General features: G+C 47.5%; 6 protein-coding genes and 1 pseudogene across 14 annotated transcripts in view; 2 read left to right on the plus strand and 5 right to left on the minus strand.

The window, feature by feature from the left end:
- Nucleotides 1-10,106: 10,106 nt before the first annotated feature.
- On the minus strand, nt 10,107-170,500 carry TEKT3 (tektin 3). Of its 3 annotated transcripts, none has more exons than XM_059996981.1 (8): nt 170,404-170,500; nt 36,471-37,078; nt 33,599-33,682; nt 28,811-28,881; nt 25,308-25,451; nt 22,692-22,914; nt 19,197-19,351; nt 10,107-10,926 (listed from the first exon to the last, which is right to left on the minus strand). In XM_059996981.1, the coding sequence occupies exons 2-8, from the start codon at nt 37,047-37,049 to the stop codon at nt 10,710-10,712; spliced, it is 1,473 nt and encodes a 490-aa protein (XP_059852964.1). In that variant the 5' UTR covers nt 37,050-37,078; nt 170,404-170,500; the 3' UTR covers nt 10,107-10,709. The 3 variants fall into 3 exon arrangements, with proteins under 3 accessions (XP_059852964.1, XP_059852965.1, XP_059852966.1); XM_059996982.1 differs by having other exon boundaries at nt 36,471-37,081; nt 170,404-170,470; XM_059996983.1 differs by lacking the exon at nt 170,404-170,500 and adding an exon at nt 110,775-110,871.
- On the minus strand, nt 98,480-170,496 carry CDRT4 (CMT1A duplicated region transcript 4). The gene is made up of 3 exons (XM_059996990.1): nt 170,404-170,496; nt 110,775-110,870; nt 98,480-98,948 (listed from the first exon to the last, which is right to left on the minus strand). Exons 2-3 carry the CDS (start codon nt 110,842-110,844, stop codon nt 98,491-98,493), a joined length of 528 nt encoding a protein of 175 aa, XP_059852973.1. The 5' UTR covers nt 110,845-110,870; nt 170,404-170,496; the 3' UTR covers nt 98,480-98,490.
- On the plus strand, nt 124,537-125,174 carry LOC132414270 (DDB1- and CUL4-associated factor 16-like; annotated as a pseudogene).
- Nucleotides 170,501-185,568: 15,068 nt separating the features above from the next.
- On the minus strand, nt 185,569-201,773 carry TVP23C (trans-golgi network vesicle protein 23 homolog C). 5 transcript variants are annotated; one of them, XM_059996984.1, is made up of 7 exons: nt 201,637-201,773; nt 198,526-198,608; nt 197,198-197,342; nt 193,175-193,264; nt 191,622-191,753; nt 187,074-187,202; nt 185,569-185,697 (listed from the first exon to the last, which is right to left on the minus strand). In XM_059996984.1, exons 1-7 carry the CDS (start codon nt 201,646-201,648, stop codon nt 185,671-185,673), a joined length of 618 nt encoding a protein of 205 aa, XP_059852967.1. In that variant the 5' UTR covers nt 201,649-201,773; the 3' UTR covers nt 185,569-185,670. The 5 variants fall into 5 exon arrangements, with proteins under 5 accessions (XP_059852967.1, XP_059852969.1, XP_059852970.1 ...); XM_059996986.1 differs by lacking the exon at nt 201,637-201,773 and adding an exon at nt 201,525-201,543; XM_059996987.1 differs by lacking the exon at nt 201,637-201,773 and adding an exon at nt 201,251-201,269.
- Nucleotides 201,774-203,493: 1,720 nt separating this feature from the next.
- FBXW10B (F-box and WD repeat domain containing 10B) lies at nt 203,494-238,419 on the minus strand. The gene is made up of 14 exons (XM_059996655.1): nt 237,915-238,419; nt 235,830-236,006; nt 234,593-234,796; nt 234,364-234,491; nt 233,549-233,671; nt 230,384-230,493; nt 228,560-228,760; nt 221,927-222,048; nt 218,107-218,255; nt 216,976-217,118; nt 209,446-209,604; nt 207,538-207,803; nt 206,657-206,806; nt 203,494-204,355 (listed from the first exon to the last, which is right to left on the minus strand). The coding sequence occupies exons 1-14, from the start codon at nt 238,417-238,419 to the stop codon at nt 203,535-203,537; spliced, it is 3,258 nt and encodes a 1,085-aa protein (XP_059852638.1). The 3' UTR covers nt 203,494-203,534.
- A 5,709-nt stretch (nt 238,420-244,128) lies between these two features.
- Nucleotides 244,129-262,929, minus strand: TRIM16 (tripartite motif containing 16). 2 transcript variants are annotated; one of them, XM_059998530.1, is made up of 6 exons: nt 262,415-262,929; nt 256,658-256,753; nt 252,890-253,123; nt 250,501-250,666; nt 249,971-250,066; nt 244,129-246,141 (listed from the first exon to the last, which is right to left on the minus strand). In XM_059998530.1, exons 1-6 carry the CDS (start codon nt 262,919-262,921, stop codon nt 245,558-245,560), a joined length of 1,683 nt encoding a protein of 560 aa, XP_059854513.1. In that variant the 5' UTR covers nt 262,922-262,929; the 3' UTR covers nt 244,129-245,557. The 2 variants fall into 2 exon arrangements, with proteins under 2 accessions (XP_059854513.1, XP_059854514.1); XM_059998531.1 differs by lacking the exon at nt 262,415-262,929 and adding an exon at nt 257,265-257,420.
- A 24,281-nt stretch (nt 262,930-287,210) lies between these two features.
- The window catches only part of ZNF286A (zinc finger protein 286A), a 12,530-nt gene continuing 11,382 nt past the window's right edge, over nt 287,211-288,358 (plus strand). For both annotated transcript variants that reach the window (XM_059998666.1, XM_059998667.1), the window contains exons 1-2: nt 287,211-287,257; nt 287,549-287,756. In XM_059998666.1, the coding sequence (XP_059854649.1) occupies nt 287,720-287,756 (37 nt within the window). In that variant the 5' untranslated portion in view covers nt 287,211-287,257; nt 287,549-287,719. The remainder of the gene's footprint in view (nt 287,258-287,548; nt 287,757-288,358) is intronic.

The raw sequence follows: 288,358 nt of genomic DNA on the forward strand, positions 1-288,358 counted from the left end.
GAGTTGAATGAAAAGTCTGACAAATGGATTTTTAAACTGGATATCACGGTACTTAGGAATTTCTTTCTTTCTACTCCAAACTGACTTGTCCTGTTCGGAAGCTTTGTTAAATAGGAGTATGAAGATTTTGCATCATTTTCCAACAGTGACCTTTTCTAAATAAACCCACTGAGAATTTTTTTTCTAAAAACAACCTCATAATATTGCTTTCCAGTCTTCAATGGAATATTTTCCTCTAAGGAGTCTAAAACTTCAAAGCCAACATTCAAAGACTTCTCCAAAGCATAAACAGGTTTGAGTCAAAATATCTTCCCGAAGTTTTGCAAAACCAGTTTCATAGCTCTTGACACATTTATGCTCAGAGAAGAAGTCGAATGAGCATGTGGAAATCATTAGGACCATTCCCTACCTATTTCCAGTTCTCTGCCTTCCGTGTGCCTGACAGCACTGCATCTCTTTGAAATCAGGCAGGGCCATGTGACCTGCGTCAGTCTGAGAAATGATGGTGGATAAACAACTTTCAGAGCTCTCTCTCTCCCGCTGCCATGACAACTTGTCCATGTTCCAACAGTGGCTTTTCCACAAGTCTGGATCCCAGAGTGAGGATGATGTGCAGCAGAGCCTTCAACTGTCCTGTGCTGGACATGAACTTTGCTGGGCTAGATCTGGGGGCCATTTGTTACTGAAGCATAACTTAGCCCAACCTGACTGATACATAGTGATGGAATTTATGACGCAGAGTACTAACAGCATATAATGTGGAAGAACAACGTCATGAGGGGTGGTGGTAAGGCTTGTGTTTGTTTTCGGTTTGCGGTTGGGTCAAACCACTGATGTACCAACTTTGAACTCACTTGGAATATGAGTGACATATAATCAAAGAAGAAGAGGCTGGCCACTTTTTTCTGTTGGAAACTTAGAGTACAGAAGAAGAGGTATTTATTTTAGTGAGCAATTATTGTGTGAGTCATGGTGAGGATTGGAAAATGTGCGTAGGGAACACTAGCTAAGTAGGCACTGGGGGAGGAGCTGCCGTGAAAATAAACATCGGTCTTCTCAGGATCACCACTGCGCGTGTTAATTGTGATGCAATAAAGCAGGAAAGATGCTCAAACTGTAAATTACAACCGAGTGGTGTCCATTTGGCATATGTTTTTTCAACACATGGTGTGAAAGTACCTGCAGGAAGCGTAAGATTTTATTCTCTACACAGACTGTATTGGGTAAAAGGCACTCAAATGAGCATTTGAATTTAAGAATGAATGAGTTTGGGTTTTTTTTAAAGCATTACTTGGCGGCACTGATAATATCACTTAAAGCCATTTCAGTGACGTTCAGTGCTTTGTGTGTGTGGAATACCTTAATTATATATTGGGCAATTTATGAAGATTCTTCAAGAGATGGACACTTGGTACAAATGACTTAATAGCAAAGTATTTGACTCTTTCCTGACACTTTATGATTTTTTTTCCATTATCAGAAGAAGAGATAGATGACATTAAGGGGTAGACAGTGTTTTAAAACTAGCCAAATGATGCCACAGAATTTGAAAAATTCAAAAGCTCAATGCAATCAAAAAGTGAGTGAGGAAATGTTCACTGCTCCTTCCCAGCTTTTAACTTTCACATACTTCAACTGTTCTTCCTGATGTTTGACTAGACACAGAGAGTATGTACTTTCATGATTTTTAAAAATCTGTAATCTGTAGAGATTACAGATAATTTTAAAATACTGCTTCTGGAACAATAAGTAAGAATGGCTGAAAGATTTTTAAGGATATTGAGAGAAGTTTTACCTTACAGTAACATTAAAATTGTTATCAAGTAATTCATCTCTTTGGAAGATAATACATGCAGTCTCATTCTTCCAATTCATTTAATTTCTCACTCTTTTCACTGGCTTCTTTCCCTATACTTGCAAACATGAACAAGTTTTTGCGATCTCAAAGAAACTTGTATGGACTGCCTTGTGTTTTTCTGGGTGTTGCATTTCTGCCCTTCCTCTCACTGCTGGCCAATTCCTGTTCCCCATGGAACACAGCCCTGTTTCCCTTAAATTCCTGTGTTATCTGGTTACACTGTCCTCCCCAAAGAGAACTATTAAAAGTTATCAGTGATCTCCTTCATGCCCTTCAAGTCTTCTGATCTTCGACCTTCTGTGACCCTTTACACGATGCCACACTGGTCCCCACGCTGCCTGGACCCATCTCTGCTCTCTCTCCACTGCCCTATTCTGGACGTCCTCTGACTCTGCTGGAGGCAACTTCTCTGCCTGCACCCCCTACCCCCCATCTCCTTAACTCCCAGAACAGTCCCTCTCCTTGACGTTCCAATGCCACCATTGTTCCCAGCGCCTCTGGACATCTGGGTGTGGGAGAAATGAGCCCCTAAGGGAAGAAACCTCGACACGTGGTTTTCCTTGAAGCCCTTCCATCTTCCTGCTCTGGCCACCACGAGTCTATCCTTCCTACTTCCTTGGTAGCTTCCACTGAGAAGTTCATTAAAAGCTTCTCTGGCTTCTTGCTGCCAATAGGTCAAATCTAAGTCCCTCAGCCTGGCACTCAGGACCACCAGTGTCAGTGCACAAACTTAGTTTGCAGCATCCACACCCACTGCTACCCTAATTAACACTCGGGCCGAAAGAATCTGGATTTCAACCTGGACTCGAACTCTTAGTGGCTGTGTGGGCTTGGGCAGGTTACGTAGCCTCAGTCTCTGCAAACCCAAAGACCAGGGAGTGGCATAGGCAGTGGGGTTTACCACACGCAGCCTGTGTGTGTCAGGCACTAAAGAACCTGCAGGGTTCAGGACCCTTTGCCTCGAGCACAGACGCGGAACACGGCCCATTTGTATAACAGATGGCAACACCTCTGGACCTCTGGAGGTGAACACTTGGGCCCTCCCTTTCTCTTATTTGTCCTTAGAGGTCAACCAAGTGATTCTCTTTTCTCATTGCTCACCCTTTTTTGACCCAATGGAACTATTTTATTTCTTGGCATGCCCCGCAATACTCATGACATTTAATAGATGCTCTATAAAGCTTTGCAAGTAAATGGTTGTTTGAGACCGCCGGGTCATAGCATAGAAAAAGGATCCCTGAGAGTCAGAAGATCTGAGCTTCTGTCTGGATTTGCCCTATTCTGATTCTGTGACACTGAACGACCAAATAGCTTTCCTGAGCTTTAGGGCCCTAAGTTTTCATGGGGAACCCTGCTAATTTTCAGTGTTTAATAGACACATGTGGCAGGTCGCTACCATTCTGGACAGAGAGGATGTAGAACACTTCCATCATTGCAGAAAGTTCTATTGGACAGCGCCGAGAGCTAAAACAGCACAAGAGGATGATGACGTGGCTGGCAATAATGTCATAAAATAGTCTTTATGGGAAATGCCTAGAACAGAAGCTTCACTGACAGCAGAAACACAGCCGCCTTAAGTGGAAGAGACAGCGAGTGTCTGTGGGATGTACTCCAGGGCATCGAAGGAATTAGATTAGCAGAGATTCAGACAGGCAACTGAAAAGCCTCATCGTAATCATCTGGGTGTTATTTGAGCTCTCTGCATCATAGGAAGGAAGCGGGGGAAGCAGCCCTACTTTATGTGAGTCTCCAGCATTGAGCTAAAGCTACGAGGCAATTCCCAAAAATACTGCGAAGCTTCAAACGGGAAACAGTGCTTTTCAGATCTTTAAGCTTCTTAATCGATTAAAGAAATTGAGCTTGAGTTGAAGAAGCAAAACGATGGTATTTAGCTCAGAGAAGAGAAGGCTGGGAGGACCCATGGAAGAGGTGATACCTTTCCCAACCCGGAAATTTCACCTGATAACTCTCTGCTCAGTTCTCAGGATCTTCTTCAATATATTCCTATAATGTGTAACTTCCTATAATGTGTAACCTTTAAGAACACCCCTTGGCCAGGTTTTGCTGTACCTGCTGTACTATAAGGTCCTAAAGGGCGGTGGCCATATCGCTCCTTCCACGCTTCACATCACAACCAGAGCATCTTTTAGGAATTGAGAGGATGTCTCTCCTTGCATCAAGCCCTCCAATGGCTACATAGCACAAGTAGGACCAAGATCAAACTTCCACAGCCAGGACCACCTACATACTCTGAGGGACTCAGTGCAAAATGAAAACGCAGGCCTCCTTGTTCAAAAGTTATTAAGAATTTCAAGGGGGTAACAGCAGAGCATTGAACCAAGCACGAGCTCCCCTGAGCCCAAGGCTCTGAGTGACTGCACAGGTCTCATGTCCGCGAAGCCAGTCCTGCCTGTATGTAACTCCTGTTTGTAGCTCCTCACATGTTCAGGGTCTTTGAAAATGTGATTCTCTCCACCTAGAACACCTTTGCAGGCTCTCCCACCCCCAGCACGTTGCACATTGATTTTCTTACCATTCAGACAGTTGCTTAAGCGTCACAACTTCAAGAGAGCCCTCCAAGATGCAATCCCGCTCATAAATGCTCATAATTAGCTTAGTTCTTTGTGTGATTATTTGTCAGTAGAATCCACTGGACTGCAAGCTCCGTGAGGGCAGAGACCGTGTCGATCTCGTCTGTTGTATTATCTCCAGAGTCCAATACAGCACAAACACATGGAAGGGACTCAGTAAAAATCTACTGATTGAGTCAGTGAATAAAGAATGAATTGCAATTTTCCACATACTATATCTTCAAAGAATTGGCTGGTGGGGACAGGTGGAGGGTGACGCTGGAGGACAAGATATCAGTCCAGACCCCAGTTCCTAGCACGGTTTCGCTCCGTACACCTTGCTCTGCTCTCCTCCAGGGATTCAACCAACCAGCGAACAGGCAGACAGAACGAAGCTGAGGTTTGGATTACTTACTACTGAACCATCCTGCCATTCCTACTGGGCCACAATATATCCTCTTGCTTGCCACTGGATTTGATCTTCTATCGTGAAACTGACCAAGAGTGATGGTCATTATTTCACCACTGGGGATAAGGTCTTTCTGCGTTATCCCCGAACATTTGCGCTTTCCCCTCCCTAAGAGATAAACATCATCATCGTCTTCTTGAAGCTTGAACAATAAACACATCTCAGAACTTCTCTACGAAGGTAATTATCCAGCAAACCAGAACTCAAATGACTCTTGAAATTCTCCCTAGATAGCTCTACGTGTGTAGATTTGGGGTTTTCATTGACTCTTCATCTCTAAATTTCATAATTAGACTCCTTTCAACATTTCCTAACACTGTTACTCCACAATGCCTAGTACTCATTTTACTAATACAGTCCTGTGTGTCCTGAGTTCCGCGCGAGCAAAGAAATGTGACCCAAGCTAAGGGTCTTAAAACCCACAAGATAAGATGAACAGAATCCAAACCAAGGTAAGAAAAGGAGGCACCTAGTTCTAAATTCCTTTTTCTCTCTAGAGGAAGTTAGCTATTTCTGTAGCTATAACTCCAGCTCAGACGCAACCCAGAATGCGCACAAACGGGAAAGAACCTATTTTGGTTAACTCGCACCAAAATGCCGGTAAGTGACACAAAACGCAATGGCTCCCCATTTGGGACTGAATGCTCTTTAGGAGAAATACGGTTCCAAAGACCCAGGCACATGGAGAGCAGTCCTACAGTCCATCAGTACCAACGGTTATTGCCAAGAGGATGCCAGAAGAGGTTGATTTCTAGAATTGCGTACATTCTGTCAAATCGGAGATTTTTTTCTTCTATCTGACGATACAGAGTATACACGCAGATATTATCCTTAAATGCTATTTAAAGATAGAATCAAAGACGTTGAGATCTAGGACTTGGCAATACTTTGGTAAAATTAATTCATTGTGTTGATGAGATTGATTGTTCGAAATATTATACCCTCATGGACGTCTCTTGGGAAAAATAACACTTTCGTTTTCAAATAATTTTCTTTAAAAAAACCACAAACTTTGATAGCGTCTAATTTATTCTTTTTTTTTTTTTTTTTTTTTTGCCATGCCGCAGGGCATGTGGGATCTTAGTTCCCTGACCGGTGATCGAACCCACGCCCCCTGCACTGGGAGCGCAGAGTCTTAACCGTTGGACTGCCAGGGACATCCCATGATAACGTCTAATTTATTCTGTACAGTTAGATCTCTACCATGATGCCACCAGAGTTGCTTTTTGGTCATGGTGAGCTCTTTAGAAGCTCCTTGCTAAAAGGAAAAAGTTGGCAGCAGAAAGGGTCTCCCAGTAGCTCCCAGCAGGGTCCCCAGGGAATGACCCATTAATCACAAAACAGAACGCTTCTGATGTTGGAAGGGAAAGATCTGGGCTGAGGGAGAATATAGAACTGTTTAGAGCAGAGATCGCAATATTTGTGCTGCTTCTTCTCCATCCTGGACCCCTGCAGGTTAGATTAGCCTTCCGACGTCTAGATTCTTACCTGTGTGAACTCACACATGTCCTCAGACTCCTTCTCAACATTCCAAATAAGCACTGCTATGGTCTAGAACTGGTCCTCAAGGTAAAATAGATTTTCCATCCTTGGAGAAGACATTAAGTATTGCCTCTGTTCTCCATGAATGCCTGACTATAACAGGGTTCAGAAAATATCATCATGGCATCCCGCCTAGAAGGCTGGTCTTGGCAATCCCACCAATGGTGGGTCCAGCACTGCCGGGAACAGTTGAAGGGCCAGGGCTAGAAGAGTGGAGACTGACAGGGAAAACTGGGGATACATCCATGAGAACCAATTCCCCGTTCTCCTGAACTGGGTCAGCCCTGCACACAAAAGGAAGGACTCCATTCCCGTTTTCAGTGCAAAAATTATAACCAAGAACCGGACCCCACCTCAGCTATTTCCAGCATGAACTCAGGACTCAAAAGTGCCCTGCGAGGTGTTTATGACAACACTCTCCAGGGATGTAAATGGAAATTGCTAAAATTATAGGTGACTTGGTTATTTAAGGGCAGTTACACACATTTCTAAATCTGAATGATGCTTGGGTGGGTGGAAGCCTTTGACATTCCAGCAGCCCTTCTTAAAGCCACGTAATATTAAAGATAGCTTGAGCCTGAATAGATAAAGCCAGATCACGTGTTGATATTTGCGGACCTGTGATTCTGACGCAAGATCACACTCTGAGTCTTGGCTGCTCGTGGATCCCAGCGTTTGAATATCTGCCCTCGGAAGTAGCTGTGACATTTTAGACCAGAAACCGAATGTTTATTTGTGGAATTTCGTTTTGCCCACAGTTTACCAAAATAACAAGAAAAGTAGCCTTTTCCTCTGTCTGAACTATGTCTTCTTCCCATCACATTCTTGTAATGCTGGGAACATATGTTTAAGTAAAAGGACTCCACACTCACATATTCCTCAAAAAAACTTATAATTCGTGGAAAAAGTCAGCAAGATTTTCCCTGAAACATGTAACAAATAAGAGACGTGGAATTTATGTTTATTCTAACTATTGTCTAAAACTGATGACCACCAACACTTGATTACTCTAACTGCCAAGTGTCTTAGTGGCACTTAAATATCTTTGTTTCCATTAGAAGCAAAGGGAGAATGACAAAACCTACAATTTGATGTCTAAAATGATACACTGAGACCACAAAAATAACCCTAGTACAAGCTTATCATGTTTATGTCAACCCTACTAGCATTTTGAGATGTTTTGTGAAGTTGACTGACCAAGATGTGCTGAAAAATAACTTTTAAGAAACAGAAAGAGAGAGAGAGATGGATTTGGCATTAATAGACAGTGGTTAGGACAGAGCAAAGAGAACACAGGCAGAAAAAAGATGGTTCTAAGAGAAAGAGGAGAGAAATAGGAGAGAAAAGAGAGAAACCCTTCCCTCTGGTAACTCATCTTCCCATTTCAGTATTTCCAGATCAAAGGATTCAAAGCTAGCATGCTCTCTACATCATATCAAATTGAATTCCAGATGGTTAAGGGTAATTTAAGAAGTCATGAATGGAATCAGAGGAAATTATAGGTAAATAATCTTGGAATGAAGAAGAGCTTTTCTGGTGTAACTCCAAAGAAATAAATCATCACGGAAGTATTTACACATTTCAGCCTCTGAACATTGAAAACCATGAGCAAAATGTAAAGGCAGGTGGCATACAAAGAATATATGCTCGGTACATAGGCTGAAAGTGTCACATGACTGATACACAGAGAACTCTAAAAAACAAATGAAAAAAAGAGAGATACTCAGGGGAAACAGGCAAATAACAAGGAGTAGCAACTGACAGAAGAAATTCAAGGGTCCGGTGAACAAGGTTCTACACCACTATTCACTAAAGATGAGCTGGTGAAGAAAGATAACACAGCATTATCAAGATGCAGAAAGACAGGCCCTCTTACAGGCTGGTGGTGGAGTGCTGAGTGACATAAAGTTTCAGGAGGTCAATTTGATAATACACTGCAAAAGCCTTTTTCAATGTGTGCCTGACTTTGATGTAACGACTCCAGATCTAGGAACCTTCCTTAAGCAAAATATTAAAGTTGTTCGCACACATTTCACTAACAAGATTAAATCATGGCTACATTGTGATAAAGAAGAGTCGGGCACAACGAAAATATCTGATAATGGGTAACTGGTCATAGAACATTCTAGAACCTCAGGACAATGGACTATTAAAAAGCCATTAAAATGAAGTTATGGAAAGGGATTAAATGACATGGAAAGAGTATACATTTTCAAGTGCAAAAAGCGTAAATGAGTTGAGGTGAGCAAAGCACTGGGAATGGTTTCAGCCCAAAGTAAGTGCTTTGTAAGGGCTACTTTACTCGGGATTCCATTTCTGAAAGGAAAATGTGCATAAAAATACAGAAATAGAATATAGGTATATCAAAGCATCTAGTTAGTTTAGAAGTATGGAAGAGTTTTATTTTCTTCTTTTGCTCATCTGTACTTTCTCTTTTTTTAATCGAAGTGTAGTTGACTTACAATATTATATTAGTTTCAGGTATACAACATAGTGATTCAATATTTTTATAGAATAAAATAATAACTCCATTTAAAGTTATTACAACATAATGGCTGTATTTCCCTGTGCTTATTTATTTTATACATAGTAGTTTGTACCTCTTAATCCCCTACCCCTCTCTTGCCCCTCCTGCTTCCCTTTCCCCTCTGTAACCACTAGTTTGTTCTCTGTATCTGTGAGTCTGTTTCTGTTTTGCTATATTCATTCGTTTGTCTTATTTTTTAGATTCCACGTATACGTGATAACATAGCGAAATAAGTCAGGCAGAGAAAGACAAATACTCTGTTATCCCTCGCCTGTATTTTCTGAAATCTCCAAGAGTGGTTATTTATTGTTTTTAGAGACACCAAGGCAAGGTTTTAAAAAATGATGTTGTGGGGCTTCCCTGGTGGCGCAGTGGTTGAGAGTCCGCCTGCCGATGCAGGGGACACGGGTTCATGCCCCGGTCCGGGAAGATCCCACATGCCGCAGAGCGGCTGGGCCCGTGAGCCATGGCCGCTGAGCCTGCGCGTCCGGAGCCTGTGCTCCACAACAGGAGAGGCCACAACAGTGAGAGGCCCGCGTACCGCAAAAAAAAAAAAAAAAAAAAAAAAAAGATGTTGTGCATTAACAGCTAATGACATGGAAACCCATTTATAGTATAATATATGAATAAGGAAAAGGAGATTACAAATCAGAAGTGTGGTCCCAAGTGTTATTAATTATGTATTTAAATATAAGCATTACATATGATACATATGTGTAAATAAACACTACATATGTAAATAAATTTTATAGACACATATACTGTCACAGAAAAAGGACTGAAAGCATATACCATAAAATGCTGACCAACTTCAGTGATTATTTCTGGGCGCTGTGATAGCAAGTAATTTACAAGGAGTTCTGGGTGTGTCTTTTCCCTATTTTCCAAAACAGATATCAGCAAATGTTTTTCATTTGTAATAAAGTTATTTTAAAAAAATAAGCAACCCCTGAGATAAGACAGGACCTCCTAGAATGTAAGCAATGTCCCATTTTTCGGCCCACCCAAAGTCAGCAACTTTTTGTCACCCTGGGCCCTCAGGGCTCACTCGCCTGTGAGGCTAGCGAGTCCTGCTGATTTGTTGTAACATGCTTTGTGCTTCTCCCCTCTTGGTTTCCACGGCCATCTCTCTAATTCAAACTTTCCTTACCCGGTCATTGCTTTCACAAGGCCATGTCCCTGCACAGAGCTGTCCATCACTCCCCCTACCCTTGAACCCACCCCCCGCAACTTTCCAGGGGTCTCAGCCATCCTGTTTCTTCATACACACCCTACGTTATGAATCACAGCCAAACTGGTCTACTTACTAGTGTCCAAATGCACTCTATTTTTCCACCTTCGATTTTGCTCAAACTATCCCCGACTACTACCTTCCAGAGACCTCTCCGGTTCTCTCAGAACCCACCTGCTGGGATACCTGCCTCCACGGCCTCAGAAAAGAATACATTGCTCCTTTCCAGCCCATTCATGTTACACAGAGAATACAAGAGTAATACAAATAAGGGTTCTTACCTTGTCTATTACATCGATTGTTTTTCTCTGGCCCAGAGGCCTAGTAAATCGTCGGCAACTAAGGTTTGGAGGCAAACGAAAGGTTTTACGAGACAGGACCGCGGCACATGTCTATAAATACGATCCTTTAATAAGTGAGTATAGATTGGCCCTCGTGTAAGTGCGTGCGCGCGCGGCGCCCTGGTTCCGCCTTACCTGGGGAGCATCACACCTAGTCCAGGGGAGGGGGCCCTAGCAGAAGCCCACCAGCCGCCGGGTGCTGGGGAAGCTCCTGCGCATGCTCATGCACTTCTCCTGGTCGATGTACAGGGAGTTGGCTTTGACCGCCAGGTCGTGCTCCAGGGTGGCCTTGGTGTGGACCAGCGACTGCAGGGTGTCCTGCGCGTCCCTCAGGCGCTGCTGCAGGGTCTGGATGGTGTCGTCCACCTCGTACACCTCGTTAACCAGGCTGCGTGGGGAAGAGGCACCTGTTAGGTTAGCAGAAGTCACGCTGGTTATCAGCTCCGCCGGCGCCGAGTGTGGTTACTGAATTCCCACCGGTCACATCAACCTCAGAACTACTTCACGCTGCAAAGCCGCAAAGCAAACAGGACGATCCAAAAGGCACACCAAGGATATTCGGGGGACACCAGCAAGTTTTCATACATGCATTGCGCATACACGCGAATATTAAACCTTATAATATTTTAAAAGGTAAACTTTTAAACATTTGATTTTTTTTAATAGTAAAGATGGGGAAAATGGAAACAGCTCAATTTTCATGCATTTACTTTATCATTGAAAGCTGTTTATATAGTGAGGAAGAGGGGAACACCCAGCTTTTTTTTTTTTTTTTTTTTTTTTTTAACATCTTTATTGGGGTATAATTGCTTTACAATGGTGTGTTAGTTTCTGCTTTATAACAAAGTGAATCAGTCATACATAAACATATGTTCCCATATGTCTTCCCTGTTGCGTCTCCCTCCCTCCCACCCTCCCCATCCCACCCCTCCAGGCTGTCACAAAGCACCGAGCCAATATCCCTGTGCCATGCGGCTGCTTCCCACTAGCTATCTACCTTACTGCGTTTGTTACTATGTATATGCCCATGACTCTCTCTCGCCCTGTCACAGCTCACCCTTCCCCCTCCCCATAACCTCAAGTCCGTTCTCTAAGAGGTCTGCGTCTTTATTCCTGCTTTACCCCTAGGTTCTTCATGACATTTTTTTCTTAAATTCCGGGAACACCCAGCTTTATTCAGCGTTTAGAATTCAGCCCAACCTGTTAACTACGGTGGGGGAGGGGTTAGTTAATGGGCACTCCTCCAGTGATAATGCCCCTCCCCCCAGCAATGCCCCAAGGTTCCAGAGTAAATATCGAAACGTCAAAAACCTAATGGGACATGAAAATGATAATTCATGAAATCAGCTACGTAAACCATGAAACAAGCTGCCGTTCTGATTGTGCTGATGATGAAAAACATGACACATTTTTCAAGAGAGAAAGGAAAAAAGGCATCATTTCATGTAAAAAATCTAGCATTTCCTCCTCAAATTATTTTAACTGATATCATTTTCATTTCTTTGATTATTAGTGAAACTTTCCTAAATGTCTATTGGGCATTTTGCAATTTTTCCGTGAATTGCCTCTTCCTGTCTTTTGCTCATTTTTCTACTGGGGTATTACTAATTATCTTAAACTTTGGCAAAAAGTTCTTTAAGTTTTAGGCATATTACATTTTTTTTTTTTTTTTGGTCTGTTAAGCTTGTGGCAAATGTTTTCTCTAATTTGTTTTTTACCTTTTAATTTAGCTTATATTTCGTTACACATAAGATTTCAATTTTTAGTTAGCTAAATCTTTCTTTTTCTTTGTGATTTCTTCTGTTGTGTTTATATTTAGAAACTTTCTCCTCCCAGAGAGCAATTAAGCAAGGACTCCTTTACCCTCTGATTTGGCCAATAATATCCAAGGGGTGGGACCATGTGGTCAATCAAGAGAAAGAATACTTAACAGGTTATAAAAGACAATAGTAAGGATAATCACTTATCTCAGTTGAAACCACCAACTCCAAATTCATCAAATTTTGCCCAGTGATTCAGAGCTAAAGTTTTCTTTGTTGGGGATGTTCATTTATCAGCAGACTGGTTGGGTGGGGGGAGGGTGGGTGTGTGCATGAAATTAACTAAAATGTACCATAATATAAAGAGAATAGTGACAGTGAACAAATAGGGGTGTGGACGTCGCTGCAGGCGGAAAAGGATTTCACGATCCTAGAAAAATACCCAGACCGTGTGGAAATCATTATACCAAGACCATTTTATAGCTTCACAGACTTTGCCACTGGAAGATAAATGGCAGAGGTCAACAAGCCCAGCTTCCTTGCTCTACAGACAAGGAAATTGAGCCCCAGGGACGGATGAACTGCCCTCCCCACAGGCAGACGGCCTACATGTGTTTATACACCACTCACAGTTATCCAGGAAGCTAAGAAGGAAATCAGGAGTCTCGGTGGCCATAATAAGGAACTGGGTCCCATTTCCTGCCCCGCCCACTCAGCTCCCAGAAGCAGAGACCTGGGAAGTTGGCCTCGGCCCTGGACCCTCTGGGTGAGACCATCTCATTTCTATTTGTCATCCCCACAGCGCGGGCCTCCCAGATAATACACAGGGGGCCCAGTTAAATTTGAATTTCAGATAAACACATATGTTTTTAGTCCAGGTATTTTTTTCACTGCAGTAAGATAGAAACAACATAAAATTTACCATCGGAGCCATTTTTAAGTGTGCAGTTTGGTGGCATCATGGGCAGTTGCACGGCCATCACCACCCTCCACCCACAGAACTCTTTTCATCTTGCATAATGGCAGCTCTGTCCCCTTTCGACACTAACCCCTATTCCGCCCCGCGACCCCCATCCCCCGGCAACCACCGTTCTTCTTTCTGTCTCTATGAATCTGACCACACTAGGTACTTCATACAAGTGGCATCGTCCAGTATTTGTCCTCCTGTGACTGGTTTGTTTCACTCAGCATAATGTCCTCAAGGTTCATCCATGTGGTAGCACGTGTCAGAATTTCCTTTCTTTTTAAGGCTGAATAGTATTCACTACAAGTATTTTTACTTACCATAAGTGTTTTCTGTGTAAAGATGCCTTGCGGTATTGGGGATATACTAATACTAAAAAATTATTCGTCGTTTATCTGAGATTCATATTTACTTGGTCGCTAATTTGCAAAATCTGGCAACCCTACCACAAGAACCAAAATAGTGTCAGGCCCAAAATTAGCTCTCACAGAATATTCATTTAAGACGGCACCAAAGCCACAACGTCTCTACTCAAAACCCTCCGCCCCCTGCTTTTCGTAAAGGACAAATTGTAAATGTATTATGCACCAAATCAGCAGCTGCTGGTTGAGGTTGTGGCGGGGGGGGGGGGGGGGGGGGGGGGGGGGTGGGAAGAAAAGAGGCTCTTGTTTTTTACTCCATATGGATCTGTACTGTTTGAATTTGTTTTAAAATCAGAGCGTGTCTCTCTCTTACTTGTGAATTTAAACAAAGTGAAAAGTTTGACAGAAAACGATAAAGGAACAATGCCTTCATTGTGTTATCCTGTACTGAGTATTATTATGAGAGAACAAGAGGAAACAAGATCCTGATGATAACGGACATCGTAGTCAGACGATGGAATACTATGCAGGCAATACTTTTTAAACAAGAATTTGTTTTTGCCTTGGGGAAGGAGACTCAGAATACAATGTTGGTTGAAAAAGTCAGGATAGAGAACTCTACATGCAGCGTGATCACAATTTTGTTAACGTGCCTGGTGGCAACCACGGTTATCCCTCAACGGCAAGGAGAATTGACGGTGATTTTTATTTTTTATTTCATTTTCTGATTTTCTATCACGAACAGATACAGCTCTTAAAGCCAGAAAGAAAACAATAAATAGTTTCCAAAAAGGAAACACAGTTTTGAGGGACTTGAACTCTCTTTGGCCTTGAACTCAGAGAGGTTACCTGAAGTGCCTCGGCTGGACCGACACCGCGACGGGGCAAACACCACATCTCCATCCGAGGCCACAGCGGACAAATGAAGGGGGTCTGGAGACTCCCCAGGACCGCCCTGCAGGCCCACGTTCTGGACACACCCTCCCTGGTGGGTATGCCCGCAAGGGGCCCACCCACGCCAAGGTGGGGTACAGAGCAGATGAATCACCAGCACCCCAGGCCACCTGCCTGCCCCATCTCAGGCCATGCTGACGTCATCCTTGCGGATGCTGGAACCGAAGGTCTTCTGATCATCCCTGACCCCACCCTCTTCCTCACACCCCTACGTAAAAATGTAAAAATCTGCGGTACCTGTCTCCCCGTGCCCCTGCGCCCTTCCTCTCCATTATGCAGGCAAGTCCTTGAATGTCCCTGCTCCGTGTCTGACCTCAGGGTCTCCCCCTTGCCGTCCCCTCAGCCCATGATGCTCTTATTCCACTCTTCATCCCGCTAATTTACGCCATCCTCAAAGCCCGGCTGGACAGACCCTTCTTAGGGAAGTCCCTCCCTCAGCCCTGGGACTAGTTCGCTGCCCGATGTCGATGTCGTGTGTTCCAAGAGCGCTAGCCCTTCTGTGGCCCTCGGGGTGCTTGTCGTGGCCTGTGTGCTACGTCTCCCTGCCGGCCATCAGGTCCGGGAAAGTGACATCCACAGCCCCTCCTGCAGTTGACAGGGGCACAGAAAATGCTTGATGGATGGGGACCAACTTCTGTCTCCTAGGAGATGCAGCCCATGATGGGAGGTAGGAAGCTGCCCGGAAGTCCAAGTCAAGCGTCTCCCAGGAACGAGGAGCAGACCCCAGGTGATGAAGAGGGAGCACAGGCCAGAGGGAGCCACCTGCAGCCAGCCCGAGGTGGGGAGCACCGCAGAGCACCCCCAAAAGGCTCATGGATGCAACGACAAGCCGTGAAAACACACCCACACCGTGCATCTCCTTTCATCTTAGAGCCTGAACTGTCTTCTTACTTCTAGTGGGGGAGGGAAGGAATTAAACTTAAGTGTGGAAGTTTCCTCTGGCCTGAGATCTGTAAACACAGCATCTGAGAACTGAGCTAAAGGCATATTTTGTTGTTGTTTAGGTCAGGCTGGATTTTAAAAGTACGTTTCTTTTTTGAAGATCCCAGGGTACACAATACCACTAGCAAAGAAACAGATCTTCAGAGAGGCTGTCGGACACGGCTGGTGACGGGATTTATGAGGGTGAGTGGTTTATAATCACACTGGCCTGCTTCTCGTCTCCCAGCCTTCCCTGAGCTGTTTTCACCGCTTCAAAAGGAACTCTGAACCCAAAGGTAGGGACGGAGCAGGGTGACGTGCGAGTCTTCACTCCTGACAGCCAAACGTTAGTCTAGTGGAAAATTTATCTGTCAGGGCTCTTCTGAAAAAGGACACATTAAAATACCAATTTTTTAAAAAAGCAATTCCAGATACTTAGAATGCAGGCAGCTAACATCCTGGTTTTCCCATCGCTGTGTGAAGGCAGCTCAGAGATACTACACCTCCCTCAACTTTCGCCGTTAGAAATACGTTTCTCCTCCCCTTTCAAGGCCACGTTCCACTCTCAGCTTCCTTATTCTTGGCAGATGGCAGACAGCCGTTCTGCTGAAACCACTCATTTTGGGGGAAATTACAGAACCGAAAAAACAGTTTGCATTCAAATACAAATAAAACTACCGTCGTCTGAAAAAAATATATCAAGATTAAGTAAAGCAGAGCCTGGTCTGGCCTGCCCTCAAGGATGCCAAGAATGTTTAGAATTGTTCTTGAAAGCACCCATTTAGAAAAAGTTCAAATGCAAATCAAAGTCTTGAAATGGAAACAGCACTTTTTCTCTGTCCTCACTCCCCTGAGTTTATGGTCCTTGTGTTTTCTTCATCTAGACAGCCAAAGGGCTGCTTTCAGAATGATGAGTTGAGTAAGAAAAATAATCCCCTCCTCCCTCAATAACGATCCTAAATTCCACTGCTGTTCCTCTAGGACCATATTTTTGGCAACGATATTTTAACCAGAAATCTTTACGGAAACAAAAGTAGGTTTTGTCCTGAAGTCAGTAAAGGAGCAGAGGAAATAGACACACTGCAGGGTCGACAGGAAGTAAAGGAAAAGCAAATTCTGTTTAGCCGTGAAGGGGGAGAAAAGAGGAAAAATCATTCAGCTTCTCAGAAGCAGCTGTGAATGCCTCATTGTCTGATAACTGCAAAGTCAAATTCGACCACGACTCAAAACCCTTCTGAAAAGCAACCCTGTGTTGGTCTGATGGCAGCCCGGACAATTTCTCTCTTCCCGGCTCTACTTTTTTTTTTTTTCTTTTGATAAATTTATTTATTTTTGGCTGCGTTGGGTCTTCGTTGCTGCTCGCGGGCTTTCTCTAGTTGCAGCGAGTGGGGGCTACTCTCTGTTGTGGTGCGCAGGCTTCTCATTGCGGTGGCTTCTCTTGTTGCGGAGCATGGGCTCTGGGCACGCGGGCTTCAGTAGTTGTGGCTCACAGGCTCAGTAGCTGTGGCTCGTGGGCTCTAGAACGCAGGCTCAGTAGTTGTGGCGCACAGGCTTAGTTGCTCCGCGGCATGTGGGATCTTCCCGGGCCAGGGCTCGAACCCGTGTCCCCTGCATTGGCAGGCGTATTCTTAACCACTGTGCCACCAGGGAAGTCCCCCGTCACTACTTTTGATGACTCCGCAGAAATTGTCGGAGCATGAAACTTCAGCTCAGCTTCTCCCAATAATATTTGCATAAAACCACAATTCATGATCTAATCTAACTGGCCAAATGGGTGTGATCCCACTACCAGGTTCCTGTAATAAATAGATACTTCAGCCTGGTTGCCTCCAGAGTGGCGGGCCGCTTCACCTCAGTGATGGGCTGTGTGTGAGTAGGGGTCCTGTGGAACCCACTTGGAGAAACATGTGGCCTGGGTGACCTCCTCCATGGTGAGGGCCCAGACGACAGCTCCACTAGGAGAAACACAGCTACTGTGGGAGACGAAGGCCATTTGAATCTATTCTAGAGCACACCTCTTAGCATCCAACACAGACAACACGCGTGCTGCCCATGGAGGGTGTTTTGCAGTAACGTCTCCTCTGTGACCCTCTGTTTTATCCTCTGTGAGAGTGAGATGAGGATACAGCACCTGCTTTGCTGACCCATCCCATGTGGGCATTGAGAAGGCCGGATGAGCTTAGGTACAGGACGGCGGGGTGGCAAAGGCCCCAGACGATGAAACATGGGGAAGCAGAGGCAAATTGCTGCTTTGTTTGAACGGAGCTCAGCAGGGAGATGGGCAAGGATTCTAACTACGTCTCTCCTTCCTCCCAGCAGTTGCCAGCTGGGTCACCGTCACTCAGCCCGCTTCTGCCTCCATTTACTTACTTGTAAATTGAAGAGGATGCATACGGTAAAGTGTGCAGGACAGTGCCCGGCACAGAATAAGATCAATAAATGGCAACAGCTATTGTGATTGTCACCGTCACCACCTTTATCAGCATCTTTCTCATTCTTGGCCTCACAAAGACCACCCGAAATTTCCTTCACAGCCTCACCCCACCGCTTGTTCCCTGGGTAAGAGCTCCAAGTCGCTTTGTCCCTAGGATATAAGGGAATTCAGTCGTGCACCAGGCAGACTACAAGGCTAGTGGTCTCTACCACTGCTCCAGTTCAAGCGCTGCCGCTTCGTCCCTCCAGTTGCTATACATTTCATTTGCTTCTGCACAAAGTGTTTCAAGACCTAAGCACAGCAGTGATGCAATCCAGAAAGAGGCAGATAGGCAGGTACTGAGAAACTGGAAACGAAGCCAGAATGGGGGTGGGAGGGCGGCCAATTCCATTCAAGCCCATCCTGAAAGGAATCTTCCAAGTTAAAAAGAAGAAGGAGAAAATACACCTAGTGTCCAGAAGATGAAGTGTAGTGTCAGATCCCTCCCACCGTGTACACGTGGGGGATGCTTGATGCTGACCAGCTGCTTTCAATTTCTGTCAAGAACAGAACAAACTGAAATGAGCTGAAATGAGCCATCGGGATTAGGGGGTCCTGAGGATGCTCTTAACGATGAGAGCAGGAATGAAGCACCCAAAGAAGCGGATGAGAGCGACGGTGAGAGCAAGCAGACGGGGTGGGGGGAGGTGGTACCCAAAGTCCCTTTTCCGATGAGTCAGGGGCACTCGGACACACACAGCGGCCAACCTCCATACTGTTTCCGAGACAGGGGATCTGGAAACTCGGGACACTCCAGGGAGGTGCAAAGGAGCCCAACGCCACCTCCACCCCCTGGATGAGGCTAAGTGTTACCACTACTCTTGTGTGTAGTGTTGACGTCATTTCCTTTTTGTTTTAGTCGCGGTAAAATAGACATAACACAAAATTTACCATCTCAGCTCTTAAGTCCCTGGCATTAAGTACATTCACAAACTTGGCAACCATCACCACCTTCCATCTCGAGAACTCTTCATCATCCCAAACCGAAACTCCGGGCTGTTAAACACGAACCCCGTTACTGACACTTTAAAGGAGGCTCTGGCACCGTGACCATCACTAGGCCGCTCTACATCCCCGTGTGCTGGTGGACGAGCCGCAGGAGCTCAGAGCTGCCGGCAGCCTGGGGGTTTCCCCAGAGGAGCCCGAGCTGGCCCTGAGGGCGCCCCCCTCCCCATCACCGTGACCCCCTCCTGGTTCTTCCCCCGTCGCCTCTTCCTCGCTTACCGCAGCTGAGCCGTGTCTCTGCAGAGCTCTATGTTGGGCCTCCGCGTACGCTCATCCAGCCTGGTCTGAGCCACCTTCAGGAAGGCGCACTTGTCCTCGATGGCTTTCTTGATGGATTCGATGGTCATCTCCGTCTGGAAAATCTCCTGCAGGGTCTGTACCAGGAGAAGCAAACGCCCGGGGCTTTGGTGCCGGGCCCTCAACAACCTGCTCTCCGACCCGTGCATCGGTGGCCGGGCCCCCCTCACGGGAAGGAGGATTGTCTGAGGGCCTCCTCCCACCAGCCCCATCCGGGACCCGCGGTGGGAGGTGCGGCACCTGCTCCCACCCTTTGGAGAGCATCTCCTCCCGACTCAGCGTGCGAGGACTTAGGCCACAGAAATGGGCGAATGCCGCAAATCCGAGCTCGCTTTCTCCTTTTCCCTCAGATCACCGGCTGTTAGATATTTACTGATACATATTTGCACGTGACTCCGAGAAAAGGGAGGCCAGCAGCTTCGAGGGTCCCCGCTTCCCTCCCACGTCGCTGCATCCTTGCTTCTTTATCGTCCCGCTGCCTCTCCTCACTAATCTCAGAGAGGTTTTCCTGCTAGGAGAGGATTTGCCTTGAGGCAAATCGAGGTCAAGCTTTGGGGTGTCTCACTTGCAAGGGAGGAGCTCATAATCTGGTAACCCCAATTTTATATTCTTCTCTCCTTAAAGAAGTCCCCCGGTTACCTAAACCTGAATCCCTCTCTGGTTCGTCTTCCTCTTCTGACAAGCAAGCCCCCTTCTTGTGCTCTGAAAACCCTGCCTTCTCCTTCGCCTACGACCTTGACCTCTGCCCCCCCCGGGTCTCCACCCCCCCCCATTAGTCCCCTCTTCTTCAGCCGCTTTCCTGTGGCTTGGAGATGCCCCCCAACCATCACCCAAATTCCTTTGAACCCTCATGCCTTCCCCACCACGCTCTCATCCAATCCCCCTGGGTCCTCTCTGGCTGGTACCTTCCCAGCCTCTCCTCAAGTTCACAGCCACATGGACTCAGCAGTGGCCTCGCCTACTCCCTCCACGTGCCACCCACCTAACCTCACAGCGGCCCCCGTATCCAGTCTCTGGCCCTGGTTGCTCTGGTGAGACCACGCACTCAAAGTCAATGATGAGGCCTCTCCGGAGTGTCCCTCCCCTTGAAACCCTCGCCTTGCTTACTTCTCTGGTCAACTGCTATCCTAATCCCTGATTTTGTCTCTAACCCCTTCTCCTCACTCCAGTGCAAGGTGCTGCCCTTGACCCCTTCTCTGCTACCTCCTTTCTCCCTGCAGAGACCTCCTGTAACCACACAGCTTCAGCACTTGTGAAAGCCAGGAACTCTTTCACCTGTCAGTTAAGCTTTGCCCTCTCTTCCAAGCTTTCAACCACCTGCTGAAAATCATTACACTGTTCTATCACCAAGGTCACCCTCAAGGGCTCCCCGCTCCACGAAGCCACCCCCATCTCTCACCACTGGAAATAACTGCTCTTTCTGCTAAACAAACTGAACCTTTTATCTGTAGCTCCAAAGGGTTCTTTCTGCACTTTTCTGATGGAACTTATCATTTTCTACGTACGTGTCTTGTCCACACAAGACACAAGATGGCAGGGTCAGTGAGTCGTCATCTGTGTACACCCCAAAGCCCCTGGCACAGCACCTTGAATGTAGCTGTTATGAGTTGAATTCTATCCTCCTCAACCCCCCCAAATCCATATGTTGAAGTCCTAACCCCCAGATCCCGGAATGTGATTGTATTTGAAGGTAGAACCTCTAAACAGCTAATGAAGTTCTTTAATGAGGTCATTAGTGTTGGTCCTAATCCAGTCTGACTGGTGTCCTTATAAAGAGAGATTAGGAGACAGACAGGCATGGAGGGAAGAGAGCACATGATGGTGTGGGAGAAGGCGCCCGTCTACAAGCCTAGGAGAGAGGCCTCCGGAGAAAGCAACCCCACGGATAACCTGATCTCAGACTTCAGCCTCCAGGACTGGGAGAAAATAAATTTCCGTTGTTTAAGCCACCCAGTCTGTAGGGCTTTGTTACGGCAGCCAGAGCAAACCAATACACTAGTAAACAAAACTTTGTTGAGCAAAGGGACTCCATCGTGTCAGCCTTCTATCGATAAAAGGCCTTTAGGTGGCCCCTCACTGCCCAGGGGACGCCTGCCCATCAATGACTTCCACGGCCTGGCTCCACCTGCCTTTCCAAGCTTGTCTCTCTAGGGACACACACCGTCTGCGCCAGCCAGAGGGTCTCTTTACGGACCTGACTCAACCTCTGATTGGCTATACCTCCCGAGGCTTTGTTCACGATGCTGCCGCACCTGAATGCTCGCTTCTTCCTCCAAACTCCCAGAACGATTTCTGTGTTGGCTATTTGGCAACGGTGATCTGTCATGTTCTATTGTTTTTCATCGTGCATGCGCTTTTCACGTTACGCGCACCTTCTCCACAAATATAAGCTTCCTGGGGCAAAAACTACGTTTTATCCTTCTCTCTTCCCTTCACTGGATGTAGAAGCTGTCTGACCCAACAAATGTGTATCGCCCAAAGAAGACACCATGAGAAGGAAAGGTAAATTACTGCAGCCTGGGAAAACACAGTGCCCTCGATAGGATAATATCTCCTGAGAGCAACAGAGCCAACATGGTAAGGTTCTTAAAAAGAGAAATGAAACTACTCAATATTCTGCAATAACCTGTATTGGAAAAGAATCTGAAAAAGAATGTATATAAGTAATAATAATATATATATTTATATATATATAAAATATATAATAATAAATGTATATAAAGAATGTATATACGGATAACTGAACCACTACACCTGAAACTAACACAACATTATAAATCAACTATACCCCAGTATAAAATAAAAATTAAATTAAGAAACAAAACCAGAAAACTATATGCAGCATAACCCACAGAAATAACAAGGACTCCAAGACCGATAGTAAAAAAAGCAAGAGCACCTTGTTTATCTTGAAACCCATGAATTCTGCCTAAATCTTTCATCTTATTGTCCTCATAAAACACTTATACTTAAAACACTTTAAAAAGTTCAATATCAGAAACATTTTGAACCACTTAATAGTCGCCTGTATTTGGTTTTGTATTCCAGAAAAAAAGGCCCGAAATAATTTAACAGAAAACATCCCTCCCATATGTTCTAATAATAAATTCACTTCCTAGTTACATACGGTGATTCATTGAACGTTAATAGTAATATTTTTGTTTCTATTAAATACTAGGAACCTTTCATGACATAGTGCATTCTTTGTGTTCCCATTTCCAATTCACGTTGGATTCCAATTTCATGTTGACACCTAGCTACCTGGCTAAAATAAATGGTGCACTCTGTACCAGTTTTCATTTTTCTTAGTCTGTATGGCCAGGAAGTCATGTGCCTTACGGTGGAGATCTGTGGTCCCAGGGCCCCCTGCTCTACCTATCCAGGTCAGCTGCGGGGGCCTCCCAGTGCTTGGCTTACCTTTGCGAGGTGAATCTGAATCTTATTTTTAGCATCTGCAGTCTCAGCAATGCGGCTGGTGAAAGCCAGGTTCACTTTGTTGAACTGATTCCACATCTCGTTGGCTGTCACCACCAGAAGGTTCTGGATGTCGTCTCTTAGTTTCGCAGAGGCAGCTCGCTCGCTCTGGGAGCGAAGAATATTGTCGTGGGTAAATTTGGCCCAGGACTCGGGCACTGAGACCCTGAAGAAAAAAGAAATAGACCCAGACAATGGAAACGATGATGAATCAGCCTAGATTTTCTGTAGACAACCGCTCGTCCGGAGAAAGAAAAAAACCCCAAATCACTTGATCCTGGTTTTACTGCATGAAATGTAAACATCAGAGCAAAGCTTCTTTTAAAATTTTCTTAATTGTTCCTTGTTTGAGTGCTTTCTCTCTGTAAATCCGCAGCATAGATTAAGTCCTCTGCCAATGTGCAGGGGCGGGGGAGGGGATCGGCGAAGGGTATGAGTACGTCCATTCATTAGAAATGTGTGTCTCACCGGCCCCATAAGCGTTACGAAAATATATTCAACCTCAGGACTAATCAAAGTGGTACTAATGAAAACAACAACATATTAACAACGCTTTGTCAGAATAACAAAGAATGAAGAGAATGATAATTTTCTGGTGAGCATGTTTAGAAAAAGATTCTCTCATCCTGCAGGTAGGAAAGTTGAATGGGTACGGCCATGCCGGAGAGCAAATGTGCATACCTCAGAAATTCCACTTTAGAAAGTGTTTTTATTGAAATCGAATTGAAATCTAATTTATTGAAATCTACTATAACATTATATCAGTCTCAGGTGTGCAACATAATGATTTGATTTATGGGTACCTTGCAAAATGGTCACCACAGGAAGCCTAGCTGACAACATCCACCATCACACACAGTTACAAACCTTTTTTCTTGAATGAGAATTTTTAAGATCTACTGTCTTAGCAACTTTCAACTATGCAATAGAGTATTGTTAACCAGTCACCATGCTGTGCTTTACATCCCCGGACTGAAAATACAGAATGCTTCCTGAACTGGCACACCATCACTGCGCAAGCGTCATGCTAATCTCTGTATCGATCCACTTCAGAAACTGATCCTAAGGAAATAACCCAAAGATGTACAGGTAAGGAGATTCATTTTTAGCAGTGTTTATGCCAATCCCTGAAACACTGGAAACACGCTAAAATGTCCCAAAGTAAAGAAAAATTTGAGTAAATGATGGTACCTTTTAAAAAGTAATCCATACAGCATGCGAACTCACGCTGTAGAAGAATATTTTCACAAACAACGTATTTGACATATCCTGAAGTGAAAAATCAGACAGGCTATACAAACAGCACATGCGTGATACCAATCTTTAAAAATATAAATCGATATCTACACGAGTGGAAGAATACTGGAAGGACTGACGGTAAATTGTCAATATTGGGCCTCTCTGTGTGGTTTCTTTGCTTGATGGTGTAATAGGATGTCAAATGAGACTCTTACTGTCGATTAGGGTTTTAGCTCAGGCCATGATGACCAAAAATAACATCCTATCTGTTCCATACCCTGACACCCTACAAGAGACGGCTAAGAGTTCATGCTGGAAATAGATGAGGCCCTTTATGGAGGACCAAGTGGTCAGAGTGTGTGTGGTTTGATCCCAGCCCACCCGGCCCTCCACGTCCACCCCAGAAGGAGAAAAGGAAGATGCTTCCTGCTCTCCTCAAATTAAGTAAGAGGCACTTCATGGGGACCACTTAGGACCGAGGGTCTGAATCTGATTCACACCTGAAGAATCTGAATGACAAAGTTGGTACCCGTTGCTGCTCCTATTACAGAAGAGCTAAGAGGGGGTCTGCTTTGGGGTGACCAGCCCTAAAGGGAGCTTTAAAGGGAGTCTCTTTAAAAGGGGGAGGGGCCATGAGTGTGGATATGGTTACAGTTACATAGGCATAGAAATTTGTTAAAACTCATCAAAATGTACACTAACGCCAAATGCATTTTAGCATAGGTGAATTTCACCTCAATCAAGTTGATTTTTTTTTAATGTTCTATGCCACTATTTTCCAAAGAGATGTGAAAGCGACAGGACCATTTTTATAAGATGGTAAAGAAAGATAGCAGGGTTATCAAGATGCGGAAAGACAGGCCCTCTCATAGAGAAAAGAGCATGAACCCAAGATCGTATCCAGGGGCCTGGCAAAGAAACCACGGACGGGGCAGGTGTAAGAAAGAGTGGAAATAAATTATTCAACATTCAGCTGTTTTTCAGCTTGTACTTCCCACCCCGGGCCCACGTCCAGGGCATCCAATACATTGGTAACATTTTATTTTCTTTGTGCTAAACTGTGTTTTCTAGGTTCTTGCGCCTCAAGCAGGTGCTATTTTCACAGTTAGAAATATAAACAATGAATATTCTTCTACAAAAGATTACAGCAGGATGCAAGTGTCTGCAGAACACCGTGCTTACTGACGACCTGTCCATCGCAGGTGCCTCTTACCTTTCCGCATCCTCCCAGGCATTTACCTGTGCGCTGCATCCTTTTGAAAGGAGAGAGAATGAATTAAGTGACATGGAAATCACAAAGGCGGCACGCGCCCTACTCACATGGCATTCATCCGCTCCACTCCGCAGAAGTAGCTGACGCCGTCCGACGTGTTTCGCAGGTGGTGGCATTTATCGTCGATGCGGCAAGCCGCCTGCTTGTCACTCAGGTCCTTCTCCAGCTCGTGCTGGGAAGCTCTGTTGGCTCTAAAACACAGAGGGGAGACAGAGCTTCAGGCTAAGGGAACAACGTCACAGGAGGAAGCATGACGGCCCTTCGGGGTGGGGACCCACCTCCACCCCCCACACGCACCCATGACTGCTCTCTGGGTCTCTCCTCCTTCCCACGATGTCCAACTTCTCCATTAAAAGCAGCTTCCCCTGGAGCTGTCCCTACATGTGGACGATGAGAGCCCTGCCCACACTGTCCCTTCCATGGGCATGAGACGTGCAGACACACAGAAATTGGTATCTGGAGCTCCCCCAGGCTGGGGCCCATCTTCCTAGTACCCAAACTGCTGCAGACAGGACACTGGTTTGGAGCAATCTGTCCACATCTGTGCCTCCCTTTCCTTCTTCCTTTTCCTCAGCTACGTCCTAACCCCTCTCTCCTCCATTCCTAGAGTGCAATTCCCTGAGAAGTTAGGAGGTATTCACAGCCAGCCTCCCTCCAGCTGTAAATGACCTCACTTTGCAGTTGTGCCAGGCCTGGAGGTAGAAACCGAGGGTCAAAATGGACCTCCCCTGCAGGAGTCAGCGTGTGGAAAGAGGCCAGGAATTGGCAGCCCCTGGCCTCCCGCTCCCGCCAGAACCCTCCTGGGAAGGAAGAGGACTTGGTGAGCTCTGAGATGCCTGGCATTCCTGCCCTGCCATGCAGAGAGAGGACCCGGCAGGCAGCTCAGTCCCAAAGAGACAGGCCGGTGGGGCAGGCGTGGGTGACAGGTGAGCCACGCCCTGACTTGTGGCATAGTTCATTCCACATATCATTACAGCGTGCCTACTCTGTGCCAGGATGCATCACGGACAAAGCAAACGTCACCTCCCTAGAGGAGCTCACATCCTACAGGGGGGTGACAGGCAGTCCCCATAAGGAATAAGCAAATCCTGTGGTTTGTAAGCAGAACAACGCAGAAAACAAAGCAGGAAAAAGGGGGCCAGGAGTGTGAGCGATGATTCTAAATAGGATGGCCAGGGTAGGACTCTCCTCAAGCAGGTGATACCAAGACTTGCAGAGGGAGAACCAGACCTTGCTGCCCATTGGAATATGTCAGGTTTTCCTCTGAGTGGAGTGAGAGACCACCGACTTACAATCTTAAAGGATCATTCTGGTGTGGGGTTAAGAACGGACTGCAGGGGACAGAGAGACCCCATGAGCAGACCGGCGAGGCTACCCAGGTGAGAGATGGTGGTGGCCTGGACCAACAGGGTGGCAGTGAAGGAGGTGAGAAATGCTCAGATTCTGCAGATGCTTTAGAGATGGAACCAGGACTTATATACACGACCAAATGTAAAATGGATGGCTAGTGGGAAGCAGCCGCATAGCACGGGGAGATCAGCTCGGTGCTTTCTGACCGCCTGGAGGGGTGGGATAGGGAGGGTGGGAGGGAGGGAGACGCAAGAGGGAGGAGGTATGGGGATATATGTATATGTATAGCTGATTCACTTGTTATACAGCAGAAACTAACACACCACTGTAAAGCAATTACACTCCAATAAAGATGTTAAAAAATAAATAAATAAAGAGCACAGGCTCTGGAGCAAAAAAAAAAAGCCAAAGTTGAGCCATTGGGATAGCAGGATTCCATCAGCAGAGGTGAGCAAATCTATGGGTGGGATGGAGGGCTGGGGGAGAAGACAGCAGGCTTTGCTTTACGTTTGAGTGTCCATTTAACATCCAAGCGGAGGTACCAAGTGGGTTGTTGGAATTGGGGAGAAAGGTCTGGGCTAGAAATAAAAATTGGGCAATCGCATACAGAGAGCATGTGAAAAAGCCAGAGAACTGGATGATCCTAGACATTTCTCTACTCCCGGGGCCCGAAAAAGGCCCTGGCATAGAGGGACCACCCAGGAAAGCCTGTGTGCAACTGAAGGGCTGATCCTCCTTAAATTGGCCTGTGCCTTCAGGTAAGTCACTTGACCTGTCAAAGCTCTTTGTTTTGTTGTTTGTAAAGTGGAAATGAGGGTAGCAGTACACAGGTCATCTGCGTTTTGTGAATTCTAAATCAGCGTGTGTGTGCAGAGGAGGAAAGGAGAGGAAGCTGCATCCCTGCTGCTTCCGAGTTCAGGTTACTGGGTTGAAACTCTGGGATTCTTAGGCCTTTCTCATCTGTGGTCTGGGACCATGATGCTCCCCAGGCTTCCTCTCTTGGGCTGACACCCTTGGCCTCCTCTGACCTGACCTCAGAGCCTCCTTAGGAAGGCCTTCTATCCATCCACCATTTAGAGCCCAAGATGGGAGAGATCTAGGCCTCCATGTTGGTTTCTAATGAGATTCCATTCTCAGCTGAGATCCAAGCCCATCTCATGTTCCTTCCTGAATTGTTCCTTCAAGACAAGTGGAGCTGAAAACCTTCCTCCCATCACCTTTGCTGGACGGAGCCCAGTAACCATGTTAGAGCATCCTTAGCCAATCCTCAGCTATCCTCACCAATTTCTGAATTAAGGAGACCTTCCAATGACAGCTTGAGAGAGAACTCAGCCATCTGAATCTCACCGACCTTCATAGCATCGATCTTGATGGTCAGCAGACTGAGCGAAAAGAACCACCACCTTTAGAACCACTATTCCTTTGGCTACATCACACGCTACCCCTGACAACATCAGTACAGGCAGAATCATCATTTCCTCTGTGTGACATATTCAACACTACTTCTTTCCATGGCCGTCACCAAATGAACGTTGACCTTTCTAGTCCTATAAGGCGACAGGCTCGGCCAATATTTTTTCTATGCTGACAGCTGTTATCATTGCTTCAAACCCTCCTTTGATTATTCTTCTTTGCCGCCAACCCCCACTATAAATATTAAGCGCCTACTGTCTACTATTGCCAAGAGAAGAATTTGTATTCTGCTAGAGAGTAGGATGGGTGAACAATTACAGTGCAATGGATGCAGTGAATGCAGTGGTGTAATCACAGCACCAAGGACCACGTACCAGGGTTGCCGAGAAACCGGAGGAGAAGGCTGAGTTTTTAAGGAGAAGTGGAAAGTAAATATATAAGTGTGCCACAGTTCATCGCTTTTCCAGCTGTCGGGCTGCACGTGTACAAGTCTATCTCTTATCAAAGAATAAAAGTGTTTTGAGTTAAAAGTAACCTTAGCCACACTTCAAGGTTGGATAAAAATCCTTTCTGAAGCATTGCAAAAATTATATCTTTAAATAAAAGTTTAAAGTAAGTACCCCAAGTACTCATTTTACCTTCTAAATAAAAACGTGTATGTGCATGCGGATGTGTGTCCATGTATAAGAAATCCTTACATAAGAAGCTAAGAGAAATCTGACTGGGAAGCGTGGAAGTACAGTTTCGTGATAGAGTTTCAACTATATAGAGAGATAAAAGCTCTTACGCCAGTTGGGCAATGGCCTTGTCCAAATGCAGCTTCATCCTTTCTTGACAACACAGAATAATATCAACCTCCTACTCAAGTGAAAAAAAAAAGCCACATTAATGTTTTGATATTGAACATAACGTTCAGAGTCGACAACGTAACAAAACATTGATGATAGAAAACTTTATTTCTGGGAAAATCGTGAAGTAAAACAAGAAAAGAATTCTATACCCACTTATTTACCTACACGCCCCCATGATATTGCTGTCTTAACATAAGACTGAGATTCACCCTTCACAGGGCTTTAGGGAAATATATTATGGAACAAGTTGGGACACGGGTAAAATTTTAGGAGTTTTATTTTTTATCTCTGGTCTTTGATTGAATCAGTCAATCAATCAATCAAATTCTGGTGATACCCAAGGTTGAATTTAATGCATGGCTTCTTCTGTACTAAGTATTCTTCCAAGAAAAGTGAATCTGGAAGGGAAAAGGACAGCCTAAAAGGCAGTTCTCTCAGGCAGTGCATGTGACCTCCAAAAGACCCAGTTTTTTGTTCCAAACGGAGGCCAACCTCCACCCTAGGAGGCCAGGTCTCCCCTTGTCCTGCCTCTGCCCTGCAGCCCAGCTGCTATACTCGTATAAAATCTGCACCACCCATGCCACTCTGCTTGACCACGCACGTGGCATTTTGATGCTGCTAGGATGTATATATTGTTACACGTATAGCAGAGATTTTGTGTGGTAGCAGAGATTTTTCAAATAAATAGTTACTTCCCTCTGAAGTTCATATTCACATTACAAAATTTAGGAACCCAAAATAGCACCTAGAAGACATTTAAAAAGTGCACATAACGATCGCTACCACTTTTTCAAGTGAAAAGTGATCATACCATCATACTGAACATGAAACTTGAACACTTTCCCATGACATAAAACTATACTGCGATGAACAAGCTCAAAAATATTTAGACACCACCAAGGGGGATGCCTTTTTTCAAGGTTTTGACAAGTACAGCCAAATTGCCCTTCAGAAGAGTTGCACCCATTTACAACAATAAATGAGTGTGAGCTTCCTCACCTCACACACCCAGTAGACACTATGGTTCCTCTCAATCTTTGCCAACATGAAAGACCACCCCCCAGGAAAAGCACACTTGTTCAGATTTGCAGGTTACTATTATGACTGGGTATTTGTTCATGATTTGACTTTCTTCTCTTGTGAACCACCTGTTCATGTGCTTGTCTACCTTTTCTGTTATGTTTTTCTTATTTATAAATATTCTTGTATTTAAAATTCAACCCTTTCCCATTATATGACACATATATATATATATATATATATTTTTTTTTTTTTTTACCAGTTTAGCTCTTGCCTTTATATTTTGTGTGTGGTGTCTCTGATCTACAGACATTTCTGGTTTCTATGACATCAAACGATCAAATGTTCCCTTTGGGTTTCCGCCTTTGTTCATGTGATTTTAGAGGCCTCTTCACTCCAATGTTAATTATTACTCAACTATATAGCCTTCTTATTCTTTTATTGTTTAATTGGTTGTCGTAAAAATATTATGCCTAGAGTTTATTTCAGTGATAACCCTCCTGCCTGATTCTTTGATACTCTGAATGACTGGAGTAAATGAAAAACGCAATTCCCATGACATGTTAGCAAGTCCCCCTGCCTTTACAGGCAGCAAGGATTTCTCACACATTCTCATTGTAGGTGGTGCCTGTCTTTGATATTTTTGGTTGTCTGGTCTTCATCTTTCTCTATGGCTTGGGGTGTGTGTGTGTGTGTGTGTGTGTGTGTGTGTGTGTGTGTGTGTGTGTGTGTGTGTGTGTGTGTGCGTGTGTGTGTGTGTGTGTGTGTGTGTGTAGCCATTTCATGGAGGTGTTGGCAAAGGATACATGGAATACTGCTTAGAAAATATCACTTAAAACCCAAAATCCCAGTGAGCTTTTATGCTATGTGTACACTATTCACACAGAGGGAATTCCTGGAACTTTCAGTGGAAAAAATTACGTTTAATGAGACTCTTGCTATAAAAAAATCCCTTCAACACTACTTTTTATACTTGAATTTAAATAATGTCATATGGTGAACATCGTGGTTGGAAGCAGAAGGCTTCCTTGGAACAGGGAATGCCTGAAACCAAAGACTTTTGTAACTGTCCCCAACGCTAACTTACCTACTAGTCTGCACTCACACATGGGGCTGGTCTGGAAACGCCTCCATGAAGTGACTGCAGGGCAAGGGCCTTATTCCCTCAACCGCCCGTGAGAAGAAAGTTTGCCGGAAGGTGGTGGGTACAGACAGAGGGCAGAAGTGTGAGAAGAGCCCAGATGTCATCAGACCGACAGCTGCCACCTGACACCCAGGGAAGTGAAGGTCATGGCAGAAAACCCAAGAACCACACACTAGGAGCCTGGCAAGTGATGCCACCCCTTCTGGATCCTGAACTTGGGGAGGAAAAATAGACCCCAAGAATAAAAGGGTGGCAGTGACTCCTCTGAGTTTCTCAGAGTCTCAGTGGCCAAAATGAATACACTGTGGCTTGAGATGGAAAGAGAACAAGGAATCACATCCAAGCATTTGAAGAACCTTGAATTAATCCTACTATCTGAGCAGGCGAAACCTTTGCAAAGCATCCCTTACGGTTCTCTTCTTGGGAGCTGTGGTCTTGGGATGGGGTGGCGGAGCGCGGAGGTAGAATAGAGGCTTCACAGCCTTTGGCGTACCCTCACCTCGAGCAAACCCCCCCCCCCGTTGCCTCACCCCCCTGCGTCTTGGGTGGAATAGTGGTTAAAGACGTGCTCTGGCATCAGATAGCCCAGGTCCAATGCTGCCTTTGCAAATGCTGGGAGCAAAGGCGAGTTATAAACAAAGGGTAATAACACCTGCCTTTCTAGGTTGTGGGGTAGATAATTATGTGCCTTGCAGATGGAAGCTCTCACTAAAGGGTAGGACTTATAATGCGACATGGATCATAAAGTATGATCTAGAACTTAATCCTCATGTGCGACGTGGCCTCCACCCTCTTCTTGGCTGAGAAATACTGGCCAGGTCACAAGAACTCCAAGTTCTGACCACACACATGGATGTGTGCTAACTCTCGGCTATACCCTGAACTGTGGATATACGATCATTTCTGGGACCTCACTGTTAAACCCAGACCCTGCTTCCTGTGGTTCTATGTATCCACAGATACATACAAACTTAAAGGCTTAACTGAGCCTTTTTAAGTTTGGGGTAAGTGGGTAAACTATCACACTCTTAACAGGTAGAATAGGCTACTGAAATCACACTTTAAAAATCAAACTATAAGTCCAAATGGAATCTGGATAATGGCAAATGTCATCTATAGGAGCAAGCACCCCATTTCTATAGACAGTGTGTTTTGATGACGACATTCTCAAATTCTCACTCATCCCTGAGTTTGGGAAGCAGCGGTGTTTCCTTAAAGATGTGCACTCTCAGTGTTTGCTCCTGAATCACTTGAAGTTGACCCATCACCCGGCTGGTTGTGAGGGGGCTGGGGTCCTACAAGCCATTTAGAGGCGGAAATCCCAGACGGGGAAGGCGTTTCTTGCTACTGGTGGTGAGAATCCACCCAGACATTCTTTGCATGCTGGTATCAGGTTCTATTCAATACTGTCTCAGAGCAGAACCCTCTTGGGATGGAGTCATAGAACCAGTAACAGTACCATCAATAGGAAGGGGAAGGCAGAAGGCATCAGGGTCAAAGAAAAGTTCACTTTTAAGCTTCATGAATGTGAACCAAAAAATGAGTTACCAACGTACATATGTCTGGCACTTGGGGAAGCAGAACGAACGCTTAATAGAGTATCCAGGCTAAAAAAAAAAGAGAGACTGGGAAGGGTCCCAGGTACCTAAGGGCTGAAATCTTAAGAAATGGCAGAGATCTTGTGGGAGAGAGCCTAGGAGGTAAGCTCCCGGATGGCTGATCAAAAGCTGTCCAAATGCATATACCCTTTGATGCGTGGATTACAGTTTTGGAAATGTATCCTGAGGAAATAATCAGAAATGCATACAGTTATCAATACGATGCATGTGTGGAGGCAGGGGCCACATGGGAAGAAACCTCTGGACCTTCCCCTCAATTTGGCTGTGAACCTAAAAGTGCTCTAAAACATTGTCTTCTAAAAAAACACAACACTGCCTTTCCACGTCTACATTTAAGAATAAACATCATTGGGCATTTATCCAACAAAAAAAGCACTATTCAAACGCATAGATACACTATAATTCTAACCTGGAAGATATGTCTGTGTGTCTTTAAGTTGGGTGGTATCTACCTAAGTATGATTATTAAAAAGACTGAAATACTCTAACATTAATAGTCATTTCTGTCTAATTGAACTTAGGTGATTTTTATCTTTACTGCATTTTTCAAATCCTCTCAATAAATATCTATTACTTTCATAACCCCCCAAAAATATATCTTTTCTAAAAAATAACATAAACAACAAAGTCCTACTGTATAGCACAGGAAACTATATTCAGTATCTTGTAATAAACCATAATGGAAAAGAATATGCAAAAGAATATACATATATATATGTATAACTGAATCACTTTGCTGTACACCAGAAACTAACACAACATTGTAAATCAACTATACTTCAATAAAAAATAAAATAAAATGTATCTTTTCTAAATACCATAAATATCTGATACTATAACTCCTTACTGTGTCTTTACATAACATCATTTTTTGTTTCTATACATTAAACGCACATTTGCAATGAGGTTTCTTGTTATTGAAGGGTTTGCCCCATATTTACCGTCAGCAACTCTTTTTCCACTTCATCATGAACTAGATCGATTCCCATTCTCTTCTCTCGATGAAACAGACATTCCCGGGCTACCTACAGATACACAAATAATGAAAAACACTAATACAACCTGACTAAAATCAGTGACTAGCACTTCTAATAACCTGTTTCTAAAACAAGGCAATAGATGCTCCCAATACCAACTTTTCAAGGCATTTTCCTGGAAATCAAACAAGAAACTCAGTGTGACAACGAAGTGAATCCCTGCTGCTAGTGAAAAGGTAAAGAGTTTGAAAAAAATTCCTAATTTGGAAAGTTGACAAACTGAAGCAGATGGCATCTACTTAATCCCCACAAATCAGCATCTGAGAAAACTATGTGACATCAACTCCTTCTAGAGAAATAGTTCAATAACCCAGATCATAGTCTTCAAGATCTTATTTCCAAATGTTTTCTACTGAGAAGAGTGAAGAAGAAACAAATGATTATTTAAAGACCTCAAAATATTTGTGTGGCCAAAAATCCAGGTGATTATTGTTAAAGTACCATTTATTGTTTTCCTAATTATAAAAGTAATATGCGGGGCTCCCCTGGTGGTGCAGTGGTTGAGCGTCCGCCTGCCGATGCAGGGGACACGGGTTCGTGCTCCGGTCCGGGAGGATCCCACATGCCGCGGAGCGGCTGGGCCCGTGAGCCATGGCCGCTGAGCCTGCGTGTCCAGAGCCTGTGCTCCGCAACGGGAGAGATCACGACAGTGAGAGGCCCGCGTACCACAAATAATAATAATAATAATAATATGCTTTATCCATTAAAGAGAAAAAGTAGAGAGAAGTCAAAAATGAGTTATCCATACTCCTATCAGTTTTGTTTGTTTTAAACAGAAGTTACAGTGCCCTCATAATTTTATTCTTTTTAGGATTGATGTTAAATAGTAGACTTGAAATAGTCTATGAGACAAAGTACATTAATGACTCCAATGGAAAGCAGCTTAGATAGCCAACAACTAAATTATGCATGAAATAACATCATGTAAATGTTAAAATACTTTTTTCAAAGAGTAAGTATTTCATGACATGGGATGACTATAATGTTAAATGTTTAAAAAGCATAAAATATAATAGTATGTACACTGTAATCTGGATATGATGTCATTGAACAAAATCTTGGAGTGAATCTCTAATTTTTTAATAGTCTAATGTACACTGACTAGAAGATGAACTAAGGGGTTGAAGGGAACTCTGATTATTTTCATGTGTATTACGAAATTGCTTTCCAGGAAGTCTCGACTCATCCATAGTCTACTAGCAATATCTGAAGTGTCCGTCTTCTGCACTTCTGCCAACCCTACACATTATCGGTTTTCATTTTTGCAAATTTGGTAAGCCAAAGACGGTTACTTCATTGACTTAGTTTGCATTTTTGTTATTGAGTTTTAATATTTTTGTCTTATATACAGTTGATCATCAGTATTTCCTCTTTTGAGCTGTATCTGTTCATGGGACTAGTTCTCATTTTAATTGGGATCTTCTGATACCGTGTTGATTGTAAATGTTTAAACACACAAGATATCTGGACAAAAACTGCAGAAAAGTATTTAAATTATGCCCATCTCATTGAGAGCAGTCATCACTGAAAGGAGTGTCAAGGGAAGAAACTGAATCTCCTCTGGAAATTAAGTAAAAGGTAAGTGGCTGTCATTTTAAGTGTTCATTAAAGTAAGTGGTGGGTGGGGTGGGATGGGATGTATTGTAGAATAGACCAGGAATCCTCAAAATGATCCAGAGCTCAGAGAAAGTATGGAAGGGCTTCTGATCCCATGGTGAGTTCTTTTAAAAGAATATCATTAGTGTCCTGTCGACCTTTCTCAGGATTTCTGTGGTCGTGTGTATTTGTGTGCACTCGTGTTTAGTGGGGAGGAGGGGTGCAGTAAGAAGCTACGGTGTGCAGGGGTCTCCAGCAAACCCCCCAAACAACTAGACTTCTAGCTCTTCGATTCTCTAATCTCACACAAACATGGAGAAAAAGAGTGTTCGCTTTGCCCATTCACATATACACAACTTCTAAAATAATCTGCATCATTTGGACATCTTCACATACAGAATGTCTTCTTCCAACGGTGGTGGATAGAATGGGGTCAGGGGGCCCATCGCACACTCAGAGGATTAAAGGTAATTTGATCTCCATTCAGAAGCCTGGTCAGAGGCCAGCAACCAACTGAAAGGCTGCCTCTAGGACCAAAACTGGCTTAACTTCTATCCCATTTCTCTATTTAACCAAACTCATTCCATTCCCAAGAAGCTCTAATTTGATCGTTTCACCGTGCCTGAAGTGGAATCATAACATACGTGCAGAAGGCATTTCATGACACAGACTAAAAGAACAGTTTTTTCCCTCTCAAACAACGTTGATGTTAATCCAGGGACAGCAATAACCAAGCAGCCTATTTAAGAGATGGGAAGATGGCATTTTCACCATAAAATACTGTGCATCTTAAGAGCGTCGCTTTAATTAGCCTCCTTTGCTTTGCATGCAGAATTCTCTCTACTTTTTTTTCTTTCTGGGCTGCACCACTGGGCTTGCGGGATCTTAGTTCCCCAACCAGGGATTGAACCTGCGTCCTCAGCAGTGAAAGCACTGAGTCCTAACCGCTGGACCGCCAGGGAATTCCAGAATTCTTTCTACTTAAATGGTTGTTCGGTATAATGTGAGAAAAATGGCAATGGTTTTATCGTCACTGAAACCCGGTACAGATTTATTGACAAGGGCTTGGCTTCTACAGGGGAAGCGAAATATAATTCAATAGATAAATAACCTCAAAATTTCAACGACAGGGTTATAATCATAAAAATGCACTGTCCTTTTAATAAGGTCTTATAGTTACCTGAAGAGGGGCTTCTGTCTCCATCAAAGCCCTCTCCAGTTTTTTCTTAACATCGGTGAGTTCATTTGTCTCTCCAATCATTGCATCCAACTCATGAATGATTTCAGATTTCCAAAATCCTATGTCGTTGACTCGTTCTCCCAGATTGTGGGTGGAGTCTGCCTGGGTTTTTCTCGTTTGTTGATATTTGTCTTGAATCAAGCGAGATGTATCTACCCTTAGTCTCTCTGAATTGTGTCGGGAGGTGTTGGATTCTTGAAAGTTGGCTAAGTTGGACCTGTACCAATCATCTGGGGTATATCTGGTGAAGAGTGTGGTTCTGTTGGAAACACAGGGAAGCGTGGTGCTCTCGGACACCCTCTGAGATCTGGTGCAGCACGGGTCCAAGGCTGGCGAGTTGGAGGCTGCTTTGTAGTACGTGCTTGGTCTCCAAGGCAGGCTCAGACTGTGGGTCAGATTGCAGTGCGGGAAGCAGTTCCTATAGCTTGAGGCCATGGCACTGATGGCTGGTAGGAAGTTGGCTGGTGTTGGTCTAGGGTGGGCATAAGGTGCCGCCAAAGTAGAACCTAGAAGCTCCATGATGCTCAAGCACTATTTGTAAATCTCTCCTGCTTAAAAGGGGGGGGAAGGGGGGGAAGCAAAAATAGACAGTCACATAAATAACCTTCGGTGAAAACTCACAGATAAAAGGGTCCATCTGACTTACTATAAGCAGCAGTGTTGTCTAATACATTAGATATTTGTTTTAATTTGATAACCACCTTTACTTGTGATAACATATTCTGCATTTATTTTTCATCTCTGTCTCTGGATTGTATTCAAATTACATTTTTGTAGATTGGCACTTTGAAGTTTTGAAATATTTTTTAAATCATGAGAAGTAACACCGTCTCGTAACAGATTCAAATGAAGAGCCTGAACTATGCTTTCTAACAGATTGGGATTCAGATCTTGGCTCTGCTATTTACTAGCTGTGAGACTTGGTGCAAATGACTTAAGCTCTCTGCCCTCATCTCTAAGTTGGGAATAATAATAGTAATTGCTACTTTGGTTTGTTATAAGCAGTATTAGCCGCAAGGGGTTGCTGAGCGGCGCCCACCCCCCACCCCCCAGTCTTCCTAAATAAACACACGATCAGAGTAACACCGGTGTGGCAGGTAAGCCAACGTAACTCAAGGAAGTACCTAGATCCCCTTTTCCTGGCAACTTCCCACCTCTAAGCAACTCCGGTATAGACAGACATGCTATGGCAGCCCCTGAGCATTAAGTAAGATGATGCTAAGTATTTGGAATACTTAGCACAGTTCTGGGCACATAGTTAGTGCTCAATAAATGTTAGCTTTTAAAATTACTAGCTCAGAGGTGTATACAAAGTAAAAGATAAATATCCACTCTCCCCCCTTCAAAATAAACTCCTCAGAAGTAGACACTGTGAATAATTCATTACTAGTTGTATCTTTCCAGATTTTTCCTTTTCATATACCAACATATATATTATTTTTAAATCTATATACATCTCCCTATATACATATGCACAGAGTTTTTTAATACAAAAATTGGATTATCTTAATCATTATATGTATCATTCCAGAACATGCATTTTTGCAAATATATGTATTTTGGACCTCTCCCCCTGTTAAAACATAGAGAGCCACTTTATCCTTTTTTACCAGCTGAAAATATTCTATTGTCCAGAATTTGGGGTCATTGTTAGTCCAGAAAGCCAAGGATGCCATAGACTATGACATACTTTTCAGCATCTGAACGTCATTCTGTTTGGGGGTTAATGTCTATAGATGCATTTACTGAAAAGGAAAAATAATATCAGATCCAATTCTGTAGGCTCCTACTCAGAAAAAACAAACAAACAAAAACACATTCAGAGTCCGCCTGCCGATACAGGGGACACGGGTTCGTGCCCCGTTCCAGGAAGATCCCACATGCCGTGGAGCGGCTGGGCCCGTGAGCCATGGCCACTGAGCCTGCGCGTCCGGAGCCTGTGCTCCGCAACGGGGGAGGCCACAGCAGTGAGAGGCCCACATACCGAAAAACAAAACAAAACAAAAAAAAAACACATTCAGTGATTCTTTAAATAGCTGTTTTGATGCCATTGGTACCCAAACCACAAAATAATCTATTTGTAGAATTGTGGCCAAATCAAAATCCACTCGGACTACATGTGATGAAACAGCTACCCACTGCCACTGGTGGTATCCCACCTGACCCTGGCTCCCTGATGTTTTCCTTATTCTTCCCTCCCTCAGCCCCCAAACACTTTATATGGGCCAAGCTTAGAGTACGATGGTAAAAACGAAAGCCTTAATAACCACTTGCCATTCCACACCTAAGTCTGAAACTTAAAACATTGGTTTTTGAAAAGGCAAATTCCAAGTAACTTGAGCCACGAGGGTCCTCCTGGCTACTTTTAGTTTCAACCCCTTCCCCAAGTCACATCTAGAAATAATCCCATCAGTTTTCTTTGAGCAAGAAGCTTCGAGTGGGATTGGACCACTCTTGCTTGGCTTTTCTTAGTTCCTGACAACAATGAATCTAAAAGCTAATGTCACACTTGGTCCTTCAATCACGGAATTCCAGGTGTAGAATTCCCACATGTATTTACTCGACACCTATGATGCTGAAATCTTGAGGCAGCTCAATCCATGTCTGTCAAATATCAAACCACGAGTGTTCAGGTTTAACACATGTGTGAAATGCAGGGGTCCACAAGCCAGAGGAGACATATGACTTGAGAAAATCAATATGGTTTGTAAAAGCATCCAGTGATAATTTTTAATTAGAGATGGGATATAATTTAGAATCTGGAATCTGAAGCATAAAGTCAGTTGTTTAAAAAGTTCCCAGATGTAGAGCTCCTCATATATGGCAGTAAGTTTCACATGAGAGACAATATTCCATTGCCATTCCATATTCCAATATTCCATGTTCCAGCTCCAGTAGGCCCCCTTCTAAGTCATTTAGGAAGACCCAATAAAAGACAACAGCCTGGCAATGTCTTTTTTTCTCTTTTTTTCTTTTGGTCATTATTGGCCAAGAAAATTGAGAATCTCATGGCCTAAGAAATATTTAACTCAAAATAGATTTCTGCCTTCAACCAGGATAGAGTAATAAAAACTAGACTTAGCCTCTCACACCTAAAAATCTAGATAAAATATATGAAACAACTGTTTTCAGGCTGCACAGGACTCTGATCTGTGAGAGAAGAGAAACAAATAAGGTGAGCCCTCTGATCACCTGGAGGCAATTTCCAGACTATGGGGAAAATGGATGGAAACCAAACAGAGCCTGGCAGCATCTGTGAGCTGAGGAGGAGGCCAGAATTTGGGGAGGCTGAGACACCTGGAAGTTGGGACGCGGGATTCTGGAGTAAAATGAGTTATGCAGAAAAAGCGCTCCATAAATCTATGTAGGGGTCCACTTGGGTCTTTGCTGAGTAATAGGTTGTACATACATCAAGGAATGTTCCACAAACCTTGGCAAATAATGATGGCAGTGTTGTTAGCTGCACAATTCCTAGAGCTCACAGAGGGCCCAGAGACATTTTGAACCCAGACCAGTCAGAGTGGGGAGTTGTTAGTGGTCACCTGGAGCGTTTGATGGAAAGCCCAGAGAGGTCACGCATTAGAATGGGGCCGACCTATCTTTAGAACGAAGGTACTAAAGACTCTGGAAAAGCTTGAATTCGGGCCTCAAAAAGCTCCAACTAATCCACAAGTAAAGTGCCTGCCAACGTCAGGAGCTCAGATATAGAGCACCACAGTGTCCAGCATCCAATCAAAAACTTCCAGACATGCCAAGAAGTAGACACGTGTGGCCCGTAATTAGGAGAAAAATCAGTCAATAGAAACAGGTATACAAATGGCGGAAATGTGACGGCACTAGAAAACCACGCGCAAGTATTTAAAGGAAAACAAGAACATAATGAAGAGAGACGTGGAAGACTTAAAAAAGAACAAAATGAATCTTTAGGGATAAAACATACAATATATCCTTGCACAATTTCACTAGATTGGAGTAACTGCAGATTAGACACCAGAGAAGCAAAGATTAGTGAGCTCGAATCTAACCAAACCAAAGCACAGACTTTTTAATTCACTGGAAACAAAAAATGAAAAGAGCCTCAGTAACTTACGGTATAATATCAAGTGGTCTAACATCAAGCACTTGGGGTGTCACGTTAAGACGAGAGGGAGACAAAATATCTGAAGAAACAATGGCTGCAAATTTCCCACATTTGATGAAAAGTACAAACCCCTATGTCTAAGAAGCTCCACACACTCCAGGAGGATAAGCACACATCCATGTGTGTGTGCACACACCACTACCTCAAGGCTCATCATAATAAAATGGATGAAAGTTCACAATAAAGAGAAAAAATTAAAATCAGAGGAAAAAAGACACAATAGATAGAAAGGAACAAAGATAAGAATCAGTGAAGAATTCTTGTCAGAAACTATGCAAGCCAGAAGACAATCAAACAACATCTTTAAAGGGCTGGAAGAAAGTGTAATCCTAGAATTCTATTTCCAGTGAAAATATCCTTCAAAGATGAAGGTGAAATAAAAGGTTTTTTTAATATATATATATATATATACACATATATATATATATAAAAGCAAAAGCCAAGAGAATTCAGCTGCAGCAGAACTGCACTAAAAGGGCTGTGAAAGGAAATTCTTCAGGCAAAAGGACATTATACCAGATGGAAACTTGGAGCTACACAAAGAAATGAAGTCTCAGAAATGGTAAGTATGTGTGCTAATAGCAAAAAAAAAAAACTTTTCTAACTTTTAAATTTCTTTAAAAGATGGCTGCTTAAAGTAAAAATAATAAAAATTCATTGGGAGGTTTATAATAAAAACAAAAGTAAGTTATATGGTAATAACAGCACCAATGATGGGAGAGCAGAAATGGAAAAGTACTATTGTAAAGGCCTTATGACTAAAATGGAATAATATTATTTAAGCATATACTACAGTAAGTCAAAAATGCATACTGTAAACCGTAGAGCAGCAGTTCTCAAAATGTGACCCAAAACCATGGGCTTGCCTAAGACCTCCTCTGGAGTGACAAGGTCAAGGTTATTTTTATAGTAAACACCCAGATGTGATTGGCCTTTTTCACTCTCGTTCTCTCAGAAATGTACAATAGAGGTTTCCAGAGGTGACATGATATGCGATATCACAACAGACTGAATGCAGAAGTAGATATGAGAACCCACCGACTAACAAAAATTTTAAAACTTTACCAAAAATGTGAAACAGTGCCACTCTTCTAACTAAATTTGTTTCAGAAAACGTAGTTTTTTAATGAAAAGTATTGTTTATGTTACTATATAATAGGTTGTTATGGTTACTTTTAAGAGTTAATATTTTTAATTTCTCTATTTTAATTTCTGATATAATAAATATCAGTAGCTGTAATCTACATAAACTAAAGCTCTACAGAGTATCCTCTCTGACCATATCAGAGTTAAATTAGAAATCAATAATAGAAAGGTGTTCGGAAAATCCTCAAATACTAGGAAGCTAAACAACACACTTCTAAACATCCTATGGGTCAATGAAGAAATAACACGGGAAATTAGAAAATATCTTGAACTGAATGAGAATAAAAAACAGAACGTATCAAAATTGTGAAATTCAGCTAAGAGTGTTTAGAATGAGGTTTATAGCTTTAAACGCTTATATAAGAAAATAAGAATGAGCTAAAATCAATGATCTATACTTTCATCTTAATGGCTAGGAAAAAAAAAAAAAAAGCAAAGTAAACCCAAAGTAGAAAGAAGGAAATAATAAAAAGTCAATGAAGTAGAAAATGAACAAATTTTTGAAAAGCAATGAAATCTTAACAATAAAATTGATAAACCTCTTGCAAGACTGATCAAGATTTAAAAAAGAGAAGACAAATGACTACTATCAGAAGTGAAAGAGGGAATACTACTAAAGCCCCTGCAAATGTTAGAAAGTTAATAACGTATGATTACTAACAACCTATGCCAAGGAATTTGACAACAGAGAGGAAATGGACAAAATTCTTTAAAGATACAAACAAAACTGCCTAAGAAGAAAAAGGTAACCTGAACAGCTGTATAGGAATTAAAGAAATTGAATCTATAGTTTAAAATCTTTCTTCAAAGAAAACATCAGGTCCAGATGGGTTCACTGATAAATTCTACCAAAGTTTTAAGGAAGAAATAGTATAGCTTTTAAAAGCCTATCGCTTACTTGCGTGAGGTGCCTTTCACAATGTTTAAATTATTCTCTAAATTCTAACTCAGCCTCTTCCTAAAGAGGCAATGAGCACACACTATGATCCTTAACTGATGCTATAAATATCTCACATTTGCAAGTAAACTAAACAAATTCGTTGGGAAGATGACTGAAAATAGCTGTGGAAAAATTCATCCCCTAAATCATGCAATTGTTTTTTTATTATGCTTTTAGTCATGACCAAAAAAGCATTTTAAGAAATCAGACCTGCTACAAAGTCAAATACAGTATTTGACTGTATTCATTGAAGTTGGGGTCAATAGTTATTTACATACTGGAAAAATGCTACAATAGTCTTCTATAAATATTAACATGCTAAAAACATAATTAATCACACAGAGATTGTAAGTACTGGAAAGCTCCATTTCAAACCCAAAAGGTGGCCTCAAGCTGGAGAAATATATTTTATTAGCACATTTACGCAAGACTTTAAGATCATAAATATTTCAAGGTATAAAAACCTATAGCTCATAGTCTGCAGAAGGCATGACAAGGACAGAAAGTTTCCATGACTTTTTTCACACATTGCCTCAGATCAGTGGCCAGCACAGGCTTGAAAGAATCACACAAAACCCCTGTTCCTTTGATCATATGTATTTAATTCCTCACAGTTTCAAATTGAAGCAGAAATAAAACACTGCCCCTGACACATTAATAAGTACCAGACTTAGGAGAAAGTATATCAGATTTCAGCGTTTAAGTAATTTCTCTCTATGCATATATTAAATAAGAATGCAGGAAAAGTTGAATAATCTGTTTCTTTTAAAAAACAGTTTGATAAGGAACTCTCTTCATTGATGGTGAAAGTATAAATTACTACACGTTGGAGAGCTATGGGGCAGTATCTACTAAAGTTGAAAAAGCACATTCCCTATGACTCAGAAATGATACAATTAGAATGTACAAGAATATGTTTCTGGTGATTTTTAAAAGGGAAAAGCGTAAAAGTCCATCGACAGGAGTATGCATGCGTAACTTATGCAAGAATTATCACACAACAGTTAAAAGCAATGACCTAGAGCATGTAGAGAATGATAGCATTATATAAACGTTTAAAATGAGACTATATATTGGTTTCTGGATAAATACCTAAGTAGCAAAAGTATAAAAATATGCAGAGTATAAGTAAACACTAAATTCTGGTAGGTGGGGAAGGAGAAAAAGGCATGCGATTCCCAAGGGGTACATAGGAGGCCTCTTCTGTGTCTGTAAGTTTTTTTGTTTTGTTTTGTTTTTAAACAAGGGGTGGGTACCTGCATGCTTGAACACTTTGTGAAATATTTTAAAACGAAAACAGTTGAATATTTTATCATACACCTCAATACACTTGGCCTATGAGTCTGTTTGCTTTTTTCACAATAATCAAACGAGTAATTCTACTCATTTCTAAAATGTTTATTCAGCTACGCCACCATAAGCATCTAGGGAGAAAACATACCGTTACTTTGTGCAAACTGTCAAAATACAAGTGAGTGCTTCACAGCCAGAGCTGAACAGAAAAGGCCACGGACAGTAAGGGAACAACTGCTGTGACCTGAATTTCAGCAACTCTTTGAACGGCCAGGTGACTGGTTGTCCAGCCCTCCCCTTGGCTGCATTTGGAAGACCGGGCTAAGTAAGCCGGGAGAACAAGGCAGAGGGTTGAGGCACACAAGAACCACAGGGACAAACACAGCACTGCCAACAGGTGTAAGGTATTATACGACCTAGGGTCTGGGGTTCTGACACACCTTTCCTGGTTCTGCATTTATAAGTAACTTCTCAATCCGCGAAAAGCACCAGAAACGTACATTAAGAAGGCTTGAGAGACTGGGTAAGTGTACCTGTGGGTTTTACGGTTTTCATTTGCAGGGGTGAGGGTAGCGAAGTGAAGATGGAGGCGGGGCCAGGGTTTCCACGACCTCACCCCGAATTCTGAGGCCAGACGTTGGAGTCCTAATAGGGGCGGGGACTCTGTCGGGGTCGTCCCAGCAGCAGGCAGGTAGGTGCCCGAGGGACCACTCACCTGTCGGCGGTGCCGGGCGACGGGCGGGGAAGCGGGCGTGGGCGGGAAGGGGTCGCCTCCCCACAAACTACAACCCGCAGGAGCGCGGACTAGCGGCCCCGCCCGACCCCGCCCCGCCCAGCCTCGCCCTTCTGTGACGTCAGCGCCCGAGGACCACTCAACGACCGCCGCTGCTGGCTCCCCGGCAGCCGATTGGCCGGTGGAGGGAGAGGCGGGCGGCGGGAGCCGGAGAGAGGAGGGAAACCCTGCGGGCAGGCGACCGTTGCCATGGACGCTCTCGCGCGTAGTAACCACAGCTCCGGGGGAGACAGAGAGGTGGAGGGGGTGAAGGGGTGAAGGGTCCCCCGCCTCCCCTGCGGCGCCTAAATCGGAGCTCTCTCAGCTGCGCAGACCTTGGTGGCCCATTCTAAGGCTCGGGAGGCTGACAAGCCCCCGCGTTTCAGCCTGGCTGGGAAGACAGGCTGACCTTACCCCACACCCTAACCTGGCCATACCCATTTGTGCTTCTCCCTGTGACATAGTGGATGCCATTCTTTTATTGAAGACACAGATAAATCAGTTGTGTCCACGTGGCTTTGGAGAATGGCAGCAGTTAACTAGAGATGGACAAGCCATTTTTTCTCCAAAGCCATGCGTACATAACTGACTTATCTGTGTCTTCAATAAACGATTCTAACTCAGTTGTGATTTGATGACAGTTGCCCTTGTATGTATCCTGTCTAGGCATTGGGGGGTGAGGGTGGAGAGGGTGTGTTAAAGGGCGGCTGGTGGGAAAATAAAGGAAGAGGAGAAAAAAAGTAAGAGAGGTGAGAGCAATATATGGGGTATGAGTGTGTTGGGCTGAGAAGGAATGTTTAGGAAAATGAAATGGAAAATATTGCCTTTACAGCCAACTGTCTCTAATCTCTCTGTGCCTTCTAAATTTTTTTAATCCCATAATTCCATTTTTATGGCTATTTATACAGGGAAATTGGAAATATTTCACGTTGTCAAAGTTGGGAGAGGTGATTACAAACATTTTCGGTCTAAATTTTAGAACAATGTAAGTTCTTGCAATGTATTCCTTATCATTGTTCTTGGAAATTACTCAGAAACAGATTTGGGACATTTTATTCCAATTTGTACCATCAATATCAATGGTATTCTTTTCCTTGAGTGCTGTGTTGAGAATCAGTAGTTTTGGAAACTATAACCTGTAACTGGGTATGGGATCCAAATGGCCTTCATGCACAGAATATAACACTAATATTTACAGAAAAGTGCTTTGTGGAGTGTTTATTGGCAACTTAATTGAGTGTGTGATGTGTTCATTGAGAATTTTATCATTTACAACCACAAGAAGGTAGTATCCGTTGTCACTGTTATGTTTTGCTTATGTTACTAGGTTATTTATAGGGGTGTGAATCACCATCGGCTTTTTTCATTGAATGACTTTTTCATGACATGAAATTGCAGCGCACACCTCGTTGAGAGTATTCCCAGAGAGCCAAGGTACACAGACTCTATCAAGTTCAGATATCATATTCTAGCTCACTTATTTAGCAAGTGAGGAGCTGTGTCCTAGAGGCTAAATGACATGACATCTCTCCCAAGGTGAGGCTATCAACCTAGGGAGGAGAGCGGTAGCAGAAAGAAAGAGCAGGAAGGCTATAAACCAGGAAGCTCTACAAACCAGGAATGTTGCGCCCTTTGGCCCTTGGCTCTCTGAGTCTTTGGCTGCCTTTTGCTCAAGAAAACACGTTAGTTCTAGGGATCAATGGAAACTGAGACGTGTTGTCTGGGCTTGCTCCAGGTTCGCCCAATAACTGGATTTAAAAGGAACTTCTGGGCTTCCCTGGTGGCGCAGTGGTTGGGAGTCCGCCTGCCGATGCAAGGGACACGGGTTCGTGCCCCGGTCTCGGAAGATCCCACGTGCCGCGGAGCAGCTGGGCCCGTGAGCCGTGGCCGCTGGGCCTGCGCGTCCGGGAGAGGCCACAACAGTGAGAGACCTGCGTACCGCAAAAAAAAAAAAAAAAAAAAAAAAGGAACTTCTGACCTAGCTCTGCTCACCAGGGCCCCAGAAGAGACAGGGGCTCAGGGCAGACATCTCTGTTCAGAAATGTAGGTTGAACAGTCCTTGGAGTAACAGGTCAAGTAGGGTGTGGAGAAGAGAGATACCAAACTACAACCCTCCGTATCGAAGATGGAAGGCCAGCACTTTACAGGCTCCGGCAAACAAAGAGAAGCTGTGCTTGCCTGGAATCAACAGCAGCTCCTTCAGCCCACACCCCACACTTCTCTGGAATGCTCGTAAAAATACTAAGTGCTCCAATAATTAGCTCGCTGGAGTCACAGCGCAGGGACATGGTTGCTCTGCGAGGACATTCCCAAGTGAAGGGGACACATCAGAATTTCCCAGAGATCTTTTCAAATGCAGATTTCAGGATCTCAGCCCAAGAGGATCTGATTCTGTAAGTCTAGGGCGGGGCCTGGAGATCCAGGCAAACTTTACTTGGATTTGAGCAATGATACCCGATCTTACATTTTTGTTCAGATGGCCCTTACTTTAATCTTTATTTAAAAAGTTGGGGAATTTTAAAGGCGAAGAAGGCCCCTGTATCCCGTTTGAGATGAATATTTGTCTACTTACCTAACTTGCATTGGAAATAAGTTGCCCATTTTTTGCTTGTGGGTGAGATGTTTTTAATAGTTATATTTCTCATTTAAATTAAGTTTAAAAACTGTTTTTAAGTATTCAAGAGGAATCTTTACATCTCTCCTGTTTCTCCCTTACCTGTCCCATTAAGCACACAGTGTCTTTGGAAAGAGGTTTCAGGTAACTGAATCGAAGTTGATGGAATCACAGAAAGTGAAATCTAGAAGGATCTTAATACCTCCCCAGTTCAGCCCCTTTATTAGATGAGGAAACTGAGACCAACGCGTTCAACGTGCCCCATGTCACCCAAGTGGCCACGGAGACCTGCCCCCAACATCCTTTGATGCTGCCCTGCACCCAGAGGCCTGGCGTGAGTATTATCATCTCACTGGAGCTTTTCTCCTAGTCTTGTTCTGCAAACAGCACCTCTGGCCCAGCTGAGCAGGGGTAGGCTTGCTGTCTCTGAGCTCAGCTCATCATGGGGCTCTCCGTCTCCCCTCTGCTTGATCAGACCCTGGCCACGGGGATCCATCCATCACCGCTTGAGGCTTCCCTAAGGAAGAGCCTTCAAGGTGAACATTTTTTAATTAGAAAAGAAAAGCAGACTTCATCATGCCTCAAGATACTTTCATGTCTTCTCAGTTACCTAAATCCCTGCAGCCTGCTTTCATATATCTTCTGAGAATACATACACCTATACGTTCTCTCTCTCTCTCTCTAAATATGTATATAATATCTATATATACACACACATACTCTCTCTCTATATATATACATATATACATACATGGATACACACATATACATACACCTATACATTCTCTCTCTCTCTATATATGTATATCACATACATATATACTCTCGCTATATATACATACACATATATATGGATACACTACATATAGGCACATCTATATATTCTCTACTTCCTCAGAAATTATTTATTTGAGTCCAAAGTGAGAGTCACCAACCCCACGCTGTATTAGTTCTTCTTATCTCATTTTGGACTGTCGTCAATGGAGAGAGAAGGAGAGAACGCCGTGGGCAACGCCATGACCAGTAGGCAATCTCCTGCCACCTCCTGCTCCCAGGGACAAGGGCTGTCACTCATAACCACCTGCAGTGTCCCTCCACATTCCTCCACCATCCAAAGTCACCACTGCTCCAAGGACACTAAGTGCGTCATCACCGTGAATTCGAAAAGGGACCATCCATTGCTTATCCCATGAAGGGACACAGCTCTGCAGAGGCCCCGCTGCGACAGAGGCTGTTCCTTTAAGACCAGGTCTGCTTGGCACCTACATGGTGGGTCAGCGCCCCAGCACCCAGGCCAGCACAGTTACCAGGGTGCCTCCTTCAGCAGCCAGGTTAAGGTCAGGCCCCTGGCCTCCAGCCTTGGCCACCTTCCGCTGTGTAACCCAAGCTGTCAAATACACGTTTTCCTTTTCTCTATGAGCCACGACGTGGAAAGGGTGAGGCAGCACTGCTCCGGACTCACAGCTGCCAGGCATCCCTGAAGACCGCAGCATCACCTGCAGCCACTTCCCACGCCCCCGCCCGGGCACCTGCCCCAGCCAAGGAGCTGCGTGTTCCAGCCCGGGAAGAGCCGTGGAGAAGTCTTTCTGCCTGAGGTGGGCCCTCCGCGTGTTGGAAAGCACATGGGGTCAGCGATGAGACGGACCCAGACTGCAGCCTTGCTTCTGCCCCTGCTGGCCCGAGACCATGAGGAAGCCATTTAAACCTCATTGAGACTCAGTTTCCTCATCTGCAATGCTGGGATAATCATACCACCTTCCCAGCTTCTTACGCAAGTTCAACGAGAACACAGGTGAAATAGTACCTCCCCTCCCCTCCCCAGAATCCTGTTGCTCCTGTGAGACGAGAGAGGGGTACCCGAGGGGAGGTTTGGGAACCTACACGGCCCCAGGGAGCTATTTTCTCCTGGCGGGAAGGGAAGCACCACATCATCTTACAGCAGAACCACAGCAGGATGGGCCTTAATTATATGTGGCTGCAAGTCAGCCACAACCTGGGACACTGCATCAGCTCTTCCAGAAAATGACCAAGGGCTTCTTGAAAGGTGACAACTATTTTTAAATAACTAAACTGGAAAAAAAAAAAAGAGTTTTCTTCTTTCTCCTCTCAGCATAAGGCATATGGGCCCAAGGACTAACCTAGATCAGGGTTTATGATGAATCTTGGGGCTAATTTTTTTTCCCTAGAGTTCCTAAGTGTTCCAAGCACACAGCCTAGAAATAATCATGGAAACAGATTACCTGATTCCTGACGCACACGTCCAGGAAGTTTAATTTATCTGGTAGTGCAGTCTTTCCCTGGAGTCTCTAATGGAGCCCAGAAGAGACGGCAAAGGATGGGGACGCAGTGAGGCTACCATGGCTCGCAGGGCTGCTCTCAGGAGGCACAAAGTAGAGGAAGGGGCAGGAAAGTGTCTCACTGGGTCTGGGGCATTGTCCTAGATGCAGCCCAGCTCCCCTCTCCAGCCCAGAAGAGACCAGCGGACTATTGGACTAGCCCACTAGAGGTACCGAAACACTTTCCAAGGGCCAGGCGGGCCCTCCAGTGGTTTCAGGGCAACCATTTCCATTCTGTACATATTCATTTCTACAACTGATCTGACCGGAGGGGAGCAGGGTCCTGGAATCCTCCTGGCTCCCCGCCCCTTTCACAGACACCCTTCTGACTTTCAGGAGTGTGTTGCCCTTGGGTGAAAAACATCTCAGGGTGTCCAACCAAGGGACAGTTCAGACTTGGTAATGGGTTCAGAAAGTGTATCACTCTGATAATTAGGTAGTGAATTTTGTTGCCAATCCCGTGGTTTCCAGTTGGCTTCCTGCAACAAAGAAGGAAGAGCTAAACGCTTGTCCATTCATCAAACAATTTTTGGTGACAGATGATCTTGTCATTTTTGACACATAACTCAGAAGGTGTTCTGTTTCCAATTGAGTAGCATTGATATAAGAATACTCCTTCCATCAGTCAGAAAGAGAGAGACAAATATCATATGATATCACTTATATGGGGAATCTAAAATAGGACATAAATTAACTCATCTACGAAACAGGAACAGACTCACAGACATAGAGAACAGACTTGTGGCTGCTGAGGGGTAGGGGGATGGGATGGGGGGGAGGTTGGGATTAGCAGATACAAACTATTATGTATAGAATGGATAGACAACAAGGTCTTACTGTATAGTACAGGGAACTATATTCAATATCCTGGGATAAACCATAGTGGAAAATTATATATATTTATAAACATATAATATATATTATACTATATAGTATATATAGTATATAAATATATATTATATAATATATAATTTCTGTACACCAAAAAGTAACACATTGTAAATCAACTATACTTCAATAAAATAAGTTTTTAAAAAAAGAATACTCCTTCCAGTCCTATCTAATTTGTGTGAACGAGGTTTCTCAACACCAATAGCTTGAAAAATGAGGCACTGGCACAGAACTGACACTGAAACTAAGCTCAGTTTAGCAATGATATGTGCATTGATTAAATAAGTAAATAATCTCCCATCCATCTCATCAAGAAGAGCATTTCCAATCAAGTTTTGCTTTGGGGGTTTAACAATAAATTTATGTAGTTTCGATTCACAGTTTGTTTGACTAAAAATAACCACAAGATTTAAGAACATGTTTTGGGTTTAAATATTAGCCAGTAGTGAAAGAAGGGGCTCAGGCCAGTGCAAGAAAGCCACTTCAAGACCTCAAGAAAGAGGGCAACTGGTGCATTTTTACTTGGTAGTTCTGTTCCACAATCATCACACTTATATAGACCACCCCAAATTCCTTTGGGTTACTCACCCAAAGGAAGGAAGAACAGACTTTTAGAGCTAGAAACATGTCAAGTGGCTTTATTTTTATTTCTGTCTTATTCCGGTATCAATGTTTTGTTCCACAGGAAGCGAAAAGTATATATGCTTGCACTTTTTTTCCGGAAAAAGTTCATCCCTAACCTCTTCCTCTTGTCCTGCAAAGCAAAGACTACTGGGAATCTAAGGAAACTCAAAAAGTGTACTGTTCAATCTCATCTCTTTACAAACAAGGAAAGCGAAGGGGAGCCCAGGGAGTTGCGACAGTCACAGTGTTGGAAGGTTCTGGCCCAGAACACAGATGCTCTGACCCCAGCCAGGGAGGAGCATTCCCCACCCCCAAGTCATTATGGCTTTCACGGAGCACATGTGAGCTCCACTCTGCACAGCTGACATCCTGAGACTTTCATTTACCTTTTTTTTTCTCTATTAAATATTGTTTCCTGGCTCCATTGCTTTTTTCCATTTCTGGTTTTCTCTCTCACTTTAGTGGAATAAATCTTTACAGCTTCTTATGCGAAGGTTCACGGTCAGTAAAATGTGTAATTCCCTTTTCCTCTGAAAATGTCATTATTCTTCCCTCACACTTGAGTCCCAGTTGGTCTCAGTAGTAAATTCTAGGTTGAAAATAATTTCCCCTCCAAATTTTGTCATCTACCGTTCAGGGCTGTGTGATACCATTTTGACTCCTAATCCTTTTTGTATGTGACCTGGTTTCCCTCTTGTAACTCTGTGTCGTTAATCACTATTGTTCTGAAATTTCATAAAAGTAGATTTCTTATGCGTTTGATTTCTTGTTGATTGTTTGTTTGTTTTATTTGTCATGATCCCAGACACTTGGTTGGTTACTATGTGGACTGTCATGTCCGTCTGTTCCAGAAAACCTTCTTGTACTATTTGTTTGATAATTTTCTCTCTTCCATTTCCTCCGGAACTGACATTAGATGATTTTTTGTTTCTTTTAAATTGATCCTCTTAATGTTCCCATCAGTTCTCTCCTGTTTTCCATTACTTGGTCATTTAACTTTTACATTGTGGAGTATTTCCTCAATTATATCCCCCATTTGTTTTACTCCCATACTTTTAGTTTCCAAGAGCCTTTTAGCGAGACCTGATTTCTGTTTTATTCTGAGAGCAACGCTCTTGCACGACTGCAATGCCATCTTGTACCTGTTTGGAGATATTAAATTACACAGTATTTTAAGTTTTCTTCTCTGCCCTGCATAGTTTTTTTCCTCTTCTCCTGTTCATTTTGGACTCTTGCCTCAAATGCCTGGTAATCCTTGACACCCTTTTATTATATGTGTCAGAGCAAGGCTCTAAGAAAGACACTGGAAGCTCTAAATATGTGAATAAGGCTTCTCGCCTGGTGGCCTCCACATTGGGCACTTCCAGATTTCACTGTGTGGAGCTATTTTCTCTGGGAAGGAATTCCCAAATCCCCACCCCTGCATATAGCTGCAGGGACTCTGTGAGCAGAGCAGGGAAAAGGGGCAGGGAGGGGGTTAGGGGATCAGACTTTCATTTCATACCTGTTTTTATCCCTACACCACACCCCTTCCCCCCCCAAATTGTACCTGAAACGTCCAGGACCAGAGCTCCTTCTATTTAATTTGTCCAGAACATAAACCTGCAGTCTTCTGAGTGGAGTGGGGCAGAGCTAGAAAACCAGGAGCCCTGGATGGAAACAGTGGTCCTGTTTCCCATTTCCAGCCTCCAGCTTGCCTCCAACTTTCTGTGATGCTACCAGGTCCAGAGCCTTCAAGGGGTTTTATGGAATTAAATGGCTTGTTTTCCTTCAGTATTCCCTGCCTACACACATTAGAATGTAGTTTCTTCCTCCTTACTTAGTTCCTCTCTCCCATCTGTTTTCCATCTTGTAGAAATCTGTTTAAATCTCTTGTCCACTGGGGGCTCCTGTCTGCCCTTCTTAGCCCTCAGAAGCCCTACACTTTTGTCCTCCTGTAACGTTATTTTAGGGGGGTACGGGCAGAGAGGTGGGGAGAGAGAAAAGATACATACATGGATGTAATCTGTTCTCTTTTATTGGGTCTTTTATTTTCTTCTATTGTTGTCTAGTTTCAAAGTTAAGCTCATAGTACGAATTGGGAACGTTTACATCTTCTTCTAGGCTCTGGGAAAGTTCCTATATTTCTTGGTAGAATTTGTCCAAAACAGGATCTGGGCCTTATATCCTTTCAAGGGTTGGATTTTAGACTGCCTTTTCCATTTTTCTATGGTAATCGGTTTATTTAGGTTTTCTACTGCTTCTCAAACTTTTTCGAAATGTGGTGTTTGGAGCTTCTGGGTCTCCAGTCCAGATCTTTTACCTTTTGTTTCATTCTTTCTTTTTTTTATATAAATTTATTTATTTATTTTTGGCTGCATTGGGTCTCCGTTGCTGCACACGGGCTTTCTCTAGTTGCGGCGAGCAGGGGCTACTCTTCGTTGCGGCGCACAGGTTTCTCACTGCGGTGGCACCTCTTGTCGCGGAGTACAGGCTCTAGGCGCACAGGCTTCAGTAGTTGTGGCTCGCAGGCTCTAGGGCGTAGGCTTGGTAGTTGTGGCGCACGGGTTTAGTTGCTCCACGGCATGTGGGATCTTCCCAGACCAGGGCTCGAACCCGTGTCCCCTGCATTGGCAGGCGTATTCTTAACCACTGTGCCACCAGGGAAGTCCCTGTTTCATTCTTTCATCTGTTTGTTCTATAGTATAAAAACCCAGGACATAGAGGCATTATTCACAATAGCCAAAAGGTGGAAGCAACCCAAGTGTCCATCAATAAATGAATGGACCAGCGAAAGTGGTGTATGCTTACAATGGAATAATATTCAGCCATAGGTAAGAGGGAAATTCTGACACATGCTACATCGTGGATGAACCTTGAGGACATGATGCTAAATGAAATCGGCCAGTCACAAAAGGACAAATGCTGTAGGATTCCACTTATATGAGGTCCCTAGTGTAGTCAAATGCATAGAGACAGACAGTAGAAGGATGGTTTCCAGGGCCTGGGTCGGGGGAGGGGGGCAGGAATGGGAAGCTAGTGTTTAATGCGGACAGAGTTTCAGTCTTGCAAGATGAAAAGAGTTCTAGGGATGGATGGTGGTGACGGTTACACATGATGTGAAGGTACTTAATGGCACTGAACTGCACATTTTAAAACGGTGACAATGGTAAAGTTTATGTTATGTGTATTTTACTGCAATTTTTTAAAAAATTAATCTACATTTTTTAAAAATCAGGGAGAACTTCTTTTTTTAATTAATTAATTTTTTTTTCATGGAAAGGCATTTTATTTGAAATACAGCAGTGTGTACATGTCAATCCCAAGCTCCCAAACTATCCCTGCCCCCTACCCTTCCCCATAAATAGAATAGTACAGTCTATAAACTATTGAGACTGAATCCGGCCCCCGGCAGTGAAAGCACCAAGTCCTAACCACTGGACCGCCAGGGAACTCCCCCCAAGCCAGGGAGAATTTCTTGCTTTGACCATTTGGTGCCTGGATTTATTTTTTATATTTAGTTACTCATTCCATATATTGAAGGATTTTTTTAATTATCTTATTTTGAATTTATAAAATTTCTACTTGATTCTTTTTTAACGTCAGTCATTATTGTGTTGTGATGATTCCTCCCAGTTAGCCCATCATAAGGTAATAATTATCTATATTTTAAAGTATTTTTCTGTTTTCACTATTGGCAGGGGGATGATTTGCCCCCTTGTCAAGCTTGGTGGTTCTCTTTCATGAGGTTGATCTTCTGCAAAGGCCGGTGATTCTCACGCTTCCCTTCATCTGGGGGATTCCCTCTTTGCCTGTAGACCCGTTTATTCTGTGGACCTCACTACAGGGAATTATGAGCAGGGGTTTTCTGGGTGTGAGCAGGTCTCCACTCCTCCCTGGGTTCAGTAGCCTCTGGGGACACTTCCTTCCATCTTAGCCCCAAGTACTCACTCTTACTATCCTAGTCAGTGGACAGAAGTCATTACTTCTTGAAGTAGGAGCTGGAAAAGGGGGTTGCCTAGCCCAGCTCACCTTCCAAAGGCAGCTTCCAACTACACCCCTAAAGTAAGACTAGGGGTCTCCTACCTGAGCCTGTGTTTCTGTCTGGAGACTCTGGGCTTCCTCACATCACTGCATCTCATGGCGGCCTTTCAATGGACTGTCCCGTGCTTTGGCTTTTCTGCTATTCTTGTTGCCCACCCCCTGCATCTTCAAAAACTGTCCTCCATCCTTACTGGCTCATGGCATGCCATCTTATTTTTTCGTGCTGTTATCCTTTCAAGAAACTTTCATGCAGGTGTTCAGCCCACCCCCTCACATCCTTCCTTTGTCTCCTTTTGAGAAACCTCTCTGGGTAGGACCAGGTTTCTTCTTAGGCCAACACCCAGTGGGTGGACTGGATATCTTTGCAAGGTGCTGACTGTTCCCCGTGCTGGGCTGGACCTGTAGAGTTAGTGCCCGGGACATGGACGCAAACAGACAAAGGGGACCTTATGGCCAGTGGAGGTGCTTCCCACCAGGCTGCCAGGTGAGTGAAGCTCATCACTTCCCACTTCCCCAGCCTCACAAGCACGTCCCCGGGAGCACAGGTGACCCACGGCTGTGTCCTGTGTCAGGGAGCAGATCGTCCAGGGGAGACACTGGCAGTTTTGATACCAACGCCATAAAGAATCAATGCACAGCCATGGGGTAGAGAGGACATAGGCATCCTTTTGTTCACAGCAATTAATGCATTCCAGCCAAGCCAGTTCTGGGCAGGGGGCAGAGGGAGTCACCACAAAATGGCCTTTGTCTGAACTCCCATAAAAAATTCCAGCCAGTGGGAGTGAGCACAGACAGAGTCCAGGGACTCGATTGTAGATGTCCCGGATCTCGGCTTTTGCAGCGAAACTATTCCAGGAATCCGTGGACCGTGGTCTATCCAAGGAGGAGGAGAGCAAATACCTCCTCAAGAAAAGGTGCTGCTTTCAAAAGAGCTGATTTGATGGTTGAGGATTTATTGTTCTGAAAAGCTCTAGATATCTCTAGAAAGCTGGGTGGGTTCTTTTGTTAATGCAGTTAGATAGAGCCATAGAGAGATATCTTTCCATCTTCACTCACCCGACACCTACACCCAGTTCCCTCATGACACACAGAAATAGGTATGTGGCCATTTGGTTCACAGCTAAATAACCTTAAAACTGTACTGCATCTTTCTAATGACAGGCACACAATAAAACTTGCTCACTATGTAGTTATCATTATCTCTGCTTTAGAACTGGGGGAAATGGTGATCCAAGTGGTTAGGTAGCTGGATGAAGGTCAACTGGCAGGGCTGAAATGTTAATCCAGGTCCACCTTCGTTACCTGGACGTCAGATCCACCACATGGTAAGACGGCCCAGGTCGGAATATTGCCTCCTTGACCATAAGCTGTAAGATGAGCACAGCTCTGTGCTTTGCTTTCCTCGGCTCTACAGTGACCACGACCACACTGCCTCCATCACAGAAATTCTCCAGCATCCAGTGATAGACAGTGGGGCGACCTATAGAACAGAAGCTGGCACTTAGTGAGCAGTAAATGGACCTATTTCAATTAGGTCAAGGGCACAGAGGAAGAGCCTGCCCAAGATGAGGGGGATGTGCTTCAAAAGATTTTTCCAACTTGGAGGGATTTGCACTGATCCACATATTTTTAGTCTCATCTTGAGCTAATCATGTACACTCAGAAGGGGGCTGGCCATATTAACGATGCACTTTGCTTTCTTTTTCTTTTTTTTTGGCAGCGTTGGGTCTTCACTGTTGCACACAGGCTTTCTGTAGTTGAAGCCAGCGGGGGCTACTCTTCGTTGCGGTGCGTGGGCTTCTCATTGCGGTGGCTTCTCTTGTTGTGGAGCACGGGCTCGAGGAGTGCGGGCTTCAGTAGTTGGTGCTCACGGGCTCTAGAGCGCAGGCTCAGTAGTTGTGGCGCACGGGTTTAGTTGCTCTGCGGCATGTGGGATCTTCCCGGACCAGGGCTCGAACCTTTGTCCCCTGCATTGGCAGGTGGATTCTTAACCACTGCGCCACCAGGGAAGTCCCTAATGATGCACTTTTTGACGACCAGGACATTAGCTGAGGGCAGATGCCTTAAGGGTTGACCACCACTGGACAGAGTGGACAAGAGGAACAGGGCACACCCTAGTGTTCTGGTGTCCACTCTAGAGGGGACGCCCTAGCTTTCCTTTTGTCCAAGAAGATAGGATTTGCTCCATGAACTCTCCTAAGAACCTTGAATAGAAGGCATGCGATGGGGCTTCTCCTTCACTCACTGGGGGCCTTCACTTCTTCATCTGCACAAATAACGAGAGGAAAGGAATCCTCATCTACGCTTTCCTATAGTTCTAGAAACATAAAATTCTGCAGCATTACTTCTTTGTGAAAATCAACCATGGTTTGTCCCAAGGCTGGATTCCAGCCAACTACCACAAAGGAGCAAATCCAAATCCTGAGTGATTTCAGGTGAATTGAACCAACTCTCAGCTGTCAAACTGGAAACAGTATGAGCAAAGCCTTTGCAAAATAACAATAAAGCACAATAAGACATACTTGGGCTCTTCCTAGGTGGTAAATTCACCTTCTTACCTTGTACAGAATACTTTTTGGGTGTTTCACCTCTAGTGCTTCATTTCCACTGAATTTGGCATATAACTTAATTCTTATGAGGTTTGAACTTTTTATTAGTGGGAGGGTAGGAACAGGTTGTGGGTTTCATGCCTCCACTGAAAATCATCTCATGGGTCCGTCCTGACCCACCTGAAATGATTCACAATGTCTTCATCACCATCGTCAGAATAGCTGCCCTTCCTCAGTCACTGTGCTCCCCCCGGGGCTCACAATAAATATCCTTACACGACTCGCAACCTTGCAAGGGAGGGGGCCCCGGGTTCGTTAGAATTGAGGAGTCCCTTTCCCATCCTGCTGCAGGGTCTTCACTATGACGAAATATATTAATGCAGTTGAAGTTTAGTTATTTTGAGTTACAGAGAATCAATATATAATCAATATGTGTACAGCTGATTCTTGTTATTCACGGCAGTTCTGTTTTATAAAGTCACCGAGAACACTGAATTAGCGAGTCCTAAACCTTTGCTCCTGGGGGAAATATAGGGCTAGGCTCCTGGGAGCCTCTGATGACAACATTTTCATCGACCAATCGACACATAACCTTGTTTTATGTGTGTTTCTGTTTAAAGACACTTTAATATACATCGTTGATTCACTAAACTCACGGCCGTCAGCACTACAACAGGTGCCCGACAAAGCTTCCCTAACACGTGTGTTTCCTCCATAAGGGACCATCACAGCCTACTTGCACTTAGGATCACTGGACAGCAACTCAGCGCTATTCTTGGAAGCCGTTCTAAACGCAAAATCACCGGCAAAACGCGCAAAAATCCACACAGCTGTGAGTTTCTAGACGTTTCTGAGCATACCACCCTCTCGCTTTTGTAATAACTTATTTCCACTGGACTTTGATATATCATTTTCTTTTTATGAACCTTAATATTCTGCTTGCTAGAAGAATAGGAAAACGAGTGACGCTGACATTTACGCAACGTGTGGCTACACCCATTTGGCCCAGAGTCAGAAGGCATGACTCACTGGGTCCTACATGGTTGTTTAACCTCTAGGTAAATCTCAGATAACACACATGCCTTACAGTGTGAACTGTGGAGCCAAAGAACGACCATCAGGTGACAGCTCACCACATCACAATTCTGTTTCCTTAGAGTATCAATAAACTTCTTTTCAAGGTTGAATTTGCAGCCTGAAATGTTGCACATTCACCATGCATGGTGACTGGAGTTAATAATACTGTATCTCATCACAAGAAAAAATAAAGTGTACCACAAATAACATTATGAATAGTCATCTCAAATACGAACCGTACAAATTCATTTGTTAATTTTCAGTGCACCTTAATCCAAAAAATCAGGTTTCTCGATAGTATCAGAATAATGAAAATCACCATGATCACCATGCTTATTAACATCTGAGCTGTCCCTGGGGAAGGAGAAGGGCAAGAGAGCACAAGGGTTAGGGTAGGAGTTTGCTTCAGCACGGGAATGGGGAAAGACAGCCGTATTCAACCAGAGCTTGCGTTTTTATCGTTTGAAATGACATCGTAAGAACATCTAGGAAATGCTAGCCCAGAGATGGCAGATAAGAGAATCTGCTGCATCAGCTCTAGCTCATGAGGGGTGGTCCCTCGGAGCCCTGTTGCAGAGGATCCTGCCATCACGCTTAGTGGGAAACGGAGCCACACACGCAGGACGTCAAGTCTGACCTCACGCGGGCTCTGTGATAACTGCTTTCTACGCGCTGGCTCGTGGATTCATCCCAAGAAGCACCGTTGATATCGCCATTTTATGGATGAAGAAACTTGCACAAGCTCCACCGACTAACAAAGCTGCCCAGGGGGATCGTCAGGGTGCTTCACTGTCAGAACCCTCCAGCTGGGAGGCAGTGCCTTTGAATGTGGTAGTTCCTGCTCATAACACTTAGTCGCCTTGAGACCGGGGGCATTGTTTTAACCTCTCTGTGCCTTCATTTTTTAACCCACCTCATAGAGGCAATCATAGTATCATAGTAGCGTAGGGTTGTTAGGATTGGGACAGTGCCTGGTAGACAAAACGTGAGCTATCGTTATTGTCGTTACTGACCTGCCAGCAAGCACTGTCCACGGTGCCTCAGGTGCTGCAGCCCCAGCCCTACCCGAGGAGTGAGTGGCCAAAGTCCTTTGATGGGAAAATAATGTACGTTCATCCAAAACGGATGAAGCTGCCTCTCAGCAGATCAACTTTGCTCAGACTACATAAAACCGCCCATCAGGTAATCTGCCTTTATGGCAGGTCATCAAACTATGCCAAACAGTACAAAACTCCTTTCCCAAGGACCCCAGAAATGACGCCATAGGTACAAGTTGAATGTGCTTTTATTGCAGAGATGATCATAGCACATGGTAGCAAACAGAAAACGCAAATGAACAGAAAGATGAAACAAAAAAGCAACCACAACACGCCCTCTGAGATATAACCACTCTCGACGAGTTTGCATATATCCTTCCAGACTTTCTCTACCTCTATGTGTGTATTTATTTTTCACACACACACACACACACACACACAAAAGTAATCATATGGTTTTGCGGCTTAGCTGATTTCATTGGCTGCGTGCCATTTGGGACCCTGGCAGCCTGCCAGTAGCCGTCCCAAGCACCTGTCTGATTTTCCTGACCCAACGAGGTTGGCATCCTTAAAACCACTCTCAAAGGGGAAAATTAGTGCTTTGAGAGCTTAAGTAAACTCGCCAAAGTCCACAGAGCCGGCAGGCGTCAGAGCCAGGCTTCATCGCCAGCACCAAGGCCTGTTCTGCAAACCAAGCCTCATGCTTCCGCAGAGGCTTTGCAGACACGCATCCACTGGGACAGAACCAGACTTTATTTGACCCACCTCCCATGACTGTGCGCGTCGAATGTTATCAGTTCTTTTCACTATTATGAACAATGTGGCAGCAAATATCTTTACGTATCCTTTAGTTATTTTCTTAGAAAAAAATATTTCTAGAACCAGAGTTGCTGGATGAAAAGGTTTGTATGTTTAAGACTACTAATACATAGTACTAGGTCAGCCTCCAAAATACTGCACCATTGAAAACCCTCCATAGTCCCTTTCCCACGCCCTGTACCCCTTTCATCAACAAGTACGTGTTAAGCACCTGTTAGAGGCAAGGCACTTATTAAGCACCACACATTTGTAGTCATGGGATTTTTATTATATGATAATATAACGCAGGTGGAAAGGTACGTATTTGTTCACTGACCCTCACAATAATCCAGGAGAGAAGCAGAGAAGGAAAAGCTTCGGAAGAGGAAATAGACACCCACGGAGATTCAGGAGCCCACCTGAGGTCACACTGCTGGCAAGGGACGGAGCAGGGATCAGGGCCAGACCCATCAGGCTCCAGCGCAGAAGAGGTCTTGCCTTTCTGCCGCCCGGCCAACCCCAGGCAGCAAGGATCATCTGAGGGGTTTTGTGCAATTTCCTGTCCCTTCCCCACACGCTGCCTATTTTGACCATCAAAGGGAAACATGCAGAAGAGCTGACTGAGGGAAAGTTGAAAATGGGGTGACACTTCCTGAACTTCCAGGCTGGCTGGAGTAGGGTGGTTGTCCAGATTCCGTCCATTGAAAGAAACCCAGCAGCAGATGCGTGGCAAGGTGATGGCTGCGCACACCAGCTGCAAATGATGTTGAAACCAGAAGAGATTCCAGCCAGCATGGGGCCCAGCTCCTTTACTTTACCTCCTCAAATGGCAGCCCTGCTCTCTTTCCATAAATCTTTTCTGAACAAGCCCAGATGGTCCTGAGTCCTTTCTCCTAATGCCCAGAACCCTCCTCTCATCCCAGTGGCCCATCAGTGCCAAAGGAAAGTACCTGGAATCTTTATCTCCATGTCTCACCCTTCACAATCCTGCTGGAAAAGTGTAAGACTCCTATGTGAAAAAAAGGTCAACAAAACATAATAACAAACTGGTAAAAAAAAAAAATCTGCACATCATGTGAAATATATATGTAAATATTAATTACTAAACAGATCGTACAGATCAACAACAACAAAAAGCCAAACAATCCCATAGAAAAATGGCAAATAGTAACAAACAAGCATTTCAGAGAAAAAGAAACACAAATGGTCAGTCCACTTAAAAGATGCTAAATCGGGGCTTCCCTGGTGGCGCAGTGGTTGAGAATCTGCCTGCCAGTGCAGGGGACATGGGTTCAAGCCCTGGTCTGGGAAGATCCCACATGCCGCAGAGCAACGGGGCCCGTGAGCCACAACTACTGAGCCTGTGCGTCTGGAACCTGTGCTCCGCAACAAGAGGCCGCAATAGTGAGAGGACCTGCGCAGCACGATGAAGAGCGGCCCCCACTCACCGCAACTAGAGAAAGCTCTCGCACAGAAACGAAGACCCAACACAGCCAAAAATAAATTAATTAATTAATTAAAAAAAAAAAGATGCTAAATCTCACTCATAATTAAAGTCAAACCAAAATAAAGGCGATTATTTAATGAATAAATAGCAAAAGTGTAGCAAAAAATAAAACAATGGTATCTCATTTTAAATAAAGCTAGCAAATATTTTAAAATATTTCTCAGTCTTTGGCTTCTCCTTGCTTTTTCTGTCATCCCGGTAACACGGAGGGAATGTTTCTATCATTTGCTATACTAACTGAACAATATTTTTTAAAGTTAAACATATACTTGCCATATGGCCCAGCCAGTCTGTGTCTAAGTATTTATCCCAGAGCAATGGAAGCATATGTTTATACAAAAACATACACCTAAATGTGTATAACAGCTTTATTTCTAATACCCCCAAATCAAAACCAACCCAAATGCCCATCAACGGGTGGGTGAATAAACTAAATGTGGTCTAGCCATCTGACGGAATACTACTTAGCAATACAAAGGAATGAACTATTATTGCATGCAGCAACATGGATGAATCTTAAAATAGTTATGTCAGACAAAAAAAGACTACAAACTATACTGTATGATTCCCTTTGTATAATATTCCAGATAATGCAAACAAATCTATAGTGATTAAAAAGTAGATCAGGGGCTTCCCTGGTGGCGCAGTGGTTGAGAGTCCGCCTGCCGACGCAGGGGACACGGGTTTGTGCCCCGGTCCGGGAGGATCCCACATGCCGCGGAGCGGCTGGGCCCGTGAGCCATGGCCGCTGAGCCTGCGCGTCCGGAGCCTGTGCTCCGCAACGGGAGAGGCCACAACAGTGAGAGGCCCGCGTACCGCAAAAAAAAAAAAATAGATGAGTAGTTCCCCAGGGACAGGGTAGGGGCAGGGAGAAAGGAGAGGGTGGGGCAAGGAAATTTTAGTGGGTGGTGAATATGTTCATTACCTTGATTGTGGTGATTGTTTCACGAATATACTATATGTATGTAGGTATGTATGTATGTGTAAGAACTTAAAAATTCTTTATGTCATACCCAGACAAAATTATAATTCAAAAAGACACATGCACCCCTATGTTCACAGCAGCACTATTCACAATAGCCAAGACATGGAAACAACCTAAATAAAGAAGATGTGGTACATATACATAATGCAATGGAACACTACTCAGCCATAAAAAAGAACAAAATAATGCCATTTGCAGCAACATGGATGCAACTGAGATTATCATACTAAGTGAAAGAGAAAGACAAATACCATATGACGTCACTTATATGTGGAATCTAAATTATGGCACAAATGAACCTATCTACAAAACAGAAACAGACTCACAGACATAGAGAACAGACTTGTGGTTGCCAAGGGGGAGGGGGAAGGAGGAGGGGAAGACTGGGAGTGTGGGATTAGTAAGTGTAAACTATTATATACAGGATGGATAAACAAGGTCCTACTGTACAGCACAGGGAACTATATTCAATATCCTGTGATAAACCATAATGGAAAAGAATATAAAAAAAGAATGTCTATATGTGTATAACTGAGTCCCTTTGCTCTTCAGCAGAGATTAGCACAACCTTGTAAATCAGCTATACTTCCATTTTAAAAAATTAAATTAAAAAAATTTTAAATTTGTTTCTTTCAATCATACCTCCATTAAACAAAGGCTAGCTATTAAACAACACCATAACTTGCCTTGTTCTCCCCGGCATAGCCATCTACCTCATGTTACCCTGTGATTTCTAGTTTCTCCTGCCCTCATTCTTGGGGCTTGCAATTTTTTTTACAGTTGTTTGTACTTCTTTATTTGTTGTTTGAATATTTAAATATTCACTGCATGAATTTTCTTCATGTTCCTATATTTTTCCATCAGCTTCGCTCTCTTATGAATTTGAACCAAGAAAAAAACCTGGAAGTAACAGTAAGATCATCGCAACAAATGCAAGGTGGGGAGAGCAGAAGTGATTATCACCCGTCATGGAGAAGGTGACTCAGTTCAGAGCAATTCAATCATCTGGGTAAGATCCTGGTCGAGTGCCGCGTCTACTACACCTCATGCCATCCACCCTCTTACTCACTTAGATGCTGACAAGAAGGGAAAATATTTTTCCCTTTGTCCCCACACTTCAGCCTCAGCCCGGAGGTCAAAGAATCATTGAAACTTCCAGTTTACAACCTGTGATTTCCACAGGAGCTGGGGTTGATGATCTGATGTGGGAGCGTCTGTGAAATTCACTGGGTCTTGTTTGATTGGGGAGGTGGGGTACATCCATGCACGGGGTCTCCCTGTTCCCAACCCTCTGCATCCCAGCCTGGGTGAGTAAGTCCAGTCCTGTCTGCTCCGCATGGACCACCCTAGAGTCCGTGTGGCCTCCTGACCAAAGCTACAGCCACCCATTCAGCTTTCCCAGGGAGCTCTGCCCTGGGACTGGGGCATATTTGCCATGTACCTGGGCCTTTCACTTTGTCTCAGAGGGGAGAAGGGGTATGCATCAGAATTCATGCATCAAAACCAGTTTGTAAATCCCTAACTCTAATCTCCATCACTCTGCCACCTCCCACCTCCTCCAAAAGCCCACTCTTGACACCTACAACTCACGCATTCCTTCCTTTATGAGGCAGGCACATAGAATCTTAAGCAACATTAATTTTACGATCCAAAAGGACTCCCCAGAGCCCACGAAATGAGATTAGTGTGGCAAAAACTGCAGGTTAACAGAATTAACGTCCATTCCCGCTTCCTGCCTTGGTAATAGAACCCTAACTAGTAGCTGGGAACATTGCTGATCGGAAAAGGAAAAAAAGCCGATTTCCAGCCTCCCTCACAGGTAGGTATGGCCAGGAGACTAAGGTCTGACCACTGAGACAGGAGCAGGAATGCTGCGTGGAACTTTCTGGAAGGAAGGCTGCTTAAAAGAGCTGCCTGAGATGCGAGGGGCTCGTCTTTCCTGCCTGGAGGGCAGATGCCCTGGCTGAAGTTCCTTCGGCCTTGGAGGACCAGGGGACGAGGAAGCCACATTTTGACGATGGTAGAGCAGGAGACGAAAACCTGGGTTCCTGATGCCCAAGAGCCTCATACCAGCTCTGAACTGCCCACTTCTGGACATTTTTTATGTGCAAGAGAAATACACATCTATCCTGTGGAAGCCACTGTTATTTTGAGGGTTTCTGTTCTATACATTGGATCCTGATCGAAGCAATGTAGTTCGTCTTCTGTCTCTGTGTCCACAGCACTTTGGTGGCTTATTGAATTCTACTGGGATTATCACCCGATGTTCACATCTCTCCACCAGACTGTATTTGGTAAGAGCACGGACCGTCTTTTAGTAGTCTCCAGACACCTGGTACCTCCCCGTCGAGCATGCAGCAGGTACCTGGGGAATATTTTTAAATATCTGAAGGAATGAATTTCCAAGATAAAATTCAAAAGCTGTCTGAAGGTGGGGAGCTCTATAATCTTTGCCCCTGGGGTAACCCCTGCTCCTCTAGGTGACTCATGATGTCTGGCCCCAGGGCTTCCCTCCCTGGCAAACTCAACTCACTGGAGACCAGAAATATGGGTGTAAAAAAAGCCATTGTTAGCTCCCCCGGCATCTTCCCCCTCTCTCACTGATGACAAAACGGAGGCTTTGTTTAGGCAAAGTACAGTGTTACACATTTCTGACCTCTCAGACCCCAAACCTTCAGGAGTGGAGAAAAAAACAATTTGACCATTACTCCTTGTATATCCAAGCCAACATTTATTTAAAATATCTAAACACTGTTTTAGTATATTTTTCTCTGTCTCAGATTCCTACCCAGTTATTGAAAACCGCCCCCCTCCATCTACCCTTCTATCTGCGGCATGTCCAACATTTCTATCTCCTTATTTACTACTTTCCTTTTTTTCTGTAAATGAATTACCTTTAAAAATATTTGTTGGGCATTCATAAATGCTAAACACTGTGCAAGGTTCGGGGAATATGAAGATAGCTTTGATTACAAGTTGCGTTTGGCCACCAGGTGTAAACCACAAAACACAACTTGGCAATTGCTGTAACGGAGGTGCCGGACACAGTGGTTGCCTTGAGGAAGGACCACCTCAGTTTTTCCAAGACAGTTGGAAGAAGCTTCATGGAGACCATGGTGGCTGGGAGATCCTTGAAGGACCATCAGGAGGTCAGCAGAAGAGCAGAGGGGGCAAGTATTTTGTGCAAATGTGAGTTGAGTGAGAAATATTCTAGACGGCATGGGTGCATGTGAGGAGTGAGGCAGATCGTGCCATGGCAGGTGGTCAGAGGTGAGGCTGGACGGATGGGCATGGGTTAGACCAAGCAGGGCTCAAAACATCGTATCCCAGTTTGGACCATCACCTGCAGACGCTGGAGAGATATGGAAGGGATATGTGCTGTAGAGTCATCTCCATGATGATGTCCAACTTTAGAACAACCTCCCTGGCAGGAGTATGGAGAACACACAGGGGTGAAGCCCAGAGCAGGCAGCCATCGTGATACTCCAAGTGGGGGATGGTGGGTAGGGCTCTGAGAGATGTTAAGGTCTTGGAAACAGCTCAGTGCCCACTGAATTTGGGGGGTGATGGTTTTGACTTTGTGCAAGTACGTGGTAGATACATTTGAGATAGAAATCACCCCATCACTTCTACTTTTCTTGGATATTATCTTACCTGGGAGAAGAGGCTATGGGTGGAGGAAGCATCTCCCTCAGCAGAGAGGCTGAGCCAGGGGAGATGCTGGCCCTTCATTTTACACTGCCCAACCGTCCCTCCCCACTTTATGCTGACCCATATTAACCTCCACCTTCCCCAACTCCCATGCCTGTGTTGCCCATCTCATCCTACTCTCTCATTTCCAGTAGCTCCCGCTTTTAGAGAAGAGTACATGGCAGACCATGGGCTGTCTCAATCACCCGAGCATCTCTGAAGCAGGGAGACTGGGGCTGGACACTTCTTCATTGGAAGATGCCCAACACACGGTAGTCAGTCCATGAGAACAAGACAGGTGCCAGGAGGGCAACCACTGGCCTTGGGGACTGGGGATTGGGGGCTGGGCAACCAAGAGAGTTACCTGGGCCAGGTCTGTGCTCCGACCTGCCTGATCTCTTCACACTCTCTTCTAACATCCCCCAGGGACTAGAGGGAATAGTTGTACTGCCTGGGGGAGAAAAGAGAATTGAGTCCCTCTTAGGCAGCAAAGAATAGGAAGAATATATTTTCATTCTACACATCTCATTGAACTTAGTCACCTGGTCACATCTAGCTAGCTGCAAGGGAGGCTAGGAAATGCCTTTATTGTGGATGACCATATTCCCAATTAAAGACTGGGAGTTCTAGGCTTGTGGTTGCCAAGGGGGAGAGGGAGGGGGAGGGATGGATTGGGAGTTTGGGATTAGCAGATGCAGACTATTATATAAAATGGATAAACAACAAGGTCCTACTGTATAGCACAGGGAACTATATTCAATATCCTGTGATAAACCATCATGGAAAAGAATATGAAAAAGAATGTATATATATATATATATGTATAACTGAACCACTTTGCTGTACAGCAGAAATTGACACAACATTGTAAATCAACCATACTTCAATTAAATAAATTTTTAAAAATTGGGAGTTTGTGTTGTTGTGGAAGGTGGGGAAAAGTAATATTGGACGACAGCTATGAACATCTGCTGCGCCCTTGTTCAGGACTACTTGTTCTACCCAGTCTTTTCTCACACCCTCACCTCCTCCACAAGCCATCTTTCCATTTCCTGAACTCCTAGTTTATCTGACCTTCCCTCCCAGCACATGCATGTCTCTTCCTACTCTTTTATGGCCATCTGTGTTCTTTTATTATATCCCCCGCTGTACTTTGGTCACCCACAGGGCAGTATCCTGAGCTGAACTCACTTGAACTTCTCCTGTCCTCACCAGCAATGGGTACATAGGGGGCAATGTTTATCACAGGAATCTACAGTGCTCTGGCCCTTGGCCAACCTCCAAATTCTGAGCCAGTGTCTGTGAGCAGTTTCCACAATGATGATGATGATGTTTCAGGTGTACAGAATCGTAACTCAACATCTGCATACACCGCAAAGTGATCACCACAAGTCTAGTCACCATCCGTCACCAAACAGTTGACCCCTTCACCTATTTTCCCCACCCCCCACTCCCCTTCTCCTCTGAGTTTGTTTTATTTTGTTTGTTTGTTTGTTTTGATTCCCCATATGAATGAAATCATACAGTATTTGTCTTTCTCCATCTGACTTATTTCACTTAACATAAGACCCTCAAGGTCCATCCATGTTGTTGCAAATGGCAGGATTTCATTATGTTTATGGTTGACTAGTATTCCAGTGTGTGTGTGTGTGTGTGTGTGTGTGTGTGTGTGTGTGTGTGTGTGTGTGTGTGTGTGTGTGTATCTCACATCTTCTTAATCCATTCAGCCAACAAATAAACACTTAGGCTGTTTCCGTGTCTTGGCTATTATAAATAATGCTGCAGTGAACACGGGGGTGCAGACATCTTTTCCGATTAGTGTTTTCCTGTTCTTTGAATAAACACGCAGGAGGGGAATAGTTGGGTCATATGGGTTCTTTCTTTTCCTGATAATCCATTAGTAGTGTATAGAAACACCACTGATTTCTATATATTTATTTTATATCCTGCAACTTGACTGTTTATTAGTTCTAACAGATTTTTGGCAGAGTCTTTAGGGTTTTTTATATATATAATACCATGTCATCTGCAAATAGTGACAGTTTTATTTCTTCCTTTCTACTTTTGATGCCTTTTCTTTCCTTTTCTTTTTCTTTTTTTCTTTTGTTTTTTTGCCTAATTGCTGTGGCTAAGACTTATGTTGAATAAAAGTAGTGAAAGTGGGCATCCTTGTCTTGTTCCTGATCTCAGAGGAAAAACGTTCAGCTTTTCACTGTTGAGTATAATGTTAGCTGTGGGTTTATCGTATACAGTCTTCATTATGCTGAGGTATGTTCCCTCTATACTCACTTTGTTGAGAGTTTTTATCATAAACGGATGTTGGATTTTGTCAAATGCTTACTCTGCTTCTATTGAGATGATCGTGTTGTTTTCATCCTGCTTTTTGTGAATGTGGTACATCACATTGACTGATGCGCAGATATCAAACCCTCCTTCCATCTCTGGAATATATCCCACTTCATCGTGGTGCATGACCCTCTTAATGTATTGCTGGATTCTGTTTGCTAATATTTTGTTGATAATTTTTGCATCTACGTTCATCAAGGATATTGGCCTTTCATTTTCTTCTTTTGTAGTGTTTTTGTCTGGTTTTGGTATCAGGATAACACTAGCTTTGTAAAATGTTTGGATGTTTTCCCTCCTCTTCTACTTTTTGGAAGAGTTTGAGAAGGAAATGTATTAATCTTCTTTGAGTGTTTGGTAGAATTTGCCAGTGAAGCTCTCTGTCCTGGGGTGATTTTTGTTGGGAGATTTTTTTTTATTACTGTTTCAATCTCCTTACTAGTCATCAGTCTATTTTCTATTTCTCCACAATTCGGTCTTAGAAGAGTGTATGTTTCTAGGAATTTGTCCATTTCTTCTAGTTTGTTTAATTTGTTGGCATATAATTGTTTGTAGTAGTCTCTTAGGATGTCTGTGGTATCAGCTGTAACATCTCCTCTTTCACTTCTGCTTTATTTATGTGAGCCCCCTCTTTTTTTCTTGATTAGTGTAGCTAAAAGTTTGTTGATTTTGCTTACCTTTTCAAAGAACCAGCTCTTAGCTTCATTGATCTTTTCTATTTTTTTTTTAGCCTCTGTTTCATTTATTTCCACTCTGAGCTTTATTATTTCCTTCCTTCTATCAGCATTTTTAAAAGCACACCTTTTTTTTTTTTTTTTAACTTTCAGATCCTCTCTTTTCCTTGAACCCAGAAATATGTCCATATACTGCACTGTATATACTGTACTGTACTGGGGATGGCTTTGAGTGACACCCACACAGACTCACCTCTCCCTTGTAATGACTAGAAAGATCCTTATCATACTTGGTTCCTCCTGCCACGGGACAGGCAGCCTCCCAGGATGCCCTCAGCCTCTTGTGAATATACACACTCCAGGGTCCACCCCGTCCCTCTTCTGCAGACACGTCTGAATTCCATCTCAGGCTCATAAGCTCTTACATAATCATAAGCTGTTACATAAGTAATCACAGACAGTTACATAAACAATACCCAGAGCCTCTAATTCTGTGCAAAAACACAGTGTTATCAACATTTGATGGGTGGATAATTATCGCCTCCAATTTACTGACTCTAGGAATCATTTAGTTGGGCTTAAGTGCAGAACTATTTTTGAAATACAGATGGATAACCATGGAGTCTCAACTGGAGGTAAAGCTAGTGATAGTGGAAAGGACCAGTTGTAGATAAATAGACATTTTGTCAGGTGACGGAAAGGAAGGGGCCCTGGGGATGTGCCCGCAGAGAGGTCTTTTCTGTCTTTAAACAAAAATGATGTCCAGAGACTCTCATGTTTCGTGAATGATGCTGGATCCTTTCTGTGCATTATTTCTTAGCCTATAACAACTTGAGGGTAGGAACCCCACTTTACAGAAGGGAAAATTGAGGCTCATAGAACAGAACTGATTTGCCCTGGAGCCCATTAATAGATTTTAGATTGGAACTCAGATCTGACTACAGAGCCTGTGGGGTTTCTGCTACTGCATGACTTTTCAGATATTTGACGAACTCTCCTGTGGAACAAGGAAGAGCCTTTGGAATGTGTTCAGGTAGGCTGAGCAGGGGTCAGTGGGCAACAGTACAGAGAGGCCAGCGGGGCTCAGGGGCACAGGGGTGGCCTAGGAGGGAAATGGTCTGGCTTCCTAAGCGATGAACTTCCCATCGGGGGCGGGTTTGAGCAGAGGTCTTGAGACCAGATGTCAGGAAGCTGCAGAGAAGGTTACATCTGGCTGGAGGTTGAAACATGGTTTCTAAGGCTCTACCAAGTTCAAGACTGCAGCTAGAAGACGGTTCTTCATCCGGGCAGACAGAGCAGGCTGCTTATGAAGAATGTGGACATGAGATCAGGCCTAACATGCCTGAGGAAGGTTGCACAACAGTGTGAATGTGCTTAATGCCACTGAACCGTACATTAAAAATGGTTACGATGGTAAATTTTACATCGTGTATATTTTACACAATAAAAAAAAAAAGTCAGTAGAAGAAAAAGAAGTGACCGATCCACTTCTAGACTGAAAACAGCGCAAACACAGGAGACTTCCAGCGTTACTGTAGAGGACGATGGCCCTGTAGACTCAGACAAAAGAAGCCTCTCTGCTACAAGACTGGCCATGTCTTGGAATTTAAATAAAGAAGGAGGACTTCCCTGGTGGCACAGTGGTTAAGAATCCACCTGTCAATGCAGGGGACACACGGGTTCAAGCCCTGGTCCAGGGAGATCCCACGTGCCGCAGAGCAACTAAGCCCGCGAGCCACAACTACTGAGCCCGAGTGCCACAACTCCTGAAGCCCGTGCGCCTAGAGCCGGCGCTCCGCAACAAGGGAAGCCACTGCAATGAGAAGCCCGTGCACCACAACGAAGAGTAGCCCCCGCGCGCCACAACTAGAGAAAGCCCGCGCGCAGCAACAAAGACCCAAAGCAGCCAAAAATAAATAAAATAAATAACTTTTTTAAATAAAGAGGAGGGATGACCAAAAATTGGTCAATAGCAGTCTTTGCCCACCCACTGTGCTCGTGTAAACAGCCCTGTGACGTCCGGCAACTCTGAGTCCCATTTCCCTTGCAATTCAGAGGTTGGTCCACCAGAGGTGTCAGGAGGGTCAGTGAGGTTTTGTTGTAATGATCAAACATTACAGCTGGCTTGACTGGGCACTTACTACCTGTGAGGCGCATCACGCTTACTTTACTGGAGCAGAGATGCACAGGGTCAGCGGTAGGGAGGAGAGAGGTGGGCCGAGAAGGAAGGAAGGGTGGGAAAGGGCACCTGGGAGAGGCTTCAGGCCTGATGACCAGTGAGCATGACTTCACTGCCTTTCTGGATGGTTCCCCTGGGTGGTCCGTACATCCAGCGCTCTGTGGGTGGACAAAGGCTGCTAACAGATTGAAAAAATCTAGGAGAATATTGTTTTCTGTCTAAAGACAAGTTTTTTTGGTTTTTTTTTTTTTTTTGGCTGGGATTCCTTCAAATAATTCAAAGAGCTGGGACTTTGCTTTCATAAATCTAGCGTTCTTACCTGCCAAAAATCTTTGCATTTGTGAAGAGCGGCAGTGTCCTAGGACAGCCAGTGAGCAGAGTCACGGGAATAGACAAGCCTTTGCCTTTTGGGTTCGCAGGGTTTTTCTCACTTCCATCCCACCCCTGTCTTAGCCTGCACCCTCTATGCCTCGGTTACAGTCAAAGGCGTTTTGGGTTCTCTGCCACCAGCTTCCCCAGACCCCAACCTAGACCTTCAGCTGTAGAAAAGTCTTCCTGAAATCCCAGGTCCATGTCTTGCTTACAAAGCCGGCAAGGATCTTTCTTCCCAAATAGGAGGCCCCGATTTGGTATCATCACAGCCCTGGGGGCCCGCTTCACCCTTTCCATTCCTGTGCACCCTGTACCATCCCCCTTCGCTCTGGTCAAGCCCATCTCCTCCACAACTGGCCCTTCCTGGCCTCTGTGCTTTGCCAAGACTCATCCCTCCCATCATAAAAGCTCCTTTCTCCCCATCAATTCAGGGCTACCAGCTCCTGCGAGACTCAGCTCACTGTCTGCAGGAAGTATTCCAAAATGGCCATTTGAGATTTGGGTCATTGTGTTCCATGTCTTTGGGTCATTGTGTTCCGTGTCTTCGGGTCCAGAAACATCTTCAAAATGAAGAATGTCTGGTTTTCTATCAGGCTGTGGGCCAGGCCGTCAGTCACCTGCTGTGCAGAGCAGAGGTGGAAAGGGATGGGGGCAGGGGAAAGAGTATTGTACTTCTTAAACAGCTTTCCAAGGAATACACTCTTCTGACGTCCATTTCTAAAGGCATGTGGGGCTGCCGTTCCTGCGGCTTTGGAGGGTTCCGGGGTGGACACTGGGCTTCGCCTCTCTCACCCAGGGTTAGCAACGAGCTTCCCATATCCGTTAAATTACTGACTGTGTGTCCATATGCTTCTATCTTCCAAAATGCGGCTACAATCAACTCCTCTCTCATTTTCCTATGCTTATGTTCGTCTGCCTTTCTTCCCAACCCCTCTTCTGTGATCGATGGCATGTTCTGCCTTTTTTAACTAGAAGTCCCAAGTGGCTGTTTGCACTTCGCTGCTGAGTTCTTTCTGCCCTAAATGTATCTGGCCTCCCAGCTACATTCTAGACGCTGGTGGCTGTGGCTACCTCTGTGGAAGGGACTTCTCTGGACACACACAGACATGGTTTTTGACTGATGACCTGAGTAGCCTCTGCTGCCTTTGGTGGGTGGAGCTGGTCATGGGTGACTGAGTCCTGGGAATCACTGAATCCTCCCTGGGGAGGGCACAGTGCCCCTTCACCATTTGCCAAGCTATGGGGTCCGTCAAGCCGCATCCTCTGTCATGTCCCGGGTTTCCCACTGGGTCTGCAGGCCCCTGCTGGGAGGTGTAGACGCAGCGTCATTAAGGCAAACGCAGCCCTTGGCCCGCATGTTCTCATTTCCCAGGTGAGAGTTGAGCAGACATACAATGAAAAGAGCCTCACGGCCCTGGAGCCACCCTGACCGTTCATCCCTTGGTACCGGAGCTATGCGTGATCAGAGGCATTGCCAAGCCCCAGCCCTGTTCTGGGTCACTCCATCCCACACGCTCACATGCTAACCAGCTGGGCACCCAGGAGAGAGGCAAGGAGGAACCGACCCAGGTTGGTGGGTTGCTCCTTCCTTCCCACCTGTGTTATTGGAGTTTCCTTCCATTGATGTGTGTATGGAGTGCCTCCTCTGTGCAAACCCCGTGTTAGCCCTGGGGTACCAGGAAATCCTGTCCTAAAGGAGTTTAAAATTGATGGAAGCCGTAACCAGGTCAACGGTACCCTTGGCATGGTGGTGGGTGTCGTGCCAGGGTGTCCAGAGCCGTGTGTGATCCCAGACTAGGGGTGAAGGCTGGCATCCCGTGTGGGTGGTGAGTGAGGTTTAGGGAAACAAAGAAGGCAGGCAGGGGCCTGAGCTGAGCACATCACTCAAACCACCTGCACGTGGTCCCGGGTTCACATGGGCCTGGAGATCACGTAAGAGTTTGCACTAACCCTGAAGAACAGTGGAGAGCTGCCAGAAGGTTCCAAGCAGGGGAGGGATTCACATTTCGGAAAGATGTCTCTGATCGCTGAGGGCAAAACGAATCGCAGGGGAGGGGTCTAGGGCGTGGCAGGAAACCCAGGTCCCAGCAGGTCCTGGCGAGAGCCTGGTGGCTTGTGAGAGGTCGTGCAGGATTTGTTAGGTCCTCAGCAAGTGGGGTCACTGGGATTTGGAGATGGGTTCACTCCAGAGAATGAGGTTCAGGAACCTAGGCAGGGGTCACGTTTCTAGCTCAGGCCTCTGTGTGGTGACATTTGCCAAGACAGGGAGGACTGGGGCAGTTCAGCAGAATGTGCTGCATCTTTCGTACTTAAAAAAGGCAACAGTCAAGACTAAAGACGCCCCTTCGCAGAAACTCCACTCCACGAACCTGAGCCAGGGGCCGGGTCTACCCTGAGTTCATTAGCGCTTTCTCAGCACCGCCCTCTGCCCATTCATGGCCCACCTCCTCACCTTAGCCTCTAATTGGACCTTCTGATCAATGAGAAGCCAAAAAAAACCCAGCTCCTAGGGTCAAACTCCATACCATCCCCAAGCTAAGCCCCAGCTACACCTGGGGACGTCAGCTGTCACTCTGCAGCCCCTCACTGCCCTGTGCTTACACACAAGCGCATCCCAGGCATCATAGCAGCCTGCAAACCCACCGCGTCCCCTTTACTTCTGAGACCTGCGTGCATGCTGTCCCCTCTGCCTGGACCACTCTCCCTAGCCCCGGGACCTCCCTCAAAGCCCACTGGATCCCCAGGCCTTCTGAGATCCCTTTCTAGCTGGAGGCAGAAGAGGTTACTGTGGCCCTCTGTTTGATGACACACACAAAACATTCAGGTAAAAGCAAACTGACGGGCTTCCCTGGTGGCGCAGTGGTTGGGAGTCCGCCTGCCGATGCAGGGGACACGGGTTCGTGCCCCAGTCCGGGAAGATCCCACATGCCGCGGAGCGGCTGGGCCCGTGAGTCATGGCTGCTGAGCCTGTGCGTCCGGAGCCTGTGCTCCGCAACGGGAGAGGCCACAGCAGTGAGAGGCCCACGTACCGCAAAAAATAATAAAAAATAAAATAAAAAATAAAAAGTGAAATGGGGACTTCCCTGGCGGTCCAGTGGTTAGGACTCCACGCTTCCACTGCAGGGGGCACAGGTTCGATTCCTAGTCGGGGAACTAAGATCCTGCATGCCGCGTGGCCAAAAAATAAATAAATAAAAAGTGAAATGAACCATAACAATATATTTCATCCAGGATATGCAAAAGTATCCAGACCCCCATCTCTACACACCTCTCCTTCCACCAGCTCAAATCACGCTCTGCACCTGCTAGGACTTGCCGGGAAGGAGGGCGGGGAGTGGGGGTCTGGCTCTGAGTAGCAGCCTCTCCAAGGAAAGCAGTCAGCACGCAAGCCCACTAAGCCACACATTTTGCAGAAAATCTGCACTTCTCTCAGGAGCCTGAAGCAGAGCGAGAAATGTCCCCATAATGAAAGTGTAGGCCGTGGTAGACATTGTCCCCGCCTACAGCACACAGAGGACTTTTTATCCAGCCACCCATTTCCAGGGCGCTTTTAGCTGACACAGAAGGCCCGTGGGCTACTGGCATCCCAGCCATCCCCTGAGGTGGCTGCCCGTGGGTGGCACAGCCAAGTCCTGGGAGGAATGCGGGGACAGAAGGGCCTGGGGAGATGGACCGGCTGGCCCTAGTGCTGGAGGCCCAAGAGTCAGCCCAGATGACTAGCGCGGAATTCCCATCCCCCTGGGTCCAGGCAACGAGACCAGCTTCCAGAGTTCCACTCCCTTCCAACAGCCTGGAATTCCACATCAGGCCCTTTAAAAGCTGCTGCCGCCACTGGCTCTGCTTCCACCTTGTCCGAAGGTGTCCTCGTGCATCCCCGGGCCAAGCGCTTCTTCCCTGGCCCTCCGGACAAGCTCTGTGGGGACCACTTAACGGGCGGGCTGCCGACCAACGACAGGTTCCCAGGTCACAGAACCCTAAGAGCGAGGCTGGCGTATCGCCCGCCACCAGCTGGCCCAAGGCGTGGCTCACCTGAGCGCCGAGCAAGGTGGGCGCTCCGATGGGTGGAAGTAGCCAGCTCCTCAGACAACAGGCCATCACAGGGTTTGCCTGCAGGCTTTGCTTCAGACTCACACTGAAATGGCCACTGAGCCCTTGCAATGTGGCTAATCCAAGCTGAGATGCTGTTAGTGCAGAATACACACCAGAGGTCAAGGACTTCGTGTGCAGGAAGGGTGTAGGAGACCTCGCTGAAAATACGTATGTTGCTTCCACGTTGAAATGAGCTTATTTTGCATATACTGGATTAAAGGCACTGTATTGTTATAATTAATTTCCTGTGTGTCTTTTTACTTTGGATGTGATCACTTTAAATTTTTAAATTACATAGGTGGCCTGCGTTTTATTCCTACTGGACAGCACTGTTCTAGTGGCAGCATTTTATTTGCAAGATCACTTCCTGGGATTTAGTTCCAGGACAAGGGGTGTGAAATGAGAGTGTTCGGGCGCCAGGGGCCACCACCCCCATCACTGGCCCTTTCTCCACCCTGGAGGCTGAGGCGTATAATTCAGATGAGGAACCGTCACCTAGACCCAGGCCTCTCATCACTGCCCTGTGATGTCAGCCAGGGCATCTCCAGGTGAGGGCTGAGTTATGTGATTGCTTCTTACCCTTTAGAAATGGAACATAAAGTCTAGCGCTGCACATCAGGACCTCGTCAACACAGGGACCCCTGGGACGATGGAACAGACCTGTACCTTGATGTTGGTGGTGGATGTATGAACCTCCGCAAGTGATAAAATTACACAGAATTAAGTACATACACACATACACGCCTGTATTATTTCTGACCACTGCATGTGAATCTACAATGATCTCCAAGTAAAAATGTTCAATTTTTTTAAAAACCTAAGCCATATTTGCACACCCATGTTCATAGCAGCATCATTCACAATAGCCAGAGGTGGAAGCAGTTTTTTTCTTTTTTGGCCATGCCACGCGGCTTGTGGGATCTCAGTTCCCGGACCAGGGATTGAACCCGGGCCACGGCAGTGAAAGCACCGAGTCCTAACCATTGGACTGCCAGGGAAGTCCCAGAAGCAACTGAAGTGTCCATCCACAGATGACGGATAAACAAAGTGTGGTAGATACACATGCAATGGAATATCATTCAGCCTTCGAAAGGAAGGAGATGATGACACCTGTTCGTCCACACGGACGAAACTTGAAATTATTATGCTGAGTGAAATAAGTCCATCACAAAAGGGCAAATACTGTATGATTCCACTTACGTGAGGTCCCTAGAGTAGTCAGATCCGTAGAGACAGAAGGTAGAATGGTGGCTGCCAGGGGCTGGGGGAGGGGGGCCTGAGGAGTTAGTGTTTCGTGGGGACAGAGTTTCAAATGGGGAAGGTGAGAAAGTTCTGGAGATGATGGTGGGAATTGTTGCACAACAGTGTGAATATACTTAATGCCCCTGAGCTGTGCACTGACACATGGTTAAGGTGGTAAATTTTATGTTATGTGTATTTTACCACAATGTTTAAAATTTTTACAAACCAGGGCCTTTCGACTTAAAGATGAATGACTTTCTCTCCCGAGTCACTCTGCTCAAAGAGGGAGAACCAATAAGCTATCGGGCATGTTAGCAGGGACCAGACAGCCCGCTTCTGGGCGATCACCCTTTGAGAGAAGCCAAGCAGGGCGTGTGCTTGGCAAATGTGTGGGCATTGGGACAGGTGAGGCCCAGCTAGTGCCAGGCCTCACCTCAAGTATGTCCCATCCCCAGCCGGATCTCTTATGCCACCTAAGGGTGGAACTAAACCTGTTATTACAGAGGTGGCCTTGATCAACAATGTTCATAACCGTGGAGGTCAGGGAACTGAAAATCTAGGTGGAAATGTGCACGTCTGGAGTTTGAAGCAGCTGGGAAGGCGAGGGCTGAACCCTGAATTGGCAAATGGGATCTACTTTAACGTGGGAGGCGGGATCGGCGTTTGGGGATGTAGTTCTTAATACCAGCTCGCTAAAGGTACCAGGTTTTTCCTGTACAAACTAAGGAGGGGTTGACCTTATGAGCCCCCCACCCCAAGTTGTGCAGTTGAAGCAGGCCTGGGCTTCTTAGGACGGGGAGGGTGTGAACAAACCCGCTGAGAGGGGCAGGGCAGGGAGGGGGTCTCTGCACCCCACTCCATCTCTGGGAGGTTAGTGGCAACCCAGAGATGACTTCAGGGTAACAGGGGAGGAAGGAGCTGCCCAACTGGGAGTGTCTTTCTTATCCAATCATCAAAGAGCACACGACACCAAGGGTCCATCTTTGGGAATGGGGGCATCCCAGAAGATAACTATTTCTTTCCTCTGAAATCCACCCAGGCTGGCCAGGAGCCCCTGGACGGCCTGAAATGTTTATTAAAGACGCCAGATGTCTCAGCATTCATTTTCAGCCACCGGGGCATTGATCAAGATACACAGTGCCTCTGCCGTCCTGCTCCTGGCCTCCACCACGGCTGGTCCTCACACGGACACTGTGCCAGGCAGCTCTTTGGGTGGTCTTGCACCTGACCTTGGCAAAGGCAGGTGGGCACATCTGCATGATTCTGCTCCACTTATGATGGTTCCCTGGCCCCTGCTCCCTGAGCCAAGAGATTCAACTTTTTATGAAAAACAGTATTGTTTTCTCTCTCGGTTGTCCACATCATGGGAAATTTTTGTGTGGTGATGCAAAAATCCCAGAAAGTTTGGTTTAAAAAGTTCCCTCAAATGTGGGTGGTTCCTCAAGTCTGTCCAGATTTACTGAATATCCTGTGTCCATAAAACAAGCCTGACGCTTTCACCCCAACACCCCTCAAGGGGCCCCTGGGGTTTGTAGAGGCTCTCATTAGCGAGATCTGGAAACAGGCGGTTGCATGTAGCACTTTTAGCCTTGAAACTGAGATGACCCTACAAGCCTGAGTTCACAGGGTTCTCTCTGAAAAATCTTTCTCTGATGTTTTAATCCGTCAACAGCCCTTTCCTGAGCACCTGTGTGCGGGGCTGTGGCAATGCTACCGCCCCCGATTTCCCCTCCTGTCCTATCCTCCCACACCGCCCTCCTCACCCAGAGGAGGACTTGTCTGAGACGCCTCCGCGGTGACCAAAGCAGCCACTGAGAGTGATGGTGTCAACGGCGTCTCGACAGGGAGAGACGACGGAGGAGGGGCTGACAAAGGCGCCCTTCATGCCGCCTTCATAAATACTTCAGTAGTACACCTTTGTGGATATGTACGTACAGAGAGGTAGATATTCACGTGTATGTTTCAGTAAAACATATCTGAGAGGATACGCACAAAAGTGCTCAGAGCGATCGCCGGGTAGGAGAATTTTCTTTTCTTTTAGCTCCTCTGTATATTTTTCCTAGAGTAAATATGTATGACGTGTGAAATCAAAGAATAAATATGCTTTAAAGGAAACATCGGCGTTGGTAGTAGATTTGGTAGCCATTTAAATTGGTTTACGTGTGTGGTTTGGGGAATTCAGAGTTCTGGCTGAGATTATGGGCACCTCTGCACCAACGGTTTAAGCCTGGACAACGAGAAATGTAAATTCTGTGATTTTCCTATTTATCCCCTGGGTGGGATTTAAATTATATCTATAAATATTTATGCCTATATATATGTTTATTATATACATCATTATTTATCAAGGAGCCTTTACAACCACTAACGTCATCAGTATCTGTATTTATTACTGCACCAGGCTTAGCCCTCGCACTGGCCTTAACAATACGGATCCCGTTACCTATACCATATCCAGTAATTAACATAAATTTATGTGTATTGTTTAGATCAGCTGTATCAAGCTTAGCTGTGTATCCTAGTCTCTGATCGGAAGGATGGGCTTCACACTCAAAATACACCTCGACAGGTGCCCCGGGAGAGGTAGCACAAGCTTCACACGAAGGACCTCAGCAATCATCCGATGATCTGCACTATTCATCACTTAAATATTAAGGTTAATATTCATATTAACCTCCTCCCGGACCATGAGGGCGGCATCTCCTCTCGTCTGCTCGGGCTGGTTCCTGGCCCTGCCTTGGTTGTTCTGATGGGTCAAAGGCTGAGGCTGGAGAATAGATTAGGAAAAAGCTAAGAGAAGTTAAATTGATCTACGTAAGAAAAAGCCTAACAAAAAAGTGGGGCAATACCCCATAGGGGAAGGAAGTTGAAAGAGCTTGAGCAGAGAAGGGAGGGGGAATAAGGTAGAAGCAGTGCATCTGGGGTTTTTTAGAGAAAAAACTGGGAGGAGGGCTTCCCTGGTGCTGCAGTGGTTAAGAATCCGCCTGCCCACGCAAAGGACACAGGTTCGAGCCCTGGTCCGGCAAGATCCCACACGCCGCGGAGCAACTAAGCCCGTGCGCCACACTACTGAGCCTGCGCTCTAGAGCTCGTGAGCCATGACTACTGAGCCCACGTGCCACAACTACCGAAGTCCACACACCTAGAGCCTGTGCTCCGCAACAAGAGAAGCCACCGCCATGAGAAGCCCGCGTACCGCAACGAAGAGTAGCCCCCGCTCACCGCAACTAGAGAAAGCCCGCGGGCAGCAACAAAGACCCAACATAGCCAAACATAAATAAATTAATTAATTAAAAAAAAAACTGGGAGGAAAGAGAAGAGATTTGTGGGAAGCGGAGAGAAGGCTCAACAGCACCAATTGCAGGAAACGTGGACACAACCCACACTGGCTCCCCATCAAGGAAACCTGCAGTGAAGAGTCACTTTACTCATCAAGGTCTGGGGCTCAAGGGTGTGTCTCTTTGGGATATGTCAGTTGTCGGATTGGGAGTCACCTGCTAGAGTGGGAATCCAGGCGGCTGAGAAGATGAGGCAGAGCCCCGAGAAGCATCGGGAAGCAGCCCATCTCTGCCCAGCAGCCCGGACGGCTGAAGTCAGGTCCCCACGCCCCAGGGTCCCACCACCGCAGCACGAGCCACGCACCCACTGAACTGGTTTCCGAGGGCTGTTGTCACAAAGTGCCGCGGACCCGGCGGCTTCGACAGCAGAAACTTGCTGTCTCACCGTTCTGGGGGCTGGAATCCAAGATCAAGGTGGCGTCAGAGTTGCTTCCTTCCGAGCGCTGGGAGGGAAGGGTCTGCTCCCTGGGCGCCTCCTGGCTTGTAATGGGCACCTTCAGCCTCTGTGTCTGCCTCTGTGCCCCAGGTTCCCCTGTTACAAGGGCACCAGTCTTACTGGATCAGGGCCCACCCTAATGACCTTATTGTAACTTGACTACCTCTGTAAAGACCCGATTTCCAAACAAGGTCACATTGTTTGTGACCTGAGGGACCAGGGCTTAGGACTTGGACATACAGATTTGGGGGTGGGCTCTGACACCTGCTGACAGCTCCACGGCCGTGCTCACCCTGCAGCTACATATCCCCAAGCTGTCCCATCCTCACCGTCCTCGGAACCCCGGCGTGGTGACCTCCCCCTTCCCGGTCCGCAGCCGGGTCCTGAGTTTCCTCCTGTGCTGCCGGTTCCCTGGTCGATGCGGGGGTGGGGACTGAGGAGAGGGGAGAACCTCGCGGGTGGGCTCAGATCCCGCCCAGGGGAGGCTGAAGTTGCTCCCACGTTACGATGCCCGCCGATTACAGCTTCGTCCCTGGGGGGGTCTTCAGGTGGCTGGACGGACAGCCCTGGCCACCGCCCTGGGACACACTTGGCCTCATTGCTGCGGGGGTTCCTGGGCCCTCTTGAGGACAGGTCTGTTCCTCAACGCCTCGGTCCTCTGCCCTAGATGCCAGCTGGGGGTCTGTGGCTGGAGGGACTGGGGAGCGAAGGGCACATTGGGCCGCCCAGCATCACTTGGGTGAAGGCTGGGGTTAGGATGGACAGCTGGCCAAAGGGCACAGGGAGGAAAGGGGCCTGAGACAAGATGGGAGGAGGGGCTGGATGGCGGGGCGAGGCGAGGCGGGGGGCGCTGCTTAGACAGACATGATGTGTTTCTGCAAGGGGAGCCAAAGATTTGCACTAAAACCCCAATCCCTGGCACGCACACCGGGAACTGTGGTTCCTGACGAGAGCAATTTACGTTTGGGAAAGGTTTTTAATCATGTGTTAGAGGATTCGTAATTGTAGGGCTTCTTAAAACTACTGGTTTGCCTGCTGAGCTCCCAGGGTGTGCTAAGCCTCCTGCAAGGAAATGGGGAAGAGCCTGACCAGCCTCCAGAGCCCCTCCCACGCCCTCTGCCCCCGCCTCCTCCCCGCCTCCAGGCTGGCCACCCAGCTTTCACCTGCTTGACTTCACCCCAGCGTGACTTCAAAGGTCTCTGTGATTACAAAAAGAGACCTCTGTGATTATATTATTTTATATATAATATCAATATATATTATTTATAATATCACACTGTATTATTTTATACATTAAAATATCTATTATATATACATATGTATATATATGCCACTGATTTAGCTAACGAGTTCTCCATGCATATAAAATCATTCAAAATATAAATATTCAACGACGAGGTCCTACTGTAGAGCACAGGGAACTATATTCAATATCCTGTGACAAAGCATAATGGAAAAGAATGTACATGTATGTATAACTGAGTCACTTTTCTGTATAGAAGAAATTAACACAACACTGTAAATCAACTCTACTTCAATAAAATTTTTTTAAAAATTTTAATATATATATATACATATTCAACTTACATATGATCTCTCTTTTCTGAATCACATTTGCTACGTGGAGTCGACACCTGTGTCTGTAATTCATTCCGAATGAGAAAAGGTATCTTCAACACAACAGGAAATAAACTCTAACTCGAGAGGAGATCTGTCCCTAAGGAAGATGCTCCAGCCGTCAAAAACAAGAAATATTTGGATGGAGACAGTCTTTGGCTGGGATGCTCTTGGCCGGTCCTGCATGTACCACATCAATGCTTCAAAGTTAAGCCAGCTGAGAGGACCAGCTGTTCTTCCCCAAAGAGGCCATGGATGCCGAGATGTTCTATAGATCTGACTGCCTCCGTGGAAGCCCCTTCTGGGAAAGGAAGGGCTGAGCTCGCAGGGCTGCGCCCCTTCGCACGAGCTGCACGGTCCTGCCTCAGAGGTGCGCTGCCTGAGAAGCAGGTTCTGGGGCCATCTTCCTGAGTTAAAGTTCTCACGTGTGGGCCTGGGTTGCAGCAAGCAGAGCGGCTGGAAGGAGAGACATGGGTGGCTGCCTGTGCTGGGCTCACTTTAATTCTGTTCCCAGTCCTTAGTGGGGCCTCCTGTCCGAGAAGCCCTGTGCTCCGAGCTGGGGGTCCCGAGGGTAGGGAACGAGGGTCCTTGTTGTGTGGTCGGGGGAGGGGCCCCACGCACAGATGATGAAATGTCCTGTGTAAGGTGCTGTACTCTGGTCCCGGGGCCCCGAGGTGGGGCAGGGCCCGTTTGGAAACGCAGCGAGGCTTTCTGAGCTCCTGGCAACCTCGCCTGCACTCCCATTGCGGGACTTTCTTGATGGACTCTGGGTCTATAAATACCTCCAGCTGTGGCGAATGCCCTTGCACAGAAGGATAGAATTTCAGCGTTTGAAGCAAGCACCATCTCCACGAACCCCTGCGCTGGTCTGATGCGGGAAGCCCCTCCAGCACACCCTCACGGGTCGGCGTCTTTTGATTGCCCTCAGGACAGGGTGCTCACTCCCACCTGGCAGGGGCTGGGACTACCTGGGCACCCGCTCAGAGGCGCCTCGTCTGTAGAGCCTGCATCCTGTTTGGGGCATGTGAGGCTGAGGAATGATGTTCGCTGTGTGTCTGGCTTGCTCGGCTTGCCCAGGGCCCCAGGCTCTGGGATGCCGGGGCCTCGGGTTACATCCCAAAGTGGTGCAACCGAGCGGCCAGCTGCCAGCGCTCCTTCTGGAGGCACCCGGCTCCTCAGGGTACGGCATGTGCCTCTCAAGGCAGCCGGCCCAGCCAGAGGGTCGGGGCCAGCACACGGTGCCCCTGCATCTGGCCCCCTGCTCAGCCACGGGCCCTGCGGTGACCTAAGCCCCGCCTGGCCTGGCCGTCAGCTCAGCTCAGCCCGTAGTGCCTTGGGCTCTACTTGGATGTGCTGCTCGCCTGGCTTTGGAGAGTTCTTTTTTTTTAAATTTTATTGGAGTATAGTTGATTTACAACGTCGGGTTAGTTTTGGGTGTACAGCAAAGTGAATCAGTTACACATCTACATAGAGCCACTCTTTTTTAGATTCTTTCCCCATATAGGTGATTACAGAGTACTGAGCAGAGTTCCCTGTGCTATACAGCCCGTCCCTATTAGGCATCTAGTTTATATATCATAGTGTATATGTGTCAATCCCAGTCTTAGCTTTGGAGAGCTCTAATCTCACCTCTTTCGTTTCTGCTGTGGCCCGGGGGGTCCCCTTCACTATTCCAAGTGCATCAGAGTTCCTGTGAGCACAGGGGCTCTGTCTCTCCTGTAAAGTCACATCACTGCCACCGTCAGTCCCAAGTCCCCCCAGCCCAGTGCATCTTCCAGTCCTCCCCAGAGCCACCCCCCACTAACCCCGCCTTTTCTCAACTTCCATGGCACTTTCGTGCCACACCTGCCCAGCCAGGGCCCCACCGCATCCTCTCTCCTGCTACTTCCCACCGATTTTCTCTCTGTCGGCCTCCTCCCAGTGAGCCCCTAACAGAAGAATTTTCTCTCATCCCCCTTTAATCCCCTTTGAAGCACATCATAGGTTTCAACGAATGTTTGTTCAATGAAGAAATGAATACAGTTTGAGCCCTGTCCTCAAATAACCTCATAATCTACGGTGGGGGGGGGGGAGCGTGGGGGGCAGGGAAACGATAACAATCAATGCAAAGCGGCAGGAGGGGGGGCAGCAGCACAGGGCCAGTCACCCCAGGGTCCTCGGTGATGGTCTGATTGCTTGATAAGATGTGCACACGATCTGTCTCTTTCTTCTCGTGAGCCATCGCATCCAAACATCAAGCCGGCTTTATTCCTTACAGCGCACCCTTGGGTTTATGCTAAAATAAGGAGACGTGTCATCATGAAAATCACAGTGACTGCGCTTGGGCGATGATTTGCAGTCTTCAGAGCTTTCTGTGAACAGAGCGTTTGCATGTGGCAGTGACGGGCTAGATGGTTTCTGGAACTCTTTCTAGATCAAATCCCCTTACTTTACAGAAAAGAACAGGTTTTCCAAGTGAGTTTCCCCAGTTCCTGCAGGGGTGTGGGCTACCAGGCAGCATCTTTGCTTCCAAGACCTTATTCAGAAAAATACCGTGGCGGGCACCGTGACACCCCCTTACCTAGCGGTGACAGATTACCCCTGGCTTTCCCACCTGTACCTGAAGGTTCCCCAAACCATTTGCCCCTGAGCACAGACCCCTCTCAGGTGTTCTCCTGCTCCCATGGTTGAAGCCCACAGGAGTAAAACTCTTCTCTGATTAAACTTTATTGCAGTATAGTGAAGATGTTTCCTCCATTTAAGACATCTGGGAGGGTCCCCTCTGGGAGGGTGTATTGATTTTAGTAGGGGCCAAGTCTGAGATGATTTCTAGGTCAATAGGAGTATAATCTTAGTAGTCATGGTGGTGAAGTGGACTCTTCGGGAAAAAAAAGGAAAAGAAGTCCTGATTTGTAGTGTCTGCTGATTTCTGTGGTGTAAATACTCCCACCGTGGTCGATTTCAAGCTGCCAAAGTCATGTGGTAGAGTTGGCAACGTGCCAGCCGTACTTGGCATTGGAAAGAGACATGCACAGTTGGCTCCTAGGAGCCGGCACGAGCAGCTGCTCCAGCCACCACATTTACTGAGATTTTTCTAGGAGCTAGGCATTTCTTTAGGCTCCCTGAATCCGAGCACTTCACTGTGATTTATATACAGAAATAGGAACAATTACAAATCCCTTCCTCTCGGGTTTTGTGAGGACTGAAGTCACACAAATGACTTAGAGCACGCCCGGCACGTAGGACGCTCATAGTAAACAAACACAACTGTAACTGTCCTTATTACTACGTACATCATCTCAGTTACTTTTTTTTTTTTTTTTTTGGCTGTGCCACGTGGCTTGTGGGATCTTAGTTCCCCAACCACGGATCGAAGCCAGGCCCTCGGCAGTGAAAGCACGGAGTCCTAACCACTGGACCGCCAGGGAAGTCCCTCAGTTACTCTTTTCGACAGCCGTGTGCCGCCGATGTCTGTCGGTAGCGAGCAGGAGCCTGACTCGGTGAGCACGTGTGTGGTAAGAGCGAAGAGCGCCGCACAGGCTGCTGATCTATTGAGAAGACGATGCCACACGTTTATCTTTTGACCCCAACTCCCATTTTACCAGACCTCCCTGGGGATGAACTGTGATAGTTTTATACATCAGTTGGGCTGGGCTAAGGGATGCCCAGATAGCTAGTAAAACATTATTTCTGGGGGTCAGTGAGGGTGTTTCTGGAGGAGATTAGCATTTGAATCCATAGACTGAGTAAAGATCACCCTCCCCTGTGCAGGTGGGCCTCATGCAATGGGCTGAGGGCCTGAGTAGAACAAAAAGGTAGAGAAAGGGCAAATTCTCTCTCTCTCTCTCTCTCTCTCTCTCTCTCTCTCTCTCTCTCTCTCTCTCTCTGCTTGAGCTGAGACACGCATCTTCCCCTGCCCTCTGGCACTAATGCTCCTGTTTCTTGGGCTTTTGGACTCGGACTAGCCCTTACACCATCGGTTCCCGAACTCCCAGGCCTTTAGCTCGGACTCATTTAGACCACAGGCTGTCCTGATTCTTCAGCTTGCGGAGAGCCGACCGTGGCCTTTCGTGGCCTTCATCACGCCGTGAGCCAAGGCCTATAATAAGTCTCTCACACCTGTCAGTTGAGCCGGGCCCTCACTGAAGTTTGGGGGCGGTTGTGTGGGGCACTGGCCTGGAGGCAGGGGACCCCCCTCACCTGACCTGTACTCACAGCTCCTTCACCTCCTCCCCCCAGCCCCATCATCCTCTCCCGCCCTCTCCGTCTCAGACACACGTCCACGTGGTCCTCGAGAAAGGGGTGAGCCCAGCTGTGCATGGGGCCCATCGGCCTGGGTGGGAGAACCAGGTGGGATCCCTCCTCCGGGCCTGCGAGTGCCAAGCTCTGGGCACCTCCTGAGGTTTGGGCGATTGTGCAGGACAGATGCTTGCGGGGAGGTCTGGGTACTCTTACAGCTGCTCCCCGGGGCCCCGCACACTCTCTCCTGGGGCGGCCGACGGCCCCCCGGCCAAGCTGTCCAGGGCGGGCGTGTACAATGGAGGCCTGTTCCTGGGGAACCAGGAATATTCTAAGAGAAAGAAGCCGGGAAGGAAAAAATGTCTACGTATCTGGTTTTGCTTCCCACGCCTCACCCACTGCAAACATTGACTTCATACCAAAAGCTCCCACTGAACCGGGGACCGGCGACTCGAGCAGCCCGGGCGGAGGAAGGCCGCTCTGCCCAGCTCTGGCCCTGCGTCAGCCTCACGGCCTTGGCCCCGTGCTCCATGCTTTCGGTCTCCTGGAACGTTTGACCGAATCGTCGGCACCAGTCATATTCCAAGGGTGACAAGGGAGGAATTTCTTTCTGCTTTGCGTTTTCCTTCTATTTTGGTATCACTTTTCTAAGTGGAAAGGGAGTGCCTTCAGACTGATGGGCAAGTTCAAGTTCGGACGCTTCCCATCACATCCGAGGGAGGTACCCCAGTCCCAGCACACCTTCAGCACCTCAGGTGGCAGGCAGGTTATCACCTCCAGGAAGGGAAGGAATACAGGTAGCTTTCATTTTGCTGTCGACCTTTTAGCAGGAAACGGGGCTTGTCAGTTAAAAGGATCAAGGAGCCTGCCTTCCACTCACCAGTCTGATCACCTAAGAGAAAAGGGGGCAATTTTACTACCTGAAAATCACTTTCATTCTCGCCAAAAGGCTCAGGGGCCACCAGAAAAAAACTTCAGAAAGGTCCTCGGGGCTTACACTCTTATCAGACAGTAAAAGAGGTTTTTAAAGCTGCAGTAATGAAAACAGTTTGATTCTGTCACATAGACAGACAGATCAGTGAGCTGAAATAGAAAGTCCTCAGAGAGACTGGAACACATAGCACGCTTTAAGGTATAAGAAAGGGAAATTCCCATCACTGAGGGAAAGGTGGATTATCCAATAAGTGTTGTTGGAAAAACTGGCCAACCCAGAGGGGACAAGTTCAACTGCATCCTCCTTCATGTCTTTATACTAAAATCCATTAAAGGTAAAAATATATATTTAAGAAACAGAAAAGCTGTAAAAGTACCAAAAAGGAACATGAGGTAATTTTTTCATGTACTCTTGGGAGAGGAAAAAGCTTTTCTAATTAAGGCAACATTCAGAAGCCATAAATAAAAGTATTGATGAGGTTGACTGTAAAAGTATTTAAATTTTATCCATACCAAAAATACTAAAATGACATCAAAATACAAGTGAAAAGGTGGGAAAATATTTGAAAGATGGGTTATGAACAAAGGACTGAAGGGCTTAAGATAAAAACAGGACTTGCGAACCACAGGTTAAAGACCAACAAACCAATTTTTTTTAATTAGGAAAAGATATAAACAAGTGGTTCACAGAGAGAGAGAGAGAGAGAGAGAGGAAAAAAGGAAATGGCATATAAACAAATGCAAAGAAGAAAGAAGAAAGAGATGAAAATCTGTAAAATTTTTACTGATTAGGTTGGCAAAGATCAAAAAGTTTGCTAACACACGTGTTGATTAGGATGGGGGGAAACAGGCCTTCTCACCACTGTGGGGGGATGTGAATAGATGTGGCCTTTTCCGAAAGCAATTTGATAGTTTCTGTCCAGATGAGAATAAAAAGTGGCTACCACACCCCAGGAACTCCTCGTGTGCTGATGTGTCCCCGTGTGAGCAGAGACGTGGGACACAGCAGCTCTGTTTCTGGCTAAAGACCAGAAACCACCCAAACGTCCATCAAGGGAAGGCCGGCTGAATAGCTGAGTTCATGACCGACACTCACAGGACCTTACACCCTGCAGCTGCTTAAAAGGATGCAGTGATCCTATGTGTTCCAAGAGAAACAACCTCCAAGATGGCTACATGGGAAAAGCACCGGGTAGGACAGTGTGTATCGTATGACATGTGTGTACATTCATTCAACAAAGCTTTCCCAAGCAGCTACCTTGTACCAGGAACTGTTCCAAGCGCTGGGGATACAGCGGTGAACAAAAGAGACAGACCCTCTGCTTTCCTGAGCTGATATCCTACTGCGACAAGCAATAAGTAGATGGTGGAGTGGTCCAGCAGGTGGAAAGTGATACGGAGAAAACCAAAGATACGTGTGAGGAGTGCAGGGAATGGGCTGCAGCAGATAAGCTTCTCAGAGAAAAGCTCCGCCGAGAAGGGGGTACTTGAGCCAAGACTCTCAGGACGTGAGGGAGAGAGCTATGCACGTGGATGGGAAGGAGCCTTCCAGGCAGGAGGGTGGCAGGTACAGAAGCCTGAGAAGGGAGCCTGATGGCTGGCGTGATGGGGTCCAGGAGGCTGGAGCTGCCAGGGCGAAGGAGAACGTGGAGAAGAGGTCCAGAGAGGAGACTAGAAGAGCTGGCTGGCTGTTTGAAGGGCTCTGGTTTCTTACTAAGAGGGGATATGACGTGATGTGACTTCAGGTTTTCAGAGGATAACATTTCCAAAGGGACACACATCTACTGGTTAGGGGTGGTCACCTCTTGGGAGAGGGACAGGCGGAGGCAGGCAGGGAGGTGGGGACAGAGAACTGTTTTTCATCATATTCCACGGACGTCTTTTTGGCTTCTTGACCATGTACAGGCGCGTTGTTTTTTCCGTCTTTTAAAGAGCCTTTTTGCCCTGAGTGAAACACAAAATAAGGAACTTCCCCCAGAAAGGGACTCCTTTATTCCTGGGTGGCTGCATAATCCAGGGATTGCCTGCATGATGTCTTGGGTTGCGTTCCCCAAAAGCAGACTCTAAGATGAGGATTCAAGAACAAGGAGTCTACTGGGGACATGAACCTGGGAGACACAGCAGAGGAGTGGAAAAGTAGGGCAGAGGAGGAAAGGAGGCCGAGGGTCAGGGCATCCTTGAGGGGACGGCTACTCGGGTACCCGAGGCTCTGTCCCGCTGGGAACTCAGAGACAGCGTGGGACTGGCTCACTTATCCACCCAACGTAGGGGTAAGGAAGCTGGGCTATTTGTCCTCCACCTCCTGTTGGCCATACCGAGGGCAGCTCCGGGGACCTCAACGCCCTGTCCGTCTGCGGCAGGGCATCAAGAGAAAACTCCAGGTGGAGAGTGACTGGTGGCTGGGGTGTGGGCGGGGGAGGGGATGTGGACCAGTTGCCACAGAGCTCATTTTGCCTCTTTAAAGGACTGGCAATGGTTTGTCCCTCCAGCACTTCTCACCCTGCCTTTCGTAAAGAATGCTGCTCTTTAATTCATTACACGTGAAGATGGAATCGATCAAAGGGAACGGGGTGGGCTTGGAGACGTTTCGAAAAACCCAAGTCTCCTGGAGCACGAGAGACAGGGATCGTCCCGGAACCAGGGTGTGGATGCAAACACCACCTGCCTGTGGTGCTCTGCTGGGAAAGAAAGTTTCAACAGAATCTTTAGCTTGCCTTTTTTTTTTTTTAGGAAAAGGAATTGTAGATGGCGGTCCGTGTTTGGATGTACCTGGGATGCCCCACCCTCTCATCCACCCTGTTTGTGTCACTGTCCTGCTCCAAGCTCAGTTCTTGCAGGAACCCTCCTGAAGGAATTCCAGCTGCCTGCTCTGGGCTACCAGGACAGGCCCCGCCCTCGGGCCTCCTGGCCCCTTCCCCGGCCCATGACAGGCGTCAGCAGCGGATCGGGAAGATTTGGAGGGACTGCATTCAAATCCTCGGCCAAATCACTGGACCTCTCTGACCCTCTGTTCCCTTGTCTTCAGAACGACTGGGTGAGATTAAAGGAGCCACCCTTCCACATCCTCCCTCATTCTGTGTTTCTAAAGCATCTGGGTTTTGGTACAGCCCATGAACTGACTCAGAAACTATCATGACCAAACAATGGAGCTCAGAAGGCTCCGAGCAGGCCCAGCTTTGCTGGAACAAGGCACAGTTTCTCAGGTTGGCAACATGGAGTCAGTGGATGACTTGGAAGGGGACCCCTGCCACTTGAGGAGGCGATGCCTGTATATACTTCTAACATCACTTGTGAGCTCCTCAGAGGCGGGCCGTACATCCCGCTTTTCCTCACCCCCCATCTTTAAGGGTGAGCTATAATGTTCACAGTGCCGGGCCAGGGAGAGAGGAATCCAAACAGGGTTTAGTCTCCACCAACAGAGCTTGCTATTTCCCTGCCTAAAACCCCGCAGTGGCTGTCGGTCATTCTTAGGAAGAAGTCTGTCTTTCGTTTTTGTGTCTTGAGGTGACCCACTCTCACACCCTGCCTCCCCAGCCTCCACTTGGGTCCCTCAGCCCACACCCGCCCCCGACACTGGGGCTTCTCAGAATGTGCTCTTCAGACCTCCTTCAAATATATAATACGGTATTATTAGCTATAATCAGCATGCTGTACATTAGATCCCATTCATCTTATAACGGGAAGTTGGTACCCTTTGACCAATATCTCCCCGCTCCCCCCACCCCCAGCTCCTGTAACCACCACTCTATTCTCTGTTTCTCTGAGTTCAGCTTTCTTAGATCCTACTTATAAGTGATATAGTAAAGTATTGTCTTCCTCTGTCTAATTTATAAAATAGGCCTTTTATTGAGACTGTGTCTTTGCTGGTTTAATAATTTTTCAATAAACAAATAAGGGCTGCACTTTCATAAATTTGTTCAGAGGTGATGTGCTGGTGATGGTAGTGGGGATGGAGTTGCAGATGGGGGAGGTGAAGGTGAAAGTGGTGGTGATGGTCACAGTGGTGGTGATGATACTAGTAATAGCTGTAGATGGAGGTGAAGGTGGAGGTTGTGGTATTGGTGATGGTGGTCATGATGTTTGTGCTGGTACTGGTGGTGGTGATGGTGGTGGAGGTGGTAGTGGTGGTCACAGTGGTGATGGTAGTGGTGGTAATGATGTCAATGGTAGTGGTGGTGGTGGTGATGGTCATGGTGATGGTGATGATACTAGTAATAGCTATAGATGGAGGTGAGGGTGGAGGTGGTGGTGGTGGTGGTGGTGGTGATGGTGGTGGTGGTGGTGGTGATGGTGGTGGTGGTGGTGATGGTGGTGGTGGTGGTGGTAATGGTGGTGGTGATGGAACTGCTGATGGAGATGGTGGTGGTGCTGTTGTGTGTATCCTGCCAGGAGCTTCCCACCCTTGGACATCAGAAGGCATAACTTCCCCACATTCTGCCAGCAGGATCCCGAGAGGACTAGACAAAGCCCTCTGCTAACTGTTCTGAAGCCCCAACTGCACTGTGTTCTCTTGAATATTGTGATTGTCTTCTCCAGGCCAGGAGAACTAAACCACCTCTTAGAAATGGGCCACTTGGTATCCCAGTGGCAATTCTGTGACCAAGAGGGAGGTTATTGACCCGGGAAAGGAAGGTGGAGGTGGCTCCAGTGGCTCCAGGATTAAGGGGGAACTGGCCCTGGATTCTGAGTTAACGGCCATGAGTTGAGATCCATATTGGAGGTGGAGCTGGCCCTCACCAGGGAACAGCATTCAGATTTAGGCTGTGGGCCTCCCAAAAGAGACACTTCCAATAGAATTGTGATTTACTCTGTTGTGCTTCTGCCACGCCCAGGCCTTCAGGGTAGACTTGCTGATGGACAACCTGGGAGAGCCGTGCCGATGGCTGGGCTGGGGAGAAGTGGGACAGCAGCGACCTGGGACCTTGGGACAACTGCTCCGGAGTGAGACAATGGCCAGGGTGACAGGGGCCCTGAGGGGCGGTTTCGTGAGCTACGCAAGCATTCCTCAGAGCTTCCCAGAGAGCGTCTGGGCGCTCCCCGTGGGCCTCAGGAGGGAGGCTGGGACCCACGATCCCGGCATTAAAGGGACCTGCTTCTCCTAAAGTTTGTGGAGCCTGGGCCATCTCAGCTCCCTTCTACCGCAGGGAGCCGGAGCCACTTAAAACAAGCGTCATTTAATTTTGCAATGGCAAAAAAAATAAATAACAATGAAATTCAAATGGAAAGGAAGGAGGGGGGAAAGAAAAGGAGGGAGAGGCTCTGCAGACGAGGGCAGAAAGAGGAAGGACGTAGAGCGGGGACCCTGCCTTCCCAGGGTTGAAGCGCACCCCTTGCCCCGGTCTACAGAGGGACCTCCACAAACCCGGAAATGCTGGTAGAAAGCACGGAAGGCCAGAACTGGTCTCTTTGCTCCGAGACCTGGGGAAGTTGAGGTGAGGCTCAGTGGGCCAGAGGCCAGATGCTGAGGGCTTGGGCCTGGTCCCCGCCCGGGGTCTGGTCAGGGAAACACAGGGGCTAGAGGCCTGCCTTGAAGCTGCCTCGCCAGCCGCCAGCCAAAAAGGCAGGAAGTGAGTGGCCTGGGGTGAGCAGCGTGCAGATGTGGGCGCCGCCTCTGTGTTGCTTCGTGGGGCCGGGAGGGACAGGCCATGCCCTGAACCTGGGCCCAGCCAGGGGACAGCTCCATGGTGCTACAGAAACAAACAAGAGAGCCAGGCCAGCATACACTGAAGGCAGCTTTGCAAAGTTCAAAACCTTCAGCAGGCCACTACGCTTCAGTTTGGCCAAACTTGCGCCATGACCTCACCCCTTTTCATGAGCAGCTGTCCTGATCCGAATCCTGCTTCCTTCTCTAATCCCTTCCTCATGAGCCTGGGGAGGGTACATGAGGAGCTCAAGGCAAGAACGCCCTCACAGAATCCTGTGCTTCTCTGTAACACCCCTCGCAACCGCGATGGCATGAAGTGATTGTCCGGTGTCTGCACCACCAGACGGAAGCCTGAGTGTCTGCCCTGCTCACGGCTGGGCCCCAGCAGGGTACCTGGCACAAGCCAGCACCCAGTGCATATCTGTCGGGTGCCCTCGATCGGCACCCGAGAAACTGTTAGGTCTATGAAATTTTGTCCCTTCTGATAAAGCCCGGAGGAAATATGTATAATTAACTTGGAATTCCATCAGACAGGCATGGATTGGTCGTTTAAAAGGACAGAATAACTAGATGTTAAATTTTAGGAGACTGTGTGTCCTGCTACTCTATCCCTCCCACGTCCTACAAGGAAGGGCACGTCCAAGGTGCCAGCTGGGTCCTTTGTTCGAATCACACTGTCAGGACCAGAAGGAACCTTACAGCAAAGGTGCCTGCCGCTTGCCTCAAACTTTCTACACAACCCGGCCAAGTGGTTTCTCCAGCCTCTGGATATTACAAAAGAAACCACCGCTTCGCCATGCATTCTGTTTCGGGTGTCAGGACCTGGCGTTGTAAGTAATTGAGCCCCAACCGTGTGCCAGGCTGTGGGCCGAGCTCTGGGAAGATGACCGTGAGCAGGGCTGACCTTGTCCAGATCTCACGGCCCTTCCAGACCCTCCTTCCTAGCTCTGCTGGTCCAGCGGCAGACGGTGAGTTAGCTCTGGTTCACGGGTCACACACGACGGGCTTCTAGTGAAGCCACTGCCTGACAGATGGGTCAGCAGCCACAGGCAGGACACACCTGCCCTCTTGAGGACGCGCCAGCAGGACTGCCGGTGATGAAACAGAGGAGGAGAAAGAGGGGGAGAAGGGGGAGGGGACCCGGGTACAGGGGAGGCAGCCTGGACTTGGGCTTGAGGGCCTGGGTTCCAGTCCCAGAGGGGCTCACTTCCTTCAGGGTCAGCTAGGAAAGCATACAGAAGCCCCTGGACAGTGAATGGATGTAGACGCGCTGCAACACACAGAAGTGTGTGCACAGGTGCTGGCGCACGTGTGGTCCTCGGGGCGAGCTTCCTTCCAGCCGCCACTTTCTCTGGAACCAACTCCTCTCTCCACAAACCCCTCCTGACTGGCGGTCCGCAGAAACCATGCTGACTTGCTGGAAGAGTTGTGCTTCTCACCTGCCTTGTCTACCAAAAGCATTGGAGGGTCCTGGGTGGCTGAACACTTAGACCTGAAGAGGAAGTGGATTGGTACCACGAGCTCTGCCCGGCCCCCAGCAGTAGAAGCTTCCTAGAAAGGCCTCAGGTGGAGTGGGAACTTTTATTTGCCCTGGAATAGAGAGCCTGGGAGAAGAGATGGGGGCCTTGGCATTAAGCCCAAGGTCATTTTCATGACACTGTTTATCCCGCCCTGTCCCATATAGACATCGGATCATCGTCAGGACCAAGGCACAGAACATGGGGTGGCACCTAAAGCTGGGGTGTTCCCGCATCCCCTGCCGGCGCTGCCTGCCCTCACCCCCGAAGAGATGCGAGTGGGGAGGGGTTAGTGAAGGAGGAAGAGGGAGGGTTTCCTGATTATTTGACAAACACAAACCCAGGTCTGAGCTTCAGTCCGGGCTCTGACGACATCAGCTCACAGTAAACCCCAGGCCCCTGTTTACCTCCCCCCTCCGGCTCGCATCCTGTCTTATCTGTGGCCCCGATAACCTGCCGCCCCTGCCCGTCACTCCAGAAAGGAGGGGCTTCCAAGAAGCTTCTAGGAACGAATGACTCAGCTAAAGCTGAAAAGAGACGCTCGGTCCTGACGGGCACCCTGGCCAGCCCACATCTCACAAAGCACTTCTACGATCTTTTTTACCACCTCTGCCGACACGCGGAGCGAGGCTACGGGGCTGGGACTCTGCTGCGGGTCTCCGTCTCCAGGGACACGGAGCCAGTCCCTGCTTGGGGTCCCTGGGCTACGTGTGACTTCTCCTCCACCTCCCAGGACGCCCACCAAATCCCAGGGGTCAAAATCCCTACCTCGGGGTACCCAGCTTTTATCCATGTCCTAAGAAAAGATTAAGGGGACTGTGGGGCAGTCGCGCCTCCTACAGCAAGGTCCTCCGGCCCACGAAAGGAAGAGGAGGATTTGCTGTCTATCAAGTGCATGGCTCCCCCAGGCCCCTGGGTTGAGGCCTTCCCCCCGCCCCGCACCCCGCCTCCCTTGCCAAGTGGAGGGCTCCCAGGCCACCGCCAAGCACCCGGCCCGCACCCACCAGCACTGCAGCCTTGTTTACACAGTCACCCCCCCAGGGACCTGCGAACCCAGCTTGGCCTTGAAGGGACTCCCTCCTTTCCAAGGAATTAGACTGTTTCTCTCTCAAAAACGGCCTCAGGAGACAATGCGTCTGGACCACAGTCACAGACACAAGCCATTTTCATCACAGCATAGAGTGCGTATGTCCTTGGTTCCTGCTTGTGTGGTTGTAACAGGCTGAGAATTAAACTAATCTAAACAATACTATCTATAAAACAACCATTTTAACTTAGAGAGTATATGCGTGTAACAACTGCCAAACACCTAGAGATTTAAAAAAACAGAAACAACAAAACACCCAAAAAACTATGCGAACACTAACACAATGAGGATCTATAATCCATAGCTTCCCAAACATACTCTGGCTATAAACCCCCATAAAAGGAGAGAAGAGAGAAGAATTCTCGTTGGGAATTTATCACCAGCCTCCATGTCTATAAATGTTCCGTGGACCCAAATACAGTCATTCAGATTCACTGGAAATCACCTATTCTTTTTGCAAAAATTCAGCCTCTTCCAGCAACTAGCACATTGCATCTTCTATGTCTCCGTGAGGGAAACAGGGTGAGTATTAACTGCTTCACAAATATAAGCAGAGAAACTCAGGTGAGGGCAAAGAAGAGAGATGCTACCAATGAGGGCATGCTCAGCAGGCAAGCCCCAAGCCTGAGACCGTGTGGTCTGCCTGTCATAACTCGAGTCTCTTTGTGTCTAAAGACAGAGTCTTCTGCGTCCAGACTGAGTACAGCATCGTTTGCTTTGAGGCCAAGTGGGAACAGCTCAGAGCATGGGTGGACCAATGCCAGCTGCATCTGACAAAGCATAGCTGGGGTCCAGCCGGGAACCTCTCCCCCAGCCAACTGAGCTCCACAAGACTTAAAGAACTACAGGGGAGAAAAATCCTCCATTTCTCAGCAGGGGACGCCCGGGTCTCCACTGCCACTTTGTAAACCCTCCAAGGAGCAAACATCCCAATACCAGGTGCCAAGGCGGGCAGCAAGGTGGGATCGCCCAGAACCCCACCGGGCAGGTAGTGAGCTCATCTTCCCTTGGCTCCAAGCCCATCCTTTTGCACTCTGCTTTGAGATGCAGGACTTGGGATCCTGCAAATCACATTTCTGCTCCCCTCCCGGTGAGGCTCTGCCCATCAAAAGAGCCAGAGGGAGTCCGGAGGCTGAAGGAAGAAGAAGGAACTCGCTCCTGATTTGTTTCCTGTTTACCTCTGTCGGCTTCCTGTCCCTTTCTGTTTTCCCCAGCAATTCTCGTTCACTCGGACGGTGTCAACTCCTTCCAGAAACAAATATTTGAGTCCCATTTTGGTTTTCCGAACACTCTCAGAGCCAACTTCGGGGCGTCCGTCAGCCAAACAGCTCCCCCTCCTCAGAGGCAGGGCTGCCACCCCCAAAGGGGTCTCCTGCGAGCTCAGGACACCAGCGTCTGGGAGCTGAGATGCAGCCCACCTGCCCCTTCTCCGAGTGTCTAACTCTTAACGCCTTCTCTTTGTCCCCCCAGCCTGCTTCCTGCGGGCGCCCCCTCCATCCACATCTCTGTGTCCCCTTCCTGCCTTTGCAGCTACCTGGCTAGAAATTCTTTCTATCAAAGGATCTCTGGTGTGATTGCTGTCTCCTGCCTGGACCAGGACTGATTCACCCCCAGCTGGGTCCTAAGCATCTCTGGCAGGATCTAGAGCCCGGGGGCTTCCCACCCGCACATGACTGCACTGCCAGACAGGGTGCCCTCACCCCCTCCGTGGCCCACATTCCATCTGGTTGATCTCAGCCGACCTCTGCCCGAGCAGGGGCAAGTTCCAACGCAAAGGCCGTCACGAAATATGTGGCAAATGGCCCTTAACTGCTGTACAAGCTTGGGGGCAGCTGCAGGGACTCCCTGTTAAACGTCGGGGCGTTTCTCCTCGCCGGCCAGCAGTGAGCGGTACGGAAGCACCCTCATCCTCGGCTTCCGGGAGAAGATGATCTTGTTGTAGTCGGCGGTGGGACTTGCCCTAGCATCCGCGTGGAAGTGGGTGCGCTCTGGAACCACGGGGGAACCCGTGTCCGACATGGAGAAAGAGCCCCACGCCGAGAGCATGGTCTCTGACCCCACGTCCTTGAACATCATGTTGCCTAAGGACGTGAAGGACTTTCTCCTTTCCAGCTGGATGACGCTGGGAGGCTTTCTCTGCCTGCATGTCGGCCGGCTCTCCTCGGCCGTTTGCAAGCGTTCCACGTCTCTGGCTTTGCTTTTCTCAATCAGTCTTTTCACCAGCGGGGATGTGTACGTGACATAGGCGGGCCACAGGTCATGTTTCTCAAGCAGATTCACAGGAAGCCCGATGTTTTCTGTCAGTTCTACCGGCAACGAGAAATACGGGCAATTTAGAGGCACTCGCGGCCAATGATTCCATTCTTTAAGGGTCGGAGGGTATCGGAACTACATGTTGGATTTCCCCCCCATCATGCATGATAGCCCTTCCATCCCCCGTATTCAGTGGGAATAAAATGAAATCCAAAGTTAGGAGACATGGACTTTCCTGGCAGTCCAGCAGTTAAGACTCTGTGCTTATCGGAGAATGGATTACTTTACAGGTTCATCCGCGAACATTGGAAAGTCCCAGGGAATGTGTCCACTGCCTCCTGCCAACGTCCAAGGACTAAGAGATCGGGTGGCTTCTAACAAGGTCACGGGTGAGGTGGGGAGCTGTGACCCCACTTTGAGAACCATCGGTCCAGGGCCACGCCACTCCACCTCTGTGAGCACTAAACCCCGGGAGAGCCTGGGAAAACACGGCGGCGGGGTCCCGCCCCAAGGATGCAGACTCCGCAGAGCTGCTCTGGGGACTGGAGAACTTGCATTTCTAAGTCACTCCCAGGCGCCGCTGCTGGTTTGAGCACCTCCTGTGAGTGGCCCTGGTTGAGGCTGAATAAGCTCTAAATCTTTCTTTTGGCTGCAACATACACGAGGACCGGCTTGTGCAGGTGGGAAACGCGGCCCTCAGGGGAGCGACTGCCAGACTTTCCACCCCTTTTCCCTCCTCATCGAGGAACCACTGTGGAAGGCAAGGGAGCGAGCTCTTGACGGGGGTCACCTTCAACGCCACTGCATTTATAAGTAACACTCCCAATGTCAGTGTTTTATTATAATATACCTCACGAAGCATAGCATCCTAAAGATTCATTCAAACTCTTAAAAAAAAAAAAAAGCGAGTTTTTGTCAAACCTAGTCAGATTCAGGCCTCGTGGATTCCTTACTGCTAAGTCTTAGTGGCAATCTTTCATGACAATACGTTTTTAGGAGAATTCACAATATCATTTTTCTGAAGCTAGGGAAGAAATAATGCTCAAATAGTCTTCTAAGCTAGAGAGAGTTTCATGTAATAATAATGATGATAAAATGGAAGTTGAAGCACCTTATGTCTCCTTCTAAGACCTAGAATGTCAGGCCATCCATTCCAAGTCCCCAGCAACACAGAGTATGTCATCCAAGGGGTCACTGTCCTTGCTTGCCCACCTCTAACCAAAGGAATTCCTGGCTTATCCTCCACGTTTGTAGGGCTATTAGAAACGTGAGTACCAGGAGTCCCCTGGCGGCCTAGTGGTTAGGACTCGGCGCTTTCACTGCCGTGGCCCGGGTTCAATCCCTGGTCAGAGAACTGAGATCCCACAAGTCATGCGGTGCGACAAAAACAAAACAAAACAAAAACAAACTAACAAACAAAAAACACATTGAATTATACAATAAAAATAAGTGTATTTTTTTTTTTAAGTAAGAAATGTGAGTACTTCTCCCCATACATACAATAGGATTAATCAATCATGTCAGACGGTGGAAAAATGCTCTGAACCGGTGATATTTGGGGGATGTGGGATCATTCATCCTTGCTTCTAAGCCTCTAGTTTATGAGCCCTGAAGCTTCAGAGAAGCCCAGTTACTAGTGAATCGTTCGTTTCAACAGCATCCCCCTCAGAGCCCCTTGCCCCATCCCGCTGCTCCCATAACAGCCTCCATGGCTGATAGGACAATTCCACAGACTGGTAGGTGTTCTCACGCCTGCTGATGCAGAGACTAGGATACTGTACAATCAAGGGTGGGAATGTCCGAGACAGCCTCAAAACTCACGGGGAGGACTTGTTTATAAATCAAAGGAAAGGGACTTCCCTGGTGGCGCAGTGGTTAAGAACCTGCCTGCCAATGCAGGGGACATGGGTTCAAGCCCTGGTCCAGGAAGATCCCACATGCCGCGGAGCCACTAAGCCCGTGCACCACAACTACTGAGCCTGCGCTCTAGAGCCCGCAAGCCACAACTACTGAGCCCACATGTCGCAACTACTGAAGCCTGTGCGCCTAGATCCTGTGCTCCACAACAAGAGAAGCTACCACAGTGAGAAGCCCGCACACCGCAACGAAGAGTAACTGCCCCCGCTCGCCGCAACTACAGAAAGCCTGCACGCAGTGACAAAGACCCAACGCAGCCAAAAGTAAATACGTAAAATAAATAACTTTATAAAAAAAATAGAAAATCAAAGGAGAGAAATAGTCGACATTAAGTCTGAAGACAAGCTGTGGGCTCTGATAATTTCCTCCAACTCTGGCACGCGGGGTCCATTCTGTGTCCCTAGAAATGAAACGCAGACCAGTGGTCCCCAGACAGAGGCAGCATTGCTAGGGCAGGAGGCATGACACTGAAGGGGTTTTCTTGTTTCTCCTTCAGGCACGAAGGCCCGTGTTCAATCCTCTGGGTTTTCAAGCCCAGTTCCTCCCACCCACCCCCCGGTCTCATATCCCAACATCCCCAGAATCTAGTCTGATTGGCCGGGTTTGGCCCAAGTAAGGAATGACACTTGTCTGGAACCTGATCTGTGACCTGGATCGTGTCTCTTCGCCCCGTACGACCTTTGTCATCTCACTTACGAGGTGAGGACGAGCTCCTGTCCTGCTTCTCTCACAGAGGCGTGGTCGTTATAATAAAATGTTATAATAAAAATAAAGTGCTTCTACGTCAGTGCCCCCAGTTTCGCTGCATGTTGGGATTACTGGGGATCTTTAAAAAATTCAAATACCTGGCTCTTCCCTGCCCCCACCCCACCACATTGTGATCTAATTGGAATAGGATACAACACAGGCAGCGGAATTAAAAGCTGGATTCTAACATGCAGCAAGGTTTGGGAACCGCTATCGTAGAATCTAAACCCCCCCAAAACACTGAAGGTTTATAGGGTTTTAACTACTTCAGAGATAGGAAACAGGTCCAGGAGGTCACTTCAGTCTTTTTTAAGTTCTAAGACACAGATTTAAGAATTTACACATTCAATTCCGACGTATATTCAAGGATTCTTTGTTATGTATGTTCAGGACTGCATATCAGTGGCCTTTAACCATTTTAAAGGACCCTGGAGCATTCCCACCACCACCTGCCAATACGGGAACCACTAAGACCGAAGAAAGCGCTGAGCTAAGAACACTGGGGCTGAGGGTGGTGCTTCGGTGCAGAACTAATTCACGCTCTATCTGTGGCCACAGGCTGCATCCTTATCTCGGAAAACCATCCTGCAAAAGGATTTTGTGGGTTCCAGGCAGGACCGATTGGATGAGTGGGCACGAGTCCACCCCACTCAGACTGTTTGCCCCACAAATGCTGTGTAAGTAGTGCTGTTTGCACACCCCTGATGGGCAAGACAGTATCTGGCTCCAGTGTCTCCTGAGCTGTGCCCCCAGAGAATGCAGGCATCTCTCAAGATGTTAAGAGGTGTTACTTAAAGGAGGGGAAAAGTCCACGGCAAAGACCACCCTCTAAGGGCTGCATATACTTTTTAATCCAGGGGGCCCCCATACACGTAGTCTGTGTGGTTTTGCAATAGAAATACAGCAAGCCTGTCCGCAGTCCAGCTGGCCTGAAAGATGACGTGTTAAATTCCTTTAGTGCAGGCATTTCAGAGCCTGTGATAGGCTGACTTGTTCTGTAACTCTCCAGAGGGAAACTGGGATGCAGCATCCCCTAACCTCATATGACCAGGGAATCATTCATTCATTCACTCACTGGGAAGGGCATCTCAGGGAACTAGTAAACCAGGGAAACGGCTGGGAGAACTCTGAAACAATGTCCTCGCCAGCCCTTGTTTTGGAACCTTGAGCATCAGAGGAGGCTCTGCCATAAGTGGACAGAGGGACAAACTTGCTCAGGGTATAGCTGGGTCTTCAATGACTCACTTCCTCCAGAACCAGCCTCAGAAGGTTGGCCTCACGAAAGTGCCCATCCCCAGAAGCGCCAAGCCAATGCGAGGGCCCAGCACTCCCCGGAGACCAGACCCACTTCCCTCTGTCCTCTCTGCTCTGCTCTAACCTGCAGGCATCTTGTGTTGCTTGCGTCTCCTCTCACTTTTCTCCCTGAACCATCCGGGGAGCTTGTCTGTTCCCCGAGGGAGAACCACATTTTCCCCGACAGGAAGCTGATGCAGAGTTTCTTTTCACCTCTGTGTGTTATCCTCCTCAACTTCCCGTTTCCTCCCCTGCCCGCTCTTTCCTTATCTGCCCTCTGGCTACTACTCATTTATTTGGGGTGAAGAGGAAGCTTCCACTTAGGCCAGAAGTGCCTGGAGGCTTATCTCTAAGAGGTGGGCATGAATCAACTTGGCGCCACGTGGGGTGTCTGCACTGATCTTCATCCGAGCAGTGCTCCCATCTTACAGGCCGAGTGTACGCTTTGACCCCCTCCCTGCACTTCAGACCTGGGGAAGCCCAGTGCCCCCCACGGACCTCCCGTGAGCACCACCCCCATCACGGCTCTCTCCACCTCTTCACCCTGTCCCGTCCCCCCGAGACCATGGAACTGGTGGGCTCCAGGGGGGCCTCCACGAGATCCTGATCTGATGCTAGGGAGCCCTGAGGATTCCAGAGCTGTTCACGCAGAGGGGAGCGGGATGGGGAGAGGCAAGTTGGTGTCCCCTCACCCCTCACTACGGGACAACGTGCTGGCCACTTTCTCTTCTGCAAACACACACACTCCAGGGAGAGGAGGGACAAGCCCATCACTGAGCTCTGTTAAAAAGCCAAGTTGCACATGACGGGCAGCTTTGGTAGCTCATACAGACCACGCCTCTTTCTGGGGGGGGGGGGCAAAGATCTCCAAACACACCATGGGTTGGGGGAGAGATGGGAGTCTCATGAGATGGGACGGTCTTCTAACACAGACCTGGCATCACCGATTCACCATTGCGGCGGGAGGGAGGGAACACGCCGCTTCTTGAGAACCCTTCTGTACCCTCCACATTCTCTAGTGATTATGCACGGACTTTGAGGGACACAAAAGTGGAAACAGAGTTCAAGTGCCCACGGCCACGCAACATCAGTTCACTCAGGCACGCAGGCACTCCGCAAATGTACGCCGAGCTCCAAACACCGCACTTCTAAGAGGTGCGGATCCCGCGCTCACCCAGAACCCGCTGTGGACGCGCCATGCTCACCTCTTGCCTTGGGGGGTCTACCCTTCTCAGTGTCAAGGGTCCACAAGGCACGTTCGTTTCCCATGCTGACAACAGATCAAACAATACTAATCCATGCCACCTGAGTCATCAGAAACAAAAGCGGAGAAATCCCTGTAGAGACCAGAACAAGTCCCCTCGGCCACTCTGCAGATGGGTGTCCGGTGCCTGCACGTACCAGGCCCAAAGCAGAATGAGACCGAGCCTTGGTTCAAGGGGCTCCCTGCCCAGTGAGGAGACAGACCACAAGCTACCTAACTCAGCCTGGGTGGGGAGGGATGGCAAGAAACAGGTTCAAGGAGAGGAGATGATTGTGCTGAGTCTTGAAGGACCCGGGGTGGTGGACGGCAGGCCTCGAGGGTCTCAGATTCCGAGTGCACCGCGTCTCTGCTCGGAGCCCACATTCCTCTTCTCTGTGTGAGGATCACACAGGCTGTTTCCAAGCGGCATGGATTCTGCATAGGAACCGCGATGCTGAGTTGGCTGAATAAACACTTGACAAACGCGTTACAGGAAGCATTGGGCACTGGGTAAAACTACGCATCTGAATTTTATATTTATCTGAGGAATGTTCAGTTATAAATATTAAAATTCCCACTTTAAGATGTAATACAAAGACCCGTCAGGCTAAAAGCACCCATGGCCGTAAGTGTCTAGAGATCAAGTTTCAAATTTTTTAATGTAATTTCCCAAACAAGCCCAACAGGCCTGATCAGAGGAGAGCTTTTCAGCCTTTTCCTTCCGTGGCCGTTTTGGGGCAGCCGGGTACACTGATAGGCTAGACCGCTAGGAAAGAGATGAAAAACCAGGCAGCAAGAACCAGCCCTGCCTTTTCGTACTCAGGAAACCAGACATGAAAGGCTTCAAGCAGTTTGTGCTCGGAGACCCTGTCTCTGCCTGACAGCTGGCTCAGGAGTAAAGGGACCATGAAAATGTGTGGCTTCACAATGTGTAATCAGTCAGAAAGAGGAAGTTCTGCTTCTCTGGAACAATGAGGGAAACAGACAGGCATCTCCCAGGGCTGGCCACAATCAGCGGGCCCGGCCACCCCCTTTTACGATGCTCAAAGCACTAGCAACCCAGGCCAGTGTTTGCTTTGAAGAAGGTGACTTGCTAACTGCTAACATTGGTTACCTTCAGGTCAGGGACCAGGGGACCAGAGAGCGAAGGAGGGAATTCAAATTTCATTTTATCCCTTAATGAAAAGGGTGAATTTTTAACATGGCATATATTACCTACATTTAAAATATCTTTAAGAAAAAACATAAAAGAAATCTCAAGCAAATCGTAGAAACAATGCTTTCTTTTACAAAACAATATTGTAGGTAATAATTAGGAGCAAAATTTTATTTTTTTATCCTTGTATTAATTTGATTTTTCTGCCTGTTTACCTGTACTTATTTTTCTTAATTGGGGAATTTTTCATAAGGCCTCGTTCCACCTGATTATTTTCTTAAACTTTGCTGTAAACATATTAAAATCCTTTATCTTGTTTAAAAAAAAAGAGAAGTGACTTTCATTTGAGACTGCCTAGAAGCCAAGTACCAAAGTGGCTGCCTTCTGCAGGGTTCAATTATCCCATCAACACATTGACAGCTTGGCCTCAGCGTCAGGCTTTATCCCAGTTCATGCCAGGATGAGAGACAATCCAGGCACCACACTTCGCACCCAACTCTTGGGTCACCCGTAAACACAAATTGCAATGAAATCAAACTCCCAGCTGTCTGGGGTGAGTTGTCCGCAGCTGAACCACAATCTAGATAAACCACCCTTGTGAAAATTAAGGGTTTGACTTTGGCTGTACCTTGTCCTGAATCTCTTCATTCATACTCAGCAATCATTTCAGTCCTAAAACAGCTTACAAGATGGAGATGAAACAAAAGGAAGATGCGACGTTTGGGGATGAAGCAGAGGAAGAAAAGCCGCGTAGATGGATACTCGGCACCGTTAAAGTTGGAAGGTGGAGTGAAGGAGGCTGAAGTCAAAGCTGGGCAGAGACGATCCTGTTCAACTGGAGTCCCACACGCCTTCCCACGTCACCAGCCCCACGTTCACGAGCAGACTGTGAGCAGGAAATAGAGCAAATCATCCCCTTTCCCCGAAAAGCAACTCAAGGCCTATGTCGTGTCAATGATGGTCAGCTGCATTTTGCTATATTTCTTCTTCTTTTCTTTTCTTTTTTTTTTTTGGCCTAGAGGTTTTCGGGATCTTAGCTCCCCAACCAGGGATCGAACCCAGGCCCCTGCAGTGGAAGTGCAAAGTCCTAATCACTGGCCCACTAAGGAAGTCCCTATTTGTATGTCTTCCCATAACGGGAATTATAAATCAGCATTAGAGAAAGTTTGGAAATGCTATGTTTTAATCTCACAGTCCCATTACCATCACACGACTCTGACCTATGTGCTCTCACCTAGTTCTAACATGGTATGGGCACAAAACGTACTTTCGTCTTTGAATCCATCATTTTTGCTCTAACGTTAAACTATCTACCTTTGTGGTCTTAGAGATTCCTCTGCTTAGTCATCCATCAAATGCATGAACCATTATTAATCATATTATTAATCATTCCTCCGTTCGTGTTTTTAACTTTAGCCACTATGAGTGATGAGCAGTGACTCTGAAAGATGAAGAGCTCCTTGGTGCCCTTCTGCTTTTATAAACCTGTGCATTGGAAGGTGCTCAGAAAATGTTGGCCACTGAAGGTTTCTGGTCCCCCAAAGTTCTCGGTACCACCAAAGCCCCTCCCCTCTCAGTCCTGGGAGGTGGGTAGTATCCTCCCTGATCCCCTATCCTCCCTGAGCAGCAGGATATTTGCCACCACGGTCTCTAGGGTTCCTACCAGCTCCAAGGCCCATCGTTTACCGCAGCACATTCCACACTGATGAGGCCAGAAGCTAAAACAGAGTCTGTGCGCGACTGGCAAAGTGCAGCCGACTTCAGGCAGGAGGACCACAGCTAAAGCCCCAGATGCCACCGTCATAGAAGGTCAGGGAGGAAGTTAGAGAGAATCAGCTCCCTGAGGCCAAGACCAGCTGTGCACGGGGAAATCACCCGAGAAGCACGCTATGCTCTGTGAGGCTTTATTTTGGGGTTTTTTTAGTTTTGCACAGATATTTAGGGTTTTCCTTTAATTGAAGTATAGTTGATTCACAGTGTTGTGCTAGTTTCAGGTATACAACAAAGTGATTCCGGTTTATATATATGTATATATACATACCACTGAATATAACAGTTTTATATATATAACAGGATATATATGTATGTGTATATATGTACGTATATGTACATATGTGTATGTGTGTGAATATGTATACACGTGTATGCATACATACACGTGTATATGTATGCGTGTATATGCATGCGTGTGTATATTCATATATGTGTGTATGTACACACACATATATATACACATACACACACACACAGACACACACACACACATATATGTTATTACAAAATATGGAGTTCCTGTGCTGTGTGATGCTTTGTTAAGACTGGATGTGCTAGCAGGGAAACAGCAATGCGATCAATGAAAAATGCTCTCTAAACTTTCAAGGGGTGGGTCTCTAGGGCTCCAGGCATAGGAGCCAAGCGAAGGCCACACCACAACCCTCTCCCAACCAGGAGGGATGAAACACTCCAGCCCATGGTCCAGACACTGTGCGACCGGGAAGGGAATGAAAGAACTTCGAAAAGGAAACCAAGTTCCTATAAAAGCACAAGGAGCGCAGGGCACTTAGTGAAGGGCCACCAGCCTCAACTCCCCGCCCCAGCCCCCTGCCGTGACGAGGCTGTCCCAGCACGACCACAGCCAGTAAAAAGCACAGAGGCCCTCAGTGAGGTCCCTGAGCCATCACGAAGTTGTCCAATTGTGTCCCATATTTTCTACTAAGAAAGCAAGGACATGCGGGACAGATCCTTCCACAGTCTGCACGTTTCCTCCACGCTGTGCGGGGGAGCAGGGACTTGGGAAGGGCAGGGCTGGTTCTCTGAGAAGTGACCAAACACAAGGCGGGCTCGTTGGCTATCTGAGTTGATTAAAGGGGTCCCCTTTTGTTCTTGTGCTCTCAGCAATCTTCTAAAAATCAATAACCCAGTAACTCATAGGTACAGGTCCCATTATAAATTTAAGATGTTGGCATCCTGAATGATGATTCATTTTCTTTTGAATTTGGTCAAAATTAATCTTTCCACCTGAGCCTTATCACTCTGTATCCTCAATTCCACGGGGACCTTGACAATGAACCAAAACATGCTCCTGGGACCCATCTCTTCCCTGAGACTAGTCCCTTGTTTCTAACTGCTTATTAAACAACTTCCTCTAAGCACTTGTATTTCCATCAAATTCAAACTTGTTCAAGACCAAAGTCAGTAGCAGTTACCACCCCACAGGTCCACAGACGCCACATCTGTCTCCACACGCTGTTTCTGTCAATGGCATCAGCATCCTTCCCGATGCTCAAAGTAGAAACTCAACTCCTCCTTCCTTCTTTCACTCCAAATTCAGGTGCCAAGGTGACGTCCATCGGTTCTGTGGCTTGGCATCTCATCTATCTGCCGAGTCTTCACTCCAGCCTGACCCCCTCCCCAAAGTCCACACCTAGACTTTAGCTGCCGTCTTTACATCTTCATTGGTGTGTCTAATAGGATATCAACGTTTTCATGGCTCAAAAGGAACTCTTGGGCTTCCCTGGTGGCGCAGTGGTTGAGAGTCCGCCTGCCGATGCAGGGGACGTGGGTTCGTGCCCCGGTCCGGGAAGATCCCACGTGCCGCGGAGCGGCTGGGCCCGTGAGCCATGGTCGCTGAGCCTGCGCGTCCGGAGCCTGTGCTCCTCAATGGGAGAGGCCGCGGCAGTGAGAGGCCCGCGTACCGCAAAAAAAAAAAAAAAAGGAACTCTTGGCCTTACTCCCTAAAACGTTCCTCTCTGGTCTTTTCCATCTCAGAGAGAGGCACCAACCACCATTCACCGAATTGCCCAGTTCAAAAATTGGGGTTGGGACTCCCCTGGGGTCCAGTGGTAAGATTCCGTGCTTCCAACGCAGGGGGCGCGGGTTCGATCCCTGGTCAGGGAACTAAGATCCCATGTGCCGCAGGGAGCGGCCAAAAAAAAAAAAACAAAATCAGGGCTGCCTGACTCCTCTTGCTGCTTCACTGAATACATGCGATCCATCATCCTGCCCCCTACCCACTGCCCCCACCATCACCCCCTCCCATTGCCTGACTTCCCGACCTCTCCATCCTTAGCCAAGCATCAACAGCTGCCTCCTGGCTGACTGGTCTCCCTGCTTCTCTTCTACTCTTGTTCTCTGCGAGCCCTTCTCCCCAGGGGACCCAGAGCGATCACTTGTAAACATAAATCAGATTAGATTATCCCGCTGCCAACACTCCAGTGGCTTCCCATCCCATTTAGGACACAAGGCAAATCCCTTCCCCTGACCTACAGAGCTCCCCTTGGTCTAGCCCCGCCCACCCTGACAGCCTTCACCGCCCCCGACCACAGGGGCCTCCTTCTCGCCTCAAACACACCAAGCTTCCCACGTCGGGGGGTCCTTCTCCAGCTGCTCGCCCTGCCTGGGACGCACTTTCCCTGATTTTCGCACGGTTCTTCCTTCCTAGGAGTCAGGACGCAGCTAAGTGTGAATTCTTCAGGGACAACTTCAGAACAGCCTGAAACAGCCCGCAGTCACTACTCTGCCTCCCGTTCTAATCCTCTGTGTAGCACTATCCCTGACCGACACATCTCATGATTTACTCATTTGTTTATTTTCTCTGAACCAACTAGAAGGCAATTTGCTCTGACCCCAGGCACTTGGATCATTAGATTAAAGGATGTCACTGCAGTCGCCACAGCAATTTCCCCAGAATCTCTAAGGATTATTAGGAATCCAAACACCAGGCAGCTCCCCTTGTACAGGACCCAGAGGAAAGCATGAGCTGGCTGACTTGATAACAGCCACGACGAGAGGTCAGATGGCAAAACATGGAACGTGACCTAATACATATGAGGAACGGACATGGTGCATGGAAAGGCCTCGGCTTACGTCCCAGCGCTGTCACTTACTGCCTTTAACTGGGCAAACCACTTCCCCCCTCTCTCGGACCTTTAGGTTTTTCCATAGGCGAAGTGGGAATGACACCCCTCTCCCTTGTAGGATTATTGTGCAGCCTGAATGAGACACTGCATGGGAAGTGCCCAGAAAACAGCAACAAGGCAGTAGCTTGGGGCCACCAAGTCCAGGATTCAGGCTTCACTGAAACCCTGTGTAACACGGAAAGTCCACGGGGCCTGAACAGACCAAATGCCAACTCAAGCCCTACTCCGATTTTCCTCAGAGCCTCCATTTCCTCTCCCACCTGGTCCAACACGTGCTCCATCCCCTGTGCACCTACCAGAGGTCACCACCGCCAGACGCGGCAACGGAGGAGTCGGCCATCTGCTCTTAGTGGATGAAATGGCCTTTTCTTCCCTCAGGATGATTATACATTTAGACGTGTGGCCCCCCCTCTAGTCCCTTTGTCGCTCCTTCCGGGACTGTTCCAATGACACTTCTTTCGGGAGGCCGACCAGCCCCCTAGGTGGGCTTCCGCCTGCCCCTCCTCTGTCCTCCCAGGTGTCCTATCTGTGCCTCATCTACCAGAGCCATTTATCCCATTGTGCGTGACTTGGTATAGGGGTCTCTCTCCCTGGGCTTTCTCACCTCGTTTTGATCGCCTCTGGTTCCCACTTCTCCCGCATGGAAGCTTCTGAAAGTCCCTGGCGTGGCTCATTTCACGTGGCTCATTTCACAAGGTTTCTGGAAAAACAGTTTGAGGAAGGCAAACTGGCAAAATAGACTATCATGTAACTACCATGGATGGTTTGAGGGAAAATGGACAGTTGAATACACAGGAAACTGTTGCCTATGGTTAAAAGAGAAAAATAGCAATGATCAGTTCCCCAGAGATCAAGAAAGAGGTCTTTTGAAATCAGGGAGAAACATTGTGCTACTAGTTTCAAATGAATCTTTCTAGGCACAAATATACACAAATAGTGCACAGCCACCCGTAACTGCCATCCACATAGAAAATATGTGTGGGTAACGTGCCAGGAAATTCTGAGGTACTGACAAAAGGAGTTTTTGTTGAGTCAGAAATCCAGTTAAACAAGGGCTTTAATGTGTGTCTTTGGCACAGTGGAGGGATGCATGGAATACTTTCACAATCCGGGAACGGGCCCTCCACGGCGTGTGCCGGGTGGACGGACGCTCTCTCCCAGTGAAGGCCTGGCCCTGCCGACCCACCCTCGTGCAGCCTTGCAGGAAAACCAGCTCTCTCCTTGCTGCTTTCGTGTTTCTGTGATCTTATTGTGTGTGTATTTCAATATCTCCGGAAGGCGACATATAAGAATTAGCCAAAGTTCCTAACGGAACAAGGCTGCCTATGAAATCATTGTTTGGAGTAAAGCATAGAATTGAGAGCAAGGGTGCAGGACAGGCAGCTACTGCTCAGCTGTGTGACCCGAAACGGGATACCTAAACTTCCTAGGTCTCAACGATCTCATCCGTAAAATAGGGTCAATGACAGGAACTGCCACGAGGACGCTGTCATGAGGTGTGTCATGTGAAGCACAGCGCACGGGGCCCGGGCGCATGTGAGGGTGACTGGTTGGACTGTTCTCACCCTCGTTAACACGCAGGACTGTGACATCCGCAAAGAGGCTGAAGCAGGGGGAGGGGGCAGAATGGGCTCAGGGTGGGGGGCCCCCAACACAGCTGCTGCCACACTGCTGTCCCAAAGTCTCACTCATCCCCCATATCCGCCCGACTCCCAACAGCTCCGCTTATACCATCTGCTGACGGAAAGGACACCCTCTGCAGGTGACCCCTGAGGCCGGCAGCTCTGAGGCATCAGGGTCCACCTGCAGCCACGTGTGTTCAGATGCACAGACAGGTGCACGGCCCTGAGCCCCAGGGGCGGGGAGGGGTCTATGACCTACACACACACACGTGCACACACGCACATGCACACACGCCCCATGTTAAGTCTGTGACATCCCTGGGCGTGTCCGCTGGGTGACCCTCAGCTTCGACACCCCTGGTCCCAGCGGAGCCCCATTTCTCTTCTCGGGCCACCGCAGTTCCGGCCTAGAATGACTTAATGAGCAAACCGGGGCCAAGGAGTCTCGCCAGATTCCTGCTGGGAAGAATCTAGAGAACGGGGTATGTGAGCAGCTTAAAGGGGACGCGGAGTGTTTGTTTTAATTTTACTGGCGTATAGTTGATTTACAGCGTGGTGTTAATTTCTTCTGAACAGAAAAGTGACCCAGTTATACATATATATTCTTTTTCATATTCTTTTCCATTATGGTTGTCCATTCACGGAATATTGAATGGACCTAGAGATTATCATACTAAGCAAAGTAAGCCAGAAAGAGAGCAACAAACACCAACTTCACTTCTGTCCAATCTTGAGGAGGTTACTTGATTCTTCCGAACTTCCGTTTCTCTGTGAGAAACACCCTGCCTCAGGGGATGTTACTCAGATCCAATTAATTCAGGTGGAAGGATTTCATGACTAGTAAGCTCTCTCTAACCATCTGCTTTTATAGAGGAGATCAGGAATCCTGAACTAATGGTATGAACTTCCCTCTCGGGTGCGTGACCGGGGCTCACGTTGGTAACAAGAATACGCTGTAACATTCACACCCAAGGCAAGAACTAGATAAGTTCCAGAGAGAGTAGCCGTGTCGCAGAGCTTTATCCAGAGAGTGGAAGAGACCACAGCGGGGGTGGCTGGTGTGGCTTCTGCCTGAGGCTCGTTCGCTTTCCTTGGGGTGGAGGTGGGATGGGAGGGGAGAGTGGAGTGTACGTGTAGCCAGTTTAGAAGCTCAGAATCACTGGCCCCTGAGAAGTCTCTAGAATGCTGTGTCTTACCCCCAGGAGGAGCAAGGGTAACCATGGAACTCGTTTCCCTCTGCCCCTCACAGCCACGGGCTTATCAGAATAACTGTGGGGTGGCAGAGCCCATGGGCTGAACAGACTCAACCGCAACTGGGCCCACAGGCCTCGGTAGGCAGCCTCCCAGATGGCCCCCAAGGATCCCCCCTGCTGGAACTCACATCCTCTGAGACCCCCTCCCCCTGCATCTAGCGACTCACTTCTAACAAATAGAATGTGGTCAAGTGATGGGACATCACATCGCAGATGAGGTTACACAGAAACCTTGGCTTCCAGCTTCAGCTTGCTCTCTGTCTCTCTCTCTCTCTCTCTCTGTCTCTCTCTCTGTGCCTCTGTCTCTGTTTCTCTGTCTCTGTTCATCTGAGGGAAGCCAGCTGCCCTATTATGAGCTGCCCTACAGAGAAGCCAGAGGCAAGGAAGTGAGGGGCGTTTCCAGCCAACAGCCAGCAAAGAACGGAGGCCCTTAGTTCAACAACCTGTGAGGAACTGAATCTCGCCAATAACCACACGAGTGAGCTTGGGTGGGGCCCCTCCCAAGTTAGCGCTTTGGACGGGACCACAGCCCTGGCCAAAACCACGACTGCGCCCACCCCCATGGAGAGACCTGGAGACACAGGCACAGTTAAGTCTCACTCAGATCCTCGACCCACAGACACTGCGAGATAACACGTCTGTTTTAAGGAACTAAGTTTGGGGGTAATTTGTTACACAGCAAGAGGTAACCAGTACAAGGCCCTTATCAGACTTTCCAGGAAGGATCCTAGTCCTGAGACTGAACAGAGACGTGGAATCTGCCAGCAGTGGGAGCAATTCCTCTGCCTGGTTCCCCCTTCCGCTCTGCCCCCGTCTCGGGGGGGACAGTGCAATTCCTGCTACAAGGGAACACGTGCACGTAAAGGATTCATGGCTATCAAACACCATGGAAATGAAGCCATCCTCCAACAAAGCCAATTTCAACAAGGCCATCTCAACACCGTGGACACACTGCCGTGGTCGGAGGGATCAGGGTCAGAGTGAGGGACGGGGCAGGGTGGGAAGTGGGGGCTCAGGGATGGTGCCAGGGTGCTTTTCCTGCACATTCTTGAGAGGTTCAGGAAGCAGAGCTTTTAGTGGTTTGTTTTTAAGACCAAGGAAAAACGACTTTGGCATCAAAATGGCTTTGCGAAAGCAGCCAGATTATAAAGTCAAGTTCTATCAAGCAACTATTTTATCCACCCCCGCTACATAAATACCGTTTGGGCTCTGGACCTGGGTGGATGGCCACCCATCTTTCTCTCCTACTTGTGCGTGCATGAGCGCATGTGTGTGCACGCACGTACCCACCCACTCACGTACACAGACACACACACACGTACACACACCATAACAGGGATTCAAGAGTAGGATTCCAGGGTTTGAGAGCACAGGGTGAGAATGCCGGGGGTTTCAAGGCCACTGCCTGCCCCCTGCCCAACGTGGATTTGGGCTGTTCCAGTTCAAGAGGCTGAAGGGCAGCTGCCCCGAGGCTGGGGCTTCACCCAGGACCCCACGGAGAGCAAGTCATCGTCGATAAAGAATGAAGGAGGGCTTCCCTGGTGGCGCAGTGGTTGGGAGTCTGCCTGCCGATGCAGGGGACACGGGTTCGTGCCCCGGTTCGGGAAGATCCCACATGCCACAGAGCGGATGGGCCCGTGAGCCATGGCTGCTGAGCCTGCGCGTCCGGAGCCTGTGCTCCGCAACGGGAGAGGCCACAACAGTGAGAGGCCCGCGTACCGCAAAAAAAAAAAAAAAAAAAAAGAATGAAGGAACAGGTTATTGTGCTCGGAAGGAAGAGCGCCTTTATCTTTGAATTGATCCCATTGCTTTCCCGAAAGTCTCTGTACCTTCACGAAAGAGAAGAGAGTCTCCACGGCCCTGTGTGGTTGTGCTGCTCAGTAATAAACGACCGTAAGAGTCACAGCTTATCACAGGCACCTACCAGCTCGGTCCTGAGACCCAACCAGCTGTGTTGGGGTCTTTCCAGCCCAGCTCTCTAGGCCTCATCTCACTAGATTTCTCTATGAAAATAAGGGTTCCCCCACCCCCACCCCCCCAGTGCTGACCTCTTCCCCACACAGCATGCCAGTTTCCCAACATCCCACCAAATGAATTCCTTATGAGCCCAACTTCTGGGTTTATCTTAGCTGAGAAGACACAGCAAGCCCTGGCCTTCGGTACTCAGCTGGTTCTCCCTTCCCGCTGCGTTTCAGCAGAGAAAGCTCACTTTGCCCTCTAGGGCGGGAAATGCGAAAGGCAGGGCGCAAAGCTGGGGAGAGGCCGCCACCAGCCCCTCACAGGCAGGCGCAGCGCCCACAGGGTGGCTGGCGGTCTTTCCATCCGCCCATGGAAATTCTAGACGCAGAAGGTGCCCGGACGAGCCTGCTTTCACGCCCTTGCCAACTGCCGTAAACCTGTTTCTGTCCCATTGGAGTTGCGACATGAAGCCAGAAATCTGGAAGAATTTAACACCCAGTCGGTTCAGACAGAGGAAAACATTGTTCAGAGTAAACACTGGAATCCCTCCCTCATCACCCAGGAATGTAGAGCCAGCGGGGAGGGATCAGCGCGGCTCTGTGAGGGCTGCCACGGCAGGAGGGCCAGGAGGGGCTGTGGTCCAGCCTGGAGCCTGGCGCCGGGGGGCTTCTCCCTTCCCTCCGTCAAACCTGGGCCTCGGCTCCAGAACCCCGTTTGCCGGCAGGACCCTGCCTGCCTGCGGAGGCCTGCACGTCTGTGAACTTGGGAGGAGGCTGGAAGAGGCAAAGGGGGGACCTCGTGGAACCCAGAGGGGCTCAGGATGCTCTGGGACTTCCCATTTCCTTCAGCTGCACAGGCCGTGAAAGAGTCACTTTTCCTCGAGGAAGAAAGGAGGCTCTTGTGCACGGCGAGGGCGCGATGCCCGCAACCTGGAGCCGCGTGTGCCGGGCGGGCTGTGGACGCCGGCATCCATCTGGCTCTGATGGAACCTTGACGGACTCCATCTCTCAAAAGCCACAGGCCGGGCCCCACCCCATTTCCTCTGGCCCTGGAGTGGGGAGACGAGGGACTGGCTTTCCCCAGGGCTACATGGGGGTCCCAGGAAGAGGGCACTGTGTCACCACGTCCCTCTGCCTAAAATGCTGCCTAAAGTCCACCCGCGAACACGCAGGCCTCACCTGAACTGCTAACGTTTCTGACAGTCGAGGTCAAGGAGGAAACCTGAGAGTTGGGAAGGCTTCAGGAAGGTGGTGCAGAGTCCGAAGACGGCTGCTTTGTCGCAGGAAGCTCTGGTGGGGCTGCCAGGGAGCTTAGGGGCAGCAGCAAAGCTGGCGACGGCCGCCCTGCGTGTCCCTGCGCCTCACCACAGCCCTCACCCCACTCTTGAGCCCCGAGGGATCCACAGAAGGCACATTTAATGTACTTACTGACGCCTCCCCCTGATGCCTTCCCTGCTCTCAGGGAGCGTGTGACCCAGCCCAGAGGTCGCCAAGGGTGGTCCAAGGGCCAGCCGCAGCGTCACCTGGAAGCTTGCTGGAAATGCATTTCCCCTGGTCCACCCTGGCCTAGCGCGTTGGAAACCCTGGCACGGGGCCCGGGGGCCTGTGGTTCAACAAGCCCGCCAGGTGATGCTGGCACACAAGAAAGTGCCCGTCTGCCACCTCCCTCCCGCTGGGTAACAGAGAAAGACTGAAAGGTTAATAGTTGCTTCCGGGAAGTCGCAGAAATGGTGTGTGAATGTGTGTCTAGATTCAAAACTGCTGCACCAAACTCTGGCGTCCGTGGAAATTCTGATTCCGGTTTTAGAAACACTCTTTCCGCCTCAGTTTGGTCCCCTTTTACGGGTGGTTTCTAAAACTTTATTCTGAAGCTGCGGCAGGAGCAAGAAAACAGTGGGATTTCTTCTCACTTGGAGCAGCCCCCAGCCCTGGGCCGTGGCAGCTCCCTCTGGAGGCCACTCTGAGGGGCTGGAGGCCCTGCTGCCCCCGGGGGCTCTCACCTCACCTAATGCTTGCCGGGCGGCAAGGAGAGGATACAACCAGATTCTCTAACTGAGCTGACCTGTAAATTGAATTACCAACGGATAAAGTAAAATTTCATCCGTCCCACCGGCAAATGACCTCCATGCGGCCCAACTCCATCATCTACGCTGTAATTTGCTGCTTGCCTTGTCTGCTGGCAGCAATGGAACCCGCGGCCTCTCCTGAAACTCCCTCTTCCCTCAGCCCCATCCCTCCACTCGGTCCCAGTTTCACCGGCTCCTCGTCAGATCCCGCCCCCCTGTTCCACCTTTAAAGCGAGGGGTCCTGGGCTCCCCTTCCTTTCCCCATCGGCACCCTCTCCCAGGGTGACCCCATCATTGTGCCGTGGCTCCCACCTGTGTGTCTCCAGCCCTGGGCTCTTCCCTGAAAGCCAGGCCCAGACGTCCTACCCCACCCTTCCCAGATGTTTTATAGGTGCCTCACAACTACCCTGTTCAAAACTGCTCAGAGCTACCCTGCTCTGATACACACACACACACACACACACACACCCCAAAACCTGCTCCTTCTTTGGTCTTCCCCATTTCATTTAAGGGCACCACCCACAAACCATTTTCACAAAAAATGAGTCTTTTTTTTCTCTTTCCTTCATCCTCAAGATTCAATCTATCAAGTCATGTTAACTCAGCCTGCAGAAGTATCCTGAATGCGTCATTTCCTCTCCATTCTACTATGATGGTAGGTGCTGCTGCAGCTGCTGCTACTACCGTCCCTCCTAGTGAAGACGACGATGAGAATAACAGCTCACGGCGTGGATGCCCGTGCTCTACACGTATTGACTCACTGAGTCCTCCCAACAAATGCAGGACTTACATGCTACTCTTCTCCCCTCTCACGGAGGTGCATCTGGGGGAGAGGAGCTCAGGGACTTGATCAAAGCCATCTGTCCTCCAAGGGGGAGCTAAGACCTGGGCGCTGGGGAGCCGGCACCGGCTCCCAGCTGCCTCCGCACCCACAGGATGCTCTCATGACCTCTGACTGGCCTCCCCGCTCCTACCCTAGTCTCCATACGATTTACTTTATACACCCAGCAGCCTGAGTGGTCTCCCCAAACCATGCAGCAGGACCCATGTCACCCCCCAACCTAGGCATGCCTCCCCCAGGATTCCACAGAGTCCTGGAAGTGAAGCCCAAACTCCGACCAGGACTGCCTCTGCCTCTCAGATCTCTCTCCCTCTCCCTCTCTCTCCCTCTCTCTCTCTCTCTCTCCCTCTCTCTCTCCCTCCCTCTCTCTCTCCCTCCCTGTCTCTCTCCCCCCCTCTCTCTCTTTAAGAATCACTAGCTTGGATGATTTCCTGGCCCCAGGTGACCACGAAAGTACTCTGTGAGAAGCTGTGTGCCACTCACTCTGGTAGAGACGTGGCTGACGCTGTGAGAAAGGGCCACCCAGCTCACCTGGGAGAAGAAAGAATCAGAGGCACTTCTAGGAGGAAATGGCACCTGAGTTTAGTTCTGAATAACATGTAGGCATTACAGAGACAAGGGAAGAAAAATAGGAAACGTGAGTAAAAGCAGGAAGTAGCAGGAAGTAGCATGACGTGATTCTAAAAGTTAAAATCTATTTCAATATTGCTGAAGTGTAAAGTATAAAACCGAGATTAGCTGAAGGTAAGACTGAAGCCAGCACCAGATACCAGTCTCTTGAAAGATGAGTAGCAGGAAGCCAGGCTGAATGAGAGCAGGTGAGCCTGACCTACTCAGAGAACTTCAAAAACTTTGGCCAACACATAGGGTGCGCATAGGTGGATGGAGAGGGTCGCAGGGAGAAGTGAGTTTGTAAACAGGTAGAAGCCAAGCCATGAAGAGTCCCACCCTGGGGCTTTGTGCTACCTGTTTCCTCTGCCTAAAATATTCATGCTGCAAAGTTAGATCTTCACCTTGCAGGCACCATGGTATCTGCTGAATGACTTTAAGGAGAGAGAAGCATTATCAGCTCAGAAAGATCCCTGAGGCAGAGACCTACGGTTGTGCACCAAGGGTTTGTACTTCCTGTCCTTCGTGTCAGCCTGACGCTGGGAATCAGTTGCCCAGCCAAGAACTCTATTTCCCCCACCTTGTATCCATCATAAGGTAGAGTCTTATGTCTGAGTTCTGGCTATGTGCAGACCTGGCCCAGGAAAGCACCAATGTAACCCTTCATTCCCTTTTTTTCCCCATTCATAGGCTAAGAAGCAAAGGAATCCAAGGTCCCAGGAGACGCAGAGCCACAAGATAGAAGGAAACCTTGGACCACCACATGGCAGTTGACCACAAAACACCCAACTGAAATCTACAGGAGTGAGAAATGAACATCTATTGTGTTAAGTCCCTGATACGTGGAGAGTTATACACATATAACACCTCGGGATATCATAATAGATTCCTATGGCTTTGCTATGATCATGAACTGGAGGCCAACAGGACTGGCGGAGGGAGATCAGTAAATAAGCTGTTTAGCAACTGGGGGAAAAATTATGAGAAACTGAAGCAAGTTAGTGGCAGTGAGAATGAACAGAAGCAGACAGAAGGTGACCACAACTAACTATAAGGATGAAGGAGAGAGTGGAGTCTAGGAAGATGCTCGGGTCTCTGACTTGGGTGATGGAGACAAGCAAAAGAGAAAGAGAGCAGGTTTGGGGAAAGGGTGCTTATCTTTATTGGGGGCATCCTAGAAAAAGCAGGTAGTCGGCTGTCCAGATGACCCTGGAATCCAAGATGGCAGCCATGGTTATAGGCACAGAGATTTGGTAAAAGATGAGGCCAGAGATTGTCATAGGTCTCATTTTCATAGGGTGAGTTGAGAAGGGATGAGAAGGGAACCATGAAAAAAATCAGCATTTAAGTCATGAGAGGCGAAGAGGAGACTGAGAGGGGGCCAGGCAGAAGAGCTGGAGGAGCCGCCTCAGGAAGTCAAGAGGAATTACCTGCTGAGGAGACTGTGGTAAAATAACACAATATGTGCTCCTTGTCCCGTTCCTGGCACAGAGCTCCTAAAGCCTGTGGAGCTTATTGCGTTTTGTGCTCTAATACGATTGCCAGTGGGGGAGCCCTTGATAGCTTCAGGATGGGGGCTGGTGGCAAGAAAGGGGGTCTTTAGAAGGTTAGGACTTTGACCCCACCCCCAGCCCCTGGAGCAGGGAGAGGGGCTGGGGATTGAGTTCAATCGCCAATGGCCAGTGAGCTCATCGATGGTGGCTACATAAAGAAAACCGTAAAAATCCCTCAACGATGGGGTTCGGGGAGCGCCCAGGTTTGTGAACAGTCCATGTGCTGGGGGTGGCAGCCCTGGAGAGGGCATGGAAACCCTGTGTCACCCCCATCTCTTCCATTTGGCTGTATCTGACCTGTATCCTTTACAACAGCGGTCACCAACCTTTTTGGCACTGGGGACCGGTTTCGTGGAAGATCATTTTTCCACCGGAGGCGGGGTGGGGGAAGGTTCAGGCGGTAATGTGAGCGATGGTAAGTGATGGGGAGCAGTGGGGAGCAGTGGGGAGCAATGGGGAGCGGTGGGGCACGGTGGGGAGTGGTTGGGAGCGACGGGGAGAGGTGGGAAGCGACGGGGAGCGGTGGGGAGTGGTGGTGAGCGGTGGGGAGCGGTGGGGAGCAGTGGGGAGCGACGGGGAGTGGTGGGGAGCGGTGGGGAGTGGTAGCGAGTGGTGGGGAGCGGCAGATGAGGCTTCGTTCGCTCGCCCACCGCTCACCTCCTGATGTGCGGGCCAGTTCCTAACAAGGCACCAACCAGTACCGGTCCACAGCCCAGGGGTTGGGGACCTCTGCTTTACAATAAACTGGTGAACATCAGTAAAGCACTTCCTGAGTTCTGTGAGCAAACCTAAGGAAGAGGTGATGGGACCCCCCAAATTTATAGCCAGTTGGTCAGAAGCAGAGGCAGCCCCTTGAACTGAAGTGGGAGCAGTCTTGTGGGGCTGAGCCCTCAGTCTGTGGGATGTGATGCTCTCCAGGTAGACAGCATCTGAATTGAAGTCATTTGTAGGACACCCAGTTGGGGGTGGAGGATGGAAGAATTGTTTGGTGTGCAAAACCTCACACACTTGGTGTCAGAAAAAAGACGTCACAGAGATGGACATGTCGAGGCCACAGAAACGTCAAGAAACTCAAGGACCAGATAAGCCTGTTGACGTTGACCCTAGGAGCAAGTTTGAGGGCAACTCCATAAGAGGACAGGGTGAAAGCCAGAATTTGGGGAGCTGTGGAGCTCATGGGAAAGGTGGGCATGGGGACAAGGACCGGGGTAACAAGTGTAAAGGGAGGCCCGTGAGTGCCAGCACTGCCGCCAGAGGGGCACGCTCCATGTCATTCATTCCTCGTCGCTGTACACCTATGACACAGCGTCCCTGTTCTGTAGGGGGAGAAATGAGCCTCAGAAACACCAAGCAACCCTCTCAAAGCCCTACCTTTGTCAAGTGCTGAGGTTCGGATTCAATCTGATTCTACAGCCAGTGCTCTTAACCAGTGTACAGTTGCCTCCCACCCGCTATCCACGGACGCCGAACTCGCAGATACCGGGCCAACCGTAAGGAACTGGAGCATCCCTGGATTTTGATAACCACAAGGGGTCCTAGAACAATCCCCCGCACACACGGAGGGAAGACTCTGACTGCACGTGTAGAAACCCAGGTGAATCTACAAATAAACTATTAGAATTAGTGAGTTTAGCAAGCTTGTTCGAGGCAAGGACAACATACCAAAATCATCTGCATTTCCATACACCAGCCAGAAACAAATGACTAAAAAGATACTGTTTACAGTTGCCTCAGAAATGCCAAATCCAGGGATAAATCCAACAAAAGATGTGCAAGTCCTCTCTGTAGAGAAGTAGACATTATTGAGAAAACATGTTTAGAAATCTAAATAAATGGAGGGATATGCCATGTTCACTGTAAAAATGACAGTTCTCCTAAATTGGGTTGTAGATTTGATGTCATCTCGACCCATCGAAGAGTGTCTGCAGAAACTCACAAGCTGATTCTAAAATGTGCTGAATATATGGACATAGGGCAAGCTAAGAATAGAGAAGGTAATCTCAAAGGTGGACAAACCTGAAGAATGCATTATGCTTGAGTTTCAAAACTTATAAAGCCAGAATAATTAGGACAGTGTAGAACTGGTACACAATTGATAAATAGACAAATGGCATAGAATAGAAAGCTCAGAAAACACCCACTTCTCTATGGCTCTGCAGCGCAGCGAGTGAAGAACATTATTTTCAAAACTGCTGCTAGATCACTTGAATAATCATGTGGAAAAATCATTACATTTAACTCCTACCCTCTCACAGGACCCAAAAATCAGTTCTGGGTGGGTTGTCCTTCTGTATGTTAGAAGTAAGACAATAAAACTTCTAGAAGGTAAAATGGGAAACTATCTTCATGCCCTCAATGTAGGAAAAGATTTCTTAAAGTTAAGAATTTCTGTTCACTGAAAGATGCCATTAAGAAAATAAAAAGTCAAACCTCGGTGTGGAAGCAGACTTTTGTAGTCCATATGACAGAAGAGGGTTTATACACAGAGTATATTTTAAAATTTAAAAAAATCCCTATAATTAACCAAAAAAAAAAGACAAAAAAATAGAAAATTGGTCAAGAGACTTTAGGTATATCACAAAAGATGATATTCCAAATGGCAAAATAAACAAAGGAAAAGGTACTCAACCTCTGGTAAATTCACATTAAAGCCACCAGGAGATAGCACTATACCCCACCACATGAATGGCTAAAACTTTTTCAGCTGACAAGTAGAAAGAAGACGTAGCGCAATGCGAAAGCTCAGAACTGCCAGTGGGAATGAATCTGAAAACAGTTGGACCTCATCTACTGAACACAAACATACACCCACTCTTTGACCCGGCAACTCCACACCCAGGTTCAGAACTGTGTAACATGAAAACACACAGTCAAGAAGATTTATAACTACATGACTTATAATACACCCCAAACTGGAAATAAACCAAATATCCATCTAGGGTGAGATGGATAAAATACACAGCAGTGCATTCATTCAATGGAACACTGCGTAGCAATGGAAATAAATAAGCTACACCTGTGTGCAACCACACGACAGAACCTCACAAACAAAATACTGAAAGAAGCCAGGCACCCATGAGTATATGTAGTATAAGTCCATTTACATCAAGTTCAAAAAGCAGGCAAAATACACATGATCCAGCAATCCCACTCCTGGGCATAAACCTGGAGGAGACTCTAATTCAAAAAGATACATGCACCCCAATGTTCATTGCAGCACTATTTACAACAGCCAAGACATGGAAGCAACCTAAATGTGCATCGACAGAGGAATGGATAAACACTATGTGGCATATATATATATATATATATATATATATATATATATATATATATGTATATAATGGAATACTACTCAGCCGTAAAAAAAGAATGAAATAATGTCCTTTGCAGCAACATGGATGGAGCCAGGTTATCATACAAAGCGAAGTAAGTCAGAAAGAGAAAGGCAAATACCATATGATATCACTTATATGTGGAATCTCAAATATGACACAAATGAACTTATCTACAGAACAGAAACAGACTCACAGACATAGAGAACAGACCTGTGGTTGCCAAGGGGGAGGACGGGGTGGGGAGGGATGGATCGGGAGTATGGGATTAGCAGATGCAAACTGTTATATATAGAATGGATAAACAACGAGGTCCTACTGTATAGCACAGGGAACTGTATTCAATATCCTGTGATAAACCACAATGGAAAAGACTATGGGGAATGCGAGCCTTGCGGAGGAGCGACTGTTGGAACAGCTGGTGGCGCTAGGCTTAGTCAGGTCTTGCAGCTGGGAGTGAGGCAAGGAAGAAGAAAGGATCCTCCTTGGTCTTCTCATTCACAGGTTAAGCCTACCTTTCCAGATAGTGCAACAATTAAGTCACCAGTTTCCAAGGGCATTTGCACTACCTATGGAAAACATTGGATCTGTGCACACCAGAGAGATCCTTGACAACTCGTCCCACCATCCCCCTGCACAAAAGTTGCTGCACCAGCAGACGAAGAAGGCGACCACTGAGTTTCTTTTCATTACCAAATAGATATAATATCCCTGCCAACAAAAAAGAGTACACAAAGTGTCTCTTCATAATTTCACAACCAGTTGAGACCATGCTAAGAAAATCAGCTTGCCTAGATGAGGACCCCTTCTCTTCTTGGGTAGCCAGCATTTGAAGGAGAGACTCTGACCTGTGCCACTGATAAGTGACTAACTTTTACACACTGAACTGGTCCTGAGAAGTGAGCTGTCTTCTTTGTAAGTGAAGAACATACAGCATAATCTTGAAGAACTGCACAGTGGTGCGAGCCAGAGGCATACCGTGTGTGTGTAACAGACTGAGAAACAGACAAATGAATCCTATTGAAAGGATTTCTCATCTTCTGCTTCTGTTTGCCAGTGTTAGTGTTTTACTGGCTTATACTGGTACCTTTTTCTGGTACCTTTTTTTCTATCCCATTGTTCTGTTCTAATGGGTCCTAGAAATCCCTCTCCTGACCCCTTATCAGAATCAGAAAGTGAGGAAGAAGAAAACGCTAAGAAAACGCTGAACACACGCTAACTGCCTAAATGAGAGTTCTGGGGAAGAGTGGGATTCCTCTGAAGAAGAGGACCCTGTGGTGCCCCACCTAACACCTCTTGAGAGTCTTGCCTGGCCGGTTAAGTGCCTTTTAAAATATCCTACAGCTTGGGAACCTTTAAATCCTAATTCCCGGTTGTGTCATGCTAAACTCTTGGATGCTAGCACACCAGTCCATATACTTCGAGAGACCCAAACTGGAACCAATTCCTGAGTGGCCTCCTCCAGGCTCTTGTGGAGTCCCACCTTTGCAAAAGCCCCTTATGAGTCCCAGCCGGCTTTCTAGAGATCATGCCACTCTCAATGGAGTACCGTGCTTTGCCACCGAACAGTTAAGCCAAACATTGAGTACAGCCACTCCCATACCTGAGTCCCTAAAACAAATTCCTAACTCGTGTGTTTCTGGTTGTTGCTGGGGCTGGTTAACTAAAACAGTTAAGGACACGACCCGCACTGAACCCATCCACACTACTTACTCCTACACTGAGTTCCAAAAGGCAGTTAACAGACTCCTAACTGCATCACGATAAAGATGCACCGTTCCTTCTCCTATCTCTTGTGTTGCCAGTTGAGAAAGGAATGCAGTTCCACAGCCCGCAGTCGAGAAACTAACGTCTTCCCGACCAAACTATGCCCTGTCCTGATATGTCAAAATACGATCAAGTACTGAATATAATACCCAAGGGTCCTGTAACTCAACTACAGAAGATGTTCGCTGTGAGCATTCCCTTTGGAAGACCTAAAATGTGAACTTCAGTAGAGAATTAGTCAAAAGGGACCTTATTACATGAGACAAGTTGACTATTCTCCACACTCAGTGCTCCCCACAATTTACTCTGCCTATCTAATGGACTTAACTAGATACCTAATTATTAATGGGAAGGAAAAGGAGGCCACTACCCTATTTGTTACCCAACCTTCAGAACAGCCATTGTGAAAAGTGATAAGTTAGCTACTCCCAGTAATACCTTTCTGAGCATACTTTTCTCTGATATTCATTTCTAGGGAGGTAGTTGAATTAAATTGAATAACCAGATTTAAAAAATGGTGGGAATATGGATTTATCTCCCAGTTTTTATATTGGTAGACCTACATATGGCAGGCACCTTTTAGGAGTTCCTATTTTGGGGGGAGGGAGTGCAGTAGTAGCCTACACTACCCCAGACCTATTATGGGACCTGCAGTTACAGCATAAACATTTTATAGGCTCCCACCAGTCTGTCTCTAGCTAACCTGGCTTATAAGATCATACCTGGGGATTAAACAGACACCTGTTCTGTAGGGAATATATTTCCTGCATCTTGGCATCCAGACCTTAGTCAAGAGCAAATAAAACCCATTCCAAAGACCAATGGGAAAAAACTAAGAGAGCATTTATGCTAGTGGATTAAAGTATTTCATCTGTATGATGCTTCCTGGAGCAGTACTTCATGTACTTTCCACATCCATTGCAAACTTTTCAGGAACACTTCTAACTTTAAAGAAACTTACTACAGAAAATCTCAGCCTAATACAGTCTGAAGTTGAAGAGGTTTTTTAGCATCATTGCTTTTCTACATCTAGCTGTAGATTTTTCTTTTCTGGCTGAATAGAAAGCATATGTATCCTTGTAAATGAGTCTTGCTGTGTTTATTTGGATGAGTCAAAACATAGAGATCAACATACATAAAATGCATGAGACCAGTAAGTCTTTTCACACACCTGCAATAAAGAGTGAAACCTTTGTGTGATCCTGGTTAACTGGGCCTCTAAAGGGAATCAGAAAACAGATTGTTAAAGATATATCACATATCCTTCCTTATTTTAGTTTTGCTTTTTCCTATTCTCCATAATTAAGTGCTGTATACACTGTGGCATCAAAAACTTGAAACATTGGGGCTTCCCTGGTGGCGCAGTGGTTGCGAGTCCGCCTGCCGATGCAGGGGATACGGGTCCGTGCCCCGATCCGGGAGGATCCCGCGTGCCGCGGAGCGGCTGGGCCCGTGAGCCATGGCCGCTGAGTCTGCGCGTCCGGAGCCTGTGCTCCGCAACGGGAGAGGCCACAGCAGTGAGAGGCCCGCGTACCACAAAAAAAAAAAAAAAAAAAAAAAATTGAAGCATTAATGGAATCACAAATTCTATAAATGTATAGCAACTTTAAGGAGAGAGAAGAATGTTTATAACCTAATGAGTAGTTTCTGCTGAACCTTAGTGGTCTCCTCTTGAGGAAAAAGGAGAGAATTGTAGTGGATAGAAAAAAATATTTGTTAATGGAAAATTGTTACTGAACTGAAACCATCTAATGTTAGTGTAACTGAATGTATCAGTAACTGTTCCTTTGTAGATGTCCTATGAAGTTGGTTTTTAAAATGTTACAAAAACCTCTTTCTTTCTTTCTTTCTTTCTTTCTTTCTTTCTTTCTTTCTTTCTTTTAGGGGAAGGTGGGAAGAGGTAGCAGGGTCTAAAAATTAAAATATGTTGATGCTTATGTAACCATAATATGTTCATGTGTGTGTGTATAAAAGTGCCTTGTTCATGAACACATTTTTGCTGTTCATTCCCAAAGGAAGCCTTTCTTCAGCTTCCCTGCTGAATAAACCAACAGCTTTGTACATGCAAAAAAAAAAAAAGAATATGAAAAAGAATGTCTATATGTGTATAACTGAATCACTTTGCTGTACAGCAGAAATTAACACAACATTGTAAATGAACTATACTGCAATTAAAAAAAAAGCGGCAAAATAGTGTTTAGGAATACACTTCCTCAGCGTAAAGCACGGGTATAATTGATTACCATAAATTCGAGAGAGCAGTTACCTCTAAGGATTAAAGAAGACGGAAGTGATGGGAGGGGGCTGGAGGGGAACTCCTGGGGGTGGCACTGTCCTACTTCCTGATGTGGACGGTCGTTGCCAGGCATCCACTTTTGAAACATCACAAAGATATAAAATGTATGCCTCAGTGCACTTGATGTATTGATACATCTCAATTTTTAAAAAATGCTTTAAAGATATAAGGATGGCAGGGCTAGAAAAAGGAGTAGGGAGGGTGGGCAGGACTGGAGCAAAAGCTGAAAGGGAAAGGGGAAACGGAGGATTGTGGAGACTAACTGGGTGTCACCCACAACCCCGCCACTGGTGGTAAGGCCACCAGTCTGGGGTGGGTCTGGATGTGGGGGAGGGAGTCTCTTTAGCATCAGAGAGGAGACTTGGGAAGAAGGGTGTGGGATGAAGAAAAAAAGGATCAGGTGTGGTGGAAAACCCAGAGGGCCATGGGGTCGGGGAGGGTCAGGGAGGGTCAGGCTCTCGGTGAGCCGGGGTGGCTGGAGAAGAACGCAGAGCCTGGAGACATCCTGTAGGCAGCCTCCCCCTCAGAGAAGCCCTGGCCACCAGCCAGTGACTTTTAGGCTGTAATTAGCTAATTGGGTCTTGTCTCTCCATAGCCAAAACTAAGTGTCAAAAACCAGGACAAAGTCATTCTTTCCCATGTTCCTAAAAACCTTGAGAATTACAAAGGTGGAATAAACATTTATGCTAGAAATAAACAATGAAAGTTGAAAATCAAAGTGGGCCAAGTATTTGCCAGGCAGCCGGCCTGACCTGCTCCACATTCCTGATGTCTGGTTTCAACCACGTGCTCCCCGCCAGTTGGCAACCCGTCCTTCCTTTCTCCTTGATTTCCCAGCACATTCCCCACAGCGCCAAGCCCTGTGAGCTCTGGGTTCGGCTCCCCATTTTCTCTCTCTGCAGCCCACTCCCCACCACACATTTACCAGGGGCCACGAGGCATGACACTGGCCCGATCCAACTGGAAATGCCTTGTCACCAGCACCCTCCTGTCTTCCCGCATGTCTGTCTGTCCCGTCACCAGAAATGTGGTGTCCTGAGGAAAACAGGGACTGGGGACGTCGCCTGAGGTCCTGGGGAAGAAACAGGGGCCAGTAGCTGGTGGGAAAATCTGAACTGGCACACAGGCTGGCTGAGGTTTCAACAGTGAAGGGCCAACTCAGGAGCAGGCAAAGCAATATTAGAAGATCAAGCAGGCAACAGAGCCAGAGGTCAGAGGGGGACCAGGGACCAGGAACCCAATGCTACAGAGGCGTCCAGAGCTTGAACACTGGAGTCAGATGGCGCTGGGCTCCAGTCCTGGTTCTGTCATTTACCAGCTGTGTAACTTTGGGCAAGTTACCAACCTCTCTTGGCCTCATTTTTCTCTAGTGAAGTGAGGATGTGGATGGGCATGGGGATGGGGATGGGGGTGGGGATGGAGGGGGATGGGTGGGGAGAGGGAGGGGGAGGGGTGGGGATGGAGGTGGGGAGGGGGAGTGGAGGGGGTGGGGTGGAGGCGGGGAGGGGTGGGGATGGAGGTGGGGAGGGGAGGGGAGGGGATGGAGGTGGGGAGGGGAGGGGGAGGGAGGAGTGGGGGTGGAGGTGGGGAGGGGAGGGGGAGGGGGAGGGGGAGGGTGGGGTGGAGGTGGGGAGGGGAGGGGGAGGGAGGAGTGGGGATGGAGGTGGGGAGGGGAGGGGGAGGGAGGAGTGGGGATGGAGGTGGGGAGGGGAGGGGGAGGGAGGAGTGGGGATGGAGGTGGGGAGGGGAGGGGGAGGGGAGGAGTGGGGGTGGAGGTGGGGAGGGGAGGGGGAGGGGGAGGGGGAGGGTGGGGATGGAGGTGGGGAGGGGAGGGGAGGGGATGGAGGTGGGGAGGGGAGGGGGAGGGAGGAGTGGGGATGGAGGTGGGGAGGGGAGGGGGAGGGAGGAGTGGGGATGGAGGTGGGGAGGGGAGGGGGAGGGAGGAGTGGGGATGGAGGTGGGGAGGGGAGGGGGAGGGGGAGGGGGAGGGTGGGGTGGAGGTGGGGAGGGGAGGGGGAGGGGAGGGGGAGGGGGTGAAGATCCACATGCCAGGCAAGCCTTCAGGTGTGAGAGGCTGATACATCTTTGTCGCATGAGATGCTGAGCCTGTTAAAGGCAGAGAGCAGCTCCTGGCCTGGGCTTGGTGTTTGGCACCTTCTACCTGCCCCTTTTGCTGGTCAGGGCTCATTCCCAACAGCACCAGCACAGCAGCTGGGTGTGTGAGCAATCTGGGTGCTTGGTGACCAGCCCGGGACGGAGAGCAGCTGTGCTGACGTCCACTTTCCACGTTCCGTCCCCTCCGCACGCCCCGCCCATTGGCCCTACTCCCTGCTCTCATCACCAGCATTTTCCAAATGTCCCTCCCTTTCTGCTTTCAAACATCCCCAAGTCTCCCCTCCCCTAGAAAATTCTTCTCTTGACCCCAAGCTTCCCTGACTTCTATTTTCCTCCTTTTCTCTGCCAAAACTCCCCAGGGAGCAGCCTGTACCAGCTGCCACTCCTTCCTCACTCCCCAAGGCCCAGCACTCCCCAAGGCCTGGCGCCCACTGACAGCCTCCGGGCGGGAAGGACAGAACGCACAGCCTCGGAGGGGCTCGAAAGTGGGAGGGTGGGCACACACCCATACAGGGATGCACACACAGGCACACACACATACACGTGCACACACAGACACACACGCACACAAAGGTGCACACAAACATGTACACATAGGCACGCACACAGAAATACAGACGTACACACACAAACACGCATGTACATTCACAGAGACACACATACACACACAGAGACACACACGCGCACAGAGGCACACAGAAATACACACACAGATACAAATACATATACCCAGGCACAAAGACACACAAAGAAACACAAACACGTAAACACACAGGCACAGACACATACACTCACAGTCACACACACCAGACACAAAGACACACACACACTAATCCATTCCAATACGACAGCCGAGGGCCCGCACTCTGACCAGAGAGAGGAGGAGGGACCCCCGGGGTCATCTCTTGCTCAGCCTGAAAGCTCCAGACCCCTCATGGAAGCACCAAGAGCGCAAAGAGAGGCCGCTGGAATCGCTGCCCTGCGGGCAGACCCAGGCCATAGGGGCCTGACCGTCCACAACCGGGGAGGAAGCATCTTTATACCCTGCACAAGTCCCAGCTGTGAGCGCTCAGAAGACACCCCTGAAATAATGTCCGCTGAAAAGGAGGGAGCGAAGTGCTGGTGGAGGCCTGGAGGAAGACTGTGACCTTGGGACCCAGAGGGTCAGGCGTGCAGGACCAGCTCCCTGACCCCAGGCTGGTCAGTGACCATCTCCCAGACACGGGGCAGAATCTGAACTGAACCCCGGGCTCTGGTCCCCTGCGTTCTTGCCCCTCACCTTTCTGCTTCTCTCTCACCAACTCCACGCAGCTCAACAAGAGCAGAATCAGAGCTGCCGGCATAGAGAGGGTGGCCTCTGTGGGGGTCTGGGTTGTGGGCCCAGGTCCCCCTCTCCCGTGGAAAGGAGTCCTTGCTCCCCTTCCCCTCGCCCGTCTACACTGTGGCCTCACTGATCTCAAGGTTTACAGATTGTTGTGTTTATTTACTGACCCTTTTTCCTCCTGTTCTTAATTATTTTTAAATAAGCAACTGGAATATTCATCACCAGTTTTTAAAAAACCTACTGTCCGGGTGGCTGTAACAACCTTCTCCCCTATGGGTTCCTACAGGCTCTTAACCGTGAGAGTTAAGGAGATGCTTTCCCAGTCCCGGCCGAGCATCTCCTGGGTCCTGAGCTCCGGAGCGAACGTGATAGGAGCCCCGCCCCACAACTCCAGCGAGGAAACGTGGGTATGTTTTGTGTGTTTGTTTGGGTTTGCTTTGCTGCTCAAGTAGACTTGTCGCCTTGACTGCACTGTGGAGTCACCTGACCGTTTTTAAAAACATGCCCGAGTCGTCTGCAAAGTTAATCAGACTCCGGACCTCAGGAGGGTTACAAGAGTCCGGGTGTGGCGGGCGGAGCGCGACCAGACCAATCGGGAACCGGCAAGGAACGCGGAGGCTCCAGGAAGGCTCCTGCTGTGGAGGGCTCGGCCTCGGGCCGGTTGGGTCTGTGCTTTTTTCACCTTCATCCCTGACTCTCCTCTCTGGGACACCTGGCGTCCCAAGGTGTGAGATAGGACCCACACACACACCTGGCTGTTACCTGAGAGGCTCCTGCGGTTCCCCACACTTCCTTCAGGATCCTGGTAGTTCTCCTGCCCAGGGCTTATTTCTCCCCCGCAAACGTCCCCCGGTCCTGGATCCCCCCTCCCCCCTCGGTCCTCTATTTGCTGCCGCCAGCCATCCTCTCTCTGCTGCCCCCAGGTGGTCCAGGAGCCTGGAATCAGAGTAAATGGGGCGTTGTGACATCAGCACTTGCCGTCTCCCTGCCCTGGAGTGTTCTCTCCTCTTCTCTTCTTCCCCAGGGAGCTCAGCCAGCTCCAGGGTTAGCCCAGGTACCGTGTGCACGACCTCACTTGGGTCTCTGCCCCCAGAGGAGCAAATACAAAACCTTACTCTGCGCCAGACCCAGCCAGCTGGAGAGCAGTGGTCGCCTGCCTCCGTGTGGTCACCTGGAAGGTCTGTTGAGACTCGGCTTGCCGGGTCCCACCCCAGAGTTTCTGATTCAGTAGATCTGGGGTGAGGCCCAAGAATTCACCTCTCCAACAAGCTCCTTTCAGCAGAAATAAGCCTATTTCTTTGGAAATAAGATGCTCTTTGGATGAACAGCAGAGAATTGCTGTCACCAGAAGCTGATGGGAATCAGCCCGTCTCCTCCACTCCAGTGACATGTCCATGTTTCTCTAAGGAATGTTCAACGTGTAAATTCCCACCTCACCTGAGACCCCAACTCTGGAAAATTCCCCACGATTCCAGGAGGACCCGGCACAGAGCAGTGTAATTGTGGGTGTCAGCTTGGGACCCATCTGAGAGCCAGGCTGGACTTCTCTGCTGCAGAGTCATCACGCCCCAGGTAGCCCCTCCCAAATGCCTCTCCCAGTATCCACTCTTCTCCATCCCCCCACGGCTCTGTCCCTGCCTGCAACCTGCCCAGCCAGGAATCCAGTGTTCTCTGGCCTCTCTGCACCCAATCAAGCGCTTCATCTCCCTCACGATGGTCAGCAATGTCCCGTTGTCTCCAGGGTTCTCTGGCACGTGCTGGGGAAAGCCCAGGACCAGGAAGGAGGCAGACGTGTCTCTCTGTGTCACAGTATCATCACTTAGTGGCAGGAAAATGCACACCCAAGTGTTCTGCGGCACAGACCCACGTTTCCTCCTGCCCACGAGCCAAAGCCTGGTTGCTGTCCTTCTCCAAAAGCCTTCCTCTATCCATCCTCTCTCCAGATTCTAGTTCTTCACATCCCGTCCCTCTCCCTGGGCATCCTTCCCCCTGCTAGGACCCCGAGTCACTGGGGCCTGCCTGTCACCTCTCCTCGGGCACCATGAAGGGCATTAATAAGAGATGGAGCCTGCAGGGCCTGGCTGTGCGGGCACACTGCAGGGTCTGCACGGGCAAGGAAGGAGATGAGCTCTGAGAAGCTCCACCCTCTCTCCCGGCGGGTCTACGGAGACTGTGGACACCTTCGTGTGCAAAGGCCAGGGGCAGCGGTAGGTTTGCAGTGTTGGGGGTGGCAGGTGACCACGGTTTCACAAGAACCTCCAAAGACACAGCCCATAAAGCCTTCCACAGCTTGAAGTGGCTCTCTGAGCTCTTCACAGGCCTAGCGCTGCAGGTGACAGGGCCCAGGGCCCAGCTGGGAGCCAGTTAAAGAGCCTTCGGAGAGTGACATCAGCCCCGCCACCTGCCAGCACACAGGGGAGGCCATGATGCTAACCACACCCGCGTCTATGTCGTTCATGGCGAGGCTCCAAATCTCACAAAGAAAATCCACGGCCCGAGTTATTTTCCTCCTACAGGCCTGCCGGGCCTTTGATTGCCGGCTTTGGAGAGGTGCATTTTTCCCTCCTCTGTGGGCAGCAAATTCCCCGAGAGTCAGCACGCTGTGCCTCTGGGCTTCTCCCCCAGCTGCTGTCACCTCCGAGGGACCAGCCAAGGCAGTGTGCTGGGCGAGCCCTGGGCCTCCCGGTGCCAACCAGCCCAGACGCCCCAGGGCTTCCAGGGTCCCTGGTGAACCCGGTGCTGAGCAGGTGCTGAGCCCAGCCCTTCCCTTCACCGAGGGCACAATGACTTAGGGCACCCGGGGGTCAGGAGCTGGCTTCGGGTCCCCCATGCACAACCCCCGTGCCAGGGACTGTCCTCAGCTTCCCACACATTCACCGATCTGATGTTCAAAGTCTCCTCCATGGCCTAACAGGTAGGTTCCACTACTTTAACTTGACGAGTGAAGGCACTGAGGCACAGAGACAGTGAGTGAGTTTTCCGTGGACACACGCTCTGTAAGTATGAGAACAGACTCCAGAACATACACCACTGAGAAGGGGAAGCCCAGGCAACTATCTGCGTCAGCTCATCGTGAGGTCCCACTCGAAATCCATGGGGGGCACTGCCCGGACCCCTAGCTCCCACCTCTCCTGCAGGCCTTCCTCTTTCCCTCCCCCTTCCCAAATCACTGGCTACACAGACTCAGACATGTCTCTTTGGCACTCAGACTTTCTAAGAAAAATGAGAAGAAAATCAGTGCTTTGGGTCAGAAGTTGATCAAACCTCTCTCTGGGTCCTCAAGTTGCCTTCCGGGTGCTAAACACCAGCACAAGTCACCCCTCCCTACGAGGGTCCCCCGTGGCCCTGCACCTCCACTTGAGTAAGTCAAAGACGGACAGACGATCCCAGCAGGCGGTCCACTGCCTGGCCTCTGACCTGTGGCCTGGCCTGGAACAAAGAGAGGACCTGGGCCAACCCAGTTGTCTCGGGAACGCCAAGAGAAGGGAAAGAAAGGCCTGGCACCGACAGCTGGAGCCCAGCTGGAAGGATGTCCTGAGGAGCACAAGGCCATTGAGGGGTCACGGCAAACCCAAACAAGGCCTGGGGGCTGCAATCGGTCCATCCACCTCTTAAGTCTCTTTGATTATACAGGCTTGTACAATAAAAACTTTGGTTCCTTGTGTGTAGAAGGAACTGAGACTCCCACGGTCTGGACTGTGCTGATTACATCCCCATGGTGTCCTCGAACTATGTGTTCCTCTGTCCCCTATGAACTGGCTGTAAGATCGAGAGCCTTGACCAGGTCCAGTTTTGCTTTTCCAGAATCGGTGTTGTAAGCATCAGCAGGCGTGTCGTCTACTCTGCCGTGTCTCCTTTTGTGATGTTAGCAGCTGTGGATGATCCATGACTAGAAGAGTTACTTCACGGGCAGTTTCAACGGGTAATATTCTAATTCTAGCATTCCTTCTTCATTTTTCATCCAGAGATCTTCTATAAGGAGACACTTCTCGCCGACTCGTTGGCTACACTGAGACGCAGTTCATGGGAAAAGCAGGACAAATCCTGGATTGTTTCCCCTTATCAGTTTTCTTTTCTTTTCTTTTTTGGCCATGCCACGAGGCTTGTGGGACCTTAGTTCCCTGACCAGGGATCGAACCCGTGCCCCCTGCAATGAAAGCACTGAGTCCTAACCACTGGGACTGCCAGGGAAGTCCCTATCAGTTTTCAAAATAATAACCTGGGTGCTTTGCATGACCCAAAAGTGACTAGGGTTATTGGGTTTTGTAATGAATTCATGGGCTTAAATATATTTGAATTGTTTCAATCCATTACAGCTCTTATTCTTAGGGATGTCCAAGTATCCCTCCTCTAGCCAGTCAGAACCTTTTCACGCTGGTTCCTGAGTCCTTTTGACATGACCCTCGAGGTCTTTGATAGCTTCCTTGCTGTTTTTACAACAAGCTGCTCCAGGCTCATCTACAACATGAGATAAGCAATTCCCCTAAGGAGCCCTCTTCCTCTGGTGGGGTTGGTTGTCAGAGGCTGCACGGAGACTCACTCCCACTGCTGTCTGTGGACCTGTCCTCACCCCTCCAGATGTTCTATGCAGGACCTTCCCGCAAAGCCCCGCCCAGGGACAGCCTGCAGACCCCATAACATAGTACCCCAAGGTAGATTTCCAGAGATCCAGTGCTGTGCTAAAAACCATGCTTACTTCACTTAAGCTCTTATGGGTCTGGAATTCAGGAAGGACTTGGCTGGTCAGTCCATCTCTGATCCACGTGGCATCAGCCAGGGCAGCGGGACTGGAGGATCCATTTCCAACACAACTTCGTTATTACACGCTGGCATCTGATGCTCCTTGGTCTCTCTCTCTCTCCCCACCATGGTGCCCCATCCTCCAGGCCTCTCCATGTGGTCTGGGCCCCTCAGCAGCAGGGCGGCCTCGGGGTGGCCACACCTCTCACGTGGAGGAAAGAAGTGGAAACCTCAAGGCCAGTTAAGGGCTGCTACTGGAACCAGCAAGGCATCATTTCTTCCAGATGCTATTGGTCACAGGGGTCACAGCACTTAGCCAGACTCAGCGGGGCGGGGGGGCAAAACAAACCACATCTTCTGATGGAGTGACAAGAACAAGTTGCAGAAGAGCACGTGAGGTAGGGGTATTATTGTGACCGTCTTCAGAAAATAAAGTCTGCCAGAGTAACTACTTCACAACCCTAGGAATCACGCACACGTTCCATTGACTCGTTCACGCATCCATCCAACAAATAATCTCTGAGTGAGGCCAAATAACTCTTGCTAAGGACTTTATACAGAATTTCTGAGAAAATGAAAAAGGTTCGGAAACCATTTCAATTTTTTAAATTGACTTTCCCCTTTAAGTCCCAGCTTTTTTCTCTTAAATCTCATAGAAAGAAAACATTGCCTATCTTGGGCCAGCTCCATTGTCACCTCCTCTGGGAAGCCTTCCTTGATCTCCCTTCAGGCATACTGTTAGCCCTCAAGCACCCTGTTCACAAACCAGTGCGATGTTTATATCTGATCTGTATCTGAGTTCACATCCACCACAAATAAAGACTACATTTCCCAACCGCTTTTGCAAATAGATGGCCATAACACTACGTTCTGGCCCGAAAAATGTAAGTGGAAGTGGTATGTGCGACATTCCAGAGAGGTCCCTAAAGAGAGGGACTGTACCTTTATCCTTTCTTATACTCCTTCCTGCTGCCTGGAATGCAGTCCTGATGGCTGGAGCTAGAGCAACCATTTTATACCATATGATGACTTTGGGAACAGAAGCCACATACAAAAGAACAAGATAAAGAGCTCAAGTTCTTGACACTGTGGAGGGCCACTCCCACGCTGGACTTCCTACACCCAGGTTTTTACATGAGACTGAAATGAACTACTATCTGGTTTAAGCCACTATTGGGATTTTCTGCCACTCACAGTTGAACCTGATCCTAGCTGATATGACACATCTCAAGCGGGGGGAAAAGGCAAAAATGCCATGTGATGCCCTCTTCACTGAACTATGTGCTCCTTGAATTCAGGGTTTGTGTCCCTGTCGTGCTCACATCTCCAGAGCCCACATGGGTGTACAGTAGGTGCTTGATAAACATTTTCTAAATTAAAGACAAGCACACAACATTTTAACGTATCAAGACACATAGAAATGAATTATATGAGCTTCTAACAGACACAGACAGAACTTGCAGCTATTGGTGGGAAATACTAATTCTACTAACAGCCCAGGCAGGAGAACGAGTACCTCAAATAGTAGCATAATGGCCCACAACAATGCATCTGGGAACATTGTTCATAATGTCAAGAGTCTGGAAACAAGCTAAATGCTGATTGAGGGGGCGTGGATTAAAATATGGAACATCCCCATAATGGAAATTCTATGTCTCTATTTAAATGAATGAGGCAAATCTATATATACAATGATCACAGTAAGTATTTAAGTAAAAATGGCAAATACTATCACCCTAAGGGAAACCAAAGAAAGTAGGTTAAAAATGAAAAAGGTGGGCAAAAGTGGATAATCGCTGAAGCTGGGTGATGGGTATGTGAGGGGTCCCTGTACTTGCCTCTCTCACTGAAGTGTACATTTGAGAAAATCCTGTAATAAAAGTGAAAACGGAAACAAAACCATGTGGTTCTGAGCCTTGTTTTTGTTTTCACATTTGATTAAAAATATTTTCAAAAGGCTGCCCTTGTGAAGAACTAAAGGGAAGAAGGGGGATGAAAATACATTTAAGGGCTTAAGAATGCACAGAAGATTTGTCTCTGGCATGCCACAAAATTCCAGCTGCAACTGAAGGGGGGAAGATGGGAGACGGGAAACTGACTCTTCATTCTGTCATTTGTTTCACCATTCGCCTGCGCAGCCCTGTCATCATGGACAAACTCATTGTAAGAGGAAGCATGGGAAAGAGCGCCACTAATCACCGGTAGGGTTGTAGGCCTGGAGGCAAGGACATAAGAAATCCCCATCTCCCCACCGGCCCCCGCTTTTGCTCCCTGTCTGTCTAATTCAGAAACAACCTTTAAGTTCCAGGTCAAAGGCCATCTCCCACGGTGGGGACCAGAACCTAGGGTCCTTGATGAACAGGCTGGAAACAGAAATGCCCCCCAAAAATGAGCTTAATTCACTAAGGAGTGATGGGGATGACGGCCTGCCTAAAGATGTTGAATTTGAAAATCGTTAAAACACAACAGCGGGGCTTCCCTGGTGGTGCAGTGGTTAAGAATCTGCCTGCCAATGCAGGGGACGTGGGTTTGAACCCTGGTCCGGGAAGATCCCACATGCCGCGGAGCAACTAAGCCCGTGAACCACAACTACTGAGCCTGCGCTCTAGAGCCCGCGAGCCACAACTACTGAGCCCGCGTGCCACAGCAAGAGAAGCCACCGCAATGAGGAGCCCGCACACCACAACAAAGAGTAGCCCCCGCTCGCTGTAACTAGAGAAAGCCCGTGCGCAGCAACAAAGACCCAATGCAGCCAAAAATAAATTAATTAATTAATTAAAAAAAAAACAAAACTCACAACAGCGACCCTAAAATATCTGTGTGTCGACCAGGTCTGGGCCTTGACTCCAGGTTGCCATTCTGCAAAATTGCCTCCCCTCCCCTTCTACCTGTCCCTTCCCCACCTAGAACTGACTGTTCCCTCCACTGGGCCCGTGGCCCTTTGATCATACGTCTTTCGGGGAACTTACATTGTACTACAGGCGTTCACGTGCCTATCAGACTGTAGGTCTTTGGAAAATTAATGACAATTATTGTCACCCTTTATTGAGGGCTTATCAGGGTCCAGGCAATAGGCCAAGAGCTTTACATCTATTTTCTCACTGGGTCCTCAAAGCCAGCCTAGAAAGTAGGCTTCTTCAGATGAGGAAACTTGAGTCTGAGAAAGGTTGAATAACCTGTGGTAGGTCACAGAATGACCATTTGGGTGGCGAGCAGAGCTAGGACTTGAACCCAGGCATTTGGGCTCCAGAACCAACTTGCTTAACCAACACTTTATTTTAGAAGAGAAGGCGTGTGTCCCAATCCTACTGGGACATTGGGCGCCTAGCACCTTAGCTGAAATCCACCTAAATTAATACAATAACACGTTATGGGGCAACTACGACATGCAAAGTTTGCTCCCTACCCCGATAAAAGTCGTAACAGGGAATCATTCTCATCATGTCTCACCTGACCCACAGGTTCTTCTCAAGAAAAAGAGCTGCTACGTGGATAAACCTTGAAAACGTTAGGCTAAGTGACAGCAGGCAGTCACAAAAGACACCATATGGTATTGAAACAGAGCAGGACGCTATGGTCCTTGTGCCCCCATGTCCTCAGCCTGCCTTTAGTCTGTGGAAAAGCTTTAGCCAAAGAATAAGTTTAATCAGAGAAGTGAGAAAATGCAGAAACAAAGGAAAACGGTCAAAGGAGACCAAATAATAATAGTTTAGTCATTAAGCAAAGTCAAGGACCTTTAGTTCCTCCTTAAGGGTTACAGATAATATTCTGAGCCATGTCCTGGGAGCTGCCTTATAGATACTGAAACCCCAGCAGGTGGAAGAAGTTAACCACATGATGATCAGGCTGTAGCCATGACATAAGCTGCCACAATTCCGAGAACTGGCCTCAAGGAAATGGAAACAAACCGACCCTGGAACTGAAGATTAACCGTACCTGCAACACTCGAGATGACGCTGGTCAGACCACCGATGACCAACTTCAAGGTGACTGTCAGAGCTGACTGCACTGTTTCTGCAGGCAGCCCCCTCCCTCTGTCCATAAAAGCTCTTGCCCCCTGATTGTCAGAGGGGGAGTCGGCCTTTGGACAGGCATCTGCCCTCCCCGCCGCCCCCCGGTTGCTGGCCTCCGAAATAAAGCAACCTTTCCTTACCTACCAACACTTGTCTCTCGAGAACTGGCCTCCGAGCATCGAGCAGCTGGACCTGGGTTCGGGAACAGATTTTTGGTGCCCGAAGTGGGGCTGTGCTCTCACGGCATCTGGCTTCCCTGGGTCTCCCAGAGTAGAGCCACCAGCTACAGCAAACACGCCAGGGTAAGCCGCGACGAGCCCGCTGCTTGTGGCTAGCCAGCCCCGAGGGGGGGATTTCAGGGGATGTTCCCGGCAGCTGCCCAAAGCATTTGTTTCGGGGTTCCTCCCTGTTTCTCCCCTGCTGGGCACTGGCTTCCGACTTTCGCTTTTGGTTGGTGGAAATAAAACGTGCGTTTGGGACGAGCTGATGAGCTCCAAGGCTGGGAAAGTCCACCCGCGTGCACCGGGGCAACCTTCCCATTTGTGAGCGCTAAGTGCTATCTGGGCCTTTTTGCCAATTGGTTCTGATGTGTGTCTGATGTTGAGGACTGTTTGTGAGCACTGACTGCTCAGGGGTGGGGCAGTCAGCCTTTAGACAGGCGTTCGCCCTCCCCCCACTGGTGGCTGGCCTCTGAAATAAAGCAGACTTTCCTTTCCACCGACGTGGCCTCTTAATTGGCTTTCGAGCGGCGAGCAGCCGGACTGGGGTTTGGTGACAGTATGATTCCATTTATATGAAACATCCAGAATAGATCACTCCATAGAGACAGAAAATAGGGCTTCCCTGGTCTGGGAAGATGCCACACGTCTCAGAGCAACTAAGCCCGTGCGCCACAACTGCTGAGCCTGCGTTCTAGGGCCCGCGAGCCACAACTACTGAGCCCACGCGCCACAACTACTGAAGCCCGCGTGCCTAGAGCCCGTGCTCCACAACAAGAGAAGCCACCACAATGAGAAGCCCACGCACCGCAACAAAGAGTACAGACCCCGCTCACCGCAACTAGAGAAAGCCTGCGTGCAGCAACGCAGACCCAACACAGCCAAAAATAAATAAATTTAAATCAACTGTACTTCAGTAAAAATTAAAAAAAAAAAAAAAGAGACAGCAAACAGCAGAGAGAGAGCCTTAGACACCTAGCTGTGTATACACAGCACATTCTGACCACTTCTGATGCCCCATGTCATCTGGGTTGACTGTTACTCTGTGCATCACAACTCCCAGCTTGGAATGTGTTATCATGTCAGAGCACAAGACATATTCTACCCAGTCAGCCCTCACCTTTCAACTCAAGAAAGAATGCTGCGATACAGTGATCCAGACCCAGGCAAGCCCGCAGGAATTTCTTTTATCTCTGGAACACTTTATGTAATTTATTTCCCAAGACATCCAGACACCTAATTCCATCTTTCATTGGCGACTATTAATAGGAGTTCACGCTGCTCCCAGATGAAATTCTGGAGCTACAGGGGGTGCTGGTGGAGGGGACGGGAGGAGAGATGGGGAGAGAGCAGAGTCCGCATCAGGAGCCCTGCAGCCCTGAGAGGAAGGGACTCTGGCCAACCTGACCTCAGCTGTGGACCCTGACTGACCCATCAAATGCAGACACCTACCATCCAACAGCCCCCTGAACCAAGCAGGAGGAGAGATTCAAACGCCTCATAAGGGGTTGGGGCCACGAAACCAAAATCTTTTTAAAATTTATTTATTTATTTATTTATTTGGCTGCATTGGGTCTTCACTGCTGCACGTGGGCTTTCTCTAGTAGCGGCGAGCAGGGGCTACTCTTCGTTGTGGTGCGCGGGCTTCTCATTGCGGTGGCTTCTCTTGTTGCGGAGCATGGGCTCTGGGCACTCAGGCTTCAGTAGTTGTGGCACGTGGGCTTAGTAGTTGTGGCACACGGGCTTAGTTGCTCCGCGGCATGTGGGATCTTCCCGGACCAGGGCTCGAACCGGTGTCCCCTGCATTGGCAGGCAGATTCTTAACCACTGCACCACCAGGGAAGTCCCATGAAAGCAAGATCTTGCCCCGTAGGAACCAAACAGAACCTCTGGGGGACTTATTTCCCTCTGAGCCCAGTCAATGGGGCCAGCGTGCAGCTCCGGAATGCTCCACATTCCCAGCTCCACCAGGCATGTTCACACTGTGCCCTCCACCTGGAAAGCCCTCTTTTTCTCAACTTTGCACAACTCTGTTCACCCTTCAAGGCTCACTTCACCTCTGTGAGGCCTGTGATCCCACCAGTCAAAGCCCCTCACTCCCACCTGGCGCTCCCCCAACACGCCACTCATACGTGTCTCACTGTAACAGCATCGCTTCTTCACATGTGTGTTTACCCCAGTGGGTCAATGGCTTCTTTTTTTGTTTTTGTTTTGGCCATTAGGTATTCATTGGTATATTTGGTCTTAGCAATTCCCTCCTAATAGTTTCAGAAGTGTGTAAATAAAAATAAATTACACAAAAACAAAAAAAATCTAAAGGCATGAGAACAATATTGTAAATAGTGCCAAAGTGTTTACAACACAATAATATATATTATAGAGCTTAATTTTGTCTTTAGTTTTTTTAAATTAACTTTTATTGGAGTATAGCTGCTTTACAATGTTGCTCAGGGAACTCTATTCAATGCTCTGTGGTGACCTAAATGGGAAGGAAATCCAAAAAAGAGGGGGTGTACATATACATATAGCTGATTCACTATGCTCTCCAGCAGAAACTATCTATGGCTTCTTAGGGGTAGCAATCATGTTTTTAGTTACCATTCCATCCGAGGCATAAAGGGCTGGTGATGTGCCTGGCACACCTCCTGCCGTACATTATCGAGCTACTGTTTTTTAGAAATCCCATGATTAATTTAAGATACTACAACTGTACTGCACTGGGCTTTTAGTCTATTGAAAAGTGTCATCTTTTTTAAGACTTTATTTTTTTAGAGCAGTTTCCAGTTTACACAAACCTGGGAGGGTGGTCCGGATCTCCCATTTCCCCCTGCCTCCACACGTGCATAGCTCCCGTATTATCAGTATCACTCCCCAGAGTGCTACATTTTCTGAAGATGAATCTACACTGGTACAGCATAATCCCCCAAAGTCCAGAGTTGACCTTAAGGCGCATTCCTGACGTTGTGCATTCCATGGGTTTGGACAAGTGTATAAACGACCTATGCCCATCGTTATAGTACCATCCAGAGCATTTTCACTGCCCTAAAAATCCTCTGTGCCCTGCATATTCATCTCACTCTCCAAGCCCCTGGCAACCACTGATCTTTTTATTGTCGCCATAATTTTGCCTTTTCCAGAATGTCATGTAGTTGGAATCACGCAGTGTGAAGCTTTCTCAGATTGGCTTCTTTCGCTTAGTCATATGCTTTTAAAGTTCCTCCATGTATTTTCATGACTTGATAGCTCATTTCTTTTTAGCACCGAATAGTATTCTATTGTCTGGATGGACCACAGTTTATCTGTTCATCTACTGAAGAACATCTTGGTAGCTTCCAAGTTTTAGCAATATGGATAAAGGTGCCGTAAACACCTGTGCGCAGGTTTTTGTGTGGACTTAAGTTTCAGTTCATCTGGATAAATACCAAGGAGCACAACTGCTGGATCATATAGTAAAAGTATGTTTCATTCTGTAAGAAACTGCCCAAATGTCTTCCAAAGAATCTGCACCGTTTTGCGTTCCCACCAGCAGTGAAGGAGAGTTCCTGTTGCTCCACATCCTCTCCAGCATTTGATGTCATCTGTGTTCTGGATCTTGGCCATTCTAATAGGTGTGTCGTGGTATCTCATTGTTGTTTTCATTTGCAATTCCCTGATGACATACGAGGTGGAGCATAAAATTATTACTTTTTCAAATTAAGCATCAAAAATATCACAGTGAATTTAGAAACTTGTCTTCTCGTTTCTGCTTTTTACAGGTCCAGGAACTCTGAGGCGGCCTGTGGCTCTCTTGACCTCCAAGAGACCCTGTGCATACCTCAAAGTCCATACAGAAGGTCTTCAGGAGATAACTGCTGATCAATTGCTACTCTATCGCAAACTTCCTTTGAGAGGGACCAAAGCCGGAGACGGTAGTTTTTCCGTAGGAAGACAGACGTGATACTTCTCAATTTGCTTTATGGAACTTGATTTGCTTCACGAAACTGAAACATTAAAAGTGTAAGGCTCTCAGCTGCAAGAGATGCACTCTGGGCTGAACTGCATCCCCCAAAAAAGATGTTGAAGTTCTAATCCCTAGGACCTGTATGTGTGACTTTATTTGCAAATAAGGTCTGTATAGAGGTAATCAAGTTAAAATTAGGTCATTAGGGTGGGCCCTAATCCAAAATGCCTGGATTTCTAAGCCATCCAGTTTGAGGTACTCTGTTAGGACAGCTCTAGGAAACTTATAAAGATGGACACTAGCTGAAACAGAAAAAGCAATGTCATCAGAACTTGGTGTTTCTTGGTTTCTCTAAGCTCTGCTTTCCTCAGTCTGGGCTCCACTCCCAGGCAAGCTGTCACGACATGGTGGGCCCCAACAGCAACAGATATACAGTCTTCCGGCTTCAAGTCCTCTGCGGGGAGAGCTTCTCTGCCCAGGAAATCCAACAGAAGACCTGGGATCCGGTCTTAGTGACTTGAATCTTGAGGGTGAGATTAGCCTCCTCCCACACCCCAAGGTCTGAGAGCGGGAGGATTTTTCTTCATGGAAAACCAGGGTTCTCATCCCAAGAGTGGGGGAAATAGATGCTGAGTGTCAGGCAGGTAAAACATAGGAAGGTCTCTGGAACACATGTGAACACAAAGGATTCATGCAGCCATATTCAGTCAGCAAGTCTTTCTTGAGTGCACGGCATTATTCTAGGTCACCGGTCCTGCGTCAGTGGGCAAAGTGGATAAAGATCTCGGCCCTCCTGGAGCTTACAGTCTCGTAGGAGAAAGAGTTAAGTGGCTGAAGGCCGAGGAAAGCACTGGGGCAGATTCGGTGCCGGTCGTCCTGTGGGCTCTGAGTGTTTACTGAACGAATAAATGAACAGCAGTGAGAACAAGTGGCTCTGCCTAGTGAATCCCCGCTGCGTCTGAAGCCCATAGAGACGGGTTATGGGATTCCCACATGCCACGTGGGATGGGACTAAAGTACAGAGACGGGTGGACCTCTGAACCCCAGGGAGGTGACAAGAAATAACTTCACCCAAACTGGAGAACCCAATGCCCGGTGATGTGACATTCTGTGACAGACACACGGGAAACGTGATCAAAGTGGACACACACACAGAAAAGCCTGTTACAATGGTCCTTTTATGGAGTGAAAACCGGATGTCACTGTAACACTGTTTTTCTGTTCTTTCAAGGAACGCTTGCTAGGCCGGCCCAGTGTGAAGAGAACTGTGCTTCTTCTAAGGGGAAAAAAGAAGAGCATGAAGACGCTCCCTCCCGAATGAGATCACGGACGGAGTGAGAACTTGCAGCTCAGTCGGTGAGCTTTCAGAAAAAGCAGAATTCTAAAATAACGGCCCCAACACATGCAGCTCCCTCTGAAATTCTGAATCATTCAAACAGGTTCTGCTCTCTGAGCGAAGGACATAGTCTCTTTGTTTGCTTTAAACCAAGGGCAAAGGTGGTGCCACTGGCAAAGGCTTTAGTGGAAATTCACCACCTTCCAAATCATCAGTGGCATTTTACTCATTTATGTATTTGCCCATCAACAGATTTTTCTGAGCACTGCGTTCAAGCACGATCAGCAAAAACAGACTCAGTTCTACTCCGATGGAGCTTAGGGCCTATCCTAACTTACAGTTTGTAAGAGCCTACAGACGCCCATCGATCCATCACAAGTAAACATACAATTTCAAGTTGCATGAGAGCATAAATGTGGAGATTTGACCCAATCGAAGGGGTCAGAGAAGACTTCTCTGAGGAACTGATAACTCAACTGAAATTTAAAGGATGGAGCAGAAGGTACATGATGACGAGAAAGGAGAAGCAGTCATTCCAGGAAAAGGAACAAAATGTACAAAGGTTAGTAGTGAAAATGAGGGACCCTCAATCTGCCTGAAATACACACAGGGATGCAGTGGGAAATGAGCCTGGAAAAGCTGGGGGGAGCAGATGTTGAAGAGAAGCCACACGAAGAAGCTTTGTCTTCATCCTAAGAGTGACGGGAAGGCATCCAGGAGTGAGTGGTACGCTCAGATTTGCGATTTGAAGCTGTGGTGGACACAGCATGGGAGAGAATGGAAGGGTCAGGGTGGAAGCAGGTAGAGCTTGCAGAGGATCCTGGAGTCATCCACGCGAGGCTGATGAACTGGGATGGCGGTGGAGGAGAGGAAGGGACGAGGACGAATTCGGAATTGTTTATGAGCTCAAAGCAGCAGATCTTGCTGATTAGACTGGATGCAGAATTGAGTGTGAGAAGGTGTCAAGGCCAACTCCTGGATTTCTGGCTCACATAACTGGATGGTTGGTGGAGCCATTCACTGAGATAGGGCTGGAAGAGGAGCGGGGTTGAAGAAGTTAGCTGCCCAGTTTGTTGTTGTTATTGTTGTTGTTGTTTTAATTAGTAGACTTTACTTTTTACAGTAGTTTTAGTTTTACAGAAAAATTGAGAAGTACAGAGTTCCCATACAGTCCCTCACCCACTTTCCCATTACCAACACCCTGCACTAGTATGATGCATTTGTTACAACTGATGAATCAGTATTGAAACGTGATTATTAACTAAGGTCCGTAGTTTACATTCGGGTTCACTCTTTGTGTCGTATAGTTCTGTGGGTTTTGACAAACGTGTGATGTCATGTATCCACCACGGCAATACCACACAGAATAGCTTCACGGCCCTAAAATTCCCCTGTGCTTCATCTATTCATCCATCCCTCTCTCCTCCCACCCAAACTCCTGGCAACCAGTGATTCTTTTTTACTGTCTCCATAGTTTTGCCTTTGCTAGAATATTGTACAATTGGAATCATACAGAATATAACCTTTTCAGATTATCAATATGCATTTTAACTTCCTACTTGTCTTTTCCTGGCTTGATAGCTTATTTCTTTTTTTTTTTTTTTTTTTTTTTTTGCGGTATGTGGGCCTCTCACTGCTGTGGCCTGTCCTGTTGCGGAGCACAGGCTCCGGACGTGCAGGCTCAGCAGCCATGGCTCACAGGCCCAGCCGCTCCGCAGCACGTGGGATCTTCCCGGACCGGGACACGAACCCGCGTCCCCTGCATCGGCAGGCGGACTCTCAACCACTGCGCCACCAGGGAAGCCCCAGCTTATTTCTTTTTCACACTGAATAATATTCCACTGTGTGGATGTACCAGAGTTTATTTATCCATTCACCTAGTGAAGGGTATGTTGGTTGCTTCCAAGTTTTGGCAATTATGAATGGAGCTGCTATGAACATTCTGATGTAGGATGTTGTGTGACATAAGTTTTAAACTCATTTGGGTAAATATCAAGAAACCCAATTCCTGATTCATATGGTAAGAGTATGATTAGTTGTGTAAGAAACAGCCAAACTGTCCTCCAAAGTGGCTGCACCATTTTGCATTCCCACCAGCACTGAATGAGAGTTCCTGTTGCTCCATATCCTTGTCAGCACTTGGTGTTGTCAGTGTTTTGGATTTTAGCCATCCTAATGGGAGCGTAGTGGTGACTCCTTGTTTTCACTTCCCCTTCCCTGATGACATATGATGTTGAGCGTCTCTCCACGTGCACATTTGCCACCTGGATATCGTCTTCGGTGAAGTGTCCGTTCGGATCTTTTGCCCACTTTTTAACTGGCTTGTTTGTTTTCTTATTGTTGAGTTTTAAGAGGTCTTTGTATATTTTGGATACAAATGCTTTATCAGACATGACTTGTCTGTGGTTTGTCTTTTCTTTCTCTTAACAGAGTCTCTTGCAGAACAGAGGTTGGTGAGTCGACTTTGAACTTGATGACCCTGAAGAGCCTTTGTGGGGTCAAGGTGGAAATGCCAAGTAAGCAGGGCAAAAGCCCTGGGACAGGAGAGAGCGTGGGAAGTTCCAGGAACCCAAAGAAGGGAGTGTGCTGAGCAGGGCGAACAAGCCCTGTGGGTTTGGGAGAGGAGTTTGGTCTTCATCCCATTGAAGGGTTAATTCCGGAAATGCTGAGGAGTCACCTCTGAAGCCAAGCCTTTCATGTTATTCTGATAGAGTTAACATCATAGCCAAATTCCCTTCTCAAAGACAGTGGGAAATCACACCTCAGGGTTTAATGCAGTGCCTTGGGTTGCATATGTGTTTAATCAATATTTGCTGAGTAAATGAATTAAATGTCTGATTATGTTGTATGGTGGCGTTTATATAAATATCCACATGATAAATTATTTCATTCATTCAAAATATATTTCATGAGTGACTAACACATGCCAGGCATTACACTAGTTACTGTGAACCAAACAGGCTAAGATCACTGCAGCCCTGGAGCTTACATCCCAGCAGGAGGAAATGGTGAATAAAATACAAACATAGCAAGTAAATGAAACCGGACACGAAAGGGATTACCAAGCTCTGGGAGAAAAGCAAATGTAAAGCAAGATAAAGGAAGTGCCCAGTTTGTGACGTCCAGTGGAAGGCCATGGCATGCTTCACTGACACGTGACCTTTAAACAAAGGTTTGAGGGGTAGGGAACAGCTGTGTGGACACCACAGGGGGTGGGGTAAGAGCCGAGGTCCCAGGTGGCAGGAGGCAGGCCCCGTAAGGTCCTGTGTGTGAACCCTGGCTTTCTTTGCGTGAAACGAGGAACTGTTGTGGGGTTTTGCATGGAGGAGTGACGTGATCTGGGCTGCATTTATACAGTGTCCCCCTGTCTGTGGAGGAGGGTGGGAGGCCAACCAGCTCATGACTGCAGTGATTGGAGCAGGAGGTTGAGAGCGGCTTCACTCTAGATCAATGCTGAGGACAGGTTTTCCCAACTGACTGGACATGGGATGACGAGACAGTGGAAACCAGGACGACGTCAAGGGCTTTGACCTGAGCAACTGGAAGGATGGACCTGCCAGCAACTGAAATATGAAGCGGGAGCAGACCTGGGGCAGGTGATCAGGAGCTTGGTCTGGAGGCACCGGCGGCAGGTGCCTGGAGGAGGGCTAAGGAGTACAGGTGTCAGGTGGGCAGCTGCAGGGAGCCTGCGCTTGATACGGGAGTTGGAGGGCGCGTAGAAGACACTTAACACCGTGACACCAAGAGAGGTCACCTAGCGAGGAGAGACAGAGAGGACAGCCCACACGGAGCCCGGGTTCTCCAGCGCACCTCTCCTCACCACCTCCTCACTACCCCCTGGTCCACAACCCAGCATCACTTGCATCTCACAGCCTCCAGTCGGCCCCCCTGGTTCCACACCTGCCCACCTTCAGCCCACGCTCTACGCCGCGGCCAGGGTGGGCCCGTTAACGCTCAGACCCTGCCGTGTTAGACAACCAGGATGTGTGTCAGCGGATGAACAGATAAAACAGACGTGGTGCATCCAGACAATGGAATAGCGTCAGAAACGTGAAGACTGAAGTGTGGATACACGCTACAATGTGGATGAAACTAGAAAACCTTATGCTTAGTGAAGAAAGCCAGTCACAAAGATCCCATATTACACGGCCCATCTACATGATACGGCCGGAACAGACAAAGCCAGAGACAGATGGTGCCCACGGGTTGGAGGGAGGGAGGGAAGGGGAGTGACTGCCGACAGGGAAGGGGGCTCAAAACTTACATAGTGGTGATGGTGCATAACTCGGAATGCACTAAAAACCATTGAATGGCACAGTTTATTTTGTTAACTTATTTTTTATTGAAGTATAGTTGAATTACAATGTGTTAATTACCGCCGTACAGCAAAGTGACTCAGTTATACATATATATACACTCCTTTTTAATATTCTTTTCCATTATGGTTTACCATAGGATATTGACTATAGTTCTCTGTGCTGTACAGTAGGACCTTGTCGTGTATCCATTCTATACATAACAGTTTGCATCTGCTAATCCCAAACTCCCACTCCATCCCTCCCCCCCAACCCCTTCCCCTTGGCAACCACAAGTCTGTTCTCTATGTCCATGATTCTGTTTCTGTTTCATAGATAGGTTCATTTTTGTCACATTTTAGATTCCACAGGTAAGTGACATCATATGGTATTTGTCTTTCTCTGTCAGACTTACTTCACTTAGTATGATAATCTCTAGGTCCATCCGTGTTGCTGCAAATGGCATTATTTCATTCCTTTTTATGGCTGAGTAGTATTCCATTGTATACATGGACCACATCCTCTTTATCCAGAATGGTACAATTTAAATCGGTGAATTGCATGGTATGTAAATTACGTCCCCGCACAGCTACTGAAAATGCCTGCAGGGCCCCCATTGACTGCAGACAGGAGTCTAGTCACTCAGGCCCCCACCAGCTCACACTGCTTGTCTGCGGTCTGATCTCTACTCCTCTCCCCTCCCCCATCCTCCTGCCCCAGGCTTGCTGTCCCGCAAACATGCACACTTGCTTTTCCTTCCTAGTCCACCACCTCGGGTCCTCATTCCAATGTCACCTTGTCACCTTGGCATCCCACACGTGCCTGTGGTGGCTGTGACTCCCCTTACCACTTTCTCACTTCATCCTCTTCTCACCACCTAGCCCACTGTGGACTCACCCATGGGCTTTACTGCCTGTGTCCCAGCTGGAAGGGATGCTCCTGGGAGGCGGGGAGTTGGCATGGGTTGTGTCCACTGTTGAACCCACAGGACTTAGAACAGAGCTTGGCACCCAGAGGCAGTGAATAAATAAACAGGTCTTCACGAATAAATGGTTATCTCTGTGGGCTACCTTGTACGTACCTTCAGATTTCTTTTCTGACATAGTTGTTTTTTTTCCTGTAAGTTTTCTAGAGTGAATATGCATTACTTATACAGTCAGAGGGAAAATGTCATATAAGCAAAAAAAAAAAATCCTGACACTGCTCCCCACTGCCCACAGGATGAAATCCTAAACTCCTTAGCATATCCCGGCTTAACTAGAAGACAAGCTCCCCAAAATGGTACAGACGAACCAGCCTGCAAGGCAGAAACAGAGACACAGATGTAGAGAACAAACGTGTGGACACCAAAGGGAGGGGGCGTGGTGGGATAAATTGGGAGATTAGGATTGACATGTACACATTGATACGTATATAACTAGTATGTATGTAACTAGTAAGAACCTGCTGTATAGCACAGGGAGCTCTACTTCACTTCGCTGTACAGCAGAAACTAACACAACATTGTGAAACAACTATACTCCAATAAAAAATAAAGAAAGAACAAAAGACGAGTTCCCCATCCCCTCCCTGCCCAAGGATGGGATGCATCCTACGTGGTTCTGGTTCCTCAAGTTAAAAGTAAATGTTTCCTGAAACAGAAAGGGGGGCTCCTTTGCTGACAAACAGTTAAACAGGTTGTGTCTCGTTTTGTCTGTTTTGCTAAGGACCTTCCATACAGGCAACGCTGCCTGACTTACTCGACCCGGGAGCCCCTTCGGGGCAGGTGGCTGGTGTCCAGGGAGGAGAGTTCCACGGAACACGCCGAGGAGCACCACCCCCGGCAAGCAGGGCTCCCGGCAATCCAGAAGCACTTCATGGTCTCTCAAGAGACGCGGTTGGAATCCTCAACCCTTTTCCCCGCAGAGACGCTCCTCTTGCTTCAGAACCCAGTCCAACAAAGTCCCACCTGGGAGGACTTCCCCCACCTCCTAATCCAAGCTAATGCCTCACTCCCTTGCATTCCTATAGGACTCTGTTCATATGATTTGAGCTTGTGTCATAATCGTTGCTTGAGTGCTAAGCGATTGAATGTGTCTCCAGCACCAGACCGTGAGCCCCCAGAGGGCAGCAGTGGTGCCTCTGCTCTTGGGTACCAGGGGCCCAGCGAGGGGTGTTTGTGCTCCTGGACCAACTCCCTGGGGGCAGGTGGGCCCCCCAACCCATGTGGCCGGCAGCCGGAAGCAGGCTGGAGAGAATCCCATGTTCGCATTCTTTCCACTTGCCCTTCTCCAGGTCTCTGGCACCTTAGGGGTGAGCGAGCGTCCAGATATCTTTTTCTTAGCTGTTCTCTTTCTGCATCTTTGGAATTTCTCTAAAAGGCTGGGGGATTTTCTCCAGTTTTACTGTGATATAACTGACAATATAACATTCTACTCACTTCAGGTGTGCAACGTAATGATTTGCTATAAGTCCATATTAAATCTAGTGATCACCACAGTAAGTCTAGTTAACACCCATCACCTTGCACAGTTATAATGTTTTTCTCTTGATGAGAATTAAGATCTACTCTCTTAGCAACTTTAAAATATATAAGTGTATGCAGTATTGTTAACTATCTTCACCACGCCGTACATCACGTCCCCAGGACTTATTTATCATAGAACTGGAAGTGTGTACATTGTGTCCACCTTTACTCATTTCCCTCACCCTCTGTCCCCCGTCTCTGGCAACCACCAAACTGCTTTCTGTATTTATGAGCTCAGGTTTTCTAGAGTCCATGTATAAGTGACATCATACAGTATCTGTCTCTGCCTGACTTACTTCACTTGGCATAATGTCCTGAATGTCCAGCCATGTTGTCACAAATGGCAGGATTTCCTTCTATTTTATGGCTGAATAATATTCCATTGTACACATATACCACGATTTCTTTATTCATTCATCCATCTATGGGCACCTAGGTTGTTTCCATAGCTTGGCTATTGTGAATAATGCTACAGTGAACATGGGGTGCATATACCTTTTCCTGTTACTGTTTTCGTTTTCTTCAGATAAACACCCAGGAGGGCAATTGCTGGTTCGTATGGTATAGTTCTACTTTTAATTTTTTGAGCAGTCTCCAAGTTATTTTCCATGGTGGCTGCACCAATTTCCATTCCCACCCACAGTGGACGAGGGTTCCCTGTTCTCTACATCCTCGTCATCACATACCTCTTGTTTTTTTGATGACAGCCATCCTAACAGGCGTGAGCTGATCTCTCCTTGTGATTTTGCACTGCATTTCCCTGATGGTTAGTGACGTTGAACACTTTTTCATGTACCTGTTGGCCACTGGTATAAAAGGGCTGTTTTTAAATCAGAGGATCTGGGTTCTGTCATACTGAGCCTGTCATGCTGAGGCTGACATCTTCTACCAACTTATTAGTTGGCAAAGGAGCTGTTTAGAAAATAAAAACTGCCCACTCTGTGGAAGGAGGGCGGATCTGCTAGAAACTGCACTGGACTGTGAGTCAGGAAACTTACATCTGAGTCTGAGCAGTATCACTAATATCGTAAGGATCTGGGTCAATCACTTAGCTCTTCTGAGACTCTTCTTTCCTCAGTTCGAAAATGAAAGGAGCTCAGAGATCCTTAACTCTTAACTTAGCTCCAAGACGAAAGCCCAGCTGAAAAGCAGTAGCCCTCAGGGAACACATTTGCTGAGAACTTGCCCTTGAGACAGTCTGATGACCATACAGAACCCTCTCGTGCAGGAAAGCTCCATGGTCTCCACCACCATCAACCAGAAAATTCAGATGGGATTTTCGCCCCCCTTGCCAGGCCCTTTCTAGACGGTCTTCGAGGAGGTGTGTGGTCATCTTCTCTCTGGTAGAACATGGGTGGTCAGGTCGGAGAGAGCTTGGCTGTGCCTGGCACTCACCCTACACCACCTCCCTCTGGGCAAACCATGTCCAGAGAACCCAACACGAGGCCGGTTTACAACACGTGCTCCTCACGCACCATCAGCACCCTCTCTCCATCCAGGCCTCTTGTCCTGATCTAGTCTGGAAGCAAATGGCTGCTAGAGCGATGGCTCTGGCCCTCCTACAGGCGAGAAGCTCATGGGAGAATGAGTCAGCTCCTCCTGGACTTCCAGCAGCCTCGGGGCAGAGGGAGGAGGGCAGGGAAGCAGAAACAAACAGAAATCCTGGAGAGACAGTCACCGAGCCTTGCCGATCCTGGGACCCTCCCTGCACAGCGGGGAAGGGCCATTGATCTGGCTGGGGGACGCGGTGATACCGTGCGGGCGGCGTCTCTGGCGAGGAAGGCACAGATGTCCGTGCTGGCTGAGATAAGAGGCTGCTCGGGAAGCCTGAGTCACCGTGGGCCGACTGTCTTTGGAAGCAGGGAGACCTCCAAGCAGTGCAGCCCAGAGGCAAGGCCGGGCTTCCTCCCAGCCTGCGGGCCCTGGGAGGCAGCATTTCCTGTTGGTGTCCTCTGACCTGGGTGGCCACCACCCCTGGGAAGTTTCCGGCCACCCTCACCCAGGCACTGTGAGCTTGCTGCTCCGAGGTCATTGTCTCTCTGCTCATCTTGCGTTTGTTTCCTCTGGAATGTTCCAGGCCCCCTGTAGCGCCCTGTGCCGTGAATCCGAACATTCCAGAGCGGGAGAGGCTTCACTCATTCCTCCTGGGGTTTCCCGATGAGGATCCAGAGAGCTGAACTCTGGTCCAGGTCTACAGAGTACTGGCGGTCACAGTCATGGCCCCCTCTAAGCCTTAATTTCCTCATTTACCTAATTGAGGGTGAGAGGCAGGATGGAACAATTTGGGGAAAACAGACTTTTGGAAGTAGGGTGATACTAGCACCCTATGCCTCCTGCAAATGATTTGCTACCTGCTGGCCGACACCTGCCATTCCATCATTGGATGGCAAGGAAGTACTTCAAGCTGTTCTCATTCATGATTTCTCATGGAAGCAGAAATAACGGTAAATTCCACAAAGGCACTGGTTCCCTTCGGGGGTGCAGGAAGCCCTGGTGAAGACTGGGGAAGGAAGGAAGCACAGGTAGAAGATTCCACTTCACGCATTTCTTAGGTTGTGGCCCAAGTGAAGGGACTTTCAGAAATTAGGATGTAAGGGAATACGTGTGAGAACAAATAAGTCACTGAAGGTCAACTAACCCACCCTGGATTTTCCAAGTAGGGAGACCGTTACGTCAGTCTTATGAAAGTTCCCAAAGCCAGGAAGGGTGCCTGGAACCTCCACTCAGCAACTCACCACTCTGGGCAAACACACAGTCTGTCGGGTCTCAGTTTCCTCAACTGTCAAATGCGGATGACAGCAGGATTATGAGGAACAAGTGAGGCGCTACCCATCACGTCTGGCCAGTGGTCGCAGGGGGTAAATGTTAGAAGGGTAATAATAGCAAGAACAGTAATAATAGTAGATAAGCCACCCGGCTCTCCGACAAGTTCTCCCCCAACAACCACAGCTAACCATCCTCCTAACCAGCACTCTTGACCCTTCGGTGAAACTTTTTTTAAATGGAAGCAACACAAAATTCTTCTTAAATGAACCTAGCTTCAGTTTTTCACATCCCCATTTCCCCAGACCTCCCTGTGCTAAAGAGGCAAAACCAGCCATCACCATCTTGCCCCCATGGGGGTCACTCTGGGCTCATTCAAAGGAATGGCGCTGCTGGAGGGCCCCCTACCCCCGACCCACACCAGTGACCCCAAACTCCCAGAGAGAAATCAGCGTGGAGGTGCGATCACACAGCTACCAGGCTGAGGGAACCGGAGGTGAGCTTGTGTTCTCGGAGACCTTGCAAGGGAGGGAGCGGGCTCCTCAACCCAAGCCCCATCCTGGCGCGAAGGCTGAGGGCTGTTGGAGGGGAAGACAGCCCGGTGCCTCCCGGGCCCGGGGAGCAGGACACAGGGACCAGAGCCCACCCTGGGTGGCAGCCAGAGCCGCTGCTGGGGCCGGCGTCCACTGCTGAGCTGTCCTGCGCCCCAGAGCGCCAGTCTTTGTCAAAAGAAGGGATTTGTGCGGTGCAAACCCCCAGGGCCCAGCTTTGTGGAGCTGTCCGTCTGCGTTTCAGCTCCGGGCTTCACCCTCTGGTGAAACTGATCCCTCAGTCACAGCACATCCAGAGCAGAAACAGCAGCCTCACCCTTTTCTGCTGAGAGCTTTGTGTGATCCAGGGCAGTGGGGGGACTCCTGGAACCAGACGCCTGCCCCTGCCCGCAGGGTCCTGCTGTCCTGCTGGGAGAAGGACCCCTGGGCGTCTGGAGTCACAGGAACAAAGTGCTGTCTTTCTCGGCTCTGGTGTCCTCGTCTGAAGGAACACTGCTGACTCAAACTCCATCTTCCCTAAAAGGGGCTGAACACCACCTGTCCTCCTGGAGGCCTGACAGGAACCTGAAGGCGGCAATGCCGATGGTGCTATTCTGGGCAAACTGTGATGAAAGCGTCCTTCACTGCATGTCACGCTTGTCAGGAGACCCGGGTGGCATTATCACTGGCCGCCACCCATGGCGGGCTCTGGCCCCCGTGCCCTGCTCCGGGGCCCGGGAGGCACTGCGCTCTAGGGCCCACAAGCCACAACTACTGAAGCCCGCGCACAAAGAGCCCGCGCTCCGCAACAAGAGAAGCCACCGCAATGAGAAGCCCGCGCACCGCAACGAAGAGTAGCCCCCGCTCGCCACAACTAGAGAAAGCCTGCGTGCAGCAATGGAGACCCAACACAGCCAAAAATTAATTTTTTTAAAAAATCACTTCCAGGTAAATCAATTAATTTTTTGTAGAAAAAAATGCAAAATCATGTTTCCCAAGGAAAATAAACTTATTTTGTCACTAATGGTACAGACCAAAACACAGAGACATTATTCTGAGTGAAACTAGAGTAGCAAAAACAGCTCACACTATTTCAAAGAGGCTGGGGGTAAAAAGACTAAAAGATATGACAAATGTTGGGCTTAGAATAAAAGAATGCTTTTCTTTTAATTTATCAATAAATTCCTTTATCACATGATCCTACTGGATCCATCTGCTATAACATCACTGACCATAATGTCAGTGATTATGTGTAAGAACGATTACCGCTGAATGTGACAGCAGATACTTTCATCTGTCATTTGTCTAAACTGGTGGTTCTCAACTGGGGGTCAGTTTTGCATGCCTCCCCCTCCCCAAGGGACATGTGGCAATATCTAGAAATATTTTTGGTTGTTATAGCTGGAGCGGGGGGAGGAGGAGTGCTACTGGTGTCTGCGTGTAGAAACCAGGGATGCTGCTAAAATCCTACAATGCAAAGACTGTCCCCACAACAAAGAACTACCTGCCCAAAGGTCAGCAGTGCCAAAGTTGAGAAGCTATGGTCTAAACCACTAATGTGCAGACGCGTCAGCTATGTGGGTAGACAGAGAGAGAGAAGGAGAGAGGAGATGATGGGGGGGTAGAAAGAGCACACAGATTCTTGGTTCTGTCTTTCCTTGGAAATCCACGCTCTAGGAGAAGAGGACGGGTTAAGGTGGCGATTCTGTTCTGAGCCACGATGCTCAGCGGCAGGTGCAGCCTCTCTGCTTGGTGAGCCGGCCCTCCCAGCCAGGACTCAGCGGTGAGGTAAATCATGAAAACTGTGAATGTGGTCAACTTGTGGTCACTGAAAGCTCACCTTTTCAGCTCATCTTGTGAGGAAATGAGCCCAAGTTCAAGGTCCTCCTTTTCCACCCTGCAGGACGCAGGGACTCAGGGAGGAAGCACATTCTTGAGGTTTTGAAAAGAGTACTTGAGTTAAAACTTCCTGGATGAAAATTATAACTGGAAAGGCCATTTTCAGGATTCCAGGTAGCTCACGAGGGAGGTGTACCTCACTGCTGTGTTGAGGATGAATTTTCAAGGCAAAAATGGCCTTTGCACAGGAGGGAACGGAGCGAGCTGCCCTCATGGCTCTCTTGCGGGGTTTCCAAACCCACCTGGGGCTCTCCCATCGTCCCCACCCCCGCTCTGGAGGTAACTTGGGGGGGGCCGGGGGAGGGACCTTCTAAGGGAACTTAAGTCTGTCCTTCTCCTTCACCTGTCTCTCCTCCAGACCGGGAGTGTCTAAGTTGCTCTCAGGCGAGAGTGTTTCCATCCCCCAGGGGAAGGTGGCCCCGGGAGAGTGAGACAGAGACCCCTGCAGGGGGTCAGTCCAGACGGCTAAGCTCCTCAGAGAGTCCTGCACACCCTGGGGTCAGGGGAGCAGCCACTGCTTGAAGGGGAGCAGACAGGGACCTGAGAGCTAGCGCACCTGATGTCCGAGGGCCAGGACACACATGCGGTAGGGACCAAGCGACCCGGTAAGGATAAGGACACATCAGTGGGTATAGTGCTGATACAGCATCCCTGGGACTGAGGCCTCTCCACTGCCCCCGCCTGTGTTAGATGATGGGTGACAGGACTCAGACACCTTTCTGGAAAAACAAAGGCAGTGTGAGAACCCTAGATCTGAGTTTTAGCGGAAAACACAGAAAGTTCCTGACTTGACTCTGAATCAGCCAAGTTGTGTTTCCTACTCTCAGGTGGAATTGAACCTCAGAATCGAGAATCTTTCTTTTTTTTTGCGGTACGCGGGCCTCTCACTGTTGTGGCCTCTCCCGTTGTGGAGCACAGGCTCCGGACGCGCAGGCTCAGCGGCCATGGCTCATGGGCCCAGCTGCTCCGCGGCATGTGGGATCCTCCCGGACCGGGGCACGAACCCGTGTCCCCTGCATCGGCAGGCGGACTCTCAACCACTGCGCCACCAGGGAAGCCCCTGAATCGAGAATCTAAGGATGCTAATAATGTTAATATCATGATTATAAGAAACAGAGCTCCCTTTCTTGCAAAGCCGAGTACAAAGTTTGAAAACGTGAGCCCCTGGCACTCGTGAACTTATTGGAAATGGAGAAGCTTGAGGCAGACGTGGCTTTCTCTCCTATGGAGGGGGCAAGGCTCAAGAGAGGGAATACCAGCCCTTGAGGCTCCAACGTCAGAAGTTAAATACCCAAACCCGGGGACAGCTGTTCCTGCCTTGGCTTCGATGCCAAGCACATGCTCGATGCCTGCGCTGGGAGTGCTCTAGGCCCAGAGACACTTGAAGAACACAGAGAAGAAACATCCGTCATTTGCTCTGCTTCCTTCAAACAGATTATTTGGGTGCTGGAGTCTTCCGAAACCTAGAATTTCCTTTACAGAAAGCAGGCCGAAGGCCGGGAACTGGGGAGAGGAGCTGATGACGAGAAGGAGTCCAAGGAATGCGTGGATTCTGCTCAATAGAAGAACACGGGCAGTTTCGTCCTGTAACTTCCAAGCAGCTGCCAATCCCCCGGGAGCACAGGTCCCACCCCGTCTGGTGGCAGCCACGGCCAAAGCCAGTCCTTCTCTCCCGGCCAGTGGCAGGGGGCGAGAGTGTACGATAACAATCGCCTCCAAAGCCATGCTTCAAAGCTCGCTCCAAAATCAAGCACACGCCCACATAAAACAGACCACAAAGCTCATCAAATGTTAGAGCTGAGAAGTGCTTCCAAAATTATCCAGTCTGGCGCCCTCATTCTGCAGATGGGGACTCAGAGACAATGTGCCCTCATCTTGTCACCAAGTTCGAGACCGGGAATAAAGCTGGGAGTAAAACTGGTTCTCCGGTTTCCAGAGCAGGCTACTTTTATCCACGGCTAACACTTTTTGAAAACAAACAAAACAAATGTTGGGTTTTTTAATAGATATTTTTCAGTACTGACCTCCTCCAGGATGACAGCAGGACACAGCAAGGAAGTAAAACATGACAGTGTGACCCGGATGCTTCGCTCCCCGAGCTGGTTCCAGCTCCCCCTCCAAAGCGATCAGGGTCCGGTTGTGGCCCTGCCAGGGGGCGCGTCTGAGTGTCGCTTCGGCCACGACTGTGGGACATCAGGCAAACCTCTTCTCGGCTCTGTGCCTCAGTTTCCCTACAGTAAAACCAGCTTAGAAACATGATGACTCGAAGCCCCAAGGAAATTCCTGAGCAGCTCTGTGTCTCTGCGCCTCCAAGCCGGCGAGTCCCCTTCCAGAGAGGAGGGATGGACCTTCCTCTGGGGACGTGTCAGGTGGTAATTAGTACAGAGAGACTCAGGCCTCCCCGGGGTCACAGAGCTTCCCTGCTGCGGTGGCCCTAACTCTCCCCCGGAAGGCTCTGCCGGTCAGAGCCCCCGTCTTGTTCCGGGACTATGGGCCTGGCTGCAGGAAAGGACATTTATGTGGTTTCTCTGCCTCTGTTTTGATTTTTTTTTAATTGTCCTGCATATCAACCCAGCAGGCTACAATTTGTTTTATCTAATTTGTATTGGATGGAATCCATTGGGAGACCTGACCATCCAGGCCATACAACGTATGACAATTATTATGCTGGATTCTTGATTACTTGACCTCTTTGAACTTGCAAAATTGTTTTTCATTCTATGATTTATTCAATCATTCAATGAGAATTTGTTGAAAATTCATCGTATGTGAAAATACCTTGTAAACTCTTAAGGATATATGCAATTATTAAATTTTAAGACGTGTGGGAGATACGACAGATGTAGAAGACACAATTTCTGCCCTTAAGGAACTTATAACTTGTTTAGCCTATCATGTGTATTTCCCCTAAACTTCTTAGACCAAGACTTGAGCGTCTCCTAATAACAGAGAGAAGGTGCCAGGTGCAGCTGGAGCCTTTCCATCGGGGTTTTCCCAGTGTCCCTCCCTAGTCATCACTGTCCCATCCCAATGACCCATGTCAGCTTGGGATTCACTATGATCACTAGATCCTTTTCTTTTGTCCTCTATTCCATTTGGAGTTCATTCTGACCACTTGGAGATTATTTAATTCTATAGACACAAAGCCTACCTCCCCAATCTCGAGCTGACTTTGGCGACCTAGTAACAATAGTTTCTATTTCATTCAATGTGTCATTGGGGAAAGAGGGGGACATCACATTTGTGGGACCGGCTGCAGCAGGCCCCCAATCCGAAGCCTTGTGACCTGCTACTAATGATATTTCCTCAGGGAGCCCCTGGGGAAGGGGGCCAGAGAAGAGCCTCACAGAAAGCCAGCCTGGCCTGGCCTGGAGCTCTGCTCACAGCTCTGAACACTCTTCCACACTCTTCGCCAAAACACAGCCTTCAGGAGCAGTGAGAGAACGATGAGTTTGTCCCCAGCGAGGCAGCCAGCCGCAGTGGTTGAAAACTACGTGGTTTAGGTGGGAAGGGTGAGACAACCAGATTCAGGGGGTGCCACCTGCCTGAAAGCAGGGGTAAACAACCCCTCAGCGGGCGGGCTACAGGCAGAGCTCCCGTCCACCGTAGCCACGAAGGCATCTCTGGCCGCAAGAAGGGGAGGGAGAACTGGACTTCACTCCCTACCTGGAGAGGGTGCCTGGCTGGCCCTCTGCCCCCATGTCCGTCCCCCTCTGCCCCCTGTCCCCACCCAGAAAGATGCCTGGACCTCACTAGACAATGGATCACATAGCCTTTTAGGCACTAACCACTTTCCACCATCAAGGCCCAGAAAAATAATAAAAGGGGAAATCCAAGGTGGGGAGGGGTGATTGAGTGACATAGCAAGTTTCTGGAATTGGACCCCTTCAGCTGTACCCATCAGTCACCCTCGGAAGCAAGGGTATGCATGCAGAGGAGGAAGGTAGACGGCCTCCGCCCTTCCCTCCTGGTCCCCGCCTAGGAGGGACCGCCATGCCAGTATGAGGGGGGCTGGCAGGCCCTGCGCTCTGGGGACCCTGTCATGTCACCCTTTGTTTGGAACCCTCTGGCTCACCGCTTCCTTCCTCCAGGCCGTGCGCCCCGTCCACCGGAGCGGACGTGCCAGGGGTGGGGCTGGAGGCGAGCGAGGGGCGGAGGCACACCCTGCCCTCCAAGACGCCGGGCTGCTCTGCATCTGCTCGGCCCTCTTCCCCTCTCTTCCCCTTCCCGGTGTTTCAGGCTGTTCTCTCTCTCCCCACGTCTCTTCCAAGGAGACGAGAGTCAGACCTGCGGGCGTCGCTAATGCGTTCCAGGCGCCTGAAGAAAGCCTGGCGCGGCCTGCCCCGCACCCCACCCCTGGCCCAAGCAGGCAGGTGGCGCCACCCGATGGCCGCGGCCTGAAGCTCAGCGGGAAGGAGGAGGCTTTTAGGGTGGGGCTGGAGGTTTCCGGCGACCAGCTCAATTCAGAAGCTCTGGGGGGAAGAATTCCATCAAAGGTCCTTGCGGCAAAAGTTCCATAAATGAGAACGCTTCAGTCCTTAGAAACGAACGGTGACGAGCACTAAAGATTTGTGGGGCGTTCGGACAGGCCTCTTTGTCTCATTTTGCTACCTCCGTACTTCTATCAACCTTTTTTTGCTGTTAATTCCAGTCTGGAGCCCAGCTGGGTTGTTTCTAACGTCCAGTCCTTTGAAGAGTGGAGATTTGTGCTTCCAACCTCGTGTTAAACAAAACAAACCAAGAGAAGACGCTGTGCAAATTCAATTACCTAGTCAGTGTGTGGCCTGGTGAAATCTAGAGGAGGAGGGGAATTTGCAGTAAACGAAGCAAGTGGAAATAAATGATGGTCCTGTCTTGTTAAAAAGCCTCTGGAAGGAATGGAGAGACACCACAGGCCACTGATGTCCGCTCGGACCCCAGACACGTGGGCCAGGGGGGCTGTGTCCTGCTCAGGCCCTGCAGTTGCCCACGGTGTCCTGCTCCAAGCTGGCCAGGAGCTGCGCTCCCGTTCCTCAGACACCAGTCTCCAGCGTCCAGACTTCCAGCTGCTCTTTATGTTACCGAGTCCAAGCTTGCTCTGCTCGCTACATGACAGACCAATGAATGGGAGACGAGGTGTTGAGGCAAGGAAGATGGCTTTATTCGGAAAGCCGGCAGACCGAGAAGATGGCAGACTAGCGTCTCCGATAAACCGTCTTATCGGGGGTCTGGATGCCAGTTTCTTTCATAGAATCAGAGAGGGCAGTGAGGAAGTCAAGTAAAAGGGCCATCAGTCTTGCAAAACATCGCCTGGAATGACCGGCCTCGGTGAGGGGATGTGTTAGTTTCTTTTTTCTTGCAGCCATTCACAGGTGGGCAAGGTTCCCTGAGGCAGGTCATTATGTACAATTATAATGACAAAAGCAAAGAAAAGCAAAGGTTAAAGTCAAAGAAGCAGATCCAACGTGGAGTCCAATTTAGCTCTTCCCTGTTACTTTTCCAGGGGGCTCACAAGCCCCCAGACCCCTCTGTTGCCAGTCCCCATGTCCTGCCAACCTCCCAGAATCCTTCTCGCCGGAATCCATCTTGGCTGAGTGATGCGTGCGCCACCAGGAAGGACCCTGAGTCAGAACGATTGGCCAGAGACAACCCAGAAACTAAACCCATCACCATAAAACCCGAGACTGCGAGCCACGAGGCAGAGCAGTCCTCCTGGGTTCCCTGACCCTGCTGCTCTCCACCCGGGCGCCCCTTCCCAATGAAACCTCTTGCTTCATCAGCAGGTGTGTCTCCTCGGATAATCCATTTCCAAGTGTTAGACAAGAGCCCACTCTCAGGCCCTGGAAGAGGTCCCGCTTCCTGCAACACCTCCCCGTGCCCCTCCCCATGGCTTCCCTATTGTTTCTCTCTGTGCACCCAGAGCTATAGGTTATAAGACACACCGTGCTTTCAGAGCTGTTGGAATGTGTTTTAAGTGCTACTTAGAATTAATGAAACACAGGCCCTGGTTTATAGCTGCCTCACCCGTGTCTAGGACAGTGTTCTGCATGCAGTACATGTTCAGTAAATATTTCTGTGCTTTGTCAGAGGTTCTGGCATCAAATCCCAGGGGAGGGAGTGGTGGAGCAGAGCACGGGCTGGAGGAAGATAAAAGCAGAAACGGACGAAGGAAGACAAGATGAAATCCGGGGAGCCCTCCTCATGGGTCGGATATGTCCGCTCCCCGTGGTTCAGGGAAAGAGTTCGGGGCTGAGGGCCCAGTCACCCCAGAGTTCCAGCTCTCTGATGGCCTGGCTGTCACCAGAAAGCCACTTCATCCCTCTGTCATGCCCCACATTGAACAATGACAAGGTAGTAACAGCTAATCTTTACCAAGTCCTAACCACACACCTGAGATTTTACACGTATTACTGTATTTTCCTTAAAAATGGAGAACCAGAGTCACTGGCCCTTTTCATTTTAAGAAGGATAATGGGAGGGGCAGCCACCCACAGGTCATGTGACCTTGGACAAGCCACCACCCACGCTTCACAGCTAAGGAAACGGGATCACAAGAGTTAATCACAGATACCCTGTCTCCACTAGAGGTATTTTATAAAGACAAAATACAAGACTGAACATCAAAGAGCTTTGAAAACCTCAGAGCCAGACAACTGTGAGAGGTTATTATGGGCAAACAATGACATTACAGATTGGGAAGTGCTCACTGTCATCAAGGACAAGGGTCCTATTTCGCTCCAATGCATCACCATAAGAGAGACAGTCCCTGATCTCAAGGCATAAATTTGCCCCAATGAAGCCTTCAGAGATGGTCCAATCGTTGTCATTACTAGTATCAGAAAACACAATATAGGGCAAAAAAAGCATCAAGATGATCTTATTGCAATTTCTAAAGACAGTATAATAGATGTGGACATTTATGTATTAAATAAAAGTGTGCTGTGTGTATACTTTTTTAAAGGTGAATTAATGGACACTTCTGAGATTTTGTAACCAACTCAATTTATAAATATTAAATTTTATATGGGCTCCCCTGGTAGCGCAGTGATTGGGAGTCCGCCTGCCGATGCAGGGGACACGGGTTCGTGCCCCGGACCTGGAAGATCCCGCATGCTGTGGAGCGGCTGGGCCCGTGAGCCATGGCCGCTGAGCCTGCGCGTCCGGAGCCTGTGCTCCGCAATGGGAGAGGCCACAACAGTGAGAGGCCCGCGTACCGCAAAAAAAAAAAAAAAAAAAATTAAATCTTATACTTATATTTTATATGTTTTTCCTTTTCATCTTTCCAAGATTGAATCTTCTAATAAATAGTTCATTAATAAATCATAGCAGGAAAGAAAAAAGCATCCTAGATGTTTCTACAGATTCCAGGAACCCAAAGGAATTGATTTTAGGTCCTGAAGAATTAGAATCATATAAAGTACCAATAGAGATAATGGTAGTCCTACAAAGACGGAGGATAGAGGGGTTTTTAATTAGTCCCATTTTCCCTTGTCTCTTTGTTCTAATCAGAAAATCATTTCAGTCTCTATCTTCCTCCAGATCAGTATGGCCTTGAGTTTACAGGATGGGCTTCCCTTGCCTCCACCTGACGGCTCAGGAGCCACTGTAATACTGCTCATTTCCCCTCTTCAGTAGTATTTGTGACTCTGTAAAAATAACTTACAACAGCTGATATGTAAAAGTTCGGCAATCCGATACCTTTAAATACGCTCAACGTCGGACTTAATTTCTAGAAGGGCAAGGGAGACTCAAGGAGCTGGAAAGTACAGCTTCATCAGCACTCATGTAGAGGAGTGATTCTCCGTGAGCATCAGGACCCCTGGACCACTTGTTAAGCACAGATCCCTGGCACCATCCTCAGAGGGCTGGGGTGGGATTCCAGAACCTGCATGTCTCATAACCTCCCAGGTTACCGTGGTGCTGCTGGTCTTGGGATCCCACTTTGAGAACTACTGACACAAACAATGGTTACTGGAAGAGCCAGCAAAGACAAACCATGGATGCCTTCTCTTCCGTTTTCCTTGGGATGTGGGCTGCTACGGGCAAAAGGGCTGGGATTAGGAAAAGACTAGGGAAGACACATTGGGCAGGGGGACGGGTCTCGTGTATAAAACCTTTGCCACAGTGTTTCTGAGTTGGGCTCTATATGCGGCCTGGCATTCTCCATCGGTGGGCTAGACATCATGAGATCTAAGGTTTTTCTTTTGGGACCAGATCCTGTCTGCCTCCCTGGGATTCCAAAGGGGCTTTCCCTGAGGTGACTCAAAGAGGCCAAGGCTCCAGGGGGAATTCTCCAGCACCAGTAACCATGACAGAGCCCACACAGCCCCTGCAATGCTCAGAGGCTCATAAAGAAGGGGAGTACATGGTCCCATCCGGTGGTACAATGGGAGCTTCCCATCTGGAAGTGATCTGTGTTGCTACAATCCGAGACTACTGGGAGCATTCTCTCTCTGCGGTACATATTGATTATTAGATAAGCACTATAGATAGGTAGATAGGTAGGTAGATAGATAGATAGGAGAGAGAAGGGGGAGAAAGAGAGACAGAGAAATTTTAAATAGCCCATAGATCATTGAGATATTTTGTGTAATGCAACATAGTTCAGATTTGGAAATACTGGGTCACACTCCCTGTTTACCACCTCCTGAGGCATCCATGTGTGTCAAGCAAACCAATGCTACCACCGTGACCAGACCTAACTGCACCAAAGGAAGGTGCCCGGATTAGGAGCTCCACTGAGCCAAGAGGGAGCAGGCCCCCCACTCCCCCGCTTGGGTAGCTGAAGGAAGGGAAGCAAACGGGCACCGTGAGGCCTCCCCAAGTGCCTGGCCCTCCCTGGGCTTTCATTTCGTCCTCAGCAACGTGAGGATGCTGGCTTCCACCAGCTCGGGGGCCCTTGCGGCTCTGACCGACATGAACACAGTAACCTTCTGTTCTTTCACACGCCACCACAGGTCCCCTCTTCTCTATGCTATGCCCGGAACTTGCTCTATCATCAGATTTGAGTTGGGGGGTGTTGGATGCTCAGAAAGGCTGAGAACAGCCCATAGGAAACCAGGGCCGACTTCGCACTGTACGGTCAGACTCAAATGGCAAGGACCTTAGACAATGTTACATTGTGGGGTTTAAAAACACTCATTTCTAAGAGCCTGGGCTTACTGAGTCAGCGATCTGGAACATTCTCAAGACACTAAAAATATCCTGAGAGTGGACTGAATTTTAAACTGTGCTTTAAGAAACTTTCTGTGCGAAAACAATTGGGCATTTCTTCTTTAAAACAGTTATGCATTTTCTTTATTTAGATTTTTCACTACTGGAAAGAATAAGAAATACAGAGGGTGTTCGAGCCTCAGAGGGGAACTGAACATCAGGGCCCATAAGGCCATCCAGTCCTAAGATTCTATCCAAACAGCCAAGATTCTACCAAGAGGACCACGATTTATAACCTTAAATCTCTCAATTTACATTTTCAAAGCAAAAAAGATAAAATGCTTTCTTTCCCTTCTGACTGATAGTTTGAGGGTTCCCGTTCCCGGCATCAACTTGCAGGACAAAGGGTTCTTTTCAGCCAGGAGTTGGCATCTACCGAATGCTTAGTTCTTGGAATCGCCTGCCTGCTCCTAGCAAGACGTGAGCAACATATCCGTAAACGGTCTGAAACAGGTAAAATGGACACCTGGGTCTCACCACCCTCCAGGCAACCTTTTCCTAATTCACACTAAAATACATTTGGGGACACAGGGAAGGCAAAAGTTCATGATGCTGAAAACTGAACGTGGTAAACCACTGCCTGGATCCCAGCACAAAACAGAAGGAGCTGAAAGGAGAAAGTGGCTTCTCTGATGTTCTCAGATGGGCTCTGAATCCAGGGGCCGACAGTGAGAGAGGCACAGAGACCCAGCGGCCGTCACTCGCCAGAAACTGCGGCATCGAGACGCCGCCAAGAAGACGTTCCTTCCCATTCGGGGGGCTCGCCCAGGGCCTTCCCTTGGGCCTATGGATTCAGACTCCAAAGATGAACGTGCACCATCGATCTGGCAGCAAACACACCCTTTAAAACTAAAATAATCTCCCCTCAGGTTGGAGCAGGCTCTTCATCCATCTGGTCTTAGCTCGGGCTGCCAGAACTAAACCCCATAGACGAGGCGGCTCAATCAACAGAAGTGTATTTTCTCACAGCTCTAGAGACTGGAAGTCCAAGACGATGGTGCCAGTATGGTCAGTTTCCAGTGAGGGCCCTCTTCCTGGCTTGCAGGTGGTCACCTACTAGCTGTGTCCTCACAGAGAGCGAGCGAGCGAGCTCTGGTGCCTCTTCTTTATAAGGGCACAAATCCCATTCTGGGGGCCCTACCCTCATACCCTCATCTAAAACCTAATCATCTCCCCAAAGCCCTGTCTGCAAATACTTTCCCACTGGGGGTCAGGGCTTTCACACAGGAATCTCAGGAGAGACACAATTCAGTCCACAGCACGTCCACTTACTGACCACCTGTTATGTGTCAGACGTGCTGGTTGCAAGGGATGCAGACATCAAAACACAGACCCTGGCCTTAGGGAGCTCCCAGTTGGGAGCTTTGCCCACAGTCTCAGGGACCCCTTCACTGTGGGGGGGCATCCTTTCCCTGGCTTCGGGGGGCTTTTTCCTTCCAACAGCCCACAGATGCAAGTCTTTTTTGGACAGCTGCCCTTGGGCTACTGGAGCGGCTCTTCCAGAACCAGCCAGAAATGGCGGGGAGCCTCCAACCCCCGCTGGGTGTGGCCCGTGGCCAGCGATTGATGGGTAGAAGCCCAGAGAGCCCGGCTCCCTTGCTCTTTGCTTCCAGAGAGCGGAGGCAACCGCAGGAACAGAGAAGAAAGCCTGGCGGTGCTTGTGGAGGGAACCCCAGGGGTCTGGAAGCTGGTGTGAGAGGTGAGATGGAAAATGGTTAGTGTCGGAGTGGGCTCAGGCCCCCGTAACAAAGCACCACAGGCCGGGCAGCTCAGACAAGACACTGACTTCCTCACAGTCTGGAGGACTCTGAGATCAAGCGGCCAGCAGGGCTGGTTTCTCCCGAGGCCTTGCTCCTGGGCGCTTAGATGCCGCCTTCTGCCTGTGTCCTCACCTGGTCGTCCCTCTGCGTGTGTCTGCGTCCTAATCTCCTCTTCTTGTAAGGACACCAGTCTGGGCATAAAGCTTGGACTAGACGAGCCTGCGTGCCTGCCCACCTCGGGCCGCCTGGCGAGGTGGGCACACAGCATCTCACCCCAGGGGCGCAGGTTCAGAAACGCAGCAGGGTCCGATCACCAAGTGCTGACCAAGCCCCGGTGAGTCAGTTCACACCCAGCAAACTCAGAACAGGCGGCTCCGTAAGCTAGAGTGCCTATCTAATAATCTACCTGCAGAGATTTCTGGAAGGTTACTGAGTGCCGGTCATTTCCGTGGGACCCTCTTTTCCTGCCCTATCCCATCACCCCACACTGATTACAAGCTTTCTGTGGCCCCCAAACTGTGTCCTACTCGATTTCATGTCCCCGTTCACTCATTCCCAAATGTATCTTATTAATATTTGTCCACCCAGTACCTAACACAGCATCTTGCATGGAGCTGGTGGCCAACATATGCGTGTTGGTGGCCACGCTGGCAACACGGGGAGTGTCAGCTAAGGGCACAGGCTCTGGGTCAGAACCCTGTTTCTACCAAGTACCAGCTGTGTGACCCTGGGTAGAACCAACTGCTCTGAGCCTCAGTTTCCTCATCTTATCAAGTTAGGGTGATACTCACAGAACCTCACAGCGTTATTCTGAGCATTGACTGAATTAATCTATGCATTCATTATACCCAAAGAGCAGCAAACGGCACACAGTGAACAGTATGTTCGTGCTGGTCATTTTTTTTTTTTTAATATCCACTGTGTGCTTGACACATTACCTAGTTTTTCTCATTAAATCTCCAGACAACTATCAGGTGATGTTGTCACCTCCTCCTCAAAGAGGTGGAGGCCAGGCTACTCACCTGGTAGGCGGCAGAGAGAGAGAACATGAGCTCAGAGCTGAGTCTCACACCTGCCCTCTCTCTACTGCAGTGCAATTAGGCTGAAATCAGCCTCACCCAAGAGGAACATCTGCAGGTGCTCACAGTCTGAAGTGGGAGGCCAACATCGCATCAGGCTCCACCCCAAAAATAAGGGGTTCAGAGATGTGATCAAGTCCCACCTCCTACCGTACGTGGTTGCAACCCTGGATGCTATATCAGTATCCCATCCAAGTTCCAAAGCCTTTTCATTCCATCAGCCCCAAGGCATTCCTAGCATTCAGTGCCCCCAAAATGTCCCCCTGGCTCTCAGCCAGACCACCAGCATGCCAGCTGTGCCCACGTACTGGAAAGCAGATGACCGTTGGTGAAAAACATAGACTGTGACCAGGACAGGATATTACTGTGCTTTTTGACTCCTAAGCATTCCTTCAGCCCCATGATGGCGGAGAGTTAAACACTGTCAGCACTAATTCTAATTAATTAGAAGCAACAGTCTAGAGCCATGGCTGAGGCTGAGCTCAGTGGAAAAGAACTCCATGCTTGACTAGCGATGTCCGCCGGGGCACAGGAGGAAGGGCAGCACACAAGATGCACGTCTGCCAGCCCTTCCTCAGGCCAAGCCCCTACGCTCAGGTATTGAGAAAGCACCTGGTAACCATGGGGTTTATTCCCGGGAGGGGACGGGAGGGGGACATGAAAACATAGATGTGCCATGGTCCCTGCCTTCAAGAAGAAACACACGGAGGTGACAGATCAAATTAAAATATAAATACAAATGATGCGTAGGGAAAACTGCTCTGTTTTTTTATGGGGTGGGGCTTTCAGGGACTTTCAGTTTTCTCATCAGGCTTTAAATGCAGTCAGTTGTCGCCTGCCTCTTACAGAAGCCAGGCTATCAAAACCAAACCATAATCAACCTCGGGACTGGGCCCTGCACAGCATTGAGCCCAGCCCGTCCCCCTGCAAAACCACCTTCGGCAACAACCTAGCACGCTGCCCAGTCCCTTCATCAGCCCAGCCGGGCACGGCAGCCACTCCAACCCAATCAACCACGACTCCTAGAAAGTGTTTCCTTGGGCTTGGCCCAAACCTCTTTTCCTAATTTCCATCCAACCGTCCTGATTCTGTCTTCCAGGGCCATACACAGCATGAAGAACACCACTCATCCGAGGTCGGCGCCCTTCCTGCTCCCAGTTAAGCAGTCCCAGGACTCGCCCTGTTTTCCAGGTGACCTGGTTTTCTCAGATCACCTAACTTACCCTGGGCTGGCTTCTTTGGACCTTCTTTGATCTCACAACTCAAGGCGGCTGCCTGCCTCTCTCTGGGCTCCTCCTCCCTGATCCTGGTGTCAGATTGCCTCCAGGCAGAAAGCTCAGGCGATTATAAGGCTCACTTCATTGTCATCCCTTTTCTCAGGCACCACAGTTGTGCACCACCTGTTGTCCGATGCCTGGGAGAAAAAAGTTCTTTTATGTATCCTGTTCAGCTTTCCAACTGTTCACAATGAGAGGTTAAGTCCAGGCCTTGTTATCACACCATGGAAGTCCCCACAACATACATTTGTGATTTTGAGAGCTGTTTCTGAGCATTTTTAGAGACCCATCCAGTTGAGAGTCCCATCAGAATGTCTGGTCCGGGAGCTCTCCAAAGGGTTTTTTATGTCTGAATCTATACAGGTGCTGGCATATACGTTATCACTTAATTCTCACAATTCTGTGAGGTGGGTATTATTACCTCCATTTATCAGATGAGGAAACCAGGCTTGAAGGGATTAGCAAGGTTAAAAGTGATGGAGCTCCACACCCACAAGGAAAGAACCTGGACACTGACGGGGGTGGGACCAAGTTAGACACAGCCAGAGCTCCTCCCTCTAAGCCCCAGCCTCCCAAACACATACCTAAAATTAAAGTGTAAATGGGAAAATGTGTGCTTTCTAGTGCCTGCGACTCTACCTGACCAAGAGATCTTTCTAAAACTCCGGCCTGATCATGTTTTCACTCCCATGTTTCAAAACTGGGCAAAAGGGACAACTCTCTTAAAAATATATAAAGAACAGACTCAAGAAAAGCAGCCTGAACAGACTAATAACAATAAAAGTAATCAAATTAGGAATTTAACACACACACACACACACACACACACACACACAATCACCCCACCTAGAGTTTCAGAGGCCGTTTCTATTAACATTCAAGGGATGGATAATTCACATTTTATACAAACTGTTCCAAAGGAAAGAAATATTCCCAAACTGATTTTATGAGGGTAATGTGACCTTGATGCCTTCCCACAAAGAAAACACAAGGCTCAGGCTGTTCTTCCAATGCACCACCAACTATTAAGGAAACAATAATTCCAGTGTTAAAGAAGTGGATGATATAGGGAACAAGGGAATGCCTGCCAGCTCACTTTACAAGGCAGTCATACCCTTGATATCAAAACTCAACAGGACAATCTGAAAAAGAAAAATTTCAGATCAGTGTCACTCATGAACATGGATGAAAAATATTCTTTTTTTTTTTGCGGTACGCAGGCCTCTCACTGTTGCGGCCTCTCCCGTTGCGGAGCACAGGCTCCGGACGCGCAGGCTCAGCGGCCATGGCTCACGGGCCCAGCCGCTCCGTAGCATGTGGGATCTTCCCGGACCAGGGCACGAACCCGTGTCCCCTGCATCGGCAGGCGGACTCTCAACCACTGCACCACCAGGGAAGCCCCAAACAATATTCTTTTAAAATATAAAATCAACAACAACATGGTTGGACTTGTAGGATACCATGCTAAGTGAAATAAGTCAGTCAGGCAAATACTGTATGATATCACTTATACATGGAATCTAAAAAATAAAACAAACTAGTGAACATAACAAAAAAGAAACAGACTCACAGATATGGAAAACAAACTAGTGGTTACCAGTGGGGAGAGGGAAGTGGGGAGGGGCAAGATAGGGGTAGGGGATTAAGAGGTACAAACTACTACGTATAAAATAAATCATCTACAAGGATATACTGCACAGCACAGGGAATCTAGCCAATATTTTGTAATAACTATAAATGGAGTGTAACCTTTTTTACTGAAGTATAGCTGATGTACAATATTATTTAAGTGACATGTGTACAGTATAGTGATTCACAACTTTTAAAGGTTATACTCCATTTATATAAACCTATACAATATTGTACATCAACTATACCTCAGTAAAATATTAAATTAAAAATAAAATAAGGATTTCCTTGATGGCGCAGTGGTTAAGAATCCTCCTGCCAATGCAGGGGACACGGGTTTGAGCCTTGGTCCGGGAAGATCCCACATGCTGCAGAGCAACTAAGCCCATGCACCACAACGACTGAGCCTGCTCTCTAGAGCCCACAAGCCACAACTGCTGAGGCTGAGCCTGCGTTCCACAACTACTGAAGCTTGCATGCCTAGAGCCCGTGCTCCGCAACAAGAGAAGCCCCCACTCACCGCAACTAGAGGAAGCCCACGTGCAGCAATTAAGACCCAATGCAGCCAAAAATAAACAAATTCATTTTAAAATAAATTTTAAAAATAAATAAAATAAGTAAAATATAAAATCAAACCCAATTAAATATATTTAAAAATGGTAAAGTAAGTACTCAAATAGAGAATTGGAACTGAAAAGAGATTCCAGAAGCAGACCCACATGCGTGCAGAAGTTTAATTTATGGCAGAATTGGTACTGGAGATCAATGTGGTAAGGATGGATATTTCAATAATTGGTTATCCATATTGAAAATAAAAATAAATTAAATCTAGTGTTAGTCAGCCTTGTTGCTGCAATGATGCTGTATAACAAACATGCCCCAAGATCTCAGTGGCTTACAACAAACAACATTTCTTTCTCATGCACATACAGGTCTGTATGCCAGCTGTGACATCTAACAGTTCAGAGTCAGGTCTGCTCCAGCTGTCTCTCATTCTCTGAGCCAGGCTGGAGGAGAAGAGGGGACCTGGGACACGCACTTCTCATGTTGCAGGTAAGGAACCCAAGAGGGTGAGCCAAACCACATAGCACACTTAAGTCTCTTGTTGGCTGGGGCACACATTATATCTGCTCCCATTCCATTCACCAAAGCGAGTCACATGGTTAAGTTCAAAGACAGTCAGAAAGTGGAGTATATTCTGCCCACAGTGAGCCATGGCAAGGGCACAGAGAAAAGGAAGAATTGTTTTAAAATAATACAATTTACTACGGATCTCTATCTCATACCATACAAAAAAAGTTCATCTTAGAGGCTTAAACACATAAAGGTAAAAGACAAAGTTATGAAAATTTTAGGAGAATATCTTTATATCCTTAGGGTAAGAAAAAGATTCCCAAATATGATGCATAAAAAAGAAACCATTAGGGGCTTCCCTGGTGGCGCAGTGGTTGAGAGTCCGCCTGCCGATGCAGGGGCCACGGGTTCGTGCCCCGGTCCAGGAAGATCCCACATGCCGCGGAGCGGCTGGGCCCGTGAGCCATGGCCGCTGAGCCTGCGCGTCTGGAGCCTGTGCTCCGCAACAGGAGAGGCCACAGCAGTGAGAGGCCCGCATACCGCAAAAAAAAAAAAAAAAAAAAAAAAGAAACCATTAAAAATTGATAATTTCAACATTAAAAGTAAAAACTTCTGTTGATCAGAATTTCAAAATGAGATGAAACATTTGCAACATATATCAATGGTAAAGGATTAGTATCCAGAATATATAAAGCACCCTTCCAAATAAATAAGAAAAATAGACCTGTGCATATGGCAAACTTGATATTTGCCATAAGCAGCATTACAATCAGAGAGAAAATTCTGAACTGTTTTGTACAAGGTGCTGAGACAACTGACTATCTGGGGAAAGATAAAAAGAGATCCCTGCCTCACACTGTATACCAAAATACATTCTGGATTATTTAAAAAGCTATATATGAAAAGCTACATTGTCATTTTAAAAGAAAATATAGAGTACCACTATGCACTGCTTAAGGAACAAGTGTTTTAAATGAATACTGAAAAATCAAGTCATAAAAGGAAAGGCTGACAAATTGCCTACATATGTTTTTAAAGCTGTTATGCCCAAAAACATCCTAAACCAAGTTAAAATTGAAGTTACAGAACACATGTAATGGACAAGGGATAAATATCCAGAACATTTAAAAGATGTCTGGCTAAACAAAGCCTTGCACATCTGAAGAGCAACGAGGTATCTCCCGTGGCTGTAGCACACAGTGGTGTGTGCGCATGCGCGCGCATGCCCAAGCATCTGCGTGCTACGCTCCACGCTCCTGCACGAGGAATTCTTTTGACTCAGAAAGCCCTTTCCCTGTTTTCTTCTAGGAGTTTGAAGAGACTTCAGGGAAACTAGTCTTTCCTTCCTTGATGCTTCTCTGGCTCGTTTCACATCCTCTATGAGACAAGCTTTAAAATATTACAATTCATTATGATTAGTATTGCAGTGGCAGCTTGGGCTATCGTAAGAAAATACCATAGATGAGGTGGCTTAAACAACAGAAATTCATTTCTCACAGTTCTGGAGGCTGGAAGTCCAGGATCAAAGTGCCAACGTATTCAGCTTCTGATGACAGCTCTCTTCTGGGCTTGCAGACGGCCACTTTCTCTGTGTCCTCACATGGCCTTTCCTTGGCATGTGCACATGGAGAGATCTCTCTCTTCCTGTTCTTATAAGGCCACCAATCCTATTAGATTAGGACCCGCCCTTCTGACCTCATTTTACCTGAATTACCTCCAAAAAGCTCTACCTCCCAAGAGTCACAGTGGTTAGGGCTTTGACATAGAACTGGGGGAGCCAGGGAGGGGACACAACTCAGTCCTGGCAGGTATTCTGCCTCCACCACCCCTGTTTTTTAAAAAGCTTTCTGAAATCTGTACAAGCCTTGAGCAGCATCTGCCACAGCCCGCCTCTGTCCTAGGGCTTAGGGTATCAAGATGAGTTTGGTTGTCGTCAGGTTACTCCTGTAGATACAGCTAACGAAGGGATGCGTCCATGCTTCTAGGAGGGCAGCGTGACGAGATCCCAGAGAAGACAGAGGAGAAGGTGAGCAAGTGTTCCAAGATGTGTTTAAATGCTCTTCAAGGAAGAGGTGATGCCATCCTCTCTGAAGTGGTGGGAGGTATGAAACCAGATGCCCAAGAAGGCTCCCCGAAGGATGGCGTTTTTTAGCCTAATTTTTGGTGGCTTCTTCCACCATCTGGGTGGCATCCACTATGCTGTCTCCATATTTTATCAGAAGAGGCTGCCAGGCCTCAGAAGGACGCATGCAGGGCTGGTCTTTCAGTGACCACAGGCACTCATAGATCCACAGTTATCCACTCTTACCTAACCTCACAGGTTGTGCTACATTGTGCCTTCATCCCAACAAAGACAAGTAGCATCAGTGGCTGGAAACAGGTGCCAGCAGACACCCAGCATTCTACAAGGACCCCCACCCAGCTCTTAGTGGTGGCAGCAGCCCTGCTCCCGGCCCCAGCTGGCGAGGACCATTAGTTACTTCATCTTCATTTCTTGCTGCTCAATCCAGGGGGCCCCAAAGGAAGTAACATGGGACTCAAGACACCGAAAATCTGTACCTCTCCATGTCTACAGTTGAAAGTTCACTTCCGCCCAGGCTGTTGGAGCGTCAGTACACACTCAGATAAGGTTTGTTGGGTGCCGCTGGGTCCCTGGCATTGGTCAACAAGAAAGAGAGCCTCGTGCTGTCGCAGCGTTTGCAGACCACTTGGAGAAGAGTGATGGTTAGTTTTAGGTGTCAAGTTGGCCAGGCTACAGCACCCAGGTCTTTAATCAAACGCTAATCCAGGTGTTGCTGTGACAGCATTTTGTAGATGTGGTCAACACCCACAATCTGCTGACTTTAAGTAAAAGAGATTACCCTGGAGAATGTGGATCGGCCCCGTTCAAATTAGTTAAAAGGCCTTAAGAGCAAAACTGAGTTTCCAGAGGAAGAAGGAAGTTGGCTCAAGACCAAAACATCAGCTCCTCACCAGGAGTCCCAGCCTGCTGTTCTACCTTACTGACCAGCACTGGCCAGCTCCCACAGCTGCATAAGCCAATTCCTTGAAATAAATGCGTGTGTGTGTGTGTCTGTGTGTGTGTCTGTGTACATGCACTAGGTAGGTAGATATAGATATGGAGAGAGAGTTTATTTCAAGGAATATATCCATAAGATGTAAATATAGGCATAGATCTATAGATATAATTTACATTTATATCTCCTACTGGTCTGTTCCTCTGACTGGTACAAGGAGACTCACACATACACGAGGCATTACTAGCCAGTGTCCTACGCGCTACGACTGGGGGAGCCTCACATGCCGTACGTAACGGTGTAAGCCTGAGTCGGACCCTCCAGATCTGAATCTTAGAGCCATCATGCACTAGATGCACCATGACCTTGGGTCAGCTCTTATGTTCTGCAAGCCTCAGTTTCCTCACCTGTAAAATGGAGATAGCATCTTCCTCCTGAGGTCAATGCAAGGGGTCAAAGAGGTCACCTGTCTCGCCCAAGAACACGCCGCTAGGAAGTGTGAAGCCAGGACTTCAACTCAGGACTGTTTGCCACCAGTGCTCGCCCCCCTAACCCTCTGCCGTCACCTTCTCCTTGGGGATTACACTTCAGCTGTTTCTTCTTTAACAGACGCTCTGCCCAAAACAGCCCACATATGTTGTTACAACTTCAACTCTGTTCTGCAGGGATGCCTCTTAAATTCATAGCTTCTGCCCAATCCTAAGGTAGAATTCCGTGCTTCCATTGCATTCTGGTACTTGGATGTGACCACTGGCTTCAAACCCAGCATATCTTAAATTCAAACTCATCATCTTTCCCTGCCACTGACCAGTCCTGGCTTCATCTCTCTCTAGTTGTATGACCCTGGGAAAGCTACTGACCCTCTAAGCCTCAGAGTCCCCATCTGTTCAATGGAGGGAGGGGGGTGGTGATATGAGGAAAGCAGACACGTACCCTGTATGTAGTACCTATCCTGGGGTCTGGTACATTGTAAGCACTAAATGTATGATTGTACTTAGTCATTCAGCATCTATCCATTCATCAGCACTGCTTTAAATTTATTCTACAGTAGGAGGCATGGATTTAGTCCTAACCCACTACTTGCAGGCTAATTTTCCAGGAAAACTATCATTTCCCACTAAATCGAGTAAATAAGATGCTACAGTATGGCTGTTTCCTTTCCATTTTATGTTGGTGTATTGCCATCTAGTGGACAATGCACAAGTTACAAGCAAAAGAAGAAAAGGGCGTGCAGACAAAGGCGATAATCCTAAAAGAAATGTTTACCGTGAAGACTGGTCCATAGCATTGTTGGATTTCAACAACTATCTGAAAAACATAAATAACAAGATGTGCTCTGAATAGAAAATAAATTGTAAATGAACACTACAGTAAGTTACCAGCTTATAATATTACAATCTCTAACTTGTTCTAAGCAAAATAAAAAATAAAAGAATCAGCATTCTTTCCTGCAACTGACCGCTTTTCTCCATTTGAATTCTCCATGCCACATACTGGATGAGAATCTAAATCATAAGGAAGCCACTCAACCAGGAGTTAGACCTCCTGACTGCTCTACCTTTAACTAGCTAAGCAACTCTGTTTTCCTTTCTGAGTATGTTACCATTACGGAGTGCTTACCATATGCTTGGGACTATGCTGAATATTTTATATGGATTATCTCTTAATCATTAAATTATTAATAGTGAACCACTAGTAATAATGATTACTGAGTTTTTTATTTCTCTCTTCAATCCTCTGACCTTTTGCTTCATGCATTTTGGACCTCTGTTGTCAAGTGCATATATGTTTATAATTGTTATGTCTTCCTGATGGATTGACCCTTTTATCAGTATGTAATGTCCTGTCACTTGTAACAATTCTTTCTGTCTTAAAGTCTATCTTGAATGTGTCATCTGACCTCATGGTTTCTGATGAGAAGCAAGCTTTTAATCTTATTGAGCATCCTTTACATGTGATGCATTGTTTTCTCTTGCTGCTTTCAATATTCTGTCACTGGCTTTTGACAATTCAACCATGATGTGCTTAGATGTGGATCTCTTTTGCATTTATCCTTAGAATTTGTTGCACTTCTTGAAAGTGCAGATTAATGTAGGGGTTTTTTTTTTTTCCAAGTCTTTCATGAAATTTGAGAAGTCTCCAGCCATTAATTCTTCAAATATTCTTTCTGCCTCTCTTGTGTCCTGGGACTCCCGTAACATATATGTTGATATGTTTGATGGTCCCACAGGTCCCTTTAGCTATATTCACTCTTCATTCTTTCTTTCTGCTCCTCAAACTGCATTATTTCAATTGTCCTATTTTCAATTGTTCTCTTTCATCTGACTGTTGAACTTCTCTAGTGAATTTTTCATGTCAGTTACCATACTTTTCAGTTCCAAAGGTTTCTGTTTGCTTCCTTTCTATGAATTTTTCATCTCTTTACTGATATTTGCATTTTGTTCACAGCTCATTTTCCTACTTTCTTTTAGTTCTTTGCCCAAAGTCTCTCTTAGATCTGTGAACATACAACATATATGACAGCTGATTTAAAATCTGGGCTTCCTCAGGGAAGGTTTCCGTTGAATATTTTTTTCCTGTGTACGAGCCACTGTCTTGTTTCTTTGCATGTCTTATAATTTTTTGTTGTTGAAAACTGGACAATTTCAGTAATATAAGGTGGCAACTCTGGAAACCAGATTTGTGGCCCCTTCCCTTTAATGCTTATTGTGGTGGTGGCTGCAGGCTTTTTAGTGACTTTCCAGAACTAATTCTGTAAATCCGTACTCTGTCATGTGTAGCCACTGAAATCTCTACTCAGTTAGCTTCATCTTCAGCTAATAATCAGGCAGATATTTCCTTAAGCACCTGAAATAAGTCTTCTGCCTTTTGCTGAGGGGCTCATGTGCATTGGGGCACACCTTCAACACTCCAGAAGTTTACAACTCTACCTAAGCCTTTATTTCCTGTCTGTGCAGAGCCTCAAGACCATCTAGAGATGAGAGATTAGGGCCTTTTCGGGTCTTTCCTGGGCATGCAAATCCTGCACATGCATGTGACACACAGTCAGGTGCTCGCAAATATACATATAATTCCCGTATATGTGGCCACTACAAAGCAGACTAATGCAGCTGCAGGGGTTTTAACTTGCAATTCAAATGCCATGAGCAACATTGACACGAAAACTGGTGACAGTTTTCAAACTGCTGAGACACTTTGTAAGGTATTGAAAGAGTACAACCTTCTTTCACTTGAGAGTTGCGTTTTTGGGTAAGTCAAGTGCTGCAAATCTGCAACAAAAAAGGACTTACAGTCTAAGCTCAGATAATTATTAATCAGTGTCAATGCTCACCAGCTAGAGACCCTGCGGAACAGAACCGTGGTTGAACCAAAGTGGGTTTATTAGCACTTTTCGCACAAGGAAGACCACACACCATGGGGTGTCTCAGTACAAGGGCGCTAGGACGGGCTTATCACAGAATTTGGGCCTGTGTTAGGGGATTTCAAGCAGGGTTCCATGACCCATAGTTTTACTCCAGATTGGGTGCTTTCAGAAAGCAAAGCAATTCTGAGTAAGTACCTTAGGAAGAACAGAGTGGTCTAAGACCATGCTCAGCAGAGCAGCCGCAGTCTCCGCATAGGCCAGGAGAGGGGGTGTTTGTTCATGTTTTGTGGTTTGCACGGTATTCTTGTTTCTATGCTCCAACATGACTACAAAGCGTCCTCATTTCTGTCTTGCTGCCTCATGGTCACAGAGCAGCCTTGTCAGATGTTGGTGTCGTAGAGAATTACTCATGTTCAAAGAGAACACCAGAGCCTAGCTGTAAGGGCCAGGTCAGCCTCCAGCTGACAGCTGTCAGGGGTTGCTTTTCCTTTCTCTTTATAGCAGGACTGTCATGTACATAATTTTCATGGGACACATGGAAGCTACAGAGATGTAGGACAATTGGGGGTTGTACAGGACTGTCCTATGCGCTACAAGCTCCAGGCATCCCTAGCCTCCGCCCACTAAAATAACCAATCATCCTGCTAACCAATGACTAACACATTTACAAAAACACCCTCCCTCGGGGGCAGCACCACCTCAAGAGAACTCGAGGGTGTAGCTCTAAACATCCTAAATCCAACCCCCAAATCACATGAAAGTAAGAATATAGACATAAGAGTACAGCAGCCTACGCCCTCACAGAACTATTTCACCAAACAGTGCTTTAATGGCTTTGCATCAAAAGTTGGCTTTGAAAAGGCCGTCCAGATCCAAGGCTATTTATTTACTGTAGAAACGGTGCTGAGAGCACCAGCCACAGCAGCAGCCGGTGCCCTCTACATAGAGCCCCCATGAGAAGTATGTGGTGGGCGCTGCCAGTTTCCTACCCAATGTCCCTTTCTCCTTTCTCCCCTAACAAAACCTCACTTTTACTCAAGGCAGCCATGTGCCCACCTTCATACCTGCTTTTCCAGACTTCCGTACACCTGGGTGACACCACTTTGGCCAATGAGATGTAAGCAAGCAGAAGCAAAAGTCTACAGTGGTTTCTGAGAAAGCTTTTGCTTTTCTGCTAAAAGGGAACAGACAGGACGGGGACCTCCACTCTCCTTCCTTGCTTATAAACAGATGAGTCATCTTCAGCTGTGACAGTCATCTTGTGACCCTGAGGCAATGAGCATGGGGACAAAAACCAGCTTTCTGAGGAACTGTTTAGTAACTGCATCAACACCAGCAAGTGCCCAGTTTTAGACTTCCTTTGTAGAGAAACACACAAACCCTTTTTTTGTTTAAGCCACTATTATTTGTGGAATTTCCTGTTACTTGCAGTTGAACAAATTACTAATAGAGAAAACAGTTAAACATCAGATAACTTAAGGAATAAGAAACAGGGGTTTATGTTAAGCCTTTAATGTTACAAACAAGTGGGGGGAAAAAAGTGCTCAAACTATATGAGGGGGAGGGGTTTGAGTTAAATCTTCATTTTTCTTAGCAGGAAGCCAACAGCTATTATAGCAAGTTGATAAGTCAAGAAACACTGTACAAACAATAAGCATTTTATTTAGTATGGAAGTAAATACCCAAAATACAAAACCTGCAGCAGTTGAAGATGTTTGCTTCTGGGGAGCAGAACTGAGAGTGGGATAAGACTTGCATTTCTTTGTAGCCCTTCGGTTTTCTGACCATGACTGCTTTAATTATTTTGTAATTAATCATAGTGGGGAAAAGTGATATATAAGACTAAACTTTTTCTTGGCACTAAATTTAACTTCTTCAGGAAAGAAGGATTGCTCTTTTCCTTTTAGAATAACAATATTAAGGTTTTAAGGAATGCTTCCTGCTTCTCACAAGAATTTGGTATTATTTCAACTTTACTTTTAATTGAAAAATGTATGTGACATATGATTTGAGAACGTGTTCCTCAAAACCAGGCAGACCTTGGTTTCACCTTCCCAGCAGTGGTTTGCAGCAAACAGTGGCTCGGGGGCTTCTTGGAAAATGGTAGTTAAGGCTGAGCGGGTGATTCCAGAACCTCCAAACCTGTTTCCTCTAGAGCAGCTCTGCTTTGCTCATTACAGATATTCAGCTTTGACACAAGACTTAGAAGAAAGAGCTCTACTAGTTTGAACATCACTGCAATGCCACAAAAGTTAGCACAGCTGAACCTGACCTGCAAACATACTCAGTTTGACTTCACATGTTTTTTTTCCTTTTAAAATTTAATTTACAAACATTAAAAGATCAGATTTCATATAAACATCCAGATTTTCCATTCCTCTTAAAAAACAGAAAACCCTAGCAACACAGGAACCACATTCCTGAGTGGCAACAAGTGGCTGGAAATGAGAAGCTCCTGCTCCTTTAGATGGAGGTGGACTCTCCTAGTTGAATTTTCACCTGGTCAACCTCACCTGTCTGTTCTGATTAGAATTGGTGATGCTGCACTAAGGGACCAGATTCCAATTTCTTTCCTTGCAAAAGTAAATAGCATGGAACAGTGGAGAAATTACTGAATTAGGACTTAAGAGTTTTCTGAGTATTACTTGTCAGGTGTGCACCTATATTCGTCAGAAGAGGCTATTACGCTGTGTTATGTTATGGAAACAAATTAACCAGGAAATCAAGTGACTTCACACACCAAAAGTTTATTGCTCACTTACGCCATTCGTCCAACAGGAGCAGGTGGGAGATTCTGCTCTACAAGCCACCCAGGGACCCAGCTGGCCGAGGCACCATCTCGAGCACCACTGGCTGCCACAGAAGGGAAGAAAGATTAGAGACTCTCACATCAGTTTCACCTTCCTCACCCAAAAGCGATGCAGGTCACCTTCACTCACATCACACGGGCCATAACTGATCTCATAGCTTCAGTTAATTAGGGAGCTGGTGGGAAGTACAGGAGAACAAAGGGAATACTGGGGGAGCATCACTGTCTCTACTACCTGCAATCGTCAGTAAATTATTTTACTTTTCTCCATCTTAGCTATTCATCTGTAACATGAGGTTGTTCATGATCTCTCCTCCTTCTAGAGGTTACGGGGGAAAATCAAATAAGGTAATAGACATAAAAGAACTCTGAATGAGCTCTGAAGAGTTTTACAAATTTAAAGGACCACAGTACTGACACCATGGTGGACTTACTGTGCCATCACCTCCACACAACCACACACCCCCTTGCCTGTGTTTCAGAGCTGTGGGCCAAACAACAGGCACACTGGGGGCTCCAGAATGCAATGTTACTTTCATTTTAATTGCACCATTCAGTCAGTTTACCTGTGCTCAAGGCTGACCAGGGAAGATAAAAAAGAAAGCAACACCTGCTACCCTCGGTCTCTTCAAGCAGTTTTCCCGTCTTGAAACGATTATGTGTGGCAGATTTTACTTTCAAAAGACGGCTGCTTTGTCCCCTCCCCGTGAACTCAGGGGGACCTTAGTGGCTGCTTCAACCAGAGTATGGCAGAAGTGACACTATGTGAACCCCGAGACTAGTCATAAAAACGTCACACACTTCTCTGGCTCCCTGGGGAAGCCTGTCTCAGACCCCAGCTGTCAGGCTGTGAAGAAGCCCAGATGAGCCTCCACAGAGAGACGACCCAGAGGTCACAAATGTGGGTGTTCCAACCAGCAACCTGGCTGAGGTTCAGCTGACAGCCGCCATCAATCTCCAGACCCGTGAAGATGCCCCCAGATGTTTCCTGCCTCCTGGCCAATGTGCAAAACCCAGCCTTCAAATCTCTCAGCCGAGCCCCAGGCTGTGCAGCAGAGGAAAGCTGTCCCCACTGAGCTCCACCCAGATTCCTGGCCCACAGCTTGTGTAAGCATAAGAAAATGACTGTTGTACACTGATAAGTTCTGGGGTGAATTTTTATGCAGCAACAGCATCTGGAACAGCTGGACTTGTTAGAATCTATAATATTAGCTTAATTAACTCACAGAAAAGAGCAAATATGTATTTGATGAACTATTAAATCTCAAATACTATACTAATGGAAACAATTGTGGGGGCTGCTGAAAATATACTGTATTGATAAGAATTCACTTAGGCTGTAGTAACAGAAAAACCAAAGCAATAACACTTAAAACAAGACAGAAGTTTGTTTCTCACTTAAAAATTCAGACAGGCAGTTCAGGGCTGCTGGCCCCATCAGCGGGAACTCAATCTCTACCTTATTTCTCTGCTGTTCTCAAAAATAAGGCTATCACCCCATCGTCCATGACAGCTGTTCAAGCGCCATCTATTCTGTCTACATTTCAGCTAAGAGGGGTGAAAAGGGGAGGGGACGCGCATGCCGGTCTTCTAAGAATACTTCCTGGAAGCATAGCCAAGGTGCAGCAAGAAAATCTGGGAAAAACTGTCTTTGTTGCCATGTCCTGGCTAATAAGTGGGAAATGAATAGAAGGGAAAAATGAATATTGGGGGATAAACAGTAGGTCTTGCCACGTACATATTCCAAAATTCAATTCATATTTGGTGTAGGATTGAAGCCTGAAATAACAATAGTTACCCAAGAGCAACCCCCCCATGAGACTCTCAGCTCTACAGACTGACACCAGATCTTTCAGGTTAAATAAAAACATTTATGCAGCATCCACTTTCCTCACCAGACAAGTATAAATAAAATGGGAAACAAGCACTTACCAAATTAATGACTTAGTAAATTAATGATTCGTACGAAAGGAAAGGACATTTAGAGACAAATATTTCCTCTAAAATCAGTAATATGTCCTGATGGGTCTTCCTGTAATCAGTGTCTCCTTGGGCAAGTCAGTCAATAACCTGAAGTCCTGTTTCGTCACCTATAAACCAGCATCACACATAACAGGCTTGTCGTGAGGATCAAATGAGATTACGAGTGTCAAAGTGCTTTGTAAGCAGTAGAGTTTTATACAAATATAAAGTTATGCACCTTCAAAGCTATCACGCCAATAAGATACACTCAATTAAACAAAACATCTTCAAAAATTTTTAACAATGTATAAATACAATCACAAAATAATCTATCTGCCAATTGAAAGAAAATTTACAGTACCTACAACAGAATTTACAGACGCCTACAATAGTTTGCAGATTGTTACACAGTTTTAAGAAATACCATTAATACAAATACATGATTTACAATATCCCCATTATAGCAAGAAAAAAAATAGATTCGTAAAATAAAACGTCTTTTAGGCATTGACAATGCCAAGTATTGAAATGATTATTCTCACTATGACATAAGAATAATACTCTTTTAGTGGTAAAAGACAGATTTCATTAGGCCAAGGACCACTGAAGAGCTTCTGGAAGGTTCCAAAGTAAAATCTGGCTATCTTTCCCCCAAAATAAATAGAACAGCAGCAATGCCTACGTATCCCATGAACATAAACTATGAACTATGAAAATTCCTTTTATATTAACTGGGCCTTAAGTACGTGACTCATTACAAATAAAAATAAACAAAATTTTAGAAACTAGTTAACACCAATAGCCCAAATTTGGTTTTTACCTGCCTGTAAACGCCTAGGATAAGAAGTTTCATCATGAAGTATATATTAAGTGTAAAATTAACAATTATTTCTAACTCTATATATAAGCCAAAGTGCTCACTCTTACCATGGAAGCAAAACCTAAAATAATCTACAGAAATAGTATGTAAACACAGAGAGTTTTGAGATAGACTAGGAACATCCTTCTTGTTCTGTGGATCAAAATGCAAAGGTCTCCATTCCATATGGGCATGAACACAAACACTTTTGTTAATTTAAGACACATGGATCTTACACGACTATGTGCATACACATATGTACACCATGAACCAAATGTTAACAATGTTTCTAGCTACACCACACCTTCAAGCCCCATATGCTAGAAAGTAAAAACTTAATATGAAAACTACTTTTCCTTTTTTTTTTAAAGTAAACTTTAAAATGGAAAAACAAACCCAACACTCCTCTTTGCAATAGGTACTGAGTTCTAAAGGTTCAGAGTCAAGACCCCCTTCAGTTGTTCCCAAAGGAAAGAACATGCAGACTCCCTCACTCTCTTCAGGAGGTCTGATCGTCTCCAGTGGTCTGCAAAAGAGAAACAACTCCTTAACACTCAAAGCTATTTGACTTAACATACCAGATTTAAAGCACTAGGAAAACATTTCGTAACTGCCAGCACAGCCAGCTACTACATTACCTGGCATCCCATGGCCCAATTACGTTAAAAATTACTGTCATGCTAGAGAAGTACAGCAATGGGTCCACCCAGATGTCCAGCAAGTCACTCGCATTTGAGCAGAGCATCACCAAGTGCCATGTAAGTCTACTGACCCTGTCCATGTATGTCAGCTCAAGGTTCAATTTCACCTGAATGCTGGTAATCGTAAGGGAAAAAAAACCTATTAAGCACACACTTGACAATTACCATGAGGTGGACCTTACCCAGCAAAGGTATACTGGGACTCTGCAAAAACCCTCAGGAGGAGAGTCATGTCCCTACAAGAATCCTCATTTTCCCTACCTCTTAACTTTTATATAAGAGAAACTGTACAGGAAACGGCACTGGATTTCAAGAGAGCTGGGTTAAGCCCTAGCTTTGCACCACTTTGTTTCTGTATGTTCCTGAGAAGTCACTTAGCCTCTCAGGGCTTTAGTCACAAACGTAATCCTTGAACCAGCAACATCAGTACCACCTGGGAACCTGCAAACACGCGACCTATGAGACCCGGCCCCAGGGCAACTAAATAAGAAACTTTGGGGGTAGGACCCCACAATCTGTGCTCTAGCCCTCCAGGAGATTCTGATGCATGTCCAAGGTTGAGAACCCGTAAGTGTCCTGTATAACGTTACCTGCCCAACCTACTGCATGAACACAAACACGAGACATCACTCATACAAAGACCTAATCAATTTCCCAAAGGTTTTACCAATTACTATTTACCTATGAACACCACTTACCCCGTGGAAAACTCCGATTTAAATCTTCATATCGAGGAACTATAGTAAAACCTATACATTCTTCAAAACCAAACCAAGTACTTTAAAACAATCTTTAACGATACGGTCTTATTATGTTTCTAACTTGTTCTTACTATAAAGCCTAAAACCATACAATATATTGATACATGCTTCAAAACTGTTCATTTAGAGCCACTGGAACTAATGGAAAGCAACTGAACTTCATCTAATTAAAAAAAGAAGTTATTATCAATGAACATTTATCCCTCTGGTTTTAAAATAATTTCAGGATATCGACAATACATTTCTGGAATGCCCTAAAAGCCTCCAAAGAGAAATTAAAATAACTTTATCGTCATCATGTCGTACTTAAATAAGTATGTCCCTTTAAAAAACTTTTTTTAAAGTACTTCATAGAAATTAAACTCTCCAAGAGTTAGAAATCTTCATTGCATTAGTCACTGACCGCATCCAAATTACCCTGACATCCAGAAAACACTTACTTGTCTTAAAAACTGCTTTCCAAGGTACGATGTAGCCATGCTGGTTAAATTCTTCCTGCTGCCCACTTTGCACCTGATGTAGCCATACAAGTTGGCCCCTTGTAGCACCACACCCATGATAACCACCGCCTGGGAGAGGGGAATAACCAACAGTTACGGGCTTGACACTGACTGACCGTCTCTCTGCCATAAACAAAACGCGGAGACTGTCTCGGGAAAGAGCAGGAAGAGGAAGCTCTGTGAAGGGGGGTTGTGGCCGTGAGACTCCCGTGCGCCCTCCCTCCCAGAGCAGACCCGTCCAATACGCGCTCTGCACCACCCAACAAGCACCCATCAACACACATGCTCTGTGCCAGCCCCGGGGGTGCAGTAGGGGGACCATTCATTCTCTAATATTTTCCATGGTTCTGTGAGTAAAGATATAAAAAAAGTAAATGAGACTCAGAAGGGGCTCAAATGTTAACTGTTTCCTTAAGAATTCCAAAAGAATGGTCAAGAGATAGATCAAGTTCAACACACTGAAAGCACACAGAGCTGAGTCTCTGCTCTATGCTACTGTGTGGGCAACAACTGGCTTCTAAGAAAGCAAACCGGTGCCTCAAGGTAGCAACCAACAGGGGTTTGCCTTCTGTGACAAGGAGATGGGGGAAGGGCGCAGAGGGGGACACAGCACTAGGAAGAAATGCACTTCAGCAGAGTTGTTTCTTCCTTGTGGCCACAATCCTATAGGTGACCCCACTAAGACCGCTAAGGATTGAGAAAAAGAAACGCAAGCCTACTATTTAAATATTATTAAAGAAAAGTTAATTAGAACAACATGAGGGGATCCCACGGTTAAATATTCTACAAAGCTTTTCTGTAAAGGGCCAGATAATAAATATTTTAGGCTCTGCAGGCCATATGGTCTCTGCTGCAAACACTCAACTCTGCCATTCTAGCCCCAGAGCAGCCACAGGCAATATGTAAACAAACAGGCAAGGCTGTGTTCCAACACAATTTTACAAAAACAGGCGTAAGGCCAGATTTGGCCTGCAGGCCACAGTTTGCCAAGCCCTGTTCTAGAATAAGCAAATGGTCTGAGTAGGCAGGAGGACCAACGGTCATCAAGCCCATCACCACAGAGAACAGTGGGTGGGGAAGCTTGAGGGACGGGATGCCCCCTTCCTGCCCTGTGGTCTTAAAACAGGAGCCCAAACCACCTTTCACCCCCCTCTCCCTGCTCTGCTTTAGGGAAGGGGAAACACTGCCAGAGAAAGACTGGGCTGCCTCCCCAGAGAGAGGTGAAGGCTCCAAGGGCTCACAAACGAACTAAAGCAGGAGGGCAGAACCACGACAGGCAACAAGAACTCCACTATGTAAGGGAAGGAGGAACCCGAGCAAGCCAGCTGAGGCAGCCGGCGGCAGGGCTGCGGTCCCCTCCTCACACCTGCGCCTTCAGGCGACCAAACCGCAGCTCACAGCAGAGCCCAGGTGTCTCAGACAACAAGGAAGGCAGGCAAGGAGAACTCACCCACACGAAACCAACATAAAGAGAAGGTCTGGACAGAGCTGCCACTGCAAACAGGAGCAAAATGGGGAGGGGAACAGGGAAAGGCAGCTACGCAGAACCACAGCAAAAAACAAAAAGAAGAAAGGAACACAGTATGCAAAAGGCAGACGAAGAATCATTCTAAAAAGAAAGAGAGTCCACCAAAATAAAAGCATTCCTGAAGCATTGCTCACCCTACAGAAGAACCTAAAGACAAGAATTCAAAGAGAATGAAGGTAAGACAAGACACCAGAAGGAGTTGAAAACGGAGCTGGCAGAGCTCAGGAAACGCAGAGAAGCCCTTGCTAAAGCAGCCCACTCCGCTCTCCCTGGCACTCTCCACTCCGTTACCGTGTGTCACCTTTCTAACAACCCTTATTTACTGTCTGTCTACACTCTGCTCCACTAGAAAGTGGTGCTATCGGAGCAGTCATCTTGTTTATCAGGCCCTTATTCATATCCCCAGCGCCCAGGACAGCTCTGGTGTATGGCAGACTCTTTTAAAAAGATGTGCTGAGTGAATAACCAGAAAAGAAAAGATGAGAGACGAAAGCATTTAAGATGGTAGATGAGAACAGATAAAAATGATCCAACACAGAGGTAACTGGTACCTCAGAATCAGAGACACCAAAAACACAGAACATAAATAAATGTAAAGACAACAGAAGATAATTTTCCTGATTCAAAGCAAAACCTGTGCCTGCATATTAGAGGGGCACAGTTTCCAGAAAAAGCAACACAGAAAGATAAACACAAAGACAATCTGGTTATGTATGCTATTTTAAAACTTCAAGAATGATTAACAAAAATTATTTGTCCAGGGAGAAAAATAATTCACTCCCTTACATGGAGGTTAAGTAAGCCAGGCCTCAGATTTCTCTACAATATTTAATATTAGAAAATGAGGAAGTAATGTCTTCTAAATGGTGAGAGAAAAAAGTTGTGACCCAAGAATATTAACTTAGCCAATTCTTTATTCAAGAATAAAGAATCTTTTTTCAAGAATGAAGAAATAAAGAATTTATTCAAGCATAAAGAGTTTATTCAGAAAGAAAAAAGAAAAGTTTATTCAAGAATAAAGTCAACAGGCTCATATTCTTAAACATGACAGAGCCAAAGGAAAATAACACCCACAAGTTTTTTGAAAAAAATCACCCAACAATGAAATTCAGCCAACCAAGAGGTAAAGGAGAAGCTGCAATAAAAGGACTGAATCAATTTATTTAAAAGTAGATCAAAGACTGAACAACCAGTAACAAATATCGTCTCAAAAGGTAATTATTATAAACCTTGACAACAAAAATAATACTGGAACAAACAAAGCTCAGGCATAGAAAGGGAAGAAACAAAGGAGGGAATATAAGAGTGTTTATTTCATTCCCTTTCTAAACAGTCTCTAAGTCAATAAACAGGAGTAACTATATTACTTAAAATAACTAAAGTAAGACTACAACCAACAAAAATCCAGAAGTGGAAGGTGGGAGGAAAGGTGGGAGAAGGCATGAATGTTAACTTTACATCTTTCACGGCAGGAAATCAAGACATTAAATACATTTCTTAATTCATGAAAGAGGGTATGATCCATGAAATGCATGAAAGAGGGTTATGTGATACAGATAACTACTAGAAAAACTAAAAACAGAAAATAAACCTTCCAAATCTCAAAAGGGAAAGTACTATGTACGTGTATGCACAAAGGAAAAGAGAACCTATACAGCGAACTAGACAAGGAAATATTAAAAACAGGAGGAAAAAACACAATTAAGGCCAAAATACATCTGACACCAATATGTATTAAGTGACATAAAATCAATTATTAAAAGAATAAGACACACAGTTTGGGCTAAGTGACAGATTGTATTTTCCAAACATGGTGGCAATTGTATCTCCACATGCTCTTCTAGAACCTTCGTACTCCCCCATCAAGCTGTAGAGCCTAATTTCCATTCTCCTGAATGTGGATGGGTGCCAAAAGTGATGCTGTGACTTCTGAGGCTAGGTGGTTGTCATGGGCTGAACTTTGTTCCCGCAAAATGTATATGTTTAATATATATAATCCCAGGACCCCAGAATGTGACTGTATTTGGAAACAGGGTCTTTAAAGAATTAAGGAAAAATAAGGTCACTAGGGTGGGCCCTAATCCAATATGATAGGTGCCCTTATAAGTAGAAGAGATTAGGACACAGACATGTACAGAGGGAAGACCACATGAAGACACTGGGAGAAGACAGTCAACAAGCCAGAGACAGACCTCCAGAATTGGGAGAAAATAAATTTCTGTTGTGTAAGCCACCCAGTCCGTGATACTTTGTTATGGCAACCCTAGAAAACTAATACAGCTGTACAAAGTAATACAGCTTGTGAGCTAAAACACTCTCAACTGGAGCTGTGACCCTCCAAGTAAGCTGTGACCCTCCAAGTCTAACTGCCTCATATGAGGCCACCAGACTGTAATGAAGCCCCAACCAGCAATGTGCAAAGACCGCATTGAGAGGCCATGGGACCCCATAAAGAGGAGAAGCCTCAGCGGCCCCCAGCCACTGTCTGACCACAAGTACAAAAGATCCCAAGCCAGAACTTCCCAGACAAGCCCTTCCCAAACTTCTGAACCAGTGAAACTGTGAGAGATCATAAAATGACTGTTGCAGTAGATAACCAGAACAGGTTACCTACCAGTATTTTCAGAAAAGACCACTCTGTTAGTTCCAAACCAAGCTAAGCACGTTTGGAGTATACTGACCATCCCCGACCGACAAGATTATGTGATACACGTGGTAATCACTGAAAGATGGGCTAAATCAAATTCTGCTCAGCACTTGGAGAACTGGTGAGATGGAGTCTTTCACGGGACTCTGCTCTCTGTACTTAGAGAAAAGCAGAGCTGAGAAACCAAACTTGGGAAATACATGATGAAGCTGCCTACTCAAGACGGGTCCCTGATGTTAACACAGGTGCTGCTTATTATGACTGTCCACCAGCCACCTTAGCGGGCTACTGACAGCTCCACACTGATACTCACCAACCACTTCACTCTGAAGGAGAAGAGGGCACTAAAGGCAAATATCACCCACAGCACCGGACAGGCAATGAGTCCTAACCAGAAGATTCTTGATTCAGCCTCTGAAACAGTTTTACTGTCTTGAGGAGAGGCCTACAAAAGAACATGAATTTAATAACCAACGTTCTGTGGTATTTATCAGCAAAAAGTTTAACATTTTTAATGAAAAACCCCTTACCCTCAAATTCAAATAAATTAATACAGACAACCCAAATCCCAAGTTAGAACTCCTACCCCCCGCCCCACAATCTCCCTCAAGCAAAACAGTAGATCTACCACTACTGTAATTTTTGGAACTGGTCTTAACATACTTTGTTTTAAATCGAGAATGTTTCATTTTCAGGGCAGAGTGGACAGTTTGTCATCACCCAAGACAGTAAGGGTGGCCTCTGATAGGCTTCTAGTCAATCCTTCTTGCACTTATACTGATTATTCATAAGCAAGCTTTGAAAGATGCCTTCTTAGGTGAGGATTCAGGAAATCAAGGCTATGTTCATCCTGGAGACTAAAAGGTCCATCAGGGTCCACAGGAAGAAATGCAGTCAAGGGATTCCGGACAATGACCAGAATGTCTCAGCAACACCCAGGAATTTAAAAGGGCGCCGAGTGGTTTCCAAGGTAGATTTTATAATATAAAGGACTATGGGCTCACCGAGCACAATGCTGCTTTCTGAGGAGTCCTAGTCAGGGCCCTAACAAGCAGAAGCAAGCAATTTAATCGGTGCTGTCTCCAGGAGTTTTGTCCTCTGGCTCCCAAACTGATTTCCACTACAGATAAGCAGGCTAACCCAAAACAGAGCAAGGTCCCCTAGGGCTTCTGAAGGCACAGCCTGAAGAACAGACTGCTCTCTGCTTAACTCAGATTTTCTATCCAGCTGCAAACCTCCTCTTTCTTCCTCCTGAGTACGACTGGAGGAGGACCCCGGGGGGGGAAAGACAGAGGGAGCCACTGGAGGGAGCTACACTAGGCAAGGCACACAGGGACCCCAAACAGAGACCCTTCAGCAGCAGCCCCTGGGAGCCAGCTAAGCACGCGGCATAAACCCTGAGCCCAAGCCCTCTCAGGGTTCTTTCCTGGACACGCCCTGTTTCCAGTCGGAACTAAAGAGAAACACAAGGCAAGTTTAGAAGGCCATCTGGTTCTGTGCTATACCATGCCAAGCGACCCGGGGCGGTCCCTTATGTGTAGATGCATCTGAAGTGTTTAGGTAATTGACCCTTAAATACTCAAATGTATCTACACGTTATTTTTTTTTTTCAGTACGCAGGCCTCTCACTGTTGTGTCCTCTCCCATTGCGGAGCACAGGCTCCAGACGCGCAGGATCAGCGGCCATGACTCACAGGCCCAGCCGCTCCGCGGCATGTGGGATCTTCCCGGACCGGGGTACGAACCCATGTCCCCTGCATCAGCAGGCGGACTCTCAACCACTGCACCACCAGGGAAGCCCTCTACACATAATTTTTTGAATGACGCTCAAAAAACCCCACAAAAAACAAAACAAAGGCAGTTTACCTTCCTGGACTCAAACACCCAATGGCTTTTTCCATCTTCATCAATATGATTCCACCAGCGCAGGCCAACCATTAGTCTACCTGTGACATTCTGGTAAAGATTAATATATGCACACACATTTTAAAAACATTATTTACAGGTCTATCATAACATCATATCTTAGTGTAACAGTTCACAAACAAGAAATCATCAGCTTTCCCGCCATGATATCCAATTAAAGACCACTACGTACCAGGCCTGGACAAAAGAGTAAATAAAATGCCATGGCAGGCCCCACAGGGGCAGAGGTGACAGGGTCAGCACACCCATAAACATTACCCTTCTTTTCCCTCGCGAACTCTTGTCCTTTCTCCAGTTCCCTAATGTGTTTCTAAACCCCTTGCTCTTTAGCTCCTGGGACCTACTTTTTCCTATATATCCTGACCACAGCTACATATACTTTATAACTATGTATCTCTAAAAAAGGTTATGGACTGAATACTGTGTCCCCCCAAATTCATGGGTTGAAACTCTGCCCCCACTCCATCACCAAGTGATGGTATCAAGAGGGGGCCTCTGGGAGGTGATTAGGATTAGATGAGGCCATGCGGGCGGAGCCTTTGTGAATGGGATTAGTGTCCTCATAAGAGTCAAGAGACAGCTTTCACCCTCTCTCTGCTCTCAGTCATGTGAGGATACAACGAGACATCAGCAGTCTGGAACCCGAGGAGGGCCCTCACCAGAGGCCGACCATGCTGGCACCCTGACCTTGGATTTCCAGCCTCCAGGACTTGGAAAAATAAATTCCTATTGTTCGTAAGCCACCCAGTCTCTGGTATTCTGTACAGCAGTCCAAACGAAGACTATGGTTATACGCACTGACCTTCATTCAGTACTTGAAATGCACCAAGCTCTTTCCCTCTTACTAATGTAACAAATTGCTTTGATAGCTTTCCTAACATAATGAAATGAATACAGAAGAGAAGAAGAGGAGGAGCCTTAGAGACCAAACTTCATTTTGTAGAAACGCTACCAATCAAAGGCTAAGCAAAAGAGAAGAGCTGGCAAAGAAGACCGAGAACAGCCAGAAGTCTATTGTAGTGGCACTTTCAAATAACAGCTCTTCGAATAGTCTCAAACTCCTCCATTTTCCCATTTTCCAATTCTTTACTTTGTTTTTGTCATTATTCGTTTATTTTCCGAATTTCTCTCAAGCTTATTATTTTTGTTTTTGAAACTTCTAGACCTCTAATAAAAGCCTTTTGTCTATTGTTTTTCCTCTGAATTCAGCTTTAGACACATTTCAAAAGTTTGAATGTAGATGTTCATTATCATTAAGGTATAAATAATCTATATTTACAGTTTTTATTTCCTTTTTGCGCCAAGATATTTAGCAGAATGGCTCTTTTTAAAAATCCCAATTTTGACAACCATTTTTTTTTTATTAGTCTCCAGTTCTGTGGTACTGGACTAGAAAATGTAGCTGCTTTGGGCAATTTCTTTGGATTTTCTTCATAGTGATATTTAGTCAACTTTTGTAAATGTTCCACAGGAACTGAACAAGAAGGTATTATGCCTCTACATACAGATTTCCAAATACTGCTATGGAAGTGACCTTGTTATTTCATTCAGATCCTTCAAATCTTACGTATTTTTGGTTGCTCTGATCTGCAAAGACAATGGTTTGTTAGACTTCTATCACAAGTGTTCCTCCATCTTCTCTAGTATTTCTAGTAGTTTTTCACTATAGTTTGATGTGATGTCTTTCTGTGAATGATCCTCACTGTGACTCATCAACTGACCTTTCTTGTTCCACTGAATGCTGTCTTACTCTCATTTCTGCTTTGTCTGATAATAATATAACGTCAAGTTTCTTTTTGTTTGAATTGGTCTTATGTTATCTTTGCCTTTACTTTTTCTAATGTTACAATTATAGTTAGATCTTTTGGGTTGGACTTTGATTTTTGACCAAATCTAAGAATTTTTATCTTTAAAAAGAGGGTTTAATCAAATTACATCTACAGCTGTAACTAATGTGCTACTGCTCCCATCCCCTTGCACTCTGCCCTATGATATTTCAGGTTCCTGGACGCTTGCTTTGCTCTCCTTCTCTTGATGTTTTAGTTGCTCCTGTCTTCTCCAATGTTGTGGAAGACACACAATGTTTTAAATTTTACTAATAGTTACCATAAAAATTTGAAAACAACTATTTATTCTTTTTTTTACTATATTTCTCAAAATAAAGAATAAGACAAAAGCCCCATATAGGTTATAACATTTAAGTTCTTTTCATTTTTTAAATAACTTTATCTTATTTATCTCTTATTTTTTTAATAATTATCTCTTCTTTTGACAACTGCCTTGAGATTTACAACTACGACACACTGCTGTTCTAACTACATTCAGAACCCTGCACACCCCCTTCCCCAAGTCCATTTAATAATTTCCCCATTCTTGACTTCTTAATTTCATATCTCAATTGTCTGCATATCTGTAAGTAATTCTGCCACAGATGAAAGGGTATTTTTTAAGCCCTTGTTTTAAAAAAAAAAAATGTTATCAGAAAATATACTTTCTGGCCACATTTTTTTTTTTTTTTTTTTTTTAATTTGGTCATGCTGCGGCTTGCATCCCGGTATCTCAGTTCCCTGACTAGGGACTGAACCCAGGCTATGGAGTGAAAGCCCGGAATCCTAACCACTAGGCCACCAGGGAACTCCCTCTGGCCACATTTTTTAAAACTCTAAACCCACAAGGATCTAATTATATAATTTTTGGAAATTACCAGGAAGACTGACTGAAGGTGGTGTTCTATTTGGCTAAGCAGAAATTACATGAACAACAAAAAGAAATGTTCCTCAAAACGAAACTGTGACCTGGATACAGTAAACACTTTAGAGCATAAAGCAACAGAAGAAATTCAAAGAAATACAAGGCAAAGAAGACTGTACAAAAGAAAAGACTACAGGAAACAGACCTTTGTAATCTTTACTCTCAGCATTTTGTGGCCTATGGAAACTGGCCACCACCAAGCCAACCACTTCTGATATCTGTAACAATCAAAAGATCTAAAAATGGCTGTGTTGGTGGACATGAGCAGACCTGTAACATCTTACTGGTTTTTGAATCAATATACATACCTCAAATTCCAAAAGTAGCTTTTGCCTTTTTTTTTTGCCTTCAATTTTTCCCCCTACTATTTTATTATGAAAATTTCCAAACACACAGAAAAGTCAAGTTTTACAGTGAATACCTATCACCTAGTGTCTACATTTAATATTTTACCATAGTTACTTTATCACATGCCCCTCTATCTATATACCTATCTCTCCATCCATCCATCCCTCTACCTACCACTGCCTCTGAGTTTGAACCATTTCTTACACTCTTTTCTATCCCCTACAACAGGATCCCTCAGCCTCAGCACTAACCACATTTTGGGCCGGATGATTCCCTGATGTGGGGGGCTGCCCTGTGTGTGCACCTTAAGATATTTAGCAGCATCCCTGGCTTCTACCTGTGTGATACCAATAGCACACTTCCCCCACCCCCAGTTGTGACAACCAAAGATGTCTTCAGATACTGACAAACGAACGTCCCCCTGGAGGGCAAAACTGGCCCTGGCTGAGAAACACTGCCCTCAAGCTCAAACAGGAGCCTTTGTAATGGGCGGTACTTGTAATGGTGGACAAACTACCCTGGGGTCTTATCTAGAAATCATACACGGCATAGCCGGAGGTGACCCTGAAGCAAAACCAGTGGTGAGGATTAGAAGCAATATGTGTAGTCTGTAGCTGCTGGTCACATTTTTATTTGTTTAACTTTAAAGCTGACATAGGTTAACGTAAAGCACAGACAAGTCAGTAAACCTACACGTGATCTGCCACAACTGGCACTTTGACACAGGTGAGGCCTAAGATAACAAAAAGATAAATTAACACCGATCGGAAATGTTAAGTGTCATTTTTTTTTTTTTTTACTGTTTACACGTCATTCAATCTCATCATATAAATACGATTTTAAAATAAAAACAATCAAACCTACCTTGACTGCCCAAAAGTCACATGACAACAACAAGATAATTGTCACCATACAGGCAATAAAGCTGCTGCTGAACAATTCACAGAGAAGATAGACTATAATTGCACTGACTCGAAAGAATAAATGGAAAAATGATGCCACTGGGTGTCTGAAAACCAAAACATAATAAAAGATATGCAATTACATTTACAACAGGTACTGCAGATGTAGATGAAAATGTTTCAGCCAAAGCAGAACCATGCAGAGTCTTGCCAAAATAAAAGATGACTTGAGGAAGAAGCAAACCGCCTACCTCTCTTTTTTCATAAGTCCCATTATTTGACTAGGCCCTGCTGTCACAGAAAATACACTATGTAAACGTGACTTTAACAACTCATTGATTATATACTTTCACAAAATATATAACAAGAAACTTTACCAAGCTTAGAGGAATTAGGAAACTACACTCTTAGGACTGACTCCTATTTTCACATGTCTAAATATCATGCCCTCAGAATTTCTAGGCCCTCAGAAATCACTTCAGGCGTTAAGACAAAGTGACCACCAGGCATAGTTGCTGTTTTAACAGCAGCTTCGTTGTGATATAATCCACACGCCACACAATTCCCCTATTTAAAGGGTATAATTCAGTGATTTTTGGTATATTCACACAATTGTGCAATTATCACACCATCAATTTTAGAACTTTTTCATGACCCCAAACATAAAGCCTATACCCATGGGCGGTCACCCCCCCCACTGACCCCAATCCCACCCCTCTCCAGTCCTAGGCAACCACTAATGTACTTCTTGTCCCTATAGATTTGCCTATTCTGGACATAAACAAAATCATATAATACATGGTCTTTTGTGACGGGCATCTCTCACTTAGAGATGTTCTCAAGGTTCAGGTAGAATTTGATTTCATCAAGTGAATTTCTTTAGCAATAACTAAGTTTGGAATAGAAAGATATTTGGCTTGATATTCTCACATTAGTTGATACAAAAGACACAATTCTGAAATTTGCATAATAAATCAAAATGTAATATATCTACAGAAACTATCTAAAGAAATGGTGCATTCTTGGTACAAAAGTCAGAATTAAAAACACCAGTGTTCAAAAAATTGGATTTGCAGATTTGAAAACTCAGTATTGAGTAAAATGCCATAAGTCAATTATTCCCAGGGAAAACGTGAGATGTCACCTCATATCAGACTAAAGAGCAAAGCAGCAATACAAAATATTCACCAGCACATCACAACCACTCTGCCCCGAAGCCCGTCGCTGGCACCAGGCGATGGACAGAACAGCACCAGACACTAACCCGAGTCTTGTAACTTATCGTCGTACCTGATTTTAGATTTTTTTGATCTACCAGTTGTCTCCTCTTCTGCATCAAACAGTGAGACATCTTCAATGTCATCATTACTGTCCTGATAGGAAAAGCAAATATTCATGAAGCAGAATGAAACTCCGTATTGCATGCCTACTACATGCAAGGCAGCACGCTAGTCAATACGGAAGATGACGGTAGGACACGGTCACGGCCACCTGGAACTCACAGCCTAGGGAAGGGGCGAGGTCAGTTCCCTCCCCCAACCCTGATCACCTGGCCAAACCCCACACGGCAACCCAAGCACCTGCCGTCTCCATCCCACCCAAGAAGCTGCCAAGCGCAAACTCCATGCAGCCACCCTCAGGTGGCTCCCAGGTCAGAGCAGGCTGAGGCTGCCGAGATAAACTGTCTCTGGCTCCTCCACAAAACCATCTGACTGCAGCCCTGTTTTCCTGACCCCTTCTCTCAACTCTGTCCCTTTTTCTCCAAGGCTAAACCAGCTACTTGTAGTCAGAATCCCTTCTCTTCCGGCCTCCTTGGGGGCGTGTTCCATCACTCTTCCCCTTTATTTACAGTTTCCTGTATCTTCAGGTCTTTCTGGTGGATCTTTCTCATCAGCATACAAGCTTCTTCAGGTGTCCTTTACAGCGTGAAGAGATGTTTTAAAGTCCTGATGCTGAATCTCCCTTCTGTCCTCTACTTCCCTTCCCTCCTCAACCTCAGGTCTCTAAGTGGTTCGCACCTCAGCTCACTGCAACTCACCTGCAGCCTCAGTCATGCTTCACACCTTCACAGTGCCAGCCCCTCCCCACTCACCTGCCATCTCTGGTCTCACCCCCGCTCTACTCCAGCCCCTCATTACCCGGAGTATCTCCCTAAATGGAGAGTATACCATGTCACCCCCCTGCCCAAACTGTTCAGTGGCGCCCCTCCCTGTACAGGATAAGACTTAAATCCCTCAGGCACAGCAAACCAGAGCTCGCGACAGCTCAGGACCTGATGCCGTGCCCACCTCCCGACAACGCCCCCTCCCACTGAGCACTGCAGCAACGCTGTTAACTACCTGCTCTGGGAAAACACTTCGGGCCCTCCCACCTTTCTGCCCTTCATGTTTTCTCTACCCAGAAGCTCTTCCCTTCCCCATCCCCTATGAAGCAGACCATCAGGCAAACGCCAAATCATCTTCCAACTTTCAGCTCAAATACTGCAACGGCTGAGAAACTTGCCCTGAAATCCCCAGGCATCCCCCCTCCCACGTCCCCACAGCACCTGGGCAAATCTCCGCTTGAACAATTATCTCGGGATAGTCTTACTGCAAGTCTACTCCTCCTACCTCCTCCTAGACTCCAAGCTACCGGAGGGCAAGTTCCGTCCCTGCATTGTAATAAATCCTAGTGTCTAGCCGAGCACCAGGCCAGGTGCTACAGTATTCGTGGAAGGCATGAGCTAATAAACAAAGAAGCAATCACCTACGACACGTGGCAGACTGTGGTCAGTGCCAGAAGTAACCTGAGCGCAAACAGGAGCAGATGGAGGGACGGGCTGTGGGGAGGCTTCCAGGAGAGTTCACCCGCTGGGCCTCCCTCTGGCCCCTTGACTAGGTATCTGTTCACAGGCACAGAAGTGGGAACACACAGAGTACGTATGGAGAAAGCCCTCATAGTAAATGAAGGTGGAAGAGTGGAGGAACAGCTGAAGCTAGAAAATGTAAAATGGATTCACATCTATGAGACCAGTGGTCTCCACCTTGGCGACAGGCTAGAATTCTCTGGGGGTACTTTATTTAGGCAAGAGGGGATGGAAACCAGTGCACAAGGAGAGGGCTCGACTTAAGAAGGCAGCACCGGGACTTCCCTGGCTGTCCAGTGGTTACGACTTCGCCTTCCAGTGCAGGGGGTGTGGGTTCGATCCCTGGTCAGGGAGCTAAGATCCCACATGCCTCGTGACCAAAAAACCAAAACATTAAAAAAAAAAAAAGAAGCAATACTGTTTTCGCACAAATTCGATAAAGGCTTTAAAAATGGCCCATATCAAAAAAAAAAACGCAGCACAGACAGTGCAGTTACATAAAACAAAGGCAGAGTAAACAGGAGATTGAGGAAAGCTGGAGATGGCAGGCGGTGCGGACACCGATGGCTTCCACCTTCTCAGTGAAACAAGCAGCAAGGCTAGGGGCTGAGAGCAGATAAGGAAGAAACGCTGAAGGTTTGAGGGAGAAGCCCTCGAGAGCAGCCTAGGTGGGAGGGAGAGGGGGCTACGGAGGGGGCAGGGTGACGACTGCCTGGCGGCCCTAAGGGCTCGCTTCAGGTGCCTGGCCACACGCTTAAGTGGGAACAGTCAGTGCTGTTGTTTTTCTCCAGCCTCCTTCAGCCGGGGCGCAGGTGCAGACCATCACCGGATTTTCCCCACTCAGGTCACCTCCCCGGAGCGGTCCTTTCCGACACTAAATCCCGAGGGCGTCCTATTCGCAGACACCTGCTATCACATCACCCTGGCTCTGTGACAGCCCTGTGAAAACTACCTTCAGTCTTTAACTTATCTTGCCTCCCCACTGCCGGCACCCTCCAATCCTCCCTCCGATTCAGGGCAGGAAATCGTCTGTGCGATTCGCAGCCCTTCCCCGGGGCCTAGCACAGTGCTTGGGCCACAGTAACCCCTCAAGAGGAAAAGACGCCTACAAACGCTAACTAAAAGTGTAACTTTTTTAAAAATAGGAAGAAACTACGAAATGATTCTTACTAATCTCTGGTCCTACACGTGAGGGCTGTAATTAGCTCGGAGGGGCAGATGCAGTCACGGGAGTGGACCAGCCACCTCCAACGCTGCTGTAACAGCACAAACTTGAACGCAAGGCCGGGGGGGGGTCCCCTAATCCCACGTGCGGGGTGGCGGCCCCCCTCCCCTCGCCCGGCCACACACGGCGTCTCCGCGGCCGCCCGGGCGCGACCCCGCGCCTCTCACACCCGCGCCGGCCCTCAGCGCAGCCCGGACCCCGGCCCCGCCCGCCGCCCACCCGCTCCTCCTCGGGCTCCGGCAGCGGCCCCGGACGCTCAGCACGCGCCCCTCAGGCCCTGCAGGCCCCGTCCAGCCGCCGCGGCCCTCTCTCCGCGCCAACAGCCCCTCACCTGCTGCAACATGGCGGCCCACGCCAGCCCCACTTCCGGGAGCCACGTCAGCGCCGCAGCCGCGGGCCGGGGACCAGAACAGACGAGGCGGGGTCACTACGCGCCTGGAGGAGCCGGAGTAACAGCGGCAACCCGACCCCACTTCCGCTTCCGGGCCCTCAGGGGCGTAGCAAGTGGGGGCGGGGCGATTCGGAGTGGGAGGATACGGGCGGGGCTAGAGAGTGGGCGGGGCTAGAGAGTGGGCGGGGCGGGGCGAGAAGCCAGGACTCAGGTTGGGGCACGGGCAGGTCCAAGCAGGAGAGGAACGTAAAAGATGCTGCTTTAGGGACTTCATGGTTTGTTGCCTGGAGATGTTGCTGCCGCCTACAGAGTGTCATTCCTCTAGTGTGGATGTCCTGAGGGCAGGGGTGGGGGTCAGGGACATGATTCCATAGTTTTCATTTCGTTTGAGTGTTTTACGATGACGTGTAATTCCGTACAGGATTACTTTTGTACCTTAAATAGTGGAAGCAGTTGAAGAAATAAATGTCCTCCTGCGAAGGGGTAAATGTTATTAAGAAGAACTAGGCAGGAGGACCCTAAATATGGCGGGTCTTATTAAGGGAGGAAGGTAGACCTGGGAAACAGTAAGGAGAGAGGCTGAGAGCGTGGGCCCCGGAGTCTGAGCCCCCTGGGTTTGAGCCCGTCTACTCCACTTAACCAATTATCTAGCTAACATCTATGTGTCCTTCCCTTCCAGGGTCCATACCTACTCAGTAGATGTTATTCTTATCACGGTTTTAAGTTTAGCCGCGAATATTGTGATCTTGCCCCTTGAAGGAGCTGAAATTCAGGGACTTCATGTCATCTTTGAAACTGTGATTATAACAATATCCTATCTGCCCAGCGTGCTGTCAAACTGCTGTTGGAAGGCTCATGGAATAATGTGTAGAAGCACGTTTCCTTAATTGAAGGGATTCTTTCCATTCAAATCACAATTTTTACATGGCTATTTGCCAGTGCTACTTTAAACCTGATTTCCTAAGAATGGAGAAAAAATTCTCCAGGGAGAGAAAGCTTGGCAAATGATGGTATTCCTGCACCTGGAGGTGAAAGCGAAGGCTGGGAACAGGTGGCCTGTGCATCTAGCCTACCCATGCCAGGGTTTTGGTGGCCCACTCAGTGTGTGGGTTGTGGAGTTTTGTGGGGTTGGTGTTTTGTTGTTTTGTTCTGCATTCTGCTTCAAGGGTTTCCATCCTACGCCATGCTGAGCTACTGAGTAGGAGCTACCCCCTTCACATGGGGCTTGAGCTCTTTGATGGGCCACAGCCCCTATGCTGGGCTGCTCACATCTAAATCACCTGCCTGGCCCCTGACACCAACCTCAGCAGGCTTAAGTAGCAACCTCAACACACATGATATTAATGTAGAAAGGATGAATGTGCCTAATTCTCTTCCATAGGAGTTAGCCCTGAGGAGGAAAAATGCAATTTGAGCGCTTCTCCTTTTAGATTCTTAATTGAACTCATTGAGCTTCATCAGGCTTCCATACGAAAATACCAGGGAACTCCAGTGCATTATTCTGATATAATCCCATCAGTTCATTTGCTAGAAGAAACGACAGCCCTAAATTGGTAGCCATGAGTGGTATTAAACTTCCAACATCTCCCATCAATGAAACAGGGCTTCCATGCCTCTCACTGAATGGTTTTCGGTGGTACTACAGATGCCAATCACCCCCAGCCTCTCTCTGTTTTCTTACTTTGATAAATATCAGTTCTTTGGCTTATAGGAAAATAATTAAAGAGTCCCCATGTTAATTGCCAGGGAGCAGTTGAAAACAAACAAAAAGAGGCCGAACACCAACATCCACTTGGTTTTTTGTTTATTATAAAACGCTGTAATTTCCCAAGGCTGGTTCAGATAAATACGTTTTGCCCAAGTTCAGGGGCTGCTGTTTTTCCTTGCTTCATGAAATTATCAATGGGCAGGCCTTTGATCTTCCTGACCCAGGCAGCTCTGCTGGCTTTTTCCGGATCAACCCCTCCAGCCGGCTTTATGGCCTGAAACTCCTTCATCTTGGCCTCCTCGTACTCTTTCTCCTCCTTCACAGTCAGCAGCATGAACTCCGTGTTCACTCTGAAGGGGTCGAGGGCCGTGTAGAAGCGGGGCCAATCTCTCTTGGCAGCCTGGGCCGTCGTGCCCATCGGCGGAGCCAGCACGCGGTTTGGTTGGATGACCTGTGTGCTGGTTAAGGGGCTGAAGCTGCGCACTGCCCCATCAGTTGAACTGGTTGGCGGGTCTTCAGCCTTTAAGCTGCCAGAGAACCTGGGGCAGATAAGCACCGGCTGGGGGATGGCAGACTGGACTCTGGGGCTGTGCACAGAGTTCTTCAGGTTAAGCTGAAGCTTCTGGATTTCAAGGGGAATACTGGTTTGTTTCACGTCTATGGGAGGGTTGCTCAATCTCAACCGATCGACTGCATGTTGGACCGATCGTCCCTTCAAACTCAGGACCTTCCTTGGGTATGAAATGGAAGGTCCCCAGGCATCGATGACCTGGGTTTGGGGCCTCCGGGGATAGGCAAACTCCCCAGAATTATGGGCTTTCTGCAGGGCATTCACAGTCAGGAGGAACTGGTCAGGTGACATAGGGATGCACCAGGACTTCTTCTTTGAGCAATTGATCAAGTCTCCCAAAGTTCCCAGTTGTCCTTGTTTTGGTATTTTCTCCACATCATCTGCTTTTTAAAAAAAAGAAAAGAAAAACAAACCAGTGTTCCATGAAAACCATTAAGTACTTACGTATGAAAGTTAAATCCATTCCAACTGCTATTCAGACTATGGTCTTTGTTGCCCAATGGACGTGCTGCCATCATGTGAGCAAAGATCCTCTATGAGACGAGAAATTACAAAATATTTAACACACGTTTTTAACAAATATGCTAGTACTTGTGTACAAGTGTGTATGAACCTCTAGATACGCATATTTTGGAAGGAACATATGTAATGCCTGTGCTCCACAAGTTCCTGAAACTTCCCTGTGGGAAGGACCTTCACACCCCATTTATAGCCTTACAGAGTTTCAGTAACACACCTATATTTTTAAATAAAACCTGGATGGCAAAGCTTGATTTCCACTTTATTCATCAAATTTGACTCCAAATGATCTTTGGATGTTTCTCAAAATCAAAACTGCCTTCAAAAAACATGCCACCCCTGCAAAACTGAAACTATCAAATGGCCAAAAGCAGTTCCTGAACAGGAGTCCCCTAAATGTTTTGAACATTTCGTAGGTCCAAAAGCCACTGACAAGGACAAGAGATTCATTCTGGCACGCTACTTTAGGGTCAAGGCCTCCAAGATGCCTAAGGCCCTTGAGTTAGCAACGATGTCTTCACAGGTGAGCAAATTTACTATGTCTCTCATTTGGGCTTTTGAATCCCTGCAATACCTCACAGACACACTGAAAACGTTATCCTCCTTTTACAAAAGGCATAACTGAACCATGAAAAGGAGAAGGCATTTGTCTAGTCTGACCTAGCAAGTAAAATCTGCACCTCAAACTGCACCAATAAAACTAGCAAAGAAAATGCAACAGGGTACTGATTTCACAATTTTATAACAGTGTATAATTTTCCTTGACCAAGTAGGTCTTATCTAAATGAAATTAAGATGTCAAAGTCTTCCCCGTGCTTCGTCCAATTCCAGAATACACCACTCTGTGTGTGTGAGAGAGAGACAAAACACAGTTTTTCTCCTTCTATTAAAAGGAATTGTGATGGGCTCATTGTTCAGTAACTTGTCTTTTTTTCATATAATAATATATTATGGATCTCTTTCCAAGTCAAAAATGGGGCTCCATGGGCTTCCCTGGTGGCGCAGTGGTTGAGAGTCCGCCTGCCGATGCAGGGGACACGGGTTCGTGCCCCGGTCCGGGAAGGTCCCACGTGCCGCGGAGCGGCTGGGCGCGTGAGCCATGGCCGCCGAGCCTGCGCGTCCGGAGCCTGTGCTCCGCAGCGGGAGCGGCCACGACAGTGAGAGGCCCGCGTACCGCAAAAAAAAAGAAAAATGGGGCTCGTCATCCATTTTTAGCTGTTGTATAAAATGCCTTTGTCATAGTATGGCTTTGTCATCACCTACTTACTTAGTCTGTGAGTGATCAACCTTAAAGAAATGCAAAGAGCATCTTTACTTATCATATGAGCAAAATGACGGTGGACACCCAGTGTTGGCTTGGGAGCAGTGGGAGCTCTCATGCATTGCTGGTGGGAGTGAAAAGTGACACAGCAGTTTTTAAAGACAACTATGGCGATCTCCTTCTAGCTTTTAAAATGCAATCATCCTCGTGGCTCAGCGATGCCACGCCTAGGACTTTACCCCGCAGGTATAGCTATACAGGTACACAGAGACAGGTATATGCAAGGATGCCCATTGTTATTACAGACCTCACAAAACTCAATTGTTTTACCCTCACCTTGAAGCTAGTCTCTGCAGGGAGTCTGATTCAAAGAAACACTATTATATTAGCCAAAAATATTTGAAAGGCCTTTTAAATCTTTACCAGAGTCTCTCAAAAACAACAAAGGGACACCTGATTCATGGTAACTCTTCTCCAAAGCCCCTCCCCGCCTATCTCCCTGACCCCCTTATCTCACATGTAGAGCACCCCCCAATCCAGCTCCTCCCCCGTGAAACCCCCTAAAATGCCTCTGCAATCAGCCCCACTGCCTCTTCTCCCTTCCGCTGTGCCCATTACTCAGATTGATGACACAACAGTCCAAGAAGTAAGGAGGCTGACTGTGAGCCCAAAACCAGAGGCTCAGCTCTGAGAAAGGCGCTCGCTCTGTGTGGCCTCAAGTCAGTAAGGGGACGATTAGGGAAAACCCACCACTCTTAGGAGAAGCTGGGCATTTTATCCATTCAGAATGCAAGCAAACTGATTGATCAACCTGCTGAAAAATCAGACTGAACAAAGAAAGAGAGAGAGAGAGAGAGAGAGAGATTGACTCTTGCCACATGAATTCAGAATAAAGGATCACCGCTCTTCTTATCTCCGGCGAGGGGTTTTGCTTCCAAACTCTCTTGCTCGGTGCCCGTGCCATTTGCTTCCCTAGAAGTCGGTCTCTTCCTGCCATCTCTTCGGGGTGACTTTGGCTTTCCTTGACTTCGAGGTGCCTCCGTTAACACTCCTAAATTAAGGTTGAGGAGGAAACTGTAGTAATTATGTGATTCAATTTGGTATGAATACTGGGGGCGTAGCTGATAATTCAACTGATTTTCACCCAAATGATCACTTTACTGTTTGTTGCTTCCTGTTGTCCCATGAAACTAGGCAATCACCTGGAGCCGAAGGTCCATCTAGATCACCTCCTGACGCCCCCCTCCTACCCCTGTTTCCTACTGATTATCAAGCTTTATGCATTATCTGAAATTCTCGGTCCTCTGTCCTAACTGACCGTTTGTGGTGTAATACTCTTGGAGGTGATCTATTGATCTAGTATTTTCCAGGTACGCATGTTACCAGTCAGAGGTCTACAGAGAATACGTTCCGCAGAGGACGTTTTTCTGCAGTACAATATATCTTGTCTGTGTCCTAAGGAAATAATCATGTACTATATGCTTGGATCAGGGGCAAGGGGGAAGATGCTGGCTGTCTGGTTTTTGTTTTAATGGCAAGTATGAAGGGCTAGTGTCATCTACTGCAGAAAGATTCTAATAAGTCTGAAAACTTAGGCCTTGAAAATCAGGAGATCCCCTTGAGCTGGCTAACAAATTGTCACATCAAAGAGAATGACATACAGGTTGGGATTTATATCATCAAGAAACCATTGACCAAAATATTCCACAGAGAAACTGGTCCTGGAAGCCCCTCACCTGCTCCCCTGGGTACCACTGGGGCTGCCTGGGATTCGGTTCTTACCTGTAGGTAACCTGGATGCCCTCAGGAGAACTGGGGACCTGTGAGATTTGCTGAACAGGGACTCCTGGGCCGTGTGTTTGCTACGTATGGATTCCTGAGGGCTGTGAATCTGAGTGCTCGACTTGGAGAGAACTTCTGCGAGGCCGTTTTCTTCCCTGTCATCCTCTTTGTCCGTCTTCTTTTGTTTGGCCCGTTCCAGGGAGTACTGCCACTTGATATTCTCGAACTGGAACATGAGGATGTTGCTCTCCGTGTTGATCACCATCCTGGAACCAAAGCAACAGGGTTGCCCACAAAAGGAGTGTGGAGGCTGCCACTGCCCGGCTTCCAAATATGCATTTGGACTACTGTCCCATCCGATCCTGAGGCCAAGGGATCAGTGCCCGGGAAATGACCGCACAGACAGGGTGGTGTAGGTTGTTGCAGGGTCTACGGGCGGAGAAAGGTGGCAGGCTGTGCAGCAAGGGTCGTTAGCTCTGTAGCCGTTTTCTTTAGAAATTAGATGTGAACAAGGCACACACGTCCTGATTACTTCGCTTCTCGGATTACAATATTTTTTAATGAATTTCCATTCCTGGAGTGAGTGCCAAGAGCCTGGGGTGCCCGAGTCAGAAGGCTTAGCTACTCTGCACGCAGATGTCTTCAAGTTCACTCCTTTTTTCTTAAGCACAGCATCCAAATGCCATGGCTCTACTGCCGTGATGGGATGGGGAAAACTCTAATGGGGGAGGCCTTCAAGCCCTCGCTGACCCTCCAGCCCCACCCCCTTCAAGCCATCGCTCTGGGTGTCTGCGCACGCTCTACGTTCAGACAGAACATTTGTACTTTGTAAAGCAGGCGGATTTCTGTCTTCCCTAATCCCCACTCTCATGCCACTAGAGAAAAAAAGGGTTCTAAACCCGGGGTCCCCACCATCGCCTGCTACCCACCCACTGTTCCTGGGGTTCACAGCGGTTACAGGGCATTGCTTTCCCTCCCCCACCTCTGCTCCTAGGTCTCCCATAACCATAAACAAGAAATGGAAATGCTATGTGCGGGCTCCTTTCTGCGCCAAAAGCCTGCGATTTTAAGACTTGTCACTGTTAGCGTAAACTCTCCCTAAAAGGGACCCGTTATGGTTGGAAGCACTGGAAGGGAACTTGGGGAATCGTTCCAACTAGGAATCTCTTTCAGACATATTTTTGCTCAAGCTGACGTCTCTCTTCGGATGTCATGATTAAGAAAAGGTCAAAGGTGACCTTTTTTTATAGGCTTCTGACTTCGTAACTGAAAACCATTAGTATACTAGCACCCCCTTGCTTTAAGCAAGGAGGACTAATCATTAGGAGGAAGGCAATGTGGTTCGAAGCGATTAAGTGATGTCTTAAGGGAGGCTGTGATAGAATTTAAAAGTTAAGTCTAGTTGGGTATTTTCACATAATATCACCCTGAACCTAGCGTCTAACGACACAGTATTATATACAACTAGTGTCGTCATGGTTCTGCTTTCTGTAAACTCATCTGCTCAGTTCTGCCCCACTGGACACTGGGCCGCCTGCCAATGCCACTCCCGCCCTCCTGCACGTCACTCTGCATCAGAAGCGAGACACAGAGAGCTGGGAAGCTCTCGGGCTGGACGTGGGATCAGGGGCTGCAGGCTGGCAGAACCTCGGTCCCCACGGCAGAGCTGTATCGAGCCCATTGCGTGACTGGATCAGACACCCAGAACGAATGAAGAGTAGTGTGGTCCCTGATTGCTAAGTTCTGTGTGAAGTCCCATGAGTCCCCCATGAGCCTATGACTGCAGCCAAGACTGGAGGGGAGCACGGCCCACTCTCTCCTGCTGCCAGCAAATCCGGGGCCGGTGTCCCATAGGAGGAAAAATAATCATCCAAACAGAAATGCTCAGGGCTCTGACCTACCACCCACCTGTTGCCCTGAATAAAGAAGGACAGCACAGGATAACCTCTGCCATTGGCTTTCATCACCTTCAGACAGTTCCCATTTAGGAAATTGTAAATGCGGATCTTGCCATCTGCACAGGCACTGATGACCCGGAGGAAGAGAAGGGCCACGTGGAGAACCTCCCTGGAAGGGAACAGAGCAATGGGCAGTACCCACCTTCTGGCAAACTGTGTGGGTGTGTCTGGAGTTGGGGCATTTTGGGTACTGTTGGGAGGCAGGGGTCGTGACTGTCCTTGAAACGATGTTTGCCATCATTTTATGATTCTGGATGTAAACCATTAACCCTCAAGACACAGATGGAATCTCCCACCCTATTGTGTTATTTTTCCTGCAATCTGGTCACAGTGCCACAAGGCGGCAAAACAAAAAAGCTTAAGTCACAGATTCTTTTTTTTTTTTTGATCTGATACAGAGATGACCATGCTTCTCTCTTACAATTTGATTCCTAGCTAATACTTCTCATGCTGAGAAGTATTTAACGTTTTGAATCTTTCTAAAAGTAGCACTGTTATATAAAGAAAGAAAGAAAAAACAAGGGAAAATGATCATCTTTATAAGAAGCAAAAACCTGGTATTTGAGCAGTTTCTTTTGGTTCTTAAATTAGTGGCTTTAATTCTTTCAGTGAAACATCCTTAAGGAAAATTGTACCCAGGGGTGAGATTTTGGAGCTCCCTTTTGTGACAACCAGCAGGAAAAGAGAGGGGATCAGGAGAAGACTTAGGTAGATGCCTCCAACAAAATTCTCCCTACAACAGCTGGCTCCAACTTGGGCTCCAGGTAAGTTGGAGTATTCAATTCTGAGAAGTGTAATTACCCCATTGCTGTTAATGCTACTGAAAAACGGACCTTGATGCCACCAGTGCCACCAATTTCTTAGATCTTATATGTAAAGCAGATCCATCAATCCCTGCCATCTCTACCCATCCAAGTCCAATCCATTGATCCCTGCCATCTCTACCCATCCAAGTCCAATCCATTGATCCCTGCCATCTCTACCCATCCAGGTCCATCCATGGCCTTGCTCATGTGCTACCTTCTCCATAAAACCATCCCTTACCTTCATTCTCCTCTCATTCCACTCACATACACAAACTTCGGGTATATTGTCAGAACCTCTTGGGCACAGTCCACATCTTGTCCATCTTTGCACACCCAGCACAGTGCCTAGCCCCATAGCAGGCCCTCAATAAATACTTGTTAGAAAAGTGAATGTCGACTCACGTTTCAGTGTATGATTGTTGCTACAATACGTTAAAAGAATGACATCCACCCCACACCATTTGGCCTTGGTCAGATCCCAGAGCCAATATTAAGACTTTTCAAGGCCCCAGCAACTAACAAAACAGAAATAGCAAAGACCTTGAAAGACAGGAGATATTCAGAAAGCTGCAAAGACGCCAATGTGGTTTGAATCCCACCTCACATGATGAATGGATGGATAGATAGATAGATCAATCTAAGGTATAAAACAAGTATAAGAAAGTCCAACAAAGTTCCAGTTTTTTCTTAAGATGGAAATACAATAACTATATTGATGCACCTCGGTCCACCTGTGGGGGAATCCAGCACTAGGAGAGATGCCTCGTGATAGAAGGGTTGCCTCTTTGTGTATCTCTTTGGATCTTGCTGAGCTAAGACTACACTTCTCATGGGTTCCTGTGACATTTGGTGGTTCAACCTATACCATTATAGCCTGGTGATTAAAAGCACAGGCTTTGGGATCAGAAAACCTGGGATCAAAACCTGATCCTACCTTTTATTGAATATATAACCTTGAGAAAATAACTTAACCTCTCAGTTTTCAGTTTTCTATTGCATGAAAAGGGGAAACTGCCTCAGAGGATTGCTGTCAGGATTAAATCAATCAAGGTATTTTAAAAACTTAGCCCATACCTGACACAAGAGCGGTTTTCATGGTCCTGACATAACCCAGTCTCCTTTCAGGTTTATCTCTGTTCTAAAAATAAGTCATTTGTCTCCTTCTTTGTTCCTCTTTTATCAAAAGAGACTGCAGAGGGTGATGTCAGTGAAAATGGTGGAGGAAGGAACTCCAAAATTCCATCCTTCCATAAAAGCAACGAAGAAACTGGCAAAAACTGTCAGAATCAACTATTTGGAACTCTGGAAAATAACCAAAGGCTTGCAGCAACCCAGGGAGCACTTAGACAAGAAAATGATCTTAGTCTCAGTAGGAACAGTGGTCTTTGTGGCATGTTAACTTACCCTAGTCCAATCCCAACTCCCCAGCCCAGTGGCAGCCATGAAAACGTCAATAACAGCCTGCATTCCTGGTACTGGAGGAAACAGAACAGACCTCATTCACAATGAATTATCTGCCCTGTCTGGTGGCTTCCTGGGAGACTGGCTCAAAAAACTTGTCATTATTTCATCTTACCAGGAACTTACCCAGTGCTAAAACTACTACCTGGGGAGGGCAGGGGTGGGGGGAATGTTTCGTCTAAAACATAGGCAAATATTTTAGTCATGGTTGCCTAAGGCAATAGATATCTGCTGGGGCAAACAATACACTAACCAAGAAGCTTTGGAGGGAAAACTGGGGAATGAAATGTCTGTAAGGGCTGTGAAAAGCTCAGATGTATTTCTGGGACTCTATCTGGCCACATACACGCCCAGGGCTGTGCACATGCTTGGGGGAGACTTGAAAAAGCCCTAAGCTCTCACTCTTGAATGACCTTGATGGTCTGCACAAGCAGGAAATGAGGGCTAAGGCAGAGTCGTAAACTGTCTGGCTGAGTGTTGAAGGCTTCCCTCAACAGGCACACAGAGCCCCTTGGCAAAGAATGGGGGGTATTTTGTTTCCAGGTGTTCCAATAAATCTCTTTCCAGTCATGAGCACACCACCAAGGTAATAAAAGAGACTTCAGTGGCCAAACAAGACAAAGAATACAGACTCACTAAACAAACAAACAATAAAAACTACAACAAACAACTAGAAAAATAAAAAGAAAGAAAGAAACCCTGGGCATGGGGGAGAATTTGATTTCCCGAGTTGTCATATTAAAATATTCAGAATGTACAGCTTTCAGCAAAAAAGTTGTAAAGTGTAAAAAGACACTAGAGGGTATGGCCCATAAACAAGGAAAAAAGTAATCGATAAAAACTGTGCATAAGGAAGCCCAATGGTTGCACTTTCTAGACAAAGACTTTAAATCATCTATTTTAAATGTGTTCAAAGAGCTAAGGAAAACCATGCCCACAAAACTAAAGGAATGTATAAGAATGGTGTCTCACCAAATAAAGAATATCAATAAAGAATTAGAAATTATAAAAGAATCCAAACAGAAATTCTGGAGTTGAAAAACTATACTAACTGAAATGAAAATTCACTAGAGGGGCTGAACAGAAGATTCAAGCAGGCAGAAGAAGGAAAGCATTTGAAGAGAGGTCAATTGAGACTATATAGTCTAAAGAACAGAAAGAAAGGAGAATGAAGAAAAATGAACAGAACCTCCGAAGTCTGTGTGACATCATCAAACATCAACATATGCATAACAGGATTCCCAGAAAAAGAGGAGAGAAAGGAGCAGAAAGAATATTTGAATAATGGCCAGAAACTTTCCAAACATGATGAAAAACATTAATCTACACATTCCAGAACCTCAACTCTAACTAGGATAGCCTCAAAAAGATCCACACCTAGACATATTATAATCAAACTGTAAGCAGTAAGAGAAGGGCAGCTCATAACATAAAAAGGATCCTCAATAACATTAATAACTGACTTCTCATCAGAAACCATGGAAGCTAGAAGGCAATAGAATGACCTACTCAAAGTGCTGAAAGGGTAAAAAAATAACTGTAAACCCAGTATTCTATATCCATCAAAACCATTCTCAAAAATGGAGAAATTAAGAAATTCCGAAATAAACAAAAACTGAAAGTTCATCACTAGCAGACCTACCTACTAAGAAATGGTACATGGAGTCCTTCAGGTTGAACTGAAGGGACACTAGACAGTAATTCAAATCCACATGAAGAAATAAAGAGCATCAGTAAAGGTAACTATCAATACAACTACCTAGGAAAATCTAAAACAGAGCATAAATGTATTTTTTAATTTATAACTCTTTTTTTCATCTCATTTAAAAGACAACTGCATAAAACAATAATTATAAGTCTATGATAATGGACACACAGGATATAAAGACTTAATTTGTTTACAAAAAGAGTATAAAGAGGGGGGAAAAGGAGTTGTATAGGAGCAGTTTTTGTATACTATTGAAATTAAGTTGATATTAATGTGAACTACATAAATGAAGACATTCATTGTAATCCCCTGGGCAACGACTAAGAAAATAATTCAAAAATATAGAGGAAAAAAATGACAAGGGAATTAAAATGGCACACTAGAAAATATCCAAATATTCACTTAATATCCAAAAAGACCATAATAGAAGACTTGAGAAACAAAAAAATACAAAAGATTATCTAGAAAATAGCAAAATGGTAGCGTTAAGTCCATTCTATACTTAATGTAAATGGGCTAACTCTTCAATTAAAAGGCAGACATTGGAAAAAGGATTAAAAATGTGATCCAACAATATGCTGTCTACAAGAGACTCAATTGTAGATTCAAAGACACAAATAAAGGTGGAAGAATGGAAAAAGATACTCCATACCAAAGAAGCTCCAGAGTAGCTAGACTAATATCATACAAAATAGACTTTTAGACAAAATTGCTAATGGAGACCAAAAAAGAACATTATATAATGATAAAAGGGTGAACTTACCAAGCAGATATAACAATTATAAATGCATCTTCACCTAAGAGCCCCAAAATATGCTATGCAAAACTCACAGAATTAAAGGGAGAAATAGAAAACTCAATAATCATAGAGGGAGACTTCAATGCAACACTTTAAAAAATGGATAGAACAGAAAATCAGCAAGAAAACACAAGCCATAAACAACATTATAAACTATATGTAGACCTAACACCCATATACTGAGCATTCCACCAACAACAGCATACACATTCATACCAGTGCACATGAAGCATTCTCCAGGGTGGACCATACATTAGGCCATAAAATGTGTCAGTAAATTTTGAAAGATGGAAATTATATAAAGTATGTTCTCCAACTGCAATGAAATTAAATTAGAAATGAGTAACAGAAGGAAATTTGGGGAATTCATAAATATGTATGGAAATTAAACAACATGCTCTTAAATAACCGCTGGGGGAAAGAAGAATTTAGAAAGGAAATTAGAAAATACTTTGAGATAAATTAAAATAAAAACACGACATATCAAAACTTATGGGATGCAGCCTATAGCAGTGTTCAGAGGGAAATTTATAGCAGTAAATACTCACATTTCTCCAATCAATAACCTAACCTTTCACCTTAAGAAACTAAAAAAAAGGGTCAAACTAAACCCAAAGCAAGCAGAAGGAAGGAAAATATAGAGCAGAAATCAATGAAAAGAGAATTGAAAAACAATAGAGAAAATTAATAAAACGAAAAGTTTGTTCTTTGAAAAGATCAACAAACCTTTAGCTAGAAATTGTCAAATCTTTGCTTAGACTGACCAATAAAATAAGAAATAAAAGTCAAATTACTAAAATCAGAAATGAAACAGAGGACATTACTACTGACTAATGGAAATATTCTGTAATTAGATAGTGGTAATGGTTGCACAACATTATGGATATACTAAAAACCACTGAATTGTATGCTACAAAATGGTAAGTTTTATGTAATGTGAATTATATCTTAATTTTAAAATTGCAAAAAAAAATTAGTACAATACTAGCTATGGAAAAGACATTAAAGAATAAGGGGTTTTTAAAAAAAGACACTCCAGGGTACAGAAGCTTTTCTAAGGATCATCATTTTTGTCAGCCCTACTTTGCATCCTCTAATTTCATTCCTCATAACCATTCTCTCCTACACTGTATACAGAATCTTAATTTTGGATAAAAAAAAATGTTGGACCAAGAGAACAGAAAGGAGCCCTCTTTCTCTGGTCCTTCTTCCATGAAGGACAGAGAGCAAATATATGTTTTTTCATCCATGTCATATTCTAAAGATGGGTATCAGTGCATCATTAGAACCCTCCAGGAAGGCAATCTGTCAAATTAGTCCTCATTATCAATCAGTTGGAAATATTTATTAAGCACTTACATATACACAGCACTACTACAGATGAGTGGGAGAAAGGTCCCTAAAAATGAGAACATTGACAATGTCCTCCAGGTGTGCTGTAACTGTCTAGGGATTTGCTGTAACTGTGCAAGGCATCAAGAGCCAATGTGAATGGTATGTTGGGCTGTCATTCGACGGATGGTCTAAGGTCTCATAGCTGAGGAAGAGTGGGAGGCTCATAGATTGATGAAATGTTGAACATACTGCTGAGTTTGCTGGGAACAATTATTTTCCAGTAAGTAAACTAAATCTTACTGAATCATGCTTGGAAGGTTTTAAAAACGCAGAGTTACAATTTTCAGGTGACATCACAAAGTTTGAGTCCCTCCTTGAGGTCAGGTTTTGACAATCCAGATGATATGCTGAGAAGCTTCCTGATAATCACCCAAGGGTTGGGTAAATCACTGAACACTGGCCTTTCCTGACACCCACCTGTCAACAACGCAGTCATACACGCCAGAGAGAGAACATACACATAAACGCCCATATCCCCCTCCACCGCCCACAAAGCCAGTCTGCCTGTTCAAGAGGTTCCTGTGAGGGTACAAGGAAATATAGGGCCATATTTCACTAAATAACTATCCCGTGATAGATCCTCCTGGAAGGCCCATTTACTCTTTCAATCGATTGGGACAGTACTTAGTTTCCTGGTATTTCTTATAATGCACTCAGGGGAAGAAGCATTATTCATGCAGTACAGAAGGGGCATAGAGCAGCCTGTAAAACCCATGACTGTGGCAGAACCATTAACTGACCACAATCCCCTTCCAAATAAGCTTAGATGTGACCTCAGAGTACTTCCTAACTGGCTCCAAGCAGCCACCATCACTAAACTGGGATTGGAAGTGCACAATGAAATCCATTTGCTGTCCTGGAATAGAATCAAGCCCACAGGCTTTAAGGGAGCTCCTTCTTTAAGCCCTTGGTTATTTTTAAACCTTTGGCACTTGGATAATTTTAAGCTTTTGTGAACACGCAATTCCAAGATTTTAAGCTTAGTGGGGCTGGCATTATTTGGGGGACAGTTCTGCCAATATTCCTAGGTTTGGTAGGTAACAGATACAAATTTATCCCATGTGCCGTAAGTGTAAAGTTCCAATAACCTCTCAAAATCCACATTTAGTATTATTTCTTAAGAGAAATAAGGGAGGACAGGAGAGGGGGTGGTCGTAGTGGACGACACGCAGAAGAAGAGGGAGCAGAGACGGACGAGGAGCAGAGGCAACAGGTGGTCAGCAGAGGGGACCGATCTGCCGAAGAGCGAAGTCTGGGCTCTGGCAGGAAACAGCGGGGCAGGAGCTGGGTTCCGGTTTCCTTGGCACCTACTTTGGATGCTTGAAGGCCATGAGGCACCGCTCGTACTTTCCCACCATGCTCCAGGCCATCACCAGGCCGTCAGCGCTTCCTGACAGGAGATGCCACTGGTCGAAGCACAGACACTTCACAGCTCCCTCATGGCCGTTGAGTGTCTGCAAGAAAAGATGCCTCTGTTTTCAGCCCGTCTTCAACTCAGACTGTGACTCCTCAAAGGCCAGAGCTGGAGGCTTCTCGAGATGAATCCCAAAGCCACGCTCCACCAATCCGTGGCCACCACCACTTAGCATTTATCTGAGCTGACCGCGCCTTGGCTCTGATGAGGCCAGCGGACTCCATGCCCCCCCACTCTCCGGAGCTCTCTCCCGAGTTAAGGAGGAAGGTGAGCAGGGCGAGGCCTTGCTCCCGGCGGGTCTGCGGCGGGGCAGGCCCCACCTTTCTAGAGTGCCAGAGAGGGCCACGATTCACCTTCCTCTGCTGCCAGAAGGGCAAGGCTCAGGTGTTCCGTCCCCAGCTCCTTGCCAGGACCCGGAGGCAGCTGGGCTTCTCTGTGCCTGCAACTGCTGGGCAGACCACAGTGACGACACCGCTGGTGGCAAGAGCCTGCCAGCCAGGTCAGTGTTTCTCACTGTGATCCTGTGTCCCGGCACAAATGACATCTCCCCACCGCCCACCAGGGCCAGGGGGCTTCCAATCCAGCGAGAACGCTTTCTGTGTGTGAACAATCACTTTCTAGACAGCCAATGTTCTCTTCTCCTGAGAGGAAGGAGGAAAACAGTTGTGGCTTTGTTCATCCTATGCCCCACACCAGAATCAGGCTGGAATGTTCCAGAAGAGGAGAAGGCACTTTACTCGTGCTGCTGTTAAAAGACCCCGAGACCACGTACCATGCGGAGTCAGAATGCAGCCTCCGCCGCCGCCACCCACCCATGACGAGGCGGCTCACGCGGGCCTTGACCTTCTACTGGCTCAGAATGGCCCATTCTTGGGGGGCCTTCCCCTCCCCCTTTTCAGGACCACCCTCTTTAGGTGACTGCCACTCAACTGCTCTAGGGCAGTCTGGGGAGCTACCTGGAGGGGGACTGCCAGTGTCCTCCAGCCCCTCACCCCCAGTGCCCCGACCCCCCCGTCCCCACCCCTCACCTTTACCAGCTGGGCTGTGATGACGTGCCACACTTTGACCAGCCCTTTCTCACAGCTGCTCACGATGTACGTGTCATTGATCCTGGTGGCCAGGATGGGGTTTTTGTGTTTAAAGGTCTTCAGGCACTTTCCTGTCTCTATATCCCACTCTGAAAGGGAGGGAGAGAGAGGGGTAGGTGCACGGAGAGGGTGGCAGTGGAGCTCCACATCCCATCGCAGAAGCTAAGACCAGCCGAGCCCATTGTGTCAGACCCTGCAAGGCTTCACCTGGCCTGGCAGCTCCAGAGGCTGACCCACACTCCATGTACCTGCAACCCAGCGCTCCCTGAACACAGCCCTTAGGAGAGCCAGCAGCGCATGGACCTTGGCTCTGACCCTGGAACTTAGCCTCGGGGTCCGAGAGGTGGACAGCTCATCTCTGATAAGCCTCCTCAGCTCTAATAAGCCTGAAAAATGCTTCCTATGGAGTGGATTTCAGGAAAATCGTGGGAGATGTTCATGTCCTCGTTCCTCCCGCATGCTGTCCTCCTGACCCCCACCTTCTATCCCCCAAAGGAAAGAAAGCTGTCTCTCCTCATTTACATTTTAAAATAGTTCTGAATCTGACTTTTGGATTGATTTTACTTTTGCGAGACTGTCACAGCTCAGGGCAGGTCTACTGCTGCTGCTACACAGACGGCGTCAGAGCCACTGTACCCCACACTGTAAGTGTTGGGTGGGTCTGTGTCCCTGGGTGGGTGGGAGAGCTGAGCTTAAAGGAAGAAGCTGAAAGCAGGCACCACGATTTCAGGGGGGTGAGGGCGTTAAAGCCCCCGAAGAACCTTCCTCCTCGGGTAACAGAACGCGTACGCTAGGACCGGAGAGTAACCATAGCTGGCATCCACGCTGCGCTGGCTGTGAGCCAGACGCCACTCAAAGTGCCTGACAGGCATTAACTCATCTTCACAAGGCAGAGCGATTACTATGCCTCACTGTACGGGTGGGGAAACTGAGGCCCAGAGAGGTTCTGTAACCTGCTCAAGGTCACACAGGCGGTGAGCAGATTGAGCTGCGATTCAAACCCAGGGAGTCTGGGTCCACAGGCCACGCTCCTAACCACTAACCAGAACTATGTGAATACACTTCTCTACACTTGTTTTTAAATATATATTGGCCCTTTTATCAAATGAGGAGTGGGAAAATTGAAAGATGAATTAAAGGAGTTATTGGTAAGGTGTCCTGACTTAAAGAATTTTTAAAGTGTGGGGGGGTACCCTTCAGGTCTCTAATTGTCTCCTTTTTGTTCTATTTTGGTAACCCAGGAAGGTGGGAAGAGCCCAAGCAGGCTGGCTGGTAGCTGGGGCCAGGATTAGGGTGGAGTGACAGATCTTCGAATACTTTTTTCATTGTGTATTTTGCACGTTAATTTTGACTTTTAAAGTATTGCATTAAAATAACCATCTTGATCACTGAGGTTTTTTTCTGTCCCCTTAAATTTTGCACCAGAGGTGAGGGCCTAACTCCGCTTGCCCTATAGCCCTGCTGGCAGCCCACAGGACCCTCTCAGGTGAGTGGAAGGTCACGTCCACCCTTCCATCTTCAGAGCCTCATCCTTCATTCTTTCTGTTCCACCCCTCAAAGCAATCACGGCAATGAGACGCTCAGTCAGTTGGGGAGGGCAAAGAGGTAGGGAGTAAGGCTTCCCAGGCAGCTCTGAGCATCCGTGTGTGTCCCACCAGCCCACTGTCCCTTTCCCGTCACTTTCCTCCGCCCACACCTAACATGCTGTGGGTTCCTGAGGCCCTGGCTTCTCTTCTCTTTCACTCTTTCCTCCCGCTCTGCGAAGGAAATCCCACCCACATCCGGGGCTTCCCCCTTTCACTGTTACTTGGTAACCACCAAGCTGACCCATCTGGGGCTGCATCCACCTCCTGCTGCCCTCCCCCGGATGTCCGCGGTAATCCCACGCTCAACGTGTTAGCTTCCTATTGCTGTTGTAACAGATTACCACCCGCTCCGTGTCTGAAAACAACAAATGGATTATCTTACAGACGTTCGGCATGGCTTCGCAAGGCTGAAATCAAGGCGTCAGCAGGGCTGTGTGCATGTATGGAGGCTCTGGGGGGTGGGCGGGAAGGAACCCATTTCCTTGCCTTTTCCACCTTCTAGGGTCACCCACATTCCGTGGCTCACGACCCCCTTCCTCCATCTCCAAAGCCAGCAACACTGTATCTCTCTGACCACTCTTCATAGTCATGACTCCCTTTGATCACAGGTAAGAAAATGTCTGTTTTTATAGATCCACGTGATCACCCATGGGCCCACACCAACAACCCGGGAGCGTCTCCCCATTTTAAGGTCCTTAACTTCAGTACCTCTGCAAAGTCCCTTCTGCCATGCGAGGCACAAGATGACACAGACGCCGGTGTCTGGGATTAGAACGTGACCATCTCTGGTCGGCCATCCTCCTGCTTGCCACACTCAACGTGTCCAAAATGGAAGCCTTCACCCCCTCCTGCTTCCCTCCCCCACCCGACTCTTCCTCTGAAGCCCCGTTTCCATCAGCGGTACTTCCAGATACCCAGAGGCCTGCGTTATAAAGTCTGGCCTCACCCTTTGCCCTCCTCTCTCCCTTTTCATCTCCAGCTAGTGTTGAAGTCCCGCCAGTTCTCCTTCTAGAAGTCTCCCTTCTCTTTGTACCATCTCGTGTAAACTCGCATCCATCTGTTGTCTTCACACTTGCCTGTTCTCGGATATTCTGAAGACATCACAGGTTCTCTAGACTGAGTAAGTCCCTTAACTTGCCCCCTGTCCCCCGGAGTCACCACCTCTCCAAATCCTTCTTCCACGATATCACCAGATCAATCTTTCTCGAATACACATTTCATCATATCAATCCTCAGCTTAAAACGCATCTACCGGCCCCCACGTCTTATAGAATAAAGTTCAATTTCCAACCACGACGCAGAAGGCCCTTGACTATCTGGCCCCAGACAAACGTATCCGCCTGATCTCCAACACCACACGCTGCAGCCCAGCTGTACAGAGCAAAGGGAAATTCCCCAAATTCTTCATGTTTTTCAATATTCTGTGATTTGCCTGAGGTGTTCCTTCTGCTTGGAATGCTCTACACTCTCCCTCTGCGTGTAGAACTACTCCTCAAGATCACACTCAAAAAGCACCCTGCCTGCAGTGCTTTCCCTTTTACCCTTATATCTACGGTCCCTTAGTACCCCACAAGCTCATTGGAGCACACGTTTTAGAGCCAGACAGCCCTGGGTTCAAATCCCCACCCGACTACTTAGCTTTGATTTGGGGCAAGTTGTTTTTCTGAGTTGTGGATTCCTTATCTGCATCCATCCCATAGGATTCTTTTTTTTTCTCTCTCCCTCTTTTTATTCTCTTCTTTTTAAAATTGATTGTAATTTAAAATTACAGTCAACCCATAGGATTCTTGTGAGAGTTAAATAAGATAATGTATGCAAAGCACCTATCACAGTGCCTGTCTCAAGGTTAGTACTCAATGAATGGCAACTGTTATCATTCACATATTTACTATAATCCCCCATTATATATTTCTAAGTGTGTGTCCATTAGAAGACCATGAGACTCTTGGGGAAATAAAAAGCCACGTCGGAAGGGCCATATCATAAGCGCTTTTTTCCTTGCCGTCTAGCACAGCACCTGGCATTCAATCAATAGTTGTTCAGTGAATGGGTCAATGGATACATGGACGGTTGAAAGGATAAACGACCGCCCGTAGAAATGAGCAAAACAAGTCCTTTGGCAACCCATGGATTTGGGGAAACTTCTTAGAGAGGTGGAGGTGTTTCTTTCTCACCTTTTACCTGGCAATCGCTTGCTCCAGATGCGAGCTTGTTCTTCCACACATCCATGCAACTGATAGTCCCCTGGTGGCCATTGAAGATGCGTTTGCAAGCCCCACTCTTCAGATCCCAGTATCTGCAGGAATCAGGCCAAAAATAATAATAATAATAAGTTTTTGAGATTTTCTGAGGGCCCAAGGGATCAGACGGTATAGAGTTCAATAGGGAGTTGGAAGGCAGCAGAGTTTTATGACCAAGGCCTGGATCTGAATCCCAGTTGCAGGGCCTATTAGCTGTAACTTTGGGAAGGTTACTTAATTTCTGAGTAAGCTCCATTTCCCCATTGATAAAATGGAGATGATAATAATAGTAGTTACCTCACAGGGTTTTTGGGAAGAATTAAATACACTAACATAGTGACTGTCAACCGGGGTGATTTATACCCCCAGGGGTGATTTCCATCCCCTGTGACAATGTCTGCAGGCATTTTTGGTTGTCACAAGTTGGTAGGGAGGTGCTATTGGTATCTAGCATGCAAGGTCCAAGGACGCTGCTAAACATCCTACAATTCACAGGATGACCCCCCACAGGGAGAGTTTTCCAGCCCCAAATGTCAATGCTTCTGAGGTTGAGAAACTCTGCAATAATGCATGTAACACTAGAACAATGAGCAGTGAGTAGAAAATAATTGATAACTGTTAGCTCGTATTAGGTGGAAGGGTCCCTAGAATGGTCACCAGGCTCAGAATCCGTGGCACTGATTCAGTGGTAGAGCTGACCTTCAAACAAGAACAACACAACAATTGACCCAGAGCCACTAGAATATTTTATGTGCATTTCTAAAGCATATCTAAGAGATAACGTGGGAACGCCTATGAGTCACACTGTTTTTTTGTTTGTTTGTTTTTGTCTGTTTTTTGGCCACGCAGCTTGTGGGTTCTTAGTTCCCTGACCAGGGACTGAACCGGTGCCCTTGGCAGTGAAAGCACAGAGTCCTAATCCCTGGACCGAAAGGTAATTCCCAGAGTCACACTGTTTTTTAATACGCAAACCTGCCTGAGGTTTCTCAACTATCATTAATACTGACTTCCACTTCAGCCAAATGCCTTTATGACAGTACAAAGTATCAATATAATGTCAAGATGGTGGGCTCCGGAGCCAGGCTGCCTGAGGTCCAATCCCAGGTCCATCACTTACTAGCTGTGTGATCTCGAATAAGTTACTGAATCACTCTGTACCTCAGTTTCGTCATCTGTAAATTGGGGATAATAATGGTACTTACCTCATAGTTATTATGAGACTTGGCACATAATAAATGATTAGTAAATGGTTTTTTTGGTTCTGTTTTTCTTTAGATTTGTTAGGCTTTTCCTTCTAATATTCCTAAAGGTCCTATGGCTTTACCTGCTCGTCAGAGCCTGCTCCGCACCCACAGTGCGTTCAACAATGTCCCACTGGTCTGAAAAAAAAGCATTTTTTTTTAAATTTCTTTTTGGCTGTGTTGGGTCTTCGTTGCTGCACGTAGGCTTTCTCTAGTTGTGGCGAGCAGGGGCTACTCTTCGTTGTGGTGCGCAGGCTTCTCATTGCAGTGGCTTCTCTTGTTGCAGAGTACGGGCTCTAGGCCTGCGGGCTTCAGTAGTTGTGGCACGTGGGCTCAGCAGTTGTGGCTCATGGGCTGTAGAACGCAGGCTCAGTAGTTGTGGCGCACAGGCTTAGTTGCTCTGCGGCATTTGCGATCTTCATGGACCAGGGCTCGAACCTATGTCCCCTGCATTGGCAGGCGGATTCTTAACCACTGTGCCACCAGGGAAGTCCCAAAAAGCATGTTTTGAACTTCTGTTTCTAGCAACATGGCCAACCACATGTCCAGGTTGTCTTCGTAATTTATGCAGAAAAGGTATTGATATTTGAGAAACACTTTCAGAAAAATAGGAATGGAAGGGACTTCCTTGCCTTAGCAAACTTATAAAAGAAAGTCATAACGGCAAACATTATGCTTAATGGAGAAAAAACAGATGTACTCCCTTCAAAAAGGGGAAAAAGATAAAGATGGCTTTCACAGCTACTGCTTAACTGTAAGGCCAAGGCAAAGTTAGAATGAAAGAAAAAGAAAAAAGTGTAAGTTTCAGAAAAGAAGATAATATATTGCCATTATTTCAGTTGACGAGATCATCTACATGGAAAAACCAAACCAACATACATACTTTGAGGTTAGCAAGAGAGGTTAGCAAGGTTGCTGGATACAAGATCCACCTATAAAAATCAATACCATTTCTCAATACCAGCAATAACCAACTTTAAAATATAAATGAAAATAAGATACCACTCAAAATAGCAACAAAATTATAAAGTTTACAAGTATTAAATAAGACTACACAAGACTTTTATAAAGAAAAAGTTTTAAGTTCTAAGAAAGAACAAAGAAATGAATGTGTTGCCCAAATTGTTTATAAATTCAATGCAACTCCAATTGAAAGTCTAGTTAGATTTTTCAAGTCAGTAAACTTACCCTAAAAACTCAAAAAATATATACCGTAGCTAAGTTATATAAAAAAAAGGAAAGTGAAATGTAAAACTTGCCCCACCATCACATATGAAAGCATCAAAAATAACAAAAACAACTTAAAAAAATCTTTAAAACAAAACAAAACAGGGTAGTCCCAATCAGAATCCTAGCAAGTTATTTTGCGGATATTGAAAACTCATTCTAAAGTTTATAGGAAGAGGCATGAGACCCAGAATTGCCAAAACAATATTGAAGGAGGGGAATAATGTTGGAGAACTGACACTACCTGACTTCAAGACTCACTACAAAGCTATAGTACTTAAGACAGTGTGGTATTGGTGAAAGGATAGACAAATAGATCAATGGAACAGAACAGAGAACCCGGAAACAGACCCATGTAAGTACAGTCAACTGATTGCAAAGGTAATACAATGGAGCAAAGAGAGTCTATCCAACAAATGGTTCTGGAACAACTGGACGTCCACATGAAAAAAAAAAAAAGAAGAAGAAGAAGAAAAAAAAAGAATTTAGCCACAGACCTTACATCCTTCACAAAATTTAACTCAAAATGGATCACGGACTTAAACATAAAACACAAAACTATAATATTCTTAGATGATAACATAGAAGAAAACCATGACCTTGGGTATGGCAATGACTTTTAGATACAACACCAAAGGCATGACCCATGAAAGAAAGAATTGATAGACTGGACTCCATTAAAATTTAAAATAGCTACTCTGCAAAAGATAATGTCAAGAAAATTAGAAGACAAGGCACAGACTGGAAGAAAATATTTGCAAAGGACACATGTGATAAAGGACTATTATCCAAAATACACAAAGAACTCTCAGAACTCAACAAAAAGAAAACAAACAACCAAAACAAAAACTAGGCAGAAGAGCTAAATAGACATTTCTCCAAAGAAGACATACAAATGGCCAACAGGCACATGAAAAGATGCTCAACATCGCTAGTTATTAGAGAAATGCAAATCAAAACCACAATCAGGTATCACCTCACACCAGTCAGAATGGCCATCATCAAAAAGTCTACAAGTAATAAATGCTGGAGAGGGTGTGGAGGACAGGGAACCTGCCTACACTGCACTTTTCCACAGTGCAGCCACTATGGAAAACAGTATGGAAGTTCCTTTAAAAAAGCTAAAAATATGGGCTTCCCTGGTGGCGCAGTGGTTGAGAGTCCGCCTGCCAATGCAGGGGACATGGGTTCGTGCCCTGGTCCGGGAAGATCCCACGTGCCACGGAGCGGCTGGGCCCGTGAGCCATGGCTGCTGAGCCTGCGCGTCCGGAGCCTGTGCTCCGCAACGGGAGAGGCCACAACAGTGAGAGGCCCGCGTACCGCAAAAAAACAAAACAAAACAAAACAAAACCTAAAAATAGAGCTACCATAGAATCCAACAACCCCGCTCCTGGGCATATATCTGGAAAAAATGAAAACTCTAATTCGAAAAGATACATGCACCCCAATGTTCATAGCAACACTATTTACAATTGCCAAGTCATGGAAACAACCTAAGTGCCCATCAACAGACAACTGGCTTAAGATGATGTGGTATATATATATATACAATGGACTATTACTCAGCCATGAGAAAGAACAAAATATTGCCATTTGCAGCAACATGGATGGACCTAGAGAATGTACTTAGTGAAGTAAGTCAGATGGAGAAAGACAAATATTATATCACTTACATGTGGACTCTAGAAAATAATAAAAATGAATCTATATACAAAACAGAAACAGACACACAGACATAGAAAACAAACTTATGGTTACCAAAGGGAAAAGGGAGGGTGGGAGGGATAATTTAGGAGGATGGGGCTAACAGATTCAAAGTACTATACATAAACTACATATACAACAAGGATTTACCGTATAGCACAGGGAACTATATTCAATATCTTGTAATAACCTATAATGGAAAATAATCTGAAATATATATATATGTATGTATTTCAGCTTACCGTACACCTGAAACTAACACAATATTGTAAATCAAATATACGTCAATTTTTTTTAATGGGCCAAAGATCTTAACAGACATCTCACCAAAGAAGACATCCCCAAAAGATACTCCACGTCTCAGGTCATCAGGGAAATGCAAAAAAAATAACAAGACACCACTACACACCTATCTGAATGGCCAAAATCCAGCACACTGACAACACCAAATGCTGGTGAGGATGTGAAGGAACAGGAACTCTCATTGATTGTTGGTGGAAATGCAAAATGATGCGGCCACGTTGGAAGACAGTTGGAGGTTTCTTACAAAATTAAACATACTTTACCGTGTGATCCAGCAATTGTTCTCCTTGATATTTACCCTAAGAATCTGAAAACTTATGTCCACACAAAAAACTTGTAAATGGATATTTATAGCACCTTTACTCATAACAGCCAAAACTTAGAAGCAACCAAGATGTCCTTCAGTAGATGAATGAATAAATAAACTGTGGTCCATCCGGAAAGTGGAATATTATTCAGCCTAAGGAAGAAATGAGCTATCAAGCTATGAAAGGACCCAGAGGAGCCTTAAATGCATATGACTAAGTGAAAGAAGCCAATCTGAAAAAGCTACGTATTGTATAATTCCAACTATATGACGTTTTGGAAAAGGGAAAATTATGGAGCCAGTGAAAAGATCTATGGTTGTCAGGGGTTAGGGGGAAGCATGAATAGGCAGAGCATAGAGGATTTTTAGGGCAATGAAAATACTCTGTATGATACTATAATGATGAATACACGTCACTATATATTTGTCCAAATTCACAGAATGTACACCACCAGCCATGAACCTTAAGGTATATTATGGACTTTAGGTGATTATGATGTGTCAGTGAAGGTTCATCAAATGTAACAAATGTACTGCTCTGATGGGGTATCTTGAGAATGGGGCAAAGGGTATATGGGAAACCTTTGCACCTTCCTCTCAATTTTGCTGTGACTCTAAAACTGCTCTATAAAAACTATCTTTTTTAAAAAGGCGGTTTTGATGCAAGAACAGAAAAACAAGCCAACAATACTGTATTGTACGTTTGAAAGTTGCTGAGAGAGTAGATCTTGAAAGTTCTCATCACAAGAAAAAAAACTGTCACTATGTGTAGTGATGGATATAACTAAATTCACTGTGGTAATCATTTTGCAATACATGCATATATCAAATCATTATACCGTACACCTAAAACTAACACTTTATGTCAATTATACCTCAATAAAAAATTTAAAAACTCATGCACATGGGTACCAGGAGACACATCCAGGAATGTCTGTGGCAGTTCTCTTTGAAAGAATAAAGAACTATAAACAATGCAAATATCCACCAACAGAAGAGTACATAAACGAGCTATGATGTATTCATCTAATAAAATACTGTATCTCAGTGAAAATAAATTAATTACTGCTACCTACATCCTACAAATGAACCTCAAAATCACAGTTCAGTGCAAGAATCAAGTACAGATGAACTTTTAAGATACAATTCCATTTATGTTAAGTTCAAGAATGGACAAAAGTAACTAATATATCGGCGTATATATAAATAAGTAGCAAAACTATAAAGAAATACAAGGGAATAATTAGTATAAAATTCAGGATAACATTACCTCTGGTTGGGAGGAAGAAAGAAGGAATAAGAGAAAGGCACATAGGGGATTTAGGGAATGGTAACACCCTATTTCCTCGCCTGAGTAATGAGCACATGGGTGTTCATTATATTGTTTAAAAATATACATATATATATATATATATATATATATATATTTAACACTATTTGGTTTCCATACCCACAAAAAACTACTTTCCCCTGAAGAAATCTATAAAAATATATATAAATTATGCCTTCACCTAATAATGCTAAAGAAAATACTTTTTGAGTCACAGCCTTCAGCTAGAAAATAGATCTGATAATTGCTATACATCTATCTCACCCAAAGTTTAAACAATATACAAATTTTTGGTTTTTATCTTGCCAAAAAAAAAAAGTGGGTTATTCTAAAAGTCAGTGTAATTTAGGATAACTTTTGCATAAATACAAAAAGGTAAAAGCATGCATGCTCTTTCCACAAACTGCATTTAGGCCTCAGCAGGCTGGGGACCACAGCTTTCTTGGACCACTTACCTGATACTCAGGTCGTAACTCCCGCTCAGGAGAAAGTTTTCCTCCTCACACAAGAAGAGGGTACGGACACTCCCAGTGTGGCCTCGGAACTTGACAGGTATCTGTTTTATCTGTACGATGTCCAGAAGCTGGATCTTCCGATTGGATGACACAGCTAACAAATGTCCCCCAGAATAGTGGACGATTCTGTTTCGGTCCCACCTGAGTTGCCAGAAAAAGGATGATCCGTGGAAAGAAGAGTTAGTGTCCTTCCTAGAACTCACTTAGCACAGTGCCTTTCACCTGCAGCAATACTATAATGGAAAATACAGGGCCTTCCAACAAGGGATATAGCAGAAGGCAAGGCCTAATGTTAATGGTTCCTGATGGATCCCCACCTCACACCATAACAAAAATCCATTTCAAACAGATTTAAAACCTAAACACAAAAGGCAAAACTATTTTAATAATTTCTGCTAATGTATGATAAATCATCAAGACACAGAACAGAGCATGCAGCATTTCCCACCTTATTTGACCACGGAAACCTTTTTTCATGGAAAACCTCAGAGGAACACACTTGGGAAGCCCTGTACCCACTGCATGTCCCATTGTTGGTTTTTTGCTGTTTTCCTTTTTTCCCTTAACCAATATCCAGTGAGCATATATTAGGGGCAAAGTCCTGGGATAATAGGTGCTAATGGGAAATACAAAGATAGATGAATAAGATATGAATGGACCTTGCCCTCAATGAGCTTACAGTCTAACAAAACAGGGTGAGTTGAATTAATTTTCCAATCATAAGATTATTAGCAAATAGGTAAAATATGAGCAGGATGACCAAATAATTTATTGTCCAAACTGAGTTTTTTTATTGTGAAAGGGGACACTATTGTTAATTATTTGAGGACCACAGAGTAAAATCGAATTGTTTCAGTAAACAGGGATATAAAGTCACTCTAAATATGAGAAGCAATTCCTGACGTTTTTGTCCTCATTCCATTTGTCCTATCTAGAGTTCAACCAGTCACCTTCTCTTCTAAAGAGCACGTATCACCATACTATCTATAAAATCTCAGCTCTGCCTTTTCCCATCTGCTCTGTCTTCCCCCTACTGGCTGGTCAAGAAGCAATGTTAGTAAGGTTCACAGACAAAAATAGAACAATGATGGTCTTCACAGAACTTTATGAGTAAAGAGTGAAGTCCTAGGTCTAAAGTATGGAAGAAAGTTGCCTATTAAAGGGTCTTCTTACGGCATATTCAAACGATGCCACACTAGGTAGTTATCATAAATACCATTTTCATGTTTAACATGGAAAGACATTCACAGTACCTTGCCAGAGTGAGTTACAGAACTATGTATAGCATAGCCCCCTTTCTACTTAAAATACGTATTTATAGAGGCAAAGAAAAAGTTCTAGGGTAGACATCGATATGAATGGTAGTCATCTCTATGTGACAAGATTGTAGGAGAGCTTTCCTTTCCTCTATACACTTCCTGGCATTTTTTGGATTTTTTTTCCAGTAAGGATATATTACTTCTAAAATAAGAATTAAACAATAAAGATGTTTTTAAAAAAGATTTCATGCCTGTGAATTGTGCAAAAGCTTGTTGGTCAGTGTACAGAAAATTTATAAGGGGAGAGCGACCTCCACCCAATGCCAAGAATGGTGCAAATATCAAGCACCTATTCTCCAAATGGGATCTCATGTGGGTGTGAGGCTGGGGCTTGAGGTGAGGAAGGACTGCCTTTCCAAGTGAGCAAAGGTCATGGGAGTCCTCAGATGCCCGTGTGGGTAGTTCAGGGGTCCCTGGAGACCTGGGCTCTGACCACAGTACCTACACGTCAGAGAGAATGCGGACGTTATAAGTGCCACAGAAGACATTCCTCTCCTCCATCTGCACCTGCTGAGTTTCCTGGTTCTGGTATGCGGTCCACAGGTTGTAGTCATTCTAACAAGGGAACACTTACAGTCAAAGGACGGCAGCAACCTGACCCCAGACACACATCCCTATGACTCTCCCATGGCGAGGGTACAGGGGCCCAAGAGCTCCTTCTCTTCAGGCTGTGGCCACTGCTATGTGGTGATGGGGAGGGACCCGTGAGCAAAAGGAACCCCTGGGTGAGAAAATACTGAGTTGAAGGTCCTGACCCTTCTTCTACCTCTGATTCTGTGAACTTCCGATGCTGCTGATAGCACAACTTTTCCAAAAATGAGCTCACGACCAGGATGCACACAAAATAAAGTCACCGGTGCCCGTTTCACAGAAGCCGGGGTTTCGAGTTCCTGTTGTGTGTGCACGAGACAGTACAGAGCGTACTCGTGGGAACTCAAGTCACATGTGAAATTCCTGTTGCACGCTCTAAGCACTTGTGTGTCAAAGTTTTCATACATCTGCAACCTTCATTTCTCCTTACAGCTGCCTCACAAAGTACATCACTTGCCCCACAAAGTATTCCCACCATTTTACAGATGATGCATCTGAGCCTCAGAGAGGGGAAATCAATTTTATCAGGTCTCAACAGGGGTGTTCCCCGTCCCTTTCCAACATTCCTTCCTCCTTCCTTCCTTCCCTCCTTCCTTCCCTCCTTCCTTCCTTCCTTCCTCCTTCCCTTCCTTCCTTCCCTCCTTCCTTCCTCCCTCCTTCCCTTCCTTCCTTCCCTCCTTCCATCCTCCCTCCCTCCTCTCTCCCTCCTTCCCTTCCCTCCTTCCTTCCTCCCTCCTTCCCTCCCTTCCCTTCCCTCCTTCCTTCCCTCCTTCCTTCTTCCCTCCTTCCTTCCTTCCTTCCTCCCTCCCCACTCCCTCCCTTCATCACACACTTTCTGAGTAGCTATGGCCCTCCAGGGATGCTAAACTCTGGTATAGATGACTCAACTGGAATTCCAGTTCCAGTCTTTTTCCCAGCCTCATTTTCTTCAACCTCAAAAAGCAGGAAATAGCAATCACACTAACAGGAAACCGATAAGACAAGGTGAGTTTATGATGAAAGCAAAGAGGACCACAGCACGACGTCTGTGTCTGGGGACCTGTCTTCCTTCCCAACCTCAGCCTTCTCTTCCATGCCCGTCCACTCTTCCTCAGCCCATCCTCCTTCTCGATCTTTCACTAGGTCCCGACGTCCACATAGAAGTCTCTCCCCAGAAGAATCCATCAGCCTGCTCCCCCTCGCGTGTTCAGGCAGCTCTGATATCCTGCCGTGAATTAAACGAGGCTTCCCTGGCTTCTCACAGCCCAGGTTGGAATTCCTTGGCTCTCGCCTACCCACTGAGCTTTGAGAGCCTGGAGGCTACTCGGTGGAGTCGATGGGGTGAAAAAGATCTGGGTTCGAATCCCAGCTCTGCCATGACCAGCCAGGAGACCTTGGGCAAGTATTCTAACAGCACAGCCTCATTTCCACACCCACACACTGGGAGCAACGCTGTCCACCCGACCCGTTGTGAGGATCAAGTAGATCACGGAAATCAAGCACAGGCAGTACCCGCTGTAGCCACCACCCCCGGAAGCACTCGCCACTCGCCTCGGCCTCTTCCCAGCAGCCCGCTCTCTGCTGAGTCCCACTGCCTCCCTACCGGTCTCCATACCTTTACCTGTTTCTCTTTCTTTTCTTAAATTAATTATACATTTCTAAGCAGCAAACACTGTCCGGGTAGTCCTTGTTTGTCTGGCAATTGCTAGCTACATCACCTAAGGAAGAAGGGTGCTGGCTGTGTTACACTTAACAGAACGACGGGCTTGGAAAGAGCGGGTCAGCCTTGAACTTATGTCTCTTTCCCTCCAGTGGAGGCCTGACACTCTGTTTCTTCTTCTGTAAAATGAGTGGAGGGGCCAACTCAAAGATTTCAAAAATTGCAGGCCCACAAATGTGCTTTCTTTGGCCCATGTAGTTTTGGGGTTTTTTTTTAATGCTTTTAATTGGTTGCCTGCATTAAAGAAAAGCAAGAGTTGTCCCGTGATAATTCAGATTTCTCACTTCCCTTGAAAGCTCAGGCAGCCTGGGAAGCCGGGGTGCACAGTCTCCCGTGGCAATGCTCAGCTGGACCTGAGTATTGACTGGACCCCCCAGAGTCACCACGGTCCCATCATCCTGCTGCCCTCCCCACCCCCCTCCCTCCTTTGTGTCACCAGAACGGCCTCTACAGACATAAGAACTGGACCCTTCTCTTTCTCAACTTCTAATTGAAACTGCACAGTCTTCCTATGAATAGATTTCAAAATAGAAGGCCCTTGAGCAGAGAGGAGGTGACAGGAGTCCAATGGTCTGGAGAACGACCACCACGCCTGAATGGGCAGAACCCAGAGCTCAGAGTCTCCCATCTGAAACACGGCACTTTTTTTGTTACTACCCAAGGTTTTGTAGAGAGGTCTGAGGCTAAGTAACGCTCTCCTTCCGTCCTAGAACCAGAATGAACCTGGAAGTGAAAGGTCGGAAAGCTTAATTCATTCTGGACCCTGGACGTTTGGGGACGGCCCTAGCCCTGCCCTCATGTCCTCAATCCCGAGCGACAGACCCCCCTGCAGCCTCTCAATGCAGGGACAGAGGTGGTGAGGAAAACCCCAGCGATCCTGACATTGCTCCTGACTCTGAGCTCCCTGCTAGACGACAGATGCCATGGACACAGGACCTGACGTGGGAGCTGCAGTCAGGAAGAACCCTGAGAAGACAACCATATCAGCGCCCTCATTTAACAGAAGAGGTAGTTAAGGCTTAAGGAGAGAAAGTCGCCCCCTTAAGGACACACAGCACCCAACTGTGGTCTCCCTTAGGGAATGTTAGGGAATGTAGGGTCTCCCATATCCTACATCTGTATGCTCTATGCTACACCCTCCCATACCTTATATCCATATGCTCTAACCTACAGCCTCCCATATCCTACAGTCATATGCCCCATCCTACATCCTCCCATATCCGACATCCGTATGTGAGGGCCGAGTCTGGACTTCAGCCTTCAATGGCCAGTAGGAAACGACGCCCACAGTCGCTTGCCCCAGGTGCCATTGGAACCCACCTTCGTTCTCAGTTTCCGTTTCGGATTTTTCACGCATAGGTGCTTCCCGTCATCCGCCATCTTAGGAACTGGGATAGTAACCTTGTTGGCGTAAGTAGGGTCTATTCCCCTGGTGTAGGACCCCTGGGGGAAAAGAACCGAAAATGGCTACTCTTAGTTCTTACACTCCAAGAGGAGGGGAAAAACTAGTGTTTGGCAAGATCTGAAAGATGGGTTAGTTCTGGGCAAGGAAGGCCTGGGCCTGGCCAGCTAGGCCAGTGGTGTGTGTAGACTGGCTGAAGGAGGGTAACACCCACCAAACATCCGGAGAGGGACCAGCGAGGATGGTGGGCAGTTCCCAGCTTCCAGCATGTCCCCTGGCTCAAGGCCTCCTCTCCCTCTGCTGGGAAAAATCCAAGCTACTAGGAACTCATGATTTAGGGTCAAGCTTCTGGCAAGAAACAGAAGTATGAATACCAGAGACGGTTACTATCCAGGGAAAACTGCATTTTAACCTAAAAAATACTCTGTGGCTCTGTAAACATCTGTGTACACGAGGCTTTCTTACATGGCACAAGCTGCAGTATGGCTGCCTGGGGAAAGTTCCCCGCTCTGTGAGGCGCCGGAAAGGCTCTGCCTCTGTCTTGCCAAGAGGTTTCTATACACGTCATCCCTGCTAGATGCACCAACAAGGGGAGAGTAAATGGGGATATCGGGAGTCCAGACAAAAAGGCAGTTGAGGAAGCAGCAGGAGGCCAGCTCAGGGTCTACCGCAGATGGAAAGGCTGGTGCAGACATGAGGCTGGTCTACAGCTGTCCCCTCCCAAAGAAAGTACCTGCAGTACGGTGATCTGGTGCTGGATGAAAGACTGCATGGACAGGTCGGTCCTGACCTGCTGTGCCAGCACTGCCCAGTGCTGGCTCACGAACACACACCTGTTCAGGCTGTTCTTATCCAGCATACCTGGAAAACAAGAGGTGGACCTGGGGACCTCCCAACTGCGCTGCGATGGTGGCGGGTGGGGGGGGTGAGTCTTGAGAAATCCCCCAACAGGCCCCGTGTACCGAGGATATACTTGGAGAGATGGACCGGCAGGTGACGGATGAAGTCGCGGTATGTGCTGACCCCAGAAGACAGCTCTCTGACGGCCTCCAGATCCACCAGCACATCGGCGGCGGGGGCCAAGCCTGCTTTGAACAGGCTTGCTTTTTCAGAAGACAGCCTATTCATCTCGGAAATATACTGGAGTGAACTCTTCCACTGTCCTTCTAGAGGAAAGCCGGAGAAGGGGGCACGGTTGGGGCGTCTTTGGGGTGACTCCGGGCCGAGAGCAAGTCCTTGCCAAAAGCTTTCCCCAAAACAGAGCTCACCAGGGTCTACCCTGAGGCCACCGGGGTTTGGTCATTTCTTCCGCCAAAATGAAAACAGAGCTTCCCCAACCAAACGCACCAGCAGTTTTCAACGTTCCCAGCTCAAGTCGATGTCTGTGGCATCCAAACTGCCCTGCTGGTGAGATGGCATGGTGTCTGGAGTTTCCTCTAAATGAGCCCAACAAGAAAAAGTCGCAATTTCAAAAGAGGGGGTTGGAGGAAATAAGATTGGTAAGGCGGTGATAATTGTTGAGGCTGGATGACGGTTATGTGGGTAATGATTACACTGTTCTACCTACTTTTGAAACTTGAAAATTTCTGTATACAAAGTGTTTCTGAATCTATGTTTTGTGTTTCCCGTAATTTTTCCGTGTATATGTCTTGCTTCAAAACCCAAGTGCGGACGGCCCTGAGGTCAGGGCCCAATTCCCCACTGCTTTTGTTTCCACCTCAAGACTGAATCCAATGCTGCAAAAATAGCTCCTGGTGGGTTGGATTCTGGAGGTGCCCCTCCCCCTATCCCCCCACACCAGAGGTCAGGGGCTAGACGGAGAGATTCCGGCCTGGGGCAAAAGGGGACTTAAGCTCACACTGACTGATTTTATTTTATCTTTTGGCCACGCCCCACAGCATGTGGGATCTTAGCTCCCGACCAGGGATCGAACCCGCACCCCCTGCAGGGGAAGCGCAGAGTCTTAACCGCTGGACTGCCAGGGAAGTCCCACACTGACTGATTTTAATCCTTGTTTCTCTCTTTACCAGATGTGGGATTAAATGAGGGAATAACTATCACAGAGCCCAACCCACTTCGTAGGTGACAAGTGAATGTTAGTTGCCCACCTCTGTCCTCCCCAGATACGGCTGCCCTACCAGCCCCTCCGTCTCCACGGGACTCCCTCCCCATCGGCTTTCCTCCTACCAGCAGACTTACCAGTAGTGGCTGGTCCCCACGACACATTTTCGTGCAAGCTTGCTTTTCCTGTAGTTTTGGAGAACGGGAAGGATGTGTGCCCGGGTCTGGCTGCCCAGCAGACTTGTGAGGTCTCGCACGGGGGCGTGTGGCCTTTCTCAGGGACGAAAAGCACATCCTTGGAGTCTGGGTCGTTCCCTGAAAAACAAAAGGCCAAGATGAGTGGCTCTTCCGTACAGGTGTGTGGAAAGGAAGCGGTAGAGAGAGATGGTGTTATTTCTACTGCCTTCTTTTTCATCGACACAAAACGGACCAGGCCAGTTATGTCTGTTTTTATTTGGGGCCTCTGAGTTTCTACATAAAAATCACAGAGAGCCTCTGTTAGCCTTTGCCAGCCCACCTGCACTGCAAACTTCATCAGAGCTCTATATACAGGAGGACAGAGAGAGAATGAGAGGGAGAGAGGGAGGGAAAGAGGAAGAGAGAGAGTGAGGAGCTGGAAGAGGGACTGCTTTTCTGAAGCTTTTGCGTCATGTTCTTCAATGATATGAATAAATGCCCTTGAATCAAATTAGAAAATTTAATTTTTTTTCTTTCTTTTTGGCCGCACCACGCAGCATGCAGAACTTCCCCCAGCAGGGATCGAACCCATGCCCCCTGCAGGAGAAGCACAGAGTCTTAACCACTGGACGACCAGGGAAGTCCTAGAAAATTTAATTTTTAAGAGAGAAGCTCCCCTAGGAAAAGGGGAAGGTTGCCACAACCCATAACTGGACTTACACAACTTTTAATACAAGGAGCTGATTCCTGTGGTGGGTGAGGACCTGTGTGTACAGATGAGGCTACTCAAGCCTGCCGCCCCTGTCCGGGGGCCAGCATTGCCCATGGGAGATGATCAGGATGGGGGGCCGACTGGGTGACCACGGCCAAATCACTCAGGTTCCCTGAACTTCGACTTCCTTACCTATACAATGAAGGAGCTGGACTGATCAATCTCTAATCTAACTTATGGGATCCTCTGATTTTCTCCACCACTTCTTCATTCCAGATGATTATTCTTTTACTTCCTGGACACACCAAAGAAATCAAGGGCATATAACGGGATCTAACTGCCCCCAAGGTCACGTAGCTTTAAACTTTCCCGGGATTCTATGAGTCTGCAAACAGGACCACAAACCAGGTCTCGTGGACAGCAGGAATTCCCCGCCCTCAAGAGCTCAACCTCTGAATCCCTCCATCTGACGCCCTCTCCCAGCCTTGTCCCAGTCTGCTAATCCTCTGCTTCTCGTACTGGACCCCCTGCAACCCCCAGTCCCTTGCCTCCTTTCTGGTTGCTTTTGCTGCCCCAGTCCAGCTGGCCAAACATGTCCAAGACCTTGTCACCGACACCCCAGACCACCGGCTCTCCAAGTGAGGTCACCAGACCAGCAGCAGCATCCGCTGGGAACTTTTTAGAAACGCAGACTCGTGGCCCACATCGCACCTGCTGGTTCAGGACCTTTCGGGGAGGACCCCGGCCACCTGGGTTTTAATAAGCCCTCCCAGTGATTCTGATACAAGCGACGATTGAGAACGCCTACCCCAGCCTGATGTGGCCCCTCCACTACCTCCAGCCTTGGATAAACTCCAAGTCGAGGTTGGACTTTATGTGCAAGCAAGGAATACGGTGGGATGAATGACCTCTTGGCCTAGTTTCCGTGCAGTGCAAACCGAAGGGCAAGACAACTCAGTAGCACCCCCCTTACCACCTTCTCAAACCTGCTTCAACCCCTAACCCGCTAAAGCAGGAACCACCCCAGCATTAAGCAACAGAGGCGCAGAACCGCCACTTCTGGGCCTAAGGGAGGCAGAAATCCCTTTGAAAAGCCTGACAGTTGAAAGTTCCTTCTGCATTTGTCCTTTTAGAATTTTCTAGAAGGAAGTCACATTCAACAGCTTCTCCTTCGGTCAACAGGATCAGGTGTCAGGACAAAGCGCTCTGTTCTGCAATCTGGAAGATCCCCATCTACCTAAGCTTGTCCACACCTCCCGTTCCTTGACGGGCTCCTGAAGTCTGGCCTCCTGGTCTCTGGGGACCCTTAGGTCTCTACCTGTGGACTCGCTCACCTGAGGCATCGTTCTGCCCTCTCAGAAACAGGACTCTGATGACATCAACAGCAGTGAGCATTAACTCGGGGTCGCACATCTGCAGCAGCAAGAGTGTGTAATTCGTCTTCGTCTGGTAGCTGCTGTTCCCAAACCAGTACAAAATCTCCCTCATCTTCTGTTCCACCATCTTGTCCAGCATTTGGTTCAAGGAGGACTTGATGATTTTCCCCTCCTTCTTGCTGAGGTTGACCCGGGACCTGTGGTAGACAAAATCCTTCCCCTGCGTGGTCTGAAGGATATTTTGAAAATAGTGTAACAAATGCAAGCTATCCAGCTGCTGCAGGATGCTGACCAGAAACCTCCTCTGGGACATCTTGCCCACCCTTCGGAACCACTCTTTGGTGGAGAAGATCTTCCAGGCCAGGACACACGTCTCACACTTCTGGCACACGGGGACAGAATTGTTCCCCTTCTCACATAGAAAATAAGGGGCATTCTTGAGCCTCGATGCCATGTTTTCCATGGTCCCGAGAAGACCAGCTCATTTGATCCTTGCCGGTTGTCAACTGCACCAAACCCCAGAGGAACAGGAGAGGCTGATAAATATCCCAATTGAGCCTTTTCTTCCTCCCAAAGAAAAAGGAAACTGCTGCAATGGGCAGAAGGCTGCTCTCCCCAGAAACTGCCGTTGAGTCTGGCTTTCCGTACCGACCTCCTAGGAAACATGCCTTTACCGTAAATCTCCTAAGCCTGGCGCTGCTCAGGAGGAGGCAGTTGCTGTATATTCTGAAAGAGCCGGTCATGTCGTTTGTAGAACAACAGGAAGAGAGGTAGTCAAATTTAAATAATGTATGGACCCCTTTCAAAGGGGGAAAAAAACACATCGTGGAGCCTGGTGTTGAGCTTCCATTGTTGCTGTTTGTGAGTGACTTTTAAATATTTGTGAATATGAAATTAGATGGAAACGTCTGTGTATGGCTGTTTGGTTAGAATGATCTTGAATATGTTTATGGTCATCTTCTTAACTCATCATCAAAGTGAAAACACAAATGTTTAATATATATTTGTTACTTAACTGCTTCAGAAGGTTAACCAGAAACCTCTGCAGGGAAAACTCCCTAGTGGAAAAAAATGTCCGTGGGCCTGAGAATATATTGGGGGACTTCCAGCCTCAATCACACACCAACCCAGGTATCTGGGAGGAAGCACAGCTGAGCGGAGTGTGGGGTCTGGGGTCAGACTCCTGGGTTTGGACCCCAGCCCAGCTGCTCACTAGCTCTGTGAACACGGGCACATTACTTAACCCTTTATGCTTCAGTCTCCTCGTCTGTAAAATGGAAACAACAGTAGTTCCTACTTCAGAGGCAGCGTGAGGATGAAATGGGGTATTATATGCAAAGCACTTAGAAGACTGCCTGGTACATATTCAGCCCCCAATAAATGCTAACTATCGTCCTACTGTCATCAGTATTATTGTCACTGCGATCATTCTTCTGGGCAGCCACATAATCAATGTCCACTATGATGTTTATACATGCATATGTACAGACATTGAGATGCATGGGAAGAAACAGTATGTGTGGAGCTTTGAAAAGAAAAATGACATGACAGTGACTTATCTGTTTCATGAGATCATTACCATTTAGCACTGGCTTGGGATCCACTCAGAAGTGGTGACTTGGGCCATTACAGCCAAACACGCGAGCACACACGGCCCTCGGGGCTCCCGAAAGATGGTCAGTGATGACCCAGAAGGAGACCAGGGGCTCACTGAGATTTCCAAAACTTTTTAGTAACAAAAGCCTGTTTGCAAATTACATCTTCTGTAAAAAACCCAACATGCAACATAGAGATAGTGATAGTCTATTAGTACAAATTTAGAAGTTCAAAAGTTGACTTGTTAGCAGGGCAGTTGTTGAGAGCCACGGGGCTATTCTGAAGACAAAACCTCTACACCTGAGGCCAAAGATGACAGACATTGTCTTACACCAGCTTCAGACTCCACAAAATTTAAATTAGCAGCAGCTCCAGAGAACCCAGAGAGTCCACAGAAAACAGCTTGAAAATCACTCCTAAATGCTGACGTACTCAGAATGAAGTGTCTCCAAATAATTTTCAAAAGGTCTGAGAAAAATACGCACACACGCACACACACACCCTACACGCATATTCAGTGTGTATATGTGCATACACAGAAAGAGAGCACAAATGCAACAAACTGCTAATAACTGGTGAAGCGGGTGAAGAGCATGTGAGTGTTCATCATTCTATTCTTTCAGCTTTTCACAGGTCTGAAATTTTTCAAAATAACGAATAAAGCTATACTGCTAAATTAGGAAAAATGACTGTGAAAGACTACTACGTAACCATAGCCCCTCAGCTCACCACCGCAGCCAAAATGCCCTTGCAAACGTAGGACAACCCAGAAAAGAGTTTTGAGGACACACTGAGACAATGCTACTTCAGGTGGGACCAGGTTCACACACTGATTCTGGTACCACGGAGCTGGATGATCATGAGCTCCCTGCCTGGCTTCTCTGAGCCTCAGTTTCTCCATCTTACTGATGATGAGGAAGGAGGAGATGAAGGCAGATGATGGAAATTACGCTACCTTCTACCATCAGATCAAATGTGTGAGGCCAGTTGCCTCTGCTCTTGGTGTTGTTATTACTACCCCGCATTAAACCAAAAGGTTGGCAATACCGTGAGCATGTCTAGCGCCCGCGTCTGGCGACCGGGCACCGATAGAGAAAGGCAGCGTGAGTCATCGCTGGGTTGGTTGGCCGTGAAGGTCTTGTAAAGAGTGGGGGTGGGGACAGGAACCGGGCCGGGAAGGAGGTCAGTGCTAACAGCTCGAGCTCCTCTAACTGACAGATGCCTGGAGAAAAGGCCAGAGTGGATTAGCATCTCACCCACCAGGAAGGCCAGACAGAGGAGGGAGGCCCAAAGCACCTGAGTATATAAGGGGGCACATTAGCCCCAGAAATGCTACAAGCTGAAAATACAATAGCTTGTTCCTAAAGGTCCAAATAAATGAGGATTTTCATCTGTGAAGCTGACATACTTCAAGGGAGCAGTTTTACAATCCAACTCAGCCTTGGAGTCAGAGATTGGCTGGAATCCTGCTGCTTTCTCACTAGGGCTGTGGCCTTGGGCAAGCCCCTCGGCCCCTCTGGGCCCCCATCTCTCCTCCTCTGTAGAAGATGTGTGATCACCAGTGCCCTGCAGGGTGAGGCTTATATTCGTTAGTGTAACTAAGCCTGGTGGTTACTTCTGCTGCTGCCGCATCCCACATACACAGGTGTGAGCACGCACACACGTGCACACACGGCATGTCAGCCGGCTCAGGCAGGGACACTGGAGCCATTTGAGATCGGGTGTTACAGTTTAGAATGTGACCTTGGCGGATGGCGGGATGCGACAGCCTGATGGGTAAGCCAGTAGTGGGGAAGTGGCGCCGGTGGTACCCAGAGAGGTAGGCGGGCAAACAGGTCTTGCTGGAGTAAGACCCAGGAGGGGAAAACACTTCTCAGAGGAAAGCTTTGGGGCTGAGACGTACATCTGGAGATTTCTCAAATATCCAGGCTACCAGCAGCCTGCAGGCTCCACGCAGTCCCCGAGCTGCCTTCTGCCCTTTGCATTCTGTTTTGTTCATGACTGATTAAAGCCTACACCGCCCCAAGCCTTCACCTCCTCTGCCCGGCCCCTGCATGGCGTAGCAAGCCCTAGAGGGCATGGCTGCTGTACCCCCATCGGCTCCGCTGTCCTGCCCAACGACGTGCACCTGACCTGGGTCAGATGGCAGGAAATCAGGGAAGGGCTCAGGCTGCAGAGCAGGAGGGTCTCGGCTACGGAGCAGCAAACATACCTCCACCCCGCGACTCCCTTGCCGCCCTCGGCTGCCCGCCTCTGTAGATGGAGATCGTGAGTCCACCTCGCTCACAGGCGGGTGATGTCTTTGCAAAGGCACTTGATCACATGGGAAAAGCTGTACTAGGCTCGTTCTCAAGAGGAAAGGTGGGAAAACCATCGTGTTTGAGCCACCGCCTGCCCATTAGGTGGCGTCACACTTGTTGGCAAAGTTAACTGAGACAAGTCTTCGTTCCTGAGAAATCGTGGAGTTTCCAGTTGCCATTTGCCCTTTGGTTTAAAGAGAAGCAGGTGGGGGGCTTCCCTGGTGGCGCAGTGGTTGAGAGTCCATCTGCCGATGCAGGGGACACGGGTTCGAGTCCCGGTCTGGGAAGATCCCACATGCCGCGGAGCGGCTGGGCCCGTGAGCCATGGCCGCTGAGCCTGCGCGTCCGGAGCCTGTGCTCCGCAATGGGAGAGGCCGCAACAGTGAGAGGCCCGCGTACCGCCAAAAAAAAAAAAAAGAGAAGCAGGTGGGGAACGAGGGCATTGGCTAGAAATGCCTCCCTCTCCGGGAGGGGGAGAAACACGAGAGCACAGAAAAGTTCTGACCTGGCTGACACGGCCAGGTCCTCAAGGAGGTCGGGTGACTTCCTGCTTGTTCGGAAACTCACGGCCACTTGCCATTGGTATGAAGGGTGGAACAGACTCAAGAGAGTAGATGGGGCAGACAGAGGTTCTCAAACCCAAGTCTGCATCAGAACCCCCAGAGGCCTTGTTAAAACACTGCCCCAGAGCTTCTGATTCAGCGAGTCTGGCTGACGCCCGAGACTGTGCTTTTCTAATAGGTTCCCAGGTGGTGCCGATGCTGCTGGTCAGGAAGCCACACTCTGAGAACCACTGATGTTCATGTCTCAGAACCTGTGAACGTAACCTCATTTTAGAAATAAACACAAACGTTTTTTTCAAGACGTCCTACTGAGCGTCCTTGACCAAGTTTTGCCTCTCTGAGCCACCAACCTTTTCATTTTCATTCCATAGAACAGGAAAAATACTCCCTATCTCACAGGGCTGCAAAGATTAAATGAGGTAAGAAATGGGGAACGGTCCTCAAAATGCCAAAGCCCTCCCTACTCATCATTAACTTTAAAAATCTAAGCTTTAAAATTTTTTTTAATTTTTATTTTTTGCCGGCGTCGCAAGGCAGGCGAGATCCTAGCTCCCTGACCAGGGATCAAACCAGAGCCCCCCGACCCTGCAGTGGAAGCGTGGAGTCTGAACCACTGGACCGCCAGGGAAGTCCCCAAACCTAAGCTTTTTAGAGGAAACCCGAGCACACACTGACACAGCTTGGGGAAAATGACAGAGGGCGTAAAATTGGCCTTTGTTATCTTTTTTAATTTTGTTTGTTTTAGGCGATTTTCAGTTTTTGGACCCAGGGGAAGAAGAAAGGTATGCCCATCGCTTAAGGCAATGCTAATGCTCAATTTTGCTTTGATCTTCTATCTCGAGAAGAAAGGTCTTAAAACCAAAAATGAGTGGACAAAAAGAGGAACTGAAGTTCAAAACAGGTAAGGGGACACCCAAAGGGTTCCTTTTATGAATCTGAGTGTGGCCTAAACAAATTACATCTCACAACACTGACACAGTTTACCAACGTGACTGAAATCCAGGCAGTAAATTTTGAGAAATTAGGGAGAATGGTGGAGGATGAAGACAGGCAACGTTGTCTTGATTTTTTAAAAGAAAAAAAAGGTAGATTCTGGAAACAGCAGATGATGTGTGAACTTACACCAGAATTCCAAAATGGTTTGTCAAATATTATGTGAGCATTTGGGGAAGAAAGTAGGGAGCAATCAACAACCCAGCCACACTGATCTCACTTTCCCCCTAGAGGGCATCATTAGAGAGGAAATGCTGACATAGTATATCCTGATCTCTGCCACTGAAAAGCCCTTCATGGTGTGCAGTGGATAAAGGGCCATAAGGTGGGCTACATTAGCAAACAATTCTACTGATGCATAACTTACTGAATAGCTAAACCCAAAAGATATTGGCTGAGGACTGCAAGAGTCCAATCAATATAGGTATCAACCTAATCAATATGTATATCAACAAGAGTAAGATTTAAGAAGAAAAGGTTACCAATTCTGTAGGTGACACCAGGCTAGGAAGGAGAGCTATTACACTGGGCACAGAGTCATGAATAAAACTATCTCCGCAAGCAGCAATGATGTGATGAAATTTAAAATGCAAATTTAAAAATTTCTAAGGACGCACAGTATAGCCCAGGGAACTCTATTCAATACTCTGTAATGGCCCATATGGGAAAAGAATCTAAAAAAGAGTGGATATATGTGTATGTATAACTGATTCACTTTGCCGTACAGCAGAAACTAATACAACATTGTAAATCAACTATACACCAATAAAAAAATTTTTTAATATTTTCAAGGTCAATAAAATTCAAAGCTTTTAAATTCAATTAAAAAATTCAAATCCTATACTATACAAATCCTAAAATTCAAATGTAGGGCAGGGTCTCTGGAAACGAGTCGAGTGACGCTGAAGTGAAGTACTCTTGACACAGGACCGTCAGACTGGCCAAAGAGGAAGGGATTTGACTTGACACAGGTCACGGAAAAGACCCAGAAGTTGTATTTCCAGGGAATCCCGAAAGGGGCCTCAGGTTATGTCCTCAGAAACCCATTTAAATACGGTTTGTCATTTGCCTAAAGGTCTGATGAATGTATATCATTAATCTTAGGGAGCGCGTCTGAAGAAAGGAGGGGGATGTGATCAGAGGAGTAGAAGGTCCGGAAACCACAAAGGAAAGTGGGAGATAGAGTGAGAAGCCAAGAATAATTCCCGGGGGGGACGGTGTGAGAGCTGCCCCCAAACACGTGGAGAACTGCCCTTGAATGAGGAATCAGACGCGTCCACACCGTCCGGGTGGCTCCAGGAGCGAGGAAGGAGCCCCGTCGCCTGAGGTCACAGGGACTATAGGACTCGGACCCCACTAAGACATTCCTGCAATCCTCACTGTCCCCAAACCAGGTGAGCTTCCAGGTGAGGTAGTGAGCTCTCCATCATGGCACAGCTGCAAGGCCCGGTCAGACGTGCGGGTGCAAAGCGACAGAGGCCGTAAGACGCTCTACTCCTATGAACGCAGTTCATGATGTGGTTTATTCCCGTGCACACAACACCCACCGTCTAAGGAGCAAGGCAGCGTGGGGTCGGGGTTAGAAGTTCAACGTCAGCCCTCCCAGGTCTGAATCCTGGCTCGGCCACTCACTCACCACGTGACCACGGTGACCCCGAGCAAGTTCACTGACCCCCACCGGACCACAGCTTCCCCACCTGCAAAATGGGGACGGTGTGAGCAGCTACCCCACGGGGCTGCCATGAGAGCCACGAGGGCTGACTCACGGGAGGAGCTCAGGACAGTGCCGGGGACGCGGGGGAAGCGAGATAAAGTTAGCGATTTATTCTGATTCCTCTGCAGTCTTTCTGATGGTTCTGAGGATTCCTGGTGACCACCTTTGGGCACAGTGCACCGTTCACCCGCGCAGACAGGACATCACGAGAAGATGGCGAGGGGGACTTAGGGCCTGAGGATTATTGCAAACGTGGGGAACAGCGCTGCACGGAGCCCAAGGCGGCAGCCAGAGACCCTTCTCCTCATCCTCTGACCCATGTAATTTCTAAAGCCAGCAACTGCTGGCAGGGATTCTGCCCCCCAGTCAGCCTTAAAACGCAAGCTGCCGCCCCGTCTGTGTGTTAGCACAGGTCTGGGCTCTGGACCCCGGCATCTAGGGTGCAGGCTCCACTGGGGTCGGTGCCGGCTTCTCGGGTTCCTCTCCCAGATCCGCAATCCGGATGGCGTTGTCCTTCTTGGAAAGCCAGAAGGCTGGGTAGACGGGCTCCGAAAACTTACAGTCGAAACGGTGCACCAGCGTCATGGCCTCCGGCTCAATGCCGTAGAAGGAGAGGACGCCTCCGGGGAAGTCCACATAGACCCCCAGCCTCTGACAAGGGCGGGCCCTGAGTGGGGTCTCCGTGTCACTGTGCCAGGCCCTGAACCCCTTGCCATCCCACTGGAGGCTCCAGGAGAAGTCGTTTCCGGAAATGCAACCATTGCGTTCCTCGCCCTTGCGGTCGATGCCCTGGCACGTCAGGCCCACGTAGATGCCCGCCCCGGAGAGCTCCACCTCGAAGTAGTACCTGTGCAGGTAGAGGCTCTGCTGGGCCAGCACCTGCCGCCAGTGTGTGAACCTGCTGGGGAGGCCCGGGTACGGGTGCGCCCAGGGCGTGGTGTTGGTGACCTTGCGGTTGTCCTCCTGCAGCCGGAGGTACCTGTGTGCCGTGTCGGGGTCGAAGGCAATGTCACAGGCATCTGAGGGGACACAGAAAGTCAGGGACCGACAGCTGATTCAGACCCAACACTTCAAACCTAGCGAGCCTCCAAAGGACGAAAAGACATCCGTCTCCCAGACCCCTGTTCCTTCCCAGAAAAGAGGTGGGTGAAAACCAGAAAATAGAACGTAAGTGTGATATTGTGATTTATAATAAATATATATTTGGTCTCTGGTTCCCGTTTGCCGGCACAAAGCTCCCTGTGATCTCCTGAGTGATAAGAGCACTAGGACCATCTGTTGTTCTAATATTTGGTCTTTGGCCCCTGTTCCCGACACAGAGCTCCAGAAACCCTTGTAATTTCCCAGGTTATACATGTATCTTCTGTTCTGACGAGGCAACTCTGGGTGGGCTCCTGGAGGGGGCTGGCTGGTCACCAGAAAGACCAAGTCATGCCTAGAAGCTTGGAACTTGCAGCCCTGACTCCTATTCTCATGAGAAGTGAGAGGGGCTGGAAATGGAGTTAGTGGGCCATCATGCCTATGAGATGAAGCCTCCATGAAATCTCAATAGTGCAGGGTTCTGAGTGCTTCCAGGTTGGCAAACATCCACACCAGAAGGCGATGCACCCCATCTCCATGGGGGCAGAAGCTCCTGAAATCGGGACCCTCCCCGGCCTTGCCCCGTGCCTCTCTCTCCATCTGGCTGCTCATCTGTGTCCTTTACCACATCCTTTAATAAATTGGTGAACATAAGTGTCTCCCTGACTTCTGTGAGCTGTTCTAGCAAATGCTCAAGTCCAAGGGGCGGGGGGGGGGGTCCTGGGAACCTCTGATTTGTAGCCAAGTCGGACAGAAGTTGTCCGTCACCTGGAGACCCAATACTTGGCGACTGGCATCTGAAGTGGGAGCCATCCTGTGGGAACTGACGCCATCTCCAGGCAGTGCCAGAACCGAGTTAAACTGTGGGACGCCAGGCCAGTGTCACGGAGAACTGCTTGCGGGGGACACCTCGCCCACGCAGGTCGTAAGTGGTCCCAGACCCCTTTTGACAAGTCAATCCACCTCCTTCCTTCCTGAAGCTCAAATTGCTTGGAATTTGCTGTGTTATTTGCTGAACTGAATCAAGAAATAAAACCTACGGATGGGCTCATGCTTTCATTCATTCGACAAATACGTCCTGAAATCCAGGCACTTTTCTACCCAGCGTTGGCAAGGGTTTGGGGCAGACAGGCACTCATACACCCACATTTGATTCACTCATTTGTTAAAATATCTGGCCAGTATTCAGCAGGGGAACCCTCAAGCAGTCCCCTGCCCCACACATTCTCTTCCTGGTCCCAGAGAACAACACCTCCACGCACCCAGGTGCCCAAGTCACACTCCATTTCTTTTCCCTCATCCTCCCACGTCTTGTCCCACCACACACACACAGGCAGCCCTGAGTCCTCTCAGTGCCCTGCTTCACCCCCATCTAAGCCACCCCCAAATCTCCCCCAGAGCGTGCAGTAGCCCCACGCTGGTCGGGGTGCTCTCTCCCGCCTCCCCCACCCAGACCTTCTCCCCGACAGGAGCTCGCTTCAGGGAGCCAGCCGAGCTGAATCACGTCGCCCCGGCTTACAGCCTCTGATGGCGCCCCTGCCCTTAGGAAAAAGCGGTGACCCGCCTCCCTGGCCTCCCGGCCCTGCGAGACTGGCGCTTGCCTGCCTCAGCAACCTCGTCTCCTGCCCTCTCCCCCTTAACCTCCACACTCCAGCACCCTGACCTCAGACCCACCCAACGCTGAACCCGCTCGGGCGGCTTCAGCACAGACCGTTCCCTCCGCGGTGGGGTCCTCGCCCTGACCTGAGTCAGGGAGATCCCGACTGATCCGTTCGGATTGCGGTTGTGAGTCTGTCCTCAAAGAGGTCTCCATGCCTGCCTGTCAATGTCTCTCGGAGCACCCTGGCTTTATAACTTCCTGGTACTCATCACAATGTGTAATTATTTATCAGTGTGCTTGTTTCGTGAATGTTCTCCTTTTATTCTGTCAGCTCCACATTTTATGCGGGACTCTATCCTGGGGTTCTAGCTCTGAGAAGATGCTCGGTATACACGTGCCAAATGAATGAGTGCGTTAGTACTCTTCTCATCTAGGGGGACCCAGGGCTCCTTACAGGGTAGGTGATTCTATGCCTTGGGACAAGAAAACCAGAATGGGTCTGGAACATTCTGTTAGTGCCAGAAAGCTGCAATACTTTTTAGAATCTCAAGGGCAGAAGGTCAAGGCTTAAAGGTCACAGTGGCCAGCTTACAAGTGGCTCCCACTGGCCAGTCAAGTTGGCAATTTGACAGAACTTGGACAGGTGAAACGATCTGAGTCCATAAAAGGCTACAAGTTCACAGCAATACTCTAGGAGCAAAAGTTAATGTCATGCATGAAAAGAGACGACTGTCATGCAACAGAAAACAGATTATAATAGGATGTGGTTCACTTTTATTTTAATGTTAAGCACAAAAGGTGTTTGGCTTCTTGTATTAACTATATCTGTTAGTAAAACATACATGTGGGGCTTCCCTGGTGGCGCAGTGGTTAAGAATCTGCCTGCCAATGCAGGGGACACGGGTTCGAGCCCTGGTCCACGAAGATCCCACATGCCATGGAGCAACTAAGCCCGTGCACCACAACTACTGAGCCTGAGCTCTAGAGCCCGTGAGCCACAACTACTGAAGCCCATGTGCCACAACTACTGAGTCCACGTGCCACAACTACTGAAGCCGCACACCTAGAGCCCGCACTCTGCAACAAGAGAAGCCACCGCAATGAGAAGCCCGTGCACCACAACAAAGAGTAGCCCCTGCTAGCCGCAACTAGAGAAAGCCCGCGCGCAGCAACGAAGACCCGACGCAGCCAAAAATAGATAATTAATAAATAAATAAATAAATTTATTTTTAAAAAAATAGATGTGCTGGTGTCAGGAAGCAGGAAAGAATAAATCAAGGAAACTGTGTGGAAACTGAGAGGTCCTGGGGAAAATGAGGAGCTGTGGAAAGAACAGGAGACAGTCATCGAACCCGAGGCTCCACGTCACGACCAGAGCAAAAGGGGCTCAGGAGTTGGTCAGCCAGCGCTCACCCCCAGAAAGCAAGCAGAAGCAGGGTTCAACCGCACGTTCCAAAGAGATGAAGCAGCTGCATGTCCTAAAAGTGAGCCTTGACTACCCAGATGCAGCCCTTCCTCTCCTGGGAGATGAAACCTCCCTGCCTTGTTAACCATAAGGAAGTATTGATTGGAAATAACGTGTTTTCAAAAATGCTGACAGCCCAGGACACTCCCATATCATGACGGGACAATGGGTTTTGCAGTTCTGGCCAAGTCAGACTTAACAGGGAGCCATTTGGGAACTAGCCAGGATCTTTGAAAGGGCCAAGGTCATGAAGGACACAGAAGGACAAAGGGACTGGACCCAGACAGGAGACAAAGAAACATCTGTGACCTTGGACTGGACTTGCAGCCAGAAAAAGGACACTGGGAGGAATACCTCGTGAAACCTGAATAAATTCCATAGATTAGTTAATAGACTTGCAGTAATTTCATTTTCCAGTTTGTTTCAGTGGACCGTTGTAACGTAAAGTGTTAACGTTTGGAAAAACCGGATGAAAGGTATACAAGAATTCTTGGTCCTCTTTTTGCAATGTTTTCGTAAGTTTGAAACTGTTTCAAAATGAAAAGTTCAAATTTTTTTTAAATTAAACTTTTTAAAATGTACCATTTGGGCATAGACCCTGATGTTGCAAGAACCTGAAACCTACGTGAGAGACGGCATCCTTGCTTCCAAAGCCTCACACGTACACCCACACCCAGGGAAAGGGAAGCTGTTCACGACTTACACAGGAGGAACTGCTGCCTGGTGCTGGGCTCCGGTTCTGAGGTCCAGTGTTTGTGTTCAGTGATGGCACACACCTGAGTTCCGATGTCGTACTCCTCTAGAAAAGCAGAGAATTGTGAATGCACACCTGTCCAGGTGGGCAGGAGAACCTAAGAAGCAGGAACCCCCAGCCCCTCTTCCCTGGGCTTCCTCGGGGAAGAAGGGCCCGGACACTAGTCACGTGTCAGAGACCCCTGCTCAATGGACCACACTAAAGTAAAACACGCCGAGGAACGACCCCAGCCTGACTTGCATTTCCCTTGAAAGTACACGCATCAGCAACCTCGGAAGCTAGTCTCGGAGATGCTGGCCAAGGGCGTGATGTGACTGACTCACATCCTCTGGTCTCTGTCATCAAGGTAAGTGTCCATCAGTAGCACGGCTAGCCAGAGGATGGCTCTGAAAATGAGAAGCTCCCCGGTTCTGCTCTCCCTCCCAACTCCCACCTCCCGCGTCAGCCCCGCCGAGACACTACAAGCCACAGCTTCTCACCTTCCTTGGAGAACTCCTGGAGCTTCTCCTTGTAGTTCTGCAGCAACTGGATCAGGTGTGCGGTGGAGTCCGTGATGACCTTGCGGATGCCCGAGAGCTTGTCCTTGAGTCCAATGTAGACACTGGGGAAAGCATCGTCCTTCATGTTCTTGAACTTGCAGTACTCCTGCAGGAAAGGACACATGGCAGAACTTGCCCTGGCTTTTGTGCTTCTTAAACAGGGCTGCCCTCCTCAATACAGCACCTTCCTCATCTGTAAAACTGTAAGACTGATGGTGACGTGCACCTCACAAAGAACGTGTGTGTAATGGGTCCAGCTCAGCGTCTGATCATGTAGAAAGCATTCGTGTTTTTTAACTGGGAAAGTGGACTTTTAAAAATCAAAAGATACTAGGCACCCACGAGCAGATGCAATACATAGCCCAGACAGGGAATCGAAGAACAAACGTGTTACACCAACAGCACAGATGGCGGTAACATTCCTGCAACCTTCATTCTATCAGTACTTTTCTTTTTTTTTTTAACTAATTTAAACACAAACCACGACAGGGACGGAGGAAGGGGTGTAGCACGTGGAAGATTCACAGACAAGTCCTCAGGCGGGAGTGCTTGCTGCTGCATTTTCCTGGTCAGTTCAATCCAATACACCGTGTTCTCTAATTCTTGTTCTGTGCTTTAGAGTTTGAAAAGTGTTTTCACATAGATAATCACATTAAGCCTCTCATGCTTCAAAACTCTGCAGCGATCAGGAAAGGTTGCTTTCAGGTGTTAACACATTATCAAAATTCAAATGCAATGGAAGCACTGAATTACAGAGTGGGTACCACAGAAAACTTAGTGACGAAAACAGTTGTACCAGAATGGTTAGATTAATAATGGAAGAGAAGAACGAGGCCAAGCCAGAGAGTAGACAGGGAGGAAAATGAACATTTTAACACCATATGCAGAATTAGTGCCATATATGATAAAAGTAACATTTTAGATCACTGGGGGGACTTCCCTGGCGGTCCAGTGGTTAAGACTCTATGCTTCCAAGGCAGGGGGCGAGGGTTGGATCCCTGGTTGGAGCACTAAGATCCCTCATACCGCACGGCACAGCAAAAAAATAAAAAATAAAATAAAATGGTCTATTTCTAAAAAAAAGAATCACGGGGGAACAATACATGTCATTTCGATTGGCTAAAAATTTGTGGAAAAAGAAGTTATGTTTAACTAAAATAAGTTGTCTTATACTAAAATATATTTTATACATATTAAAGTTTTTATGTTAAAGTTACAAAAGGAGAAAAAAATAAAGAGATTTTATTTCTTTTTTTAAATTATTTATATGCTCTTTAGGAAACTCATGACATGGGAAGCCAAATTTTTCTTCACAGCTTCTTTGCTTTGATATTGAAAAGTAAAGGAACTGAAAGACATTCTTTGGTATGTCTGTCTGTCTCTGTCTGCTTCTCCTTCTCTCACTCACCACAAGGCTAACGATGATTATCTTGGGTGATGGGAATATGAATGATCGTGTTCCTTCATATTTTTCCATATTTTCCAAGGTTTTTTTCATAATACACATTTATGTTTGCCATTAACTAGAAGGGAATCTTCCCAAAATGCAATAAAAGAATTATTTGTGTGTAGGAACATTAGCACTGAAGGAGCCTTGGAAACCATTGACTCCGACCTGCTTGTTTATAAATGAGGAATTTGAGACCCAAAAAGGTTAAGTGACTTGCTAAAAACTACACAGCGCTCTAGTGACAGATCCAGGAGGATGGAACGTCTGAGGGCAGGTGGCTTAACATACAATGAATAGCACATTGTAATGAAAGGTCTCATCTTCTCTGCTGGGCTGTCTGTCCTCAGTCACCCCCAGCACGTGCAGCCCTCTCCGAAAGGCAGCAGGACCCGGGTCTCACCCCGGCCCAGCAAGCATCCCCCCACTGTCGGAGGGGTTTATAAAGCACACTGAGGCCTGAGCTCATCACCCCTCAGCTGAAGTCCTCCCTGGGCTGCTGTGACTTCACGATGAAGAACAAGCTTCGACAGCCAGAGGCCCACCTGGCCCCGCCAGCCTCGCCTCCCATCACCCTGTGCCCAGCGTCCCACACCCCATCCTTGTGAAAGCACCTTAGTTCCCCACATCAGCTGTGTTGTCTCAAACCTCTCTGCCTCTGCACATGCCGTTACCTCTGCTGGCACGGGATGCATCTTCCACGACCCGGTTCCAGCCTCTCCGCTCTGGAAAGCCCTCCCTCCTGTGCCCCTGTACTCAGCTCCTCTCTGCCCTCACAGCTCCCTGCGCACCCGTTTATCGGCGGGCAGTCCCCTTCCCCCGTGCGCCACAGGCCGAGCAGAGCGAAGGTCTCCCCGGCATCAGCAGCACGGCAGCCCATACCTCCAGGAAAAGCACGGGGTTGCCGATGGCAGCGATTCTGTCCAGTTCCTGCCTGGTCTTCTCCATCTCTGCGCTCCTGTGCTCCAGGTGGGTCTTGATGCCATTGGCCTGGCCCAGGGCAGCTTGTTCCTTCTCCTCCAAGAAAAGCATCATGTCAGCCTGGGCCTTCCTCATGGCAGCAAGGAGATTCCCAAACTGCTCCTTGGCCACCGCTTTTACCTCCGACACCGACACCTGGCGGGGGCGGGGGGGGGGGGTGAAGAACCTGTTAGTGAGGCGTCCAAGCTTCTCAAAGCTCAACACGCAGAAACACAAACCCGAGAAACCCGCAAATCAGGGAGCGATTTCCTATTGTAAAAGGAAGCCTTTATTCTCATTTGAATCCTGGGTTCCCGGAAACAAGAAGGACTCTCCAGGGTATAAAGACTTATTTACCAATCATTCCCTTAGTCTCTCATCCATCAGATGAGAGAGTGAATTATCTGATTTCTGAGTCCAGCTCTGACAGTCGGGCTGCTCTTCAAGTCTGTGACACCAGTCTTCCCACCAGGACAATGTGCGTATTCAGTATACTTGATAGTCATGTTTCTTGCGATAAAACAATAATTTGGCTTCTTTGTACAAATCAGTAGCATGAATTTGCTTTCTTAGCATTTCATTTATGTCCAGTTAAACTGCCCACCGGGTCCATCTGAGCCAAAAGCACATCTAACCCTATGGTGTCTGTGCCAGGCACGAAATGTTTAGGGTGTGTGCAGGTGTCCACAGCACCTAAGCATCGCAGGACCAGCCTACCTATGCAGAATGGAATGCCACGTTCAAAAACATATAAAACAAATTCCATGTGATGAATAGCAAGGATCTGCATGACGGCACTTGTGCATGTGGGATGCTATCCTTCCACATCCTTTACAAATGCCTTTAGTCAATGTCATATTTACAACTTCAATCCATGTATTCAACGGATTCCACTCCTCTTTGGTAGTTCTTAGGTCCTGGTGCTGACGGCTCCCTCTGACAATGCCCAACTCCAGATCGTTGCCCCAACACAAACTACCTGGTTAAACTTCATGTAAAGTTCTTGGAAACACTTTCCTTTGCTCACCCTCCCTTCACCCCACTCCACAGCCCGGAGCCCATGCCCTGCCTGCCTCAGTCTCCCCCATTGTCCCTCCATGACCATCCCTTCTGAGAGCCCTCTGAGCAGCCCCTCCAGGTACTATTTTTGGTTCTCCTGGGGTCCTGCCGCCTGCCTGGTCACTTTTTAATTACATAACATAGTAATACAATACCGGCCACATTTAGTAAGTGCTTATCGTGGGCCGGGCACTGTTCTGAGCACTGTATACATATTCTCTCCTGGCAACCCTAGAAGGTAAATACACATGTCCCTCCACATCTGCGGATTCCACATCCACGAATCCAACCAACCACAGAACGAAAATATTTGGGAAAATATTCCAGAAAGTTCCAAAAAGCAAAACTAGACTCTGCCAAGCTGGCCACTATTTACATAGCATCTACGTTTTATCCGGTATTGTAAGTAATCTAGAGAAGATTTAAAGTATACGGGAGGGTATGCGTAGGCTTACGTGCAAATACTAGGCCATTTTATACAAGGGACCTGAGCATCTGTGGATTTTGGTATCCGTGGTGGGGGGATCGGGGGTTGTCCTAAAACCAATCCCCTGAGGACACCAAGGCACGACTGTACTACTACAGTCCCCATTTCTTAGATAAAGAAACTAAAGCACCACCATTTCAACAGACTGAGTAATTCTTAGGTCAGGGGAGCAACACTCGCAGGCTCTCCTGTCCCATCAATCTAGGGACCCTGGACGATTCTTGTTGTCTCTGTGTCCTCATGTACCTCCTCCATGGTGGCCACTGTGGTAACTACCTCACCTGGTTACCATGCAGTTAAGAGAAGAACTGAGTAGGGATCAAAGTGTCTGGAAAATAAAGAGCTGGAAAAAGGCAAGATGCTCCATGCGGTTCTCCAGATTACGCTGAGCACGGAAATCAACAATCTCTGAAGGCTTCCAAGGCTTTAAAGGGATAATTATTGTTCTTCTTTTCATAAGATTATATGGGTAAGAAATAGGTATTCATTCTTCCACAGCCAGTTAGTTATAAACACCAAGAAGGAAGAAATTAAGCTGAAATGGTTACATGTATTAGATATGGATGGATGGATGGATGGACGGACGGATGGACGGATGGACGGATGGATGGATGGATGGGTGAGTGGATGCGTAAGTGATGGATGGATGGATGGACGGATGGGTGGATGGATGGATGGATGGATGGATGGATAGATGGATGGGTGGATGGATGGATGGATGGATGGGTGAGTGGATGGGTAGGTGATGGATGGATGGATGGATGGACAGATGGGTGGATGGGTGGATGGGTGGATGGATGGATGGATGGATGGATAGATGGATGGGTGGATGGATAGATGGATGGATAGATGGATGGGTGAGTGGATGGGTAGGTGATGGATGGGTGGATGGACAGATGGGTGGATGGATGGATGGATGGATGGGTGAGTGGATGGGTAGGTGATGGATGGATGGATGGACAGATGGGTGGATGGATGGATGGATGGATGGATGGATAGGTGGATGGGTGGGTGGGTGGGTGGATGGATGGATGGATGAGTGAGTGGATGGGTAGGTGATGGGTGGATGGATGGGTGGATGGATGGATGGATAGGTGGGTGGATGGATGGATGGATAGGTGGATGGGTGGGTGGGTGGGTGGATGGATGGATGGATGAGTGAGTGGATGGGTAGGTGATGGGTGGATGGATGGATAGATGGATGGGTGGATGGATGGATGGATGGATAGGTGGGTGGATGGATGGACGGACGGATGGATGGATGGGTGAGTGGATGGGTAGGTGATGGATGGATGGATGGATGGACAGATGGGTGGATGGATGGATGGATGGATGAATAGATGGATGGATGGATGGACAGATGGGTGGATGGATGGATGGGTGGATGGATGGATAGTGGATACATAGGTGGATTGATGGATGAATGGATAGAATCATTCTTGCTATGCAAAGATGCTGCTGCTGACTGACTGCCATAGGGTAGTTGTTTTGCATTCTACTCTGAGTTGCGGTTATTGGCTTGCCACTAATGAGAAGCCTTTGTGGAACCGTTTGGGTCTACTTAGGGTTTATTATAGAAAGTGGTCACAAACCAGAGAGACTAAAACTAAGTAGCCTGGCACGCCACTGGCCTTATCAAGTACCATCCACTAATCCAGCAGCTCTCACCTCCCTTTTCTGGCTGCCAGGATTTAGGACTGGTGAGAATTGCATGCAGAACACCCTCCTATGACGGAAGAATCCAAGATTATGCATAACTTCTGGAGCTCTGGCTAACCACCCCCTTGATTCCCACATACACCCTTTTCTCCCGGTCAAAAAAGCATATACACATGTACAAATAAGGACACTGTCATTACAGGACTAGCTTGCTTCTACTCTATAACATTAAAAAGTAAATCACTTGCCAGTTCTGAATCTTGAACTAATTTCATAGCAAATCCCCATAACAAGTTGAAGCCACCCTGCAGTGTGGCCGACCTTATCTGTACCCACAGTTCTCACCCAATGATAGAACCCATGGGGCCCGTGGACATGGGGGCCGGGCCTGCACCCTGCAGCCCACAACCCCGGGTGGGGCTGGCTGGGCATGCAGCAGCTGCCAGGTGTGCCAAAGCCCGGCAGGTGACCCCGGCCAGCCTTACCAGAACGGATTTATGGTTGTCTTGGAGCCTGGCGATGGCGTTTTCATTCAACTTGAGTTTCCGCTCCAGGTCTAACCGGGTGATCCGAAGCTCAGCCTAAGAAGAGGAAAGGTCAGCGTCAAGGAGGAAGGAGCCCAGGGCACTCGGAAGGTCCCCAGGAGCAAGGGCACCGTCTGCCCTTCTTCCACGGAAAGGGGAGTCTGTCTCAGAAGCTGCTCTCAGAAGCCCGGCTGGAGCACCCACCCTCAGTGGAGGCACAGAGGGTCAGCTGTGTGCCAGCACTTCCTGGGGTGAACTGGCTAAAATGCAGGGAGAGCTTACGCTGCGCTGGGCATCGCTTCAAGCATTTCTCTGTGTCACCTCTTATCATCCTGACCATGCCCATAGCAAGTAAACACATTATCTCCCTTGTACAGGTGAGAAAGTGGAGCCACCTATCCAAGGTCACACAGTTGTCAGTGGAGTTGAGTCCAGCCCATCCGGCCCAGAACGGCCTGACAAGGAGCACAGGGCGCTTGAAGTCGGGGGTGGGCATCCCAGGGTTTCTAGTTAGCAGATGAGACTTCGGGAAAATCTACTTAACGCCTCCACACTTGCATTTCTTCACCTGTGAGGTGGGAGCAGCTAAAGTGCCCAATTCACAGGGTTCCCGCAAGGACGGGAGGCGTGTCAGCAGGAACTCTGTACAGTAGCGGGCACGTTGCAGGCGCTCCATCCGTGTCGGTGGTGTCATTATCCTCATCGCTACTAGCACTACCTCGGCTGCTTTCCATCACGGACTCTTATGCTCTGCCGGATGCAGGCAGAGCGAACCCTCCCCACCGAGGCAAGTGCCCGCCTGAGAACCCCGGGTCTGCCCACGTCGACGCCCCTGCCCAGCCCCACTCTCGCCTCCTGAAACTCCCCAAGCACTGTCTGCCGAGAACGTGCCGAGGCATGAAACCAGAGCCTTTGCAAACTTCAGAGGCCCTGTCACTTTCTGCGTCCACAAGGGCACGAGACAGCAGCAACAGAAAGAAGAGGTTTCACTGACTTTCACAGCAGCGTGTCTGCACTCGCCCTAACAGAACTCGGGGTGCAGGGGCACCGTGACGCATCTCCCCTTCCTCCCACTGAAGCCCACGGGAATCCCAGGCCCCAGTGGTGGCAGCCCAGGCAGGCAGGGGACTCGCCTCCCTCTGCAGAAGCCTGGCAACGTTTGCTCAGGCCCTGCGGCCCTGACTCAGAGCCGAGTGAGCCCGGGTGACCTCCCGCCCCTGAGGCCTGAGACCTGATGCCCGGGAGTGGGGGAAGCAGGGAAGATGCGGGGTCCGACCCATTCGGGGGCAACGTGGAATCTTGGTCTGTCTAGAAGGCTTATTACCCAGTGACCTGTTCCACGACGGGAGGGGACATGAGCTGCTTGTTGAAAGGTGGTGGGAGACACAACAGAACACACATTAGCAACGAGTGCAGAGCGTATTAAAGCGGTCGGCCCCAGCACCATCCGGGGACACAGGAGACCCCCAGAGTGTCCAGGGAGGGGGCTTCTCCCCACTGTCTGCGGATTACCATAAAAGGAGAAAGGGACTCCCAAGTGCCTAACGGGGACTTCTGAGTGAGTCACCCCACAAGCAGGCACTCCTGCTTATCACAAGAGGCAGGGCCACTTCGGAGACCAGCATCTCCAGTTTTTCCTGTTCCCAGGAAATGACAGGGTGCCTTAGACCCTGGCTCCGGGTCGCAGGCCCAGGCAGGCCCCACACAAAAGCAGGACAGCAGTGCCAATGAGAGTAGACGGCCCCATGTCCAAGGGCACAGAGAGTCCTCCCCGCTTCAGCAAAAGGCACCACATCCGGGGTACAAGACCTGCCTCTCTCAGGCTCTACGACCCTCATCAGATGGTTTAGCGTCTCCGCCGGTGCCTCAAGAATATGTTAACAAAATCGTTCTTGCTTCTGTCTCCAGGGCAAAGGTGGTACCCAGCTCAGTGGCCAGGGTCCGGGTAGAGATGCAAACTGGAACAGCAGACGGAGGGAGAAGAGAGAAGGAGATTCCACATGGTGCCAGTTGCTTTCTGTTTCCCTCTAGAGAGTCTGTGTCTGGGAACACTAGGGTCCCAGCTGGGCCCTGACTTCACCCCTTGGCCTGCTGATCCGAGTTCACTACATGTCAGTCCAGTTATACAAGACACCGCCCCTGCTCCTGAAAGACGCACAGCCTGGTGCAATGTTCAGGATAAAACAAGTCGCATAATACTGAGTCCAAGGCACTCCTCGGAACTTCCAGAAGAAATTCTCCTGAACAGCCTCAAGCCATCCGCCTTTTGGCAGCAGACGGGCCGTGAACAACGCTGGTTATCGGCGCCCCCAAGAAGCGGGAACACTTGTGGCTCTCAGAGCTCAGCTCCCGCTCTAGCTGCAGACTGCGTCCGAGACCCCTGCCATATCCTGAGCTTTCTGGAACCAATGCTGAGATCGGATGCGGTGACCTGCCACTAATGGACCTGAAGGTCTAAGGCGGGGCCCAGCCGAGCCTTCCTTCCCCCAAGATACCTGCCCTGACCTCACTGCCGGGGGTCTTCCTCCTTGGAACACGCAGCAGGGCCCTTGTGCTGCCCCAGCCCTTTGGCATCCAGGCAGACGTGGACCTGCCCTGGCTTCCTGACTACAGCCCACGCTCCCTGAGATAGTGTAGCACACTTAGCCCATAGAAAGTGCTCCATAATGTCTGATAAACTTGAAAAGGAACAGAAAAGAACAGGAAAGCAGTCACAGAAAGAGTGCAAACTTCACAACTCACACACACGCGTGCCACAGCTTCCTTTCCCAGCAGCGAGCCTGAGTTCAGAGAAGGTGAGTGGAGTTAAGATCAGCTGCTCTTAAAAGCTAAGGGAAGGGCTTCCCTGGTGGTCCAGTGGTTAAGACTCTGCACTTCCACTGCAGGGGGCACAGTGGTCGGGGAAGTTCTGCAATGCTGCAGGGTGCGGCCAAAAAGAAAAAAAAAAAGCTAAGGGAGAGGGATGGTCTGGGAATTCGGGGTTGGTAGATGCAAACTATTACATGTAGAATGGATAAACAACAAGGTCCTACTGTAGAGCACAGGGAACCATATCCAATCTCCTGGGGCAAGCCATAATGGAAAAGAATATTTTAAAAAGAATGTCTATATGTGTAAAACGGAGTCACTTTTCTGTACAGCAGAAATTAACACAATGTTGTAAATCAACTACACTTCCATTTAAAAAAAAAAAAAAAAACTAAGAGGCTTTGGGACGCTGGCCTGGGCAAGGGGAAGAGCTGAGACCCCATCGGGAAGAGCTGGGCTCTGGAAGCCCAGCGGCACAGAACAAATAATCAGAGAACACCCAGATTCCCAAATCCAGAGTTTTTGCCCACTGGCATAGCTAGAGACTGCGGGAGCCTCAGAAGGGGCTCTGTCGGTGAACTGAGAAATCCATCGCTGTGGACCCGATGCAGCTCCCGGCCGCTCTGTGTCCCTGTGGCTGGCCCTGCTGTTCACGGTTTCCCTTGCCCAACATTCCTGAGTGACTAGCGCTTGACTCGATCCAAAGTGACCTTCAGTAAGCAGCCCCGGCGGGCTTGGGCTGGCTGGAGGAAAGATGGAGCTTCCGGAGCCTTACTGATGTCTAGTAAGACTTTCAAAATAATCCTGGTGGTGGCCGAAGCCTCATCCAGGTACTGTGTCTTCGGAGCTGGTCTCCTGGGCTCCTTGCAAGAAATCTTGTGGCTCCTGAGCCGTGGCAGGGCCACCCAAAAAGCGCTGACAGAGCACACACTCACTCTCAGGGTTGAAAGCAAGGATGCAGGGTGGAAAGGCAGGAACTCTGATAGGCACACCAGGGAGCAGAGGCTGGGAACTGGGCCCGCACCAAGGATCTGGGGTACGGGGCTGCTGCATCGCACCTGTAACTGGCCTGCTTTCAGCACCAAGAACTGCCCCAGTTGTCTGTATTTTACCTGACACAGCTCCCTCCTGGGATGTCTGAATTTGGGGTTCCACACAGGAGCAACACAACTCTCCCTGCTCAGAATGGCAATTACCCTATGTCTCTGTAACGCACCAGCTTACACTACATTAAAATTCATATTGTAGCTATGCTGCTACAGGCATAGAACTTCTGAAAGGAAACAGAAGAAAAGAGTAGATCGTGGTGTCTGCCTCTGAGGAGGGAGATGGGCAGATCCAGGCTGGGAGGGAGGGCTTTTCTGGGAAAATCTACCTCAGTATCTGGTGGGGATTGTTTCTGAACAGGGGCATGCACCACTTTTCCAGTCAAATGTAACAGAATTCAGATATTATACCCTGAACAAGGGAAAAGCAGTACACTCTGCTTTAATCTCTCTACGACATGTGTGGCAGGGTTTGGGTGCAAAAAAATAAAGTAAGGTCATAATATTGTGACCTCGGGGTCCTTCCCTGTGTTCCTCCAGTGGGGTGGCTTTCCAGAAGCTTCCATTCCCACTCCATGGCTTAGTCATCTGTATGAGTCTGGACAAATTTGGTGAAGACGAAAAGAGTCACCACCTCAGTGAGTTATTCCAGGACTGGATGGGAAACTCCACGGAAAGCACATAGCGCACGGCAAGGCTCCATGAAGACCGTGTAGTCAGTTACACGGAGCTTTAATTTCTGACCTGTCTGCTGACGCAGAGCCTCCTCTGTGAACGTGGCTGTGAACATGGGGAGCAGGTGGCAGTGACCTGCTCTCCTGAGTGGACATTTCCTGGCACTGGAGATGCTGGGAACTGTTGGCAAGTGGACTGTGGAGTTGATAACAGTGACTCACTGGCATCTGGAATGCAGAGCTTTCTGGAACAATTCCCACTAAGGGAGGGTGTGGAGAAGCGGGTCCTGCTCCAGGAAGCTCCTTGTCTGCTGCCCAGGAAGCCCGGGGCCAAGACGCAGCCACGGGCCGTGCTCAGCGCAGACAGGGACCTGCCCGGAGCCTGGACACAAGAAATGTGGGACAAAAGAACTGCACTTCCCCACTGAGAACAAACGTGCTCGTGGAAAGTCCGAGTATGAGAAACGAAGCACATGAATCCATTCCCAGGAACTTCTCCAGGCTCTCGGCTTTCTCAGGGCAAAGAAAAGTCAGCTGTTCTAGAAACAGTTGCCCTACCTGATGGGAATAAAATTACAGGCTGTGAGCACAGCATTTCTCAGTCTCTCCTGATACCTCTATCTGGTGAGGAGATTTATTTTCCCTAAGGTAAGCAGGCCTTGACATTGTACCCGGAGGGAAGTTTCCAGTTCTCTGTTATCTCGGCACTATTCGAGCTCTTGGATTTCATACCCGGTATCTCCAAAGGGGCCCTTGCTACTGATCTCTTGTTTGGGGTAAAGGGAAAAAGAGAACTTCGGGCAAAGTTTAGACTCTTTTCTCTTGAATTTCTGCTAAGCTTTACATTGCATTCATTGCCACTCAGATCCAGCCAGAGGGAAACACCTTCTGCACCCAACACCCACCCCCGGATAAGTCACCAAAAGCTGAGTGAGAAGTAGTAGGAAACTCGCCACAGGAGCGACAGACGCAGAGAGGTACAGGGACAGCAGGACCGAGATGGCGACAGAGTAACCGACTCAGAGTTTCCAAAGCAAATGCAAGAGACAGGGCTGCTGGCTGCACGGCCAGGGGCCAAAGCTAAGAGCACAGGAGTGAAGCCGGCAGCCCCAGGAGCTGAGGCAGAGGCCAGGCCTCTCCCTGGCCCACGGCCTCCCCACCTCCCTCTCCGCACGGACCCCAGCACTTGCCTCCTTGTCCCTGTGGGCGGCATCGAGGGAGACAGAGGCATGGCCCCTGTGCTCGGCCCGGCCGCACTCCTGGCAGATGCACTGCCCATCGGGGCAGCAGAAGGCAACCAGGGGGCTGTGGTGGGCCGGGCACACGAGCAGGTCCCGGTCCTTCATGGGCTCTGTCAGCTGGTGGCCGTGCAGCCTGCTGTTCTCCTGGTGCGGCCGCAGGTGCTCTGGGCAGTAGTTCACCATGCAGGTCAGGCAGGACTTCACGGCCCTCACCCTGCTGGCCCCGAGGCAGAAGTCGCACAGGACCTCCGCCTCCGCCTCCGCCTCCGCCCCAGGACGCCCCTGCCAGGCAGAGCCATGGCTCTGTCCCCAGCTCTCCCCCGGGGAGCTCCCCGGGGCGGCTGCGTCCTTTTCTTCTGCTGGGCTGGCCCGCCCACGGTCTGGGCTGAGGGTGGCCGGAGGGTGAGCGGGAACCCCGGGCAGCGGCCCTGGAGCCGTCAGATCAAACTCAGCCATGTGGAAGTTCTGCGCCAGAGCTGGGCTTCCTCTGCTCCTGGGCCCAGAATCCTGTGGCCCCAGTCCGATGCGAGCACCACGCCCAGCTGACTGCAGCTGCCTCAGGATTTTAACTGTTTCCTCCCCACAGAGGAAGCTCAGTCAGTCGTCCACTCTGCTCAGCTTAGAGGACGGCCAGCTGCAGTGGCCACAGGGCAGCCCGGGTCCCCAGGCTCAGGGAGACCCAGGCTGTCTCCCACAGGCTCCGACCCGTCCTCCAGCCCAGACCCGAAACTGCTCTTCTTCTGTGAATCATTCGCCCCCCATAATCTCACCCAAGCTGGGGGATCGGTCTGGAAAGGACTGGAGACTCCTGAGCTCTGCAGTCAAAGCCGACATTGCTTTACGTGGCTTGACAGGTTCGATTTTTTTGTTTTCAGTTTTTCTCTATTTATTTTTTTTGGCTGCACTGCGTGGCATGGGGGACCTTAGTTCCCTGACCAGGGATCCAACCTGCGCCCCCTGCATTGGAAGCATGGAATCTTAACCAATGCACCACCAGGGAAGTCGCCTGTTTTCAATTTTTAAAGGGACCCAGAATGTAAGGACTTTAGCAATAGGGCAGCCCTCATCCCTTCCCACCTCGTAGAATTGGACGTGAAACAGCTGGGAAGAGGATCTGTGTCTCTGACCCTGACCTTTTCCATATGACCTTCTGGCACATTCCAGGAGATGGACTTCTCTCGGAGGGGGATTCAGTGGCGATCAGGAGGCTCAGGAAGAACGTGCCTCCTTCCACATAAAGCTCTAAGCAGACAGCCCTCCCGGGCTGCACAACCTGCCCAGTGGCTCCTAGAGAGCGGTGGGCACTTTATCTACTTACTAAGGTTTTCCTAGACGAGGTGTATGGGTTTGCTCCCAGTGCCATAACAAAGTACCACAGACTGGTTGGTTTAAACAACAGAAATTTATCTTCTCCCAGTTCTGGAGGCTGGAAGTCCAAGATCAAGGTGTCGGCAGGGTTGGTCTCTCTTGAGGGCTCTCTCCTTGGCGTGTGGACAGCCGTCTTCTCCTTGTATCTTTACATGCTCTCCCCTCTGTACACATCTGTGTCCTAATCTCTTTTTATAAGGACAGCAGTCAGATTTGGATTAGGGCCCAACCTCATGACCTCATCCTACCTTTATGACCTCTTGAAAAGCCCAGTCTCGAAATACAGTCACATTCTGAGGTACTGGGGGTTATGAAACCGAACGGGGCCCCGTGGGGCTCCCAGACATGGAGGGCTTTTTCTTTTGTCCCGCATTTACTGTAGGCAAGACTCCAGCCTCCATGACCTTCCCTGAGATCCAAAGGGCAGACTCCCTTTGAACAGTTGCTCATCAAGGGAGAAGCAGTCAAAAAACCACCTGAGGCAAGATTCAAGGGACCAGAGAACCTCATCAAGATTAGGAGATCCGGGCTTCCCTGGTGGCGCAGTAGTTGAGAGTCCGCCTGCCGATGCAGGGGACACGGGTTTGTGCCCCGGTCTGGGAAGATCCCACATGCCGTGGAGCAGCTGGGCCCGTGAGCCATGGTCACTGAGCCTGCGCGTCCGGAGCCTGTGCTCCGCAACGGGAGAGGCCACGACAGTGAGAGGCCCACGTACCGCAAAAAAAAAAAAAAAAAAAAAAATTAGGAGACCCACCTGAGACCCGGCACACACCCTAATCTTGTCAGAGATCCCACCTCTGAACCACTGTTATAAAACCCCTCATCAGATCCTCCTGAGTTCTTTGAGGCAGGCACTGGCTGTGGCCCCTTTTGCCTGGCAAAGCAATAAAGCTATTCTTTTCTTTCTACTTCACCCAAAACTCCGAGATTCAATTCGGCACCAGTACAGGGAAGCTGCGCTTTCGGCATCAGTTAGGACTTCAACATACGATGCGGGGTTTTGGCAGGGGGCAGGTAGTTCACAATTCAGCCCACAACAGATGCCAGGGGATAAGGTGGGAAGCATCTAGCTCCTCAGAAGAAAGGTGCTCCTGGGCACCACCATTGGGTGGGGTTGCCAGGTGGGCACCAAGGAACCCAGGACTATTCCAGGGTGCCTGGCCCCCAATATTTGTACCCTAGAGCAGCAGTCCCCAGCCTTTTTGGCACCAGGGACTGGTTTCACGGAAGACAATTTTTCCACGGACTGGGGTCGGGGGGAATGTTTCGGGATGAGTCAAGCGCATTACCTTTACTGTGCACTTTATTTCTATCATCATTACATTGTAATGTATAATGAAACAATTACACAACCCACCACAATGCTGACAGGAGGCGGAGCTCAGGCAGTAATGCGAGCGATGGGGAGCGGCTGTAAATACAGGCTAAGCTTCGCTCTCTCTCCCCCCACTCACCTCCTGCTGTGCAGCCTGGCTCCTAACAGGCCACCGACCACTACTGGTCCGTGGCCCAGGGACTGGGGACCCCTGTCCGGGACAGGTTCTCCAGCTCCCCCGCAGAATTTCTTCATATACACTCAAGTGGATTTGGAAAACTAATGGAACAGAGAGAGAATGGGGTGGGGCCAGTCCAGCTCGCCCCTGAGATTAGGCTTGGGGTGGGTCCAAGCCATCGCACTCCCCCATGGCTCTCCACCCCGTGTGATTTGGTGGGATCTGCATTAAAGCACGTAAACCAAGGGGCAGTTCTTGTCACTGACCAAGAATTCCTGCTTGGTGTTGGAGGGCGTGGAAGACAGTAAAAATCTATGTCAGAGGCAGCTCTGTTGATGGTCAACATGCACAGAGCATGCATGTCATGATGGCCTAGATGCGGCCCTTTTCAGCAGTACGAATTTTCCTGAGTATCCCTGACCTGACTGTCCTCTTCCACTGCTGAAGATACCCCAGAAGAGGTTCCCCTGCATTTCATTTCATGGTTTTAAATCTCTGGCCAGGAGGGAAAGGAGCTGGCTTCTCGCAGCCCAGAACATTCCTGGAGTTTTCTCCAACATTAACGAATAGGGCTGCTTTCTTTTCTGCCCCTTTCTCTGAATGGCTTGGTTCTGGAAGCTGAACTGGTCCACCCCATATGCCACAGAGCCTCTGATATTTCTGGGGGGGGGGCGCGGTGGCTGCCCATTCTGACCTGTTCCACAAGCTCAGGCGCCAATCAGGGGACACTGAGCCAGGCTCTCTCTCATCTCCCCCGCCCCTTCTCTCCTGCTGACCCCGGAGGGCAGCCCACAGCTTTGCTCAGCCCTTCCTGGTGCCCCATCGGAGCTCCAAGCCACCAGACATTCTGCAGCAGCTTGGAAAACAGGAAACCTGAATTTTCAGTCCCAGCCTGAACTGGGAAAATCATTTGTCCTCTCTCGACCCCAGCTTCCTCATCTATGAAGTGAGCAGGTTGGCCGAAGCCAGGGCCGGGAAACAGATTCCCGGTGCGGCTCTCGTGGAAACTGTGCTGTGTCTGAGATTCACCTGAGCTTGTGGGGAAAGGGCGCCGTGGCTAAGCTGTGACATCTGCCCGGACTTGGGCCTGAGAGCACTGACCCTGTGGCGGCCTCTGGCCCTCCCAGGACCACAGAATCCACCCCAATTTCTAAATCCCCTCCTGCGCCCGGCCTGACACAGCACCTTCCAGACAGCCTCCAGGAGCTGCAGGGCACCTCACCACACCCAGGCCTCCTGGGTCAACACTCCCGCACCGGAAGGCGGGGCTGATGCCCACATATCTCCTAGACCCTAATTCCCTACTGACCCAGCGCTCACAGTCACCACCCCACCCCCGCTGCGCCCTAAGCACCCCAACATCCTCAGCCTCTTCTTAGACAGTCCCCTGCCTCCCTGCCTTAACCGAAGCTCGGCTTTCGCCAAAGACGCTGTTTCTCCTGCCGCCTCTCAGCTGGTGCTATCCTTCTCCCCCCACACCGCCCCCCGCCAACGTATCTCAGAGCTGAGGTGGGGGTCCTCCTGACCCCCCGTCACAATGTCCAGACCACCTCCCGGCCCTCTCATCACACCTGCTCCCCGGACGTCAGATGGCCCTGCAATTCCGCCCTCTCCTGTCCTCCAGGCCAGCCTCCGATCACTCAACCTCACATGAAATGAGTGTCTCTCTCTCTTCGGCACAAAACAAGTTTTGTCATTACAAATTTTGTAATTTCCTTCTTTCCTGAATCAAACCTGCCACCAGGGATGTTAGGGCCAACATCCTACGTGTTGTGGCTTGGTATTCCTTCCCAGAATTGAGGGAGGTTTCCCTGCTCAGAATTTTGAAACTCAAACTCTACCAAGCCATGTGGTAGGAAATCGGTCGGCAGGTAGGTCATCATTAATCTTTCATCCGGTTGACTCTGTGATGAATAATCCCACAGACTGACAAACTCCCTTGGAGTCACACGAACGATGGCCGCCAACAGATGCCCTCCCAGTTTACGGGTTTAAGGCCATCGCCCTGAGGGGTCTGGAAGAATTCAAGAAGAGCATTCTCAGCCCAAAGACTCTATCGGGCAGTTTCAGACTAAGGAAGCCCCGCAGCCTCTCTCCTAAGGAAACAGCTTCGAAAATCTCTCTAGATATTTTTCATCTGTGTCTGCCAAGCTGTGATTCACAAACCTAGCTAATATTTGTCCGTCACAAATTAAGAAAAAGCAGACTGAGAAGAATAAGAATAACATAATAAACAAGTCACAGATCTGACTCTGACTGATTTCAAGGGATGATACTTGATGAAGAGTATGTCCTTCCTCCTTCTCTGGAATTGAAAGTCGTATCTTTTATGAAACGATGGTGATACAGTGAGGTGGAGTTACCTGGAAGAGTTCCATTTAAATCAGTCCTCCAAATTCACTGTGCAGTTTTTCTGGTAAAATCCCCAAATCAGAGAACCACAGAGCTGGAAGCTGCATCATCACTCTTCCAGAAACCAGCCCAGACTTTTCCTGATTCACCTTGAGGGGGGTGGGCCCAATAGACTTTCTGGCCTGGGGTTGCCATCAGCAAACTGGTCCCCAACCCTGCTTTTTTCCTAAAATGAGAAGCCAGCCTCTTAGATCGTTTTTGGTAATTCTACTGCAAAACAAGAGAACAAACTGCAGGAGAGGAGAACAGACTCAAAGGATCTTTGCTCCTAGTCTCAGAGCACAACAGTTGTGACCACCTAAACCCCTTCTCAGGTCCTCCCCCAAGCCTCCTGTCTCTTTGTCAGGTAGCGACTGGCCCACTAAGGAAGGCAGGGCTGTCCCAGGGTGTTCCATATGCCTGCTCTTCACAAAGACGGGGGCACACATGTTGGTTCAGCAAACAAGATTGTGAGCCTGCATAGGGTCTGCCTTGCCCGTGAGCACCTAACACAGCACCTGCAGGACTCCTGATGATGGGTGGGGAAAACTGGCCTACAGACCACCTGCAACTAAGGAAGCACACGGGGTCATTTCCTGCCGAGGCCACAGAAGGTCTGGCCCGGGGCTGTTCCCAGCTCACTCTTGTTTGCCGACAAGGTGTGGCCATGGTGCACCCTTGAGCAGCAATCCTCCAGTCACCCAGGCTCTCAGGGCCAGAATTAGCAGCTGGACCTCCCAGGAACCCCCGCAGGAGCATTCAATGTCCCAGAAACGAAGAGCCCAGAACCCGGACCACACTCTGCAATCATCCCTCGTAAATTCCAGACCCAAAGACATGACGTTTTATGTGGCACACGGTTAGCACATTCCTCGAACTCTGAGAGCTGTGTCTGAGAAAACCCAAAGTAACTACACAGAGTAAACTCTAGTCACCTATACGGCTTAGGCTTAAAATGGCAAAACAACCTATTCCGACCAAATGAGCAAATCTTTTAAAACGCACAACAAATGCTCTCTCTTTCCCTGGGGATGGAAGATGGGTTCCAAGTCTAGCTCACCCCAGAGGTCCCAGGACAGCTGTTGCTTTGGTACCACTGTTGTTGGGCCAGTTTTCTGGACCTGGGACAGCTGCGCAACCCCAACCAGTCAGAATGGGCACCTCAGATGGAAAGATGCAGAAAATGACCCCAAAGCCCCTGTATTTCCCTGTGCTGTACAATATATCCTTGTTGCTTATCTATTTTATACATAGTAGTTTGTACATCTTAATCTCCTACCTATTGCCTATTCCCCCTCCCCATCCCCACTGGTAACCACTAGTATGTTCTCTATATCTGTGAGTCTGTTTCTGTTTTGTTATATTCATTCCTTTGTTTCATTTTTTAGATTCCACATATAAGTAATAACATAGAATATTTGTCTTTGTCTGATTTATTTCGCTTAGCATAATACTCTCTAGATCCATCCATGTTGCTGCAAATGACAAGATTTCATTCTTTTTTATGGCTGAGTAGTATTCCATTGTAGATATGTACCATATCTTCCTTATCCATTCATCTGTTGAAAGGCACTTGGGTTTCTTCCATTATCTTGGCTATTGTAAATAATGCTGCTATGAACATTGGGCGCATATATCTTTTCAAATTAGTGTTTTCACTTTCTTTGGATATATACCTAGGAGTGGAATTGCTGGATCATATGGTAGTTCTATTTTTAGTTTTTTGAGAACACTCCATACTGTTTTCCACAATGACTGTACCACTTTACATTCCCACCAACATTGTACAAGGGTTCTGTTTTCTTCACACCCTCTCCAACATTTGTTATTTGTGTTATTTTTGATGATGGCCATTCTGACAGGTGTGAGGTGATATCTCATTGTGGATTTGATTTATATTTCCCTGATGATTAGTGGCATTAAGCATCTTTTCATGTGCCTGTTGCCCATCTGCATGTCCTCTTTGGAAAAATGTCTATTCAGGTCTTTTGTCCATTTTTTTATTGGGTTGTTTGGGTTTTTTTGCTGTTGAGTTCTATGAGCTGTTTATATATTTTGGTTATTAACCCCTTATCAGTTATATCATTTGCAAATATTTTCTCCCATCCTGTAGGTTGTCTTTGCATGTTGTCAATGGTTTCCTTTGCTATACAGAAGCTTTAAAGCTTCATTAGGTACCATTTATTTTTGTTTTTATTTCTTTTGCCTTAGGAGACATATCCAAAAATATACTGTTACAATTTATGTCAGAGTGTTCTGCCTAGCAACAAGGGACATGATGGACCCAGGGCAAGCAGCAACCACCCTGGCATCAAGGGACAAATATTTTCATCATCAATATTTTCTGTCAAAATACTTGCAATCAAAAGAGGAAAATGACAGAGGAAATTTTCACATATTGAAGTACGCAGAAGTCTTTCTGGCTTACACGTGATTTAACTGAAACTTTACGCTACCCAGAACAGTCTGCTTTGTGGCCTGTCACACATACACTGCCCATCGGTTTTAGCCATGGAAGAAAAGAATGTATTTAAAAAATCAAAATGCAGTAACTGTGGTTCAGGCATCTCTACATGTGGAGTTAGATGAAGCCCAGAGGAGCGTGCTGGTGATAGCACTGACACCAGTATAAATGCTGAGGGCCCTCACGTACCAACTGGGTGAGATGCACAGCAGCCCTGAGACAGCGGCCACTACTGTTCCTATTTAGCAGATGAGGAAACTACGTTTTCTGGGGTTAGATAACCTGCCCAAAGACCCTTGGTTCTGAACCAGCTGGATTTGAACCCAAGAGGCTGATTCAGAACCCATGACACTGCAGGGGAGCAAAAGTAGACCCCAAAATGTGTCTCTTAGGCATGAGGACTAATTTAGGCTGATTATTTTTAAGAAACAGAAGACTCAAGAAGTCTTTCTGTTTACCTCCCCTGAGCAGCCTAAAAGAATGTAGAGCAAGGAGCCATTCCAGTAAGTGAGCTATCCCCATAGATATAGATAGTATGAACTGAGTGGCAGACAGGGAGGAACCAGCCAAGGCTGTTTGTTAAAATTCTTCTCCGAGTCCCATTGTCTTGCTGGCCCAGCAAACACTTGTTTTCCAAACATTCGCTTTTCCATCTTCATGTGAATTGCATTCCTCCCCTTTGACATCCCAAACCACTACCCCCAACATCCTCTTTTGTCTTTAGCTGAAGATGGTATTTAAGATGAGAGTTTCAGCCATTTTGGTGAGTTACTCATTTTTCCTGGGTCTTTCCCATGTACACGTTATTAAACTTTCATTTAATTTCCTCCTGTTGATCTGTTTCATGTCACTTTAATTCTTAGACCAGCCGGAAGAACCTAGAAGGGTAGAGGGAAATGTCTTCCTCCCCCAACAATGCTAACGAGGACATGTTTACAGTTTCTATTACAATGTGCATTACCACACTGCACTGTGCTAACTCTCCTCCAGCAATCTTGGAATGGGCTCCTTAGTTATTTACTCATTTTTTAATAATAAATAAGGACTACTGACCTAGATCCCTGAACAAAGAGAGGAAAAACCACAGACCTTCCCCACCTCCCACCCCAGGGATTGTCTGTGGCTGGGTCTGAGGACAAAAGGTCTGTATACATAATATACTCTCTTCCTCACCAAAGCCCCCTCCCTGCAGGAAGATGCTGTGTCTCAGGAGCTATAGAAGCTGCATCCTTACTTGTACTTTGCCACAGCCCACACACACTTGCTCAAATGGTTTCAATTTCCACCTCACTGTTGCAAACCAGAAGTTGAAGAACGCTCTGAATTTCTGTACCCCTGACTGGGTGGAGGAAGCATAGCATCTGTATCTGGATTTCCAGGGATGAGGAGGTCACCCTGATCCAAAGCCTGGTGCACAGACTCAGGAACTAAATAAAACACCAAGAGTAGGAGCTATTACCTCCATGGGAATGAAATAACTGCTGTCTTGCCACGAATATTTTAGTAGGAAAGAAACAAGCTTATTAAACAGGAGATGTGTCTGTATATGTTGGGGGAATCCAAATATAGTCAGAAAGGGAACCTGGAGTAGAAGCGTTAGGTGGTCAGAGCCCTGATCCTAGCACCTGCCAGCTGTGTGACCTTGGTAAGTAGCTTAACCTCTCTGAATCTCCATTTCTTCATCCAACAAATGGGGATGCAATATTTGCTCCAACTAATTTATAGTGTGGTTTGTGAAAAAATGGAAGTGAAGCCATCATATAATGCAAGTGAATCTGTATACTAATGATATTATGGTCACAAACACACCAGGATTTAATGAGCAGAAGACTCCTTCAAATGAATTCTCTTAAGCTGTGAGACAAGGAACAGGCTAAGGATGACCCTCCTCTCTCTAAAAGTTATGAAGCCCTAATTTCCCCCGGTCACAGAAGCCTGTGAGTATGAAGAGGGTCACATTTATAGTCGCCATTCCTGTTTCCTTGCTCCTTCCCCTGTAGACTAAGGCCAGGGTCCCAGACCCGTACAACCCCTCCTCCCAGTGTTTCTGGGGGTCCCCGGGGGCATCACTGTCCACTGGGTACCTTCTTCTCCCACCATTGCTGCCTCTGATGCTCTAGAGTCCAAAGGGGCCCAGGGTTGCCCAGGGATTTGTAACATGCTTGTTTGTTTGCTGGTTTTGGCTGTACCGGGTCTTAGTTGCGGCACATGGGATTTTTAGTTGTGGCATGTGGACTTCTTAGTTGTGGCATGCATGTGGTATCTAGTTCCCCAACCAGGGATCGAACTCAGGCCCCCTGCACTGGGAGCGCTCACCAGACCACCAGGGATGGAACCCGGGCCCCCTGCATTGGCAGCGCCTGCTGGACCACCACGGATGGAACCCGGGCCCCCTGCATTAGGAGCGCCCGCTGGACCACCAGGGATGGAACCTGGGCCCCTTGCACTGGGAGCGCCCGCTGGACCACCAGGGAGGTCCCGTAACATGTTTTGTTAGAGGCGTCCCAAACCCAGGGTCCCTCCCATCTTCCTGAAACTGCTCATTCTCTCTTTGCTCAGAGCCCCTTTTCTCCCTGAAACTCCATGATCCCACAGAGGCTAGCTGTGGACATATTCTGCCCTCCTCAGGACCACCTTCCGCTCTGACCCTGAAGCTGTGCACAGCCAAACCCACCATAGTCGACCCCTTCCCTTGGGACAGGCGCTCTGCTGGGACCCTCCTTGGCCTCTCGTGCGGAGACCCCTTGGGGGGCTGCCCCATGAGTTCACCAGAGAGGCCCAGACTTTCTGAATCCCACATTCTAGCTTCACTCTAAATCACCAGAACATGGCTTTTTATTTTTTTTCTTCCGCAGCTTGGAAAACAGGACTCCCCAGCACCCAGGGGGCTCCAGGGATAGACTCTGTTCATCTACGCCGGGCCTGGTCATTCCATCCCGTTGGCCTATGCTGACTGCTCCAGGGATGGGGATGTCCATGCAAATTTAGGCCAAAGATACCTGAGAAGTTTGCTGGGGTTTTCCTGGCTCCTAAGAGATACTTGGGAAACTGGCCTCTTTCCCTCTGGAAATGGACTAAGAAGCGCTGTTCCTGGCAACCATCCTAGGTACGAAGGGACCAGCTTAGGATGGTACCCTCACTGCACACAGCAAAGCAGAGAGACTAAGAGGACCTCGTCCTTGGCACCATCGAGCTGCAGAATCAAACTGATCCACTTTCTAAGCATTTCATTATGATTTTTAAATGTTTGGATTGGTCAGCAAATAGCCTGAAACATCTGACCTGACGGAGGAATACTTTCAAAAACATGTGCCCTGAAACCGGCTTGAATTCTTTTTTTTTTTTTTCTTTGCGGTACGCGGCCCTCTCACTGTTGTGGCCTCTCTCGTTGCGGAGCACAGGCCCCGGACGCGCAGGCTCAGAGGCCATGGCTCACGGGCCCAGCCGCTCCGCGGCACATGGGACCTTCCCGGACCGGGGCACGAACCCGTGTCCCCTGCATCGGCAGGCGGACTCTCAACCACTGCGCCACCAGGGAAGCCCCCGGCTTGAATTCTTTTGCCGCAAGAACTTTAAGTCAAGTGTACCTCCAGGTGCTACTGGCCTTTTCTCAGGGAGGAATGGACATTGCCAGGCAACCTCAACCACAAAGCTCATCACAACACCCTTGGAGCTACGTGAGATGGTCTCCTCAGCACGCAGGAGCCCTTTCACTTTACAGGCATAATTTCTACTGGTGGCAGTCACCGGATGCTGCTCCCCACCCCCTGTCGCAGCATGGCATTTGACGCTTCCTGCCTTCCTCGCCCATCCTTAACTCTTGGTACTCCTTTCGGGGTATAATGGCAGGCTCAGGCTGCCTGTGTGATGTGGCCACCCGAGGCGGCTCCTGCACCCTCGTCTTGGCCGGGAAACTGGCAACTCCTGCAGCTCTGCAGTGCGTGCTCTGTAATCAGGTCATCTGGGTTCAAACCTTCAGGGGTGACCTTGGACACGTCCTTACCTCCTCCAAGTTTCCCCAGATGGAAGCGATACCAGCACTCAGCCTCCAGGATGCTGAAAGCGTTAGATTGTACGGTGCATGTCTCGTACAGCCTCCCTTTTCAGCAGGCCAGCGTCCTCGGGGTCACTCCCATGTGGGGATTTAGCAGAAGGTGAATGGTGGCTGAGTACGCTCCCACCAGCCTCCGAGCCCCTCAGAGGCCACTTCTCCCTCCTCCAGACCCGGTCCTGCCCTCTCAGCCCCACACTCTCTCCTCTGGCTTCTTCTCTGACAGACTCTTAAAGAAACTCTGAGTCCTAGATTTGAGCTAAGGGATCATTTCTGCCTCAAGATCCCACCCACTTCCCTCCAAACATCACCCCTCAAGTACCAGCTCAGGTGCTGCCCCCTTCATAAATAAATATTGGTTTTCCCATTTCCTCACTGCCCCTAGAGCTTCTCATCTATTCGAAAAAGACAGCATTTGGCAGATTACATAACACATACAGTAGGTGCCTAATAAATACCTGTTAAAGTGAATCCTCCTGAGACCTGGCTGTGAGAGGCCAGGCCCAGAGTCAGCTGTGAGCTCAGGTACGGCTGCCCCAAAACCAGGTCTCTATTTGTACTGATTCCGGCCCAGTTTTCATAAGCGTCCCAGGTTCCGTACCATGACCTTGCTGGGGTTTCCTTGAACTTCCTGGTTCAGACTCACCTATGTCTCGTCCACTATTTACAGACATTGCATACATGCTGCTTTGAATCCTTCGGTTTCTGGTCCTCCAACTTCATCTTTCACACAATCAGGCCCTCAGACCACGTCCACGTGACCCCCAATCACAGAGCATTTCCAAGACAAGGCTGTGTTCTTCCTGAGCCCGGCAGCAGGACTGTCTCTGAAATCCCAGCCACTGCCACCACCAGCACCAGCACCACCGCTGACCGCTCACGTGCTGAGTGGCGGATACATGTTATAACATCTCTGTGAGAGCGGGTTTATACATGAGATTGGGTAGCCACACATCTCACATATGATGGAGCTGGGATTTAAATGCACGTTGGTCACTCCAAAGCCAGGAGAAGCCCCAGCTGGTCCTCAGGAGGGGCAGAGTTGCTCTGAGGTACCTTTCATCTCCGCGGACAGGGAGGTGGTCCCTTACCAGCAGATTTGGGGAAGCTTCTTCTGACTTGGCTGGTAGTGGAGAAGTGGGCTGCCCATGCTCGAGCTCTGTCTGTTCTTCAGCTGAATCTTCTCAGGAGGCCCTCCTCCCCAAGAGAGGAGAAAACGGGCACATTGTCTCCTGAAACATCTTTACCTCATTTCAATTCTTTCCCAAACACCAAAGTGCCCTCCAGTGAAAAGGGTCTCCATGTGTCTCCCCCACCCCCGGATGGGTTCATTCATCCATCTATATCCAGGCTGCACCCATCACACGCTTGTTGTGAGATCCTGTGCAGGTCACAAAACACATACAGGCTATGCCACAGGCCCTGCCCACAAAGGGCACAGTTGGCCAGTCCTACCTTCACAAAATCTCCGGAATTCCACCTTGACTGGGCTGAGAGCTCTGCTTTTTGTGCTGCGGCAGCCACCTTGCAGTCGTGAGGACCAAGGCAAGGGCCAAGCCAGTAGTTGAGGAAGATGGAACAGGAAGATGGGAAGAGCTTCGGTGACACTGCTGAGCTGTTCAAAACTGCTTGTTTTCAGGCTTCAAGTCATATGAGATAATAAATGTCCTTGAGGTCCAGCTGGAAGCATTGTAAGTGGTACACTCTCTCCACGTGGCAGGAAAGGTTCCCAGAAGCAGGTCCGATCTACACCCTTACAGCCTGGGATCCAAAAGGGAAGAGACCTTCTTCCCACCAGTCTCCGCACAGCAAATGTCATGGAAGGTCTAGTCAATGCCATTTACCCTGCCTGCCCACCCCAGGTCGGTCACTACCAGTAATACCCTGGGTCAGTCTGGTGGATCACAGAATGGTGGGCAGCCCAGAAAGCAGTACTGGACGTTGAATCCGCCCATGGCCACAAAGGAGGGGCACAGTGTTTGACTAAAACCACACCTCATGGGTCCCTTATGGTGAACACAGGCCAACCAGGGCAATACAGTGGCTAAAATGGGATTTAAGAGCCAAGTTGAACCCCCCGTTCTGGATCATCTTTGAAAAGCACAAACGGGCTCATATGGTGGCAGCTGTAATTTAGAGGGTGGTACGGGTGCGTTTCACACTTTGCTGGGATGACATGTCAGCTGTAAGGGTGAAGAGGCAGCACAGTGACCCCATCTCCCGACTTGCGGCAGAGGGGAGGGCAGGTGAGGCCCAGAAAGGAGCACCTGCCCACGGTGGGGTGCAGGCTTGGATGAAGTTGAAAGTTAAATCAGCATCAGGATGGTCAAAACTGGTTGGAGGATTCATAACGCACAGCAGATGGGGATAGTAAATATGAGAGCTGTAGGACAGCAAAGGGGATTAAAAAAAAAAGCCTGGATGGGGGAAGAGTGTGTTGATTCTGTCCCCATAAGCCAGAAGCCCAAGTGGACCCACGGGCCTGGGAACATCGGGTCAGGCCGAGGCTCACGCCCTCCAGGGTTGCACGAGAGTGGTGGAAATCACAAGTCTGTGCCGTGGAAGCTTCAGTTCCTGCACCACCGCTCAGTCCAAAAAGCCGATGCAAATGTTCAATAGAAAGTATATAAAAAGGTCACAGGCAGTTGGGTGGGACTGAAGGTCATCCAGCCAATAAGCCTTGTTTGCTTTTGGCAAGTCGTTCTGTTTGCTTTTCTTTCTAAGTCATTCAAACCAGTTACTCGTTATTTAAAGGTATGAGGAAGGATCACAATATATTAAGTTTCTTAAAGGTTATAAAATGGATCGTACACTTTGAGATTAATTATGTCAAAAAGAACAGCTTTAGTGTATGTGTGTCTACGTGTAGACAGCGGGAAAAGAGCTCCATGAAATTATCGCGGGTAGTTACTTTTTTCCCATATTTTCCTTTTTTTTTTCGGTACACGGGCCTCTCACTGTTGTTGCCTCCGGACGTGCAGGCTCAGCGGCCATGGCTCACGGGCCCAGCCGCTCCGCGGCATGTGGGATCTTCCCCAACCGGGGCACGAACCCGTGTCCCCTGCATCGGCAGGCGGACTCTCAACCACTGCGCCACCAGGGAAGCCCTCATATTTTCCAATTTTTAAATCAACAACTCATAATGTACAAAATCATAAAACTGCAACTTTAAAAAATAAACCTGTTTGTTGGCACATCTCCTGTGGCCGCTCAGTGATCGTCTTCCAAGCAGAGACGCCCAGGGTTCAGGAGTCAGAAGACGGGTTTGCAGGCAGCTCGGCTGTTCGTTAGCCACTTCCAGACGTCATTTGCCTTCCGCGTCTCCAGTTCCTTCACCTGTAAAATTAGAGTAGTACTCACTTTGTCTAACTCTCAGGGTTATGGCAAGATTCTAAATTTTAAATCAGGATGATGTAGTGGGAAGTTCGAAAATGACTAGACAGCCTTCCAGGGACCCCCTTTCTCCCAGTCGCCCTCATCTCCCGGCCACTACTCTCCCATCTGCTCTTCTCACTTCTCTCTTTCTCCCCGGCTGGTAAAGACGAGAAGCTCTTTGAAGCTCAAGCCACGATCACTTCCCCTTCCTGACCTACTCTCTGCCCTCGATGAGTTCACCCCTTCCTTAGACTTCAGCTACCGTCGGTACAAACTGACGTCTCCAGCTCAGACTTTCAAATCCGTATCTCCAACTACGTTCTAAATATAAAGACTTGACGCTCTCAGTCGCCTCAAACACAGCACAGCCCGAATGAAACTGACGACCTTTCCGGATCCCCCCAGACAAAGCTGGCCCTCCTCCTGGTTCTCTTCCCTGAGGTTGCTGTCAGCACTCAACCAGATACCCAGGGAGCGCCCCTCGCTCCTCCCTTTCCCTCGTCGCCCACGTCCATTCCATCACCATTTTACATTCCAAGTACCTCCGGAACCTTTACTCTTTATGCTCCATGACTGTAGTCGGGGCCACCACTGTCTCTCACCTGCATTACGGTGACAGCCCACAAACTGGAACCCCTGCATCCACTCACCACTCCCTGCAATCCGTTCTCCATAGTGCATCCAGGAGAAGTTTTTTTATTTTTTTATTTACTTATTATTTTGTGGGATCTTAGTTCCCCATCCAGGGATTGAACCCAGGGCCACCGCAGTGAAAGCGCACAGTCCTAACCACTGGACCACCAGGGAACTCCCGAGGGAAAGATTTTTCAAATCCACATTACCGAGGTGTAATCGGAGTGTTGTGTTTCTTTACACAACACCCTCCTCTGTGTACCTCGCCCCACAGCTTCCAGCTGCTTCAGCTGCTCTGAACCCTGATTTCTTCCAGACCCTCAGCTTAGCAGGACCTCTGTGCTCTGCTGGACTCCAGCTCTCCGTGTCATGGTTGGGAAATTGTTCCCAGACAGAAAGTTGGGTGGCCATTGGGCTCACCTCATGAGTTCTTCCTTCTGTCAGGGATCAACAGTCTTGTGCTGCCTGTCAGTCAGTGCCTGAAAATAGTTATCTCTTACATCTTGTCAAGTTTTATAGAGCTGTGTGTGGTGGGAGGGCTAGTCTGGTACCAGTTACTCCATCGTGGGTGGAAACAGAAGTCCAGAGAAAGCTGAATAAAATATAGATCTGATCATATTACTCCTCTGGTCAGAATCCGTCTATGGATCCATGGCTCTAAGGATAAAGATCCAATTTGAAACGGCCTGCAGGGCCCTGTGTGATCTGAGTCTGCTCTCACTCCAACTCTATCCCCTTCTCCTCCCGCCTACATGCCTTCCTCAGCTTCTGGTGACTTTGAGTCTCTTGCCATGTCTTCTCCTCCCACTCGGCTTTTGTACATCACAGTACTCATCCTAGCACTCTTCCCCTCCCTCCTCACCAGCTATAAAGTTATCATGAACAAAACACTGTGAAGCTGGCACAAGATTAGATAGAACAGAGTCCAAAAACAGACACAGGGATGCATGCAACTCATTACAAGGGGAAAGGAAGGAATTATTTAATAAAGGCTGTTAGTTCGATTGGCTAGCTATTTGAGAAAATATTAAGTTTTATCCCTAACTCACCCCTTATTCAAAATCAAAATTCAGACAAAGTATTAATAAGCAAAACATATAAAGAACTACTTCAAATTGATTTTTTTAAAAAAACAAATATAAAAATGGGAAAGGGAAATACACTGATAAACATATGAAAATATAAACATATAAAAATATATCCCAACTCATACAATAAAATATAAACTAAAGATAGTAAAATATCAATAGTATCCAATGTAGGTGAGAGTAGGGGAAACAGGTCCTCTCCTGCACTGTTAGAACATGAATTAGTGCTGCCGTGTCATCAAGTTTCCAACGAACATACACTCTGACTTATCACATTTCCGGGAAGCTATCCTACAGAAATAGCAGCATGACCGCAAAATTGCTTGCATCAGCAAAAAAAAAAAAAAAAAATTTGGAAAGAACTCTAGCGCCCATCAATAAGAATATATATAAATAAATTATAGTGCATTAATACACCATCCATTTGAAACGTGAGGTAGCTCTAAAGTACTTGTAAATGTGTCCACAGTACGATGTTGAGAACTAAAAGTGAGTTGCTAAACAAAAGAAACAGTATGATACTAGTGACGTGTGTGTCCACACACACACATATCTGAGAAAGGAATCGGGATAGAGCCTCAGATTCAAACTCAATTCTTTAAGGGTAAGACTTTAAGGGTAAGGGGGAACAGAAGAACCCTTATGTTGTACTTCATATACTTCTATGTTATTTGAACCTGTTACAAAGAATGTTTCACTTTTGTAATTTAAAAACAACTCGTGTGTATGTTAAGAGTGATGGACTGTTATTACAATCAACTATGGGGCTGGTGAGCTCCTGTGATTTAACATCTCAGCAGCAGGCATGACTGCCGCCTGGTGGTCACATGCCGCCATGGCGGGTTGCCTATCTGAGGGTTTCTCAGCCTCCCCACTGTTGCCACGTGGGGCGGGATCGTTCTTTACTGCAGGGAGGGTGCCCTGTGCCTTGTAGGATGTCTAGAGCATCCCTTGCCTCTGTCTCTAGATGCCAGTGACACCCCCTCCCCAAGTGGAGGTTTCCAGACACTGGCAACTGTCCCCCTTAGGGGCAAAAGCATTTCCAGACACTGGCAAAAGGTTTCCAGACACTGGCAACTGTCCCCCTTAGGGGCAAAAGCATCCCTGGTTGAGAACCATGGATCTAAGACTCTTGTGAATGCAAAATAAATAGATAAAATGTGTTTGTTCATTTGCTCACAAACAGCTCACATGAGGCAAAGTCTTTGCGAGATAAGTTCCTCATGTCAGCTGGAAGGAGTGAACTCTAACCCACGGCAGCTCTTCACAGCTTTGTGAGGTTCTGAGCTTTAAATTCAGTTAACAGGAAAATCCCCTCTTATTCAGTGACCCCCACAACAGCCTCAGGCAGAAATAACAAGGATGGCGATTCCTGGCACACATGCCCCACACTCTACTCAGACCTCTGGCAGCAACTCACAGCGATCCACGCTGCGGCCTCATCACAGTGCTCCAGTCAGCAACTGTCACAACCATCACCCAGACAGGAAGCCTCTTTATCCCTTGGACTTGAGTCTTCCCTCCCCCACCTAGGGCTGAAGCAGGGGTGAAGTGGCACTGACGAGGGGGATCCTGTTTGAGAAGCCTCTCTGTCCCCCCAAACCTGAGACCCCGCTCGGCCACAGAGAGAATCCAGGCTCCAGATGGTACCAGCAGGGGGATCCTGCCACAACAATCGGCTGGCCCAGGAAGTACTCTGTCTCAACCGGACCTGGGAATCTCCACTACCCCCCAAAACACACACACACACACACACACACACACACACACACACACCCCTAGAGACAGCAGGTGGTTGGGTGGCACTGGCAGTGGGATGCCACCACACAAAGCACCCGACCCAAGAAGCACTCTTTTTCCTCAAGGGCTGAAGACCCCTTTCCCCACCTTGGACCAGCCTGGGGAAGCTCTTTCCACCCACTCAGGCAGCAACAGCAGGCAACAGCAGGAGCCCTAGCAGTACCAGATAAACCAAGCAGACCAAATGAGTACCACAAAGGCTCTGAAAATTAAATTGCCATTGAAACCACAGCCCACGAAAGTACACCAAGACCTCCAAGTAGGTTGACGATGTTCTAAAATAGAAGATTTACATAGGACCTAGAGTCTCCTAACATAACAGACAAAATATCCTGGAATCAATACAAAATCATCCATTATACCAAGAGCCAGGAAAATCACAACCTGGAGGAGAAAAGGCAACAAACTAACGCCAATACTGAGACAAATCGGACATTGGAATCATCTGACAAGGATTTAAAGCAGCCATCGTGGACTTCCCTGGTGGCGCAGTGGTTAAGCATCCATCTGGCAACTCAGGGGACACAGGTTTGAGCCCTGGTCCGGGAAGATCTCACATGCCATGAAGCAACTAAACCCGTGCGCCACAACTACTGAGCCTGCACTCTAGAGCCCACAAGCCACAACTACTGAAGCCCGTGCAGCACAACTACTGAAGCCCGCGTGCCTAGAGCCTGTGCTCCGCAAAAAGAGAAGCCACCGCAATGAGAAGCCCGCGCACCGCAACGAAGAGTAGCCCCAGCTCGCCGCAACTAGAGAAAGCCTGTGTGCAGCAACGAAGACCCAACGCAGCCAAAAAGTAAATAAATAAATAAAGCAGCCATTGTTTGAAAAAAATGTTCAATAAGAATTTACAAATTCTCTCAAAACAAACTATATAGAAAATCTTAGCAAAGAAAAAGAAGTTATAAAAAAAAGGACCAAAGGAACATTATAAAACTAAAAAATACAAATACTGAAATTAAAAACTCACTGGATGGACTCAACAGCAGAGAGGAAATGACAGATTTTCGAATCAGTGAACTTGAGGACAGATCAATTGAATGTACCCAATCTGAACAACACAGAGAAAACAGACTGAAAAGAAATGAACAGAGCGTCAGAGACCTGTTGCAACAATGACAAAAGACCCAGCAATCGTAACATCAGAGTCCCAAAAGCACAGGAAAGAGAAGGTGGAGCTGATAGAGTATTCAACAGAACAATGGCAGATAAGTTTCCAAATTTGGTGAAAGACATAAACTTAACAGATTCAAGAAATAAACTCAACAAAATCCCTACTGAGACACATCATAATTAAAATTCTGCAAATTAAAGACAAAGAAAAAAATACTGAAAGCAGCAGAGAGAAATGTCGCATTACCTACAGGAGAGCACCAATCTGAATGACAGCAGGCTTCTCATTTGAAACCATGAAGGCCAGAAAGAAATGGCACATTTTCAAGTGCTGTCAACTTGAAGGACAAGAACTGTCAACCACGATTGAATATCCAGCTAAACTATCCTTCAGGAATGAAGAGGAAATCCAGACATTCTCAGATGACTGGAAACTAAAAGAATTTGTCACTTAGCAGACTTACCCTTAAAGAATGGCTAAGAGAAGTTCTATCAAAAAATGAATGCTAAAGGAAGGAATCAGGGAGCATCAGGAAAGAAGAAAAATGGAAAGAGCAGAAATATGGGCAAATACAATTGACTACACTTATCCTCATGAGTTTTACAAATATATAATGTTCCTCTTTTGTCCCATATGATGTTTTATCTTGAATCTACTTTTATTAATAATAACATTGTGGTCTGGGTGTTCTTTTAATTCATATTTGCCTGGTATATCTTTTGCCATCACTTTGTTTTTAATCTTTCTGTGTTGCTTGGTTTCTGATGTAAAGAACATATTGTTGCATCTTGGGGTTTGTCTTTTGTGGGGGTTTTTTCCATTTGTTTGTTTCTTTTAAATTTAAACTGAAGTTCTCTGCCTTTTGATCAGTAGGTTTGGCCCATTTACATATATTGTGATAAATGATATAACAGGTCTTATTCTGTGTTTTCCCTTTACCACTTTCTTGTTTTTTGCTTTCCTCTTGTCCAGTTTTCTATTGAATAATCAATTGTTTTCTTCTGGTTTGAGTGTTATATGTTCTACTTTTATTCTCATGGTACTTGTACCTAAGTTGTAAAATCCACACCTATGTTTCTTCTCTCCCTATCCATTTATTAAGCTTGTGAATACGTATATCCCCTCTCTAATCAAGACAAGTAACTTCCTCTCACTGTCTCATTTCTACTTCCTACCCTCTTCCCCACTGGTATCATTAAAATTTTAGTATCCCACTGTTATGTACATGTACTCGGTGTCACCCTGTCTCACTATCTCTGCTCCTTGATTATTAAGACGATAACAAACTCTTTACTAAAGTATTCTTTTTTTTTTTTTTTTTTTTTTGCGGTACGCTGGCCTCACAGTTGTGGCCTCTCCCGCTGCGGAGCACAGGCTCTGGACGCGCAGGCTCAGTGGCCATGGCTCATGGGCCCAGCCACTCCGCGGCATGTGGGATCTTCCCGGACCGGGGCACGAACCCGTGTCCCCTGCATCGGCAGGCGGACTCTCAACCACTGCGCCGCCAGGGAAGCCCTTTACTAAATTATTCTTATCCTTACTTTCTTTGTATCTTGAAGCATCTCCCTCATTTTTTCTCTTCTTGCTGAAATACTTCCTCCAAGAATATTTCCAAAGTCTTACATGCATAAGAGTATCTATATTTTACCTCATTTACATGATTCTTAAGTAAAATATCAAATTCTAGATTCAAAGTTTTATCTTTTACAATTTGAAGATATCATTACATTTTCTTGTTGCAGTCAGTGCTACTGACAAGTCAGATTTATTTAGTCAATTGTTACTCATTGAGGGGCCACAAAATGCCAGGCACTGCTTTTGACACTTTGGTTTTTGACCCAAGAACTAGACTCAGGCAACTGGAGGCTCCTCATGTCCTCCCTGTCCTTGGAATGTACATTCTGCCCACTGTTCCCACAGTAGGAGTTGTTTCAGGGATGCAGCCTTGAGAGAGCAGTGTGTTGTTGAGAACATCTGGACTGAATACGTGATTGAACCCACTTAAGGCCTCTGTGTAACCTTTTAAGACTCTGGTGGTTGGGTGCAGAGATCAACTCGTCTTGTGGCAGGCCCAAGACAAGGCTCGTATCTGAGTTCCCTTATTAATCCTGCCACCTACCAACCTGGATTGTGGTCTGCATCTTTCTTTGGTCTCTCCTTGCCCCCCATATACAGGGGCCAGTTTCGAATTTCACCCAGGAAACTCCTGAAGTTGTGAACCAACATTTATGTTGTTAGATTTTATTATAACGTGTAATGTCTTTTCCTATATTTCCTGTTTGTCTTTCAATGAGCACTTTCCATCCAAGTTCTTTAACCTTTATTTCTCCATAATTTGTGGTTGTTATTTCTTAAAACATGCCCTCCTCTCTGTCTATTCTTTCTTCCCTTCTAGGACTCTCATTATATGAATATCTAGTCAGTTTCTATATTGCTTCACATTCCTTTCACATTTTTCAAGTTTCTATCCCTTCCTGATATCTTATGGCAAAGTAGAGTTCCTTGATCCGAGAGTCCAGCTTTCAAATTCACTCTTCAGTTTTACACATTCTGCTAGTCAATAAAAAATTGAATACTACAAGTTCTTGCTTAATATTTATGTCCTCCTTTAACTCTTTTAGGATAGCTTTTTAAAAATACATACATTCTAAATGGCCCACTAATTCTGCCTTATCTGTTATAGATTGTTCAAATTATTGTTTTTCTTTTATAGCAATAGAATGCTTCAGGTCTTATTTTTTTCACTGTGAGTCCACATTCCCCAATCCCAGGATATAAGCTGGTAATGTAGGGACAAAGGGAACCAAAACCCTGGGGTATTTCCTATACCTCCTTCAACTCACTAGGAAGGGAACAAGCTGTGGCTGAATTATATGTATGTATGTGTATGTGGGGAGGGAAAAGGGGGCTTACGGAAATTTGAGTTATTTTCAAAGCAGAGAATCTATGATGTTAAAATTGGGGCAAGACCACTCCCCATTTACCTCCCTCTTCCTACCAGGTGATCTTATCCCACAAGGAACCTCATCGTCCCACCTCTTTTTTGCAATAATCACCTGGCTCACGGTGTGTTTGTGCATGTACATGTGTGTGTGGGTGTTTGTGTGTATCAGGGTGGGAGAAAGGTGAATAAAAACCTTTGAGGTGCAGCTGCCTGTATCTTGTATTACTATCCACACCTCTCCCAGACCAGCTCTAAGGTTACCCTGTGTGATGGTGAAAGAGTGGGCAAAGATTTACCTGGGGCAATTTGGGAGTGAACAGAAAGGAGCACCCAAAACAACAGAAAGCACCTCCCTGCAGTCCCCTTGGGGCATCTGGTGATATCCATTGCTGCTACCGTTCCCTCCCCATGTAGACACACACACACACACACACACCCTGTAGGACCAACTGTAGCCATCTGTCTCCCAGAAGGTCTCCAATCAGTTTTTCAATAGTTTCTCAATCCAACAACCTCCCTCCTTCCAGAGGCCTCCAGGTTGGGTTTTGGACAAGGAGCTAGCCACTTACATTAGGATGCTGTGTTAGCTACTTTTTCTGTATAACAATATTACTACAGACTTAGTGGCTCAAAACAGCACACACTTATTATCTCACGGTATCTGTGGCTGAAGGTCCGGGCACAGCTTAGCTGGGTCGTCTGCAGCCAGCTGTCAAGGTTTCAGCCAGGACTGGGTTCTCATATGAACTCTACTAGGGATGATCCACTTCCAAGCACCTGGGGGTTGTTGGCAGGGGTTAGGTCCCTGCTGGCTGACAATTCCCTGTCATGTGGATTTCCCCAACATTACACTTGCTTCACCAATGCCAGCAAAGCGGATTACCCTAGCAAAACAAGCATTAGAATCATGTCACCTTTGTTATGTTTTATGGGTTAAAAGTGAGTCACAAGTCCTATCCACACTCAGTGGGGGGTGGATTACACACAGGTGTGAATACCAGGAGGCTCAGATGATGAGAATCACATTGGAAAATGAGAACTGGATAAGGGGGTGCCTTCTTGTAGGAACTAAAAATCATCTTTCCCAAACTTTCTGAAAGCCATTGAAGGGTTAAGTAACATCTTATTCTTGCTTTAGAACGATCACAAGCCAGAACGTGTGGCAAACAGATTGGTGGGAAAGCAAACCCGACTTGTAGAAATCAGCTAAGAGACTGGTACTATAATCCTAGTGAAATGTCGGTGGCTAGAACTAGGGTTATACTGGTGGGAAAAGAGAAAGATGGACAAACTGGAGAATACAATAAATAGGACTCCGTGATGAACAGAGAGCGAGAGTTGAGGATATTCTGCTTCTGGCTTTTGCAAATGGGTTTGTGAGCAGTAATATTATTCACTAAGAAGAAGAGGGTCATTTAGACATTTTGAGTTTGGGTGTGTGCAGTAACAGAATTAGAGACGAAACGTGCTCCCTTGAGAGAACACCTCCTATGATAAATCTAATTTTTATGCTTGCAAATAACCTGTTGCTCAAATTTGTTGAAACTGGTTAAATCTTTTCAACTCCCCTATCTCACACGTGTGAATTTTCAGTATAACAAGTAGCCTACGGACGCATGCACATCGGTTTGCAAAGTACACCTTTCACATTGACGGCAACGGATGAGCCTTGGGAAGACAAGAATATGGGGAAAGCCATATACTCTAAGATACCTTGCACTGGAGTGACGTGCGTGCGTAGCTTCAGCAGCACCAAGTACAGACACACCGTCGGACCGGCAACAACGCAGCTCTGTGGTTCACGCTCTCGCGTGTCCGCGGGATCCCGCACGAGCTAAGCGACCGCTACTCTCGCGAGAGGTAGGGAGACCGCAGCTGCTTGGATTCCCCAAACCGCGCTACGAGAGCTCCCACCTGCTGAGGAGCGGAGTCCGGCCACTCCCGCGGGCTTCTGGGAATCGTAGTTCCGGGGCCGGACGAGGCCCGCCAGCCTTGCCCTGTGCTTTTGCGCATGCGCGGCCCCGCTGGCCAGAGAAGTTCGTAGCCTTTGTGAGGCCCGGTGCGGGAGGTGAGTTGTTGCTCAGGTGCGGCTCTCCTTGCTCGGCCTCGGCGGTGCCCCCGGGACGTTAGTCTGCGCCGAGCCGGGTGGAGTGCGCGCTGGAGAAAGGGCCGTCGAGGGCAGGCACGAGCCCCATCCCCGAAGCCCCGGGGCGCGGGGTGGGCGGGGGCTTGGTCTGCGCGGCGGCTCCTTGGCTGCGGCCCCGGCGCCTCTCCTCCGGCCGCTCGGCCCCCGCGCAGCTCCGAGCGGCAGCGCCAGGCGCGAGCGCCCAGCTTCAGGGATGCTGTCCCGGCTTTCCAGGTGCCAGCCTCGAGGGCCAAGCCGGTTCGGGACGGAGCGAAGCCTTTCGGAGGAGCCCCCCGAGGGGAGGCGGGAAGGAGGACCACGAGGCCTCGGGGCTTCCCGCTCCTCCGCGCGGAGAGGGCTGCGCTGGGGGGAGAGCTGAACCTTCGCGGCCGGGAGGTGGTGACCATGGAGACAGATATGGCCGAAATGCCTGGGAAGAGCGGTGAGGGGGGCCGGTGTTGAACTTGTGCTGGGGGCCGGGCCGAATTCTTCCTCCTGAACGGGAGTCACTGCTGTCCGGCTCCTTTGTCTGGGGATGGAAGGGCTCTTTGGGTGAGAGTGGAGGGCTTGCTGTGGGATCCCAGCTGGGTGCACAGCGGACCCTCCAAAGACACCCCCAAAATGTGAGGGAAATGTCAGCTTCTGAGGCTTGAGCATAGTCTCGTACTTTGTCTCACACCTTCTTCCTCCCGGGGGATTATACCATCCTAGCCTCATCAGTGGGTCTGACAGTTTAGCTTTTTTTGGTTGGCAAAAGTATTTTCCACTCCTGTTCCTCCACTTTGGACGAAAACCCTTTGGTTTCAGTAGAGCAGATACTTTTGCTTAATAGAGGAGGCACCAGGCAGAGGAGTCAGTGACTGGCTTCCAGTTCTCCTAGAAGTTTGGTCTGTGGCCTCTTATATCAGAATCCACACCCCGCCCCTACCTGTGCTTGTTGGATTTCTAGATTGTACCCCAGTCTCAACTAGTGGTAATTATTTCGAGATGGGATCCAGCAAGCTACATTTGGACTAAGCTTGCAGAGTGATTTTTCAGAACCGT

The sequence above is a fragment of the Delphinus delphis genome, chromosome 19 (assembly GCF_949987515.2).
Source record: "Delphinus delphis chromosome 19, mDelDel1.2, whole genome shotgun sequence".
In the NCBI taxonomy this organism is placed as follows: Eukaryota; Metazoa; Chordata; class Mammalia; order Artiodactyla; family Delphinidae; genus Delphinus; species Delphinus delphis.

Excerpts from the sequence above, each read along its gene's own strand:
- TVP23C (XM_059996984.1), bottom strand. Across the intron at positions 193,265-197,197 it reads GTGACTTTTGGGCAGTCAAG|AATGTCACAGGTAGACTAAT; the intron begins GTAGGTTTGATT and ends AATCTTTACCAG. Across the intron at positions 187,203-191,621 it reads CCTTCAGAGTGAAGTGGTTG|GCGGTGGTTATCATGGGTGT; the intron begins GTGAGTATCAGT and ends CCCCTCTCCCAG.
- TEKT3 (XM_059996981.1), bottom strand. The coding sequence starts at position 37,049 with ATGGAGCTTCTAGGTTCTACTTTGGCGGCACCTTATGCCCACCCTAGA. Across the intron at positions 28,882-33,598 it reads TGGAAAAAGAGTTGCTGACG|GAGGTTGATATTATTCTGTG; the intron begins GTAAATATGGGG and ends TCACTTGAGTAG. Across the intron at positions 10,927-19,196 it reads AGAGACACGGCTCAGCTGCG|CCTGGTTAACGAGGTGTACG; the intron begins GTAAGCGAGGAA and ends TTCCCCACGCAG.
- CDRT4 (XM_059996990.1), bottom strand. The coding sequence starts at position 110,844 with ATGAGCCACGCCAGGGACTTTCAGAAGCTTCCATGCGGGAGAAGTGGG. Across the intron at positions 98,949-110,774 it reads CCAGAGGCGATCAAAACGAG|AACTGACAGAAAACATCGGG; the intron begins GTGAGAAAGCCC and ends CGTTGCCGGTAG.
- TRIM16 (XM_059998530.1), bottom strand. The coding sequence starts at position 262,921 with ATGGCTGAGTTTGATCTGACGGCTCCAGGGCCGCTGCCCGGGGTTCCC. Across the intron at positions 253,124-256,657 it reads ACAACCATAAATCCGTTCTG|GTGTCGGTGTCGGAGGTAAA; the intron begins GTAAGGCTGGCC and ends CGCCCCCGCCAG. Across the intron at positions 250,067-250,500 it reads CCAGGAGTTCTCCAAGGAAG|AGGAGTACGACATCGGAACT; the intron begins GTGAGAAGCTGT and ends CTGCTTTTCTAG.
- FBXW10B (XM_059996655.1), bottom strand. The coding sequence starts at position 238,419 with ATGGAAAACATGGCATCGAGGCTCAAGAATGCCCCTTATTTTCTATGT. Across the intron at positions 233,672-234,363 it reads ACCAGATCACCGTACTGCAG|GGGTCCTACACCAGGGGAAT; the intron begins GTACTTTCTTTG and ends CTTTTCCCCCAG. Across the intron at positions 206,807-207,537 it reads GGCATCCAGGTTACCTACAG|GAGTGTTAACGGAGGCACCT; the intron begins GTAAGAACCGAA and ends ACCTTAATTTAG.